General features: G+C 37.2%; 7 protein-coding genes and 1 non-coding gene across 9 annotated transcripts; 3 read left to right on the top strand and 5 right to left on the bottom strand.

The window, feature by feature from the left end:
• Nucleotides 1-2,467: 2,467 nt before the first annotated feature.
• On the top strand, nucleotides 2,468-6,945 carry LOC106135987 (zinc finger protein 585A). 2 transcript variants are annotated; one of them, XM_013336414.2, is made up of 3 exons: nucleotides 2,468-2,522; nucleotides 2,634-2,786; nucleotides 3,615-6,945. In XM_013336414.2, exons 2-3 carry the CDS (start codon nucleotides 2,673-2,675, stop codon nucleotides 5,685-5,687), a joined length of 2,187 nt encoding a protein of 728 aa, XP_013191868.1. In that variant the 5' UTR covers nucleotides 2,468-2,522; nucleotides 2,634-2,672; the 3' UTR covers nucleotides 5,688-6,945. The 2 variants fall into 2 exon arrangements, with proteins under 2 accessions (XP_013191868.1, XP_013191867.1); XM_013336413.2 differs by lacking the exon at nucleotides 2,468-2,522 and having other exon boundaries at nucleotides 2,537-2,786.
• Nucleotides 6,946-7,324: 379 nt separating this feature from the next.
• LOC132903359 (5S ribosomal RNA) lies at nucleotides 7,325-7,443 on the bottom strand. Its single transcript, XR_009657386.1, has one exon. It is a non-coding gene; the product is annotated as a 5S ribosomal RNA (ribosomal RNA).
• A 12,218-nt stretch (nucleotides 7,444-19,661) lies between these two features.
• On the top strand, nucleotides 19,662-154,315 carry LOC106135976 (nucleolar protein 4). The gene is made up of 15 exons (XM_060951163.1): nucleotides 19,662-19,764; nucleotides 20,196-20,813; nucleotides 85,856-85,990; nucleotides 86,564-87,424; nucleotides 145,202-145,253; nucleotides 145,480-145,554; nucleotides 146,931-147,058; nucleotides 147,454-147,624; nucleotides 147,897-148,145; nucleotides 148,861-149,007; nucleotides 149,527-149,774; nucleotides 150,600-150,680; nucleotides 151,005-151,081; nucleotides 151,544-151,630; nucleotides 151,837-154,315. The coding sequence occupies exons 2-15, from the start codon at nucleotides 20,295-20,297 to the stop codon at nucleotides 152,073-152,075; spliced, it is 3,069 nt and encodes a 1,022-aa protein (XP_060807146.1). The 5' UTR covers nucleotides 19,662-19,764; nucleotides 20,196-20,294; the 3' UTR covers nucleotides 152,076-154,315.
• Nucleotides 41,963-44,369, top strand: LOC106135978 (uncharacterized). The gene is made up of 2 exons (XM_013336404.2): nucleotides 41,963-42,372; nucleotides 42,451-44,369. The coding sequence occupies exons 1-2, from the start codon at nucleotides 42,031-42,033 to the stop codon at nucleotides 43,162-43,164; spliced, it is 1,056 nt and encodes a 351-aa protein (XP_013191858.1). The 5' UTR covers nucleotides 41,963-42,030; the 3' UTR covers nucleotides 43,165-44,369.
• A 797-nt stretch (nucleotides 154,316-155,112) lies between the features above and the next one.
• Nucleotides 155,113-161,829, bottom strand: LOC106135821 (hypodermin-A-like). Its single transcript, XM_013336206.1, has 7 exons — nucleotides 161,316-161,829; nucleotides 161,083-161,230; nucleotides 158,800-158,961; nucleotides 157,846-157,939; nucleotides 156,942-157,100; nucleotides 156,134-156,204; nucleotides 155,113-155,305 (listed from the first exon to the last, which is right to left on the bottom strand). Exons 1-7 carry the CDS (start codon nucleotides 161,827-161,829, stop codon nucleotides 155,113-155,115), a joined length of 1,341 nt encoding a protein of 446 aa, XP_013191660.1.
• A 786-nt stretch (nucleotides 161,830-162,615) lies between these two features.
• On the bottom strand, nucleotides 162,616-169,753 carry LOC106135902 (intraflagellar transport protein 52 homolog). Its single transcript, XM_013336303.2, has 9 exons — nucleotides 169,605-169,753; nucleotides 169,172-169,389; nucleotides 168,617-168,752; nucleotides 167,782-167,930; nucleotides 167,085-167,233; nucleotides 165,307-165,454; nucleotides 164,761-164,864; nucleotides 163,917-164,058; nucleotides 162,616-163,086 (listed from the first exon to the last, which is right to left on the bottom strand). The coding sequence occupies exons 1-9, from the start codon at nucleotides 169,718-169,720 to the stop codon at nucleotides 162,917-162,919; spliced, it is 1,332 nt and encodes a 443-aa protein (XP_013191757.1). The 5' UTR covers nucleotides 169,721-169,753; the 3' UTR covers nucleotides 162,616-162,916.
• Nucleotides 169,754-170,496: 743 nt separating this feature from the next.
• LOC106135982 (developmental protein eyes absent) lies at nucleotides 170,497-180,940 on the bottom strand. Its single transcript, XM_013336409.2, has 12 exons — nucleotides 180,673-180,940; nucleotides 180,136-180,247; nucleotides 178,272-178,373; nucleotides 177,289-177,442; nucleotides 176,845-176,998; nucleotides 175,783-175,882; nucleotides 174,724-174,895; nucleotides 174,358-174,447; nucleotides 173,903-174,114; nucleotides 173,408-173,530; nucleotides 172,784-172,905; nucleotides 170,497-172,396 (listed from the first exon to the last, which is right to left on the bottom strand). Exons 1-12 carry the CDS (start codon nucleotides 180,689-180,691, stop codon nucleotides 172,215-172,217), a joined length of 1,542 nt encoding a protein of 513 aa, XP_013191863.2. The 5' UTR covers nucleotides 180,692-180,940; the 3' UTR covers nucleotides 170,497-172,214.
• Nucleotides 180,941-210,614: 29,674 nt separating this feature from the next.
• LOC106135991 (ethanolaminephosphotransferase 1) lies at nucleotides 210,615-218,118 on the bottom strand. Its single transcript, XM_013336417.2, has 9 exons — nucleotides 217,747-218,118; nucleotides 217,039-217,107; nucleotides 216,380-216,584; nucleotides 214,936-215,092; nucleotides 214,249-214,357; nucleotides 213,294-213,451; nucleotides 212,496-212,676; nucleotides 211,355-211,531; nucleotides 210,615-210,797 (listed from the first exon to the last, which is right to left on the bottom strand). The coding sequence occupies exons 1-9, from the start codon at nucleotides 217,801-217,803 to the stop codon at nucleotides 210,732-210,734; spliced, it is 1,179 nt and encodes a 392-aa protein (XP_013191871.1). The 5' UTR covers nucleotides 217,804-218,118; the 3' UTR covers nucleotides 210,615-210,731.
• Between the last annotated feature and the right edge of the window lie 12,678 nt (nucleotides 218,119-230,796).

Raw genomic sequence — 230,796 nt, 5'->3', positions numbered from 1 at the left:
TTAAACGTATGGTTTTTAGATTTTATGATTGAGGCATAAAATATATTTCATTGACCATATTCCAGATGAGAATTATGTAACTTTTAGTAGCTTTCTCAGATTCTTACAAAAATTAGTGTCAAAAATAACAAGGAGGTACTGGACCCTCTTTTTTGGGGTTCTAGTTAACCCTTAGAGTTTCTTCATGTTATTTCAATGAAATAATAATGGTACGGAACCGTTCATACTCCAGTCGGACTTGCACTCGACCAGCTGTTATTTTGTAATTATATTCATGATAAAAAAAATTCTTTAGTTACATAATATATACATATTTTTTGAGAGTACATCCAAAATTGTGGCTGGCTAGTTTGACATTCAAAACTATTCGGTAAACAAGAAAAATAACAACAGCACTAAGCCCCCTTCCCGCTATGTGATCCTGGTATTATAACCCACAAACCCTAATCAAACGGTATTGGGTAAAATGTCGGCCCCATAACCGCACATTTACATACAAATTAGTTTGTCGAATTACAAACTATTTACTAATCGGACAAAGATGTTGAGAGGAGTATTATTATTTCTTTTATTTTAAATTCTATGAAATGAAATACTGTTACACTTGGCAGTGAAGCGGGAGATTCACTTTACACATGCTTGTGCTGACGATACGTTAATGCTACGTTGAACGGGGTTACGAGCTGCGATTGCTACGAGGCTACGACTTAGTCATTTTCTACAATCACATAGCACGATCTATCTTTTCAGTACAGCTAACGACATAAATTAGTATACGTCTGTATACTGTCTGTCTGTACGTAACTTCAACAAATTTTTTTTTATTGGAAATTCAAGAAAATTATAACTCTTGGTAACCTATTTTATACCTTACTTATGCTCGTTTTCAACGAGTCCCTTCTCACCCTTAACTCAGTGTTGCCCAAGCTACGGGCATCCTAAAATCGGATACTCACCTAACTTCATTTTTAACCTTCATTCTGTGAGACTTAAGCAGTAGTGAAAACGAATTTTTACTAAGGGACGCCCTTAATGCTGCCAAGGGGATGCCTAAACTTAAGAATCGTTGGTTATAACGGGCCTTAATCATTTGAATTTGTGTTTTGAGAAAAAATAATAATACACACTTTATTCTCATTTATTTATATTGCTTACCTATTTACATTTTTAACTGTTTTTACCAATTAACTCCAAAAGTAATTAACCAACTTTAATGAAATTTCGCTCAGATATATAATGAGACCACTATTATTCATTTTGTTGACTAAACCTCTAAAAGTCCGTCAAGGTATGTCCTTTGTGTCTTTTGACAGGAGCATCAAAATCGGTCAAGTAGTTTTTGAGAATTTTATAATTTCGTAAAATATATAGGTAAGTACGAGGCCTAAGTTCCTGGCTAGTAATATCATGTTCAGCAGTGGACATTCTATTTTCTACGGCTAATATTATGTTGATGATGACATTACACAATCCCTGCAACTTCTTTGCCTTTTTTTTTATAATAATTTAAAATTTTATGAAGTATTTTTTTCAATTGAAATATTTCATTGCTTTGATAATTTAAACATTTTTATGGCTATTCTCCTAGTTATTCAATTTTTGAGCGTTCAGAGCCATCTATACTAGAACTATGAAACTAAACAAATGTTAGGGTTAAATGCACATTCAGAAACATTTTGGGTTTGGAACTGGAGATTACAGTACCACAAACCATAGACGTACTAAGTACCTAGCGTACCTTTTTAATTTTTACTCCTCACTTGGATGACCGAGCAATGAGCATGAATCATCATCAAAGAATAGTATTTTATTTTATTCTTATCATCGCTTAAATACCTACCACCCACTACCTCTTGTGAAATAAAATTCGGGTTGATGGCAAAAACATATTTTTTGTATGTATGATGTTCGTACCGCGATATTATATACGACGCGACGCATAAATTTGATTTATTTTGGTATGTAGATATCTAAATAGTAAAATTTTTGAACACGTTGGTACTTTGTTAAAGTCGGTTCTGATATCTGATGACTGTAATACAGATATTAGCTACTAGGTGGCGCTAAAAATAATCGTGAATGGTGAGATCTCTGGTCTCTATTCATGTTACGATGAATGTACATACCTATTTATAAATAAAATATATCCATCAAACTAAAATATGTATAGGAAAAAATCAAGCTGAAATGCGAAGCTTGTAAAAGGTATCATTAATATATATTTAATTAATATATATTAATGTATATCATTTTCAGCTTTTTTATCAGGACCTTATAACTGAGTACTTTTTAACTTTGCTTGTTTTTTTTATGAATAATTATGTATTTTAAAGTATTAGTTAAAGTTAGTAAGATTTGCATTGCAGTTATTCAAATTTGATTCGAATTGATAATCGGATATGCCGCCATTACTACCAATCTACCAATACCAACCACGCTATGCTTCCGTCGCCTCATGTCTTTTGCCGCCATTTTGTACTCTTGTCTATAATTTTCGGATAGATCGTGTCTTTATGGACGAGGTCCGTAGATAATTTTTTACTCTTTGGATACCTACTTACTATTGTACTCTTTGATTTACTATTGACTGTCAAAACAATGTATTCAAATTGTTATTTATTTCCATTTTCCAGATATAATTGGGGAAATATTAATGTGTACGGCGTCGTAAAATGGATACGTGGTCCAATTTGTGTCGATGTTGTTTATCGCCTGATTCCGAAGTGTCAATACTAGGAGGAGACCAAAATGTTGAAGAAAAGTTCTTGGAAACTACATCTATTGAGGTAAGTAATTAATAGGTAGTGTTAACTTGCAATTTTGGTTCACAAGCTCATTTCATCTTGATCAAAGTTACACAATTCCTGATGTTGCATTTCACTAAAAAACATAACCTCTAAAATCCAATAACAATAAGGTTTTTATTAACTAGGTAATTAAAAAAAGAAATGTCAAGTATTGCATTGTTTTACTCCGTCATAAAATCTAGAAAAATATTTTCAAGCGTATTATTCAATCAATATCAATTACACATCTGCAAGGAATCAGGTATTTTTTGATCATGACATGAGAATGGCCAAATTTATCTTTTCAAGCCATATTTTTTTGTAAATATGTATATATGTAAATATTTATTTTAAGTATGACTTGCGAGTGCCTTGTGTTTCCCGGCACCATTGGAAAATAGAATACTATATGACTGTGGTAAAACGTGCTAAGGGTTAGGCTTATAAACTTGGGATTCTTTTAAGTGATGAGTTAGCAATCTGTCGCTATTTAAATCTCAGTTCTATCATTAAGATAAATAGCTGAGCTGTGGTATACATATTCAAAGACATGTTGGATTCCAGGGGGCATCGGATTATTGGGGGTCTACTGTATGTTATTAAAGCTATGTATGGAAGCTATTGAAATACAATTTTGGTGGTTTTTGGCTTATTATTAAAAGATTCTATCTTTCCCTATGAATGTTATAGGGTAGAGGTGGCAAAAAATTAATACTTTAAAATTTAAATGAGTAGTTTAAATGATTTGCTGTAACCAAATTTTTAGTAAGAGACATCTTTATAATTCCTAACTTTTTTGTTCCTAACATTATTTTTATTGAATTACAGGTCAAAGCCGATGATGGATTGCCACAGAGGCTTTGTTCCGAATGCTACAGCATAATGACTTCTGCATACCAGTTCCGGAAGCAGTGCATCAAAATGGACAGTGAGTTGAAAGTACAACTGAATGCACTTTTAACACAAGTACAAGAAGATCAACTCACTGAAGAAGAAGGAAATGATAACTCTAACAAAACTCAAGATGAAACAGATTTAGATGAAATTTTGGCTTTAGCTAATGATCCCTTCAAGCAGTTAGAAAGAATAATAAAAAAAGAACCAAGTGACAGTGATGATGATTGTTATTATGTAGTTGTCATTGATAGTGACAAAGGAGAGAATAACCAGGAAGAACTTCATAAAATTACCAATAAAACTCCTGAAATCAAACAAGAAGTTGAAGAACAGCCGCAGCCAATAAAAAAGGAAATGGAACAATCTGTTTCTGAACAGTCAAGTGGGTTTGATAACCTTAATTCTCTTGATCTTTTCATAATGTCCAATCAAAAAGTGCCTATCAATGTACCTGCTACAATTCTTGAAAATGAAGAAGAAGAACAGGATATGGATACAAATGATAATGGTCAAACCATGGATATTGATGAACCAGTTGTTGATAATGCAACTAAAATTCTCTCCACCATTGAGGATTCTCAGGATGGCAGCAATATTATTACAGGGGATCTAGTTGCTGATTTGGATCCAAAAAGTTTAATCAAAATTGTGACAGGTACTGATGGTAGAACTATCCTTCTGAAAACTGGTGAAGAAATGCAGTATCTCACAGGAACAGAGCTGGTTGCTAGTAATGATGGAGATCAGGATCAGGAAGAAGTTATATACTGTGATGCTGACGAGGCTTCACAATACCAGATTTTAAAATATGATGGTGCTGAATTAGTAATAGAGTATTCTGATGATGGTCAAATAGCAACTATAGTTCAACAAGAAGATGGTAAATTTGTTTGTGAATGTGGGGACCAGTTTGAGGATCTAGGAGAGTATGAAAAGCATCAATTTAAACATAATCCTGGTGGAGAACACCTGTGCAATTTATGTGGCAAGGGTTTTGAGTCTTCCGAGATCCTAACCGGCCATATGCTGCTCCACAAATCCACAGGCTTGCTTATAACTTGCCCATTTTGCAACCAGCTCATCAAGAGGAATACCCTCACTCAACATATCAAATATGGACACAATAATATCAAACCTCGCTGTTCTGTTTGCTTCAAAACATTTGCCAACCCGAACAATTTGAAACGTCACATGATGATTCATAGTGGTGTCAGAGAATTTGAGTGTGATATATGTTCAAAGAGATTCCACCAGAAAATTACTATGCAAGTTCATAGATTAACACATATTAATCCATTTGCATGCAACCAATGCGATAAGACATTTGAAAATAAGGTTGAAATGAATGCACATAAAGAATCGGACGAGTGCTCCAAATCGAAAGTTAAGAAGGTGAAGGAAGAATTGATGAAAACTGTCAAACAAGAGGTCACAACGAATCACGGACTACTTTTAGGTTATGCTTGCTCACTATGCAAAAAAATGTTTTCTGTCGAGTCTGCCTTAGAGCAACATGTTGAAAGTACTCACATTTCTGATCCGATGGAGTTACTGTGCTCTGAGTGTGGTGAAGTCTTACCCTCTAAGAAAGATATGCAGATCCATATGATGACGCATAAAAATATTAAGAATAAAACAACAAAGAGATTTGAATGCAGTATATGCAGTAAAGGTTGTTCTAGCCAAGCAATGTTGATTATGCATGAGCGAGTACATACGAATGAAAGACCATTTCCTTGTCAATTGTGTGCATTGAGATTTAAGACTAAAACTCATTTACGGACACACCAACTGACTCATACGAGAGAAAAGAAATTTGGTTGTTCGGTCTGTATGAAATTTTTTGCTTTGAAAGGCAACCTTGTTGTACATTTACGAACACATACAGGAGAGCGTCCATATGTATGTACATTGTGTGGTGAAGCATTTATAGACTCAAAGTATCTCAAAAAACACAAGTTAAAGAGGCACGCCATAGAAAATGTACCATGGAACAAATATTAACGCAAACAAATTTTTTTTTCTTGAATGCCAAATGGAGTTTTGTTTTACTAGTTAGTTATTTTTTTCTAATTTTTGAGCAAGACTGTTGTAAATAGTTAAATTATTACACAATTTGTTAGATTTAAGTTTCACATGAAGACGATCTGTATCAATTTTTTAAGAATTGTGTAACTTTATTAATTTGTACATGGTGATTTTAACATTATTTCAACAAACTTGTGACTCAACTTTCCACTTGTCATTGTGTGGATGAAGCAATAGTATATTCATGTAATCACGTCTTTATCACTTAATAGATAGACAGAGCCAAAAGTCTTGAAGAGACTAAAATTCCACCTTAAGCTGTATGTTTAGCATACTCTTATACCTTCTTGGTAGTTAGATGGCTAATGAACTTGGGATTCTTTTTTTAGTTAGACGATGGAATATCAACCTATCACTCTACTTAAATCTCAATTCCATCATTAAGCCATACAGCTGAATTTGTTTTTTTAAAGACTGAGGCTCTGTCAACTTGTAAGGGGGAAAGACGTTATAATAAGTGTGAAATTATATCTTAATCCTTAAAACATCATCATCTTTTATCTAATAATGTCATACTATTCTTCTCATGGCGTTTTACACTGCATGTTTTTTTATCGTCATTTTTATTTTGTGTTGAAATTCAAATATGTATGAGATCATCATACATACAGCTATTTTTACAGGTATTAATTCACGATGGCTTTGTTTTAAATACCTAAAGGTATTATGTAACATGACAAAAAGAAACTTGCATCATGTTAGGACTTATGATTCTAATTGAATGCATACGTGACTAACACCAAGACAATTACAATTTTCGGGGGAAGTCGGGGTTATTTACCAAAGCTGACAAATCATGTCTTCCCTTTTGCTCTGCATTGTTAACCAAAAAGATGGAGAGAGAAGACATATGCCTTGTCAACATTGGTAAATAACTGTTTTCAATTGAGGTAACTAGTGATACTATCACCGAAAGATTCAACATTTTATAAGTTTTTGTACAACTACTCTAAAGCAAATTCGTTTTATTCTGTGTTTTAAACATACATAAAGCCACAACTCTTCCACCACGTCAAGCCACGCTCTTCGGGGTAGGCAGAGACCAAAACATGTAAGTAGCTAATATGGCGTTCTGCCTTTTTTTCGCAAAATATTGTGTGTATATTAGAATGACCAAACATAATGTAATATGAGGATATTGTTTTGTTTCACGATTTAAACGGTGTAAAATTAAATAAATCTTTTAAAAGCATAATTTATCGTGTTTTCTTTTTCTGTCTGTAAAAAGCCTTGTTTTAATTTAATTAATCTATAGAAATCTTAAAATATTATGGTGACCGATTTTGGTGAATTTGGACAAATATCTAGTTGATGCGGCGCCGGCGGTGGTGGAATTATCCGTCATAATTGCTGCTGAAACCTCCGACGTGAACTCACTTTAACGCGGGCGAAATTCCGGGCAAACCTAATCTTTTTTATAAAAATCACGTGTAATGAACACGTCACACACATCACGATATCTTGAAAATTAAGAGGGCGATAAGATGATTAATCGGGCGTGCTCTATTATATAGTTAAAAAGAAGATCCCAGAGCGACGTTCAAAATAAAAAAAACCAACATCACGTGGTGTTCCCAGGCGGTCACCCATCCAAGTACTGACCACGCCCGACGTTGCTTAACTTCGGTGATCGGACGAGAACCGGTGTTTTCAACGTGGTATGGACGTTGGCAATAGCTATGATGAAAATATAAATTCCATTCCGACTAATACAAGATAAGTGTAAATTAATCAGCTTAGTATAAATAATCTCCATTCTATGGTCGAAACTTCGAAAGTACAAATAATAATTAAAATAATTTTATTAATACAATATTACTAGAGGACTGTCACGGAGAAAACCAAATAAATTTTTGCATGTAAACTATAGTTGTAACGGTGAAAGAATTTTCATGATCGATTCCGAAGATAAAATTTCCAAACGGTTACTTTGAGATAACTCTCTTCACCAACGGAGGGAAGACAGACTGAGAAGTAAGGATTATTTCTCCTTCGTGCTCTGCTTATCTTCCAATTTCAACAACCATTCGCGCCTCGCCATCGTCGCTATCCAACCGTTTCATCAAGAATATATTCTTGCCTCCGCAGCGTTATGCATTCCTGGTAAAATGTTCCCAAACCTACGTAACATTTCTGACGAACGAGGACGAAGAAGTTTCATTTACATATCCACCGAAAATAGATGGCACTAGTTGATCCTTAGGTTTTATTATTATTAGGTATCTCCGCTTGGATTTCACGGGTCTATACACCCCGGATTTTTGAGAGGCTTGCGTGGGGATATAAATCCAACACGTAGAGGCCCTTTGGAGAAGTTGATGTTATGTTGTTCTCCTGCCAAAACCCGTTCCCGGGCATATCAATAAATGATATGTCCATGAACAGGTCTCGGCAGGAGGTGGAGCTATTACAAAATAAGGAAAAGGATTATGGGTTATGGAGATGACGTTTGGATGGATTTAAACTGGGCTATTGCTGGAGAAGTTCGGACACCTGCCATAATCATGAATACGTGACTATTATGTGGCAGGTGGTGACTCGCCACTCACTAAATGGGCCCCTCAAATCAGTCACCATGATTAGCAACAAAGGGGCAACATCGGCGTGGGTGGCTAAGGATGTCGAGAGGTGAGACTGCGGGGCGTGAAATCGTGGTGATCCAGTCAGGCACCCCCGGCGTTATGACATTTTACACTTCCATCCTTCGAGCGTATAGCTCTCGCGACTCCACTCTGACCGGCCGGTTAAGGCAAGCCAGAGGTAGGGGTCCTGTCCCTCATCGGTTTCCACTCCAACCTTGGCGAAGGAAGATCGGAGGCGAGGAACAGGGGCCTCCCCTGGGAGCACTCAGGTCCGTGGGGTCGCTGCTCCCCAACAGCTCGCCACAAGCTGCCCTGCGGAGACTGATTGCACTGGGAAGGTGACCCAGGGGGCGATGGGGTCGTCACGTCCCGACGCCTTTATTAGGTATATTATTATTATTAATAAAGTCTGTCTGTCTAGCTTTCACGGCTAAACTGCTGCACCTTATGCACAATAGCAAGCAAGAAATGTAATCAAATTATTTATTTGAACGAAAACCATACCTAAATATTGAACAGTGATAAAGACCCTGCCCGATAGAGGGACATGTTTCTAATACTACCCATGATTCAATCTTACTTATTAATTTCACGCATTTTTCATAGATGGCAGTAACGTTTTTTAACAATATTGATGATAGTGAGAGTCGCCAAAAGTCCTGTCTATTTACGATACATTTTCAGCAGGCACTAAGTCAAATCAGTCGGTGTCCGATCTGGTCTGCTAAATTCTCCATTACTCATTAATATACTACTACATATTTATTAAACTCTCAATCTTAAATTGCTTGCACGACATCAAGCCATACACTAATAAATAGTCTACCATTTGCGCGCTACAGCAAAAGTAACTCAAACTTTCCAGTCGTTATCATTACCACCATTAAAAAATATTTTAGGTATACTACCATCCACTATAAAAATATGTATGAAGTCTCAATTGTCAGTGAATTCAGTACGGGATCTGTTGTCTCAGATTACCGACCAACTAACAGCTGCTCCTCCTCTACAAGGGCGACAATTATGAATAACGCAGGAGAAAATTTCATTCTAATACCAATTACCAAGGCAGCAGAGATTGTAAGCAGGTGCCCAGCTGAGTTATTGCCGACCCCATCCGACCTTTAGGGCGAGGGCGTATGTTTGTGGGTTAACGGCATGTTCACATTTTACAACGGGAAGGTTTATGAAGAAGGCGTACGTCGTGTACGTAACTACTACACGCTTATTCAGCTTTTAAATTATCTTCTAACGAAGCATAGTGCATGTCATCATAATTATGCTAACTTTTACCCACAGCTTCATCTGCACGAATTTAGCACCACTTACCACACAACTACACACACACTAATATAATACTCGTATAATACACTAACTATAGTTTTTACCAGAATGAAAGGTCCCTATGTCCTTCTCCAGACCCTAAATTATATATTACGCGAAATTTCTATAAGATTGATACCTAGATTGAAGATAACGCTTGAGGTAACAAACAAACTTACGCATTAATAATATTAGTTGGCATGGGATTGGCATATAGACAAGATTTATATCCCGGCTTCATTTGTTTGTACCGATTATAAGCAGAATACATGGGAAAAGACTATGGTTTTATTAATTCCCACTGGAGAGGGCGCGAGGCAGCATGGTGTTGCGCGCGATACGTAATTCACTTAGCGATTCCTCTCGCCAGATGCGACGAAGTGGCATCCATCAAAATGTATGTAGGTAGGTATAATACCTACAATGTTACAATATTGTATAGTACACAGTGTGGTTGATATCAGGCATTTAAATTTTATACCTTCTGTAGGCATTCTGCATCTTTTCACTTGGTTAACAATGGTAAACTTGCATACAATTAACCCATTACACAAATTGTTGAGATATAGTGTCTGCCAAACATACACAAAGAAAAAATATATTTTCAGGAGTAATTACTGCTTTCTCTTATACCTGGAAATTCCCATGCGAGCGAAGATCCGGCAAAAAGTCTAGTCATCTAATAAAATCAAGCATGCAACTGCTGCGTGACAATGGCAATATTAGATTAATATTTTATTGAAATACAGAGTGGGCAATACGTATGTAATAAAAAATATTTTGTAATTGTATTTGTACCTAAATGTAGAGTACATAGGTATACATACATACATAGTAGTACCTAGTCAGAAAACTGTAAACATGTCGTCCCCTGCCGCCATAGCTTGCTTTGTCGTGTCTGGCTTTGTGTGCTGTTTCTATTTACCCCGTCACATACGCCCCACAGAGCGTAACACGAACGTTCTGACTACTAGGCGCCCATGAACATGCAAGAGTTATTTATGACGATATACGGCCTCACGCTAGACTTGGTTACATTAGTGAACCGTGGAACCGATTCTTAGGACTTTTGCAAAATGGCTGTGAGCTGTGGTTGCTCTTGGGCTAGGGTTATCACACAATGTATATTGTCTATATCTATCGAAACCATTGACACGTTAATATCCATCCGCTTTATTAACTTTTTTTTTTGGACTGTGTATCCTACTTTTAAAAATAAATTCGTTCAGTACTTTTTCCGTGACAATCATGGATTTTATTGGTTTTATAAAGACCCCTCAGGTTTTGTTTTCTTTAATATCTCACATGAAGCCGAGTCAGTTACATTTAAATATTTTGACAATATTCGTTGAGCAATGGTTAAAGAAAGGTTTTTACCTGCTAAAATTTTCTTCGCCCGCGTGAATTTAGCGAAAATGTACAAAAAGCGACGAATTTAACGCCATCTAAAAAAATACGAATTTATAACAAATATAAAAAGAAGACAGTGTTTTCGCAAATCTCACAGGAATTTAAATTTTTGAGAGAATGAAAGTTACTCCCAATTTCAAGAATATTAATTCAGTATACAACTCGTGAAAAGATAACAAATAAACTTACTTATAAGTTTATTTTTTAATATTAGTTGGGATGATGAGACTAATTATATAGACGATCTTACCTGTAAATATATTACTATAAAACACCCCGTCAAATTCGACTTCACTACATGAGCTTTGTACACGTAGGTAGTATGTGAATATATAATAATGTATGTATATACAGGCTGCTATGTCGGCGGTGGCGGGCCGCGCCGCGCCTCGGCTCGGGTGAATCATGGGTAATGTAGTGCTAGTGTCATCGAACAGTTTTGATGATTGCATTATTTTTATTTATACAAGTTTTCTATTGTTCATCAAAATATTACTAGTTAGGATTTTCACGAATTTTGATAAGGTATATAATATCCTCCTCCATTGGATCCGAGGAGAGAGTGGAAATAGGCATAGTCAGTAAGTAATGAACCGATTACTTGGCAACGCTATTTCACCCGTACTTGCAATACCACCACCTTTACTTGTTATTTAAAAAGAAAAGGGTTGGTTGTGGAGAAAAATAAAGACTTAATTATTGGTAAACTAACTATTAACTATATCAATTAAAGTGTCAAAGCATACATAATAAGATTAAGGAACGTAATGTCAGGTGTAACAGGCTTTCCCTTAGAACAAAAGCCTTTATTTAAATAAAAAGCAAGTTACGTTGACTATTTGCCAATGCATTTATAGCACGATAGGCGGTATCGTGCTCAATATTTATACAATGAAATAAACCAATTAATATAACCTTTAGTTTACCTAATTAATTACCTCTTCTGAATATTTTAACAAAATTACAAGTTAAATATATTACCGCAAGTACCAAGACCCCATAGCCAAGTAGTGGCAATACGCGGTGAGCGGAGCTCGGGCGCGCGGCTGCTTTGTTCCCGGGCTGGCAGCCGACGCGCTCGCTCCTCCTCGTCAATGTCTAGGGTTGGACAGCTAGAAAGCAGATATTGTTATTTATTTTAATTTATACTTAGTTAATTTTTGTTTGACAGTGGAAACGGAGTGCTGTAAATCTTTACTTGGTGAACAAGGTTAAGGGTTTTTTTTTGCCTACATTATTGTATCATTCAGACTTTTCTGATAATGGCCTGAGTAAGGCTAAGTTATCTACCTCATATGATCAAATAATTATGGATCAAGTCATACTAAAACATTGGTGACAACAGTTTGGTTATTTCCTTAATATTTTCAGATTCAGTTATAAAAGTTTACAGATTCAGGTGTCCAGTGCTAAAGAGAGCAACAAAAGACAGGCATGTGTGGCAAGAACCACTGAAATTACTTAATTACATTTTATGTAATTAAAATTATAATGAAATTAGTTACGTAAAAAAACAGTCAACATTTACTTTGAGTCACACATTTCATGTAAGTAATAAACTATTATTATTATATGATAATGTGTAACTGTTTAGCGAACCTAATTAAATATAAATCGATAAATAAAATCGAGTTTCTAAAAACTATAGTAGAAGGACAAATAAATGGAAAGAGAGGAAGAGGAAAACCAAGTATAAAATATTTTGGTCAAATAAAGCAAAAAGTAAATGTTACAACATACCAACAAATAAGGAAATTAACAGAGAAAAGAGATGAATAGAGGGCGCTCCACTTAACTACCGTAAGTAGTACCGTAAGTAAGTAGTTAGCTCTAAAATTTAAGAAGAAAATAATATCGACACGTCAACCCTATCCCTGCTCTCAACCGGGGCGGGCCGATAACAATATCGCTGAGTGCGCGCGTCGGGCGTGAGTACCGCGAGTGTCCGCCGCCTAATTTACTCTGTTGCTGACGCCTGGTAAGCGCTGTACCCCTGGTACATCGAAACGTGGCGCGACGTGCTTTTTAGTCGCCGCTATTCAATTAATTTTTAATCTGTTACAAAGTAGGCTGCATTGCAGATTTTCAGAAAGTTTTCAGAATATGAAAAGAAAAGAAAACAGCGAAAGAAGTATGCAGAAATCGTGGCAAGAGGAAATCAGTAAGTAGTGTCTGCCTTACCCCTCCGAAAAAAGGCGTGATTTTGTGTGTTTGTACAGAATATGACAGAAAACAATGGAATTAAAATGACGATTGGGAATAATTTCTAGATTGCACAACCGGTATCGTGCTCTTATCATAATATCCTCAATTATTTATAATAATAAATAAATCTAAGTAAACATCCCTTCGTATCGTATTTCCCTTAAATCTATAGAATATTCTATTTCTTCAAGATTTTAACCTTGTTAGGCCATTGAAAGCAAATAGGGTCTTTTTTGAGGCATTACTGTTGCAACAACCAGAAGAAATTTTAACAAGAATCATTCGAAAGTTAAAACAGGCTGGGGAACTTGATGTTTACATAACAATAATTAAGTCCTAACGGCCCGATTCTACTAAATTGCAAAGAATCAATTTACCCAACGTGCACTTTTATGAAAATACGAGCAATCTACTTATAACAGAAAACGGCCGACACAAATGAAATTGCTCAAGTGGATAGCTTGCTGACTGCTGCACGCCCAGGCCGGGCGCTGTCGAATGTAATCAAAGTTTTATGAGAGAGTATTGAAAATTCTATAACATTTTTTTTTTCAAATCTGGCTAAGCAATTACGAATGCTTATTTTCCCATAAAAATCAGAATGCGAGTTAGCTTACTTCTTTGTTATTCTCAAGTACTTATCGAAATACGGACCAGTAAGCAATAGATAGGTACGCAGCTGAAGGTGAATATAATGCTAGAATTTATTCCCGGGTGATCTTTCCCCTTTTCTCTATCATGTTGAGTACGGGAAGGCAGGAACTATGGATCTCTATTTTTTGCCATCCGCCCATTTGATTCGGCATTTTAAAAGAATAGACAACAAAACATAATATTGAAAAAAAATAATTGAAAGAGCGAAAATGATACAGCATCCCATCTCAACAACGGAAAGTAAATCTGTGACTTAACAAAACTGCACGCTACTACTAGGAATGTAGGGAAAGCGAAGAGTACTTCGGCTAGGCGGCTGTGCGAATGTTCACAGAAAAACTGTCGAGTGGCGAGATGAAATATATCTGTTCATGCTTCCGCGTCAGATAAGCCGCGGGGCCGGGGGTTGACGGGCGTATAGTGGAGTGGGGGAGGGAGACCCGATCAAGCCGTGGCAGTGGCTCGGCCAGTTAAGTAGGTGTCACTAGAGCTGGGAAAATTTATAGGTTATTTTTGTTATCGAAGATTTGAATTTTTAATATTACATTTTTAAGTGATAAATCTCATAATTCTAATTAGGTACCTTTTATTTTATAGGGTTCAGAATTTGATCCAACTTAAACTATCTTTCACAGAGTTTCACATCCACCGTGCCGAGATGTGCATCACACTTCTTTTAAACTTATGCCTTCCTGATACTCGCGCGACTACATTGCATCAAAATAATGGGGTGAATTGGGACGGCAGCGACGCACCGCCACGAGAAAACGAAATCGTTGTTGTCTGGCTGTTATGTCATTATCATTATTAATTTATTTATTTATCTGCGAGAAGGCTTACACCTACAGAGTTGTTTAAAATAAAATTGTCTTATGCATATCCGTTCCTATTTTACCACGATGTACTTAAGTAATACTTCATGGCCAATTATTATTACTTAGGTATATTACAAAAACAATTACTACGTGAAGTATAGGAAATAAATAGAAAATAGCACTCAAGTTCTTATAACCAGTTGAATTGAAACATCTTGCATGTAAAATGATTATTCATAGTTTTTTCCTATGATTGTTCTAACACGTAAAATGTTTTATTTAAATATCTAAGTATGAATTATTATTTTCTTTCTTTATTTAACTTTCATTAATTTATATCAAGACATATTATTTTCATCAATACAAATCACATATTGTAACAAAGATTCCCTCAGGTCAGGTTGGTAATTCCAATTATTACATATTACGAAACGATAAAATCTAAGTAAGTTTACCTTAGCTCATCGTGCAATGACTAGGCATCCCTTCATGTTGATGAGAGCGTAGCGTGGCGTGGAGCGCGCGGTGGTAGCAACGAACGAACGCATTAGTAAAGCGGCTCCTCTTGATTGTATCATCATCCTACGTACTTTAGACCTATGTACCCCTAGTATATCACATAAACGTAGGATGGGTACGTCATCGTAATAAGATAGCTCTTTGTGGCATTTCGGTATTCCGTTATTACAAGACATGGCGCGAAATAAAGTAACAGTTGCGTTAAAAATCAAGTTTTATAAATAACTGAATGAAAGTATAATGAGATCTTCAGGGAATGGGAATATGATTGAGGATTGAGGAGTAACCAAAGTAGTGTGTGTGGATATACAGAGGCATTTTTCGCAATGATTCAACGGGAAATATGTATGTTTTGGACCAAGGAGATTTTATAAATAGTAGACTTATTTATAGGACGTAAGGTAACTAAAATACATAGGTACCTAACACACATAATAACAATTTAGACGAGGGCACCGTACTACTGCTTCTTACAGTAAAGTTCAAAGTTTGTTATGTATGCACACTATACTACCACACTCTGTCCATAACATGCAGGTTCTGGGTCTGTCGTCGTATGGGATATCTTCTTAAGCCTACATTCGTCGCTGCAATTCTACATTCTAAAACTAAATACTTTATCACTTACCTACTTATTTGAAATCAGTGTTATTACGTTTAGATAATTAATTGACCGTTCCGACTTACGATGGATGCTTTTTATTTACTTAGAACATAATAGACACTTTTGCATTACAAATTGTGTGAAGTTTATTGAAAGCTCAAGAGTTTGTTCGGTTAATCTTTTGATTTTTTTTCTTTGTTCGAAAATGCGTGCTCTTCGTATGACATCTTCCTTCTAATTTAAAATATAAGGATGAACTTAGGTTTGAAATTATTTTGTTCGTTTTCTCATGAGACGGAACCCCACGACTGTGATTCAATGAAGTCGGAAGAGTACCAGGAGAGTATAACTATACAGCAGCTTGCAAATAAATTAAAATTATGCATGGCTGATTCCAGATATTACAAACAACTTACACAAAATACACAGATAATGTGTTATCTCTTCTCTTTGTTCGCCTACCTACCTACCACGTTTTTCAAGAAATGCGGATTGCATGGCACAAGTTCACATAGTTAACCATCCATGTAATGTATCCAACCCTACCCAATACAGTACTTGATTTCTATTACTGAACACAATTACACCCCATATGAAAGAGTATATATTATGTAACTACCTACAGCTAAGCAGCTTGTAAAAAAATACTAGTTTTTGCGCGCAGCTTCGTTCCCGTGGGAATTGCCATAAAAGTAGCCCTTTTTAATACTGAAGGATTCGGATTTCTGTGCTGATTTTCGTTACTTACAAGGATGCATAATAAGAAGGATACCACTAGTGCCCATTTCCTAATTATAATCCAAATGTACATAAATAAACAATCATCTATCTATCTATCTATATCTCCTTGTGATACCGGACCGTTCCAATTTACCCCACGATTGTGATTCAATGAAGTCACAAGTGTACTAGGAGAGCATAACTGTATAGTAGGTTAAAACTTTGTTAATATGGCATGCTAAATGTTGATTCCAGTACATAGGAACCTAAAATTTTACCAAACTATAGAAAAAATGCAATGTAAAGGTTTTATTGTAAAGGTTTATAAAAAATTAATGCTTACGTCCCGTTCGAATCCTTTCGAACGGGACGTAAGCATTAATTTGCTCAGTACACAAGGATCAGTGAAGGTATTGGGAAAGATGTGATCTCTGCCTACTCCTTCAGGAAAAAAGCGTGATTATTTATGTATGTATTCATGATATTGGGGCGTATTTTGATTATGACTGCGACTATGACAAGCACCTAAGCCAGATTACTCAGATTTTACACAGATTACTCCTCAGACCATCGCCGTTTTCGTTCAACTTTATTTATTATACATACTACCATTATTTATCCAATCAACTCTCTCCACTTACATCCATACTCGTAAATTAATGATATTCATCATCATTATTCATTCTATCCAAATTATGAGATTTCAGGCACAAATCTTTTGTGGACGAGTGGAGGAACGATTCCGGAGGAATGAAGGAATAATGATGATTCCGACCGCGCGAAATGTGCGGAGTAAATAGGGGATTTTGATTCTTACTACGCCGATTTCCACTAGGATAACAGAAACAAGTTTCAGATATAATTCGATTGAAACCCCAACTCCGCAGCAAGCCGATTAAGATATCTTGCTTGGAAAGGTAAGTCTTTATTCCAAGTAGAGTAAAATGTCTTTTATTGTTCGTAGATCTCTTTTTATCACTTCAGGCCAAAGATATAATATGCCTTGTAACTTCGTGAATAGACAGACTCCTTTCGTTTCTATTCCACAATTTGAAGCTAACAGGCTAATAAAAATTAAATGCTTTAAATGTTCCAAGTATGTATTTTTTATTCTTAACTAGCGACCTGCCCCGGTTATGCCAATGCACGGATGTTTTCTATAAAGATTTAAATCTTCCCAAAAAAATAATTTGGTGTGCGCTGAACTAGACCAAAGGCAACATTTCAGGGCGCGCGTGCTAGCCCGTCCTCGGGCGATGAACAGGAGCCATGCTATGGAGCCATGGTCCCCCATGGCGGCACGACCTCACATTTGTCACAATCAAGCATAAATCCAGAACCAGAAAATAAACCAGAAACACCAATAAAATACAAAAAAAACACATACATACATATAATCACGTCTATATCCCTTGCGGGGTAGACAGAGCCAACAGTCAGTCAACAGTGAAAAGACTAATAGGCCACATTGAGCTATTTGGCTTAATGATAGAAATGATGGAACGAGATGGAGTGGTCCTATTCTTTTTTTTATTGGTGCCGTATAAGGCACATAAAAAAAATATAGTAGAAAAAGAAACTACAGGTCAAAATTAAACAACGTCTGCGTCTGCGGATCGGCCTTTAATGATATACCGTCGAATGTCAAATACAAATCACAGTTAATAATGTTCATCAACTTACTAGGAACGCATAAATTGAAAGAATTTATTCTTACACGCCTTTTGGCGTTTTAACAAGCATTTATTTTTATGTTATAAATTGTAAGAAATCTACGAGTATTTAAAAATAAAGTCTATAATAGCTTGGCACTGTTTTATTTAAACGAAAAGGTGATCAACAGCTAGCACATTACATTATACACTGCCAAAGCCAATGATATCGTAGCTCCTCCTACTTTGAATGCTTGCTCGCGCGCATCAAGATTGTGTAGCCTTGCCGTCGCTTGCGCGTGCGCGCGCTTCTACTCTTCTTAGTTCATGAACGCCTGGTAGCACGCGCACATTTCGCGCAAGAGCACCGGCGCGTGCGCACGATTCTCGTGCACGATATGCGCGCGCGCTACCGTTGCGCACCGCAGCGTACTGCGCCTGCGCAACATAAAAATTACAATACTGATTTGGTTTAAATTTCTGAACGTCGCGTGTATTACCTAAATTTTTATTTTTAACAAGTTTAATTATTAATTTATTAACAACTCGCTATATGAATTAAGCGCCACCTATAAAATAATACAGGGTTTTCACAAATCCCACGGGATCCATAGTTTTTACCGTCATGAAAGGTACCCATGTCCCTTCTCTTAACTTTTACTTATCTATATCGTGAAATTTTACAGAAGAACAAACAAATAAATAAACAAACTTACTTTTGCATTTATAATAATACTCGTATTAGTTGGAATCGAGTTTTCTGGGATAGGTATAGGGAATACCTATCCTAGAAAACTCGATTCCAACTAAGGGATGTTTTTGCTTAAAATATTATGTATCTACTTAGGACTTCGTAAGAAGTTGACTTTCCTCCTAGGAAATACTACTATCAATACTCATGGAAATTGGAAACCGGAGCCCCGGCTCTCGGTGTCCGTTTTGTACTTTTGCATGTAGACTAGTTATACTCTGAGTGAGTTAACGAAAATTAAACATTATTAATTATATTAATTATTAATATTTGAGATCGTGGCAAGTGGAAAGATGTGGTCTCTGCCTACCCCTCCGGGAAAGAGGCTTGATTTATGTATGAATGTAAACATTGTTAACGAACTTCTATTTTCTTATTTCAATAAAATCAACAAAACGCTAGGCCGGAGACAGTTATAAGCACCTTATAACTTAAAACTATTCAAACATACCGTATCTAACGAACAATAGGCTGTCGGCTAACACGTTATCGCGAACTGTGAAGGACGGGCAAGTGCGAGCATTATCGCGGCGCCCCTGCGGCCGCCGTCGATCGTCGATTGTTTTGCGGGCAATTAGCGGCCCGTCCCGCACGTGCCGCCACCGCGGGCCCGACCCAACGGCCCAGGCCAGACGCCAGTACTCCGCGCGCGCCCCACGCAAGCGGCCGTTTATAAAGCCCCGTGTTATCCTCGTTCGAATTCCGAACTACGTACGACGGACACTTTTCTCTGCAGCCTTCTGGTTCCTTCGCGCCTGGTACTTTTTTGTTTTCCATTTCCCGACTTAATTTTTTTGTCGGAAAAGTTAATGCAAGTTTCGCGTCTGACACCTGTGGCGTCCCGTCGGAAGTTCGCCTTAGAAATAATTTCGGTTGGATTAATCGCAGACAGTTTTGACATAAAGTTTAAGAAAAATTAAAAAAAATAACAAAATGTTTAATTCATTTAAGACTACGATAGTTGGTTAATGGGTTAACATGTAATCAGCGATCGTTTGAAACAAAAGACGAGCGACTTCCTATCTCAATCGCGGTTGCCTCTGCCCGCCGGCAAAAGTTTATCGCTCAAGTCTTTTAGGTCGGTGCGAAGTTTGCAGTCAAAAGTTTGCGTTTACAATTTTGTACGCACGGGACGCAAAACTTTGCGTTGTCAAACTTTTCTTGAGAACAATTCCATATAATTTTCTAGAAAACAATACTGTACCAGGAATGATTTAAAGGACTTCTGAATTTAGGACCGTAGCATGTGACAATTTTTTGTAAAGTGCAGTGAAAGTTCGAATCAAAAATGGCTGCGGCCATGATAACAGACAGAGGACTTCGTAAAAAGTTGACGCAAGAAGCGATCCCTGAAAAAACTCCACGGAAGCCATCGAAACGCAAATCCACAGCAAGCGGTTCAAGGAACGACAAGAAGAATGAACAGAACAACAACAAACGACCGAAGATCCAAACTGGAGACCCTAAATTGGATTTGTTTTCAACGTATCAGCCTTGGGTGATACAAACGTACGGTGATTTGGCGAAAACAAAAACGATTACATTAAAGAAGTATGCCAGAATCCTGCGCACGCTGCGCGGGGAGGAGTGCAATAGTTCTGACAGTTCCAAGTTTCGTTTTTGGGTAAAAGCGAAAGGTTTCCACATAGGGAAGCCGCAAGGGTATGACGCGAAAGCGGCAGATGGTATCGTGTGCAGATACAGCGTCATGGACGCTGAAGGATGCCCGAGAGGCCCGGATGGTCAGGAGATCTATAGTGGGTCGCAGAATGATCCGCCGCTGTACATACCGACTCCTCCGTTGAAGGTGAGTTGTTTTTCTTGTTTACTTTTTGTATTTAGAATAAGACTAAGCCTGCACCTTGCCCGTGGGATATTTTTATGCTCGAAACAAATACTACTCTGTCAAGAAAGTAGCAGGAGAAGATCAATAATACACAAACTGTTTGTTATTCATCCAAATTTATTTTATCACCTTCAAAATATGCTCCTTTAGAAACGATACACTTACGCCAACGAATAATCCAATCATCAAAATATTTTTTAAACGCTGTTTCCGGAATTGAGGTCAGTTCTCGCCGCGAATTCTCTTTTATGTCTTCTACCGATTGAAAACGGGTGCCACGAAGTGGTAATTTGAGTTTAGGAAAAAGAAAAAAGTCGGCTGGAGCCATATCTGGTGAATATGGTGGTTGCTCGATGGTATTTGTTGAGTGTTTGGTTAAAAATTCGTTCACAATGATGGCCTTGTGCGAAGGTGCATTATCATGGTGCAAAATCCAAGAATTTTCTTTCCACAAATCTGGCCTTTTTCGTCGGATTTGCTCTCTTAAACGCCGCATAACACTCAAATAATATTCCTTATTTACCGTTTGACCTTCCGGCAAGAATTCCGAGTGCACAACACCGCGATAGTCAAAGAAAACAGTCAACATGACTTTGACTTTTGAACGACTTTGGCGTGGTTTTTTCGGTTTCGGTTCAGTTGGAAGGCGCCACTCCGAAGCTTGTTGACTAGTTTGCATGTCAAACTCGTAAACCCACGTCTCGTCACCAGTAACAATGCGTTTCATGAATGTTGGGTCGGAATTGACTCGTTCTAGCATGTCCTCAGCGACTCTCATGCGATTGAGTTTTTGAAAAAAATTCAGGTCTTTTGGGACTAGCCGAGCGGCAACATGTTTCATACCCAAATTATTAGTTAAAATGGTACGGATCGACTCGTGAGATACAGAAAGTTCGGTGGCTATCTCTCTCAAAGTTGAATGAGGATTTTCAGTCACTATTTCCTTCACTTTTGCGATGTTAACTTCAGTTGCAGACGTTGATGGCCTACCAGAGCGAGGCAAATCTTCCATCACATCTCGACCGCTTTTGAACGCTTTGTACCACTCATAAGCACGAGTTTTTGATAAAGTCGATTCACCGTAAGCCTTCTGTAACATTTTCAGTGACTCCGAACACGATATTCCATTGGCAATGCAAAATTTAAGACAAACTCTTTGTTCGATGTTTTTATCCATTATGAAATTAGCAATACACACTAGATATGATATAACTAAAAATAGCACTGTATTTAATGTAAACAACAGATGCAACTCAAACTCCGCGCCAAAATGGAAAACAGTTGTGCCAATCTAACAACAACAAAAAAAACAAAAATTTGAATTTGGAACCATAAATAAATAATCCATTCCCGATACTTTTCTGACTGAATGTATATACCTACTTACACCCTTGTCTCACTTCCTTTTGGAATCATTTCGCAGTTATTAAATAATTTAACGGCTAATAATCTTTGTGGTGTCATCTCTACACCACAAGTCACAACAACCAATCACGCGACGCTATCAGTCAAAAACAAAGAAAAGTCTAAATCGCGCAAGCAAAGATTTAACGAATTGGAGCATAGATACCTACAACCTACGACACAACATTGTAAGAGCCGCGATACCCCAGGCGTAACACTTGGCCTGGCGAAAGATCTTCCCTTTGGTGGCTGTCGAACCCGAACTATTTCTCCCGCTACACCTTTGATTGCCACCTTCTTTGGTTAAGTTTTTTCTTTGTCACTCAACTATGCGATGTTGGCAGAATAATTTATTTTGGGCATTAATTACGTTAGGTATTGAAGAGATATTGGCCATAGGTTCCTGCGATTTGATACAGTTTCTTGGGTTAGGTAAGACACTGCACATTCAGACAACTGGATACCATGATCCAATATAGGTTAGGTTCCTTGGGGTTGTGAAGGTCGGTTTGAAGTCGCGTGATTCACTTCGTGTAAAATCGTGACTTACCCAATAAGGATCATGCTCATAGACTCATCCCAGGGTCTTCCCAGCGAGGTGAGGACAAAACCGCGACGTACACCATAAGGATGATATAAAGTTGTCTAATAAATGTAATTCTCACCCAATTAATATCTTTCCATTTGAATGGAGTAATATTAATTGGTTACAAGTAGCCTGCAATCTGGATGCAACGTCTACTCGCAATCGCTCGTCGGAAACTCTGAAGCGATGCGGGTATTAGGCCATTATGAGAAGAGGTGAGGATTGATGAATCGTTTGTTTCTTCAAGACAAAATAAATCTAGGGATCTAGAAATATTTGATGAAAAGACAAAATGACTTTTTTTAATAATGTTGAAAATCACACGTTTTTTTTGTTATGAATTTTATTGTATTAGTCATACATAGATAGACTCTATATTGTACCATAAGAAAAAGAAAATCATTATATTTTAACAAACATTTACCTAATATTTTGGTTCAAATATTATAAAATACAATCTCCAATTTAACTACCTAAGTTTACTGAAGCAGCGAGGATTTCATTTAAGTACTTACAGGCAGTGTTATGCACAACGCAAAATTATGAACATGTATTTTCAGAATATTGTATAAGATGTTTGTGATTTTTGGACGATGTGAGCAATACTACTTGTAACGAAACTGTCTTTATAAGTTTAAATACTATCAAACTTGAATCTTTATTAAATTTTTAACCTTAGTTATTACCATTTTTTGTTATACTTGTAAAAAGCGCTCAGATTTTTCCAAAGCTTTTTATACACTCAGCTCGAAATAACACACATTTGAACATTTTATATACGCATATATACAATACAATATAACATCTGATGTGTAAATTTTCATTACTGATCACCAATGAAACCCAATCAATACAATCGTGGTCCCTTTTCTTTGTTTATATATGAACGATGTTAATTTATAGTAAACGATAGTAATTTTCGGATCAAACTTTGCTAGTTTATTTACTACGGCCGGGTCGCACTTGCTCGCACTACACCAGACGAGCACACAATCAATGAGCCAAAATATACCAGAACAGGTGATTGCTTATGTAGAAATACTAAGCAAACATAACATTGTTAGAGTTTCTGTTTCATTATCACATCACCAATTGACACGCCTCTTTGTGCGACGTCGAATAATATCATGATTATTCGTGTTCATCGCGCATTGTCAATTATATTTATAAGCATTTCATACCTACCTAGAATAGCTATTATTTATTTCCACCGCAATTCAGGTACCTACATCAAAAATACGAATAATATCGATAACAATTTGATTGCTTCAATATGTTCAATCCTTGTTCAATCCAAAACGTATTCATTTTAAATTAGTAGTGCAGTGCGTTGTTTCGATAACGCTGGATAAAGGGATCAAAGAACAGGTGATGTGTACCACCACAATACCAGGCGCGCATAACGATTGAGGAGATTAGACGCCATTAGTTAGAATGCACGTCCGTTCATCGTGGATGTTACTAGACTACCAATCCCACAGTCACCGTCACCGCACCCACCGGTTTACCGCCTTGTAATGCGATGCGGCGATCCTCCGCTCACTAAGAAACTGGTTTATTATTTTCTAGGATTTAATTTTTATACTCCCATCTGAAACTACGATACTAACGACCTAGTTCGAAAATACAGACGAGACGATCTATTTGATTATGTTTTTTGTTTCATTTATTCAGTTTCTTTCTTTTTTCAGATTTACTTATCATAAATATCATGACTTTTCCTTCCGGGGTTTGACCTGATCATTCGCCACAACGTCCCCATTTAGGTCCACATCACAAAAAATTAAATGTCTTTTCTATTTTACGGCTTATTCATTTTCTATGAGTTATTGCCTGTTCTTTTAAATGGATTATTGATGTGCTTCAAAGTACAAATAATACACTTATATTTTCTCCCCTCTTCATCTAAATAAACTTCTGCATTGCCATACCCAAAGAACTCCGCATTTTGCCCCACTTTCCGAGCAGGCTTCTTCAACTTATACGAGTAACCCATCTGGAATATTCCTCTACTTTTGTACCGGCACTGATAGTGTTACAAAAGATGACTATTAAATATGGAAACGGAGCTGCTCTTATAAGTAAGTACATTTTGGCTTTATTGTTCCGATTCAATAGTAAATTTCTCATTTTTATTTGTTCTGTCTGGTCCTACCGAAGTAAGAATTTCCATTTACGATTTTCTTCTTTACTTTTCCTACTAGCGCTTACTATAAATAATTAAATAAAACAACGATCTTCCGATTTCAGAAGAATATGGTGGCATGCTGCAATGAGATTTAGGCTAATCATCATTTTACAACTAATATGTGTCTTATCTGTTTTCAATATCTGAACACCTAAATCTTGATTGATCCAACAAAAAAAATCTTCTAAAGTCGTTTTCAAAAGTTAGCGAATGACCAAATGACAAAGTTACGTCAGACCACCATCTAATGTACCAGGGAGTCATAAAGATGGCAGATATTAAATCATCAACCGCAAGCAAGGCGGGCGTTCGACGCCGGCCGTGCGATGCTCATTTATTATTAGCAGGCCTGCCTCATGTTTATTAAAGAGGTGGTATCCCCTGATCTCACCTGGACTTGCACTGGCTGGACTGGAGACTGGGCCGGCTGAAGATTCGCTCATTTGTATATTAATATTCTGTCTGCATTGAATGTCTAATAAAATTTGAACTCGCCTGCCTTCTCGGAAATTGGAATATAGGCAATAAGAAGTACCGTTTATAGTTTCTCTTATAATCTTGTAGTCAATTAAAATTTACAAAACCATTGCATATTTATTTTAGTTATTTTACTTTGCTATATAGTTTTTTTTATTTGAATAGGTACTAAATTTGAAACAAACAAAATGATTAAAATTTGAAAGTAAACAAAATGAAAATGTTAATTGTCGCTAACGTACGAGTATATTTAATTAACGTTGACAAGCCCAGTCATCCACCAAAAGGCATTTCACAAAGGTTGTAAGTACTCCGTTTTACCAATACGCATCTGCATATGACAATACAATACTGACGCTTGTGTGAAATTTTAAACAAATGCAGGCATTCAATTTATATTCGCCGAGCGCACGGTTTTAGCAAAAACGAGAACAATGGGCGTGCGGCGACCACACCGGGACCGCAAATATACGACGCGAACGATATGTGGGCGATAAGAGAACGATCGATTCCTGCGAGACTCAAACGCAACTGAATTGATCGCTCGACAGCAACCTCCTCTGTAATTATGTGCGCCTGATGATTTGTATCGAGTTGTATCGATGAATCCTCGATTGAGTTCTCGATGTTCAAACGCCAATCGTTCGGTTTTCAATAAGTTGTCATTGTCATATCCGATATGATACCATCGATTCGATGGTTGTGGTTGGGTTGCTTTTTATAATTCATTTGTTGTTGTGCGTTTTGTCCCGGTTGTATCCTCACTACTCCGGAGAAAATGCCGGGGTATGCCTTTGTCCCCTGGATTGAGTGAGTCAGGTTTGTCAAGAACATTACCCGTATTGGACTATGGTTACATATCAAGTTGCCTGAATGTGCAGGTTTCCTAAAGATGTATTCCCTCACCGTAAGAGCATCGGTTAGTATTCAAACTGACGTACATAACTACGAAAAAGACATACATAGTAGGTACATGGCCGAGGTGGGATTTTAACCTGTGCCCTTCATGCGCAGCACTCATTTTAACATTTAACCTTACCGATTCGACCACTAACGCTCTTATTTCTCTGAAAATTAGAATAATCTTATATTATTTCTTTTAAAAAAAATCTTATTACATAAATTCCATGGTCATTGTGACCATGGAATTTAGCCTCGCAAAATAAGATCTGGCAGGTATACTATACTTAATTCATCAGGCAATCAGGCGCAAAGTGACGTTCCTGATTAAATGCATGAGTTTTGAATTGGGAATAATGCTTCAAATTTTGATGTTAATCCTTGTGAGCTAAGAGCTCAAAGAATTTGAAAATGATTGTAATTATAAGTATCTGTTATTCTCCTGTCTTGTAACTTATTTGCGGTTTTATGATGATTATTTCATAGAATTTGTCCCAGTCTTTTTGAAGGACCCCGAGTCTTTCTATAATCACTTTCCAGAAGTGGGGAACTTAGATAAAATTACACAAATATGACTTTCCATTGAGACCCTCCATAACGGAAAAGATAGGGTAGTTGTCCAATCATACTGCTGGGTAGTGAGTGTTCATTATTGTACTGAATTTTAGTGTCATTGGCATCAAAACAAAACTCATTTCAAAATTGAATAAAATAAATAGATAATTCTAGAACAGGTCGAATTTAATTAGCGAGACCTGGACCTGAGACAACGTTTATGATTTAAAATGAAAACGGCAGAGGCGCAAAGTTCAGTAAACATATGACTCGACAAAAATAACACACCTCGACCGCCGGCGCGGATGCAGTCGTCGCCACGGCAATTAAATTATTCCGCATCATCTCAATGCGGGGAGCTAAGCACATGCTGCGAATCGCTTACATTCCAAAAAATTATTAAAATATTAACGATTCATTTCTAATTTATCTGTAAATAGATGAGGTTAAATCTTCTTCCTAAATAAATAAAAGAGGACACTGACTGTTTGACTGACATATCAACGCTCAGCTCAAACCGCGGTTCTCAAACTTTAAAATTGTTTTTTAGGTTATGTAGTCTGGGGTTGTACTAAGAGAGCATTTCCCGAAATTCCCGCAGGCGTACTCTAGTATATAAAAGTTGGCGTTAAACTGCTGAATTTGACGTTAGATTTACGTATTACAAATAAACGATTCTTTATTAGAGTGTGTGACATAAGTACCTGCCAATATTATTTTATCTGCATGTTGAATGATTTGTGTATTTAGGTCAAATCTAAAGTTTACTTAAAGATTAACCATTGATCAATCAAGTTAGCCATCGAATAATAAGAATCAATATAAAAAAGTTATATGTAGTAATATGTAATTAGTAATCGTATTACTAAAGTCAACAAGTACCTAATACGAACAAAGACGGATAGCTTAATTGCTTTTCCCACAAAACAGAACTTAAGCAGACGAACTTTATAATCAGGGATCGGGCGCATTGTAAAAATTACGCCGTAAATCCACCGGGCCGCTCCCGACGAACGGCCGACGCGGGCCGGCCCATAAATTACAGGATAGCGGGCGGGACTCGGCGGTCGCGACATCACAAATTCACAAAGGCGCGGCGGAAAAATATAACGTTACGTCTCGAGTTGATCGTGTTTGTTTGGAGGCGTGAGTTCGCGGCGAGTTCAAGCTGAAAGTTCGTAGTAGGGAATTTGTTAATATATATTTTTTTATTAATAAATTTCCTACGATTAATAATTAAAAAAAAATCGTACTATTCACTAAAAACGGAAACCACAAAATCGAAGCAAATGCTCCAAAGAAGTTCATTGAGCGCATCACTGCAATTCCCATCGCCCGTACGCTGTAATGGCCCGCGATGATCGTGCGACAAAAACCGCACCGCATTCGCATTGCGGGCGTTCGCCTGGCGGCAGAGTATCAGGGTCGCAGCGACGCGGAGGAGATAAGTAATTCTGCGCCGCGTCAGGGGGCGGGTGGTGGGGAGAGGGTAAATGCCCGCGCGGCGGCAGCGGGTAATTGGTTCGCGCCGCCCGAGGCGAGCCCGTAGTATCGCGCTTTAGCGACGGCGCCCTCCGGTGTCGGGCTCGCTCATTAAAGCTATGGAGTCGAAATATGTTTAGAAATCTTGCATTTATTAAGTTTTTTTAAAACTGTTAATATTTAGGTAACCGATAAATATTTTGCACGTAATCAAAACCCACTTCAGTGGGTAATACATTTAAGCCGCGTATGTACTGGATGCTGGAATGGACCTTAAGTTTAAAATGTAAAGTACCCAAACACATCACGTCCAAACAAAAGATTAATAGTGAATTAATCTTTTTAATTCCAACCGAGTATTAAACAATTTTAATTGCAATTAACTTGTCTATGACAATAAAGATATAAACTAGAATGTATTGTAATTGAGGTTTTTAAATAAGTTGCAATTTGTATATTTTCTACTAATAAGAAACACACTCAACAAGAAATGTAATAGAAATATAAGATCAAAATTCTCGTAACACTAAAAAGAATTTAAATTCTATGAAAAATAATCGCATTCGTCTCCATAGTTTTTGTCGTGCCTGTTTGTCATGCTGCCGTCGAGTTATAGCTATGTCGCGGCCACCGGCGCACTTTATACATCCGACGCCACGGCCGCACCGTTCAGCTGCTATCACTAACTATAGCTCGGTAGTATATACGAGTATGTAGGTGTACAGATGATGTGTATTGATGCATTGTCCTTCTATGTTGGTTATGTATATAGTACGACAATGCAACCAATACAGTATTTATAGTAAAAATACATACATATAAACATTGATATCCCTTGCGGAGTCGACAGAGCCAAGAGTCTTGAAAGGCCGCGTTTAGCGTATATCATCATGATAAAAATACGTACTAACAAAAGTTTCAAGTGAATACGAGTATAAGACGATCTCCTTGCAACAATCAAAGGTTTTAATTATCTATCAGTAAGTAGGTAATCAATATGTATAAATGATGATTGGAAATGGTCGTTCTTTCTTTTAAGGTCTTCCAAATAATAATGAACCGGTAATAAGAATAGGTTTCCTACACATAAATGCAGAAGTGAGTAGATGAGTAGATTTTGCTTGTAAGTATATGGTGCAGAGAAATGAAGATCTCGAGGATTTCACAAAAACTATAAATTACGTAAGTAGTAGATGTAAAGTAGAAATTTCATATTTTCCTTTTTTGCAACGAAGTATTTACATATTAATAAACATTATTTTATTCAAAATAAAATCTCAATTATATCAGTAAGCCAAACAGCTACAGGTGGTGGCCTATCTGTATTTTCAAGACTGTTGGCTGTGTGTTCCGTGATTATGTAGGTGTGTATATGAATGCATATCTTTAAAAAAAAGTTCATGGTGAAAAGCGCACAAGAAACTATTATATTTTATAGCATTGTGTCGTAGACCTGATGAGATAGATGGACGCACGGAAATTTTACAACCATTATTTTTCCTGTAAAATTAACTTAACCGGCTAAAAAGCGTCTGTGGTCAATAAAAAAAAAATTCAACACATTTGACTTTCCATATACCAGGGACACATAAGCAGCATAAAGCCGAATCGCACAGAACATACGGGCGCGGTGGAGATACGAACGAACAATTAACAGTCTCAACGACGCTCACTCGTTATATTTTATTCGGGCGCCTGCTTTTTCGCTCATTACCCGCGCGGGTCGCTGCTAGGGTTGGCGAGGCGTACTCGCCAAGGCCATTTCTGGAATTACGTGCTCAAGGAAAGGCTAATAAACTTAAGATTTTTTTTTGGAATGCATAAACTTTAGATTTACAAGAACTTGGGATTCTTCTTTTAGGCGATGGGCTAGCAACTTGTCACTATTTGCTTGTTCAGCTGTTTGACTTAATGATAGATTTCAAATGATGGCCTATGACTATGAGTTTTTTCGGGACTGTAGGCTCTGTCTACCCCGCAAGGTATATAGACGTGATTATATGTATATATATGTAAAAACAATCAGTGTGCTCGACGGCTTAGACGTCAATTTGTCCGTTCTTTAAACTTTCAGCCAAGTATTTCTCACCAAATATTTTTATTTTTACCAGTTGGCACTTGCCAACCCTATATTTCGAGTGTGGACCAAGTGAGCGGCGCGACGGGGCGCATAAAATACGACGCGATGTCGTCGCTCGGCGATGTGTCACGGATATGCGGCGTAGTGATGATACGTTGCCGGATTTATCGATAAAATTGCGGGATTAAATTAATTTGTGATAATTTTTGGAACTTATATCAACTTCGTTATATATAAAAGAAAGTTTCAAAATTAATTAACGCATGTTTCTGTTTCTTTTATTTAAGTAATCCTTGTCATTAAGGACTTACCATTATAAAAAATTTATTTTATCATTAAATATAGTTTTCTTTAAAAAACTTCTGTGACATCGTACCGCTTATGTTTCCACTGCGCCCCTATTTACAGCCTGGGAGCGTAAAGGTCGCGCGCCCCGGAACCTCGCCTTTTAACTACTTCAACGCTCAGCAAGTTAAAAAAGCTTTTTCGACTACTTGCTGGATCTCGTGTCTATAGCTTAACCCACGCCCTTTTACAACATGTAAAAGTAGTCTTAATAAACATTATCTTTATTCTATCAATTTTTAAATTATCTCTCATCGCTCTTAATCACCTGCGACGTTTTACCTAAAACGCCACACTTCAAATATCTGTATTCCTATATAATATAAAGAGTATTCCTCCTGCACAGTTATATTAATCATAAACTTGTAAAGCTTAAATATTATTAAATTTCAAAAAGAGAACATCACTATCCACGTGCTACCCTCGCATGCAATCAGTCGGGGCGAGCCGCGGCGACGCCACTCAACGCGCCTCGTAAACGTTATCGGCTACATCGTAAAAATGCGACGTAAATGGCGAACGTGCCGCTGAGCCCGGCCTGGCAGTCCGCGTTTTAAAATTCGATTTTAGAATTCCTAATTTGAATTTGTATTTTGGTCTGAAACTTAAATAAATGGTCAATATCGATATTTCAATTTGATACCTACCGAAGCCGGTGCGTTTTTATTTAGGGCTACACTGTTAAGTGCGGCATCGGAATTTAAATTGTCGTTTGTTAAGTTACAAAAATTGTAAAAGTATTTCGTTTGATTTCTCTAAGACAGTGTTTATTTTTATTATTCGTTTTTTAATACCAGAAGAAAAATGAAATGTTCTTTTCTCAACTACTGTTCAAAAACTTCTCATCTTTTTGTCAAAGTGTATTCGTCATTATATACATTGGTTTTTGCAATAAATGCTTTAAAAATAAATTCCCATGTAATGTTTTTCTGGACATCGATATCGAACCTAAATATCAATGGAAATCGGAATAAAAGATATGTGACTACTATGCGTTAAAGCCATGACCCGCCCAATCCCATTTCCTCATCCAAACAAAAAGCATCTGTTAGATTACAACCCACAATAAGCTAATGGATGCAACTTGCATGCAACTCAGTCGTCGTCGACTCAATTGTTATATTATGCACCCTTCTTGTTCCAGGTGAAGGGAAGGCGGGATTATTGTGTGCATTATTTGTATACGATTTAGCAGATCATGATTTTCAATAGCATTTACATACTCAGCAAATCAGAATACTTAGAGAAAGGCGAGAAGAGACTGCCCACTCCCTTTCTTTAACTAATAGTATATTCCCAATTGAATTGTCAGCTGACGATTTTAAAGCTCTGGTACATGTAGGAAATATTTGACACGCTTTAAAAATATTAGGCCAAAAAAATTTGAATACTAAAAATATTTCTGTAGACAGATTGCGAAAGATTTTACGTTCGATCTTTCGTCGTCTTTAAATTTTTTTAGTTGCTTTCAGTTATTTTCATTATTTTTCGGAAAATTATTCAAGTACATGTTGAATAGGCAACAATCAAATGGGATATCAATAAATCAAAATTTTCATACAAAAAAATATAAAATAGAGTAGGTATACAAGTAAAAATAACAACGTAACCTATTCGTTTAAACCAAGTCACGCCATCACACCGCGTAATGCGCCGTCAGTCAGCCCGTGTCGTTGCCATGGAAACGGCCGGGAGCAGCCCACGAACAAATTCGCACCCCAATTAGTGTCCTGATCGAGTGTCCCGAGCTGGGGTCTGGCCCTCGGGACGCTATCGCTTGCCAAAGATGTTTATGCTCTAGATGATTTTATGTGCCGTGTGGTTCCCGGCACCAATACAAAAAAGAATGGGACCACTCCATCTCTTTCCCATGGATGTCGTAAAAGGCGACTAAGGGATAGGCTTACATACTTGAGATTCTTTTTTAGGCGATGGGCTAGCAACCTGTCACTATTTGAATCCCACTTGTTTGTCACTCTTTCACGCAAAAACTACTCGATGTATTTTAATCAAATTTAATACACGGATAAAATATGATCTGGCATTACAAATAGGAAATCTTGTATCCCGAAATTCGAAAGCGCAGCTAGCCAATTTAATAACATTTTAAACAGAATTTCGAAAAACAAACAGATTTCACATCTTCATACCTTACGGCATACACAGAGCCAACAGTTTGGAAAACAAAGTTTTTCAGTGAAGTTTGCTTCATTGATAAGTACCTACGCTGAGATTGTGTCAAATGACTATATGTTTGTTTATATGTGTCTTACATATACATAAATATATAATATTATATACAGGCATTGAGTTAAGGAATAAGCACTTTCAGTCACATAGGAACTATAAACAAACAAGTATACGATGCGACTTCTGTCTTACTTCCGTTACCTAAAGAGACTTGGATCAAGGTTGCTAGTATAAAGCAGGTTATCTGACTTAAGATTTCTCTTGCCTTAAGTCACACTGGATTATATTTCAAACTAATATCTTAACTTCGAAAAGAATAATTGATTCATAGCCGCAGTGGGATTTGAATAGAACCTTGAAACATGTACCAGTTGAAAGATGTTCCCATAGATAAATTGTATACATACATAAATATAATCACGTCTTTATCCGTTACGGTATAGGCAGTACCGACAGACTTGTAAAGAATAGGTCACATTCATCTGTATGGCTTAATGATAGAATTGAGATTTAAGTAGTGACAGGACAAATTGCAATCACACCAAATGTAGACGTAGTGACAATATCAAATTTTTCTTTTAAGTTCACTTTTAGGCGCCTATTGCAAAAATAGCGCTAAGTCTAATAACTTATTCACTAAACCTTAGATTGTAGGTTTCTTCCATTTTATTTATTTCTCTGGTTTTACCATTGCCACGGGTGTTTCTATCGCCGCAGTCCCGTTTAATTCCATTTCCCAATCCCACCTTTTCTTTATTGGGCTGTCTCCGCGCCGAATTAGAAACTAGGATCTACGATTTGTTGGACCCGGGCACCTGAATTACCTTAATAATGTAAGGGAGAGAAAGGGAATCTATTATTTTGGTAACTGTGAAGAAACTTCTTACAAATCTCGTCGGTCTATTTATAGTTGATCGTTAAAAAAATATATTCTTCTGAAACTAAAAGTAGCATACACACATATAACACAAATATCGAGACTGTTGGGTTAGACAGAGCAAATTTAACAAGACTCAAATGCCACCTTTAATTAAAGGGCCTAGTGAAATATTAGACTCTAGATAGTCACTAAAAATAAAATTCAATCAAGCTGAGCGGATCACAAATTTTTCATACTAAATGCAAACCATATTTTTATTTGATCTAACTTTATATAATTTTTCTTCCTCAGTTTCGTTTTTCTTCTTAATATCCAATGATTTAAATCAAAAGCCAAATGTCATTGATCGGTGACCTAATTTATATAAAAATAATATTTCATTCTTAATTTTGAAACTGTTTAAATCATTCAATGGTTAGTCCGATAATAAATTATTTTAAAAGCGTGTCGTATTTTTCATCATAATTAAAATTTGGCATCGTTTAAGAAGTTTTGATTGATGCGTCCTCGTGTCAACGGTTAGTGAATACTATGAACGAAATCGCATTCTTATTTGAAGGAACCATTAAATATATATATTTTTTGTTTTCTCTATAGCGAAGTATTTATTACACTTCTTGAAATATTCCATTCGATTTAATCAGGTTTAATATAAATATGTATGACGAAACTAATTTTATTCATCATACAATTAAAAGATTAAAAATAAAATAAATGTGATTCATTTATCTTACTTTCTGTTGCTAAATACAATACAAAACTATGGCTAAATATAAAATAGAAAACTTGTGCACAAAAATATAAGGTACCAGCACTACTCTATATAATGTTATCGTTTCATTTCGTTGAAGAATAACGTTTTACATAAAACAATAAAGCACAACCCTAGCCACTTTTTAGTGCAGATAATCCCTGGTAGGGATTGCGGGATGCGGGATTGCCGGGGCGGCCGTTATCAAGTTATCAATTTGACGACCCATATGGTCGACCCTATTTTGTATTTGCGACGATAGTAGAAAAGGGTAAAGCAGAAATCACACAGACATAACGTATTTTAACTTACGGGGTAGACTGCGACAATAGTCACAAGTCTCGCCACGTTAAGGGAGATGGCTCAATGATAAATTAACTGGGCAACTTAAAAACAGTTGAAATATTGTGATTAGAAATCAGTAAAAATGCTATTATGTATTAAATAAAATAAAATCGAGTAAGACTGACTGACTGAAAGTAGATCTAGGATTGAGCGTTAAATCCCCCCGGAATGACTGAATCTGCGGTCTCATTTACCAGGAACTCAGAAGTCTGTGCGTGTCGCAGTCCCACCCCCTAATCCACTTTTAATTTTGATTAATGTTGCCCGACGAACGGTAAGCTATGCGCGTGCGAAATACAAAATTAGGCCTTTTTGTTTTTGCTCCCTAGAGATGCTTTTAGGTAGCGACATTTGGTCCGTGTTGCAAATGGATTGCGAAAGAATGTTTTAAAAAGCACAGTGGCTTTTACATAGCTTTCGTATATCAAAGACATTCCGCTTACATGTGTTATCTAGCGAACATCAATAAAACAACTAGAATTTGTTTCTTAAGATTTCGTTTAATTAAGATTTCATTATATGAGTCCGACCGATAGGTTCATCAAAGCCCTGTGTGTTGTTCGTTTTCCAGTCCTACTACAAAAAAAAAATCACAGTTATTTTCAAAAGCAATTTTTCCAATCAATATAAATTCTAAATGCAAATTCTTACTTAACTCTCGTTTGTCTTTTTCAGGTAAGATTAATTGCACAACTAGCAGTGGAATAGTTTTTCACTCAAGAAAACAGACATTTCAAATAAACTAGGAGCAAGAAAACCGTATCGGAGCACAGTTTGTAAGTACTAGGCGCATATAGATCTATAGCAGTAAGTTAGCGACAGGCGGGGCGGACGCGGCGCGGCTTCCGGGCGCGCTTCCTTCCGGAAATAGGGCCCGTTCCGGGGCGCCCGGCGTCTAATGGCGCGTGCCTCTCTTAATATCATGCCACCCTGGTACCCGTGCTCGTTAGCCCCAACTTACTCCGGTGACGATTTTACTCCCTCGGGCCTTTTTGGATGTACGAAATTGTTTTCCTTTTTCCGAAGAAATGTACAAAAGTGGTACCTTGAAGTTCTTGTCCATTTGTTTTTATTCTTGTTGTCAATTTATCTTTGATGTGGGGGATGGAGGACAAAGAACATACATTTATGACAAAATACTATGACATGACGTTAGCATTTAGCAATGCAAATCAGGCCAGGCACGTTTGGCTTGAAAACATTGTCTTATCTGCAATCTAATCTTATACGTTTTCCAGTAATTGTGATGTTAATTTTTGCATTGTCAGACGTGCACGAGTGTGATGCACTTTGTGTATACCGCTGCGACCGTTCGAGTCTGGCAACCATATCATTCATATAATTAAATATAGAGCAATTATTATCTATAATGTGTATAATGACGATAAAAAAAGCCGTTTTCAATCACGTTGGAGCCGCGGTTCCCCAGATAGGACACCTAGTCTGGCGAAAGATCTTCCCTTTTTCAACGGTTGAGACTGTTACATATATACGGTAATTAAATTTACTGGAATTACAGTCTAGATCGAAATTTAATTCGAATTTCGATTATTAAAAAAGTCTCTTAATTCAAAATCCATTCAGACTTTAACAAGTCTTCAGCACTTCAACATAGTCTATAAAATATAGTTAGCCATAGTTGTTGGACGGCCGACAAAAGACGTGTTCGTCCACAACGGGTCTTCGGGTTGAGTCGTCCAACGAACTTCGCCTCCCGCCCGCTGCGTTCGGCGGCGATGTATATTATACCGCAATTCACGCAGATGATTTTGATACTTGTTATTTTATTTTGGCTTTAGTTAAAGTTTTCTAGTCGACAACTTACTTAGATTACCTTTAAGAACCTTAGATAACCTTTTATTTGCTGTGTGTCATATTTTTTTAAAGTTTTAAGTATTATACGAGTATGACTATCCTTTGTTCACTTTGTCGAAAAATAGAAAAATTCATTTGAAAATAACAGTTTGCTACAAGTATAGAATGTCAGTAAACGATTTCATTGTAAATATCCACACTAATCCACTCACGCCCCCTTGGTGTCATTTACATTACATTTACACAGCTACACGATTGTGAATTGACATATCTTATGCGACGCCATTTCGCTGAATGTTCTAGGACCAGAGATGAGAGAAATGCAAAGATATTTCATAGGTTGTGAAACTTGTTGTTAATCAAAAGATTATAAGATAAATTTTTCGGTAATGAGATGTTTAAAATTGTCAAAATGTGATTCGTTTTTTCCACCAATCTCAACAACGTTACTTCTAAGAATTTGTCCACTTTCGTCACAGCATTTAAGTTTTATAATATATAAAATCACGCTTCTATGACACAGAGTTGCAGATCAATTTATATAAACCATACTTTTAATATAACGTTATTAATTCAGTTCATTGTTCTGTTCGAGTTGCAGTAAAATACGATTCCAAATATATTTGAAGTTTAAAACTTTTAAAACGTCACCAAAATTTGCCGCATCTTCTTCATCCCGTTACCTCGGGCACATAATGAGGGTGACAGGCGTGGGAGGAACCGGGCCCCGGGCTCTTTGACAAGACGGGAGGAGGCTCGTTTGTATTGCCAGTTTTAAGGGCGCGACATGCTCTGCTGCGTGTACTGTAAAGGAAGTGCCGAGTGGGAAGTGAAATAGACGGGTTATGAACGTGTGAATGAAATGGGTTTTTTAAATGTTCGATAGAGTTTTTATATTATTATGTTTTATTTGGAAATCTATATTTTAAAGTTTAGACAGATGTATGTATGACATTTGTGACTTTAGAAACCAAAAGTTTCTTTTTGTATTAACTTTGGTCAATTAATAACTCTTACATGATGTGACTGTTATAGACGGACAGGTAGAGACTACGTAACTATGAATCATCATAAATACCAGTTCTTATATGATATCCTAATACATGCGGTTATCTTTACTGATACAAAATGCAATAAGAATTAAATTTCATACTTTATAAGTGTACTTATATGTAAAATTTTAGGATCTAGGAATATTTTTATTTAAATTATCTCTCCTTTAGAAATTACGTATATATTGTGATCAAGTTTTATTAAGTGTAGGTTCTTTTAGAGAATTTAACCAAACGTCTAAATACCTACAGAATATAGGGTAAATTAATAATTTACAACTCGGCTGGCCTGTTCAAAGTGAAGTTGAACCCATAAGCGGTCTGTCTGATACGTAATGCTGTGGAATCAGGGTAATTGATTAGAACCCGAAATGTATTCGGTGAGACGGTGTCTCCTGTATTATTTAATGGAATACTTTAATTATTAAACAAGCTACTGTAGTTTACGCTTCGTATTTTAGTTCCGATACCCGGTGACTGTTATCATTACATAATAGTCTTAAATGTAGGCTGAAAGCCTTGGGATTTTAGGCGATGGCCTAGCAACCTGTCACTAATTGGATTTCAATTTTATCATTTATATTAGGCCATACAACTGAGCATAGCCTTTCAATCTTTGCGAGACTGTTGGCTCTGTACCACTTGGTAGATGGAAATGTGTATGTTTAAATATGCACCTAAGCAGTCTCTGTTTAGCCTCGAGATTTTACGTCTTTTCCAAGTTTTATAATAATTAGTCCAGCTTCAACAGTTTAATAGAAAAGTGTAGCAGATATAACAGACTTCCGACTAATAATATTAAAATTGTCCTGGTCTTGGTCATATGTCTAGTATCTAACTTTAGGGTTATCGTCAGCTCTGTGAGCTTTTATTTGTTATTAAAAACCCTTAACAACTGGACCACGGTTACAATCCTATAATTTTCTCATGGCATGTTGACGGTACAAAGTGCAGTAAGTAAATCAACCCTTAGTTACTTCTTACCTCCTTTGTACAGATGTCAGAACTCAGATGGTTGCGTCAGTGCACTCGAGTCGTTCAGCTCGTTCCATCAACTTTTTATTTCCGTCAATGAAGCATGTACTTTATTCAATTGTGATAAGGTGCAGAACGGATGCAACGGATGGAACATACGCGTCGACCACTTGTCTGTTTCGAGGCCAAGAGGCAGATAAGTATCATAATACATATTTACATTTGGTCAGAATCCAAGTAATTTAATATTATTTTATGTTTGACCTGGTAGTGGAGGAAAACACATATTGTGTGCCAGCTGCTTCTCTTTCCGTGCAGAGTAAAAATCAATCAAAGGCGAGGCTTATAAACTTGGGATTATTATTTTAGGCGATGGGCTACCAACCTGTCACTATTTGAATCTCAATTCTACAAGTATTATCATAAACGAATGCATAGAACGGAGTTGGCGTTATATGAAACATTTTGAGTCGCACCTACAATCAAACTAGAAGTATAGGTATTATTTTTACTTCCGATATCTTTCAACTAAATGAACAACATTGAAATCATTAGAATCATGTTGTTAATTTTCAATGTCAGTCGGAAATGAACAAGATAAAGTAGGTCTTGTATTGTAACATTACTTAACACTTCATTTCAAGTAGACTGATCGCCACTAAATGGTTCGAGAAAAGTATATTTTCTTGCTGTTAAGGGTTTGCACTATTCAAAAGATGATATTGATGAGATGAAGGGAAGGAGGGTTTTACTCAGCAGTGGGTCATGAAAGGAGAAATAAGATAATAATCTGAATTGAAAAACGGTGAAATTATTATTAAAGTTTAAGCTTAAACTTGAAGAGAAATCACTAGTAAAGTTGAGAATTTTAGAATTGTTTCGTATAGTTGTTCATTATGCAGGTGCTTTTAATCGAGCCTTAAATCATTTAAGGATTTCAAGTACACGTTGCGTCAGAGTACAAAATCTTATTTAGCTTAAATCATCTTTGTCAAATTTCGTAAAGATTTTTTATATTTTTTTCTTTAAACAAAATTATCGCCTTTATTTATAAGTATTATTTATTATTGATAAATAAACTGAAATCCTAGCAGAACATTAAAAATATCCTTACCCTTGCTAAACATGAAATAAAAGAATGAAGACGACAGCCCTGCCCGCTCTCGAGTTATGTATTTGCCCAGCCCACACAATGCAGGCCTCTGTCGTCACCGTTTATCGCGGGGAAGCTAAAACGAGTCAACATTACGAAAGGTCTTTCCTTTCCTCTTTGAAGGCTCAAGTATGGCAATTGAAAAGTCTACTTGTCTCATACGAGTACACGTAGAAACATTGATATTTGCGGCGTGCATATTTATCAGGAAGAGAAAAATAATTTTAGATAATGCTTTTAGCATAAAGTCCGCCAATTGTGCTATACATTTGTATTTTGTGCAGTGAAGTTTAAATAAATAAATAAATTTTCATAACTTTATTTGCTTTTCCCTTGATTTACTTTTACTTTTATAATCTGCAAGGGAGTGAAAGCACCTGATAGCATTTTTCTACACTTCCTGATCAGCATGGAAGCAAGGACGGCAGATGATAAAATAATTCTCTTGTGCCCGGTTCCTATGTCTTCATATCAGAGAAATATTTTTTCTATGACCACCAATTCAGTTGGTTTTCTTATTAAGTTTAGGGCGAAGTGCAAATTTTTAGTCAGCGATAGCAACAAAATATATAAACCAGTATTAATTCCACATCAATCTCCCAGTTTGATTCGATTTGCATTACAAATGCAACCGGGGTCACTCGGGTTATCGTATCGCGCGACCGGGCGGCCTACATGAGACGCTCACGGATAAATGGCCCGCCACGGCTGGCGGATGTTTGAGCCGCGTGCATGGCGTTCCAATTTTGAATTTTACTTTTTGTTGCAATCTGGCTGGAAAATGTCGTTTTGTGCACATAAAATAAAATGTATATACTTAAAAGCGCACCCAAGAGCTATATTATAATATATTCGTTTATTTCATTGAGAAGGAGACTTAACTAAATTGTTTCTATTTATTATTATGCAAATTGATTGTTTTTATCATTCTACCTATTTTCTTTGTAATTCTGATATTGTACAAAAACGAGTTACTTACTGTTAGTAAGTTTTTATGTAAGTAACTTACATTGGGCCTAAAAAAACTGTCGAATTTTCTTGAATTGCTTCAAGAGAGAACATAAATATATTTTTTTTAATTCCCATAGCTGCATTGCCCCGGGGAAAAGTGATCATTTGTTAATTCGCACATCAATGACTGTGCGTGGTATGCGCCGACGGGAACGCGCCGGCCGCCGCCAGCAAAGCCCGCACCTCGACAGGCATCATCCAGTTTTGAGCGGCGTATACACTATGCGTTTTAAATTACATAGTTTGTTTTATGCAAAAAAAATTACTATATGTACTAGTTAAATCACGCTTATTTTTTTTATAACTTAAATTTTATTAACCTGTAATCTGAAATGATACTATTTTAGCAAATATTGGCGTGTAACATTTATATTTTTAAAGTATTTAGTAAATGGAGATAGATAAACATTTTATTGTACCATATAAGTAAAACATACAAAATAGCAAAAAAGGGACAGAGATGTTACAAAGGCGGACTTATCTTTTATGCAATATTTTCCAGTCTAGAAAGGTTGTTTGAGAGATTTTTTTACTCCTAACTAATATATTTTTTGTCTATTAAAATGAAGAAACACTCAGTAGCAGTAACAGTATGTCAGCAGGACTACAAGCTTTGCAAAAAATTCGCGAGTCGCGCGCGATCTATGTCCAAATGTCTGTCCGAGGGCGGCAGGTCCCTTGTCGGCAGGTCGGCACGCACACTCGCCCGCCGCCGGCCACAAATCTTCCGTTTCACTCGAGCCCAGCCTCCGAGCAGTGAGAAGGAAACAGCACGCTCCAAAGCACGCGACTGCGTGATGTCGGCTACTCCCGAAATAGGCTGCCCCCCGCGCGGGGTGCCGGCCCATCGACGTACGTGCTTTTAGTATGCTGCGCGCATGCGAACCGCCCGCACCCTCTGCGCTCCTAGTACATACGGACGAAATCACGCGAATTATACAACTAAAATCCCAAAGTATTCGGTGCTAAATAGCATGCTGTGAAACAAAATGGTCGCCATACTCGCCAATCCCAAATGGAGCGAGGACCTAACTATTCAAATGATCATCGAGTACGAAAAACGCGAATACTTGTGGAACCCTGTGTCCGAGCATTACAAGAATAAGAAGATTAGGGAGCAGGGCTACGTCGAGATTATTAATTCGTTAAATCTAGTCGATGTCACTGTTAAAGAATTGAAAAACAAGATAAAAAATATACGGTCGTCGTACAGCGTGGAGCTGAAGAAGATTCGCGCGGCTAGGAAGGCTGGCGCGCATGCGTACAAGCCTAGCGTCACGTGGTTCGAGCACGCAGACAGGTTTCTACGGGCGATCGTCACACCGAGCTCCGTAAGACTACTTTTTGTTTACAGTCCTCGCGTTACACATGCGCCGTGATTGGAATAAATTTATGTTTATCGCCCACAGGTCGACACGAGTTTACTGGAGATTCCGGCTAGCGATGACAGCGATGCAGTGCAAGATTTGAGCGAGCGTAAATCACCGGAGAAGAAAAGTCCTAGAAAACGTCGAAGTTCCACACGTTCTTCGACTCCCTACGTATTGAACACTCCGTCCCCTCGTCCCAGTACTCCATTTGGCCTCAACCAGTCCACCACACCATTCGGTATTCTCCCAACATCAACTTCAGCACCTTTTCTCAATCCTCCAGTCGGCATTGCCACCCCGCTCACTACCTCTTTAGCAACCATTTATCCAATTCCGACGAAACAGAAAAAAAGTAACTTTGACGACCGTAGCAACGGTGACCACAATGATTTGCCCCAAGATCTAAGCCAGCATGCTGATAATGTAAACGAGAATGAATTCGAAATGTTCGGGAAACTGATTGCGAGTCAACTGAGGAAATTGCCTTTGAGTTTGGCTTTGGACACGCAGTTGAAGATACAAACTCTGGTGAATGCGGCGAGAATACAAGCCGTGTATCAACAGTACAGTTACGCTGGACCATCGCAAGAAGCCCTTTCGGTACAAGCGCTTTCAAACGGGATCCTAGCCAGCATGGCGTCACAGAGTAGCTACGCATCCAGAGCTGCTATGGCATTACGTAACGACTCTCCAGAAGATATGAACAGGGATTTGAAAACTGAATATTCTATAGGCTCTGAGGGTGAAGATTAAAATCCTCAAGACAAGACGAAGTACCTCGGATGACTGGGATAATTAGATACGATTGCTCATAATGTATACCGATTACCTACTACTTAGATAGATGACTTCGTGTCGATATATGGTGTTTTAGATGAATATTGTAGTAGATATTTAGAATAACAAAGTATGAATCAGTACAAATACAAGAGAACTTTGTCTTGCTCAGATAAGAATTCGATGTGATTTCAAAATTGAAACTAGTCATGTTTGGTGTTTTATCGTAGATCTCGGTGTTTTTGGCTGTGTTAGTTATTTATTTTATGAAAGAAAAAGACATATCTTTCTATTCGCGGGCGTTTAAAAGAACGGATTTAATAGTATTGCCACTTATATGTTTCGGCATTGTTTTAGTAGTAAACGCTGAATGTCCTTGAACTTTAAAGATTTTTATAATTTGTTTATCGGACTGGTTATTCTAGACTGTTTAAGTTAGATTATTTTTCATCGAATTTGGACAATGTGACCATTTTTTATATTTTTATAGATGACATTTATCAATGAATGTGACTGATAAGATATATCATTCATTTAGTATAGAATTTTGGTTTTTAGTATTATGATAACATTTATACGAGTAGAAAGATGAAGAATCTCTATTAGAAAATTTAACTCACCAACGTGAAATTTGATCACGCTGGGTTTCTCTCAATTTACAAACACAATTTCATGAAAGTAGACACTTACGTGCGTGACAGCATAATAATATAAAGTATATAAATGGCATCTTTCGATTTTCACTTTTGTGTTTGACGCCTAAGGAGATAAAAAAACATGTATCAATGAGTTGTTGATTGTAGATGATATAAAAAGAGTGCATCTTACTATAATAATTTTGACATCATCTCTGGACTTTTGGAGTGAAATCATGATGACTTTTTGATCGATTTCTGAAAAGAGAAAATACTTAGTACTTACAAGTGGGTTGAAATTCTTGAATTATATTGATGAAGAATCAATATATCTATGATTATAGTAACGGTACTTTTATTCTATCTAAATGAATGATCCTTGAACAGAGCTGGTATTGCTATACGTGTGATAGAGTAGTTTGTTGAAATTGTGATTATTTATAGTGTGTATTAATAAATAAAATACCTCAGCAGCGGTTACCTACCACAGATAATAAATGTTTGATATATATTTATCTGTTGTTCTATGTGCCACAATTAGATTGTAAATACGATGTGATTTATTGAAAATAAATATTTTATAAATGTCTGAAATTACTTGAAAAGTTTTATTTATATTGATCTGTTTTCAGCCCAATTTCAATTTCAAGCTAATTACTGAGTAGAATAAAATCACAGTATTTTCTGCAAGCCTTACACCAAACCATTAAAAAAATACATTAATTGCTTTAACTGTATTTTTATTCAGACATTACAGGAAAATGATTTTATTGAATGATTAAAATTTATGTTGATTTGGACTCAAATTTTAAGCATTCGATAACTTAACTTGAAATTCCAAAACAAATTTAGTTCTAAAAGCCCGTCAGGTTTGAATATTTTTGGAGGGACAACAATAAAACCAGTTTCAAATCTTAATCCTGTCGTATCCGATGAGCTTGCATGAAGTGAGTTATGAATGTGGATGGAGCGAAAAAAGTATGCAAGGATCGTGGAAAGTGGAAACATGTAGTCTCTGCCTATTCCTCCGGGAAACAGGTGTGATCAAGTAAGTAAGTAAATGCTTTATTGTTCACTAAACAAACATTACAAATAAAAACAGTGCAATACAAAGGCGGGCTTATCCCTAAGTGGGATCTCTTCCAGCCAACCTTCAATCTGATCACTGTATGTATGTATCCTTTCGAAACTGATGGTAATACTTATAGTTTATTTGACTTAATTAATAATAATATTGATCCGTAATTACTTTGTTCTTCAGACGCGATGTACATTCAGTCAGAAAAGTATCGGGAATGGATTATTTATTTATGGTTCCAAATTCAAATTTTTGTTTTTTTTGTTGTTGTTAGATTCGCACAACTGTTTTCCATTTTGGCGCGGAGTTTGAGTTGCATCTGTTGTTTACATTAAATACAGTGCTATTTTTAGTTATATCATATCTAGTGTGTATTGCTAATTTCATAATGGATAAAAACATCGAACAAAGAGTTTGTCTTAAATTTTGCATTGCCAATGGAATATCGTGTTCGGAGTCACTGAAAATGTTACAGAAGGCTTACGGTGAATCGACTTTATCAAAAACTCGTGCTTATGAGTGGTACAAAGCGTTCAAAAGCGGTCGAGATGTGATGGAAGATTTGCCTCGCTCTGGTAGGCCATCAACGTCTGCAACTGAAGTTAACATCGCAAAAGTGAAGGAAATAGTGACTGAAAATCCTCATTCAACTTTGAGAGAGATAGCCACCGAACTTTCTGTATTTCACGAGTCGATCCGTACCATTTTAACTAATAATTTGGGTATGAAACATGTTGCCGCTCGGCTAGTCCCAAAAGACCTGAATTTTTTTCAAAAACTCAATCGCATGAGAGTCGCTGAGGACATGCTAGAACGAGTCAATTCCGACCCAACATTCATGAAACGCATTGTTACTGGTGACGAGACGTGGGTTTACGAGTTTGACATGCAAACTAGTCAACAAGCTTCGGAGTGGCGCCTTCCAACTGAACCGAAACCGAAAAAACCACGCCAAAGTCGTTCAAAAGTCAAAGTCATGTTGACTGTTTTCTTTGACTATCGCGGTGTTGTGCACTCGGAATTCTTGCCGGAAGGTCAAACGGTAAATAAGGAATATTATTTGAGTGTTATGCGGCGTTTAAGAGAGCAAATCCGACGAAAAAGGCCAGATTTGTGGAAAGAAAATTCTTGGATTTTGCACCATGATAATGCACCTTCGCACAAGGCCATCATTGTGAACGAATTTTTAACCAAACACTCAACAAATACCATCGAGCAACCACCATATTCACCAGATATGGCTCCAGCCGACTTTTTTCTTTTTCCTAAACTTAAATTACCACTTCGTGGCACCCGCTTTCAATCGGTAGAAGACATAAAAGAGAATTCGCGGCGAGAACTGACCTCAATTCCGGAAACAGCGTTTAAAAAATGTTTTGATGATTGGATTATTCGTTGGCGTAAGTGTATCGTTTCTAAAGGAGCATATTTTGAAGGTGATAAAATAAATTTGGATGAATAACAAACAGTTTGTGTATTATTGATCTTTTCCTGCTACTTTCTTGACAGAGTAGAATGTTTGTTAGTTTTATCGTCATTATCAGCTTTTTAATATACATACACATGGTCCTACAGGACGGGTGGGCGGTGACTGGCAGGGTTAATTATTATAGTTATACGAACTACTTACAGCTTTTTTTATCAACCTTGGTATATTTGATGAGTATTTGGATAATATTCTTTTAATATTATTTTACATTTGATGCCATATGGTTCCTGGTACTTTGGAATAGGACCACTCCATACCTTTCCTGAAACGTGGGATTCTTCTTTTATGAGCAGTATAGTTGAAGTAAACAAATAAGAAAATTTTGAATGCGGATGATATTAGTCCTAAACACTGTCACTATTTGAATCTCAATTCCATCATAAAGTCGTCGATATAGACGTGACTATATGAATGTATCAAAGACAATGACTATAACACCATGGAATGGGTATTGAAAGCTATTCTGACTCCAAATGGGTTCAACATTTGATCGACAAAATGGCACGATCTAGAATGCTATGTAACATTTGCATTCATTATTGCTGGGTGTGAGGTGCATTATTATGATTATATATCACGAACACCTTAGAATTCGTATGGATATGTCTCAACTCAACGCAATGTGCAGAATTATTTAGATGGATGAATTCTGGCAGGCCATTAACCCGCTTCGATTATTTCGCGATTCGACGATATAAAAAAGCAAGCCGGGGTAACCTGGACCAGAAAAACTTATGTTAGAGCTAGGTGCAAAGTTATTGGAGAGGCATACGCCCAGCAGTGAGCAAATAAATGCTGAAGAAGAATTGTTCTTTAGAAAAGATATGATTTTATAGGAAAACAAGTCTATGTTTTTTTTGTGATCTTAAAGTGTTTTATTTCAATATCTACTGAAGTACTATAAATTGAAAACTAATTAAAATGAACTTTACCTTATTACAATTTACATCTCATCTAAAAAACAATTAATTATGATAATAAAAAAAACTGTAAAATGTGTAATATAATTTTTATCGATTATAAAAACTGAAATGTGTTTTTACTGATTTGCACCCGTTAAGAACGTTGTCGCCAAACGTGAACGTTGACATTTGTTCTTCAAAAAAACAAAATATTTTCTTACTCACAACAGAATCTAGCGTCCAATCTAACTTTAATATTGAGGTCCCGAGATCCCCCAAGCATTGCCGGGACATTAGTGTACCTTTATTTGACCAACACCTGCCACTTTTAATCTTGCCAGATTCCAAGACATTTCTACACAAAGTAAGATGAAATGTCAACATCTAAAGCTCCATACGGACTCTTTATTAAATTCTTAGTCTGCCTTTTGGTGGAAAGGCGATCTGGTATTTTTTGATGCTTTATTTAATTTTGTCACTATTTAGAGATAGTAAGTTGCAAATGTAACGAAAACATTACATTAATCCGAGTTGCAAATAACCTAATGTAATTTTTAAAATTTTACAATGTCATAAATTTGGAATGTTTAAGAATCCTTCTTTAGAGATTGAAATTTCAGCAAAATCCGTCCCATATTTAGGTTTCACTTGTGCGATCTTACACATTGTAATAATTTAAATTACCGTGGATCCCTACAATTAGCGAGCAATGCCAGAAAAATGCGAGTTAAACATTCTTTATTTGGCGTACACTTATATACATTTTCACAATTGAAAAAAGAACTTTAAATATTGTTAAAAAAAATTATATCGACACAACCCTACGGAGCTTCGTGCGGGACGTGTGAAAGCGGCCGGTCGCGGGGGAGGGGAGGGGGAGACCGGCCTTTAGTGGGACGGCCGGTAGCTAGCCTGACCGCGATGTCCTGTATTGTAGATACGCGAGCGAATCATCTTGATACTTTTAGTTTTATTTTTCTTCCGCGCCAATAGGTACTTTACCTTAACGGCATACTCGACCAATACGGCACTGTGCAGTTTCTGGGAATTGAGAATAGGGCAACTACATCTCTTACTCAAAGATATCGTAAAAATCGACTAAGGGAATAAGCATGTTCATCTAACGCAAGCTTCCATGCTGGTATATCGATCTGTACATAAATCTTTATAAAATTGGCAATCCATAAAATATATATATATATATACATATATATATTTTTCTTTTTTCAATATTAAATCTCATAAATATATAAATCTCCCGTGAACAATGTATTCTCCCGTCCACATTCTATTCTAAGTATAATTTAATATTGTGAAGTTGACGTTGTTGAAGAAAAAGCTGCAGTGCAGTTTGTTACCGCTTCTTCTGCACTGACGCTTTGGAAGCGGCAGTAAACTTAGTTTTTAAGTAATTTATTTGACGTCAACCAAGTTGTTAAACCATACGACAATTATTAAGCGATATAATAGTATCCTATAATAATGAATAAAAAATTTTGAATTTTTTTTGAATTTTTTTTTATAATAGAGAAGAAAATACATAGTGTATGCCAGCTGCTTCCCCTCTCGCACAGATTGGAACATTCAATCAAGAGAAAGCATTGTAAAATTGGGATTGTTCATGTAGGCAATGGGCTAGCTATCTGTCGCTATCTAAACCTCGATTCATATGAATATAAAATTTAAATAAATTCAAAATCTTCATCGACTATTACATAAACCATATTTTTTATAACTATGACTAACGTCTCGCAGTACAGTAGTGAATTAAACCCTAATATTAGACTCCCCAATATTTTGAGCATCAGCCTCAACCCAACCTTATCCGTTATCTTTATCAATGATAGCTCAAAAATGTTAAAACTCCTGTCATTACTAGCTGCACAAAACACGTACTTTACTAGTTAACAACGCCGCCGCGCCTCTTTATTATAATTGTCGATGCGCGGTCGGCGGTCGCGATAAGGGATTACGCCAACTCGTCGTCCGCCCCGTTCAACCCCCGGCTGGGTGCACCATCACAGACGGTATTCTCGGGACTTTATTCGTGTAGGGTGAGAATTGCATCACTACATAGTATAAAACAAAGTCGCTATTTTAGTCTGTTTGTCTGTATGCTTAAATCTTTAAAATTACGCAACGGATTTTCATGCGGTTTTTTGTAACAGGAAGAGTGATTCAAGAGGAAGGTTTTTATGTATAATAACATTTATAATTTTGCACCCGTGCGAAGCCGGGGCGGGTCGCTAGTTGTTTATAACTTTAAAACTTAAAAGTCGCGGTGCCGTGTGGTTCCCGGAACCAATACAAAAAAGGATTGGACCACTCCATCTCTTTCCCATGGATGTCGTAAAAGGCGACTAAGGGATAGGCAATTGCAAACTTGAGAATCTTTTTTAGACGATGGGCTAGCAACCTGTCACTATTTGAATCTCAATTCTATCATTAAGCCAAATAGCTGAACGTGGCCATTCAGTCTTTTCAAGACTCTGTCTACCCCGCAAGGGACATAGACGTGACCATATGTATGTATGTTTGTATGTATAACTTTTAAATTGTGTGTCAAAATTTAATGGAGATCGATCTCATGAAAAAATCCCTGTATTAATAATATTATTTTGATTGTTGGCATATCGTTAAAAACATGTAATACAATCTTAATTTGGTTGTTATCGCTGTGATTGTGTAAAAATGTAGCAAGATTATAAACTGCGCCATAGCTTCTGTTACGTCGTCATCAATTTTTCAGTCATAACGTCGGTCAAGTTGGATCATGTATTTTTCTTTGTCCCCCTAAGATTGAACATCCTTTCTTAACTTACCCTCCTCGGGCTTCACCCCTGCTGTGTCGGCTGCCGGCATTTTTCCCGCACTAGCACTTTGATAGGGACGAAATGTATATTGAATACACGAGTTATAAAGTGGCAAGTTGATTATGGACAGTATTCAGGTTTATTATATTTATGAAATATTTTACTGAGCGCGTTGAAATTTTTTAATTCCATTTATATCTAAAAATTCATGTTTCTTTGTATTGTTGATGAGGTAGTAATGAAACGATATTACAATATGACCAGAGCAACGCGAAATTTTAATAAAAATGAGTTTTTATTGCATTTTTATTGGTACCTATAACGAATTGCTCTAGATCTTCCATATGGCATAAACCAAGTTAAGATATCATAAGAAAACGATACATTTTAAATCAATTAACCACGAAGAATATTTTAATGCAGAAAGTACTTAGTTTCTAAAAACAAAATAAGTATTTATTATTAAAATTTTTGCTACCGCAATTTCCAACTTAACCTTAGTTGTATAATTTTCTTTAATTCATGCCTCTGATGAGATTTTTCGGCTTAAGCTTTAAAGATTATGCAGGAAGGATGCTAAGGCGAGTAAAGTAATGATGTCATATCTTTTATTTGATACTAAGAAGAGTTTCATATTCTCTTTATTCGTCGTATCTGAATGTTTGAATCTTTATTATTCAATCACGCTTTATGCCTAATTCGAATAGATGGTGGATGGAAAGCTGGTTAATTTCTTCTCACACAATTTTAATTCAAGATATTCCAACCGTCTACAAATATTTCAATTTTGACTAATCGAAAATCAACTGATTGGTAAAGAACGTTACGTGTTAATGATAAGTTTTCAGATGTATTTATTTATATTTTGTAAAATTTGGTGTCACTATCTAGCGGTGACATGACCTAATGAACTTCAGTTTAATGTCTAAAATATATCCTTTTAGTAGATTTATATAGCACTTTTGAACAGTCCGACATACATTTCTAGATACTTTGATTTGACAGATCCCAAGCATGTGAATTCAGGCCAGCAGCTAGTACACCAATAAAGTAGTGATTCCTCATCAACCACACAGACGATAAAGCCATAACGAAACAAAGCGCGGCGACGGCGCCCGACAGAAACCAGTCCGGGCAAATTAAATATGTAGGAGGCGAGCTCGCACCCACGCCGGCAGGGCTGCCACCATACACATGATTTTATATTGCTGAGCCTGAGGTTCACCAATAACCAGGTCCCAGTAAAGTCAGATTCAACGAAGCGTTTGATAAAACCAAAATTGGATCTTAGTTGGTGGAAATGCATAATCCTCTTACAAATTCAGTGATAGTTTGTTATAGAATATATCAACGAAATAGAAATATCTGTAAAAGTAATTTTTCTATTGGTCAACAATAGTATTGAAGAGTAGTGTTATTGAAAACGAAAATATAGTTGTAGACAGAATTTATCTGGTAATTAGTTAAGAATAAAAAAAGATAAAATATCTTTTAAGTTTGTTTAGGCATTAAAATACTTTTAATGCTTTTCAAGACATAAACTATGAAAGTGGTGGTAAATGTAATTGCGAGGTCGACGCGACTTTATGTATTTTTATTTTACCATCACTTAACAACTGTTACTTGTACAAATGTCAGGGATAAATAAATCAAAAATTAATATAAATTAGTTTTAAAAATATTTAAGTTTAGTTGTAATCATTGAAAATAATAAAAAAACAATCATTTGCGGCCCTATTCAGCAAGCGAGTGGAGCGCGCCGTCATTAGAGCCAGCGTCAGAGCCGCCCGCCGCGCGGCCCAGACATTTTTTATGCAATCCGCAAGTCGGCTTTTTTTTTCAACACGCTATAGAGCTTCGTCCACTATAACTAAGTTTCAACGGTTAGTTCACACGAATTTATTTCTGAGCTTATGATCTTTATGAGCTTAAAGAGTACCTTTATTGAATACGGAAGGCGTTTATGTTTTACAGGCAAGCACACTACCGCTGCGCCACAGGGGCCGACATAATTGATTAATTAACAAATTATTTAACAAACATACCTATTTATTAAATAATTTGACATATTAACCAGAAAAATCACATAGATAGCCCTAGCTAGCCTGAAATTAAGTTAATATTAAACATTTGAAACAAAGCCTGCATACGGCCTACAAGTTTTTATTACACACCTATCGTGTCACGACGACAAAGTTGGACGTGAGGTGTATAATTAACTTGCTTATAAAAAAACCGTGGCGTTTCATTGCACATTGTTATTATTATTGCCTTTGAGGTTTTACTGACTTTGTCATGATTGAATCATGATTTTGAAGTAGCGAATGTTTTAATTCTTCAGAATATTTTTTTCTAAAGCAATACCTTCAATTGTATCTATCGCTAAGTTAATTTTCATTCATTCTTTTGACTATTTAAACATGATGGATATTATGTAGTGTGCCGTGTGGTTCCCGGCACCAACGAAAAAAAAGAATAGGACCACTCCATCTCTTTCCCATGGATGTCGTAAAAGGCGACTAAGGGATAGGCTTACAAAATTGGGATTCTTTTTTTAGGCGATGGGCTAGCAACCTGTCACTATTTGAATCTCAATTCTATCATAAAGCCAAATAGCTGAACGTGGCCATTCAGTCTTTTCAAGACTGTTGGCTCTGTCTACCCCGCAAGGGATATAGACGTGACAATATGTATGTATGTATGTATGTATGGATATTATGTTTTTAATATTGAATCTATTAAATACCAACCAATTTTCGACTTTCTAACATTACATACACCAGAAATTATAATATTGGATACTGAACTAATATTTGACATTCAAGAGCACGGACTGTTGATGATGATGAGTCTTAATAATACCTCCATGTGACTGCAACAAATCCCACCATTACAAGCTACTACTTTATTAATGGGTTCGACCATTAGCGCTTCAGTAGGCGATGATAATGCTTTTATTAACGACCTTTTTGTATAATCAGCTCTCAGAGCATTCTTACAATACGAAATCTACTCTTTATCTTGAAATGATACATTTGTGAATAGTGTTTTCACAATTATTATATATTTAATTTATATAAATAGGTGCTTTTTAAAGGAACTTCATAAAAAAGGTATTTTCAAAGAAAATAGCGAGGGTAACAATTCATTCAGCCCAAAAGTGTGCGATGAGGATTATATGTATATATTTGACATTTTCCAATAATCAGTCTTCTATTCACACAAGTATAAGTAGGTATATTATATTGCTGTGATGCTAAATAGTGTCTCAAACTGAATTTATAATGAAAAATGGTTGTAAACATAAAACTACTGCGCTACAAAAATATTATTTCCAAGCTATATTGCCCGTGCCACGCTCGTCACCTTCAACCGTATTTCGATACCTTAAAAAACGAACTTAACAACCCGAGTTCGAGTGGCCTCAAAAATAATAATACAAGAATATCCCACACCTCGCGTAGAAGCCGTGTCGGTGGGCGCGGCCGGCCCACAGGCGCTTTCAATAGGGTTACCACGTTAATAATAGGTACCATAGCTTAATTTTTATTTTTACCATACTTATTCATCAAAATTTAACTGGATCTGGCATCGAAAGCATTTTAGATTCAAGATTAAATAGACTATTAAAAATAAAACTATTAAAAGTAACAAAAATTGTTATTTAACTATTTCGTAAAAGAAAATGTGTAATACGAGTAAAGAAGATTATAAAGCTGTGGCGAATTCAAGCAAGATTGTTTTTTTAAACCCTTATAAAAATATTATCATCAAAACCCAAACGAAATCAATTCTAATTTCGATCGACAAAATATCTTCACAGTAAATTATACTGATTCAATTCACTTAATAAAAATAAAAGCTAAATTCCCACCTGTCAACCCTAGTGGGTGCGACTGCCGGGCGGCGCGGCCGTCGTCATAGCCGTATACAAGCACTGGGGCGCCTGACTGTAATGCCACAGCCTACAACTGTATAAGTGCTACATAACAGCTACCTACAGCTATAACAGCTACGTGCCAGTTAGAGAGGTATATATTCTGCGGTGTCAGCAAGCGCGATGCGTTGGGTGTTATTATTACACGACATTTGATGCTCGTCTCATTTTGGAGTTATGTTTGAGTGAGGGTGAGATTATTTCTGTTGATATTGGGAAGTGGTTGGTGTAATGTAAATTGTACGATATGAATAAAAGCTTAAATTAGAACGATCCTTCTAATTAGATATGGTCTATGTACGTACATATATCACTGTAGGAAAGCTATGTACTTATGTTGTTTACTTAAAAATCTTATCTGTTTGAGTATAATTTATAGAGTCTACAGAGTATATTTAACTTCTAATATTGGAGGTAGGTACCTATTCTGTATAATTTTATTACTTAACCTTTTTTTGATATTCCCTGTAGAGAATCATGAATATGAATTAAGTGAAAGAAGTATGCAGAGAAAGAAAACTAGAAAGTTGTAGTTTCAGTCTACTCAATAATGAAGGTATTTCTAATATGGCTTCCGTTATTATTTTGTACACAAAAGTATACACAGCGTTTATTACACGCTACAGAAATGGCTATTAACCTACCACGCATCAATGAGCAAAATATCAAAGCTACACACACCCACCATAACTCTTACACGGAGCGTAACTAAGGACTCATAAATCAAAGTACCAAGACGCGCCAGCCGGCGTACACGGCAGCCCATTAAATAGGGTCGGTGACAAGGTGACGCGCTCGCCGCGGGGGCGCGATAACGCGGCCCGTATCCTGTCGTGATGCTCGCCCGCCCGCCGCCGCCGCCGCTTGCCTCGTTCAATATTTGAGTATCCATACGTGTTCTGTCTGCCTGGTACTTTCGGTGGATTATCCGCACGGCTCGCTACACATTTTTTATAGTTTTGTATATAAAACAAAAGAGTTCTTTTTCAGTAAACACGGGACATTGTGAATGAAATGAAATCTCTTTATAATAAATTATTGATGGTTGAACCTTTTACAATGCTCTCTTCTTTACTATATTTATGTTTAAGTTACACCCTCAGTATCCTTATTTTTTGGAGAACGATTTATAATGTCCACTTAGTCGAATCGAATTTTTACAAAGTTAACCGCTTTTGAGACCTTTTGATGGATGACTCGAGCACATTAGACAAGATATTTTAGATCTACCCCTTCTACCTGGCTCTTGGGCTCAGTGGCTAAATAAATGGTTCCCATAATTAGTACACAGGGACAAGTTAATTGCTTTTTTTATTAGTAGATAAATATTAGTAATGTGAACGTTCCTTATTCCAATTTTTATACGTTTAAATATAAATGATAAACAGAATCAATCAACTTTAAAGACATTCTTTGAAAATATTACATGTAAATCGTACTTAAAGTTCGCAAAATATAATAATAAGTACCAAAATGAGTTGGGTCGCGCTATATGAAGCACGCGACGAACTACGAACGGGCCGCGCCGACAGATCCCGTGTCACGCCCGCCCCGCCACCCGCACCGCGCTCCTTTAGCTCATTGGCCGTATAAGGCAAACATTGGTCACAATTACCGTTCGTCCAATGTTGGCCAACATTTTCTACACAAATATCACTTGTACTACGAAGCATTTCAAACAGAACATCCTTCCTATGTCCTTCTCTGTATTCCGCACTATCTATACAAACTTTCATGGAGATCGGTTCAGTAGTTTTACTTTAAAAGACGGGACAAACAAACACTTTCACATTTCTGCTGATAAAGTTTGAGGACGGCAGATTTACAAGTATGGTTACCAGTACTTATCCAAATTTCTATTGGACCACAAAGACACTCTTCGAATGCAAAAAAAATAATTTCGAATTGGTTTATAATTATCTGATATTTGAGGCCGCCCGCGACTTCGTCCGCATGGAAACCCTATCAATCCTGCAGGAACTCCGGGTAAGTAAAAAAAGTAGCCTATTTGTTATTCTGAGTCTTCAGCTACCTACATACCAAATTTCATCGTAATCGGTATATTCAGTAGTTTTTGCGTGAAAGAGTAAGAAACATCCATACTGACATACTCGCAAACTTTGGCATTTATAATATTAGTAGCATATGCCGTAACATACATAAAAAAACCGGCCAAGTATCCCGTATCATCATCACATTTTTTACTTACATATTTATTTTTTATCTCCACGTTTCTACCTGTTTATTAAATCGACCAAAAAATTGCTTAAAAATTTATTTTGTTGTATGGGGAGCCCCCTTTAATTATTTTATTGTTATTTAATTATTTATTTTGAAATGTATACAAGTAAATATTATGTGAAAATTTTGAGCGTCTACCTGTTACCGTTATTATTATTGAGGAAAAATATGGAAAAAACACATTTATTTGATTGGGGGCTCTTAGTATCTTATATTTAATTGTTTATTTTGTATTCTATCCTATTAAACAAACAATATTTGTATATGTCACCGGAAAATAAGAACCGCAAATTTATAAATTTCATAGGAATTTCACCTTATAAACTCTCGTAAGATATTAAACGAGCAATGAATTTGTAATACGAGTATATATAATCAATTTGAGATAACTTCTGTTATTTCATGTTATCCTAGTAGTTTTTGTCTCATAACGCTCTTTAATGCGACTGTTATAGAGAACTTGTGCATTTGCGGAAGATAGGAATGATTGGATGGTGGTGGCATATGAGTTACGACCGTTTCGTTCGCAAAAAATATCTTTCCTCACCTCTGGAGCAGTGAGTAGCCTGACTTGAATGTGCATTTTCTTAACCCTTTCCCCCCGGGGTAGTGATTTTTAACGAATTTTTGCTTTTGAACTTTATTACCATATTAAGGTAGGTAAAAGGAAAAGCACAGATTTTTTTTAGATTTTTATTATACCTAGAAGTACTATTTCCGAGACCTAGACTTAAAAGTACCGTCAGGAACTTTGTGTTATCACAATGTTAGGAACTTTGATAGAAACTATAAAAGTAATGAGATTCAATAATGACTTAGTAATAATTAAATTAATAGGTTTTTAATTATAGATTAACCTCGTGGTATTCAACAAAACAATTTTTCTTTTCATTTAGACACAAAAACACGTTGCAATGCGAACATTTACTATGAGGTTTCGATTGAATCTTCTTCAAACTACAAACCTCACACCTTCCCCTGTTCTCTACGAACGTAGGCCAATGGATGCCTCTGTTACCCAAGCGTACGTCTTTTATAGTGGAATAGTCAGATTTGCGCCGTTTCGAAGGGCCGCCTTTCCCAGTATTATCAGTAGAAGTCTTTCTTTTCTGACCAGCATCTTTCATTGACATCAAGCCTTGAGTAACAGAGCGTCGAAAATCTTTTACAGTAGTCTGTTCCACTATAAGTCCATGAATGACATATGAATTGACAAATGCGATATCCAGAAGACCCCAAAACAACCTGTGCCACCATTTCGGAGATTTGCGATCTATACAGTAAAGGGCTCTCAAACGATCAGCGGTATCTACGCCGCCCATATAACTATTGTAATCTTTGACAGCTACAGGGCATATAATGGCAGACTTGGATCCTCTTTTTTCTTTACGTGACACAGTTGCCTCTTGGTTTCCATGAAAATTAGATACTAAATGAACCACTTTGTTATCCTTCCATTTCCAATATCCAATGTCTAAATATGAAAACCGATGATCACTGTCGCCCCTTTTCATTTGAGAATCAGCGAGCATAATTCCCGGCAGTCCTTTTCTATTACTTCGGATAGTTCCACATGCGTAGGTGTTTTCAGTTTTCAGTTTCTCAAGCAAAGCAACAGACGAGAAAAAATTATCAAAGTAAACTACCTTTCACTCTAATGCACTCTAATACATCTTCATTTGACGGCGACGATGGCGGAACTTTGGCGAAAACACTGTCTAGAGCTCTTTCAAATACCTCATCGAAGCCTCTTGGTGAGGATAGTTGAAGATTTTCTACTTCATCATCGGACACACCTGCATCAGACTCTTCGTTGCAGTCCGGAAACTCTTCTAATAGCAGGGCTTCAATTAGAGCAGAATTGTTTGTAATATCCATCTCAATAGCTAAAACAATAAGCAAATAGTTCAGAGCAATAATAAAAATTAAAAAAACATTCGTCTATAATAAAACAAAGTATCCACTTCATCGAGTATAAGTATTATAAAAACCCATAATTTTTGAAACTAAATTCACCTGACGGTACTTGTAAGTCCGCATCAGTTTTTATCAAATATTCATATAAAATAAAGTGATAATGCATTATAACAGCTTTTAGAAATGTAGTTAATGATATAAACAACGTAAATAGTAAAAAACAATAGCACTTACCTATGATCTTCTATTTATAAAACATTTCCAATTACACCGCACAACGAAGTGACGAAAAGTTTGACAAGTTGTAACTCGCTGTTCAAATTTTTCGGCAACATTACGCGGTAATTCAAAAAACGCTCTGTGATTGGCTTACGGAAACGGTACTCGGAAGGATCGTCAGTTGTAGTTATCATAAAGTGTTTTCGTACTTAAGTTATAAGACAAAAAATGTGGAGGTACTTCTAAGTACCGTAAGGAGGGAAAGGGTTAATGTTGATTTCCCTTACTGCAAGAGCATAATTATACGGACTAACATAGTACTAGGGTACATGACTGAGGTAGGGTAATAACTTCCATGCCATTTCTATACGCATCAGGCACTTTAAAAAGTTTGCCATAACTTCTGTTATTTCATGTGATCCTGGTAGTTCTTGCGTCATAACGCTCTTATGTGTATTACGCGACAGCCAGCCGGCCAATCATCGCTGGAAAAGGATTCTCGACTACCGCAAACTAGAGAGCGCGCAAACTGCGCTCGCGTAAAACGACAAATCCTGCCTACATAATAGCCAAATTTACAACTCAGAGCTACATATAATACAATAGCTTTTATCCGCAGCTTTAGTGTATTAAGCGCCATCATCGAATGTTCGCGGATCGAGAATTTAGATGATTTTTAAACACCACCTACCTACACCATTTATTTATAATTAAGTAGATACTCTAAGACCACCCGTGAATTTACCGTGACCTTCAAAAGAATACAATGTTTTTCGCAAATCCTACGGAACCTTAAGTTTTTATTTTACCGAGATGAAAGTAACCTTTTCCAGACTCCTAATATTATATTAAATATACCTTTTGAAACGATTGGTTCAGTAGAAAACGCGTGCAGTGGAAACAAACAAAAAAATAAACTTATAGTTACGATGGAATCGTCTTTATTTTACACCTTTTCAGTTCGCAAGACCTCTGTATTTCATGTGATCCTAATAGTTTTCGTCTCATAACGCTCTTGTGACTGTTTGTTATACGACGATTTTTTGCCATTAGGTATGGTGATTTGCCACACCGGAAAAATTAAGTCGGTTAAAACATATGTTTTATTTTCGGAAAAACAGTTCTGGGTATTGAATGCAAGGAGTAAATTTCACTTCTATAATTTTATGTGATCCTATTAGTTTTGATCTCACAACGTTCTTCTGCCGACTGTTATACGATCGTCGCCAAGTTTGCCATTGCTGTTTCCGTACAGGGTTCAAAACTCCGCAACGAAATACGTACTCTGATAATCTTTTTTACATACACACCTACATAATATGTAGGTGTGTATGTAAAAAAGATAAAGACGTGATTATATTATAATCACGTCTTTATCCCTCCCGTAACGGAGTAAACAGAGCAAAACAGTCTCGCGAAGATGGAATTGAGTTTCAAATAGTGACGACAGGTTGCTAGCCCATCGTCTAAAAGGAGAATGCTACGTTTATTAGCTTATCCCTTAGTCGCCGTTAACGACATCCATTGGAAAAGAGTCATCTATTCTATAGTGCTGGGAACCACACGGTGTCTTACGGTTTTTCAATATTGTTAGACTACTACTGTATTAGACTTTTTCAATATTGGATTCATCCTACCTAACAACACAGACTGAGTAAGTGATTCATTCCTGAATCCACAAACTTGTAATTCTTCACCAGATTCCAGTAAATTTGGTGCTATTATTTCCCATATTGTCAAAGATTTAAAATATTTTCAACTTATTTACTACCTACCTATGTATCTACAAACTTACTTATATCCTTTCTCTTTCTTACATTTCATCGGATTTATTACTTGTATTCTGCGGTCTTTATGTTATCCTAGTTCTTCAAACCCAATTTTTGTGGTAAAAGAAACTTGCAAAATAGCTGAATGTTGTTTATTAGTATTTTGTTTATTTTTTGTATTGGCCTTTGTTTTGATAAGTATGAGTAGGGTAATGGATATTTTATTAAAATAATAATATGTATAGGCGCATAAGGGCTAATTCTCATTTTAGTAATCGACCCGATTTTTTGCGGCCGTCACCGAAGGCCCTTTGAAATCGGAATAATATCTCCCGTATTATCTCCGCCCGCGTTTAACCAAAATATCATCTTGCTAGGCCCAGTAGTTTGCACTACTGACTACTAGTAACTGTTTTAGCGTTTTCTGTCAGTCAGTCACACAGGAATATATAAAAAAAATTAAGGAAAGCAGGAGTATACTAAAAGTTATATTGATTTCATAGCCAAGCAATACCATTTATAAACACCCTTGCACATCGAGGTAGTAGTTAGTGGCACGGAAAAAAAGAAAATAATTTGGCGATGTGGCAAACGAAATCCCACGCGCCATCCAAGAAGTCAAAGTAACCTCCATTCGTTGTGCGACTAAAATATCAGGGGCACATGAACGTACAGCGGTGGCCGGCTCGGCTACGTCGCATTAGCGCGGCGGCGGCGGCGGCACCTACATAATTTAGTTATAATGACTGCACGCTCGTTACCTCCCAGCCTGCGCCATTAGGTACAGTACAACGCACCACACTGAGACACTTCTGTATTCCTATTACTTCTCACATAAAGCTCAAAGTTGGAGAGGAATATATCAGTTTTCTACATATGGCTTGCTACAAGAGTTGCGTGTGTAGGTAGGTTAGTACAATGTAGAAAGATGATTAATGTGCAATCATCATAAAGTTTGCTCCTGTAAAGTATTACTGAAAACGATCGGCTTCGCTAAATTTATATACACATAGCTATACATATAGTTAGCTGACTTGTAGTATGCGTGGCTGCGTTTATATTCCCGACAGTATCGTCCGCAACTTTTGAATAAAAAGTAGAATAAATTATTATCTCTTGGATAGGCATGCAACATCTTCGTCTTCATCGACACTTAACCATCAGGTGAGATGGAAAACCTTGATTGAATAAAAAAAAGGAAAGTAAACCTTATTTTTCTTTTTTAATTCTCCACATTTTTTTTGACCTGCGCCTTAAAAGTTGTTAATAGTTTTCTGAATAAAATAAAACCAGATGGTTGTAAATTTAAGATAATGCAGAATTACCCAAGAAACGAAAAACGTATATAGTACTTCTGAGCATATTGTGGCCTCAGGGACGCGCAATAAATTTAATTTAAATTAATAATATTAATTTTATGGTTTTACACCTAAATATTTACCTAAAATTAATTATAATAAAAATAATAGAAGTTAAGAAGTGTAAATGCATGTAAATGCCACCGTAATTAAGTAGATACTTACGAAAGACAGCGCATTTCGTTACTATCAAAGACAAAAGACTCCTTCTTTTCTGAGCACCCATAGAACTAAACTTACTTATTGAAGATTTTATTTATATTATATACCTCCTCACTCCTTAAGACCCCGTAATCGGCAAGCTCCACTTGATCGACCCCTTGGATTTTCCCCGCCACTTGCCACCCTAAGCCGAGGGATGAACTTTTGCTGTTTTCTCTTAATATTCCAATATTTTCACATGATTTCTCGCGACATGGATGTTACAGACTTGATGTTTCAGCCGTTTTCTGAAATTATTCTCATGGTGTCTAATTCTTCTTCACAGCATTTTCGCCCGAAAAGATTTTAACGATGTCTTTATTTTTTGCTGCTATTGCTGACAAAATCTGGCATCTATACAGCTGAAGTCTAAGGATTAGCATAATATTGCGTATAAGCGTTGTTTTTTTTTATACAGACATACCTACATATGGTCATGTCTTCCCTTACGGGGTAGGCAAAGCCAACAATTTGACAAAAGCCATATTCAGCGGCATTGATATAGGCTGCTGGCCCATCGTCTAAAAGAGGCATGTATTAAAAAAAAACGATTCACATTATTTTTCCCAAACCTACCTATAGTCCCTAACGATAATTACTGTTAAATATCTACAAAAAATATTCAAACAAAAGTTTAAATTCTTTGACCATTTCCTTGATCCACATCAACTCCACAGAAGCCCCCACAAACAACTGCGTCGCTTGATAACAAGTTAAACTGATCCATCTGAACACTTATCATCGCGGACGGGATCCGGGAATGAATCAATCAATCACTGGCGGTAATGAGCCAGGCGTCGGGAGAGGGGATGGCGGGTCGTTATGGAGAGGGTAAATGTTTTCTGCGTTGAAAATCATCACTTTTATTAGTTTTTGTTTTAATTTGTTATGTGTATTGCTTATATGACACGCTCTTACCTGGAGAGGTAGGCAGAATCTACCCTTTTCAGGTGTTATATACGATCTTCATGTTTTTGTGCAAGGTTGGTTGGGGTTCACTGTACTCTTGTCTTACGTTAAAATGCTTATTTCATTCTCAGCATATGACTCCCCTTTTTTTAAGATTTTTCTTCTCCGAACTAAGTCAATTTCTTTAAAAATAATAATATTATTTTAATATGTTTTGAAAGAAATGATAAAATTAGTTTGCATGAAAGTTATTTGGTTTTGTGAAAATTTAAGTTTAAAATTGTTCGAACCAATGAAATTTAAAAAATCGGTGGAAATCGTATTAAAACCAGCTCCGTTTGTGGTGTCAACTCATCCATTGCTTCGGTAAAAAATTTTTTCTTTCTGCAGATCGAGCACAAACAAGTAGTCATTAATTAAATATGTCAATTGCAATTGAAGGCTTCCAAATAAAAAGAGGTCATTGCATATTCTTTGAATATAGAACAGAACAAATTATGGTCGACCCTGCTCACTAACAAATGTTTTTAGAACCTAGTGTAAATATTTTTTTTTATTCATAGTTATTATTACACACGTACATGTGTACACACACATTCTTATCAATGTGCTACGTTTTTATCATTTACGGAGCCAGAACAAGACTCAAGGGCAACGTTTAGCTGGTTGTTTCAATGATGGAATAATTCAGCGGTGGAGAAAGTGACAGTTGCTTAAAAAAATTTTGAGTTAAGAACTATAATTTTTTTTTTCAATCGTTATTCCTTTCAACTTTGGAGCGCGGCAACCAATAATGTACAAAACAGAAATTTGCCTTTTAGTAGCAATGAAACACCGCGGCCATTTCATCTATCTCCGCCGTAAACCAGCTTCTACAATTCAGCATCGTAAAACGGAGCGTCAAAACCACCGTAAATAATGTGGGTACAGCCGGTAACGATGCGTTTGGAGGTGGGATATGGAAGTACATATGTATACCCACATTTCCGCGGCCGCTCTGATGTGGGTATATATGTACGTAATGGGAACAGAATAGCCGGAATAACGATGTGATGGAAATGATCATAGAAATCCGAATTATAGGACAGATGCCATATGGTTCTTATTTGAAACTAAAGGAAAGAAATTATAAGACGATGGTCACAAAAGAATGAATAAAATTAGTTTATGATTTGTATATTAATAATTGTACCTATATTAAATGGATAAGAAAAAGCATAATTTTATCTATTTTTTATTATAAACTAGCAACCCAGATCGATTTAAACGTTTTGCTTGTAATTGGCAGGTTGCAGGTTTAATTGTGACAAAAAACTGCATTGAAATTGTTTAATGGTTTTAGAAAAGTAAACTTAGTTAAATAGAATAGAAACAGAGATTGACCTTATTTTTTTATACTATGTTGTCATAGCTAGTTGCAAAATAAAAATGTATTTTTGCTTTACAACGATATTGAAACTTATTTTTGAAATAATTAGTCATTTTTAAATTGCACTGTAGCACATTTTATTATTTTCTATACACTGTCATCGGATATAGTAATGCCAGGCTACCAGAATTTGGAGAAGGTTAAAAATAGCTAACAATCACATGCCTAGTTTAATCGTCAGTGTCCTCAGCCATAGAAACTCGATCCTCAACAAGTAGACGTTCAAATAAAACTACTTAAACGACGACATCTAGACGACTAGCGTTTACGGTCCTATTCGTTACCAAGTGGAAATATTGCGAAGTTTAGGAAAATTGAGACTTATACCGCTTCGTTACTTGTTTATTATGATTTAAGTGAACGTTACTGAGGTTTGGAATTATACTAATACGCCGCTAGACCCATGCTGGACTGGACCAAATAATATTAACACTATTTCAACAGGATTGATTTTCGGTCCTATTCGCAGTGGTCTCTGCTACGGAGATCAAATCCGGTACCTACCTTGTATTATAGTCTGAGGCAAGTATTACCGCTCGACCAGACAGGCATATTCTATAATTGTGTCTGTCTAACCACCGTTGGATCGCCAATCAATTTGCAATGAAAATGATTAGGCGACCCCGGTGCGCTGACTGCGACCCGAACGTGAACTCATCGTCTGATGCCTATCGCCGCCATCACAGGCTAGACATCTGCCAACTCTTCTAAATTTATGATAGCCTGTTACCGCCGCGGTCCAGTAAATGTCGTCACATTTTTTCCACTTTTGTTTTTTTCCGATCCGTTCAAATGCAGGAGAATCTTCTCGTTTAATGGATTGGAATCTTGTGCAATTAATTATTTTTATTTGGAAATGGAAAGAGCATGGTACCACTTTTTTCTCATAAACCCGAAAAGGAAAGAAAATCTGTGGTTTAAAAGGTTAGCCAGTGGATTGATTGCAAACCTGTGCGACTCCCATTTATATTTTGGCCAGTATGTGTTTATGGAATAAGAGCGTGTCTTTAAAGTCTTATTAGACAATACACCAAGGCAGCAGAATTCCCAAGGGGGTGTCGTTTCGGCGAAGTAAATGAGAGTTAAATACGGCGAAGGATAAATAAAAACTGGTGTTCCTCAGCGCCACGAAGCTGTCTCCGCTACAGCGCAGACAGACGCATTGTTCATGTGGTCGACAAAGATACGCTCTGTTACTAGATGTGGGTTGGGTTTTGTATTTTGTAGTGGTTTTATATCATTTGTGTACAGCGTATCTGTTTAGTCACGAATGTTGACAAGGCATATTACCAAAAGAATATAAAGTGAACAAAGCTAAGCTTTTTTTTGAAAGAAAGAAAAAAAATAAATGAAAAAATGTCAGGCCTTAATATAATCTTACTGTGTTATACAGTAACATGTGGTAGAAAAATGGGTCCGTGATGTCACTAAGCAGGTTGACCATGATCTCTGACTACTAAACATGTTTTTGAAACTATCTGTTTTTTTTTTCTTTGTGGAAATCAGTCAGTCTTCGTTACCTGTAGCCCGTAGCTCCGCCGGCTCCACCTACCTACACGCCTGAATTTAGCTCCTTTCATTTAAATATAAATGAATAAAGGTTTCTCGCAAATCAAAAAAAAAATAGCATTAGGAATTTCCTATTCTCTCTACGTCTGTGGCAGTCAGCAGGGCGTTGTAGGGTGGCAGGCGGTGGCACTTCGAGAGCGCCGGCGGGCTAAGGCGGGCTATGCATGGCTTCTGTTTTCTTGTATGGCTTCACACTAGTTTGCGTCCCGCCCTAAGGTGCCGCGTTTGTAGGAATTTCAAATATGGTAGAGAATATCTTAATACTATTATAATTCTGCGTTTTTTTAAGGTCGGTTGGGATTTGGACTTAATTTATTGTGTTTTTTATGTATGTAAGTAAAAACACACATACATAAAATCAAGGCTTTTTCCCGGTGGGGTAGGTAAGTAAATGTAAGGCACATCTTATCTAACCACTTGTCAAAAATTGTATTACCTACATAACATTAACTTTTTCATTTGTTCTCGATTATAATTACAAAATAATTCTCAATGAACAACTTTTCCGCAATGAGACAAATGTCAATATATCAGAATTATATTTGAACTAATCGCAATTGAAATTATATGACATCAACTTAAATATAGTAACTAAAGTCTATCAAATACAAAAGTTTATAATTTTCACTTAAAGGAGAAGTAAAAAATATTTTTAGGTAAGATGAGGAATCCTTGTTTAAAAAAAAACTTTATAATAATGAATTTTCATAGTATTGTATAGGTTGCTTTAATTTTCCAGAACGGATACGCTTTGCCGGGCTAACCAGGCGGGATAAGACGGGAATTGACGCGATCACAAGTCGGTTGTACGCGAGGCTTGAAAAGGTTTATGTGAACGACTATTGTTGACCTTTGTGAAAAACCAGATAGGTATATTGAAGAACCCGTATCGGTACTGCAAGTTTATCCAGTACTTATACGCATTCCAAGTAATTTTTAAAATCAATTTTACATTGATAATTATGAAGTCGCCTTATCAAAGTGTAATAATTAACCTTTTTGGCCAGCTTACGCCGATTATAGTTGGGACTTTTGAAGAGTATCTCTTTCGTCCTTAATTTTCGTAGCTACTCTTTAAATTAAACTCCAAAAACAAGTCGAACAGTCAAGGTGGCGCAACACCATTTAACAAAGAAGTCAGATCTTTTATATATAATGTATTTATATTGAGTACTTAGTAAATGGTGCTCCATCGTACTGGGATGATGCAAAGATGATAAAGAGGTCGTGTTCAACCCTGCTCTAAGAACGGTATAGCTGTGTTGTGTGGCGCGCCGACAGAATCACCTGGTCTCGCAATTTTACGAGCCGCGCGTCGGCCGCCCGCTTCTACTGCCTTTCATGGCTGTAGGGATGAAACGCAGTGTTCAGTTTATCGATATCGATTCGATCGAATTATGTATATTTAATTCGATATGTTACTATTTTTATCAGAACATTAAAAGATTATTCCGACGCTTGATGAAGACCGAGCGGTTGATGAAGAAAGCGCCAGGAATAAAGTTAAAACTGCATCCTACTACATAGGATCACGGGTATCTATTATAAATTTATTATGTCTATATAATGATATCTGACAGCATGTTAAAATGACTAATTTTTGTCAATTGTCAATAGGACCCACTTAGGGATAAGCCCGCCTACTGTACTACTGTTTTATACTTGTAATGTACTATTTTAGTGAACAATAAAGCATTTACTGACTTACTAACTTAACTTTTAATACGTGTCTTTTCTGAAAAAAGTATTTTATGTACACAAAATATATCAGGAATTCATCGACATCGAAATCTACGAGGATCGCATAAACACAGAGCAGACCATCCCTTCTCCGCTCGAGCACACTCAAGTCCCGGTCCCGGGCGAGGCGATGGAATTAAATCGCACGCACGACACTTCCGCCCCCCTCCCTGCATCCCACCCCACCTGGGCTCGAATAGGGTTGCCTCTTCAGTTTTTGAAATGGTCAGAAAATTTTAAATAATGTTTCTGACAAAATTTAAAATTGATCAAATTGGACCTTTAATTTGATTGAAAGATCATGTAAGACTGAAACAGTGAAACTACTAATGAGATAAGAAATAACTTTAACTTGAATTCTATGCTTTTAAATTCTCAAATCGATAAAAAATGCTCAACAGAACGGTACTTTAGGCTGTAAAAAGAATTACAAAAAAAATCATGACGGTACTTAGTTTAATTTTGAACCTCCTCCATTTTAAAGTCAGTTGCAATATACAATTTCCAAATATTCTGTCAAATAAACTTTCGAACCGCTTGACATCATCGCGTCACGCAATAAACTTAACTTTAGTGGTTCTCCAGTTTTAATTTCAGAATTTCTTTACGGCGAATCGTGAATGCGCGTTCGTAAAAACGGAAATTTTATGTTATCTTCTGAATGTTTCTGCGCGTAAAAGTATATCATAAGACGCTCTGTGATATTAAAGTTATTCATTCAGTTAAAATACCTTGATTTTTATGTCATTTGAAGAAATATTATTGTGTTGAAATTTTGATTGTATGTTTTCAAATGAGTGCAATCTGCAATATTTTCATAATATATTGTACAGCTGATTGAATGATCATTTTCTTTATCAATAATTATTGTTTTAATATTCTAAAGAGTTTGACAATTTTTCTTTTTCGTTCTCCAACTTATTATGATACAAAGTTCAGTCTTCATCTTTCCTAGATCTTATATTATCACCATTGAGTAATAAATAATAATAATAATAAAAGCGTAGGGACGTGACGACCCCATCGCCCCCTGGGTCACCTTCCCAGTGCAGTCAGTCTCCGCAGGGCAGCTTGTGGCGAGCTGTTGGGGAGTAGCGACCCCACGGACCTGAGTGCTCCCAGGGGAGGCCCCTGTTCCTCGCCTCCGATCTTCCTTCGCCAAGGTCGGAGTGGAAACCGATGAGGGACAGGACCCCTACCTCTGGCTTGCCTTAACCGGCCGGTCAGAGTGGAGTCGCGAGAGCTATACGCTCGAAGGATGGAAGTGTAAAATGTCATAACGCCGGGGGTGCCTGACTGGATTACCAGGATTTCACGCCCCGCAGTCTCACCTCTCGACATCCTTAGCCACCCACACCAATGTTGCCCCTTTGTTGCCAATCATGGTGACTGATTTGAGGGGCCCATTTAGTGAGTGGCGAGTCACCACCTGCCACATAATAGTCACGTATTCATGATTATGGCAGGTGTCCGAACTTCTCCAGCAATATCCCAGTTTAAATCCATCCAAACGTCAACTCCATAATCCATCATCCTTTTCCTTATTTTGTAATAGCTCCACCTCCTGCCGAGACCTGTTCATGGACATATCGTCTATTGATATGGCCGGGAACGGGTTTTGGCAGGAGAACAACATAACATCAACTTCTCCAAAGGGCCTCTACGTGTTGGATTTATATCCCCACGCAAGCCTCTCAAAAATCCGGGGTGTATAGACCCGTGAAATCCAAGCGGAGAAACATAATAATAATAATAATAAGGCGTCGGGACGTGACGACCCCATCGCCCCCTGGGTCACCTTCCCAGTGCAATCAGTCTTTGCAGGGCAGCTTGTGGCGAGCTGTTGGGGAGCAGCGACCCCACGGACCTGAGTGCTCCCAGGGGAGGCCCCTGTTCCTCGCCTCCGATCTTCCTTCGCCAAGGTCGGAGTGGAAACCGATGAGGGACAGGACCCCTACCTCTGGCTTGCCTTAACCGGCCGGTCAGAGTGGAGTCGCGAGAGCTATACGCTCGAAGGATGGAAGTGTAAAATGTCATAACGCCGGGGGTGCCTGACTGGATCACCACGATTTCACGCCCCGCAGTCTCACCTCTCGACATCCTTAGCCACCCACGCCGATGTTGCCCCTTTGTTGCCAATCATGGTGACTGATTTGAGGGGCCCATTTAGTGAGTGGCGAGTCACCACCTGCCACATAATAGTCACGTATTCATGATTATGGCAGGTGTCCGAACCTCTCCAGCAATAGCCCAGTTTAGGTCCATCCAAACGTCAACTCCATAACCCATCATCCTTTTCCTTAATTTGTAATAGCTCCACCTCCTGCTGAGACCTGTTCATGGACATATCGTCTATTGATATGCCCGGGAACGGGTTTTGGCGGGAGAACAACATAACATCAACTTCTCCAAAGGGCCTCTACGTGTTGGATTTATATCCCCACGCAAGCCTCTCAAAAATCCGGGGTGTATAGACCCGTGAAATCCAAGAGGAGAAACATAATAATAATAATAAATGTTTTATTTCTCACCAAAAAACAATATACATAAATTGCAATGCAGAAAACAAAGGTACAGATAGATAATATAATAGAAATAAAGACCACAAATTAATTAAATTATACACACATACATATTATCACGTCTAGGTATATCCATTACGTGGTAGTCAGAGTCAACAGTCTTAAAAAGACCGAAAGGCCACGTTCTGTTGTATAATCAGGCTTTATAATGGAATTGAAATTTAAATTGTAACAGGTTGCTAGCCCATTGCCTACAAGAAGAATCCCAAATTTCATAGCCTATCCCTTAGTCGTATTTTACGATATCCATGGGAAAAATATGGAGTGGTCTATCTTTAGTGCTTTCCCAGCACACGGCACATTACACACGATTTTTTTAAACCGTGTTTCCCAAAATCCTATGTTATTTTTTCAGTGCCAAACCGGCATGGTCGTTCTATTAAACCAGTCTAGTTAAGCGTGGCTTCAGGGTCTTGCGTCAAATGTTTCTATCTACCCCGTGAGATTTTAAGACTCGATGTGTGTAAATTAACCTAGCATTTGCCACGTCACACAATAAATCAAAGTCGCTCCCAGCCCTGAGCGCCGCGGAGGTAACTAATGATCGGGGAAACAGCACTATTGTTTCTTCAGCATATTGTTTAAACATACTTAGGTATGTGAAAACTACTACTTTTGACTTTAGGTTCCTGGACTTTTAAAATAATATGATAGTGATACATACATAAAAACACGCCTCTTTTTAGGAGGGGTAGACAGATACTTCATTTTTCCACTTGCCACGACCTCTGCCTACTTCCTTCGCTTCATCCACATTCAAAACTCTCTTCATGCAAGCTCGGCGGTTTGATAATGATATGAAGAATCTTTTATTGTCTTATGGGTTCTTATTCATATTTGTCATTTTGCATATATAAATTTCATATTATTCTGTATATTAGCTTATTACTTCAAGAACTTATTCTTGCTACTGTGTAAATTTATGTGTAATAAAGATATTATAAACAAACAAATTATTTGCTTATGATACGATAGATTATATGTTTGTTTTTGTTAGCAATACGGCTGAACCAATTGAGAAGCGAATTAAATCGAGCTCACGAGACGGAAATAGGTTTGTTGCAAATTCTGGTGACGAGCTTGTATGGAGAGAGATATGAATGTTAATGCAGCGAAAGCAGAGATCGACGCAAGATGTATTAGATTAAAAGATGTAGTCTCTGTCTACCCCTCCGAGAAAGAGGCGTGATTTTATAATTATTTTACAGATGAGTTATCAAATGATGATTTATCAACAAAGATTATGATTTATCAAAAAAAAAGATGTAGTCTCTGCCTACCCCTCCGGGAAAGAGGCGTGGTTTTATATTTATTTGAATGCAAGTTCTGGACTTCACATAGACAAAGTAAGAGTAAGTAGCAAGCATGCTACCTATATTTAACAAAGCTTATCTTTTTGCCAACAAACCTACAGCCGTGTATCCTAAACCTTAACCAGATACCATTTAACTACTACAGCATAGATTACCTGATAAAGTTTTTATTAGCCCCATAAACTGGATGTGGGAAAGTTTATATAGTAATGGACTTAGAATGTGTATAATATAAGCTTATATGCTCATCTGTAAGGTTCCGACGACCATACTGGTTTTAAATCAAATTTATTATTGAACAAATAATAATAAAATTAATTATAAAGATATTAATTAGCAAAAAATGTCATGCGGTGGCAAGGGAGGAACCCGGGGTTCACCTTTCATTGGCTATGACCGCTATTACAAGTTATAATTAAATAGAAAAGATTATTTTTGTGGCTGTTCAATTTGTACATAACAATAGACGAAGAGGTTCTTTTTTACCTTAACGAAACATTTCAAAGCCCCGCGACTTTTTTAATATGTATGCATTTTTCTAACTCTTGAGTGTTAGACATTTTGGTGTCTGCAGTAAATTTTTATGCAAGAAATATCTTTATATTGAACTCTCATCCTCTTCTTGCGATCGACCCCACAAAACAGCTTGTTTACTAAAACACATCATTTTCAGAAGCGCATCACGTTTTGGGTCAAATGCTTAGGGGAGTATAGTGGTACCCGGCCGATTCATATGGTAATGCATCTGCCCTCCCAAAGTAGATTTTTGTGTGCCTTATGTTTGGTGGGATTATGTTTTAGTCTTAGTCATATTTTTAATGCATAGAACTTTCAGGAAAAAAAAAATATAGATTCTTCTTTATTAAGCCCAGATAAATCGCATTAATTTGTCTCATATTATTTCTATGAGTGTGGCCGTTTGTGCAACAAACTTAAGAGTAGAATACGTTTTTTCTTCACCTCTTTTTTTGTAAATCCAACCCCCTGATTAAATCTTCGTCACTAAATTTTAACACAAATTTTAACAGTGGTCACCCTATAACAACGAAATGGGCAGCGCTAAAAGGGGAGTAGGGTCTTCGTAAACAAGCGCCGAATCGATAAGCCTGTCGATTTTATATCACCTCACTAGCTTACCGCTGTTTTTATGGACACTGCTCCCGTTTTATGATTTCCTGGTCGCTGTTTCACTGATGTGTGCGGATTGCAGTTAGTCGCAATAGATGCGAAGGCGGAGTTGTAGGCAAAATTCAGTAGTAACATTAAAAACTAAAATTAGTAAAATCAATCAGTCACATTCGGACTTGTTAAATATAATTTTACATCATCTTGTGCCAACTTCTTAAATTTTAAGCTTAAAATCGAATGAGTCATTATAATAAAAACTATTACAGTGTTCTTTTTAATTGTCGAAGCTAAGTGCGCTTCGTCGAAACACATAAATTTGACCACCTCCGCATTTTTACGGTCGAGTACGTTCTTTGCGGTCACTTTTTGCGGGATCCAGGGGTCTGGGAGTACAAGTGCTGCCTTTAATTTAAAAAGTTACTAATATTGGACTTAATAATTTTTGATAACCTTTCTGTAAATTAAATAAAGATTTCGATTTAGAAAAGTATTTCAGTAAATTTTAGTTAATCAAATAAATTATAAGAAAAAAAAACTTAAGTAATATTTGTTTGTGCTTAAATTTATGTTAAATTTTTTTTTTGATAAAAAAATATAATATCGGTAACAAATGATGATATATTCTATCGATTTTACGATTATCGATGCGTCCCTTCACTCGGGTCATATCACATTTCATATGCTAACCCGACCCGCGCCGACCCTAATCCGGGCCTGGCCGGGCCGTCACTTGACAGGTAAAAATCGTCCGCACCCTGAGTACGCACTCTAGGACGGACTAGGGGCGGCTAAATTTTTAATTTGTAATGCGATTTACTTCTATCTTCGCAGTTAAATCATATAACTAAATATTTTTTTAATTTATTGTAAAACAATTTGATACCATATTAATTTTGAAGAACCTTTATGTCGACAATTGTAATTTACATGCATACATAGGTATGTATACATAAAATCACGCTTTTTTTCTCGGAGGGATTGGCAGAGACAACATCTTTCCACTTGTCACGATCCTTGCATATTTCTTTCGCTTCACCATCACATGATTCACACTTTCTTCATGCAAGCACGGTGGTTTCGGGTACTCTTGACTTGACCTTTTGCCAGGACTTTCTTTATTTAAATAAAAATTATAAAGAAGAATGGCGAACTTCTATACAATTTCAGACCTGGACTTAGGAGTCCCGTTCACGAAAGAAATCTATTGATACTTATAGAACTAATCTAGACAAACAAAAAAGTTAATGGTGTTAATTATATTAAAGTTGGGATTTCCAAAATATTTACACTTGAATGTAACAAGTGAGGTTATTATTTAAGTGTTGTTAACAACATCTAAGTGGCATTTTACATAAATTACTAAGCCAATCACTTACAAATCGAAATCCAGAAGGCAATGCTAAATGTTAATATTAAATCAAGAATCGTTGAAGTCCAAAAACACGCGTTAAATCGTCAAATAATTTAAAAACCACTAATAAAACTCGAGCATGAACGATCACAGAAAGTCACGAAAGTAGATTTGAATAGCGATTTGACGTTTGACGTGAATGTATGTAATGACATGACAATTATTGCTTTACGCTGATTGGAGCATACATTATTGAAAAGAAAAAACGTTTAGTTGTGCATGATTTTTGCACTTCAATACGTTTTGTTTTAATTGGTTTTAATAAAATTATGAACTAATTTATCTTAATAATCCCTACTTTTTAAATCACGATTTTGTGGTAATAAATAATACGAATTAAACTCTTTTTATTTAATACATTTTCGTTCGCGCACGCTTTTGTAAATAAATGCGGTCCAGTTTCGCCAATCTTCTTTCAGATTCTTTTTAGAAAAAAATTTGTTTTGAATGTAAACAGATAGTTTAATTAACTTTTCAAGCATGCTCAATAACTTACAAGCAGATCACGAACTTTGAAGTCAAGAGCTGAGAATAAAATCGGGATACACTATGACGAGACTGGAGTACTTCCCATTTGTGAAATGTTTTCATGTCGACTACTCAATTCAATATTTCGAGAGGAACGTCGAACAAATACACCCGCGTCGCGGCAAAATGCCCCGTGTAGAGTAAATACTGCGGGCATTCCCGGCGGCGCCGCCATTTCAGCGGCTGCGACTTTGAAATTGTACCTACATATGACTTATGCTTTCCTACTATTACCAGATTTTGCCTGCCACTTTCCTCTCTTAGTTCCATATATTCCAGTACTTGACACTACACCAGCTATTTCGAAACTTCTCCAATGAACACGTCGAATTTCAGCTTTAGAAGATTAAAGAAGAGATAAGATGTTATTTTAAGATGTTAAAATCTAAGCTGTTTCTCGGGCATAGTATTACTAAGTTACCTCAAATTTTATAAAAATGTGTTATTTATATTTTTTGGTAATTTGTTGTCGTTGGAAATTATTTACTTTTTATTTTTGCTTTATCTCGGTATTAATTAGGGATTTTGGCGGAAAAATCAAGTCCTCCATTAAACTACACTAAATTAAAAATCCTTTTGATTGTTCTACCCAGGAACTAAATGAAAGTCGGTATTGGAGACTGGGCAAACAGCGGAAGTGTGCCGGTCTGACCTCACTCGGCGTTCGAAGGGTTAACGTTTCATTCGCATCTTTTCTGAGGGCAACTTTGAGATGTCACGGGTGAATTGACTGGTCCATTTTCTAAAATGGTCCTTGTTAAATACTACTTGATTAACTGTAAAGAAAAAAAGGTAATTTTGTATTTCCAAGGATCTGTAAAACGGAAGTGTCAGTGTGCAACTCTCACAGAAGACTGGATAATTCCTTTTGTTAAGAAATAACGAATCTTTAAAATTTAATATGATGCTAATAGATTATCACCGCAGTCGTTAATTATTTATAAGTTAAGTTCCCGTTTGAATATCTTAATCAATTCTTAATTCAAAATTCTTAATAATTCCTAACAAAATTTAGGATATTTTCTTCTCATTTAGAATATCCTAACTAAACAGAACTAAAAAAAGAGGACATTTATAGTTCTTAAAAACATACTAATTATTTACTTTCATACGAGTACTTAGTTCAACTAATTCAACTTCTTCATTGTCTTTCAATCACTCAGTAACGCAAGAGTCTGTTTTACATACACTGATGCCTAACATTCGCCAACCATGGAGCGTATAGCTGTCACAATTTTTTTTTTCATTTTTCATTTTCATAATATTAGTATGAAGGTATGGATTTTGATTATCATGATCTATAATTATAATTTCGTGCAATATTTCGTAGTCGGTGCTTTTAGCTGTCCGTACCACTAAACAATGTTTACACGTCACCGGTTTTAATCCAGCAATCGGCCATAAAATGGCATATGCCTTTGACTGCCGGTTCGCCGACTGTAATTATCTGTTTATTAAACATACATGCTAGGTATAGCACTGCAGTGCACTAGTATATTGGATGCAATCTAATTTTAAAAAGACCTGATCATGAACTTCACAAGGCACATCCCAAAATGGCTGAATATGTGTGGTTTACTATATCTTACAATGTCACCTACCTATTCGTTAATAATACCTATTCATTTAGCTTTCCTTAACTTCAGAGTTGGAGAGGAGAAGAAGTGAATCTACTTCGATGTTATAATTTCAACAGAAAATAAATTAGACGAAACTATACAAATGTATTATGTAGTTACTCATTTCAATTTTCATCGTTAAGCCATCTGGCTAAAAGTGATTTAATTTTGATTGAACTATGCCAAAACGCTAATTAGTTACAAGCTAGCTGTAGCTGACTATCCCGCTAAGGATATGGATGTCAAAGACAAAATACAAAGTAACGGAAAACATGTGCACAATACAGATTCCTAATCAGGAAGGTTGTGACGTCCAGCTTCTTATTTTTACATAAACAGCAGTAGATAAACGTGCGTAGTTATATCTTTAGCGTAGTAAAGTAAGCTAAGTTCGTTTCATCGCGGTCGCCCCCCGCCCCTAGCCCCGGGCACGCCACGCGCCCTGCGGCCGGCCCTGCCCTGTAGCAGTTGATTAATCGTGCGGGACCGTAGGGCTGCCCTCTCGTTCTAATTAGCTATCGATATCTATGCTGCATTGATCATTTGAAGCAGAAATTAGTTCGTCGTAGTGAAAGGTATTTTTTGTCAAACATTTCGACACGCCAACCACTTTTACCAGGTTCGAGGAGTATGCACATCAAGCGAGGGTTGAGTAAAGAACATACAAAACTTAATACTTTAAAAAGTCAAACCTACTTATTTTTTAGCTTGATATCGAAGTAAAAAAAAAATGCCGGCTCGAGCACATTTATTGATAAAAAACGTACAAACTATCGATAAACCAGTCATGAATAATACCCCATCCGTACCAGAGTTGGCGGGCGACGGAAAATGCGCCACAATCCACGATGAATGATTTCTCTTGACGGCAAACGGAGTCGCGTCGGGTCGAGTCGACTCGGGACTTCTTTGGAAGAGGGTGGGGAACATGAATATCGCAGATTGTCTTTGACGTAACGCGCTAGAATAAATTTTTGTTCTTGATCCTTCAACAATTACGTTGTCTTGGTCCTTACATCTTGCAAAAGAAAAGTACATACATACATACATATAATCAGGTCTATATCCCTTGCGGGGTAGACAGAGCCAACAGTCTTGAAAAGACTGGTAGGCCACGTTCAGCTCCTTATTTGGCATTAAGAACAATACCTAATAGATAAAAAAAAGTTTTATCCACTTTTATAGTAATTATCTTATTATTAGTTCATTGTTGTTAACTTATAATAAGTATGGGAGCATGGATATGGATAATACAGATTATAAGGATTGATCAATCTAGAAAGTAGCTTTAATAAAATAATAAATAGTATACCTTCTCGAGATTCTAGTTTGAAGTTCTTTTAAAATACGGGTTTTCCAGCCAGTCCTGGCAAGACCAGTCCAATCAGTTCTTTTTTCAAATGGAGCTTAGACGTCTGCTTCTATTCGCCGCAGCCTTGTATCGGCAATGTTGGCAATAAAACACTGCGACGGACGCGCCACCTGTTGCCCGGCCGATACAATCGCTTGATGTAGTGTCCTGAATTACGATGTGCCGAGTTCCGTAAGAAGGCCGTACAAATCTTAATTAAATTAGATTAAATAGAAAAAAAAGAATACAGTTCTGCATTAGCCATCTCAATAAGACACATAATGTGCTGTTTATTTTATTTATTTTATTGAAAGTGACAGTAGGACTGATACAGAAATATAATTATGTATGGTAAATGCCGGTTGACAATATAATACATGATCAAACGAACTTACAAGTGAAGTTAGAACAGTATTATATGAGTCACTTTTTCGAAGATTTAGATAAGGGAATATTATGTGTTTTAATACATGTTTTCCCTTATCTATATCTTTAAATAAAGTGACGACATAATAATAGATACATTTGAAATTTTACGCAACATCGGAAAAAAAACTATATCTTCACATCTTGAATTATCTTTAAGTTAGAGACAGTACATATTATCTGCTTAAATAGGCGTGGTATAAGATATAAAATGGCATGCGGGCTGAAGACTCGTCCGCCGGCTGCGATAAATCCGTGAATCCATTAACCCTGGACGCGGTTCTCGATAAGGTCTTGGTTACTGCATCAGGTTAAGAAAATCTTGCATTGCTTGATGACCAAAATCATTCTTGTTCTATGGGGCAACGAAATCGTTTTCATGTGTTAATCGTCGAATTGAGACATTAAATATTCTTTTAACAAGAGCAATACTGTGTTAGATTCAAAACTACACAGAAAACAATGACTTGAGTCATCTTCATTAATACCAAGTCATTATGTACCTTAAAATCACTAATTATTTTATTTAAACTTCAATGCACAAAATACAAATGTATAGCACAATTTGCGGACTTAATGCTAGAAGCTTTATCTACCAGTCAATCATTATCTTTGAGTCCAAGACACCATCTTCAGAATACATACATACAAATGGTCACGTCTATATCCCTTGCGGGGTAGACAGAGCCAACAGACTTGAAAAGACTGAATGGCCACGTTCAGCTATTTTGCTTAACGATAGAATTGAGATCCAACTAGTAACAGGTTGCTAGCCCATCGCCTAAAAAAGAATCCCAAAGTTAAGTTACTAATATTGGATAACTTTTGATAACCTATCTGTAAATTAAATAAAGAAAAGTATTTCAGTAAATTTTAGTTAATCAAATAAATTATAAGAAAGAAAAAAAAACTTAAGTAATATTTGTTTGTGCTTAAATTTACGTTAAATTTTTTTTTGATAAAAAAATATGATATCGGTAACAAATGATGATATATTCTATCGATTTTACGATTATCGATGCGTCCCTTCACTCGGGTCATATCACATTTCATATGCTAACCCGACCCGCGCCGACCCTAATCCGGGCCTGGCCGGGCCGTCACTTGACAGGTAAAAATCGTCCGCACCCTGAGTACGCACTCTAGGACGGACTAGGGGCGGCTAAATTTTAATTTGTAATGCGATTTATTTCTATCTTCGCAGTTGAATCGTATAACTAAATAATTTTTTAAATTTATTCTAATAAAGATTGATACCATATTAATTTTGAAGAACCTTTATGTTGACGAATTGTAATTTACATGCATACATAGGTATACATAAAATCTCGCTTTTTTCTCGGAGGGAATGGCAGAGACTACATCTTTCCACTTGTCACGATCCTTGCATATTTCTTTCGCTTCACCATCACATCATTCACACTCTCTACATGCTAGCACGGCGGTTTTGGGTACTCTTGACTTGACCTTTTGCCTGGACGTTCTTAATTTGATCTAGGTACGTCCGTCTAGGTCTTCCTCGTACTACCTCGACTCATACCTTTCCATTCACTATCTCCTTGTATATTTGCTTAGTCAACCTGCTTTTATTCATCCTCTCCACATGCCCAAACCATCTTAACATACCATTTTCTATTCCTGTTACTACATCTTCTTTCACATCACTACATTTTTTTAATATTGTATGAATAATTTCAGATTCTGTTTAGAAAAGAATTTGTTTGGAATGTAAACAGATAGTTTAATTAACTTTTCAAGCATGCTAAATAACTTACAAGCAGATCACGAACTTTGAATTCAAGAGCTGAGAATAAAATCGGGATACACTATGACGAGACTTCCCATTTGTGAAATGTTTTCATGTCGACTACTCAATTCAATATTTCGAGAGGAACGTCGAACAAATACACCCGCGTCGCGGCAAAATGTGTAGAGTAAATACTGCGGGCATTCCCGGCGGCGCCGCCATTTCAGCGGCTGCGACTTTGAAATTGTACCTACGTATGACTTATGCTTTCCTACTATTATCAGATTTTGCCTGCCACTTTCCTCTCTTAGTTCCATATATTCCAGTACTTGTGCTTTGCACTACACCAGCTATTTCGAAACTTCTCCAATGAACACGTCGAATTTCAGCTTTAGAAGATTAAAGAAGAGTTTAAGATTTTAAAATCTAAGCTGTTTCTCGGGCATAGTATTACTAAGTTCCTCAAATTTTATAAAAATGTGTAAACTTATATTTTTTGGTAATTTGTTGTCGTTGAAAATTATTTACTTTTTTATTTTTGCTTTATCTCGGTATAAATTAGGGATTTTGGCGGAAAAATCAAGTCCTCCATTAAACTACACTAAATTAAAAATCCTTTTGATTGTTCTACCCAGGAACTAAATGAAAGTCGGTATTGGAGACTGGGCAAACAGCGGAAGTGTGCCGGTCTGACCTCACTCGGCGTTCGAAGGGTTAACGTTTCATTCGCTTCTTTTCTGAGGGCAACTTTGAGAGTCACGGGTGAATTGACTGGTCCATTTTCGAAAATTGTCCTTGTTAAATACTTGTTGATTAACTGTAAAGAAAAAAAGGTAATTTTGTATTTCCAAGCATCTGTAAAACGGAAGTGTCGGTGTGCGAGTCGCAACTCTCACAGTAGATTGGATAATTCTTTATGTTAAAAAATAACGAATTTAATATGATGCTAATAGATTATCGCCGCAGTCGTTAATTATTTATAAGTTAAGTTCCCGTTTAAATTTCTTAATCAATTCTTAATTCAAAATTCTTAATAATTCCTAACAAAATTTAGGATATTTTCTTCTCATTGAGAATATCCTAACTGAACAGAACTAAAAAAAGAGAATGTTTATTGTTCTTAAAAACATACTAATTATTTACTTTCATACGAGTACTTAGTTCAACTAATTCAACTTCTTCATTGTCTTTCAATCACTCAGTAACGCAAGAGTCTGTTTTACATACACTGATACCTAACATTCGCCAACCATAAAGCGTATAGCTGTCACAATTTTTGTTTTTCATTTTCATAATATTAGTATGAAGTTTTTTGATTATCATGATCTGATATTTATAATTTCGTGCAATATTGCGTAGTCGGTGCTTTTGGCTGTCCGTACCGCTAAACAATGTTTACACGTCACCGGTTTTAATCCAGCAATCGGCCATAAAATGGCATATGCCTTTGACTGCCGGTTCGCCGACTGTAATTATCTGTTTATTAAACATACATGCTAGGTATAGCACTGCAGTGCACTAGTATATTGGATGCAATCTAATTTTAAAAAGACCTGATCATGAACTTCACAAGGCACATCCTAAAATGGCCGAATATGTGTGGTATACTATATCTTACAATGTCACCAACCTATTCGTTAATAAAATTTCATTTCATTTAATTTTCCCTAACCTCAGAGTTGGAGAGGAGAAGAAGTGAATCTACTTCGGCGTTATAATTTCAACAGAAAATAAATTAGACGAAACTATACAAATGTATTATGTTACTCATTTAAATTTTCATAGTTAAGCCATCTGGCTAAAAGTGATTTCCTTTTGATTGAACTATGCCAAAACGCTAATTAGTTACAAGCTAGCTGTAGCTGACTACCCCGCTAAGGATATGGATGTCAAAGACAAAATACAAAGTAACGGAAAACATGTGCACAATACAGATTCCTAATCAGGCAGGTTGTGACGTCCAGCTTCTTATTTTTACATAAACAGCAGTAGATAAACGTGCGTAGATATATCTTTAGTGTAGTAAAGTAAGCTAAGTTCGTTTCATCGCGGTCGCCCCCCGCCCCTAGCCCCGGGCACGCCACGCGCCCTGCGGCCGGCCCTGCCCTGTAGCAGTTGATTAATCGTGCGGGACCGTAGGGCTGCCCTCTCGTTCTAATTAGCTATCGATATTTAGACTACTTCAGGCAGAATTAGTTCGTCGTAGTGAAAGGTATTTTTTGGCAAACATTTCGACATGCCAACCACTTTTACCGGGTTCAAGAAGTATGCATATCAAACGCGGGTTGAGTAAAGAACATACAAAACATATTTTTGTAATAAAATAAGAATACTTAAAAAAGTCAAACCTACTTATTTTTTAGCTTGATATCGAAGTAAAAAAAAATGCCGGCTCGAGCACATTTATTGAAAAAAATTACAAACTATCGATAAACCAGTCATGAATAATACCCCATCCGTACAAGTGTCGGCGGGCGACGGAAAATGCGCCACAATCCACGATGAATGATTTCTCTTGACGGCAAACGGCGTCGCGTCGGGTCGAGTCGACTCGGGACTTCTTTGGAAGAGGGTGGGGAACATGAATATCGTAGATTGTCTTTGACGTAACGCGCTAGAATAAATTTTTGTTCTTGATCCTTCAACAATTACGTTGTCTTGGTCCTTACATCTTGCAAAAGAAAAGTACATACATACATATAATCAGGTCTATATCCCTTGCGGGGTAGACAGAGCCAACAGTCTTGAAAAGACTGGTAGGCCACGTTCAGCTCCTTATTTGGCATTAAGAACAATACCTAATAGATAAAAAAAAGTTTTATCCACTTTTATAGAAATTATCTTATTATTAGTTCATTGTTGTTAACTTATAATTAGTATGGGAGCATGGATATGAATAGTACAGATTGTAAGTATTGGTCAATCTAGAAAGTACCTTTAATAAAATAATAGATAGTGTTCCTTCTCGAGATTCCAGTTTGAAGTTCTTTTAAAATACGGGTTTTCCAGCCAGTCCCGGCAAGACCAGTCCAATCAGTTCTTTTTTCAAATGGAGCGAAGACGTCTGCTTCTATTCGCCGCAGCCTTGTATCGGCAATGTTGGCAATAAAACACTGCGACGGACGCGCCACCTGTTGCCCGGCCGATACAATCGCTTGATGTAGTGTCCTGAATTACGATGTGCCGAGTTCCGTAAGAAGGCCGTACAAATCTTGATACGAGGTGGGCTTTAGAATTAAATAGATAAAAAAAGAATCCAGTTCTGCATTTACCATCTCAATAAGACACATAATGTGCTGTTTATTTTATTTATTTTATTGAAAATGACAGTAGGACTGATACAGATATATAATTATGTAAGGTAAATGCCGGTTAACAATATAATACATGATCAAACGAACTTACAAGTGAAGTTTGGTCAGTATTATATGAGTCACTTTTTCGAAGATATAATAGGTAAGGGTATATGTGTTTTAATACATGTTTTCCCTTATCTATATCTTCGAATAAAGTGACGAAATAATAATAGATACATTTGAAACTTTACTCAACTTCAAAAAGACAAACATAAACAAATTAATTTTACAATTCAAATTATCTTTTAAGTTAAAGACAGTACATATTATCTGGTTCATATAGGAATTTATGATTATATTAGGATATTTATAAATAACACACATTCGAGCTTCGGTCCCATCATGACGGTATCACAAACTGATTTATTGTATTGTATGTCCGTTACAAAACTGTTAGTCTATCTCTTTTGACAATGACATTGACACTCATATGACACACTGGTTACATAGGCGTGGTATAAGATATAAAATGGCAGGCGGGCTGACGACTCGTCCGTCGCCTGCGATAAATCCGTGAATCCATTAGCCCTGGACGCGGTTCTCGATACGGCCCTGGTTATCGCATCAGGTTAAGAAATTCTTGCATTGCTTGATGACCAAAATCATTCTTGTTCTATGGGGCAACAAAATCGTTTTCATGTGTTAATTGTCGAATTGAGACATTAAATATTCTTTTAACAAGAGCAATACTGTGTTAGATTCAAAACTACACAGAAAACAATGACTTGAGTCATCTTCATTAATACCAAGTCATTATGTACCTTAAAATCACTAATTATTTTATTTAAACTTCAATGCACAAAATACAAATGTATAGCACAATTTGCGGACTTAATGCTAGAAGCTTTATCTACCAGTCAATCATTATCTTTGAGTCCAAGACACCATCTTCAGAATACATACATACATATGGTCACGTCTTTATCCCTTGCGCGGGAAACAGAGCCAACAGACTTGAAAAGACTGAATGGTCACGTTCAGCTATTTGGCTTAATGATAGAATTGAGATTCAAATAGTGATACATTGCTCGCCCATCGCCCTAAAAAGAATCCCAAGTTTGTAAGCCTTTAGTCTTTTACGCCATCCATGGGAAAGAGATGAAGTGGTCCTATTCTTTTTTGTATTGGTGCCGGGAACCACACGGTCTTCAGAATATCTGGTTGACAAGCGCGGTGTAATATGGCGGGCGGTCTGACGACTCGTCCGCCGGCTGCGGTTAATCGGTGAAACCATTAGGCCGGCGCGGTCCACGACAAGGCGCTGATTATCGCATCAGTTTGAAAGAATTCTTGTGTAGCTTGATGATCAAAATCAAGTGCTCGTTTGGACCACGACATCGCTTTTCATGAATCATATGTCAAATTAAAAGTAACGAAAGCAATAATAAGATACGATACTATGCATTATGTTTATTTTGAATGTCAATGTCTTGAGTCCTTCCCGCGTGAGCGTTATTTTATTATATATTTATTTCCTACAAATTTTTGCCCACAGCTTAGCTCGTTTTTCCCATTAAAGTGGGAATTTTCTGAAAAATGATGTAGCCCAAAAACTTTATTCCTCAAAAATTTCAACTTAATCAGTCTTGTGGTTTGACCGTAAAAGGTTAACCATACATAAAAATAATATATACAGAGAAAATTTCGCATTGATAAAATAAGAATAGATAGTACCTATGATGTAGCATGGATGCAAAATTACGGTATGGGCGAAAGTTCCCCTAGTTAAGTATAGAGCCGTTTGACAATTGTAGGGTATTACAACTCCCGTGGGATGTCCGGGCCCGGTCCGCGGCTTATTATCAGTTAATCTCCTAAGGCTTGTCATGGGCTACTGCATTGATTTTATCTTTTATCTTTGAGACAATGCGACCGTGCACTGACGGTGATTCTGATGACGAATAACATGAGTTGAAGATTGTTGCGGTCGCTAAGTTAACTCTATAATTATGGATTTATTCTAACTTGACTCTTTATGACCTAAACTAAGTAGGTAAGATATTATTGAAAAAGGAAAGCATTTGTTACTACGTTGTCTGTACAGGATAATCTCTGTAACTACTAGACGGGTTCGATGGGTTTTATTTTGTTGTATTGCTTTTAAGCCTAGGAAACATAAAGAGTAGGTAGTAGTATATTAAACCTTACCTATCTACAATATCTAATCATTTTAATACCTACGTACTTAAACTAAATCACCTTATGTACCATGAAGCATCTATTTTATATACTCTTCCTAACCAAACCAGGCTAAAGCTCGAATGTCTTTTGCCGAGATCAAGTCAACACAAGTGTATCATTCTAAAATGATCGAGGCAAGAATAAATAATGACGAAGGAAATCACTCGGCCGCAGGTATTTGCTCTCAACTCGGATGCCGCAGGCTGCTAATTAGCGGTCAGGACGGGCTGGGACGGGACGGGACGGCGCAATTAGTACGAACCTTTTGAAGAAATTGATGTATATTACAAGGTTTTGCCTATAGCTCCTTTCGCTGTTTATGTCCGATTCCGTGAGAATATTAAGATAAAATTTAATTAAAAAAGATTTTCTTAGGTCCAGAGGTTAAGCCGTGAAAGTAGCAAGACAGAAGTTTTAGAAACATTTTATTTTATTTCATTGTATTAAGTCAAATCGTTAATTTTATATTACCAAACAGATTTATAATTTAAAAAATATTAGTATACATAGTTTGTACTAAGCATTGTTTTGTTTTTAGTAGGTTTAAAAGGTTTTGAAAAAAATACAAAAGTGCATTACATTTTAAATACGTTCTCTAAATTTAACACTTACTGCCATCTATCGACAATGTATTAAAACGTCTAACAAACAGGTACCGCCACCTACACAAAATTTTCAGCAACATTTGTTAACTTGCAGTAGCGCCCTGCGAGTTAGTAACAGGACTCTACGGTAGATGGCGCTCTAAGAAATTATTAGGAAACAGCCATTGTTTGATATTGTTATACTGAATTAAATTAAAAAATCTGTTTGTTTCAGAATGCGCCCTCACAAGATCCAGTCTACAGAAAGGTGGCGATAGTTGAGAATTTCTTCGACATCATTTACACAGTTCACGTCGAATTAGAGGGACGGCCTGGAAAACACGCTGGTCAAAAACGAACCTACAGGACAGTGAGTACCTATAAAGATTAAATTTTAATTAATAAGATACTATATGCTGCATATCGTTAGGTATTTAATTCTTGTATCAAAATGTTGAACAAAGTATATCCGCCATTGATACAAAAAATAAATAAAACCCGTAATGTTTAGATCAGAAACTAGATGACGTTTGTATAACCGATCATAATCTTTTATAGGAATTATAAAAAAAAGAAAGCGATGCGTCAATCTGAATGGCTGTTTTTTCTATAAAGTTTTCAAATTGTTTAATTTTGGTGTCTCGAATTAACTTTCAACGACCGATGCTCTTTCGGTGAGTGAAAACATCGCAAGGAAAGCAGTTCAAACAACTGAATGTGCCACCGTTGTTCAATACGAATATACCCATAATAATAACTCCGCAAAAATAGGTGAGGTCAGATGAAAGTTGCTTCGTGCACAAACCTAACTTACTCAATGCAGGATCGTGATCATAGGTGTACCACGGGCTTATCTCCAGAGAGAAAAGTTGAGAAATGTAGTAGAACTCTTCCTATCCTTCCGGGAAAAGGCGTGGATATTTAACTTGGAATTATTTTTCAGATAACGGAGACCTACGCATTCTTGCCCCGTGAAGCGGTCACCAGATTCCTGACAGGATGTGCAGAGTGTGCCCGGCGCCCGCGCAGCGCATCCCCTCCACCGTTACCTACCCCTTCTCCTTCCCCCACCAGGCATCCAACTTACCTCTCTTTCTTACCTCATTGCGCACCAGATTACAGTCGAAATTGGGAATCAGAAATCGATGCAGCCCATTCTAACTACCCTTACGAACCAAAATACGACTACACAGATTTACAACCGCTAAAAAAAGTTGAAAGCCCTAAAACAGCAGATAATGAGGATCCAGAACCTACTTACATAGAACTAACGTCTAAGAAAGTCAACGGGTTTGACGCAGACTTTAGTAGAAGTTCTCCTGTAGACCAAGCGTTCAGAGAAGACGAGCCGAGCAGAACTGAACTGGAAATAGACAAGGATGAAAATAGTCTGATAGATGTTGAGGATGTGAAATGCGATAGTCCACCGCCTCTGTTATCACATAAACCTAAATTAGAGCTGAAGATAAAACAGGAACCTAGTGGTGAAAGTACTGGGTTGACAGAAAATTCAAGAGGTAGAGAGAATAAGACTGATGTTAGAGAAAGGAAGTACAATCCGTTGGACGTTGCTAATTTGACATCGAAAGACCCGCCTAAATCAAGATCGCCTCCAAGGAAGAAATTATGGCCTACCAGTTTGGAGTATACTAATGGTTTTAGTAGATTTCCCAAGCCTTGGAGACCTGATGGTGGGGCGTATTATGGTGGTGAAGAGATGGATTACAGCGTTCCTATAACAACGGCCTATTTGAAGCATATGAGGAGTATGGCGTACCAGGAACGCATGGACATGGAAAACAAGGTAAGTGGAATTGACACGGGAAATTTATTAAACGAAATTAAAACGGATTTTGGTGAAAAAGAGTGTATATTTTTCCAATACCTGGTTTTTGTAGAAATATGCAAGAACATGCAGGAACTCTCGAGAAGGGGTAGGAGTAGGTTCTTACATTAGCACTCTTACATTTTTGAATTACATTTTTCTAAACAGCAGTCTACTACCAAAATCTGCGTAGGCGAATTCCCACATAAAATAAACATATGAGTTAGCAGGGGTAACCCTAACTTAAAGTTCTGCCGAGCCGCGGCCGGCCCCGTCGGCCTTTGTAATAAGACCAAGCCCTTGTTATGATTTTGGGGCTCCGATTTGAAATATTTAACGTGCCTAAATGTGGTGTGAGGCTTAGCCGCGTTTGACAAAGTTTGGAATCAAAGTTATGCATACTAACATCATATCAAGCTACTTCCCGCGGGAGAAGGCAGTGGCCATAATCTCATTAGGTCCTTTACATTAAACATTCCACAGAAACCTGAAATCCTTATTACTGTCAAGGATTTTTTTTGGTTAATAATTGTTCAGTAATTTGATTTTTATCTTACCTCTATATCGCAAAATACTCGTGATTATCTCAAAATTTAGTACTAAACATAAACATATTTTTCAACTCTCCTAAAAGATTATGATAAGTATGCAAAGTTTACTTTTTGTTTTCAACAATTTGTTTTACAACTAACAAGTAAACAAACCTTTCAAGAAACTTACTAGGGTATCAAAAATCGCGAGGCTACCTGCCAACGCAGCCCCGATTGATTCAGACGAATGTCCCACACAAAAGACTAGAGCGCCACGCAATAATCGGGCGCCGCATCTTTTCTAACTCATTTTTCTCGCTTGGATCGGGGGATGGGGGTGGGGGCCCGAGGTTTCATCAGCCCTAGGGGGTCACGGTATTAGACAAGACACAAAAACCGTGCCCGCCGGAGAAGTGCGCAACTGGATTTTCTGACGATGTTTTGTGTTGGTGCATTCTATTTTTGAACGGTTAGATGTTCTGTTTAGGTAATTATTTACTAATCCGTCTATTATAATTTATAAAGTATAAAAATTTACCCGTTCTGTTGACTGGTAGTAAAACAGTTGGTACTTAAATGATTCCGTTTTCGGGTAAGTTATGTATGAATCTTGTAAAGAATTAACAAAAATAACAATTTAATTGTTACGGAACTTTGCATTGTAATATTAGTTCTCCCTTTAGGATTGAAAAACAGAAAAGAGTGCTACGTACATAACTGGAAAATTTATTATAAAATTGTTATTATAAAACATTTACACACTGAAGTTATTAATACACTTAAACTTAACATAACATGTAGAAAATTGTTCAATACCTACTTACTTCTCAATAGAAACGTCCTTAAAAAAGCGTCAGTTGCCGCCTTCTGCGCTTAGCCCGACCGAAGGGTCAGTCCGACCATAAGAGGGTAGCGTCCCTTCGACCCCCAAAAGTGCCTTACCCCGCCCGGGGCCTGAGACTTGTAAGATTGATTGGACCTCCTTCAGTCCATTGCGGCCCCCCTGCGGGTTATAAGACCCTACACCCCCCGTTTTTTCTTAGTGTGGGATGTAAAGATGCTGGATTAGTCTTAGAACAACTATTTCTTGTGTTACGTAGGTTTGCTTAAGGATAGTTTGCGTGAAGGTACTTACGGAAAATGATTGTTGAGTTTTCTTAATTTTTTCAACTTCTTTTATTAAGTTGAAGTTGTCGGCACATTTGTATAGGACTTCTCCATCTTTTTACATACAATCACGTTTTATATCTATTACGGGGTAAATGCAGCCAACAGTCTTGAAAATAATGAAAGGCCACGTTCAGATCTATTTATGAATTGAAATTCATATAGCGATTAGATTCTAGCCCATCGCTCAAAAGAAAAAATCCAAGTTATTATACTTAAGCTTTTCAAATTATTGACTCTTACAATCTGTGTAGCAAGAGAAGCAGCGGGTAAACACTATGTTGTCTCTTCACCACCAGACCAGCTTGGAAGTTTGAACCTTTCGTCGCCTTTTACGACCTTCATGGAAAAGTGATGGATTGGTCCTTTTCTATAGTGCCGAGAACCACACGGCATTCACATTATTTTAGCACCTAAACCGTCTGAACACCGATGTTCAAACTGTCAAAATATGCTTTTGTTTATATCAAAAAATTGACACTTCCAGATAATTTTCTCCAACTACCTTCATTTTGTTCGTGCCTCAGCTTTGATGTGCCAGATTACAGCTGTTATTGTTCATATCGGAATGTTTCTTGTGGCTTTCCGCATGTTAGATGGTCGAGCCGAGTCCGCGGTCATAAATGTTTTGCAGAGTTTTGGTACAAATGTTAACTTATTTGGTAAAAATAAGTTTGGAGAGAGAGAGATTCTCCAGGGTTTGTTGTAGTAGAATAATACTCCGTTTCAGAAGGTGAGAATGGAATGCTTTATTTACAAAATTGAGACATATTTATATAAAACTATTTACAGAGGAAAATGCAAGGACGAATCATAAATACGGAATTATTACCAATGAAGAAGAGAGATTATTTTTAGCAAATCAAAAATATGGAATTATAGCCAATAGTGTGAGCGTATTTACAAAAGGAAATCTATCGAAAAGTTTTTGTTGATAATAAAATGGATTTGCATAGATTTCTTAGAATTTTGTATTGCTGTCTCTTGAGTCTGGATAGCTCCGTCTCGTTTCCGCTACACGTGTCGAGCTTGAGTTTCTGTGACGCCCGGTGCGGCCGCAGGCGCGCCGAGGGCGCCACGTGCGGTGTGCACGCGATGTTTGTTGGGCGAAACTTGCTTGCGTATAAAACCGTCTTGCTGCTTGCTCCCCGCGTCAGGATTCGCCAGTCGCTCCACAGTGAAGCACGTGTACGAGCCGCTCACAAGTTTTCGCATCGTTTGGGGGAACGGATCATCACGCGCCCCCCAACACCCCGCAATTCTTATTGCGTCGGAGGGGATAGCTCCCGGCGAAAACTACTGCCAGGACTGCGGGACTGATTTGCTCGCACCCCCCTAGTAGCCGGCCTCCCACCAGCGGGTCTCACCGGCGAAAAGGGGTTGGGTAGTCGGCCCCGTTGTTCCTTCGGCTGCACGGGAGCGACTCCACTCCTGCGCGTCGTCCGGGCTCCGAAATGGAGCCCCCCCCCCGGGAAGGGGTAGGTGCGGGTCCCCCGCACCCCTCCCCCGACATCGCCCTAACGCATACGCCACCAGCGGCGTATGCTACGCCGACGGGCGTTTTCCACGCGCCCGCCGCCGCCGTCTCCGCCGCTGCTGTCGCCGCTGCGCTCTCTGCCGCCGATGCCGCCGCCGCGGCTCCCGCCGCCGCAGACTCGAACACCAACACGGCGACGACGACGACCGCAGCAGCATCTAATGTAACTGCCGCCGTCACCGCCGCCGTCACCACCACCGTCACCGCCGCCACCACCACCGTTGCCGCCACCGCGGCCGACACCGTTGCCGCCGCCGCCGCCGCCGCCACTTCTTCCGCCGCCGCTGCCGCTGCCACCACCACCGCCGCCGCCAGCGCCGTCACCCCGGCCACCGCCGCCTCCGCGGCAGTCAGGACCGCCTTCGCCGCTACCGCCGCCCTCGCCGCCGCATCCACACCCGCGCCCCTCGCGTCCCTGTCCCCAAAGGGATGGATGAAGAGGGACGCGGAGATTCTCGTCCGGCTAGTGAAGGGGAACTGGCTGTCGCCGGGGCTGGCCCAATGGATGGCCGTATACCTGCGCCTCAAAGAAAATGAGGTGCGGGGGGTCGCCCCGTCGGTCGCCGACCTGACGGCGCTGGATTCAGCGAGGCGGGGGGTGATTGCACTCCCCCCCGTCGATATGGGAACGCCGAGGGGGAGGGTAATTACCTCCCTCCTGAAGAGGCCGGCCAGCCCTGATGAAGAAGGCCAAAAGAAGAAGCCGCGCGCCATCAACATGGGGGAGGAGGAGTCCCGCTCCTCCACACAGGAGCCGTCGTCGTCGGGATCTATGGCGGACCTGACGGTGACGGAAGCAAGCCGCCGCCCCCTGCAGCGCGCGGCTACGATGGCGTCGGAGCGCGGCTCGGAGGCCGCCGCCGCCGCCGCCGCCGCCGAAGCAAAAATGAAGCCTCCGCCGGCCGGGAGATCGGCGATCCCGAGATGGCAGTCCCGGGACCCGCGCCGCGCCCAAGCGGGGGCGGACTCAAATCGCGCGCCCGCCCACGCGTCCGCCCAGGCGCCCGCCCAGGCGCCCATACAGGCGGCCGCCCACGCAGCCGCCCGCCCGCCCGCCCAAGCAGACGCCCGCCCGCCTAACCAGGCGCCCGCCCAACCAGCCGCCCGCCCGCCCAACCAGGCGCCCGCCCAACCGGCCGCCCGCCCGCCCAACCAGGCGCCCGCCCAACCAGCTGCCCGCCCGCCCATCCAAGCGGCCGCCCAACCAGCCGCCCGCCCGCCCAACCAGGCGCCCGCCCAAGCGGCCGCTCGCCCGTCCGCCCAGGCGCCCGCTCAAGCAGCCGCTCGCCCGCCCGCCCAGGCGCTCGCCCAGGCGCCCGCCCAGGCCCCCGCCCACGCATCCGCCCAACGCGCGCCGCCCTCGCTGGCCGCTCCCGCGGTATCATTTGCCCGGGTAGCGGCCAACACCGGAGCCCCGCTGCCTCAAAGGAAAGGGGCACAACGGGGAGCAGTGCCCCGCGCCCCGCCCACCACCTCGGCACCCGCCGCCTCCACTTCAGCCACAGCTGCGGCCTCCACCACGGCTGCAGCCACCGCAGCCGCCTTCACCGCCGCCGCCGCCGCCTCAGCCGCCCCGCCGTCGGCACAAGCGCCCCGGGAGCCGCGCTACCCTCGTATCTGTGTGGACCACCTACCCAATTGGGTGGCCCACTTTAAGGAAATAAGCCGCCTTCTGGGACGCTCGCCGGCCGCCGTCGCGCGCGGAAGAGGCGTCCACTTCACGCCGAGGGACGGCAACGAGTATCGAGTTGTCCAGCGCTACATGAACACGCTGGACGTGCAATGGCACTCATACTCGTTGCCATCAGACCGACCGTTGAAGGTGGCCATCCGCGGGCTGCCGCCAGACACCGAGGAGGCCGCATTAAAAGAAGATCTGGAAGAGAAGGGCTATGAGGTGGAGGCCATCAAAGCCATCCGGGGCAGGGGAGATCGCCCTGGATGCGTTTTCTTCACCCTCCTGGCACGGACTCCAAATTGCCAGGAGGTGTACACCGTGAAGGAACTTCTCCACTGGCCAACATTGAAGATTGAGGCGTGGAGGGGCAAACAGGGACCCGCCCAGTGCCACCGGTGTCAATTGTTCCGGCATTCGTCGGTCAATTGCCACCGGTCAATCGTCTGCGTACGCTGCGGCGGGCCCCACAAGGCCACGGAATGCGAGCGGCCCTTGGACCAGCCCGCCACCTGTGCGAACTGCGGAGGACCGCACCCGGCCAACCACTCGTCCTGCCCGGTGCTGCGGCGCGAAGCAAGGAACAGACGGGCTGGCCCAGTCGCTCGCAGCGGTACCGCCCCCACGCCCCGTAACACCACAACCGAGGCAGCGGAGGGTTCCTTGATGGCCCCCGCCAACCCACCGACCGCCAGGGGAGCAGAGCTCCCGAAAAAGAAAAGGAAGAAGAAGAAGAAGAAGAATGCCGCCGCCGTGAGCTCTGCCCCCGTGGCGGAGGAAGAAGCGGCCGTGCCGACTCCCCCGGCGCCGCAACCCACTCCCGCGCCTGCCCCGGCTGCACCGATCCCACCAGAGCACTTTTACGCGCTGGTGCAGTCGGTGCAACAGATGCAGGCACTACTGGCCGCCCTCGTCCCCGCGGCCCCCCTCAGAGGCGTACCCACCCCTAACCTCTAATTATGGATGGTACGTCTCTGAGGATAGTGTATTGGAACGCGGGATCGCTCCAGGGGAAAAAACTGCTGCTGGCCAACTTCCTCCGGGAGCAGCGCATAGACGTCCTCCTCGTCAGCGAGACCCACCTGCGGGATGACCAAAAATTTGGCATCCCGAACTTCATCACTTACCGGAAGGATGAGAAGAGCCCGGTCAATGGACAAGCCTACCGGGGACTTGCAGTGTTGGTGAAGCGCAACGTTATCCACCAGCCCATCCCACACGTGGAGTTCCAGACGATGTACGCCCTTGGTGTGCTCGTCAGCGTCGCCGGCCGCGAGCTGCGGTTGTTTGCGACCTATATTCCGCCAGGGATCACACTCAAAACCAACGAGCTGTGGTCTCTCTTGAACACCACCACGCCAACGCTTGTGGCTGGCGACTTCAACGCCAAGCACACAGCCTGGAACTCCACGAAGATCAACCAATGCGGAAGACGCCTTCACCAGGCCGCTGTGGACCACGACTTCGAGCTGTTGGGGCCGGACGAACCCACTCACACCGACACCAGGGGAGGCTCCGACATCATCGACATCGTGGCCCACAGAGGGCTGACAGCGCTGCCAACACTGCACGTCTACCCGGACTTGCCATCAGATCACCGGCCGGTTCTTCTCATCCTCCGGGACCTTCCGGCGAGGGTCTCGCTGCCGAGGAGAACGTCCAAAATCAACTGGGACCACTACGGAGAGGAAATCGAAGGCGACAAGGCCAGTGTCGCCTTCAAGAGGGTCTCCACCAGTGAAGAGGTCGAGCTTGCGGCGAGTGCTATCACCCACAGCATCCAGCACGCTCTCGATGCCGCACGGATGCCCGTTCCGGCCACCGCCAAACCCGAGCCGCTCCCGGCGCACATCACCGCGCTACTGGAGCGGAAGCGAAGAATGCGGAGGCTGTGGATGAGTACTCGCTGCCCAACACTCAAAGCCGAACTCAACAAGCTGGTGGAGACCGTAAAGGACAAACTACAGGAGCACGCAGCCAGATCGTGGGAGAACCACCTCATATCGGTGGGCGGTGATATCCCCTCCGTTCACCGCCTCTGCCGGCAGTTGTCGGGTGTGCCACAACCCGTCCGGCCGCTGCTGGCAGCCGATGGCCTCCCACGATTTAAGGCCGAAGACAGGGCTGAGATCTTCGCCGAACATCTGGAGCGTCAGTTCACGCCGAACCCGGTCGTGGACCAGGCCCACCACGACAGCGTCGTCGAGCACCTTCGGGAGTACCTTGCGGAGCCAGTGCCGGAGCATGAAGACGCGGTGTTCTTCACCCCCGGCCAGGTCAAGAGGATCATCCTGAAGCTGAAGCCCAGGAAAGCCCCGGGCGCAGACAACGTCACGAACGAGGCGCTTCGCCACCTACCGCCGGGATTCATCACGGCGGTGACGCGCCTCTTCAACGGCATTCTGCGCTCGGGCCACTACCCGAACATATGGAAAACCGGAAGGGTGATCCTCTTGCCCAAGCCGGGGAAGGACCTCCGCATGCCTGAAAGCTACCGGCCCATCACGCTCCTCAGCGCCCTCTCGAAGGTGTTTGAGAAACTGCTGCTCGGCCTCATGCTGCCGCACATTCCACCGCGCGCCGAGCAGTTCGGGTTCCGGCCTGAACATTCTACGACGCTCCAGATCGCCAGACTCCTCGGCGAAATCTCAGTCGCCGCCAACCGTAAGGAGACCGTGGCTGTTGTGCTCCTAGACAACGAAAAGGCCTTCGACAGAGTATGGCACGAGGGGTTGCTGTACAAACTGTCGAAGAGCCCCATTCCAAGAAGAATCATCAGGATTGTGGCCTCCTTCCTGAACGAGCGGAAGATCAGGGTGGCGGTCGAAGACGCCCTCTCAACGGAGAAACCCGTCCGGGCTGGCGTTCCTCAGGGTAGCTGCCTGAGCCCGGCCTGCTACGCCGCGTACACCGACGACATTCCGGTCGCAGATGGAGTCAAGCTGGCCCTCTACGCCGACGACGCGGCGTACTTCGCGGTATCCATGAGCGCGAAGCACGCCACCAAGAAAGTCCAAAAAGCGCTAGACGCCCTGCCAGATTGGCTCCACAAGTGGAGACTGTCGGTGAACGTGGCGAAAACGCAGGCTCTGATCTCCGGGAACGCCGCCCCACCGCCGCCCCTGACGCTCTTCGGGAAGGACGTGGCGTGGCAGCCACACGTCACGTACCTCGGGGTCAAGATCGACCGTGGTCTTCGCCTGAAGACCCACGTCGACTCAGTGGTGCAAGCAGTGAAGACGGCCAAAGGAAGACTCCGTCCAGTGCTCTCCTCCAGCCTCCCGCTGAAGACGAAGCTCGGGATCTACAAAACGTACATCAGATCCCGCCTCACGTACGCAGCCCCGGCGTGGTACGCCTATGTCGCGGAGACCTACAGGCGTCGCCTCCGTGCTCAAGAAAACCAAAGTCTCCGCGACATCGTCGGGGCCCCACGGTACGTGAGGAACGCGACGATCCAGCGGGACCTTAAATGGGAGGGCCTGGATGCATTCATCTCGCGTCTGGCCAGTGACATGTTCGGCAGGGCGGACAGGTCGGCGCACCCGCATCTCGTGGGCATCGCGCCACTGCACGCTCGCCCGCCGGACCGAAGACACTGGCCATCACCCAGGGAAGCCGTCATCACAGCGAGCACCACTGCAGGCGCCGCACCCGCAGCGCCTGTTGACCCCGCGGGAAGACCAAATTAGTGGCCGCCACGGCCACGCTCAGTGACCTGCCTGCCGCTGCAGGCAGCGATGAAAGTCGCTGAAGAGGGCCACAAGCCCTGAACAGCACCCCACATTTCCGCCTGACGGCGGAAATGCAGGATGACAGGATGGGTCCCCGCGTCAGTGTGAATTTGAACTTGCGGCGTGAGGTCGCGCTCGTGATGCTCTCGCGAAGTGCAGTGTGCGCGTCGAACTCTTGACTTGTGTTGTTTCGGACGGAGATCCGATGGACAATAATGCAGTGTGAAGAATTGGCGTGTGAAGATGCTGATGCTGCCTGGAAGAACTGCTGATGCACGATGTGTGGCATGTCCATGTGCACGCGCTCACAAACAGTTCTTTTCAGAACTAGCTTCTTCTGGTTTCTGGGCAACGAAGTCGGCATGATATTAAAGTGCTTGATTTGTTTTATTCATCTCTTATATATATATGTATTATATCTATTATATCCTGGTAAGGTATTGTAATTGTAAATGGTAAATATTGTGAAGGTAACTGTTGTTCTTGTTATTCGGTAAGGTAAGCTTGTTGGTACTTGATGGTAAGTATGCTGGTAGCCACAGTACTCCCCCTCAAGTGAAACGTACCGGCAACCTGACGGCACGGCCGACACGAGTTTTCTTATCCGTTTGTTGTGGCGTCATGTTGCTCGTATTAACCGGAGCGGGAATTTTCTGTGGTGAGGTACTTTCTTGCGCCTGTGCCTTAGTGATAGCTTGACCTTGACCTAGTGTAGCTTGAGCTTGAACTTGTGTTGACATTGTTGTTGAATTTGCGATGTCGTCGTCTTGCAATAGGTAGGCAGGCTTGAGTCGGTCTATTGAAATGTTTGACTCGCGATCCGGTAGTTGAATTGTGTAGTACTTGTCCGTTAGTCTCTTGATAACACGATAAGGGCCTTCGTATGGTGATTGAAGTGACTTCTTAACGGCGTCGACACGAACAAATACGTGTGTGCAATCTTGTAGGTCTTTATGAATGAAGATGCGTGGATTGCTGTTGTGATGTACTGTTGACTGTTGCGGGCTATGTTCTTTGATGGTAGATCGTAGTTTTTCGACGAAGTTGTAGTCCATTGATGTAGGTATTGATGACGTAGCGAAAAATTCACCCGGTAGACGTAAGTTATAGCCATATGTAAGTTCGGCTGGGCTAACTTCAGCGTCTGTGCGTAGGGTGGCGCGTAACCCGAATAGGACTGTAGGTAACTCGTCGATCCATGACCTTGAACTTGATAGCCGGGTGCGTAGTGCGGTCTTCAGTGTTCTGTGCCAGCGTTCGACAATACCGTTTGATTGCGGATGGTATGCCGTTGTGCGATTTTTGGAGATTCCCATAAGCTTCATAAGGTTGTTGAAAAGTTGACTTTCGAACTGACGTCCTTGGTCGCTGGTGAGTGTTGTAGGGCATCCGAATCTCGTAATCCAGTGGTTGTAAATTACTTCGGTAACTTTGTCAGCTGTAATTTCTTCGGTAGGTATTGCTTCGGGCCATTTCGTTTCGCGGTCAATCATGGTTACTAGGTAGCGATAACCTTGAGGCGTCGTAGGTAGTGGTCCGACGATGTCCACGTGTACGTGTCGAAAACGTTCAGTTGGCGGGAATTTCGAAACTTCGCTGTAGGTATGGCGTTGAACTTTGTTTTTTTGACAATCGATGCAGCTTTTCGTCCATCTTGAGATGTCGCTATTCATTGACGGCCAAAAATATTTTTGAGATGCCATCTTCCGTGTTGTGCGTGTACCGGGGTGGTTGATGTTGTGTACACTCTTGAATACTTCTTCGCGATATTTTTCGGGGATGTATGGTCGTATGTTCGATGTTGATGTTTCGCAGTAGAGTTCGACGTCGGTGTTGGGAATGATGATTTTCTTGAGACAGATGTTGTCTTGTTTTTGTAAGTCGGGTACAGATGTGTCTTCGTGTTGGGCTTTTGCAATTTCTTCGTAATTGATTGTAGACGGGAATGACACTGCTTCTATGCGACTTAGGGCATCGGCTACGATGTTGTTTTTTCCGCTCACATGGCGTATGTCGGTTGTGAACTCGCTGATGAATAGGAGTTGTCGGGTACGGCGTGGCGTTTCTGTAGTCGACGTTATTTTGTGCATAGCGAACGTAAGAGGTTTGTGATCGGTGAAAATTATCAGTGGACGTCCCTCGAACATTTTTCGGAAGTGTTTGACGGCCATGTAGATTGCTTGTAGTTCTCTGTCGTATGTTGAATATTTTGTTTGTGCGCTGGAAAACTTCTTAGAAAAATAGCCAAGTGGTTGCCATTTTTCGTCGATGTATTGTTGTAGCACGGCGCCAGCTGATTTATCCGAAGCGTCGCAAAATAGGGCGTAAGTAGCATCGTGGGACGGGTGGGCGAGTAAAGCAGCGTTGCATATGCTGTTTTTACATGCTTCGAATGCGTCCGATGACTCTTGTGTCCATTGTATGACGGTTTTGTCACGTTTCTTGACGTTGTGGAGATGTGCATTGAGTGGTGCTTGGATAAATGCGGCGTTAGGTATGTGATCGCGGTAGAAATTCAACATACCGAGAAAACGACGTAGTTCTTCGATAGTGTTGGGCTTGGGGTATTTTGAGATGATGTCTACCTTTTCAGCTGGTGGTTTGATACCATCTTTGGATACGATGTAGCCCAAGAACTTTACTTCAGGTTGGCCAAAGTGACATTTTGCTGGGTTGATGGTAATGCCATGTTCTTCAAGTCGTTCGAGTACTTGCCGTAGGTGTTCACGGTGCTGGGTTTCGTTTTCTGATGCTATGAGTACGTCGTCGATGAATGGAAAGACGAAAGGTTGTCCTTTGAGTACTTGGTGGATGAAACGTTGGAAGGTTTGACCTGCGTTCTTGAGACCTGGACACATTCGTGGGAATTCGAATAGTCCCATCGGTGTGATGATGGCTGTCTTCTCGATGTCTTCCTCACGAACCATCAGTTGTTGATAAGCTCGATTTAAGTCCAAAACTGAGAATATGGTCTTCCCGGCAAGCTGGTAGGTGAAGTCTTTAACCCTTGGAACTGGATAGCGGTCGGGTTTGGTGATCGCGTTGAGACGGCGATAATCACCACAGACTCTGATGTCTCCGTTCTTCTTTGGTACGACGTGAAGTGGTGATGACCATGGGCTCTTGCTGGGTCGACAAAGTCCTTGTTCGATCATGTTTTGGAACTCTTGCTTGACTTTCTCGTAGCGATGAGGTGGTATGGGACGAGCTCGGCAGTGAACAGGTTGACCTTCGGTTTCGATGTAATGTTGAACGTTGATCTTGCTATTGTTGATATTCATGGCGGTGAGACGAGTAATTCCGGGATAATCGGCGAGTATCGCGTGATACGAATTATTCGAGTCTATACTGCGTATTGTAGGTACAGATGTTGCTCGAACAGGGGCGTTGACCTTTAGACTCGTAACGTTGTCGATTAGTCTTTTGTTTTTGAGATCGACGATGAGTTGATGATGTTTGAGAAAATCGGCTCCCAGGATCGGCTTCGATACGTCTGCAACGATGAATTTCCACTTGTATGGACGACGTAGGTTGAGATCGAGTTCGAGTGTTTTTTCGCCGTATGTTGATATGACGGTGTTGTTGGCGGCATACAGCTTGTAGGGTAGCGGCTTAGTTAGGCTGGTTTTTAGCCTAGGTATAGCCGATATGTTCGCACCTGTGTCCACCAGGAAAGATAATCCAGTTTTTTTGTCTGTGACGAATAGGCGGTATGTGCATGGGAGAACGCTGGGTTCCGCCTCGGCCAACGTTCGGTCTAGTTTTCCGGCTTCTCGTTTTTCGTGATGTAGGAACAGGGCGATGTACATTTTCTCGCTTGTGCTCCAAAGCGTCGGTGGTAAAAACAATGTGGCGATGGCGAATTGTCTCGTGAGTTGGGACGAGAATAGTTGCGGTTCCGGGACTGGGATCGATTTCTTCGATAATTGTTGTTGTTGTTGTTGTATGGCGGCCTTGATTTCAGTTCGGCGATTTCGACGGAAAGTTTTCTTAACTCGTTGATAAGAAATTGCGTATCTGACGGTTGCGATGATGACTGGGCTTGTGATGATGATTGCGACGACGTGGTTATGTTGATGGCGGAAATTTCCCGATGTTGCTCCATCATCTTGTCGGCAAGTAGGGCAAGCTCTTCCAGTGCGGTTGTCGTGCTGAACGATTCGCTTACGGCGAGGACAGAGCGAATATGTGCCGGTAGGTGGTTGGTCCACATGAGTCGTAGCGTGGAGTCGGGAATTCTGTCTCGAGCGAGATCGCGCATCCGTCGTAGCAGGTGGGTCGGCTTCTGGTCGCCTAGTTCCATTTCGGACAGAAGCTTTTGGAATTGCCGGCTGTCCGATTCTTCGTAGGCGGTGATGAGACGCTCCTTGATCGCCTGGTATGGGTTCGTCTCTGGTGGATTGTAGAGGAGGTCGCTGATTTGCTCTATGTCTTGTTTTTCTAGACGAGCGATGACCATTTGCGCCATCTTCTGTTCACTCTTCTTTTGATCGTGGGTGGCAGCCTCGAAACTGTAGAACCATAGACGTGGTCGGTCGCGCCAGAATGGTGGTATCCGCAGAGCAAGGGATATGTTGGCGATTTCGGGCTGGTTGTGGACGTGGGCTGGATCGGGCTGTGTGGACTGCGATGCGGCGGCGGCGGCGGCATTTGCGGCAGATTTTTCGGCGTCCATGATGATTCCTTCTTTTTTGTTGCAGTCGGGCAGAGATTCCGCGTTGAAATTTTCTTTTTTTGGAATTTTTCCGCTAGGCCGACGAGCAGGGATTCTTCTTCTTGATGTTGTTCAGTCGGAGGTCACCAATTTGGAGAGAGAGAGATTCTCCAGGGTTTGTTGTAGTAGAATAATACTCCGTTTCAGAAGGTGAGAATGGAATGCTTTATTTACAAAATTGAGACATATTTATATAAAACTATTTACAGAGGAAAATGCAAGGACGAATCATAAATACGGAATTATTACCAATGAAGAAGAGAGATTATTTTTAGCAAATCAAAAATATGGAATTATAGCCAATAGTGTGAGCGTATTTACAAAAGGAAATCTATCGAAAAGTTTTTGTTGATAATAAAATGGATTTGCATAGATTTCTTAGAATTTTGTATTGCTGTCTCTTGAGTCTGGATAGCTCCGTCTCGTTTCCGCTACACGTGTCGAGCTTGAGTTTCTGTGACGCCCGGTGCGGCCGCAGGCGCGCCGAGGGCGCCACGTGCGGTGTGCACGCGATGTTTGTTGGGCGAAACTTGCTTGCGTATAAAACCGTCTTGCTGCTTGCTCCCCGCGTCAGTGTGAATTTGAACTTGCGGCGTGAGGTCGCGCTCGTGATGCTCTCGCGAAGTGCAGTGTGCGCGTCGAACTCTTGACTTGTGTTGTTTCGGACGGAGATCCGATGGACAATAATGCAGTGTGAAGAATTGGCGTGTGAAGATGCTGATGCTGCCTGGAAGAACTGCTGATGCACGATGTGTGGCATGTCCATGTGCACGCGCTCACAAACAGTTCTTTTCAGAACTAGCTTCTTCTGGTTTCTGGGCAACGAAGTCGGCATGATATTAAAGTGCTTGATTTGTTTTATTCATCTCTTATATATATATGTATTATATCTATTATATCCTGGTAAGGTATTGTAATTGTAAATGGTAAATATTGTGAAGGTAACTGTTGTTCTTGTTATTCGGTAAGGTAAGCTTGTTGGTACTTGATGGTAAGTATGCTGGTAGCCACATAAGTAATTTAGTATGAATTGAATCATGGCATTGGTTATAGGTATAGTTTACGTCTTTGACTATAACGTTAACAACGGTGTAATTTTTTTTTATGTTACCATATATAATTTTTGATTTTTATATGAAAGCACAACTACGTTACTTATATTTATAACTTTTGTAAAAACAGATCCGCCTCCAATCGATATCTTCTTCTTTTGAAGTCGGTTAAATATCTTAAATCTTCTAAGTGTAACAAACACTTTCCTGAGAACAAAATAAGTCTTGTAAAACATAAACATATAATCACGTCTTTATCCCCTGTGGGGTAGACAGAGCCAACAGTCATCAAAAGACTGAAAGGCCACGTTCGGCTGTTTGGCTTAATGACAGAATTTATTAGTCTTGTAAGCGATCGATTTTAGACAAATTGACAAAGAAACCAAACTTCAAATTTAAAATAGAACTCATTTATTAAATTTTAAACACCTATAAATAAATTTTAAATCGGTTTCCCCAAGTGACGAATCTACAAATTACAAAATAAACAATTTTACACCATCGCCAATCAATAATGCACTGTAACATAATACTTTAAACATCAAATTCGATTGAGGGGCAGTTAACACGTCATCCTTTATTTTGAATGATCCCTTCATAAAATCAGGGGTGTATAGGACCCTCTTAAGATCGATTTTAGGGGACGCATCTTAATTGTCTCAGTTCAAGGTCGGCTTATACAAACGCGAAAATATACCTATTTGAAAGAATATTTTCGGATTTTTCGACTTTTATATTCAAGTGATAAATTATAAAAAAGTATAATAATCTTCACATGACTGCTCCTTATCTGTTTAACTCTAACAATGGAACTACATATATCACGTCTAAATTACGGGGTAGACAGAGCCAATAGTCAGCAAACTCAAAGACCAAGTTTACCTGAATGGTTTAAAGATGTAGATCAAAATTAAAATAAAAAAGGTGCTACAAGAATTGGTCTAAAAATAAAGACTTAAAATTACAGTTTAATCTTAGTAGATTATAACCAAGCGATTCACATGATTCCCTTTTCCACGTGTAGAGAAATAAAATGTTAAAGGTAAGATTATTTTTAACAGATAGAAATTAATTATAAGGATTAATTTTTATGCTGTAAAAGATATTTCATAATTCACATTGGGAAAAGTGTAAATTATCGCTTAGATTGTGGTTAGTGATAGAAACTTTGAAGCGGGAAGTAAATATAATGATTTAATAGGGTTAGGGTAATATGAAAGTCTAAAGTTACAGTGCATTATTTATTAATAGATCGGTCATGTTAAATGTCAAAATATAGGTCAACAGAAAAAAACACATTTGCGGGTAATACGGTTTTTGCGATTGCGTGTAGACACCTCGTGCTACTAGGCGCTAAAACTAGGAGCGGACGTGGGTGGGGACCCCCTACGCCTTCTTCTCTCCTAGTACATGTGTGGTGAATTACTATGGCGCCCTGCAGGCGGCGAGCAACCTCGCGACTAATTCCGTTAAAATTCTTCGTTGCTTCTGTGCGCCTGGTAAGTAGGGTAAATGGCAGTTGGCAGCCACCCCTCTGGAGCTATATTTGCGATGCGACTAGCTTCGCCCCCCGACTTGGCACGATAAGTAAATGCAAGGCTCCGAGAATTGACGGGCTGATTTATATATGGGTGCTGAAGATAAGTCTACTGTTACGTGAATGAAACTTGGGAAAGCAATTTGGTAAAAATAAGTGTATTTCTCGTGGAAAGAAATTTTATTTAAAACAATGATTGAAAAAACTTATCTTTGAAAATAGCTTGCTATCTTTATGTGACAGCGATATTTTTTGGTTGTTCTTTCTTTCTACATACTTACTTATTTTAAAGATAAAGTTTCAAATAAGCAACATCAAGAAAAAGTAATATCAAAAATATATTAATTCTGAATAAAAAATTGCCTATTCTAATGTCTGTGATAAGTGATAATTTGTTTAAAAATCTATGTAACTCTTGTTTAAAAAGGAACATTTTATGTTCCTTTTTAAATTACCTTTATATTTCTTAAACTTTTTCTACATCCTATGCTTCAAGGAGTACTTAAAATGTAACTGCTTTTAAGACAGAGTTTTCACAACACATGCTGTTAAACCAGAATTTCCAATAAATGTTTTAGGGGTACGTAAATCATTACCGTAGCCCAAGCTGCGCAGCGAGTTGGGCCTATGATGAGAAAAAATGGATATGGTATCGCAAATCATAAATTGGCCGTGGGTTCCGGGATTTTAAAACCAAATTACCTAACTTTTTCTCTTGGTTTCGGGACTAAATGCACATCATCTAGTTTCCAAAAAAATAAAAAGACATGTGTTCTGCTGTGTTGTACAACTTGTGCAGAGAGTAAATCTCCTTAAAGGTTAAGGATTCTTCTTTGGGGGATAGACTAGCTAGACGAGACATGTATTACGCATTTCAAATTTTTTTTTACTAATCTTATCTTCTGGGTTGTATAAGGATTAATATATGTATGTTTACTTCATAAGAGACATCGCGCATCTCTATTCAAGAGCTTACATGAAGAGAATGATGAAAATGGCAAGTACAAAGATGTAGTATCTGCCTATTCGTCCGGGATATATGTAGGCGTGTTTTTACGTACAACTTTACATCATTAAAAAAACTAACACTCAATGCCGTATCCTCGAAAATTCATGATTCCCTACCACCGTCTCACCCGGGAGTCCTTGGTACCCAACCCCATATAATCTGCACTGACAGCGTCGCCCTCTGCTGTGCGCGATAACCCTTAATACGTTATGTTACCCTGGTACGCAATTATTTATTATTAACTTATATTACATCAACGGTATCAAATCGGTTAGTTTAAAATTTGATTATCCTTGTATTATTTTGAAATATTATTTGAGATGCGCGGTTTTGTACTCGTAACGTAAGGTCGTCCTTTTCTCTCTCTCTTAGAACCGTTTCCTTATATACCTTGAGCATTATTCGTATCATATCCGACTTTTTCTCTTATTTGTTTTATATAAATAGTATTTTATAAAGTACTATCGACTGTTTGAAAACATAAACAATTTGTCTTCTGCTTTGGTCTTTATAACTACGGAATTAACTACTACTGCTGAACTCCAAAATTACATGCTGATGAGACAATCCAGAACACTTCCAATGTCGGAAAAATCAACAACTAAATAAGAGCAAAGTTGTAACGTTCGTATCGTAACTTTCGTTTCGTAGTCGTCGCCTCGTAGCGTTTTCTTGCTACGAACGTAGCCCTACTAAATCATGCGTAGCAACGTAGTGCTACGGCGTAGCACGCGTAGTTCCGAATTTGTGTGTTTTACGTCAACAATATACTTTAAAAAGTCAGATCAGGTTTTATAGGGCTTTGAATGCATAGAGTTTTATGAGTATTTTCTTTATTTTTTAGACATACGTATAACAGATGATGGCGGATAGTAAAAAATCGCTTTTGTGACATCAAATAACTTGATTTTATTGAATTAAAATCGTGTAATGACGATCTTATAAAAGAATGTCATAGAACATTTTTGTGCTATAATAGATGACAGATAAGTTTTAAGAAAATATTATTTGGACACACTTTTATTCTATAGTATAGGTACGTGTTCACACAAATTCTCACACATAATCGTTTGTTCTAACTTATAATAAACCGCGAACTGCCATATTAGTTTGGGCTCGAATTCGGAACAAAAGTGGCATAGGTGGACTTATTTTACATACATTAAATCATACAGATTATTTATAAAGTCTGTTACTCGTAATCTCAAAGGTACATAAAAGATTTTTTATGAAATTTCTTTGATATGAATATTTGCATTTTTTTGTATTTCATACTCTTTTTTTGTGTTTTACAATCACACTGAATTTACATAATTTTATTTACGAAAAGTTCAAAACCCCTATTCACGGTGCACCCAATAGCCATGAAAGGCAAGTGTGAATTTGTAAAAAAGTCATCTGTCTCCATCGATCAGCTCCATAGCTTTCTTTATCCCGTGTACGGGCGTTTGATAGACGCGGCGCAAACTTTTTCTAGCCCCCCCTAAGGGCTATAGGGTGGCGTTCTATTAAATAATCATTTCGGACCAGGCCTGTAGGTGCGCCCGTTATTAACTCAAATTAGTATTCTTTGTGCTTTATGCTCGCCTGGTATTTTTTGCATGTGAATATATTAAAGTCTATATAAAAATGTATTAAAAAATATTTCATGATCACGGTTTTTTCTTTCTTCGTTTTTCTAATAGAGGGATAATAACTTTTTGCTGGTTCTACTACTTTTTATAAAAATTATAGAGAAATTACAATTTAGATTATAATTAGGTATATTTATTATTAGTTCAGTTCAGAAATTGTAATAGTCACATTTTATTTAAACTTATTGGTTAATAATATGAAAAATATTTAGATTATTATAATAAGTTTCTAAATATGAACTTCTAGACATATGACTCTGTCTATGTTTGGTAATATTATGAATGAGTCTCTAAATTATTCAAACCTGTACTTTTAATTTACTAAACAATATTTGAATTAACAATCCTCAGGTATAATATGACATGATAAACATTTCTTTGCGAATAATGAAAAAAGTGATTGCACAAGATTTAAGCTAGTTCTAGAATAGAATATTTTCTTTCATTGTATCATAACCTGGATCAGTCTAGGGATGTAAACGAACGCGTCAATATCAAAATAATTCATATGTGACAATAATTAAGAGGTTCGCCCCCTGTCCCCTAGGGGTACGGGGGAGGGTGAGGGGAGGACCCTCGTACCCAAGTCAAACCGACGGACAAATGATTTGATTCTGTATAGGAAATTACTTTGTTAATATTCTAACTTTTGTAGTGGATGTTGGATGATCGAGGGACGGTATTTTTTTAGAATATTTCTAATTTAAAGATATAAATTAATTAAATCAGAATTAAAAACTACTACTTCTTAATCAGAATTAAATTTAGATCGTGTTATTAAGATTGTTATTATTCTGAATTTTGTATATAAAAAGAATAAATAATGCTTTTATTTAGCGTATTAACCTTTCTGTCTTCGTTGTTTTGGCAAACGTGTTACATTTGAAGTGAAATCTTATGATAAAGGTTAAACAAACCCATGATTTATTTAAAAGTTTACTGAAATTGGTTACGTTGTCGAATTTTGTTTTTTTTTTATAGATTTCCTTAATATATTTATTATTTAATATAGATTTCCTTCCACTGCCGCAAAGGTCAGATTCTTATGAAATATTTCAAAAGTGCAAATATACCTCCTAACTATTTCCGTTTTACCGACTAAAAAGTAAAAACCATAATCAAAAAATATGAAGTGAAAGTTTTGGTGAAAATATTATCAGCTTTCAAAAGTAAACTAGATATTCCAGTAACAATAGTTAGTGTGTGAGAAGCGCATTGCTGGAACAAGCGCTAATCACGTAATAATCCTAACCACTCGTATACTAAAAACTTTAATTTTCCAAATTCACCTGCCGTTTTATGTAATTCCCCCCCATACATGTGGCGCCCCCTAGCCGCTGGGGAGTCTAATGTAAGGCAAGGGAGGCATCGGCGACGCTCACGAAAAGGAAAGGGTGGCTACGAACAATTTTTTTCAGATTTTTTCCCCTCCGCCCTTTTTCCCCGATAATACCCTAATGGTCGCTTGCTTCCTTTTCGGCTGATTTTTTTTCGCCACTGAAGATCGAGACGTATTTTTTACTCGCTGGTAATTTCCTCGTTTCCCGCCCAAATGAAAAATAAACTCGACAATTCTTTTATTGACACGTGATTCCAAGGTGTCCAACGGATATTGCCTCTCGCAAGAACGGTTCAGTGAAAAAACTAGCTTCTTCGGATTATAAAAAGCCATTGTAATTTACTTGAGTGTATCCCGGTGAATTTTACACGTCCACGACGCATTGCTCCGTATACGGACGTAGACGGTACATTAGTTTTATTTCACCATCGATAAATTTCGAACCCGTACCTCCCTGCATAATGCATGCAGAGAAAAAGTAGGGAAAATAGAGAAAAATCGGGGAAAATCTCGCCCCTTTGCGGGGATCCTTGGGCACCACCTACCAGGCGAGCAGGGTGCACAGGAGGTTAGGACGTCCGCTAAGATTAATACGGAGCAGTTCGCCCGCTCGACGCCGCAGCTTTCATTAAAAATACTGGAGACCCTGATGGGTCGCCGTCGGTCGCCTTGTATTAAGAATAGCCTTTTGCGGCAGATCGGTTCACATTATTTGCAGCAAACGTATGCTTTTTGTTGTGGGGACTCGTTGATTACGTAGCTCGGCTTAGACAAGTAAAGTCTGACTTTAATTTGAGGAGTTCTCGAATTGATTACTTGTTCTGCTCCTCGCTTTGTGGGAATAAGTTTTGTTATCCTGTAAATTTGCACGGTCTGTTTAATGTTCATCAAATCTTTTGCAATACCTACAATGGTTTCTTAAAAAATTGCATATAATATACATATAAGATTTATATTAGTTCACTGATATACAAAACACCACTAAATGGACTTTCTGAAACATGACATGCAGATTTTATTGGACAAATTTCCATCTTAGTGAAGTTTAGGGCATAATTGTGTAATAGACATGTCATATCAAGGTTAAATAGGTTAAACGGAAGCGGAATGATGCAACGAGTGATGATGAGAAATAAATTAAGAAATAGTAATTTCGTCATCTCAATACCTACCTCATATTGAATTTGCTTTTTCTATGGACATTAAATGTAATTGAATGTTAATTTCTTCATGTTTGCAATAAATGGACTTCCAAACAACGTTTCCAATACTTTATTTGTGTAATGAAAGTTTTTATTCCTTTGAGTTAGCTTTTCTTTGAGTTTTTGCAATATACGGACGGAAAACCCACATTAAAACGAAAGCAACTACAAGGATAACATAAGCAGCGAGCGAATGTGGAAAAAACGAGTCGTGTCCAGCTAGCGTTCCCTCTTGCATGTGGCGCAGTTATTATTTCTTAGCAACCAACACCCCATGTCCCCCTGGTAAGTATGCGCTGTACTAACTACTAAGCGGGACTGTTTGTAGGCAAAAAGTGCGCCCCCTCCTCGCTTACGCTTTTAAACCTCAAGCGTCCAAGTGCGGGAATATGAAATTTTCGAAATGATAAAGCCGGTAAATAATAACTGCTAGTACGACGGGCGAGCCGACCGTCTAATGTACGAGTTGCAAAACAGTTTCTTACAATTATGAATAAAATGAACTTTTACACTACCTTCAACTTTCACAGTCAGAAGCATAATATAAGTAAGTATGATAGCAGAGGAATGCTCCAATACTTATTTCTCAAGATAGAAGTATAATGGAAGCGAAAAATTTCTAAATTGGCGCACGACGTGGGGCCGACTGTTTTTTATTATAGTTTTAATAAATTCTTTGAGACATTAATTAACCTTCTTCAATCCGTTTCTTCAAAGTAGATGGACGCTCGAAGTAAAAAATTCCGACTTTATAAACTGGCGCTCAACGCGGGGCAAACCTTACCAAGACAACCAAATTGGGCGCCAACATTTATCACAAAGAGGTTACTTTGCTAATGTTTTCATCTAGAACCTAAACATAATAGTTCATGAGTGTCTTAAAATCAGTGAAACTTCGTATACTAGTTTTGATAATTAAATCGATTTCTATTCCAAAACTCGAATATTACACATCGAATATTACATTGTCGTCGTCCTTTAGAGTTTCCAGTACAAAGGTGCCCAGATATATACCAAGCTGACTAGCTATGGCCATTCTTTGCACTAAAAATATTTTACATCGTAAAAGTACAATATGCGACACACTACATAGGTATATGAATATTTTTTACACTTTTAAGAAAAGATTTGCAAAAAATATTACAATCAACCCGAATGAGTTATTTTATTTGTACCTCGTACCGGGGCAGCAGCGGGGTTCGTGTGTCTGCTTTCACATTTCCCACTCGCAACGTAAGGCGGGGTACGAAACACCCCCGCCCGCCCGCTGCGCTCCTGGTACCTACACCCCGGTTTTTATTCCTTCCTGCCCGTCGAAAGTAATCAATTTGCGACTTAATTAATTAAGAAAAAAGCTTTGAAGGTGTTTAAGAGGCTAAAATGAGTATATTCAGTTGTTTTGAATACGATTCTTGAAGGAAAACGCCAATTTTATTGTTATGTTTTTGAGATTCACTGCCTAAATTGGCAACAGTACTTGGTTAATTAGCTGTACGGAAAGATGTATTAAATAATTGTTTCACGTAGCATGCTTAAATTTTTATAAGAACCATTTACCATTTCTTCTAATATAGTACTGCATCAGGTATTTCCAGTGATGCAAATATTTCGATTCTATTGGATAGGAACAAATTTTTATGATAGCAACGAAAAATGCTTTGTTCAACTATGTAATGTTTGTTCGTCAATTTTTCAATTGTTATATGTTTTAATTTTAACATAGAAAGCCATTACTTCTGTGTCATTATTTTACAATTAGGAATAAGTTTGAAGTGTTCAGTTTCGATACTACATATATTTTATCCACCGTTTAAGTGGGTAAAATTATATGCTGTCAAGTAATCATCGGTTAGAGGTGTTCATGTATTAAAGTTATTGAATTCTAAGCAATGAATGATTTTCATTCTGAAAAGATGAGTTCACTCGAGTGATCGGTAAAACTTTTAATTGCGCGATCTCACTACACGAACGCACAGTAAGCAACATGTTAATTTAGCACTGTATAATGTGACCCAATTTCCCCACCCTTAATTCCTGCCAGTTTCCGCCCTGCCCGCTACAAATACTTTTCCTTTAGTTTCGTTTCACCCGATATCGCTGTTATCTAGTTAGCTCGGGTCGACGAGGGTCCGAAGGGTCCGGGACTAAGTACTAGGACCGCATACGTAGGTAGGAGGCTCGCGTGATGCCGACCCCACACCCGGCACTATTTATAAACGCTCGCGACCGTAATGCGAGTGAGGGATTGTGTTCTCGCACGCTGAAAGCAATTAGGCCTTATGTGATCCTTGTAATAATATTTTTCTATTGTATCTAGTTCTGTTGTCCTAATTAATAATGATAATCTAATGTGAGAGAAATAGGTATGGTGGATAATTGGTCGGGTAGGAGCTAATATCAACTAAGTATACAGTTTTTGGGGTTTGTAATATTATTAGCTAAATAAAAGTAATAACACTTTTTTGAAAAACAATACTTAGGAAAAGAAAAAGAGTCGTGAGATTCCATTTGAGCAAAGCCAGGAGTGCAGTCTGCTAAGAGATAGGACATATTTTTTTATGAAAAATTTGTCAAGAGAGCTTTCAGGAATCGTGGCAAGTGAAGGGTCAAGACAAATTGTACATATGCGTAATGAGGTATTATGTGATATGGTATGGCGTGCCCTCTTTATACAGTAGTTTATATGAATTCATTTCTAAAATAATTGTTTCAACTAATATTTACTTACACGAATTCTGTTTTGTCAGAAAATCAGTTCAAGCTATTTCTTGTATATTTTTTAAACAACAGAACTGTTTCTCTTAGAAAGAAAACTGTTTTTAGATAAATTTATTTATATATATTTAATTCCATTAAATGCCGTGTGGTTCCCGGCACCAATAAAAAATGGGACCACTCGATCTCGTTCCCATGGATGTCGTAAAGGCGACTAAGGGATAGGCTTATAAACCTGGGATGCTTCTTTTAGGCGATGGGCTAGCAACCTGTCACTATTTGAATCTCAATTCTATCATTAAGCCAAACAGCTGAACGTGGCCTATCAGTCTTTTCAAGACTGTTGGCTTTATCTACCCCGCAAGTGATATAGTCGTGATCTATACTAATATTATAAAGCTGAAGAGTTTGTTTTGTTTGTTTGTTTGTTTAAACGCGCTAATCTCAGAAACTACTGAACCGATTTGAATAATTCTTTCACTGTTAGATAGTCTATTTATCGAGGAAGGCTATAGGCTACATTTTATCCCGGATTTCCTACCGGAAACGTCAACAATGCAGGTGAAAGTTGAATGAGTCGGCCATCTGCGAGCTTTCCACGCGAACGCTGCGCAAACCAACAAAGATATAGTAAAACAATGTACTAAAGATGTGAAGTACTCATTTTTTGCCACAAAAAAGTCCGCGAGAGCATATATCTATCTCTTAAGGTTTACTTACAATAACCACTTTTATGTTCATTTTTTAAGATTATTTTTTCATTATAAACATAAGTTATTTTGAAACCAATTTTCTTTAATTCAGTATTAATCCTTATCCAAATAAATATGTTTATTACTTTCGGCTTTTCATGTAGACTAAAATTGCCATTTACACTATATAAATCAGACGAATAGGTTTTGAGATATAGGTAGTCGTTATTAGCAATTTGCAGCGAAACATTTAATACGGCGAACCAGCGTTCTTTCTAATACGCGTGACCGCCTGACCGCCGAGGAGGATGTTTGCAAAAATAAATATGATGCCCAAAATAACTATTCCACGCGGACGAAGTCGCGGGCACAGCTAGTATAATATATATGTATGTAAGTACATACATACATACATACATATGGTCACGTCTATATCCCTTGTGAGGTGGACAGAGCCAACAGTCTTGAATATAATAGAGAAATAATTAAATTGTTTGCGGCCCATGAGGGCCCATAAGATCAGTGTCCAGGGACGATAGGACCCGCTCCGACCACCTCGTACGACAGCGGCCTCTTGGTCGTCTGCCGTCGACCTGCCCTGTCACAAACAACTGTTCGATGTCGTGACCGTCCTTCCGATCAATGTGGACTCCAATATTACCATACAAATTATTTTTGTTCTTGAATAATATGATTAAAAACCATCTGTATTTAAGTTTTTTTTTAAACTGTAATTTCATATTCAAAGAATTGATATTTTGTACATCGAAAATCTTATATTCAAAAGTCTGGTAATCGATTATTCTACGTTTCGATTGTTAATTTAAATAAAATTCAGGTTTTTCGAATTATAGTGAGTATTCCACGTGAAATATAGTGTTTACCGGGATGAAAGATACCTTGTGTTTTTCACCGTACTTCACATTATGCTTACGCATGCAGATCGTTTTGGTGGTTCAACTGAGAGAAGAGGTAACAAAAAAAAGGAATCAACAAACTCACACTCGCATTTATAATATTAGTAAGTATAATACATAAACACGTACGATGCAGAATGTAAACTAGCCGGCCAGACGTCGGCCTATAAAAAAAACATAATATTCGTCCACCGAAAGAAGCGAAAGAAGTATGCAGAGATCGTGGCAAGTGGAAAGAGGTAGTCTCTGCCTACCCCTCCGGGAAAGAGGCGTGATTTTATGTATGTATGTATGTATTCGTCCACCGCAATTCTTCACCCTTCATGATGCTCTAGTCCCACCCCTTATAAATTTTACCTTAAAAATCCGCAAATTCGGGTCCCCGGCACGGTCGCCAGACCTTTCCCGAAAAGGGTCTGCCGAAAGGGATTTGCCTTGGGATCGGGCATTCGAGCCCACACTTATACAAAATGTCCAATATGGGTTCGCCGGGTTACCCTCCCGGGTCCAAACATACCTAAGAGCAGGCTGCCGTAAACAGCAAAGTTTGTTGGCGGCTTCTGTGATCCTAGTAGATAAAGGATGGTGATAGATAAAGGCCGCTACGGTTTTGCGTTGAACGTTGATATAAAATTTATCTGAATATAACAAAAAAGTTCAAGAAAAAATGAAGAATTTGGAGACGTAAGAACAAGTTCCGATACTCCATAAGATTCTTTTTCTTTAATTTTTATTAACTTTGTCTCAAGTCAGTTGATTTTCTTTTGCCTACAAGTGATATGGTTATTTTTTCCCAAAATATTAATTGGGTAAATTAACGTTTCTAATGATTTTATTTCAGGTATGAAAATCTACACTCTGTCGCTTAACAAGGCTTGTAAGTATAATAAAAAAAAACATCTATAATAAAAAGGACTAACTTAGTTGTTCTCGCATGTATATCTGAATGCCCTGCTGACGGGCAAAAAAGGATATAAGATTACACCTAAATATGAAATGAAGGGTTTATGCCAACCTTTGACCCTAGTCAGCACGATAAGCGCCGTCTCTTTAGGAGATAGAAGCACCCCTGAGGCAAGTACCGGACCCGGAAGCACCCCCCACCGCCCAGGCCTCTTTACTTTATCCTCGGTTACCTACCTACTATTTTGGTAAATGAACATACATACATACATACATACATAAAATCACGCCTCTTTCCCGGAGGGGTAGGCAGAGACTACCTCTTTCCACTTGCCACGATCTCTGCATACTTCTTTCGCTTCGTCCACATTCATAACTCTCTTCATACAAGCTCGGCGGTTTCGGGTACTTTTGACCTGACCCTTTACCAGGACGTCCTTAATTTGATCAAGATACGTTCGTCTAGGTAAATGAACAACTGGTGTTTATCCGAATTTTAAAATAAATATCTCCCGTAATTCTGTTTTCCTAGTACTGCTCATTACGAAGCGAAATTCCTGTTTTGCTTTTTGAAAATTTCCTGGTACCGTAAGGTTGGATTGTTATTAAGTTAACTGAGAATTTTGTTCTGCAAATAAAAATATCATAGTTTTACTATTAAATCAACTACACTCTATCTTGAGTCAAATTGTTTATTTCTATTCTGTCAATAAAATAATGAGCATCTAATTTAATGGAATAGCTGGCTGGCTGGGGGAAAAAATATTTTGTAAATTTTCAGTTTTTCCAAAACATGCAAATTTATTATGTTGGGAATGTGCTTTGAACAGATAGATTGTATTTACCGTTGGGTGTACTTCAATTTAAAAACATGCTGATTAAATCCGCTTCATACTAACAATATAGAAATTAAATTGCACACGTCAATTATTTGGGCTACGTTAGTAGCTACAGCATTATTATTATTTTCTTTCATAATTTGAAATTTTACAACGTAAAGGAAAATACTGCATTTCTTTTCATTACTGCGCTCAGTATGTAGCAAGAGGTACCTAGAAAAGTTATAATAACATTAATGTAGGTCTTTTGACAGCCCTCGCGACTCGTTAGCAACCCTGAGCTGTGTATCTTGTCATAATCTAGAGGGATGTCCTTGTGTATCGATATTTTATTAGATTATTTACTTATGGCGAGTTAAATGGGAACGCTGAAAGGCGAATGCCTAGACAAACGTACCCTAATTAAATGTCAGATGAAGATAACCTTGTCCGTCAACATTGTATAAAAACAAAAGAAGTATGCAGGGATTGTGACATGTGGAATGATGTAATCTCTGACTACCACTCCGGGAAAGAGGCCCGAACAAAAATATATACATGTTTTTGACATCCATTTTAAATCATGAAGGAACGTGGTAGAAATGGCTCGATTGTATAGATAATAGGGGTTAGGAATGGATGAAAAACGACTAACAAAGGTTTTAGGAACAACGTATGAACCCAAAATAATTGTTTCGGAATGAAAATCTCAACATTGAAAAAACTAGGGCGATAAAAAGTCCAAACTCTGATTTGATTCATAAAAAAAGAGTCTTTAAAATGTACGTATATTGTATTCTATTTTATGTTAAATTAATAATGTCCTTATCATTAAACTGGAAATCATGACTCGATAACATTCTTTTTACTACATTAAAATAAAAATATTGTTTAGTACAAAAGCACAAAAAGAAAAATCGTATAGAATTATCGACACGATCCCAACCTTCGCATCACTAATTACGCTTGCAGACGGCGCCGGGTCTGCCAAGGGTACGGTCCTCTGAATTTTTTCCCCAGCACCCCACCCACAGGACGGGAGGGGGGGATTTCCTGTCCCTCCCAGACCCTTCTTAACATTACCCTGGCTCGGAGGCACAGAAGACGCCACGCTTATATGAAACCCTGGTACCTACGGTTTGGGTTATATACTTTTTTAGGGTCGGTCAGACCCTTTGAGCCTTTTCGAGTTAGGGACCTACATATTCCCTTTTCGGACCCGTTTTGACCTTTATACAGGGTGCTTTGTTTCGCTATATAAAAGTTTGTGATAGTATGGCGCATTGCGAAAAGATAAGTTGTGGTTGGAACTAACTACAGTTTTAAAGTCCTTTGCGTCACCAGTTTAGATATTGTACCATGTTTCACGCATTTTGGCAAGCGAATGAAACAAACAGTTTTCACTTATATTTATTAAGTTAAATAAATATTGAAAGCTGATTTAAAAATTTTTTTTTATAAAATTTCCAAAAGGTAAAACATTATATGCATCTATCTATTATTTAAACTTCAAAATGTTATTTATGTACTTAGTTTCTGTTTTATTTATAAATTTTGCCAGTAATAAGTTGAAAAAAATAAAAAAGAATAATTACCTTGAAGCAAGGTATCTATCTGACTTGAATTGTATTGGCTTATTTATCCATTTAAATAATTAAATCAATCATTATATAAAGTCAATTATGGGACAGGTTAACAAACTTTGGAGTCTTTTTTATGCGATGGGCTAGCAACCACTATTTTAATCTCAATTCTATCATTAAGCCATACAGCTGAACGTGGCATTTTAGTGTTTTCGAGACTGTTGGCTCTGTCTACTCCGTAAAGCATAAAGACGTGATTATATGTCCTTATGTAAGCACCTAATTTCATTAGCTATTCACTAAGTTAGCAAAAATTTAAATGTTGTTAATGAATTTGGCAATCTTTTCTGCAACTTATTTTTGTTTCAATGTTTGCCTTAAATATTATAAACGTAGCTAGTTATATTGTTAATGAGTCTTACCCGTTAGATATAAAGACGTGGTTGAAGTGTGTTTTATCATGGACTGCTTAATATTACACGTTCAGCGAATAACTACTTTGTTGGTTTTTAAATATGAAAATAATTTAACATTACGTTTTAACACTACCAACAATGTGCCTGGAACACTGGTGCCTGCAGAGTCAAGAATGTCTAGAACATTCCTCGTGTAACTTAATGAAGCTTAAATTCTTAGAAAGAAGACTCCATGTAGTCATGTAGCCCGTGTGCTTTCCCAAGATCTTGCTTAGAATTTCGTTTTTTCGAAATAATGATTAATGTTTTTTATATTAAAACAAGTAATTGAAGGGTCGATGTAATTTTAAACATTTTTGGGGAACTATTATGTCGTCATTATCTTTGCAGATAACATCAACAGCTGAACGTGGCCTATCAGACTTTTGGCTCTGTCTACCACGCAAGGGATAAAGACGTGATTAAATGTATGTAAATATGAATATGTATTTATAAACACTTTTCTAAATGAAGATATTTTCAAAGACAAAAAGTTCTTCCGAAGTGTGTGTGTGTGTTTGATTTTGTATTTAAATGATGGATTTATAATTACAAAACAAATTTGACCATAATTTATTTAAAAATTGTTATGCATATCATAATGATGTCTAAGAAACTAAACCATTTTTCAAACACATCACAAAAGATTAAAAATCATATTTTTATAGTAGTATAAATATGTAAATTCATGATGATTCATATTATTTCCGACCCGTTGGCAAAATTTAAAAAACCTTTACTACTTACTATTTGATTTTACTTTGTAGTAATGAAGTTATTAATTCAGTATTTCATAAAACAAGACCCACGCTTGTCAGTTTTGATATCCGCCAACAATAATAGAACTTTGCCTTACTTCAAAACTTTGAGAATATACCATTAACCGATCCGTAAAGAGTTGATTGTTTTTAAAATATGAATGAATTAGGGCCTACAATACGAGAGAAACTCCCCTAGGCCTAGCTTAGCGGATTATGCTGACTTAATACAGCCTTGCGACCGTGTGTTCGTCCCTTAAGTGGTCGCGTCACGAAGCAAAAGGCGAAAGTAGCGCCTACACTTAACTGCGAATAGCCGCGGCGCGCCATGGGGGCAAACTTTGGTACCCTCCCTCCCTTATGCCACCCTGGTACCCGGCCCACCCACTACGGGCTTTGAGGACGTCTTTGAGCCGAACTTTGGCGGGGAAAACCCCAAAATTCAAGTTGCCGCTGCCGCCGCCGTCCCGATTACGAGTTGGCAATATCTTTGAAATTTTCTGCTCTCCTGGTAGATGGGTTTGGGCGGGTTGCCTTTGTGATAGTTTTGATTTTGTGTAAAATAGTGGTTTTACACGAATAACTAAAAGGATAGAAAATTAACAAGTATGCATGCACTACGGGCTCGTCTCGAGTTTTAATTAAATCGTTTCATTATTTAGTGCAGATTTGTGTATAAGAAGATAAAAAGTTGCTGAAGGCAAACTTTGGGCCCCAAAGCAAGAAGAAACACTCAAATTTTAGAGATATGGCAATTACAACATTTATAACTAAAGTTCCGTCACTGAATAGTGTGTACTTTAAAGGTCTGTTTGCTTTATAGCCGCGATGTGTCGCCCTATAAGCATATAGAAAGCAATCACCTTACACCGCTTTATTTAAATATGCCTCAAGAATGAACAATATGGAAAACATTAAAACACTGTTAAAAACCCTAAAGGGGGAAAGTATGGAAGATTTTTGTTGATAACATTCAAAATAACATGCATTTGGCCAATAAATCTTTCTCATGATTTTTAACTTAGTTAATACTATTTCAGAGTTACTTGTTAATACAAGTAGCTCTGAAGTAAAAAGGTTAATCATATAAATGGGGGCAAAGGAACTAAAAGTTGGGCATAATATTCTTAAATTAAAAACCAACCTTAGGTGTACCAGTCTTTTATTTTTCACTACACGTTGATGTCTTTTATTTGACAATCTCTTGATATTTTTTGTTGCATTAAACATAACGAACGACTTTAAACAAAAATATTTTATTTTTATCAATTGTTTAATTTACTATTATAGAAATGCGATCTTTACCATGTAGATGAAATTAAGACTGCACCTTGGAACGGGTAGGCAGAATCTCCATCTTTCCCACAATGTGACCAAGCTTTTATATTTGTGCCCGGTAATTTTATACCTATTATGAACCCACGTATAAAATAACCAGGCGCAAACTTACCAGTAAAATTCGTATATTACACCGTCGAAATACTAGGGACACATACAAGCTGGAGCTCGACTATATCAGTTTTCAAACGAGGCAAGCAGAATACGTAAGGCGATTTTCAGTAATGCGAACAACATAACTTCAGGAGTTTCTAGCTTGGGGTGTGTTTCAGTCGGGTATAATTTAGTGAAGTATATGTTCTTGTTCTAGCTAATTAATTTAAAAAAAATTAAAGTTGCAGTATAAAAAGGTCGAAAATTTATCTAATATTTAAAGGTATATTTCTGCTTGTCTCTAGCTAGTTTAGATTTGGGGGAAAATTTAACTTTTATAATATAACAGCGCCTGAAGAGATTACGACCATTTGGCTCATTAATATTGAATTAAATATGGTTTGAAAGATAATTATATTGAAACTAAGTATTAAGCTTTATTTGTGGCGTTCAGAACAAAGGCTTCTCTTCTTATAAAAATTACATCATATATGCAACCTAATTATTAATTAATTTATTTAAATTTTATGGTGGTTTATGGTACAAGGGGTGGACTTGATACCATATTATGTACTATTTCGACAATAATTCGAAAAACAATCAACTTGTGACTGAAGTTACAGTTGGTTTTTCAGATATACTTTTTCCTTTATCAATTTAACTTTTTGAATATGAATTTGTTTAAGAGATAGGGGAATGAATGATAGTCAGTATATTTCCGTAAACATACTAGGGTATGAATAGTCGACTGGAGGTACAATAAACTTCTTCGTAAATAAGCAAAGTAATACTGGAAGAGGAATTAACCGCCTGCCCAATGCTGCTCGGGTAAGGCAACCGGATATTTCTTTTAGCTGTCCAAAGAACCCCCCGGTCATAATGCCCTAGTGGGGGCCGCAGGGAGGCAGATATAAAGATACAGGCCCCCACTTATCCCGGGACCATACCCGGTCCTTTTGCTTTTATAGGGGGTGTGTATAAAACCGAATCGCCCGGTTTTAGCTGTGCTAGACTGTTACGACCCGGCCGGCGGCGGTGGTCGCATTATGCCAACGGAACGAGACTATATCTGATGTGGGCATGCTACCCTAGTACTTAGATACAATGTTTCGGCGATGGCTTTACTCATTTATTAGTCTAGCTTCAGATGATAGCCCCTCCAAAGGGCCAATAAAATGGATTTACGCAGTAATGATAAAATTGGGCTTTTTCTGCCTCCTTCGGACCTTCTAGGGTTTCCGTCTTACGTAGTGATTTATTTAAGTACACTACTTCACTTTAGTAAATATTTTTAAAGCGGCATCTTCGTGCACATAAACTCTGGCACGAACAATATTTGTACATGAATAATGGCAGGTCAGTTTTCATGCGGTATTTATGCGGTCCCTTTTTGATAGTCGGCCGGCGTTATTAAGCGGCTGAAACGTGTAGGGGGTTGATTGTTACGTCGAGATATTAATTTCTCGTCTTTATTAGGAGGGCGACATGTGCTTAGAAGATGAAGGTACCTAACTATGTTGTTTCATTATTCGAATGTTAAGGGCCTGGGTCGCCTCCCTGCGCGGTGGGGCGGGGAAGCCGTATAAAAACGACAATTTCCTCTAAACGTACGCCGCGCCCGCGCCCGCGCCTGTGACGGCGCGCCCTCGCTACTAATTAACTGCCACAACGGTTATGTCACCCTAGTACCCCTGTTTGTAGGGCGGTATTCATATTTTTTCTGAAGGCTTTCTGGAAAGTTGACCGGCAAAGAATACAATGTCCTGTCCCTAAGTAACTGAGCAAAAACAGGCTTGTACCCAGAATGAATTCTCGTTGGATCAAAGCAGAACGTGGAAAATAACAGGAAAATACGTTGCGTTAAGTAAAACCAAACTAGCAATTTCTATGATAGACCAACATTTATTTCATAATTTTTTTTTAAACGGTTCTTTAAGATAAATAATGTTTTAAAAATGAATCAAAGTTCATTGTCCTACTTAGACAATGCGTCGTGTAAGCTAATATTTCAATTGACGTCATTATTACACGCATTGTATATTTATTATATATATATTTTGTAGGAATTGGTCATCCATACATAAAATAAAACTGACTGATGTCTGTACTTGAAAGATATTCTTACAAAAATCGATATCGGGGATTTATAAAGAAGCCGAAGCAGAAGAAAATGTATCTATAGATATACAAGAATGTCTCGCCCACTTCCTTAAGTCACCATTATATTGAGATTCAGAGAGACGAAGTCGCGAAATACAGCTAGTATACAATATGCACGCTAAAGACGCCCCACCCTCTACGATTGCCATAAGTTTGGGATTTATTGGACAAAATTAAATGGAATTAGTACTCTTGATGGTGGCTTGTTAAACATGGTTACTTTTATTTTCGATAAAAAGAAACTTCAATTACAAACAATTAGATCAAAAACTGAATAAAGGCAAACACTACTTGCTCAATAGAAACAATATGAAAATAGAAATATTATAATTAGGGAAGGGTATTTGTTTGTCCGTCTTTCACGCCTAAGACACTGAATCGATGACATTATATTTAGTACCTTCACGCCCTTGCGAGATGGACAGAGCCAACTGTCTCAAAATAACTGAAAGGCTACGCTCAACTGTATAGCTTAATGATGGAATTGAGATTCAAATAGTGAAAGGTTGCTAGCCCATCGCTTACAAGAAGAATCCCAAGTTTATTAGCTTTTCCCTTAGTCGCCTTTTATGACATCCATGAGAAGATATGTTGTAGCTTGTTGTAGTACCTTTAATTAAAAGCATTTTTTTTAAATATGACACATTGTTCAATACACTACACATTGATCATCAAGGTTTACTAAATATCCTGGAATTTCATTCTAATTTGGCGACCATATCACCTCGCATATGTCTAGAAACTGTTCTACTAGCACAAATTAATATTGACGCGTTGACACTATGTTACATACATACTATATGTTTATGTACGTTCGTTTGTTACACACACGTCAACAATATATGTATATCGAGCTCTGAAATCAAACTGCGATTAATTTCTCCAACATTGGCTAAGTAAAGATTTCCCTCAACTACGTTTTTTATTCCGAAGATAAAATCTTTCGGGTAAGGGACGTGATATGTATGTATGTATGTAACTTACTAAGTGCACAGTGGATCACATATTAAATTATACCACCACCTTTAAAAATATTTTTCAATGTGGCTTACTAGGTATCCGTTACGTTAAAAGTTTTTTCCACGACAATACATATATACATACATATAGTCACGTCCATATCCATTGCGTGGAAGACAGAGCTTACGGTCTTGAAAAGACTTAAAGGCCAGGTGCAGCTGTATGGCTTAATGATGGAACTGAGATTCAAATATTTACAGATTTTGCCTACAAGATGAATCCACGACAATTAAAATATAAAATTCATTGTTTGATAACATATCGGCAGCTTCGATTTGCGGTTAACACGACGAAGTATTCTTATTTTAATTTGGTTGACTGGAATAAATACCAAGTCCACTACGAGTATTGTACATATTTTTTAATTCCAAGAGCTGTATGATTTAATGTTTTTTTACAATAAAGAGTTAACAAACAAACAAGCAAGTATTGTTGAACCTTTCGGCGCTAAATCCGTTTACAATTAATTAACGTAATTATAGTTAAACTTGTGTATTTATATGATTATTTGATTTGTATCTTTATCCCCAGAAGACATAAGAGTGAATTGATCATCGTTATAGTACAGTCGATGAAAGATGAACCTATGGCGTATATGTATAAAAAGCTTTTTGTAAAAAAATGGATGGCGTATAAACTCGTGATTCTTCTTACAGGCGATGTGCTAGCAAACTCTCACTATTTGTATCTTAAATCCATTAAACCATACAGCTGGACGTGGCTTTACAGTCTTTTCAAGACTGTTCGCTTTGTCTACCCTGCAAGGGATATATACCTACGTGATTATACTCGAATGTTTGTATTTTATAATTAGTATTAGTTTAATATTATTGAACTGTGACCAGTTTACGATATTCCAACTCGGAATATATCTGTAGAAATAGCGTCTGGTTAATCTGCTGTCGACTGTACATCAGTACCTGTTTAGGATTAATTGTTATGATGTGTTAGTTATGCGTGTTGCAGGCAGTAAAATGAATACGTGTAGTAACGTCATTGTCTAAGATAATTTATTATGTGGCAAAACTTAAATTTTTTTAAGCAAATGTCACAACATATAAAATAAAGTTTGATTTTGTTGGCAATATAATGAACTTTACTTTTAAATAATTTAGATTTTTAAAGTGTATAATTTTTTTTAATTATAAGTTTACTCATCACACAGATGTTTATGATCGAAAAGTGGAAAAGCAGGCTACCTTTTTATTTCGACCTCGCGACTTTGTTAACGATAATCTTAACGTTATTTTAACAAAAGCCGAACGAGCAAGTTTCCAAATGATGTTTTCTAATGATTGGTGGTTGACCGCCACTCAGTGTATATGTTAGTAATTCTTTTTTTAAAATATTCAAAAATAACAATGATACTATAATAGTAAAAAATGACACCCCGGATTGTACCTGAGTTTAGGTTTACATACCCCGTTGAATATAAATTCATATCCTTCAAACCAGGTGTGGATGTCGTAAAAGTTGATTAAAGGAAAAGGTACACTTATCTACTGCAGGCAGGCAAAAAAAGCCCGACTTAATCTGTTTGACAATCGAAACATTCTGTCATTTAGTCAGTTTATCAAATTCCGTACTTAGCATTACTGCAAGCACCACACAAGCCGCATACATTTATATCACGCATATACAGGGTGTCACTATACAATATGTGTATACAGGATGTTCATATAAGTAGCTATGTATCCAGCGTCTTGCCGCTTGTTGGGATCTCGGTAGCGTAGCCTGTTCTCAGAAATGGGGTGCTGACGGCCATATAACATGGATATAGTTATATATAACTTCATCTGTTTGTTTAACTAGGTATACATATAAGTAGTTGGTAGGTGAATCTCACTGCGTTTCCGAAACAATGACTCTACTGTTATTTTAAGTTACGCATGTTTTGTTGATACGTCTATAATCCTTGCGGGATAGACAGAGTTGATAGTCTTAAAAAGAGTCGAAAACCTCTTTCAGCTGTATGGCTTAATGATTCGAATATTGAATACAAGAAGAAAACCAAGTGTTTAAATCATTCCCTTAGTCGCCTGTTTATAACAATTTGACCTAATCAAATATTTTTTTCAACCTAACCCAATTATTTCAGTAGAATAGCATAACAAGATTCTTTGTTATTATAATTATCTAGTTACGTAGGTACTTCCGAATTTAAAATTACTCCAGATTTCCTTTACAAAACGACTAAATAAACGTATCAAACTTTCATGATTGTAGTTAAAATACATTACATTACATACATATTTTAAAACAAAAAGCGGTACAGTGTTTGAAATTAAATAATAAAGCTGCACGGGCTGACGCAACATTAAAATTTTCAGTGGAAAACACACTTTAGTAATTCCAATTCGCCAATACACACGCCGCTTTATAATTTATGTACTGCCTCCAATGTATGTATTTACTGACATAAATTCTATGTAGTCAGCATATAGGTTGGTTGTGTGCGTGTCCTGTAATCACACATCATTATCGCATGCTTGTACACACTTGATTTACCTAATTAATATTTAAGGTAACTTACGTAGTGTAAAATCTCTTTGGTTAAACTGTTTAGAGAGGTTTGATAATCTAGTAAATCTGGATTAGATAACTTAGATTAAATTGTAATTTATTTTCTAAATACTCTTATGTAATCAGTTACTTAGAAACATGAACGATAGATACCAGGCAACCATAATTCAGGTGATGATTTACTAGCGATATTTTTTCCCTATTGATTGTCCCCACATTGAGACGCGTTCAGAATGTGCGTGTGTTTCGAGTGTCATTGATGCATTTCGGTATGGGGCTAGGGGGACGTGGAGGCAGGCGGCCGGACACAGCGTACAGAACCGTCGAACGCACCTCGACTTGGCCAGTGTGCGTTCCAAACTCGCGTGGAATAGACGCTAGCCGCGCGCCCTCGCAACTTCTTCGCGAAAATCGAACTGCTTACTCCAAAACCCAAACATTTCAGCCGAACAACTAAATTAATAAACTCAGGTTGGTCTTTCGATGTGCTTCGTTTGTTTCAATTGTGTTATAAAAAGTTGCAATTAGGCACTACGCGCGCGAAGTTTATCATCTTGACATTCTAGTTTTTGCTCGAGTGCAGGTTTGCATAATACTGTCAGGAATGGACATAGGAACTCGTGATGAGTAAGTAGGCCTTGGCATTAGTACGCGGTGACTACAAAAAATGCAATTAATCCATCGATGAGGTTGTCGTGATAAGTTTCCTTTGTCACGCTAGTTAAGCGACGCAAGGCATTGTTTTAGTGAATTCATAAGTATAATAATCGGCGTTTACGTACTAATTTAAGACTAGTCTCAGAAAAACAGAGCAGTTTCCTTGTTTCAACGCTGTAAAACTATTGTTGGAAAATTTATCGGATATTAATAATTAATTAACTTCCAACCCCTAGTTATTATTATAATCGAGCAATTTCTTCTCCCTAGCTTCTGTTATCCCGTATGACTTAACTAAGGATACCAGGCTGTCAGACTCTTGCAGAAGTTTGTATCGAACGCAGTGAAGTTTGAAAGTAATTTTGGAGTGCAAGCGCGCGTCGAACTAATCAAATCGTTCACGGTCCTTACTTTGCTGATAACATTTAACTTGCAGCTACTGCGCTATGTTGCTCTGGTAACGACTTTTATTTAGCACATATTTTTGAGTTTACGACTTTTCTCATTCTTTTGTTTATTTTGCAAAACGAGAACGCATCATGAAAATGACAAATCAGATGTTATATATATATAGATTGACGACAAACCATTTACATTTATTTCAAATTGCCGCTTTAGGAAAATAGTCAACGCGTTTGAAAAGTGGACAGGCTTCCATTTACAGTTAGCCTTCTTCGTGCTCAGTGTGTAATCGGTGTTTTTTTAAAAGCCATGCATTCGACAATACATTCCGCGAAGCCGTTATACGGGTAATGAGGGCCCTCCTCGAATAGTAGCAAGATAAATGCAAGGGCAGTGGCATTCACACAGTTTTGTAAAGGCCCCATCATGCGATCGCCGGATTTGCCGGTGGTGGCATATTTAATTAGAATTCACGATGTGACAAGGATATTTTTTTTATAAATGCGTTGGTCTAGCATGCTGCTTTAATGATTTCGGATAAGCTAGTTTCTAGTATAAATATAGGAATAATAAAAGGAAAAAGAAAAGAAAACAGTCAATAGAAACTATTATACAACAAAAATCTTGAAAGAAGTTAGATGCCACGCATTGCCGAAGATTTTTGGTCGAGATACTTCTTTATTTCTCCTATTTTCCTAGTAATTTTTAAGACAAATAGTCAGGTAGCTTTGCCGGTCCATTTAATAAGTGGTTTATTCTTATTAAGAACATCAAAATCTGGTTGTTTTCATTAAAAGCACTTGATGAGCTACTATTAAATATGGTTAGAATAACCTAATGGAACAAAATAAGTACAATAATTCTATCAAATAAGCCTGGGAGTACACACACAAACTTACCAACCAGCAATGCACTGTATATATGTACATATCAATTTAAACTTTCCTATGGAGCTTAACATAATGACTAAAATATAAGACTTTGGTCATATTTTTTGCTGTCGCTCGGCAATTTCAAGCCTTAGATAATCACCACGGCCTGTCTGCCGGGACCTTAAAATAACTGTCGTAGTCGGAACACTGAAATTAGAAATTGTGCGCCCGTCGCAGTGAAATTAGAGAAATGTTACTACTTTTCAAATGGAAAATGCTTCGAAACAGATTTTAATTATGCTTATAACGTTAGATTTTACAGCTTTCTGAATTATTCTTCTACTAATGATGAAATGTTAGTGATAGTGATCCATTTTGGATTGAATTGAAATATACAATTATAAAAATTATTTAAAGCTGTGACTTATCTATGTACTCGTGACCTTCTTATATGTATCATAAAATAAAGAAAGATTCGCATGGTAACAGGCTTCCATAAAATAGCAAGAGGCTGTAACTCTGTAATTCGCACTGGCCAGTTATAAAAACGTTATGGGCCACCGTGCCCAAAGCTATTATAGTGGCCTTGTTGTTATCGCAAAAAGAAAATGTGCAGTTACTCTGTGTACGCATTTTCCACTCGAGCTTGCCTACTTTTGGGATTAAAATTGAAGTGAGAACACTATATTGTTAGATTCATTGTTGTTGTCGTATGTTCGATAGATTAATGGACGAAAATTACTATCATCCTTTTTGATAAAAATATGTTGTTATTATGTACTCGTATAAACTACAATAATAAATTGACTGAATCTTAAATATTTTCTAGTACTGTTAGTATACATTTCAACAAATTTAAATCGACATTCATTACTAGTTTGGTCTTTGCAAATAACATTTATTACAACAAAACAAGAACGAGGTCATATCATAGCAGTTTATTTTGCTTATTCTAAAAACAGTGTTTCTGTAGATGGCAACTTCGATGACTGCGTTATCGTGTAGCATGAGAATGAGGGCCGATTTAATCTGATCCGAAGCCTCTCGTCGTCTCTGCATGCCTGGTAGTTTTCTCAGAATAACACTGTTTACTTTCATTGCCTCTAGGAATTAAGAATTTGCCTTTGTAAAAAAATAAGTGCTATATTTGTAAGTGATATAAAAATGGGAGAAATAAATCATTCGACAAAATAGATAGGTACCAAAGTACGTTTTGTAAATCAATAAATTCTAAAACTGGTTAATAATGAATATCATTGTACAAATCATGTATTCAATCGTTACTGTCACCGCATTCAAACAACATTTTGGGCCAACAGTAATTACAATAGCGGATTTAATCACCCCGTTTCTATGCCAAATAAAGGTGAAACTTGCATAGCTATAGCCAGCAAACAATATACCGGTTCATTGAAAAGTATTGAGCAAATAGGGGAGCCAGGTCGAATGCACCCTCCGCAAAAAGTAGCCTCTTTTCGAAAATGCAATGCGCTTCAAATGACGGGACTGACCTACGCAACGCACTGCGCGGTGAGGATCTCCCCTACATTTCTAGGTATATTCCTGGTATTTTGCAGGAGAGTGGTATTGTTTGTAGATGATGCTTTTTATTAAAACTTTATAAGAGATCTGTACTAGACATCTATCTTAGTCATGGATTGGTCGATAAAAGTAGAAGCTGAAAAAATAAGAAACAATTGTTTTTCACTCCCACTAATTCCTAGTACTACTAATAACCCTTCTAAATAGAAATTCAAAAATATGCAAATCTTGCAGATTTTTCCAAGAATATAAGAAAGTCTTATATATAAATTTCACAGTCACTATGCGATTTGAGTGAGACATCATTTTCTGGCTTTGATAGATCTAATAAAGATGAAAGAAACTAAATTACTCTTACTTATATCACGAGTTCCGGTACTGATTAAGCGTTTTAAAATTAAAATTATACTGTCTTTTACGTCCTTTCACAATTTTATTGCAAATTGAACTTATGAAGCACATCAAAAGACGATATCGCTTTATATCCATAGATTAAATTAATCAATCAACAAGAAATGGGGTCTACGAACTAAGAACGGCAGAAAAATAACAAAAACCAAAGACAAGAGTGCTGTGCGACCGACCAAAAATAATTTTCAAGATGGCCGCTAAAAGAAAAGCTGGCGCATTACTTCAACACGTCCTGCCAAAGGTAACTTTTATTTTATTTTTCTTATCTCGTTGATAACATACGCAATTTCATATTCCGTACCTATAAATTTACCAACATATTTTGAGCTGCACGGATCCTGTTATATTTGCAATGCGATGGATCTGTTTAAACTGGACAAGATAAACATGCCAAGGCTGAGAACGCAGCGATGGCTCTTATAAAATAATACGACCAACCATGGGTTTCGCTATTATAAAGTGCAGTAAAAATGGTATAATTAAAAGAACATGTAATAGTACCGGTGTTACGCGGCCGATGTGTGGTGTGTCTGAGTTGTTAGAGAAGCGGTGGGTGGAGTGGTCATCAGGATGCGGTCGGGTAGCAGACGAGATCGCGTCGAAATTGGCGCCAAAGTCAGTTTTCTCGCCGCGGGCGGTTCGCCTTGCAAAATGCCGGTCTCGAATGACACGCGGACACAAGATTAGAATGGACATACTCTTGTAAAACGTCTACATAAAATATCTCTTCTACAACGAAGGCGTATCATTCTTGGAGTTTTTCGTGCTGTACGCGGTTAAAAATAGTTTGCTTGTCATGAATTTAAATGTAAAATGGGACGTTATTACCTTAAGTATTTCTTACGAGATTAGTAATGATGATCTTTTTTTTGAAAATCTGTGCATCTGTAGGTAAGCTGTTTCAAGAAAAATAACGAATTGCTATATCTCCCACCACCACCTTCTAAGCCTGATTATAAATATCATTTGTTCAATAGATGTATCTAATCTAAGTGCCGTTCTCTTAAATTTTCTTCTTATATTGCAGTCAGTCGTATCCAAAGAGTAGTCGAGTAAATTAAGAAAAATGATTGATGACGCTCCACTTAACTTCACCCATAATTAGCTTATAAATATAACAAGAACGAGTTAATTCTCCCATCACGTTCAAAATCTTATCGTACATTTGTCTTCAATCATTTTGTATTACAATTGAACTATTAGCCAATTTACTTGTAAGTTTTCTAATCTATTTTTGTGCTTAAATTAATTAGAAATGGTAAATTCAACACTTCTTCTTTGAGGCGAGTTAAGACAATCCGAAAGCACATATTTTTCGCCTTAAAATCCTTAAATACAGTCGGAAATCGAATTCAATATCTCGGCACTTAGCCACGATATTATCCACACAACATCATTGAACGGTGACCAATGAGGCGCCGGGCGACCTTGCGTGCAACTTGTACCTACCCTGCATCTATGTGCGCCTGGTTAGAATAGCTAGACCTAGGTCTTAGCTAACTTAGGGCTTGCGCGCATGATGCGTTTAATTTACAAATTAATTTCTAACTTCACTCTTTGCGATAATGAATTTTGTTTATTGAAAATTTTAATGTGTTTGACAAATGTCAAACACAGGGAAATCTCTAGGGCATTTTACATCAATACAATTGTATGATGTTCTTTAAACCTCTGGCTTGTCACAATAAGAGACACACGTTATATCACCATATACCAAAATTTCTCACACGCTCGAACATTTCTCACCAGCTACTACGTACACTTACTCACTCCACACACACCCATACACTCACCCACATACACACACCCACACATACAACCACGCACACTTGCCTGCATGCATTTACTTATCCTCATCTTGTAGACTAAAGCGTGTTAATTTTTTTAACTTAATAACAGTAGTCGTAGATTTGTAAACATTTATAGGAAGTAGCGGGTCATTCCCATCATGAGTATCGTTTAAGATGCCGCACGGAAGTTCAGATAATGCTTAAACTCTTGTCTAGGAAGGCCCTAAGTTTTCTAGAACTTTCCGGACAGATGTAATATGGTTGCTAGGTTATCACACTACGAAAACTATTACATAACTTTAATATAAAATTATTTTTCTTAACTAGTCAGAATTCATGACCATTAAATTTTTACTTATTTTAGTAAAAAATAAAATTAGTCTGCCAAATAAAAATGTCTTGAACGCTTCGTGTTTCAGTATACAGTTAGCCTTATCTTTGCTTCCTTAACTACCTATAAGCTTTATATAGCTGCTCTTAGGGTGTCTGTAGGGTAAGTTGACGGCTCCTATGTAAATCTGTACGTATATATACCTCTGGGTGTGTACCTATATCTGTCTTCATGTAAGTATATAAGCATAGGGTAGATTGAGCTGAAAGATAGTTTAGTAAAATTTAGTTAATCACGAAATATGAATGACTAAAATGACTCGATAAATGACTAATTACGGCAGCTAACTATTTAGTCATAGGACCTTTACATCCAGTATCTGTATTTTCTTTCCTTTTTAACACTTTATATTATCTGTATATATATTATTAACCCATCTTCTTGAAATTTTGGACACTCATTGATAGCGGTACTGAGGTGATTGGTGGTTATTCCCAAAAGATTTGTAATTAAAATTACTACTTACATTATCATCCTGGTGTAAGTCAGGTTTATGCATCTTAACTATTTATATGTTGTACTACATGTTCTTACTTTTACTTCAGAATAAATAGTTTCATTTATGTTAAGCTCATAATAAGAAAGAGACTTCTGGTTGATGCATACTCTATGCGTATAATGTGTATTCTAAGTAATTCGGCATTTTCAAGTATACAATCGTAATGACGTCTTGCGTGCGTGACAGACTGAAGCGTGTCTTCAAATGAGCCTAGATTTCTAGCCAGTTTTAGAACTGAGTTTAGTATCTATTTCTGTACATCTTGAGGTTTGTGCCGACGGCTGCCTTAGTTGTCTTATAGATTGGGTAAATCAGTTAATTGGTGAAACTGTTCCGCCGTCTGACCTCCGTGTCTGCGCCAAGTTTTGATCATGATTGTTTCCTAGGAAGAGATGAAGTGGTCCTTTTCTAAAGGTCAGAGCACATCTAAAACAGGTAACAAGTAGCGCAGTTAAAAAACCGGCACCGCACTAACTAGCAATACAAGAAACGTTTCGAACTCTTTTGCATGAAATTAAACCGTTCTAAAACTGCTCTGCCGCAGCAGCAGACTTTGAGTAGTTCTTATATTTCAACGTGATGCAGGCCCGCTTCTGCCCTGCGTGTGGTATGTCCGGGCCTTAAATTTTAATAGTGGCTACCTACTCGTATCAAACGGCTCTACAATTATACTAGTCGTCTCACTCACTTTCATCTATGAATCTCACTTAAGTCAATACTCTGAGCTCTCACTGCATTAAACAAAAGAACGCGATTATTTTATATCCGTATAAAAACAAGTTATTGTTAATTTTTTCAGTTAATTTGAAAATGGACGAGTAAAGAGGCTCTTTGCCAGCGAAAATGGAAAAGGGGTGAGGGTGTCTGCAGTGACTTCCTTCATTATCTGCATTTCTGGATTAACTTTCTCTTAGTACTGACAAAAGAGCCTATATTGTTTGGGGCTTATAGGCACTACCTATAGGTATAGGTTATTGGATCATACGTATGATTCTGTTTATTTGGTTATAACAACAAATAGCTCGGAATCTATATGTTCGATTATATTAAAACAAACAGACTGACGAAATAAAAAAAAATCATATAATCACTCTTTCCCCGAGACGCGAGATTAGGCAGAGACACTACATTTATCCATTTGCCTAGTATCCATTTGCCTATCCCTGCATACTTCGTTTGCTTCATATTAAAAAGTCTCCAATTTGATCAAAGTGCGTTCGTCTAGGACTGCTTTCATTTATCTTCGACGCAATTATATGTTTACAGTATATACTATTATTAACTTCCTGAGCAGATTGTAAAAGTCAATCAAGGAAAAGGCTTTTAAACTTCGATACTTGTAGCTGATGGGCTGTCACTATCTGATCTGGTTGAGCGTGACCTTAAAGTTTTATCGAAAATTATTTTTTTCATGGTATAAAGTTATGTAAATATGTAAGTTAAGATACGTACTTACCAGGTAAACATGAGCTACGAGAAGTTTCCAATAAAGTAACAGCTCGTTGTTAACGATCCAAGGAGCTGAGAGCACGCCTACGTGATCCTTCAGACGTGCATTTCCATCTACCTATGAAATTTCACTTTCAGTGCACTTTACAAGGGAACTCCAGAATATAAAACGTATTTTTAATATGGTGACTTATTGGTTTCAAAAGACACTATATTCTTTCTTATCTACATCGTGATATAGGAAAACGAGGTAGACGGATAGGTTACCCCAAGCGTTACCCAAATCTTGGTAACTTCGTTCGTACGTTGATTTACTTATAATAGAAACGCTTCGTTACAAACCAGTTGGCCAAAACTACATTGTCAAATCCATACTCATATACCATAGTCAAACCTTTCCAAGTCTCAAGCTATATTAATACTCGTAAGTTAGGTACACGTTTAGACACTGGATCAGGTGGTAGGTGTGCACCTACCTATGTAAGGAATGCAGCCTGCGCGTTGAATAATGTACGCTGGTCGTCTCACCGGACACTGCTATGTTTGTTATGATACCCTGTAGCTTAAAGGTGCAATAACTTAAATTTAAATGCTTACTTAGCAAACGTGTTTAGACAAATGCACGCGGACAATGGCTTGAATAATGCATTGGTTAGCCTTATCATGTCTCGGTATTTAATGTGCAATTTACCCGAACAGAATAAATATTTACAAGATTAAAGACAGCGACTTTGTAATAGGAAATCATAAAGTCAATGGATCGTGATTGAATCCCTAATTCATACTAGTTAAATGTAAAATATAGTCTTTAAAATATGTGTGTTTTCTGTTGCATACACTTTCTGGGCTTAGATAAAAAGTTCCCGTTTTCTTTTTTTTTTCTGCTGAAGCCTTAATTTTCCTTGCTAGTTTAAAACAGCTATTTCTTCGTCCTTTCTTGTTCTTTTTATTATTCCTATAACTATGCCAGACACTATGTGGTCATTTAAGTTATACACTGCTAACATCAAATAGTGCAAAAAATTGAAAAAACATTAATCAAAGCGTGAAAAAACGACAAACTCATTTTTAATATTGGTGTGGGATGTATGGATATAGAAGTATGAATTTAATCAATATGTTTAATACCAATATGGTGAATCGTTACATGAAATCTCGCTAAGTCACGTTATCCACGCTAGCCAAGAGACAATTTGACAGTTAATTACTTAATCCACGAGCTAAGCTCACTCTTGGGCCACTCAGCAAATGTGTTTGCTTCGTGCCCAGGGAATGTCTTATCTAAGACAGTTGTTAGATCTTGTTTTAAGATGAGGCTTTTCTCGTCGATTTAGAGAGTGATCAAATCAGCGTATGTCTGTGCCTTACCCAAAGTTCGTGGGCAATGCTGTATCGCGGACTCCCACCTAGAGAAAACTTATTCGACACGGGCGCTAGGTTGTCGATAATGAGCTGTCTCGAATCCTAATTCAAATCTTGATTAACTTGATTTTTAGGTCAGGTAATTTTCTATCCCTCATCTTCCTGTATCCTTGGTGACATCCTCCACCGCAATACTCCAAGCCTCGGAGTCCGCCTTCCGATATATCTCACTCCATTTTGTCTTTGTGTCCTCAGTTTTTTATCAGTCTTTATTCAGGCAATTATTTGTATTCAAATCATTTGAAACTTTGTCAACTAACCCGAAAATCCCTCAATCCTTCAAAGTTTCCGTAGATAAGATGTAGTCAAATTCGCACAGTCGTCTTTCACAATAAAAACGCTAAAAAAGTCGCGATCATCCGTCGAGACGCACGCACTAATTCCATTTTCGCCGCTCAATTTATATCTGTCACTTCTGTTGCCCTGGTCGACGCGTAAAAATATTGTTTTTACTTATCCCTGTAGGAGGCGGGGGTGGGCATAATTACTTGAGCAGACGGCCCAGGGGCCCGCATTACGAAGGGCACCCCCGTTTTTGTAGGTGACTTGGGTATTTTTCTTAATCTTTTCGCGGAGTCGGGGATTCGGGTTTTTGCGTTGACCCAACCTTGACTGGATCCTTTGCAGAATGTGTGGAATTACAAAGATATCCTTGTTGTTTTAGTGGCAGCCAATAAGAGCCTTTTGTTTCCACCGTTTTTGTGTGGTGCAAGTGTGTTCAGAGTAGTTAGAAAGTTTTTGCAATAGCACTCTTGTCAACTCAAGTTCCACATCTATTGATTCCATCATCAGAAAAGCACAATCTGATGTGTTGTTATAAGACTTAATAAATAAAACATGATTACATTCTAAGAGACGGGTTCATAAAAGTGGTTCATAGATAATTATGTATTGAGGAATAATTAGACAATTTTTCCGTTTTATATATTTTTATATTTATTAGGTAGTGTAATTTAAGAGAAAACTAAATTGTCAGAAACTTTATTTTTGGATGTAAAGAGGGAAGCTGAAACCCTTCCGTAGCGCAGCCGCCATAATTCATTAATTACCCGAAAGACTGCATGGAGCGAGCCCGTAAAGTTGGAATACACAAAGTAATCAAATTTAGGGGCGCCGCAGACGCAACGACTGGATCGCATCTCTTTTCGTTGCTTCGATCCCAATTAATGTTAACAAATATACTTTGAATATTTTAGATTATGTTAACAAATGAAAAGTTGACACAATATTATATCAGATCGAATGGGGATTCTGATACAATAGGGCATTCCTAACCTAGTCAGAATAAAGTCTGAATCTTTTACAAAAGATATTTGTATCACCTGCTGTGGATGTCACATCGCTGATACAGCTATCTCTAGAAACAAGTTGTTGATGACACTGAGAATGAAATATCATATTATCCATTAGCCATTTTATTTAATCTCTATAAGTATGAAGAGTTTGATTTCTATAACTCTATACTTTAGGACCTTTGACAATTTTTAATTTAATTGCAGGAGTAGACAACAGAGTGTGGTGTGGTTCCCGACACCAATATAAAAAAGAATAGGACCACTCCATCTCTTTCCCATGGATGTCGTAAAAGGCGACTAATGGATAGCCTTAGAAACTTGAGATTCTTTTTTTAGGCGATGGGCTAGCAACTTGCCACTCTTTGAATCTCAATTCTATTACGATTATTAAGCCAAAGAGCTGAACGTGGCCTATCAGCCTTTTCAAGATTGTTGGCTCTGTCTACCCCGCAAAGGTTATTATGTCTATAATAACCTTTGCGGGGTGTTTATCGTATATGTATGTATGTATTTTTAGACGACATGTTGAACTGTCTTCATATTTTTGGGAGAATTTCATTCTTAAGGCAACTTGATATAATCACAGACTATTATGCGAGGTTATTCAGAGATAATGCAAAATAGAGGTGAGACATCACCCTGACCAATAAATGATTCCGGTTAATCTTCCGGTAATATAAGGCAAACTACTCTTTATCTAACATAGTTGATTTGATTGCTCATAATATGCAAAAAGAAATTTCATTAGTAAAGGTACACTGCTGTAATCACAGTCTGGGGCTTACCATAAACTTTAAGCCAATTAATGGTATTGGTACTTTTACCAAAAAAGATTGTAATGCGAGCAATTTCAGCATTTAAATATAACATTTAAAATACCTTCTTACATAATGTTAGGGATGTCAAATCAAAACGTATTTGATTCTACAGTAGGCATGTAGATTTATTGGCAAGTAAATTTTATCTTTCTATACTCGTGTACGTGTAAGTAGGTAGGTGGTGGTGGTATAACAGTAAATTTTAACCACGTTTATAAATCTCGACGACGCGGCACTGGGGGTGCAGAAATCTCTAGGCGGTTGATGCGGCACGCACTCCTACGTAGGTATCCATATTTAGTACGTTCGCGTTCGCTCAGTTTATCACACTTCAAAGAGCAGGCACGAGGCGCCTGTAACCACGTCTCCCTAGCGATACCCCTGTAACTAGGAAGCCGCTTTGTGAAATTCACGATGCTTTTCGATGTGGGGTCTACGGTGTTCGGTTTTTCGAGGTCGCCCGTTTCCCCCCTTTTCATAATGCGAGTATCTACGACTACGCGCCTCCTTTGCGTTGATGTGAGCCTAGTACTTAGACGCGGTAACGACGCGGTTTGTGCACCTAGTTCACTCGAACGTGCAAACGTGGGTGCTTGCTTAATTAATTATTCATTAATTTCAATTGAAGCTTTTTAATGAACCTGCTTCCCTTTGCTGTGTCGAGTTTAAATTAATTTGTTATCTGATTAATAACAATTTTGATAGTTCTCAAAATCGATATTGTTATGCATAATTATCAGTGGCAACAATAAATTTTGGTTCTATTGTTAAATGCAAACCGAGTGCGTTTTCATTATTGAATCTCAAAATTAACAGAGTTTCCTACACTGCTTATATAAGTTTCAGCATGGATTGAGGTTTTTAGATGATTAATAGTTTACGGCTATCTCTGTGATACCCTCACTACTACATATGACGAACTTGACAGGATAATTATGTTTACTATAATTGTAAGTGTAGTTATCGTGAACATTCCTAAAAACGATTCTTTAATTGTTGATGATTCCACAGATATAGAGTAAAAATTTGTAGATAGTGTGGCCATTAAAATATTTTTTTTAACTTTTGTAAACTATACCTATAACTATAATACAAATACCTTAAGTTTGTAAAAGAAGTTGTATTTTTACAAGTGTATTGATTGTTTGTAACTATAGCACCTTTTACTTACTCAACCAATTTTTAACCTACGAAGACGAACATTACCTTATATCCTTAATTAGCGACAGGTCCTGGATAGCATTTATAGATTAAATCTTTCTCATAAAACCCCCTTCCCAACATTTCAAACAGAAACAAAATCCGTTCAACTTTCCGAGATTAGTGCATACATACATACTGAGAAAGAATGGACCTTTAATAATATGTAGTGATAGCGATGTAGCGATAGTGAAGTGATAATAATAAACGTTTGACCTTAACAGAAAAACTCACAAGCAAGAACGGTCAAAAGCCAATAATACAATATTTAAAACTTATTCTTGTTTTTTTTTGTTTTTAATAAAATTAATTTCGTCAATATTTGGAATCATTGTTAAGGGATTTTTCACACCGAGACGAGACGCGACTCGATTTCAAGTCATTAAAATACTCGTATGAGTGCCGCGTAGCGTCTTATCTCATCTTGGTAATTGATAAAAATTGCAAATAAAATTGAAAAGCAAAACCAATAAAAAATGTGAATTGGTACTTAACCTCCTCTATGGGCTGTGAAAAGTTAGGGTCACCATTTTAAAAATTTATATTTTATAGTATGACTGATTACATAAAATCCAAAAATTTATGAAGTGGGTACCTACTGCGTGTTTGCAAAAACAGCCATTAGACTCTCTGGTTTTCAATTATTATTTTTTATAATGATGTAGGGATATTTATTGTACATTTGCTGTTGATCCGAAAGGTACTTAACCTTTACTGTTAGTTTAAGAAGTTTCAATAGATCTTTCAAGAGACTACATCTTTCGATTTGCACGATATCTGCATCCTTCTTTTACTCCAACTACATTCGTCCATCTTTTGAAAACAAGATGAATTTTAACTATTTTTGAACTCAACATACTATAGCTGCATAAAAATTACAATTAAAACATTTCCTTTGTTCAAAATATAATAAAATGAAGCTTATTATTCGTCTGCAATTACCAGGGCCTCCGGAGCGGGAGCGGCCTCGCATTTTCCCATGTAAATGTTTCAGCTATTTTTGTTTAATACCCTGTAATCGTCATTGTACACTGATGACAGGTAGTGCGCGCCTGGTAAATCAATGCTGCTATGTACACAAGTCATCGCTTATGTACACCTGGTATATAACAGGGTTTGGTATGGGTATAGTGGATACGCGTGTACGTAGATAATCTCGTCATAGCACCCGTTATGGTATTACTGTGTGTGGGCGTGATAGGGGTGTTGGGGCGCGAGGGGGTCAGACCCCGCGAGTGCCGAAGGGGGGCGCTGTCCGCTTTAAAAATACTGGGGCGCAAGCGGCGAGCAAAACTACCGAGCCAGCAGAATGCTAAAGGAAGCCGTTTATTTTGAAAGACCGCGAAGACTTTCAGTCCGCCTCTGCGCTCCTGGTACAGACGGGTAAAAAGTTCTAAAAATGGCGAATAAAAAGTGAGCTCTCCGCTATTAGCCGGGAAAAATGTTTTGGTGCTCAGAGCTGAGGAGTACTTGAAATGACCACCAGGCATAAAAGTTCATTTTGATTTTGTTGGAAAAATATTGAGCTTTTTTGTACTTGATTTTAAAAATTAGGTTATTTTAATATTATACTTACACCAGAATAAACATTAATTTATGCTCTATTTTAAAAAACATGTTGACTCATATTTCATTAGGTAAATGATGACAATAATGTTTATCCATTATGGAACAACACTTTTATTCGCATAAGTCATCTGTCAATCAAAAACTTGCAACGGAAAAGAAATAAGTAAAGGTTAACAGAATACCAAGTGGTCATATGCTGCTTATAAGTTACAAAACTCAATCAATACACGTCCCTTCGTGTCCATAATAAAGAAAGCTGGAACAAGGATGTGAAAGCCATTATCGATAATCAGGATAGTAGAATTATCGTACTTTGACGTTCGGAAAGCGTTCCAAATTTATTTTGTTCGTATTTTCATAATTGGGCGCGGGCGGCACAGTGGGTGGTGCCGCGGGCGTCATCGCACCCCTTCGCGTGGGTATTTAATGATTATACGCTGACTGCCACCTGATTGCCGACACTATGCCGAACTGTCGATGACTCCGAGTTATCGATGAAAGATTTATAGAGATTACTTGTCAAAGTACGTTACGTTACGCCTCTGCAGTTATAGTTTTGCAAAGTACTTTACGCTTCCAGCAATATGATTTGATTTTGATATTAGGGAGCGTAATCTTGAGATGATAACAAAACTTAACACATTATTTTTACGTGACTATGTCTGATTTGGAATGCTGTAGCCATAGAAAATCATCGCAATTGAAACACGAAGTTGTAAATTGTAACATTTTCGATAGTCAAAGTTATAGTACATAGTTTGAAAATGTAATTAAAATAGAGTATTTAAGTGAATCTCAATAAAATATTGTATTTGTATTTGTAAAGTATGTACATATGTAAAATACATTTCGTACAATACGTTATTTTTTTAGGAGATCTTCGGTTATTTTAGTTCTTTCTTTTTATCATACATTTATTTGAATTCACTTCGATTGAAATTCCGAAGTTTCGAGTTGTGTCTCAAATGCATTTTTGTAGGCACAACTCGAATCATCAACGCGTGTTGCACACACCCTCATATAAAACATAAAATACAACTATCGATATCGTCAATCGCTACAGCATGATCGCTCGCGGGGTGGCAAGCACTACACGGTAACACGCGGAGTGCCGGGGGAGACGCGAGGGGGGGACACCACAGTACATAGGCCATGTATCAGTACATACCAGGCCCTCAGCATATAGCCGGTGGTGGATTCCCGAAATTTTGCAGTTATTTTGTATCGAAAACTAGGTTATCCACGATTTATTCGCCTATAGGCAGACGGACCGCGGACCCCGCTTTGACAGATCTCGTTTATCATATAGAATTTATTTTGTATAAATATTTGTAGGTAAATAACACAATAAATACTGAAATTTAAAAAAAAAATAAACACAAAACGATCGAGAAAAGTTGACTGATAAATTTCACATTAGAATTTGAACTCATTGTCTTGCTGATTTATTTTTACATTTGTGTCAATTTTAATGTGTATCAATGTTGAAATGGTTTTGTGTTTCTTTAAACTTTTGAATTCCTTTGCCTGTCGCACTCCGTACTATCTAAAACTCAAGATTGCTAGAATGCTGCAAAACGCCCGTTTCAAGTTTAGCGAGCCCCTTAAGTACTTGAAGCGGCTAAGTACCAGGTGCACATACCCAGTTAGGAGTAAGGTGGGGTGACAAGCAAGATATCGACCGTCTTGAGGGCGGTGGCCAAGGACCGCATCTGCTATGCGGACACTAAATATCCGTTGACCCTTCCCGCGTTATGTACTCTTGGTACATATGTCGGTGCTATTGCAATTTAGCTAGTAATTAATTACGCCTCAATGACAGATAACACAAAATAATGACAGCACAGAATTGGCAGTGCGTTGACAAATGACTATGTGCACGTCATTAATTTGAAGTACACGTCACATCAAGTCAGTACAAAATTTTTAGCGGTGAACTTTAACTCTACAGCTATTAAATGCAAGAGTATTTATGTAATTTTTAATTGATGACCTAGTTTCAAATATATAAAATACTTACTATGGTTTGAGAAGTTAAGAGATATTCGTATTTGATTTTCGCCTTATGAAATATCCCGGTATATTCTAGGTTTACGATCTGTTTGGGAAAAAATGCTGAACTCAGCGTTCATAAAAGATAAAAGATGGTTAGAAGCGTATTTATTTAAAACGAATAAAGAGTCAGGGTTTAACTTCGTTTAAATTGAGTTTTTTCTTGTATAGTATGGCAAATCTGTAAGTTACATATTTATAGGCTTTATGAAATAGTGTTAACACACAATGAAATTTGAATATCATATTATGATGAAAAAAGTAAGTTAAAAATTATATACATAAGTATATAATATAAGTATATAATATATACAATATGAAGTACCTAAATTAGTTCTTCCTTCCATTTGATCTATCTTAACACTTACATTAATATTCGTAAAAGTGTTACTTATCTGAGTATTATATATTTTTTAATATAAGATTCAGTCATGCATGCGTTTGGATGCAATTCAACATATCTTTAAATTAAGCGTTATAATGTGGTCCATGGGGATAGCCTAATCAATTATTAGCTAATTACGTTAGGGACCGGAAAATACGTCAGGTGCGGAGTTAGTCACAGTCATGGGCTAGTAAGATACATAATTATATAAATGATTTTTTCCCGGCGCTTAAGAATACTCGTAGAACCTCTCATATTTCCCGTGGATTTTGTAAAAGGCGACTATAGTTATTATAGCACAACATGATGAGACGTGTAAATTGTTTATTTTATTTAACTATGATATCGATATAGGTTTTAAACTAGAAAGAAGTACGGAAGCGAATACTAAGGGAGGAATTCCCGAAAATCTCAACAATAATGGTAAATTGATGTGGTCACATAGGGAGAAAAACTAAAAAACAATATATACGGTACTAATTATACGGATTGAGTTAGCCTCGGAGAGCGTTGGTGGTTGAATGGGTAAGGTGCCCGGTTAAAATGCGTGTGGCACACAAAGCAAAGGTTCGAATCCTACCTCGGCCTTGTACCAATGACTATTTTCGAAGTTATGTACATTAGTTTTGATAGTAACCGATGCTCTTACGGTGAGGGAAAACATCGTGAGGAAACCTATACGTTTCGGCGACTGGATGTGTAGCCATGATCGATCCAATAATAGCGACGACCTTGAATGAAGAAACTTATGAATGTAGATGAAGGGAAATAAAAGTGGAAGAAGAGAAATATAGAAATAGGTATCGTGGCAAGTAGAAAGATGTAGTCTCTGCCTACCGCTTTGGGAAACAGACGTGATTTTATGTATGAATTGGTTTGTAGGTTATGGTAAATAATTTTGTAAAAAAAGAGGACGCCAACAATCGTTATCCTCCTTTTCGAATCGGTTAAATTACTAAAACATCCTAAGTGTTAACAAACACTTTCCTGAAGCCCGCATCAAAATCGGTTTAGCGAAACACGGCATAATCGCGGACAAACATACATATATAAAGGTTAAGCTCAGAATCATTTTTTTTGAAGGCGGTTAAATAACAAATGTTTATGCGTATAAAGTCAAAGCTAGTTATATACTCTGTTTTGCAATAACATTCCGAAAATGTCATCCAATATGTTTAGGTGTCGAATTTCGAGGTTAAATAGTATCGAGCAGTCGACAGAATAATACGAAACAGTCGAGATCCGCAATTTGTAGTTAGAATAGCTTTCATTTACCGTGCGATAAAGCGCGCGTATTAAAGTGACATACAAAAAAACATGTAACTTTATCTAAGTTATTAGGCAATACACCCAGAATTATTAAGATTCTATCCTTTTCGGTACTGACAAACCCGACAGTCTTAAAGGCCACGTTTAGATGGAATGACCATGTATGTATATGTTAGATTTTCCTCAAGGTAAAACCAATAGAATAAGTACTAATAACTTTTGAAAAAAGACAACCGCCTCCAATCTATATACTCCTTTTTTGAAAACTTCTCTAAGTGTAACCAATAATTTCCTGAAAACCACATCAAAATCGGTTAAACGAAAAGTGAGGAAATCGCAGACAAACATGTGTACAGGTCAAACTGAGAACCACCTTTTTTAAGGCGGTTAAAAATCGCACATTTTACATACTACCTTTCAAAAAGAATATAGGTACATATGTATACGCGCGCTCTACTTGTACAAAAGTTTTCTAAGGTTTTGTTACTACAGAAACTCGACTGTAAACATTCCAATTTCGAATAAAGCAATCGAGTTCTTCCCGGCAAAGTTAGTGAATTGATGACGTTTCACATTGAACAGTCCGACCACTTGTTGAATGAAATCTTCGTGTTTTCGTAAGTCGATGGTCCATGGAAAACAGCGCTAATATGCTGCTACGAAAATTTCGTTAAAGATTTTTTTTTTCATAGATTTTTTTTTTCATCCATATTAGTAATTTAGGTTCTTAGTGACCTAGTATTAGTGCGATGATTTATATTGCCCATTACATGAAATTTTTAAGATTAAACTTGACACATTCTTTCGACGGGAAAGTGCTAGATAAGATAAAATCGATTTGGAATCGGCAGATAACTTGCTTTTGCTAAAAGGTTATATTTGACAACAATCAAGCTAAAATATTTATTGTCTTAAAACACATACATTATGTAAGTTGGGAAATGATAGAATAGCCAAATTTTGATTTTCGCGCGAATCACATGAAAACTCACTCTTTTTATAGAATGAAAAGGCTTTATAAAAAGAAAACTTCTCTAAACATTTTAGCGCTCCTATATGTGTTCAAATTTGCATACGGGTGCGTGTATCGCACATTCAACGCTTGGCCAATCTGTCGGGATTCGGGATTTGTCTCTGTTCATACGATGTCAGTCGGTCATTAGAGCCCCCTTTGCCTCCAAATTGATGAAATGTTTTGTTACCTACGTTATGCCTCTCTAGTACTCGATTAGTCCGATTTAGTAATTTATGGGTTTGGTCAATTTTGGCGTTCTATTTCGATGACTTGATTGTATTTTCATTTGGTATAATTAGTTACTAAAACTAATGTCAATACTGGACAAGTAGTTTTTTTTCGCAAGTAATGTCTCCTTTCATATCTTTGACAATATGGAAATCTTAAACAGATTCACGGATTGGGTGACACGCAAAAACTCAATGAACTAATATTACAAAAAAAGTTTTAGAGCTAATTAATTACGTATGAATTTCTTTATTGCGGCCATGGATATGGGTGTATTTTATTGAGTGATTGCACCATTTTTTTAGATATAATCTAAAGTTGAGAGAAAACTGCTGTGATTAATGTATTTTAGTTTTTACATTGCTTGTTTTGTAATTTGATGTCGCTTTCGTTAAAATATTGTGCATCAGCGAAATTGCGTTTTGCGGTCTGTAGATTAATGAACCAAAGTTGTTACATATTCAGCGTTTAATTAACGATAAATATGTGATCGTTTTGTAACAACAATCAGGCCAAATCTTAGTTCATACCTAAGTCACACTCAAATTGAATGTAACTTTAGTATTTTTTTCTTTCTCTAATTTTAGCTTTTGTGGTTGTGATGATAACAATATCATCACAACCACAAAAGCTAAAATTTTACTGTGAAAAATAAAACTTACAACTTTCAGTAGGTACTTTCGAGTTAAAATACCACCTAAACTTGGCAATTCCTGTCGCATTTGGTCGCCACTCTAAACTTCAAGCAAGTTTATTTTAATCCCGTTAGTCGCCCGTCTTATTCGGTTCCTTGCAACCAGAATAACGGGCATGCACCGGGCTGGTACCAGGAGGCTATATACCGTGTGGAGGTTATAGATAGGGCTATATTTAGTGGCTTTCCATTTGAAGCACTATCGATTTGTGTCCGCGGACCGGTGCGTTGACCCGAACAGCATAGCCCGCCCGCCGTTTCGCTAATTTATTAATTATTTATTACTTGCCCGATCATGAATGATGTCCTGGTATGTGCAGCAAGCTGTGTGTTTTCGTAGTGGTTTTAAAATTTCTTGCAAAAAGTCGAAGGCAGAAAAGTAAAGCAAATGCTGATTGACGCCCAGGCATGTTCTTAAAATGAAAAAAATGCCTACATAAATTCAATAAATAATTTTGCAATGTAGTGTGTACTTTACACGAATACGCAGCAGAAAAATCCTGTTTTGATATTTATGTTCTAAAAGAAGTTATTATTAAAGTTTTGAAAGAATTTGCTGGGCGTATTTATTCATAAATAAATATATTATACGGGACAAATTACACAAATTGAGCTGGCCTCGAATATATTAACCCGAACCCACACGGACGGCAGAGAGTGACATTTTAAACGAGATATTTTTTTGTTTCAGGACAATTTAACTCCAGAGCCATCAGATATGAATGATGATGACAATTTTTCTAGTGAGTATTAAATTTATATTTATTTTAAGTACATATTGACGTTTAAATTAAAGCCACTTGCATCAAATCAATAATTTCCGTGGTATTTTATGCGAAGAAAAAAGCGAATCCAATGAATGCGTGATGAAGCTGGCATAAAATACTTAAAAATTGGCTGTTTTGAATTAAACTGAATGTGTTCGAAATTCCAAATTTGAAATTGATTGGCGAATGTGATCTGGTGCAGGTCAGGCCTTCGCGAAAGACGCCGAGAAGTTGAAAATGATGTTGCTTGCATGGAATTACCACAGCCAGCCGCAAGGTAAACCCTCATTTGTATGGTTTGTTTTACTACATAATAAAACTCCGAAATAAAATCCCACTGAACCACCTTACTCGGAAAGTAATTTGAAATTACACCCACATTTATTATCCTTACTTTATTTAGATGTTGGACTAGTAATTTCTACGACAAAGCCTGCTCTGGCTATTTTTATTACACGAAGCCATATCGAGAGAGTGCCCGTGTGTACCAGGGTCGCATACGTTTCAAGTACCTCAAATTATTTATAGGCGAAGGCTTGTTCGGGTTGACATTTAGAAGCAGATGCACCGGTCCCTTGCGGGTGCGTTTTGCACACCCTCATCAATTTATACCGCTTTAGTAACTTGGTATGCATGGTAGGCTAAAATTATATGATTACTGTTGCCCATAGGTAGAGTGGGAGACGTTGAAATGTCATCACGGTCTTTGAACACGGTAATAAAAAATATTGATAACCAAAATTACATAACTAAGCGATTACACATTTTAACATTTACTGAGGATGTCACTCAAGTCTACTTTTGTGCAAAAGATAATAAGAAAAAGTTCCCAATTGCTTCTAAGACGTTATTCTGATCTGTTATAAAGCATATGAAATAAGTAATGACTATTATTCATTGATTATTGCTTTACCTATTTCATATTTGAGTTCCAAAACTTGTTTTCGAAATGTCGTCACAAGATATCCTGATAAAATAAAACTAGTAATAATTCATCTCCTGGGTTTTAAAATCATGTATTTCGATGTCAAGATGATCATAAAGTCTTCCATTTTTATGGAAAATTATAAATGCAAACTGGTATAGTATGCATATTGGATCTACCGTCTTGTAGTACATAGGTAATTTTCGTCGATTTGTAGTGTAGTCAAGAAAATTTTATTGAAGACTAGTTTGTCAATGTTTCGAATTATTCACACCCTGACTGGTATTCAAAATGAATATTGCACGATGAGAGTGATGAATTTGGATAAAGATGAAGCATGTAGTGACCGTGGCAAACGAAAATATACAGTTTCTGCTTTTTCTTTCAAAATAAAGGCGTGATCATAATATATGCATGTCTGTAAATTTTGCTCTCGATCTTTTTAAATTGCAAACAAAAGGAAATTCATTGATCTATTGAGTTTGGCATAAAGGCTGAAAACTGGTACGATGTCTAATAGGAAACATTAGGGTGCCATTCCACAACGCGTATCTACGCTGGCACATACCGAAATAAACCAGATTACATTCGAAAAGAACGAAGCGTTGCGACTGTTTAATTTTGCACAATTTCGCTTCTGTTGAATGGAATTTTACGAGGGAACATAATAAAAAAACAATTTCCACAAAGCTCTTCTAAAATTATGATTTCCTGGTTGGTATCCGCAGGCCGCAACGGTGACATAACAGAGAGCGGGGCAGACAGTATGGCTGACCTTTGGGCCTCATACCACAGTGCCCTGGGTCTTGGCAGCAAGCCCCCTAAGCCACCCACGCCATTGGCCACTGGCCACTCGGTGAGTTTTAAGGTTGCGCAGCGTTTCATAAATTGTTTTTTAAAAATGGCTCACTTGCGTAGGTTTGAGGATTTGCATTACCAAAATTAAAAAGAATATTGAGTCTACCAGGCGCAGCTCTTATTTGTCACATTATAAACCAAAACTATTTCAATAAAAATAGTATTTTCATTGCTTGTATGACAAAAATGCCTGTAGTAGATATTTAGGAAATAGAAGTTTAGATTCTACGCACATACATCGTTAGATAGCTACTTATCTAATATTGAAATACGCAAAATACTACTATTTGGTTAATTTTTTTTTAATAATTACTTTCAAAGATGTTTCTTAATGTAGTAATCAAACATACCGTAATACCTCAATTTGATAAGATCAACAATGGTCACTTTCAGAGTCCTATTCACATTGGATCGGCGACGCCTGTGGAGCCAGCTTCGACACATGATGAAACTTCTTCATCTGATAGGACGAAGGATGATGATGACGGTGGCGCTTCTGATGACGATAGCGATGATAGGGTGGATCCGCAACATCATGATCCGGAGAGGCTTAAGGCTTTTAATGTAAGTATAAGTAATAACACTACTACTACTAATCATAATGTATGCATTGCACTATTAACATTTTACAACTACTCCTGGATTACTTCTGATATTATTAGGTCTTGCATTCATGTGATGAGAAGAAAAAAAAATTACAAATATTTTAAGCTTTTCGGTTATATCAGTTAATGTTTAAGATTTTTCAAAACTTTGACGGCATAGTATACGAATTTAGATAAAATTAATAAGCGTGAAAATACATATATTAATAAGAATAAATATTATAATTTTAGATGTTCGTGCGTCTATTCGTGGACGAGAATTTAGACAGAATAGTTCCTATTTCGAAGCAGCCTAAAGAAAAGATACAGGCGATCATAGATTCCTGTACAAGGCAGTTCCCAGAATTCGCTGAGCGGGCCAGAAAGAGGATTAGGACATATTTGAAGAGCTGCAGAAGGAATAAGAAAGTGCGTGGGGACGGTCCCACCACTGGGAACGGCGGGAGTACGTCGGGATCAGGCAACGCTTGGGATTCAGCGGTGAGGGTCCGATCTATTTTATGTACATATATGTGTTTTAGATTCTGAATTGTTAAATCAATAATGAATTCAATTGAATCATTTATATTCCTACATTGATAGGGAATGTATCTAAAAATTTACTCGGAAACAGAAATTCTATCTTCTTCGTTCTCCTGGCGTTAATATCTGTTACGTCCTCACCTATTTGGAGATGAGCTCGGGGTTCGCCTTATGACCATGATCCTGGATTGGATAATTCAGATTTTACACGATGCAAATCTCGTTTGACTTCTGCAACCTTCATGGTTAAATCAAAGTTAGAGCTGCACTAGAAGAATGTGTTTTCTTAGTCGCCTTTTACATCCATGGGAAAGACTTGGAGTTGCCCTATTGCCATCGATTGAGATCGATTTGTCGTAGGTAAAAGTGCCAAGAATGACACGGCACAGATTAACTCCGACAAATCGATCCCATTAAAAATACATCGAGCTCAATCCCACCATCACGTACCACCCATGGCTCTATCAACCTGCCGGTTATACGAGCCGACGAAACGAAGAAAGAAGAAGAGAAGAGACGAAGGTGCTTCTCTCAACAGACAGATACATTGCCCCTAGTTTACACCACCACACATACCACCTTACTCTGAATGACACTAGAAAAATTACCACGACCAAATCGGTCTCCTAAAATAGACATCGAGCAAGAAACATAACCAGTTCCGCCACGACAGGTGCGGCCGACGCCGGCGCACCTCACATCGGTGCAAGCGGAACACATACTGGCGCAGGCCTGCGAGAACGAGAGCTTGAACGCTAAGCGCATGCGACTCGGATTGGATCCTGTCAGCCAACCGATGCCGACTGTGCCAACGCCTATGGTAAGGAAAATAATTTTATCTAAATAGTTAAATATTATCTGTACGCTACACTATACAAAGCTCATGATTTATAGTTATAAAAATCATACTTAAAGTTCAAAACACTTTTATTCTGGTGGAGTAACCTCTGATATTATCTGAAACAATATAATTTGATCAATTATGATTTTATTATTCTGTGTGCAGATAGATGGTTAGTTATCTTCTAATGTTCAGTATGGATCCTAAAAGCACATGTGAGGCTATGTTCTCTTTTAAGAATTTAATTAATAAATGAATTCTTAATTAAAGAAATAGGATAAACTATCATTATTATTATATTTATGCTTCCTTTATAAGGGTAGACAGAGACATCTTTCCACTTACCACGATTCCTGCATGCTTATTTTGCTTCTCAACATTACCACCGTAATCTCCATCAAGAGTTAAAATAACGAACTAAACCAAGTTAAATAAAAACACTTAATAATTGTTACCATTACGACGCATTTAGCTAATTTGATACCATTTGTTCCTCAGTCAATAGACACAACAGCTACTTCAGCCGTGGCCTCATCATTCCTAAGCCTATACAGCGGAGCTATCAGCAGCCCGGCTTCAACCCAAACTACATCATGCACCACTTCTTTGCCCACTGCTGGGCACAGCAAAGCAGCGGCTGATACAACAAGGCCGTCAGCGAGCCCCACTATGGAGAATCCGCTGTTGAACAATAACAGTTTGAAGATTGATAATGCTAACGGAAATGCTGGGAGCAAAACTGCTAGGTAAGGTTTTTTACCTTGTGGATCTTTTTTTCTAGAAACTTATTTGTAATTGTAAGGCAACCTGGAAAAAAAATCACTTGGAAGTCCACCAGCACGGGAAAAATTACCTTGATTATTATCGTACCCCTCCACCTCCTTCTAATTGGTGTAATTAGAAAGGGAGAGAAGGGAGAAGAACAGAAAAATTATGCTTTATTATTACGTTCTGAACTATATTACTTTAAATAAGTAAATAAAGAATAATAATATTTACAATTTATTACTTCATGTCTTATTTTATTATTTTTAATAAATCAATTCAAAGGAATTGAAACTACATTACAATATTTTTGTTTTTAATTACGATTTTACTAATTTAAACAAAATTAATAAATATATTAATATCTGTCTTTGGTACCTTGCCACGCAGCAATGTTTTGGATTTTAATTTCATTAAACTTATATATAAAATTCTCGTGTTACAATGTTCGTTCCCGTACTCCACCGAAACGCCTTGACCGATTCTCATGAAATTTTGTAAGCATGCGAGTCTGAGAATCGGCCAACATCTATTTTTCATACCCACAAAATGCAAAACAACGTATTATAATTCAGTTTTAGTTGTTACATACATACATACATATCGTCACGTCTATTTCCCTTGCGGGGTAGACAGAGCCAACAATCTTGAAAAGACTGAATGGCCACGTTCAGCTATTTGGCTTAATGATAGAATTGAGATTCAAATAGTGACAGGTTGCTAGCCCATCGCCTTAAAAAGGATCCCAAGTTTTAGTTGTTAGTTGTAATTTATAATATTACTTAATTTCCACATTATTTTTCTAGCCCTGCTTCATCGCCAGCTCCTCTGTTTCGGCCATCGTTCCCAAACACATTCGGTACACCTCAGACATTTGGAAGGCCAACGTGAGTTTTTGGAGAGCCAATTCATAATGTTATAGGAAACTAGCTAAGTTATAAAACTTATGGCAACATCTATAGTATAAGAATCTATGCCTTTATTATAAGGATTTTTTTTATTTATACACTCATATATTGTAAGAAAAAGATTGTGTTTCTTAAATTGTTGATTTACAAATAACGAATACTCCTTTTGGCGTTGATGTGTTAAACTTAAAACTTAAGTAAGTTTCCAAAATTATTTCGTTTGGTAGTAGTCTCCGCTGTGGTTCATTTATATTCTTATAATAGTTCGATAATGAATTCCTAATAAATTCTTTCTTCTTCCAGATCAAGCTCGAATCCGGCTTCTTCGGCACTTTCAAGCAGTGCGTTACTCTCAACGCTCTCTGCTTTACCACCTACAGGTTAGTGGTTATTACTTATGTTATAATAGTGTCAGGTTATAAGGGATATAGACGTGACCATATGTATGTATGTATGTATGTGTCAGGTTTTGAATAGGACCACTTGACCATCTGTTTATGTCATAATTTGAATTTATTTAAAAATATTTGTACCTCTTCGCTATTTGAATCAAATTTCACACACATACACGTGATACACACACAATTAGGAACAACATACTAAGATATATATCATTCCAAAAAAAAGTACAGTATGTATGAGATTTGCGGTAATAAATTTTATACATACATACGACATAAACATTTGGGCAAAGTCAGGTGAAGAGTAACAACTCTTACTTGTATATATTTGTGCTGTAAAAATTGCAAGAATCTTGGCATGTGGAAGAAAACCTAGTGTGCCTGAGAGAGGCGTGATTTAGTTAACAATTTCATTATCGAGAATTTGCATTTGTTCCACAGGTGTAAACGCAGCTATGGCGGCGTACCAAAGTGCTCTGTTGTCGGCTATGGCGGCTCACACACACACCTTCCCGACTGGCTTATCAGGTATGTTGAAAGTTTATAAATTGTGTTAAGTATGTTGGTTGTTTTGGATTTTAAGACAAATTAATTTCTGCCTTTATTTTCAAATAAAATTAAAACACATTATCGTGTCCTTGATTGATCTAGTTACCCTTAAGCATTCGACCTTTATTTGTATATTATTTGTGTTCTTATTCTAAAAGTAACCATCTCAACTTATAATCTTTCAGCTCCCACAGATCTGTCGCTAAAGAACACGTCGACACCTGCTCAACTCCACTCTACCCCCGCCACGTCGAGTTTACCCGCCGCGCCATCTTCTCAAACCAAACCCTCTCTTCTCTCTCACAAACTTTCGGGAGCAGAAGTGGGCGCTGTGAGGCAACTCATCACCGGATACCGTGAATCAGCCGCTTTCCTCCTCCGCTCAGCAGACGAATTAGAAGCACTTCTCTTGAACCAAGCCTAGGATTTACCCAAATTGTCCTTATCAGACATTTTCGGATTTAAATTCGGATATTTCTAAATTATTCAAAATTAACAACAGTGAGTGATTAGAGCGGGCTACGCAATGCCTCGGACAAAATTACAGTTGCATAATGTTTTCGGATTGAACATTGCGGATTCAGCGGATGGCGGCGGTTTTATTTGCATAGACGATGTTGTGGTTTGTTTAAAATGTTGTTGTGCAAAAATTAAAAATATTTGTCGATTAAGTGTTTGCAAATTGAAAATAGTTTCACTTAATGTTTAACATTTCTTGCTACAAAATAACCTTATATCATCATTGATCTATTTCGCATTAATACAATAGATAGATAGTTCTCAATAGTCCGATATGCGTTTGATGTTTAACTACTACAGTAATAATAGCACTTTCTGTTTTAAATAGTCTTAATACACTACTTATGTAACTATAGCCTTCAAAAGGTGTGTTTTATGACTTTTGGGGTAATAAATAAGGATAAACAAAGGAACCTTGATTCTGATTCGAGACTTGGTAATTCTGCTCCTAAATGTTAAAAGTATGGTGCTTGTTTATGCATTAGCAGTATTACCAAATCATCGAACTTATTTCTTGTCCACGCCATATACTATAAAGTATCGTAGTAGAACGAGTCGTTTCTCTCGTATGTCCAATATAGTATATTTCGGCAATCGTACAAAGCTGCCATAATATTGTAAAAATACGTGTTGCCATTCAAAATTCGTTGAAAGAGTACAAAATTATTTTTGTGTACAATTAGAATAAGCGAAAAAATCAGGGAGTTTTTAGTGTATAAGTTAAAAATTCAATTTCTTGCCTGGTGCGACTTTAGATTAGTGATATAATAAACATTGCTTGATGGGGAAGGCAGAGTGTAGGTTTATCTTCGTTTTAAAAATTTTGGTGGAGAAATACACTATTCTTTAAGAGATACGATGTGACACAGTCTAACTAGATTCTAAAGTGGCATTTTAGAGTAAGAGGCACGAATTTATTTGTTGTTTTGTAAAATAATGCTGTAGTAGTACTTATATTAATATATTTCTCATTTACATATATGTACTTATTTTAAAAGACCTATTTCTATGAAGACGAGTGATTATGTTGGATCCGTTCCATTTTTTCTCTAGTAACTTTAATAATTAGTTATACTTTTTTTTTATATTCATATAGAATAATTTCAGCTTTGCTCAGTACAATAAATGTTTCATGTTCGTATGTATATCTATTTGTTACCATAGATTTTATGGCCAAGTACTGTAGGTAGGTTGTAATGTTAGTTACTGCTTATTGTGTACAAATAAGATTCAATTTATTGTGAAAAACATAAACCTTGACATCTATCACGAACTCAAACTTACAGCATTTGTTTCAATATAATCTGTTACATTTTTATTTTTTTCTTGTTAAATGTTAGTTTATTTTTAGTTAAGTGTGTCGGCCAGTGTTAGTCGAGATTTTTCGCAACTACATTAGTTTCATACTAATAAGTTTTTACATACTTACATAAATAGAATAAGTAATTGACATAAACGCTTATTATGTTGCTACTTACTTTTACTGCTCTAAGTAGTTTGATCACTGTAGATGTGCCAGAATTTTGTGTATCCAATGACTTATTGCTTTAAGTTTAATCGACCAATGAGCGGTCACTATTTTAAACGACACGGGTGTTCTACAATGGTCAAAATATTTTTGAGACTTCAATTTAATGTATAATAGTTTGAGAAGTTTGCCAGTTTTTCTCAATAGTATAGCTTACATGCCAGTTTCAATTTTAAATTAAAATTGTAAATTCACTTTTGAATATTAAAATTGCCAAAGAATCGAATTGATTTGTGTATGTATGTGGAATTGCTGATTAAGTATTTATCTTACGGTTAAATTTTTAATTTAGTTTAGCATAGTTTATTTGAGAAGTCATTCCAATATTTTTCTAAAATGTCATCGGTGCGATAGGAAATGATTAGTCGATGTATATGGAACATGTAAAAAGTATGTTTAGAATATTTAAAAAAAGTTGATTAGAATATGAGAAAGTTGATGTTGGGATAACGAGAAAAAAAAACGAAAATGGTGGGAATACGTTGAGAAAATGAATTTGTTAGACATTAAAATATATTATTATTATAGATGTATAAATGGTTTACAATTATTTATTAGTTTGAGAGAAATACAAAAAATTGAGAAAAATACAAAATGGCGATTGTTACTATTAACGATATGAGATTTAGTTATAATTTTGCAATTTCAAAATGTGAGTTTTACAATTTTGAAAAAGAAAATATTAAATATGCTCATATACAGAACGTCGCGTTTCTTTTCATATAATTCCTAATAATAAATTAATTAAAAATTATGATCTGTCTATTGGCGAAGTTTTAAGAGTGCATGACTTCCTTTAGATTTTCATGTAATCAAAAGAATATCACTCACGTGTTATTGTAACAACAATTTAGAGCTGAGTCACGGATTTTTTGTTTTCCCAACCGCTACAAACACCAGGGGAATGATGATCAAATTTCATAGCTTTGTAGCGGGAATGATGTTTCTGACTCGACCGCCAGCAAAATGAAGATCTCTCAAAGAGGCTGGGTTAACAGCTTGAAATACCGCGGCTCAGACGATTTCGTGTCGGAGGTTATACCTGTATATCAAATGCGCAGAAACTTTCCTTGTGCGATTTAGGATATTCGATGTTATTGGTTGGCGCATGTTGGCACGACTTGACTAAATGAAACACATTTTAGTCGCTGAATAATTAATAGTACTAAACGTATATTTTATCATTAACGATCCTACCAACGGGCCACTAGATTTCGTAGGTTATCAAAAAAGGGAAATTAAAATCGATAGCCTCTACCTACCCGAATGAGAAACAGGCGTGATGGTATATATGTAAAATCAAAAAAGGGTGTGCTGTTAGAGAGCAAACACTTTAGCAGAGTAATCCTCCCAAGATTCGGTTTGAATAACCTGAAAGTTGATAGAGCCAAGTAGTGAGGGGATCCTACCAAAATCAGTGTTGCCCTGTATAATACTCCAGCGTTGTAAACCTTTGACTGCGGTTCACCGTTCTCATCTGAAACCTGTCCAGGAACGGATAGTGCCTCTCTTCAGACATGAGGACCTTAGTCGCGTTGGTGATGAATTCCATGTTGCCGTGGGAGCCCAGGTAGGAGTAGACGGCTGGGTATCGTTCGGTGCCGCAACTGGAATAAGTTTAAGGTTTTCAGTATCTAGGATTCCGTATGTAAGAGAAGCAGAGGGCACATCCTAATATATTTTTTTTCTATCTTTTTTATACATGGGACAAATCTGACCTCAAGTGTTAGCATCGAAAAGTTCGAAACTTGTGTTACGAGATACTAATTCAACGATACCATCAGTATTTAAAAGTATATAGGTACTTATATAGACATTCAGGACCCAGGCCAATCAGAGAAAGTTCCTTTTATCATCATGTCCTGGCCGGGATTCGAACCTAGGACGTACTGTTTCGCATACAAACGCACTACCACTGTACCACAGAAGTCCCCAAGGGTCGTCATGATTTATTTCGTTCCTAAAGCATATGCAGTAACTAATTATTATTATTATATTAAATTATTTAAGAAGGCCATGGCGTATCCAAATAATTCATTGCGGTAATCACGTGATAAGAGTCGTAAACAATTCCGTGACTAATTCATACACTTCAAATACAAATTATGAAATTATCAATAGCTTAATTATGTATTTTTATTTAGATAGATATATAGATAGACTTTTTATTGCACCATAAGAAAAAGAAAAACCAGAAAAAACACAGGTACAAAGGCGGACTTATCGCTTAAGCAATCTCTTCCAACCTTAGGGTGGGTGGAAATTAAAATTAAGTATCGATTTTAAATTTCAGCTTTCTAGCTATCACGGTTTATGAGATACAGACCTGGTTGTTATCGGACGGACGGAATGACAGACAGACAGCGGAGGCTTTGTAATAGAGCCCCGTTTTTACCACATAGGTGCAGAACCCTAAAAATGAGTGAAAATCTTACAGTTTTCGAATGCCCCACGAAGCCAGTCCCCACACTACGCCGTCGCTGACCGCTGGCGCGCCGGTGTCGCGCTGAAAATAAGTAGAAAATAAAGTATACTCGTAAAGTACCATTTTTTCAAAACAATTTAGTCCATTATTCCAATTCAGACTATCATACTCGTACCAATCCATCCATCAAACCATTACACTCTCTGTCTATTAATCTTAAACATCAATCCAGTTCATTAATTCAACTCATCAATCCAATTTGTTCATTAATTCAGTCCATCTCACCATGAGTTGATAAGGTGGATGGCAATTCATCAATTCAGTCCATCTTTGAAGATCCATAACTTGTACTCAAATTACTCGTACAAGGCCCTCTGCCAGTCCGCGGCAAGCAAAAGTTAGATGTAAACGACGATGCCATGAAAGTAGTCCATCAATCCAGGCCTATTTATCTTTTCCATCAAACCAGTCTATCAAACCACACCATCATTCCAATCGATCGACTAATTTAGTCCATCTTTTAATCCATTACTTAATAAAATCACATAAGTACAGTGCCGTGTGGTTCCTAGTACCAATACAAAAAAGAATAGGACCACTCCATCTCTCCCATGGATGTCGCAAAAGGCGACTAAGGGATAGGCTTACAAACTTGGTATTCTTTTTTAAGGCGATGGGTAAGGAACCTGTCACTATTTGAATCTCAATTCTGTCATTAAGCCAAACAGCTGAACGTGGCCGTTCAGTCTTTTCAAGACTGTTGACTCTACCCCGCAAGGGATATAGGCGTGACCGTATGTATGTATGTATGTATGTACAGTGCAAGGCGCTCTCCTCCCGGTCTGCGCCAGACAGAAGAAGTTCGGTGTGACGGTGATCCCGAATCTCTTTGTGATGTTGCTGCACTTCTCGCGGTCCATCAGCTGGGCGTAGTACACTTGGAGAGTCATGTCCGTTTCTGGGTAGAGGCCGTCTCGCTAGGGAAATGGATAATATTAGTTTAGATGCTTAGGTATACCTTAAGTAACCTTTTACCTAATTTGAATCTCAATTGTATCATTAAGCCAAACAGCTCAACGTTGCCTAGGTATCAGTTTTTTCAAGACTGTTGGCTCTGTCTAACCCGCAAGTGATATAGACGTGATTATATGTATGTAGGTATCCTAAGGTTATACCTATGACACCTGTTTTTGAGAAGCGTAAGGCGGTAGGCAGAAGTAAAGTGAGTGAATATTTCTATGGTGATATATATTATATATATGATCATTTAGTAAGAACGGCGACTTCTCTTATTTATTTATTTAAAACTTCATTGCACAAAAACAAAAATGTACAAAAGGCGGACTTAATGCCATTTGGCATTCTCTACCAGTCAACCAGCTGACCAAACAGAACAAACTTTAAGTTGGTGGTGCGATAAAGTGCACATGCATACTGAAAAATACATACATTACAAAAAAAATATGCATAAATACATACAAGATACATAGATAATATACATTATAAAATAGCAAATTAGGATGACCCATTATTGATCTGCTGAAGAAAGAACCCATTCACAGCATGTACTTACATACATACATACATAAAATCACGCCTCTTTCCCAAAAAAATATATGAAAACAAAAATATATTTAACTTTCATGTACTTCTCTTGTATTATATGATCTAAGGTTCCATTACCAAAGTCCCAGGCTTAAAACTGGTAATATAAATACTCACTCTGTTAGATCCGAAGCTGGTGACCCAGGCGTCGTTGAATGGAGGTAACATTATCCTGTTGGGAAGATCCACGCCATGGACTGAATGGGAGAATCTGACAAGAATATAATAAAATATAATTAGTAGACAAATATATCAATAACAAAGAGATATTATATAAGAGATAATTTTTTTGATTCTCTGAAATATTCAATATTCATATGATGTCGTGTGGTTCCCGGCACTTTAGAAATGGACCACATCATATCTTTCCCGTGAATGTTGTAAAAGGCGACAATAGCTTTATACGTGATATTTTAAGAAACTTCATTCAGTAGAGATCTCAAGTTCATAAGTCTATCCGTTAGTCGCCTTTTATGACATTCATGGGAAAGAGATGGAGTGGTCCTATTCTTTTTTTTTTATTGGTGTCGAGAACCACACGGCACGTAAAACTTTTGTTTGTTGTTATTTCGTTAGTTGACATTATATTCTTTCAAGGTCCAAATTTCCAATTTCTTAAAAAAGGGAGATGTTAGGAGTACCAGTAATCGTCGAATATGCATGAAAAAGATAATGAGTGAAGAGGAAGCGGGAGATGTCTGTAAGGATCGTAGCAAGTGGAAATCCATGGTCTCTGCCTACCCCAACGGGAGACAGGCGTGATGGTATGTATGTATAACATTATAAACAAATTTATACATACATACATAAAGTCACGTCAATATCCCTTACGGGGTAGAGGAGAGCCAATGGTCCCGAAAAGACTGAATGGCCACGTTCAGCTGCTCGGCTTAATGATGTAATTGAGATCCAAATAGTGATAGGTTGCTAGCCCATCGCCTAAAAAAAGGATCGCAATTTTATAAGCCTATCCCTTAGTCGCCAGTTACGACATCCATGGGAAAAAGATGAAGTGATCCTATTCGCACCAATACAGGTGCCGGGAACCACACGGCATAAATTCATAGGTACCTGATTGTTCTATCGAGCAGCAACAACGCGACGTCATAGTCTGGGTACCCCCTGATGCTCCAGCGTGGGTGCCTCATCATCTCCTGGATCTTGGCGACCTGACCTCCACGGTCCACGTGGCGGCTTCCAGCGCGGACTTTCAGGCGACTCATTCTGCTACCTCTGTTGGATTTACATACAAATAGTCACGTCTATAACCCTTGCGAGGTAGACAGAGTCAAAAGTCTTAAAAGGATAAAGGTCACGATTAGCTGTATGGCTTTATGATGGAATTGAGATTCAAATAGTGAAAGGTTGCTAGTCCATCGCCTACAAGAGAAATCCGAATGTTTATAAGCCTATCCTCAGTTACCTTTTACGACATCTATGGGAAAGATATGGAGTGTACTAAAACCATGCTTGCCTCGGTTTGTCTTTGTATGAGATTTTTCATCATTAAATGGTTTGGTATTGAGGTGGGATGCAGTTTGAAGCATGAGCAAAAGACCTTGCATAATATTTACAATATTATCACGTCATGTCACGAAATGCAGTGAAAATGTCATGTCCCAAATAAAAACAACTAAGTATAAGCGCAAAAAAAACCACTAAATTTCAATAAATTCATATTTTTCAAATCAATTTTTTATAAACTCGTAAATGAAAATAATCGATTCATTTTGCGCGGTTTAAATTCGATTTAGAGTTCCGTATCCGTTCCGTGTAAATATTTTAAAGTTTTGGAAATATCGAAGTCTCAATAATCTGTTAATAACTATTTATTGATAAGTACCTACCTAGCTTGCTATCTTCGCATTAGAAAAATAAATAATACCTATTTTATTAAATTGGAATCTCTCTCACGTTTATGTAAAAAAATTGAATATGAAAACCACAAAGTTTTAATTTATCAAGGCGCTTAGGTTCTAACCTGCAATAACTCTCTATTGTCGTAATTGGGTAAAGTCATCACACACAAAATTACCTACATACTCAACGGTGCATCTTATAAAATTAACCGGATTATCTTATACGGTGATAAATGATATAGACCCCTAATGTTAAAGTTTCGACTTGTGCTTGACTGGTTTTAAAAACCATTTACTGCGAGCTGTGACTAAATTGATTTTACACTTTTTCTCGTAAATCCAGCTTCCTCATATATTTTCATAGTCCACTATGCACACTTATTATTCGCATTGTGTAAACGTATATTGTATATTCAGAGAAGGTTTTTTTAAAGACACTGGAATATCTTAGGGTGCGATTTAAAAAATAAAGAAAACGAACAACGGTTTATACAAACAAAAGGATCAGAAAGATGGCTAATCATTTAATTCAGCCAACATTAATTTCAGAATCCCCGCTGACCAATTGTATCATTAATCTGTACCTTTAGTTACCTACATTTCCTTTTGTTTACTAAAGTTCTTGGGTTTGTATCGTCATATCGTGTCCCCACTCTGGGCTGGTTGCAAAGAAAGAAGTTTTCCTTGTCCATTTTTTTACTTTTCTAAATAGTATTATCTTATCATTCTGATAATTTTCAATTTCTATTGCAGTTAATTCTAGTGGCGTAAGTGATCGAGTTTTGTTATGACAAAACCTATCAAGTATTACCAACCATTGTGGAATTATAGAAAATTGAATGGACAAAATTCACAAGGCAAATGAGGCAAATCAGGGATGATTTAATGGAATGCGCTGCTAATAATTGCAGTAAAAATATCAAGTCGGAGAAAGAAGAAATATTTTTATGCTTTCTTTAACCTTATGCTATCGTGAATTTACCTACTAGCTTAGCAAACACTATAAATATTTTCCTTTCTTATCCGTGGGGCACCCTATGGTTCAACTAGTGCTCCATAATTTTTGTATAGCTGTTTCATCTAAGTGACCCTAAATAAATTTTCTCACGGTCTCATCATAAAAGGCGAAGTTATAGACGACTATTCGGGTCAGCAATAAGTATTCCTAAATGTTTTTGGTAGATTATTTTTTATAGGTAACACAGGTTACATAGGTACCTATCAATAGAAATTTCTATGGATAGGTACCTATGGATTAAGACATAAGTAGAGATAAAAAAGGAGTAAAATTATTTCCCCAATCCTTATATAAATCTGTATAGGTTCAACAATGTGAGACACTGTTATGACCCTTCCATAACCAGTTATGTTTAAGCCATGATTCTACATCATCTGAGGAAATAAACATATAGTTATTGGATAGGTCCAATCACTATAATTTTTTTATTACGTCTACAAAATCCAATTTTATATCAAACCATCAAATTGTACTCACTTCCACACACAGTTGGCCGTCGTGATGACCATCCTCTGATTCAGCAGCGCCCCCGAGCACCAATGGATGTTGCCTTTCTGGACCGACACCGTGTAAGGGTACTCCTCAATCAACGCGTCTTTAGCAGCGATCAGCCGTCTGTTATCAACTACAAGGGAAACGGGACATGAAATAAAACATCAAACACCATTCATTTGTTTATTAATGATGACCCTTTTTCTGTTGTTTCTTACCTCGCCTCTTCACCACATTCGTTTTCTTTTTCACAATCTTTTTGGGTTTACTTCTGTTGCTTTGTTTTTGCTTAGGTTTTGATTTCTTCGACTTCCCAGAGCGCCGTAAGTTACGTAAAGGATTCAGCTTCTGTGCGACAGCTCGCTTGCGTCGTGATACGACGTTCTCGACATTATGTTCGCTCCCGTCTACTGATCTCTTTCTTTTGAAACCTGATTCATATAGTTCCTTATCCACCTTGTAGTTTTCGTCGACTTGGAAATAGGGACTTTCGGGAATACCTACAGCTTGACCATCACGTTTGGCAGACGACGGGAAAAATGTGTAATCTTTCAGATTCGTGTTCCGTTTTTTCGTTATTTCCACGGGCTTATTTATGATGTATCTTCTCAAATGGAGGCTCCTGTCCACGTCTGGGTTCACTTTCTTCGGGAATGATTTCTTCTTGTTCCATTCTTCTTTGCTTATCGCGTAATTTATACAGATTAAAAATATTAGTAGCAGCACTTTCATGCCTCAAGTTTGCGGCCACATGAACGTTGAACTATTAAATATTTTCAATATTACTTTTATTGTTTTCAGCCGGGTTGCAATTGAACGGAAAATTAGATTTTGCTTTTGAATCAATGTATGTATTACCTAATAAATTTACGGTGTAATAAATTTGTTGGATGGTTGGTGTTTTATAATTTCACTTTCTTAGATAGCTAGGTTATAGATCTGAGTGTGTAGGTAGAAATAAAAAAAGATAATATAAAAAGAATATTAATTTATAAGAATCATTCATATCATTACATTAATTGCTTATTCATTCATTCATATAATCACGTCTATATTCATCGTGGGGTTGACAGAGCCAGCAGTCTTGAAAAACTGTGAATGTTGATAGAATTTAAATTCAAATAGTGATGATTGCTAGCCCATCGACTAAAAGAAGAATCCGCTTATTTTATTTATGCACTATTCTTTACCCAAAAAGTATTTCAACTTCAACATATTATTGCAAATATAGAATAAATATATTTTCTTAGTTGTTTCCTTTTTTATCAACCACAAAGAATTAGATTAAATTCAATGAATTATAAATAAATACATTTGGGATTCTTCTGTTAGGTAATCGGCTAACAACCTGCCACTGTTTGAATCTTAATTCCATCATTAAGGCATACAGCTGAACAAGGCTTTTAAATAATTTCGTGACTGTCGGCTCCTCTAGTCCCGTAAGGGATAATGACGTGATATATTACTTATATATTGGCTTATTTGCATTTAAATGTACTAACTATTTGTATGAATTAATAATATTTTAATAAAATGTCATCATGTTTAGCATACATACATACATACATATAATCACGTCTATAACAATCCCTTGCGGGGTAGACAGCGCCAACAATCTTGAAAAGACTGATAGGCCACGTTCAGCTGTTTGGCTTAATGATAGAATTGAGATATTTAGCAACTTGACTATATTTATAATATTAACTCCGGCTTCTTTTATTTATTTATTTAAACTTTATGCACGTAAAATGTACAACAGGTGGACTTAATGCCACAAGGCATTTTAGGCGAGGCTCCGAGACTATGTCTACCCCGGCCATTAGTCTTTTGGCGCAATTTTCTTAAAAGTGGCCAGTTGTACCGCCAGCTGGTGCAGGATGCCCTTCGCCGGCGGCGCGCCCTCGGCCGGCGGCGCGCGGGCGAGGCGCACCACTCGGCCGCACTCGCGGACGAAATATTCCAATTCGTTCTCCAATTGGCGACTGTCACCTGATGCGAATAAAAATTACTCGTTTTTTTTCTTACATACATATAATAACGTCTATATCCCTTGAGGGGTAGACAGAGCGAACAGTCTTGCAAATACTAATAGGCCACGTTCAGCTATTTGGCTTTAAGATAAAATTGAGATTCAAATAGTGATAGGTTGCTAGCCCATCGGCATAAAAAGAATCCCAAGTTTGTAAACCTATCCCTTAGTCGCCTTTTACGACATCCATGGGAAAGAGATGGATTGGTTCTATTCTTTTTTGGATTGTGCCGGGAACCACACGGCACTTTGTCTTCAACAACCATATAATGACTGTAAAACTTCAAGGTTCTCGTCTGTTGTGGGGAGAGCTGGTGACTGAACTAGGAACCTGTCTTGCTTATACAGGACGCAGAGATAATGTCGTAACTAAATATGTAAATCTAATCGCGGTAATAGACAAATCGCTCTATGTTTTATATCGTGTAATATATCGAGTATTATCCAAACTTTAGAACAGTCTAAGTTTCAGTTAAAAAAATGGTTGACTGGTAGATAAGGCTTCTAGAATTACCTCTTTCCACTTGCCACGATCTCCGTATTCTTCCTTCGCTTCATCCATATTCATAACTCCCTTCATGCAAGCTCGGCGGTTTCGGGTACTCTTGACCTGACCCTTTACCAGGACGTCCTTAATTTGATCAAGATACGTTCGTCTAGGTCTTCCCACTCCGACCTTTCCCTCCACACTCTCCTTGTATATCTGCTTAATCAACCTGTTGACTAAGCAGATATACAAGGAGGTATATGTCTTTTGAAGTAATTTCGTACTGTTTGTGAGTATGGATACCTTGCCCCATCCTGTTCGTGGGCGGCTGCAGACACTTGTTGGCCAGCCTGGCCAGCTGCGACCGCTCCGAGCTGAACGCCTCGTCCAGGTCGAACAGCTCCAGCGGCGGGGGAGGCGGCTCCCGGAAGGTGGGAGGAAATACCTGTAATACAAACATAATGTACGCTACTGTAATGCCATGTTTTGAAGCAAATAAAGTCATGGTTCTGATTAGTATTATTTGTTTCACTTGAGCAATTTACGATGAAAAAGAAGATTCAATATTTAATATCAAAGGGAAAGGTCGGAGTGTGAAGGCCTAGACGAATGGTTCTTGATCAAATTAAGGACGTCCTGGCAAAGGGTCAGATCAAGAGTACCCGAAACCGCCGTGCTTGCACGAAGAGAGTTATTAATGTGGATGAAGCGAAGTATGCAGAGATCGTGGCAAGTGAAAAGATATCGTCTCTGCCTACCCCTTCAGGAAAAAGGTGTGATTTTATGTATATATGTATAAGACTAAACTCGATCTAAACTTCGTTTATAAGCTATTTGTTTCTCATAGATACTGATAGTTTTATCGCACTGTCATTCTGCTGCACCCTCAACGCCGTTTTTATCACGCGCTAAACTATCGCTGTTTCGCTTTTTATTATGACGTAAAACAGGACAACGATAATTTATCGCATGATAAATTCGGTGTAAGCAGACCTTTATCCTTAAACTCTCCGATCTTATCAAAGTACCTAACTACTTTCGTCTTAGCCCTCCGCTTCCAAAGTTCCCATTTAAATTCACCTTTTCTGCTTTTATAATCCACCCGTTACTTTTTTTGAACTAAAGTACAAAAATTGTAGTAACTTACAGCTAGCTGAAGAGGAGGAAATGGTGTTTCAAACTGTGGCGCTATCAACCTTAGCGGTTCGTGTTTAACTCCTAAAGCGTCATACAATCCTAGTACTTCTGGCACTGAAACATTCATAGAGAAGAAGGCTTTACTTGTATAAATGTCGGTCTGTATAATTTGTCTAAACATAATGTATACATACATGCATACAATCACGTCTATATCCCTTGCGGGGTAGACAGAGCCAACAGTCTTGATAAGACTGATAGACCACGTTCAGCTGTTTGGCTTATTGATAGAATTGAGGTTCAAATAGAGACTGGTTCACATATGTACACAAAGAAACAAATAATTATATTTGTCAGAGTACGAGTACCTATGTCTTTTTTAATTTATGCGATTTCTCCATCAACTGAAGTAAATTTATTAACAGACATGTTATATTTTTAAATGTTTTCAAAAACCTTAAATTAGATTAATATTTTTAAGTAAATACCTATATGCCAAGAAAGTGAGTAATATAAAAAAGGTTAAATACCAAAAATTACACAAGTACCTACTCACATTGTGCTAAATTCAAAGAGAACAGTTTCCATGTAAACAGTGCATGCGGGTGGAGAGGAGTCAAACGGGGAGGTGGCGCCGTGGCCGGTTCAGGCAACGGTATGCTGCTCAACCACAGCATGTCACCCAGGGTTCTATACTCGTTGACCTAAAGGGAAAAGAAATCATACCAGAAATCACTAAAAACCCAGAATAATTGCAGAGCGTCTGTGGTCAAAACCAATTGGTGCATGAACCTTTTTTTTATCGCTGCCGAGGAAGGATCTGTATACCAAAGACTCTTTTCTTAATTAAGTACATCACTTTGAACATTAACAGATGCTCGTCGTGATTAATCATCACATTCAGGTAACTGGATGTGTTACCATGACCCAATTAGGCTTAGGTTTATCAGACCAGACTAGCTTTATCTTAAAACCTGACTTGGTAGGGGGAAGTCCCGTATCGCCGGACGGCACCTAGCGCCGGACACTCGTACTATTCAAGCGAGTATAAATCAGTTCGATTCAAAATACAAGTGAAAGGGGTGCTGGGGCATACAGGTACAAGATCACGCGCCGTGCCTCGCCAGCGACGCACACGGCCGCGACAGGAGTACCATTTGCTGTTTAGGCTCGAAATCACGGCGTCACCTAAATATCAATGTAAGTAATTCTAGTATATTTATGCATTTACATTTGAGTGGTATTCAAAGATAAAATCAGTACTCGATTGTTATCCGTAAAATGGTAGTATATTATTACATCTTTTAAACAATTTTAGTAGGTACCATATAATGAACGAAAATGTGTGTCCCTTGGCACCGGACACTAAGTCGTCCCTTAGTGCCGGACAGTAAACATTGATATTTCTTGTAAGAAATTACGTATTTTATTCTAATTATTTAATTTTGTTTTAGAGTATAGAAGAAAGAAGATAGTTAAAATGGAAGAGAAGAAAAAGAAAGGATCCTGGGATCCACAGAGCTTACAAACTGCTATTGATAAGGTTATGTCAAAAGAACTGAGTGTAAGACAAGCTGCAATGCGATACAATATTCCTAAAAGCACTATACATGATTAAATAAAGGCCCTAAATCGAGAAGAAGTAACAATGAAATCAAAGTTAGGTAGGTTCACTAACACCTTCTCAGCAGAGTATGAAGAAGTCTTGGTGGACCACATTAAATAATTATCGAATAGATGCATGCCGCTCATGAAAAAGAAGTTTCCAAAATTAGCATACGACTTAGCTGAAGTCATGAAGATTCCTCATCGATTTAATAAAGAAAAAGGCAGTGCTGATAAATAAAAAATAAAAGTCGCAATAAAAAATTGCGACTTCATGAAAAGGCATTCTGACATTTCGTTGAGAACACCGGAATCGACAAGCATGATGCGCCCCGTAGGATTTAACAAACCACGAGTGGATCTCTTCTACGACAACCTTGAAAAGCTGATAAAACAGTACAACATTCACACTCTCAAGAATTTATAACTGATGAAACTGGTGTCAGTTGCGTGCACAAATATTCGTCCGGTACTAGGTGCCACTTTTTAAAATTATGTTTTTTGTTACCAAAGTTTGTTTGATAGTTTTAATTATTTTTTAGCAGAGGTTGCATTTTTGTTAAATTAATTTGATTTCTAACTTTGTTATCTAATATAAGTCATAATTTTATAAACATTCCTTAAATATTTTATGTTTTATTTTTAAATAACCTTAGGTGTCCGCCACTAGAGGACTTCCCCCTAAATACTTGGCTCACATAAATAAAAAAGAGGCCCAATTAAACTTACATCAGGATCTTCGACGTCAACGGGATTTAGGTGTACATCGACGGTGCCTCCCAAATGGTTAAACACCATTTCCCTGATGAGGTCATTGCACTCGCATTCGAGGTACTGGTCAGTAAAGAAGTGCCCCGACCCTATCACAAACAGTTTTCCTGGAGGAAAAACCGTCAAAGTATTAATAAACGCTTTGTAAAAAATCAAGACGAGACGAGAAAATACTTAAAAAAAAGAGAAGTTAAAACTGGTGGAACTTATTAATGAATAAAAATATAAGCATAAGCCATATCTTCATTTTTGAGAGAAAATGTCCAAATTTTTTATTTCTATATTAATAAAATGTGTAAGAGGTTATAATATTTATACATAATTATATCGTTTTTGTGGAGAACAGTATAAATAAATAAGAACGATAGGTAGTGTTTGCACTGATTATTGTCTAAGCGTGTTCTAAATCGTCCCACTAAGAGAAGTTACCTACTAGTCAAATTGGGATGGATGACATTCAATAATATGTATGGTATGAAGTTGACTGGTTTATTCAATCATCAGTTAGGACGTAGGCACAATCTATAAGGTTATAAATGTCAAACGACAAGATGGTTGCCGCTGGCTTTTATAGTGTAACATGATCAATGTGGCAGTTGAATAAGATCCATCAACTGAGTTAACAAATAGCTCACTCAGATAAAAAGCACCTTACCCCCACTTCTCTCAGACGTGTACATAGCAGCTACTGGCCTCTTCACGGGGTAGCAGACGTCACTGCTCGACAAGATGGCCGCCGCTGGCTTCTTCACCGTCAGAGTGGCTCCGTAAGGGTATACGAAGTTGGGAGTCGGTGGGTCTTCGCTGAAATAATATTTAAAATATTAACCGTCTTTAATAACGTTGGAATGCTTACGTTTTTTTTTTAATTTTACGAATCATGGGAAAGATTTGAAGTGGTCATATTTTAAATTGTCGGTGACCACACGGCACATGTAGGCAGTAGGTACTTCCATTCAAATATTATACCTGTCAATATATGAATCTCAATTCTATCATAAAGTCAAGCAAGTCTACCTCGCAATGGATATAGACGTGACTACATGTAGGTATATATTTATGTCAATTGCCTATTGTTGCTTAAATATTATCAACTGCACTTCATCTCGTTCCCAATAGTCGCATAAATGACTAAGGGAACGAACTTTTACCTTATACAGAATAAAATGACGTTTCGAATTTCTATAGCGCTGGAATTTCAATCACGACATGACTTGCATTTTTTAAGGCGACCTTGGGGTGGTTATTATCACAGAACAGGAACATTAAGCTATTAAATACACGCGATTAAGGAATAAAGCAAATTTCTCAAGTGCACCTTTCATCATGAATCTATAGATTGGGTTCATGCATAACACCTAGCCTGACAGAAATCTTCCCTTAGGTGACGGTCGAACCCAAATCATCGCTCCCGCTACTATTTCAAAAGATTAATTAAATAGATTAGTATGGAAGTACTCAGGACTTTGAGGGTGAGGCAATAAACTTACAGGTAATCATCAGATTCGCTGGAGTAGTTGGGCATCTTCATGATGTGTTTGAGAACGCCCCGGTTCAGGATCCCGTTGGAGATGTGGCACTCTTTCGGGTGATAGAACTTGTGGTATTTGGCGCGAACCACGCAGTCTGGAAAGTTTGCATACAAAAATATACGAGTATATCTTAATGATATCCATACAAATTAAAAGAAAAAGTTTTGTATGTTTGTTAGTTTTTTTTACTCGGACACTGCGAATTCAAAAACGACCGAGATTTTGCAGGATATCAGTCGAATCGTTCAGTGTAAATACCTACCAAACTTTTTCATCTCTGAATTGGACTCATAGGTCCTTGGGCCTGAGAGGATGTAGCGATTTGCGAGGACCATTTGCCATTAAAAAAATTATTAACAGAGAAATCAAACAGATTCGTCAATGTGCAGAGAGGACATGTATAAGCACGTCAGAAGTCAGCTTAAGTCTGGGATGAGACTGAAGACTATATCATCTATCTTTGCCTAAAAATTATGAAACCTACTGACTCCAATAATTTCATATCCTACCTACCATTATTGACAACAATCCCATATTCCTCCAAGAAAAAGTTGATATTCGTATTCATACGCTCCTCCCCACCATCTGTCATCATCACCAGGACTGAATCCCCCCTCTCGACCATGTTCTTTAGGCAGGCCAGCTCGTCATCTGTGAATACGTTCTGCGGCCCTGGTACCACGAGGATCTTGACATCTTGCAGATTGTTGGTGGATAGTTCGTCTCGGTTGCTGAAAAGCTGATTCTTTTTAGAAGTTAATTTACTCAGCCTAATATATCTTGAGCACACGCATAGGATATAAGCAGCACAGACAGATAATTATATTATGGAAAATTAGAGCACAGAAATATATATATATATATATATTTTTTAATAGATACGGATATACTCGGACATCTTAGATAGACTCTGTGTACCCCGGAATAAAATAAAAAGCAGACTCACATCATGACTTTCCACGTGGATTTGAGTTTCCTATGCAGCAGTTTGAAGTTTTCGTTGATTTTAAACAATTCATTCTTAGATATGTCGAACAGTATCGTATTGACCATATTCTTCATTTCTCCTTATTTTATTTGAAGAATTCTTTTTTAATTTATTCTCATGTAGAATTCTTAACAACGACAACAAATGTTGACAATTTTAATTCAGTGATGTTTGCATTCTGTTGCTAGGCAACTCAATTTTTTTTTTATGCTTAATAAATAATCATGTACACCGAAACGACAAAAGACTCGACGAGACATTATATTTGTGGAAAAATACGCGGTGGAAATTATCTAACTTTCCTGAAGTTCATAAAAGTTATTTTAAGCTGCTTTATTAGACTGTCGGGTTCTGTCTCATCTCGGTGTAAACCACGTGTAAACTTACTTTTAGTTTCACAACTGGAAGCTAAAAATCCGTCTGCAGAAAAAATAAGCATATTTTTGTTCAAGCTTCAATAAGAAAGAAATGTAAATTTTCAAAATTTTCAATGAAAAATACTGTTCGAATTGTGAAATATTTTTTGAAGTCGGTTAAAAAGGAAGCAAATTGAAAAATTTCAAGGTAATTTTAGGTTTTTCAACAAATGTGAGTATGGTTTTGTGAAATAGATTTAGCTGTCAACAAGTCTATGTTAGGTTTTTGAACTACATATTGCATTAAATAATATTTGATATGAAACTGTGTTAAACATTTATAAGTACTTATTAACTTTTAAAACTATTGAGAAAGGAAGCTTTAGATGAACATACATTTCTGAACAATATTTAAAATCCAGGCTAAGATTCCAAGAGAAAATAAAACAAAAGGGCGTAAATTGTCAAATAATATAATTTTATTTACAGTTCGAATAATGATAACTTTCGAATCAGATTCATATTACTATTATCGCAATAAGAACAAACTATTATTCTATGATAGATTTTTATATACAAATTTCTAATTTCGACCATTTCAATACAAATATTGCTATCAAATTTTGTCAGTTTACCTTAGTATTGTATGGATTAATTTACATTCTTATTGCATTACAGTATATTCGTAAGTTTTGTTAAAACAAATGACCAAAGTATGGTTAAAACTAGGTGAACGAATTAATGTCACTAGTGGCTTAAACTTTATCACTTTCAGTTCTAAAGATTGTGGTAGTACAAAATTATATATTTAAAATCTGTTAGAAAAATAAAATATAAAACAATATTGTGCACTGTGCATAAGTATGAGTAATTTTGATGTACAAAAATGTTTGATTGCACAGATAAAATAATTTTTATCTGATACCAACAACAGAATTACAAACTGAGATGAACCAGAAAAATAAAAATTGCAGAACTTTGAGTACTACAGACTTAACAATACAGAAAGAACAATTTTCACAATAGAAATTTTCGGTGTTGCCTTCAAGCTTAAACAAATGAACGTGCTAAAAGCAAATACATTTTTCGAATTTTATGCAGCTAGTGTTCTTATAGTAAGCTGTTATATTTTGGCACAATTTGTTATAAATCATTTTATTGTTAGACCTAAAAACGATGATTTTTCGGCTTTTATGACTTGATTAAGTATAAGAAGTTATTTATAAATTATTGCTTTGCTGTTAAATTTATTGTATGTCAGCTGCCCGATTGCCTAGAGAATTTTAAAGACTCAATTATAAATGAGTCTTTTATATTTATTTATTTTTCCGGTCATCTTGCAAGAACTTTGCTTATAAGGAGTTTATTTTTTACTTTGAATAAAAAAAAACTGTTCCCCCTCCACAATATAGAAAATCGTAAAATAAAAAATAGTAGCTCTGAAATATTTTTATAAATACATTCTAAATTGACTAATTAAATCTGTACATTGTATAGAATATAAAACTTACGTAAATAGGAATGAACTTAACTCCTAATACATTGTATTTACAATAGTTAATTTGTTTTTCGAAGGTTTGAGCTAACTTTGAGCTTTCAACTAAATTTATCGTAAATCGTGTATAGCCAGCCCCTTATAATGAAAAAAATATTTAAATGTACTTGATAAGGGGCTTCGAAACAATATTTTTGTTTACTACAAAAACACTTTTGAATTGAAATGTAAAATGCATGTTATAGATGTCTTGTTTACTATCGGTCATTATTGACATTTAATGACAAAAAATATAAGCCAATATCTAACGCGTTGTATAGCGCGGCGATATCAGATGGATATTCTTTAGAATGGGTAGTCCTCACAAGTTATCTCTCAATTTGACGGCAATTTGCATCAAAATAACCAAAACGACCGTTTTAAAGACGGATTTACATATTGCATACGTAGCGTACTCAGAATATTTTCCTTGCATTTGTCGGTAAATCGTTAACAAAATACCAAAAAAGATCATTTTAACAAAGGATGGTACCAGGATAGCAGCAAATCATAAGAAGCCCATGTCTAACTCCTTGAACAGCGCGGCGATATCAGAATGGATGGATATTATCCAGAATGGGTAATTCTAACATATTTCCTTGCATTTTGTCGGTATATCGTTAACGAAATACCACAAAACATAATTTCAACAAAGGATGGTACCAGGATAGCAGCAAATCATAAGAAGCCCATGTCTAACGCGTTGTACAGCGCGGCGATGTCAGAATGGCTGGATATCCTCCAGAATGGGTAGTTCTTCGCTTTGGCGGCCGCCTCTTCGTCTTGCCCGTCGCCTATGACGACGTAGGTACACCGCTCGCCGAAACGCTGTTTGATTTTCTCGAAACAGGTTTCTTTTCCTGCAAAAAAATGTATAAATTATTATTAATACATACATACACAAATAGTCATGTCTATTCTATATCCCTTGCGGGCTAGACAGAGACAACAGTCTTGAAAAGACTGATAGGCCACGTTCATCTATTTGGCTTTAAGATAGAATTAAGATATTATTATTAATAATATTTTATTATGAATGCGGAAGTCATGTCTGTCTGTTTTTTATGATATTATTAGGTTTGAAGAAGATCATAAAATCAAGAAAGGCTTTCACTCATAACTTACTTAAAATGTACCTACCAAAGAATGTCTGTAATTTTTCTTGTAAAAAAAGTCTAGCTCATAGTAATATTGACTTGACTATTAATATATTATATTGTACATATTAAAGCGCACATTTACATTACCTGTCTTAGTGGCCGAGTATATGTTCTCTATGGGGAACACCCCTCCTAGACCAAATAATAGTACTTTAGCTAGAGCCGGCACTAGTTGCGTTGTCGTCACCAGAACGTTCACGCAGTTCTCTCTGAAAAAAAATACAGATTTTTTTAATAAAATTATTGATTCTGCTTACATATTAACAGCGATAGTGAAAAATCAGTCTTTGATGTTCTTACGGTGAGGAAAAACGTCGTGAGGACATTCAGGCGTTACAATGATTCAATATGAGTTAGGTTCCCCTGCAAATGTGGCATTTCGTTTAAATACCTGGCTTATCCAATTTAGGTCCATGGTCAAAGGCGCACCTCGGAGTGGTGAGGATGTAAATGGGACTAACGCCAGGAGGAACAAGGAAGGATATCGAACTGTGCATCACGCATTTTTAACCTAACATAAATATATAAAATCACTCCTCTTTCTCAGAGGCGGACTATATCTTTCCCGATCCCTGCATACTTTTTCGCGTCATTCACATTCATAAATCTCTTCATGCAAGGTTTCTTGAAACCGCCGTTGTTTTTTGACTGTTGGCTCTGTCTACCCCGCAAGAGATATAGACGTGATTATATGTATATATGTATATTTACCTGGAGTTGATCATGTTGAGACATTTGCAAGCAAGGGTTAACCAGTTATCCGTGGCCTGCTCTAGTTCCGCCCTCAGTTGTAACCACTGTTCTCTCTTCGCTGGTCCTAGTAGACCACCCACACTGTAAAGAAATGAATGGAAATTGTATTCAATAAATTTTTTATCAATAATTAAGAATGTCATCTTTAAAAACCTTTATAAAGAATTAGGTATAGTACCTACTTCTAATAAATAACGTTCAATCTTCCTTTATTAATGCTTTTTCATCTAGTCGACACCAACGTGGTCACCAGGGACGCATATACCAATGGTGGATGTTAATCATAAAGCAGACTATAGAATTTGTACATACACCGATGAAATAAAACTCTCTTTTCTGAAGTGGTAGACAAAGACTACATCTTTCGACTTTCCACGATTTGTTCATGATATAAAAAATACAATTTGTCTACTTCAAATATGAGTAATAAAGAAAAATACCTTGATTACTTACCTATTTCTATAATTATTGTAAACATCTTTAATCTTCCTATATCTAAAAGCCAGCTTTCTCATCCAGTCGACTCCGCCGCGGACACCAGGCGCACATAAACCTGTAGCAGGTGCGGCGCCCGCGTGGAAGCCGTCTGAAGCAAAATTGTACGCGGAGAGGTCTTGCCCGTTATCGTCTGCCGCTACCGCGTCTATGTGCTCCTGGTCGCAATCCTGCAAATACAGAGGAAAAAAGTGTTGCAGATTAAAAAATATAACTTAATACATAACTTAATACAAGTGTGGAAATCTAGCAAACAAAGTAGAGTTACATTACTTTTGAAGGTTGATTATTTATTTATTTAGACTATTTGTGTTTGATAAATTGATAAAAGGGGTACAAAGTAAAAAGTGAAATTAACCAAAAAAATCTATGACAAGAAGAAAAAGTTAAAAATTTAAAATTAAGTTACTGACCTCCACATCATTGAAGAAGAAATGTGTGTCAGCCAAGCTGAATATCATTTCCTCCATCCTAAATCCCAATTGAACTATTTGTTGAGTATCCTGAAACAAAAATATTCTTTATTAATTATCATTTCATAGTAAAATTTAACTGACCTTAAATATCTATTGGACACAGTTCTCTTTTTCACTTCTTATTACTTTACTCCGAAATATCTAACAATACGAAAGCAGTATTATTGTTATAAAAAGAAATTAATGACAACCAATTAATTTTGTTCCTATAACCCCTCAACTACTCAGTTAGACTGTTGATCACTAATTACTTAAATTATAACTTTATAAAAAGGAACAGCATAACTAGGATAAGATCCTTACCTTATTGTACTTAGTAGCGTAAGTCCCCGTTAGCAAAGAATGGAATATGATAATCGTCTCATCTAAATCCCATATAAAGACCCTGTCCGTAGCTGGTTCTGGTACATGCTGCGCTGGAGACGAGGATGTGTGGCGACGTCCTCTGCCCCGCGTTCGACTCACTGTGCTTTCTCTGTGAAAAATTAATATAAATTTTTATTAGAATTTTTTTGTTTATGTAGCATTAAGTATTTCAACAGTTTAGTATTACCATAAAATAAAGAAATATATACATATTGTCATGTCTATATTCCTGGTGGGGTAGACAGAGACCTTAGAGATAGGCCCTTTTCAGCTGTTTGCCTTAATGACAGCTTGCTAGCATATTGCCTAAAAAATAATAGCAAGTTATAAAGCCTATCCCTTAGTTGCCTTTTACAGTCATGGAAAAGAGATGGAGTGGTCCTATTCTTATTTGTTTTGGAGCCGGGAACAACATGGCACCAGAACAAAATGGTTAGAAATAAAGGAAACAAAGACCAAGAATCAGTAAAAAGATTTATAAAACAATGACATCATTAGATTAAAGCAACTGTTGCCAACATTATTAAGTGCTAAATTGGTACTGTGTGCTGTGTGCAGCATGTAGATATGTTTAACTACCAAAAATAGAATTAAGTAGAATTCAAGTTACACAATATTTTTTGCTGATTAGCAACATAGTTTTTTGAATAAGGTAAACACTAACACAATACTATACTATGTCTGATTATGACCTCATTAGAATTTTGTAGTTAATTTGAATATGGTAGTTAGACTGCGTAATTAGCACTGCTTATGTCAGTTATGAGTGATTGGAAAATTTAACCTTTCATGTTCAAATTTGTCCAAGTTTTATGTTATGTAAATGGTCTCTGGAGAGGACCCCAAGGTCAAGGTCTGTGATCATGATCATGGATTGAGTAAGTCAGGTATTTACCCAAAACAACTCCAATCCGACCTTGGCCCTGGGTTCACAGGGGAACCTAACTTTTATACTTGAATTATCAAATTTTTATATAATGAAATAAAATAACTTACCCAGAATTTTCTCTACACCTGCGACTAGCATGTATTTCACTCTTGATCGGGGAAAGTGGACTTGTGTCATTTATTGAAGGCAGCATAGATGATGGGGAATCTAAAAAACAATTACAAAATCAGCTTAAAAAGCTGCTGGATATGCAAAACCAATATATTTGATGTACTTATATTGAAATTTAATATTCGTTTAATTCTTCCATCTATAGATATAGACTCCTTCATAGTGAGTGGTACAATGGATTTAAGCTGTCTAAAAAATAAACTTTAAAAGGTTGCAAGATGGATTTAGGTATACCGCTTTCGCTATCAGAGTCAGGCCAATAGTCTGAATTATCATCGTAACGACGTTCGGAGTCACTTTCTTCTAATCTCACACGTTTATTCGGAGGATAATGATTTTCCTTATCCATGTTTCGCTTAAGAATTAGGAGAAAATTTTCACACAATTTATTATAATAATTCTATAGGTGCAGAAAATTTATAACACACAATCACTAGTTAAACATGTTACTATGTTTAATTTTGAGAAAATTTTCCGGTAAATAGGTGTAAATCACTGTAAACAGAGATTAGGATGTAAATAAAAATTGACAATGACGCGCAGATGACAAGACAAACTAAAAGAAACGTCAAATCGGGCACGGTTGGTAGTACTTCGTATGGCTGCGTTCAATAAAGTAAATAAATTCACAAGGTTAACCCTTAACTGCGCAAAATATTATATTATTTTGCTGATTTAGCAATATTATGAGGTTATTGGGTTTAGTAATCAGCATAATTATAAACAAAAATGCAATTATTTATATTACATAATAATATTTTACGTTCTATTACTTAAGTTATTGCGTCTTCAATTGGCGTTTGTTAATTAAATACCTACTTATTAAAAAGTCTAGTATAGTTTTCTCTGACTTCTCAGAAAATATTTGTTTCCAGAAATCTTGTTTCACTATTTACAAATACGTTCATCAATTTATATTTTAGGGGTATTCTTAGAATTCTGAAGTTTCTGCCACCTTAAATTATTATAACTGGTTTTTATAAATTTAGTTCACATACCTGATAGAGCTCCTCCCAAATGGTATGAAGTGTGTCCGACACTTCCACTACTGCTTGGCGAGCTCACGTACGGCGAGTAACTCGGTGCGGCGTAGTATCCGCTGTACTGAGACATGTTGTGTTCCGCGTATCCTGCTGCGTAACTACTATAGTCCTGTGGAATGATTATTGTTTTTGAAAAGATTGTAACGAGAAATTGTTGATTGAAATCAGTAGTTCCTGCGAATATCGATAGATGGCGGTACTAGCATAGCATATAAATTTATCTTATAATAATATTGGTTAAAAAGATATCTTTCAATGAATAGGTATTTTTATTAAACATATTTTGTTCCATGGGATCAAGACGCCTGTGCACCTCAAGTGCGATACTAGATAATATCATAGAGTATGTAAGGATTTCTCTTTTTCACAGTTATGGAAAAAAGGGGATCATTCATTTACCTGCTGGGCAGTGGGAAATGATTGGGCCAGTCCCCCATTATAGGAAGAGTACGCGTATGGCGACGGTTGGGTTCCGAAGCCGGTACTGGACACGCCGCCCACTCCGCTCACGCCGTACGCACTCAGATACGTCGGCGTCGCTTTGCACGAGGACCTGAATGACGATTGATATAAAGTTTAATGAATTAGTGTTTAAGACGATTATTGCTTAGTAGATTGGGACATACATACATATAATCACGTCTATATCCCTTGCGGGATAGACAGAGCCTACAGTCTTGTAAAGACTGATAGGCCACGTTCAGCTATTTGGCTTTAAGATAGGATTGAGATTCAAATAGTGACAGGTTGCTAGATTGGGACGGGATCGTAAATATGTCTTGCAAGACTTATCTATTAAAATTGGGTCATCGGCATTTGTAAATCTTCGGTTAATTTGTGTTTCCCCTTAAAAGGATTCCTCCTTCTTGGCCTTTTGACATCCTTATGCTTTTTTTTCCTAGCGTCAGAACTGATTTTATTTTCAACTCTCTGAAGACGAGCCTGGGTTGCGTCTTTGACCATAATCGCGGATTGAGTAGTTTAATTTTTACACGAAGCCCGTCTGAGTTCCGCCACCTTTGCAGAGGAACCTAGCCCGTATACGATCATGATTTTTGCCATACCATTTGTTATTCGAAGTCATCAAATCAATAGGTATATAAACATTTAATCACGTCTATATATAATACGTCGTCGACAGAGCCTACAGTCTTAAAAAGACTGATAAGTTACGTTCAGCTGTCATTTGGCTTAATGAGTCCATTGCCTCAAAGAAGAATCCCAAATTTACAAGCCTATCCCTTAGTCGCCTTTAACAACATCCATGGGAAAGAGACAAGAGTGGTCCTTTTCTTTTTTCTATTGGTGCCTGGAACATCACGGCACCAATAGAAAAATAAATTAAATCAATATATGAGAAAAATAGGTAAGTAGGTACCTACCTATTGTTAGAGTTATGCGCCGGGTAGGCGGCGTATGGCTGGTTGTACAGCGTGGAGCCGACATACGATGACGTAGCGCCGCCGCTGCCATACTGTTGCATACTGGAACAAAAAATATTTTTAACCACCCAAATTACAATCTCAGTATGGTCTAGAGGTTCGACTTGTAGAGAATGCTAAGTGCATTATTTTTGGTGCAATAAAGTAAATAAATAAACAAAAATCTTTATTAATATAAATGATTTTCTCTTTAAAAAACAAAAATAAAACAAAATCATAATTTCAAATAATTATTAAGAAACTGTAATAATCTACATTTTGTTACTTAATTAATAAATAGTGTCAATTTGTTTAAGGTTTTATTTGAATAAGTGGATACACTGGTAGGGCGTACGTAGGTACCCGTAATAGAAAATAATTATTATAACTGACCATATGTAGAACACTAGAGTTATCTCACCATAATAGGCTGCCTTTAAAGTAATCTCACAAAAATTTATTAAGATATTATAAATACAAATATTTAAACTTGAATAGCCTAAATCATTTTATTCATCAAATTTATAAATCATTGCTATATTTGTAAACTAAATTTATTAACTAAGTAGATATAATGAGTCAGGAAGCAGTCTTATTAATTTTGAGGCTGACCTTATGTGGCTTCCGTACGAGTAAAATCCTCACAGTACGACGACCCCGGATTAATAAATGCGGGTAGTTTTTGTTTGGTAACTAGGAAAAAAGGCCAAATTATAAGCCTTATAAAAATTAAGGACTACCGTAAAAGCTTAACGTTTTATCTCCGTACTAGCTTACAGGGCATGGATCTCGTTGGATTTTTCAGGAAAAGATACCTTTTTTATTTCAGTAGATTTGTTTGTCTCTATGCCAAATAACATCCAAATTAGCCAGGAGGTTTTTGATTATAATAGGTACAAGTAGGATTGTGTAGATTAAAGACTAAAGAAACATTTAGCTTTGAGACGAAAGTTATCACTTGAAAAAGTTATAGGAGAATAATATTTTCATTTTAATATAAGTTCGATAATAGGTACCTACGTATTTACACAATGTAGTATGCTATCGGCCTACAAAAATACTCGTAGGTACAGTAAAAATACTAGGTAAAATTTCCTGCTTTGAATAGCCACATAGAGATACTTTGTAATGTGAAAGATGTTTGTAATAAACGATATTTCACGATTGATAAATTTGTCGATAAAATCGATTGACGCCGTAGGCTGAGACCGGTTTTACATTTAATTTAATTTTCGTATGCCAGAAATAGGAATATTGAGGTTCGTCTTTTTATGAGATGATGGTGACTCATAAGGTTATTTAATTTGCCACTAAATTGGTTTATAAAATTTAATAATTATACTTAAATCCGAATATCATTAATGTAAGTTTCATTCAATAGATCAATGTGGACATAGGGAAATAGTGGGTTGCTATGTTCAGCAGTTGACGTCTTTCAGCTGATATGATGATGTTTTATATCATCATCATATCAGCTGAAAGACTCCAAAGTCAAGAAAAAAGTTTAGAAGAAACCCGAACTTCTGCTAACTTTTAGTTAGCAAAAGTTCAGGTGATGAAGATACTTATAATACATACATACCTACATAAATGGATAAACTTTTTAATGCACTAAGGGTAAAACATACAAAATAGCACAAAAGAGACAGAGATGGTACAAAGACAGACTTATCGCTAATGCAATCACTTCCAGTCAACCTTAGGGTGGAAGAAAAACAACATACATACATTACTTACATCACGCCTTTTTCCCGGAGAAGTAGGCAGAATTTACAACTTCCCACTTGCCACGATCTCTCCATACTACTTAAATAATTTAAATTACCTATTATAGTACTGGTATGGCAGCGCTGTCTGATCATACGGCAGGGTGTCGCCGTACAGCGCCACGTCTGCCTCGCACAGGCCCGGGCTCCGCACCTCGCTCTTGACTCCACCTGACAAAAAGTAATGGTAAGCATAGTATGCTTGAATGTCTCCGCGACACACAACTCCTTTTTGTGCCGTGCTAGCACTGATTTTATACCGTCGTAAATCTGGACAGTCCTAATTATGCAATTATGGGCTTATGATTTAAAATCGAGATCATTGTTCTCGTTGACTTTTGCTGTCATTTAATTGAAAAGAATCTAGACATATAATAAATATTTATTTTACTTTATAAAAGATATTCTACAAATCCCATAAGCATGCTGTTTTTAAGTGATATACAAAATGGACAGTCTGATTTGGTAATTTAATTTGTGGATCTTTCAACAATTTTTGGTTTGATTGTTTGTTAACAAAACATTTTAGTATGATTTGGTTTGGTAATTACTTTTTTATCGTACAAATAAGGATAAAAAATAAAAACTATTCTTACCTGCACTATCCTCATTCATCAACCAGGCAACCGCGGACGGCGAGGAGGTCGAACACAACCCACTAGTGGACGTCAGCGGCAGGGCCAAACCGCCCAAAGGCGTGCTTGCTGCGCATCCGTTCGCTAAACTACAGCTCTCCACTTCTGAATTACTAGGCAAGCATAAGCTATCAACAGCTGACAAACTTAGCGAAGAGTTTGCTGTACTTGACGTGTTTTGGAATATCGTAGACGATCCAGAGACTAGGAGAGCAGGTAGTGTTGCATCTTGTAACAGAGACGGCGGAGAGTTTGAAGTGGATTCTGATTCGCAAGGACTTGTGTTGACTTCGTTTGATAACCTGAAAATAATTGTTCCAAGTTAAAAAAAGGGAGTCGTCGCTTTAAGGAAACACTCATTAAAACGGGTAAACAAAATGCCAGCCGTTTAACACAACAATCAAATAAAAAATCCATTAAGAGAGCATTTCGTTTGTTTAGGGAGTCGGGTCGTTTTTATGAATGCCCATCCAAATGTCTTAATTTCGGAAGGAAGAGAGGCGGGAAACAATCAAAGCGGACTTAAAAAAAACGCTTTTTTAACATCTTTTGTAAGCATTACGCTTTTATAAATAACAGTCTATTCTCTCTCGTTTCTGTTCATTAAACTTTAAAAAAAGATTTGGCAATGATATTGCTGGCAATTGCCTTGCCTGACTGATAGCAAGCCTACTAAGAAATTTCTGATACACAAGTAAGTGGTTTTATCTCTTCAACGCCTCTTAGTTTATCCATAAAAAAAGTTGTAGTGATCGTATTTTGCTCTCCCGAATGCGGGCTACTATCTATTCCATTATTCAATCTACCCTGTTAGTCCTATTGTACCAATTAATCGTGGTTTGTCAAGTATAAAATCACATGCTGTTTATTTTAAATTAGTGCCATTAAAACAAATCACCCAAATCAAATAACAGATGCCCGAAAGCAGACCCCTCGTATTAATAGTGCAGTCGGTTATCTAACAAAATGTTTACACGTGTTCCGATTATTTAGCTCGTTATCAACGTTTATGGACGCTTTCGCACCATTTAATCAATTCCGTTGTCACAGCAGGCACTGGCATGACGTCATTCTAATTTAGGATGCGTTCCAGCTTGAGCCGTTCTAACGAGTAATTAGTTTGATAATTTGTTTGTACTAAGTGTTTGAGTACTTCGTTACATTAATGCCGATCCCGAGTTGTTATAAGGATGCGTGTGACAACAACGACAAGATAGACCTGTTAATACATATAAATCAATGATTTATGACTTGTTAATAAGCCTATGCCTTAGTTGCCTTTTACGACATCCATAGGTAAGAGATGGTGGAGTGGCACTATTCTTTTTTCTATTGGTGCCGGGAACCACCCGGCACAATGCGGATTAAGTAAAAGGCAACTAATGGACAGGTTTACAAACTTGTGATTCTTCTTTAAGGCGATGGGCTAGCAACCTGTCACTGTTTGGGTCTCAATTTTATCATTAAGTCAAACAGCTGAACGTGGCCTATCAGTCTTTTCAAGACTGATGGCTCTGTCAATGCATACCCAGCAATGGATATTGACGTGATTATATGTATGTATGTGATTTGTATAGATGAACCAGAAGCATGCCTAGGTAACCAAATCAATGATTATTTAATTATAGAAACTTTTAGCGTGACACATATGTACGATACACCACACCCTCATTAAATAGATTTGCGTAAGAAAATTAACATATCGCTTATTAAGTTAAATATTATGTTAATTGCAGTTTAAAACAAAGTCCTAGCAAGACACCTGTTTAATTATTATTAAATTTTAAAACGAAATAAGAGATGATGTATGTGTTTGTATAATTCATTTGACACTATTATCATCACATCACATTTTGATTTCAAAAAAAACATGATGATAATTAGATATGCTTAACTATTTTAAGTTGTATTTATTTTAAGTACAGATAAAGGACCCCCGCACTTCTGCAGTTTTAACAATAATTTTTTACAAAACATGTTTTAACAAAATTTTCATTTTTTTCCAAAGACAACAACTATTTCTACGTGTTCAACGCACTTATTGCATAAACTTCAAAATCAAATCTATAATGATGAAAAATTCAGGTAATACCTAAACGTTAAAATTTATTGATCGAATTAATCACGACTGAACACCGTAAGCTTTGTATAGAAAAAATAAAGCCGCTGTTTATACTACTTCGCGCCTTTTTTTCAAGTGTCACTTTGCTCTTTGCCGCCACTTCTGTGTTGCATCTAAACAACACTATCGTATATCAAAAAGAACGTTCCAGGGCGGAATTCTCGGTTAATGTTGGCACCATTGTCACTAACTTTTTAATTGAAAGCTTTTTTAATGGCCAGCCTTTTCATTTGCTCTTTTTATTTTCGGTAGTTGTAATAAAATGCCTCTAATTTTCTAACAAAAGACTTCAAAGAGCTGTTAAGTCTAATCCGAGTGGCATTCCATATGGTGAGATAAGTTTGATTGTCACATTTTTAGTTTTATGTTCCTGACAGAATCCTGATGAGTATATTTTAGAACCGGGAATTTTTGAATGATGAATTATTATGATAGACTACATTTGTCTTTGTTAATCATAATATCTCGCTATTATTAAAATTATAAATAATTAGGAAAATAAAAGCAAAATATTATAATAATAATTAAATTATTTGAATCGAAAACATATCAATTATATTGAATAAGTAGTTAGCAATAAATTACAATGAGTAGTCATAAAGTTAAAAACATCTAAGAAGTGTGAAATTGTGAATGAAAGAACTCAAAAGCCCAGTAGGAACGCCATTTGGTCTGCACGTGTCAAGCCTTGAGCGCGTACAGATTCTATTAATTGCATCTTTTTTTGTGGTCTGCAAAAATTGTGACAAAAAACTATGGATGAGACACTACGGGGCTTGTATGGACTTTTTTCTCTGGATGACAAATGGTAGGGTTAAAAATAGGCCATGTTATTTATGATAGAAGCAGCGTGTGTATTTGTATTAAAAAAACAATTTAATGATTACATTTACGAATTCTACCAGCCAGTAATAATACTTTAATTTTAGAATAAAATTAATTAAAGAAAAGGTTTATAAACGAGCACAGACAAATATAGTGTCTCGATTGCCACATTGTTACAAATATTTATTTTTTTACAATTCATTCATTCATATAATCACGTCTCTCGGCTCTCGGCTCTCTACCCCGCTAGGTAGGTAGACTTGAAAGACTGACAAGCCACGTTCAGCTGTTTTTGATTTTTTTAACAATAATATTATTATTAAGTAGAAGAATAAAGTAAAGTGCACGCAAAATAACATATCCCGATGAATCATTAGACAGGATATAAATAAAAAAATAAACAGCCGCTAAAAAATTTAACCACAGGAATTCGACACCACAGATCCTGTCTGTCAAAACTTTAAAAAATCATACCGTGTAGTGACACGGAATCGCGTTAAAAAATGATTTATATCAGTCGAAATGCATAACACTATTTTCGTAACTAAGATTCCATTTGAAACATCGTGTTAACCACTAATTAACCCAACTAATATGTATGGCCTTTGGAATGCCTCTCGTGGCTTAAACATTTGTCTTTCTGTCTCGCGAATGGAATTCTTGCTATGCTGTTTAATATGTAAACGTTTTGTGGGAAACCGTTTAGTTTATTGATTTTTGTTATTGTTTGCTTGTTAATCGGTTTGATTGGAAATAAATAAAGGCTTGTTAAATTGTTGGTTAAGAATTTTATTGTTGGAAAACAAGAAAAACAAATGAAATTTAAATAAATGAAAAATATTTTATTATAAAATAAAAAAAATTGGTAAATAGTTGATGCAATTCGCAAATCAAATACATATTATATAATTGTACTACTACTAAACCACAAATGAAAAAAAAAGACATTTTTCAAAGTTGATAAAAAATACAGGTGAAGACAATAATAGACTCCGCGTATAGTTTATCATTCGATCGGAATTTAGCAATACGAAATCTCCTTCAAAATTGAATCCCGGTAACATAAAACCCATTGTGCTTTACAATCACTTCCTTTGATCCCGGCGTGATAATCGGGAGCCCGTCGACAGGGGGCGTTTCGGGACGTTTATTAAGTAGGCCTTTTCACGGCAATTGTGTATCTACAATATGGGGATTACGCAGGATTAAGGGCCCTTTTTATTGTGTTCTGAAGAAGCACTAGACTTTATTGATGTAAACTTCAATTTGGAATCAGTAACTGGAAACGTTGAGTATAGGCAAGTACTTAACATTGCTTGTTTTTATTTTATAATTGTCCAGTGCGACGTTAGCAGGGTTAAGTGTTGAGCAGTTGAATTGAAATTAATGGAACGCATCCAAAATAAATGCGTGGTTTTTGTTTTCTTTTTTTTTATTACATATCCGTAAAAAATGTTTCCATTTGGGCATCCCTAGACAATTGAACCTACACGAAAAATTTCAAATGCTGTGCTTTGATATACCAGGCAATCAGTTAGCTAGTGTTCTCTTTATATATATTTATATTTATAAACTTTTGTGGACTAGTTTTAAAGCTTAGCTTTGGCTTACAAAAGAATACAGGTATTTCGCAAATCCCACGGCAACTTTAGTTTTGACCGGGTCGAAAATAGGGTACCTTATGGTACTTCCCAGAGTCATTATTAAATATACGTAAAATTTAAGTAGATTGGAGTTGAAGTAGACAACCCATAACAAACAAAATTACTTACGCTAAATACTATATTAGTTGGTATTAAGTATTAATTAATTAAATATACATAGTACAAACACTCACCGGTCAGCCACATCAGAATTTGTGTCAGTTCTAGGACGTTTTGCCTGCAACAAAACGAAATTGAAATTAGTTACGAAAGAAGTAGGACTAAGGGATAAGCCAATAAACTTTGGATTCTTCTTTTAGGCGATGGGCTAGCAACGTGTCACTATTGAAGATAAAGACAAACAGCTGAACATAGCCTCAGTCTTTTCAAGACTGTTGGCTTTGTCTACCCCGCAAGGGATATAGATAATATTTAATTATGTATGTATGTACGGAAGTTGTCTTGCAACTTAAAGACTGGAATTTTTTAAAAGTTTTATATAACAAATTCTCCGCTTTTTGTCGTTAGAAATAATTCATATTTTTAAGTAAATTTAAAACTAAAATGCACGAACAAAATGTGGGTGCAAAAGGCGGACTAAATTCTGTTTGGCGCTCTCTAACAGTCTACCAACTACCAGCAGCTGACTAAACAGAACAACTTTTAGTAAGTGGTGCGATAAAGTGCACATACATACTTATTTAAACGTCAATACATACAAACCACATACATACATTACAAACAAAATACATAAAACAAATAACGAAACAGATAAGTACATAAAGTAAGATATTAGGATGACATGATTCCGATTTATTTCTGTAACTACAAAAACTGTGAAGAATTTTGTTATGGAAAGTAGGTACAGTAAAAAGAAGCATATAAAGGGTAAGTATTTTTGATAAAGGAATAAAAGTAGGAATAATTAGTTCTTTCAAAGTCATAAACAATCTATTTTACATCATGTATAATAAAAAGGGCCATATCCGTCTACATCAGAAAAATATGTTTTAACAGAATTTCAGGAAAACCTCAGAAAGTTGTGGACGGATTTCGTTCCTGTTTGAAATGTTTGGAAGAGGGTTTATTAAGAAAGGTTTACATATAGTGCGAAGCCGGGGCGGGTCGCTACTCGCTAGTAAATAATAAAGATATGATAAGTGTAAATTTTTTTGAAAGGTCCACAAGCCAGGAACTTAGGCCGGTGACACATTTACCGTAATTTTCTAAACATCTCAATACTAGGAAGCTTATTGTGTACAAAGAATGGTGTATTGTATTGCCATTATTTGTCACCGCGTGTAGCGATTAACCGAAGTCAAAAAAGGAGGTTTTAAATTAGAAGAAAGGTTGAAAAATTGATAGTTTTTATACACACTAATAATTAAGAGATACTAATAATTATGGGTGTGAGACGTGGAAGGTCACTAAAGACATCTCGCACCGTCTCCAAGTCGTCATTAACCGCTGTCTTCGCCGTATTCTCGGTGTTTACTGGCCTGAGAAAATCTCCAACGTAGACCTGTGGGAACGCTGCGATGAGACTCCGATCGACCAGCAGATCAAACGCCGCAAATGGAACTGGATCGGCCACACGCTCCAAAGGGACCCCGAACACATACCGAGGCAAGGCCTAGACTGGAATCCCCAAGGAAAGCGTAAACGTGGCCGCCCTAAACAGACCTGGCGGCGGACAATCATCGCAGAAGTGAAGAATCTAGGGAAGACTTGGAGCGAAATAAAACGCGAAGCTCAAGACCGAGCGGGATGGCGACGCACTGTGGATGCCCTCTGCCCCAGCTAGGGGACATAGGACCTTAAGTCAAGTCAATAATTAAGAGTATAGATTCGTATTTTTGTGTATTTGTAAAGAATAAACTCAATAACAACTGAACCGATTTTGATGAAATTGGTAGGTACACAGATAGAATTGACCTATATGAAAAACATAGGCCACTTTTTTTTGGAATTTCCAGAAGCTAGTTAGAAATACATTTACGTGCAAATACCTTATTAGAAATAAGTCTGGCAGACACACTGCACGGCATGAGTCTTTAACACTTTCGGGGTAGACAGAGCCAAATTTCACAAGAATTAAATTCTATGTTTTGCTGGATTGGCTTGATTGATTTCGAGAAATCATCTGTGCACCCATATTGTACATGTTTGGCAACTTTTTTGCTTAATTTCAAACCACTAGCCCCAGCATGACCGTCTTATAATACATACATATTATCACGTCTATATCCTTTACGGAGAAGACGGAACCAACAATCTTGAAAAGACCGAAAGGCCACGTTTAGCTGTTTAGCTTAAGATACAGGTTCTACTAGCTATCGCCTAAAAGATGATTTCCAAGTTTATCAGCCTATATCTACCTTAGTTTTTTAAAGAATTATTTAAAACATTTATTTTAAGGAATAACATGGCCGTCTGGTTAAAGATCACGTTTAAGAAGACAATTTACGTAGGTAAGTACTACTATGACGTCGACGAACGCGCCCAAACAAAACCAGCACCAATTTAAATTCCACACAGTTACGTTTAAAAACTTAAAAACACACAGTTTTCTAACGTCAGATTGGAGATAAAACGTAAGTTATAAATAATAAAAGTCCTAAACGTCTGTTGAGATCAGATAATGGCGTAGCATTAATAAAATCCGGCCGAATTTATTTAACAGCTACAGAGGCGCCAGAACGTCTGGCTTTGATATACGGAGCTGATTTGAAATGGGGTTGACTTTTTAATAGTTATGTAATCCTGGTAATTACTATCTTTAAGTGATATCTTTGAATGACTGGTAATTATAGAGTGTAGAAAGTACCTAAATGAAAGAAAGTGTCACCTGCCTTGTTTTAAGGGTAGTCTAGATAGAAAATAAAATGAATGAATGAAATGAAATTTTATAAGATTGCGGATGAGACAAGGCTGAAGCGGAGGTTACATTACAGAGAATACAAGTTACAGAGCTTTTATTAATTAGGTATTTTCCCGACAAATGCTGGTAAAAGGATTTGTTGCACCAAAACTTGACTTTAAAAATAGGTATTGTCTTTACTCATTAGATATTAACTTCTTTGCAATAAACTGTTTACCTTATAAGGTAGGTAAGTCGTCGTCAAATTGTACCATGAGAAAATACGAGTATATAATATGTTCATGTTCGTCACTGCAACATCAAAGTCGCCTTTATTGCAGATATGATATGATAGCTGCCAATCTAAGGTCTGCCGCGCCGATGGATGCATGGCTAGGGGCGAGCCTAGTCTCGAGCGTGCCACTTCCGCCATGGGGTTGGGCGACCCCCAGGTAATGGCTAGCCTTACCCTGGCATGCGGGGCTCTGCTGGGGCGGACAAAATTTTTCCCTAGCGTCTCGTGGGAATCGCATGGATGCAAATTTTTTGAAAGAGCACCTAGATGGCGGCGATGGTGTCCGCACCCCATCACGTCTCGTTCCCGGCGGGAGCGGTATGCGGTCTGCTGAAAGCCGCTTTGCGACGATGAATGTAAGAGGAGGAATGAAGGATAAGATTGAGGAAGTATGCCAGATGATGGATGAAAGACGTTTGGATGTGTTGTGCGTGAATGAAACGAAGCGGAAAGGATGCGACGCGACGCAGCACGGCCCTTACACGGCGTATTGGTCTGGAATTTCCAGTACCAGCCGAGGCTGTCAAGGGGTCGGTCTAATTCTTTCTGCACGAATGGCTGAGTGCGTGAATGAGTATGAGTGTGTCAGCCCTCGTCTTCTATGGATTAGGCTGAAAGTTGGAATCACTCGGATCTTCGTTCTAGGTGTTTATGCACCTTGGGATGTGGGTTCGAGGGGTACAACATCAGCAAAAAGCGAAAACGAGGAGTTCTGGAATAGTGTAAGAGAAGTATTGAAAGTTACCAAGCCAAATGAGAAGATTATTATGTTAGGTGATTTTAATGGATGGGTGGGTGTAAAGCGTGATGGATATGAAAAGGTGCTTGGTGCGTTTGGTGACGAAAGGGTGAATGATAATGGAAGAAGTGTATTAGAAATTTGTCTAGAGTGGGATCTTTTTGTGTCGAACTCAATGTTTCAACATAAAGAGATCCACACCTACACAAGAGTGGAAGGTATTTTAAAAAGTATGATAGACTTTGTGATTGTAGATGAAAGATTGAAGAACAAAGTGCTGGATACCCGTGCATATCGCGGTGCTGGCATTGACTCGGACCATTTACTGGTGATATCCCGGATAAGGGGTATCTTCAATCGCTGGCGGCACAGGGTAAGGGAGCAAACCAGCGCTTCGGAAAGAGTAAAAGTAGAAAATTTGCAAGATATGGATGTAGGTAAGAAGTATATTAATAGACTGAAGGATGAATTTGAAGATTTAGATGAAATGAGCGATATTGAAGATGGATGGAAGGAATTTAAAGAAAGAATTGTGAAAGTAGCTGTTGAAGTGTGTGGTGTAAGTAGAAGAAGGAAAGGAAAAAATCACAAAAATGCGTGGATGAGTAAAGATGTGCAAGAACTTGTGCGATTAAAGAAGAAAGCATGGCTGGATTTGTTAGCAGCAAAAGCTAACTTAAGAATGCAAGAGGTTATAGATGAAGATGTGAATGAAGCACGTAAGGAATATAAGAAAATGAAAGATTTGGTTAAGAAAGCTGTGATTAGAAAGAAAGAAGAGTATAAAGAGGATTTTGATAAAAGGCTATCAGAAGACTTTCAGTCAAATCTGAAAGTATTCTGGAAATCCGTAAGGTCAGCCCGAGGAAATACTATAACCAGAGAGCTGACTAGGATCAGATGCCAGGATGGTAGCGTTGTGAAAGGAGAAGAATGTGTACTAAAGATATGGAAGGACTATTTTGAAAGTTTATTTGAAAAAAAGGAAGGAAATAAGAAAGATTTCTGCTATAGCGAAGAAAAAGAGAATGAGATGGAAGGCGAAATTGAAATGTTCGAAATTGTGGAAGCACTTAAGAGTATGAAAGCGGGAAAGGCTGCTGGGTGTGATAGAGTGTCGGTCGAGATGCTTAAAGCAGGAAAAGGCGTAGTAGCTAGTCAGTTGTACTGCCTTTTCAATTTGTGTTGGAGAAGCGGCCGAGTACCAAAAGATTGGTGTAAGGCTGTTATCGTGCCATTTTACAAAGGAAAAGGGTCACAGCTGGACTGCAAAAATTATCGTGGTATAAGCCTGCTTAGCGTCGTCGGCAAATTGTATGCTAAGGTATTGATTAATAGAGTCAGGAATGAAACTGATGACAAAATATGGGATGCTCAAGCGGGATTTCGAAAGGGAATGGGATGTACTGATCAGGTCTTTTCCTTGCGGTGCATAGCCGAAAAGTTTTTGGCCAAGAGTCAAAAAGTCTATTGCACATTCGTAGATCTGGAAAAGGCCTATGACAGAGTTGAGAGGAATGAATTGTGGTCAGCACTTTCTATGCATGGGGTGAGCAGTCTCTTAATACGAGCACTGAAATCCTTATATGAGGATTCGAGTGCTTGTGTCAGGATAAACGGAGCGCACACTGAGTGGTTTAAGATTGAGAAAGGCGTTAGGCAAGGATGTGTTGCGTCACCGTGGCTGTTCAACCTATTTATGGATAGCTGTTTGACAGATTTGAAAGAGTCTAAAAGTGGATTAAGGATGAATGAGTTACTCGTCAAATGTCTGCTCTATGCCGACGATCAGGTTATACTGGCGTCATCAGCGGAGGAGTTACAGGAGATGGTAAACTGTATGCATGAAGCTTTAAAAGAGAAAGGAATGAAAGTGAACGTAAGTAAAACTAAAACACTGGTTTTTGAAATGGAGAAAGAAATGACAGCATGTAATATTTTGATTGGAGGAGAAAAAGTGGAGCAAGTGAAAGAGTTTGTATATCTAGGATCAAAGTTTACATCAGATGGCAAGTATGATAGTGATATTGAAAGGAGAGTGAACGCGGGGAACATGGTGAATGGAGCTTTGCATGCCTTTATGAGCAGTCAGAAACTATCCAAAAAGGCTCGACTGGCTGTGCACAGGGGCGTGTTGGTCCCGACATTAATGTATGGGAGTGAAAGTTGGGTATGGCAAAAGAAGCATGAAAGCAGAATAAATGCAGTGGAAATGAGAGCGTTAAGGAGTATGATGGGTGTGAAATTGAGTGACAGGATAAGGAACAGCGTGATAAGGGAATGTTGTGATGTGAAAGAAGATGTAGTTACAGGAATAGAAAAGGGTATGTTAAGATGGTTCGGTCATGTGGAGAGGATGAATGAAAGCAGGTTGACTAAGCAGATATACAAGGAGAGTGTGGAGGGAAAGGTCGGAGTGGGAAGACCTAGACGAACGTATCTTGATCAAATTAAGGACGTCCTGGTAAAGGGTCAGGTCAAAAGTACCCGAAACCGCCGAGCTTGTATGAAGAGAGTTATGAATGTGGACGAAGCGAAAGAAGTATGCAGAGATCGTGGCAAGTGGAAAGAGGTAGTCTCTGCCTACCCCTCCGGGAAAGAGGCGTGATTTTATGTATGTATGTATGTATGTATGATATGATCAAGCCACCATACCTCCAGTTATCGTCAAAGAAATTAAAGAGGTAAAGTGTTAACTTGGTATGTTTTTCGTATTCGGAAATACTGAACTGATCATGGAAATTCTTTGACCCTTAAAAAGGTACATTATCAGCGGGTGCACCAGGTAATGTAAAACATGGCTGTAATCCATGATTCACGATCAACATAATCCATGATTTCTGATAAACATAGCTATAAGTATGACTCAAACTTAATAAAACAGGAAAACAAGGAAGTCAGTCAGTTTCGTATTATAACTTGACTTACTCACTTCCAATGTGATCAGATGGCTTGCCCAAAAGTGCAATCGGGACAAACAAACGCGGGGAAGGATGATGATGATAATATATTTTATGTAATATGCTATAGGTATAATATATAAAGCAACATAAATTCATACAAGTTACTTCAGGTCAAAACCACCAGGACAACAGACGTCACCAGGAGGTATTCTGAACCGTGTGAGAAAGAGTAAATCACGGACGCATTCCGTTCGAGGTGTGAGGCCGGCCGATGTAGAGATAGCGGTTTAATTTATACGTTTTAAGCGACGACAACGCGCCTGCGCGCTTCGGCCTCGTATACAGCCTGTTTTAAATTTACATCTGCTGTTAGACTTAGCTGGGTCTAATTTCGCTGTTGTGTCGTATTAAAGTCTCTTTACTATCTCGATGGAAAAATCTTTATTCTACTTTAGTATTATACCCTCATTTTTTTTAATTGGAATTTTTAAATAAGTACGTACTTGTACTTAAATTTAAAAAAAGAAATAAAAAGTTAAAATACTTTGTAAAGAACATTAATTATGGCAGTAGAAGAAGGCCTGGAATATAAACATTTCGTTTTCAATTAGTCTATACGAGCATTTAAGAATACATAATTATTAGTTCAAAATATCCTATATACAGACATGTTCAAGAAAGGTTTAATATCAAACAATCATCAACATAATATCTTCACAGACTAGCAGAAATAAGTATATTACAAAAAAAAAATAATCAAAAGCAAACATTTTAAAATAACAACATCCTGTAATCTAAACAAGGATCAAGACAAAACGCTTCTTTATTTATTCGTAATTCGTTTATTGTTTTATCTCACTTTATATTTACGAGGGAGTTTTTCCCTCTCGCTCGCACTGTCCCCAGAGAATAAATTTTCAAATTTATTGGTTACCATATTTATGTTCGGTTATTCGTTGATAATACAGATTGTTAATATTAATGTGACGGTTACGGGTTTCGAGTCATCGCGTGAAATGTCAATTTTAATAGTGATTTATTTTAATGACAATCTTTTTATTGTTTAAGGCGCCCGTAATTTGTTAAAGGACGTTTTGTTTTTAATTTTGTACTGCATTCATAACTTTTGCCTGATCTTTCATTATTCAAATGGATTATCAAGCTGACTGAATAATACTTTGTTGCAGAAACCAGTCATTCTCTTTATCGTGATAGTGGTTATAAAGGTTTCTAATATTTCCTTATTTGTGAAAAGTTTAGGAAGTTCGTCGGGTGGAATAAAATTCAATCAAAAAAACAACGCGTATTTGAGACTTATTTAGGTAGCAGTATCTGGAGATTATTAAAAAAAAATATTGGGAAATAGGATATGTTACAAGAAAATTAGCCTAAATTAGGAGAAGGTAAATAAACCATTTTAAAAAATAACAGGCAAATTATCAGCATATTAAGTTGTACGACAAATACACCTACCAATATTTTTTTTTATTAAGAAAAGGAGTAATTTTAAAATTGGAATGGTTTGTTTTCAATACACACTAATTCCACTTACGACCAATCGTATCGGAAAGGTTGCCCGAACAATTTAAGGTGTATCGAGAAAGACATCTTGCTCGATAAATCGCTACGTGTTCTCCAATCGAGTTGGACAAATTTGTTTTATTGGTGTTATCTCTGGGTGGCTTTATTTTACACAACTTTTTGCTTTTGTTCCTCTATAACGCTAAATGGTCGCTGTTCAAGAGAAGTTATTACCTTTCTTGAGGAGGGCCATTTGTTATAATTATATTGTTTAATATGTAACTCAACTTTATAAACATTAGTAAAGTGTCTTTATGATACGTATCTTCTACACTTATATTGTTATAAATATAATTGGATATTCAGGAGAATTAAATTTGGGTGGCCTTGTAGGATGGCAAAAAAATTATATTAGAAAAAACATTCAAGAGAGTAATTTTTTTACAAGAGAATGAAACTGTAGGCTTACAACTCTGAACAATATAAAGAACAATCTGATACAGAGATGGTATGTACTGGAATGTAGGAGGAGTACGTAATGACAAAATCTCAACACCTTTAACACCATGGTAACCAACACCAAATTTTATCGTTCTACAAACAAAAGGACAAACTGTTTATGTTTGTCCAAGTCGAATAGCTTTGGATCTTGTTACCCATTCATACGTTAATCTTTAGGGGCCGTTAAAAACTCGTAATAATCCGTGGTGTCATTGGTTTACCTACGGGACAGTACGTCGTTAGCCACCTGATACCAGGCCATCATAAGCGACGAGGAGTTAATTTTCAGGCGGAACGGTCGGTCGTTGATAAATTATCTATGAAAGCACGGTGGTCACTTGGGAATTTGAATTGAGACATCATGTTGTTTGGGTGGGAAGGTGTATGTTGTGTAAACCTTCCCGAACAACATTTGATTCAATTAATTATGTATTTTGTTAAAAAATATCTTATTATTCATTAGTTCATACTATAAGCACTTTATCATTTTTCAGAAGAGTTGGTGATTGTGATTTGACTTGACAAGATCTTAATAAGAAGTACATGTATAATTATACAAACAGTAGGAGGTACAGATGCAAGTTAGCAAGTGATGTGCAAATGCAAGCAGATATTAGATTGAGAGAAATTGTATCGTGCAGGTCGTGCATTTAAATTAAGAATATGTGCGCATTTTACAGTGCCTTTACAATGGACCTCGATCACATTAGCTTGGCTACAGTCCATGGAAAGTACACAAGGACACGCTTGATAATAAACACAGTATCAGTGCAAATGGGTCCAAATTAATTTGATATTTGTCAACGAAAGTTGACTAACATAAGTCTTTCACACCATATGATATGAATCTGACCAAATTTTTAATTTGATACTAAGTTCTGCAAATATAATTTTAACAACCTTTCCAATAAGTAGTTTCCATTGGAATTTGATAGCCAGGCAGTGATTGAGGTAATAAGGACTGAAATTCTACCTTTGGCTCGGCGTGGTCCAGACTGCATCGCGGTGAGGTCCCGCCGAGGAAGCTACACGGCATCAAGGTCACCATGATTGCACATTCCGAACGCACTCATACGCACAATGTCACTTTGACAGTTCTTTGAGCGGATATCAGTTTTTGAGCTGTCATTTTGCGCTTATCGTTTCGACTTTGAGCGGCACAGTGAGTCTAGTAATATGGGCAGGTTATTTTTGTAATCCATAGTCTGCAAAATTATAAACTAAGAAAATTTATGAATTAACTTTGATGTAAAGTTCAATATATTTGATCTCAATATCTTGAGGAAACTTAAAGATAAACATCAAGGTAGTAGACAGATATAAAGCACTGAAAACCCCTCTATAATTTAGGTACCTTTCTTTAATTTGAGGTGAGTTTGATTGTACGGACCTCTTAACTACTTTTCTGATAGTTTAAAAATAGAATAAAATAAACAGAATTCGTCCCCGATTATCACGCTTAGTTGGTGGCTAGTTATTGAAAGCCAGTTAGTCATCGCCACACAGCGGCCGAAAAAAAATAAAAACAAGAGAAAAAATTATACGCACGTCGTTGGTTGGACCACCCACATTGATCCGTCAAAATTCAAATGTCGAACCAAGAACGTGTTCATCAAGTTGTCAAATCTAATTTGACGTACTGTTGGCATAATGGACGTAATAGAGAACAAACTTTATGAATTTGCAGCTCGTTCATAGTTTCTGTAGGCCTAATACTTGAATCTGATATTCAGATTTCGATTACTCCTGGTAGGGATTTTCTTGACCGGAAACTAAAGTGCGCGTGAGTTTGATAATTAACCAATTCATTCGTTATTCATTTCATGACGTAAATGTGAATCGACGTCAAAGTGGTTGAAATGAATTAGAAATTTGTTTATATTTTAAAGTTTATATTTTATTGCGAAGCTTTATTAGAAAAAAAATATTAAAATAGTTGAAAAAATAAGAATAAAATTTCATTTTAAATTTTCTACTCTTACTTTGGTGTACTCGATGTGATATCCAGTATTACACCATGTATAAAAAAAAAAAAATTACTAGGTACTTACTCGAGAAAATATTTGAAATTAGAATTTGGTCCTTAATTTGATTTTAGGCCTATAATAAGTAATCAACGCTTAATTTAAGTCTCTCCGTAGTGTTGTTATCAAGTAGGTAACTTCCTATTTTCTAGTTAGTACTATTAATTTCATATCCCTAACCAAAATAACCAGAGCGTTGGTGGTCGAGCAGTTCAAATTCAAGATGCAGGTGTGTGTTCGAGTCCTACCGCAGCAATGTATCACTACACAATGTACACACTCATTTCTGAGTTTTGATTATTTTGACTGCTTATAGATGCAAATGAGTAAAATTTAATTTTATAACGTAAACAAAACATTATTTTAATTATTTTTATTTATAATTCCAATAATTCTAACATTTACAGAGATTTAAAAAAAATTGTAAAAATTTAAAGTGTTTGCGAGGTCTACCCTATGTTCGTGACATCGTGGCGAACATCTATTTAAGTAGATATGTTTTATTTTTAATTACTAGGTACTCGTAAATAGCGAATCACAGATTCCCGACACACAGAAGCTAAAAAAGCTAAAAAGTACCTACTTACATAATATATCCTTCAGATAAGTCCAGTCCAATGATCAAGAAATCATAAAAAAAAATATCAAGTAAGTTACGGTCCGGTCCACGCTACCTCGTATTAAAATATTTAATTTTAGTGTTTGTTTTTCGGCTAGCAGGGGGTCATACAGTAGCGTCAGCAACACTGCGTGGAATGGAAGGGTGACTATAAGTTGTGGACGAATAAGAATTATTTTTCATTTTTTCAGCTTTATTATAAAGCAATTAATAAATAAACATAGTATACTATTTCCGTTTTCGAAATAATATTAATCCGAATTCTAATTTCTATAAAGGGTACACGCACCATTGCGTCCTCACATTAACCACCTACTTCTTAGTTTTTATTACATCTATATTATTTCAATTACTACAAATATTATGATTTTACATACATACAAAAAGTCACGTCTATATCCCTTGTAGGGTAGACAGAGCCAAGAGTCACCAAAATAAGTCTTTAAAATAGATACTGAAAGTTATATACATAAATAGTGACAGGTTGCTAGTTTATCGGTCATAAATAAAATCCCAAGCTTACTAGCCTATTCCTGAGTCGTGTTTTACGACATCCATAGTAAGGAGTTGGAGTGGTCCAATTCTCAAGAGCCGGGAATCACACGGATCATTTTTATGTAAAGAACACATTGTTCGAATTTCAAATAACTTCTTAAAATTCCTAAATCATCCAAAACCATGTGCACCATCGCCCCAATGGCCTTTGGTCCTTCGCAACAGGGGGTACTACCAAATAACTAACCACAACATACAAAAAAATTAAGGAACAAATAGCAACTTCTATTCCGTCGACATAAAGTTGTTATTTGCATTAAATCATTCGTTTTTGAATATTCAAGTTTTAGTGTGCTACTAGTTTTTCCGTGTGGCGTCTGATGTTCTTGATGGCGTAAGATAAAATTGAATTTATACTCAGTATAGTTAGTGTCGTGTGGTTTCCGGCTCTTTAGAATAGTATCACTCCATATCTTTCCATTCACTTAGGTATATGTATAAGTATAATGTGGATGAAGCGAAGGAAGTATGCAGAGATCGTGGCTAGTGGAAAGAGGTAGTCTCTGCCTACTCCTCCGGGAAAGAGGCGTGATTTTATGTATGTATGTATATCAATAAGTGATTCCATAAATCTTGTTGAAGAGTTATCTTGAATTTCAATTCCATCGTTAAGCCATACAACTGGATGTGGCTTTACAGACTTTGCGAAACTGTTAGCTCTGTCGGCGAGGGATACAAACGTGAGTATACTATGTATGTATTTACTATTAAGGTATAAATAATTTTCAAGTCAATTTAAAAAAAAATGTTAAGTGTGGACAACCCTTGTCACTAAGTGGTATGAAAAATAGATGTTGGCCGATTCTCAGACCTACTCAATATGCTCACAAAATTTGATGAGAGAATCGGTCAAGCCGTTTCGGAGGAGTACGGGAACGAACATTGTGCTACGAGAATTTTATATATAAGACTAGCGACCCGTCCCGGCTTCGCACGGGTGCAAAATTATAAATATTATTAAACATAAAAACCTTCCTCTTGAATCACTCTACCTGTTACAAAAAACCGCATCAAAATCCGTTGCGTAATTTTAAAGATTTAAGCATACAGACAAACAGACTAAAATAGCGACTTTGTTTTATACTATGTAGTGATGATGCTATATGATAGTGTGAAATCACCCGAAATTGACGATTAGACCGTAGATATATTACAAGTAATGAAATAAACCAATCAAATGCTAATAATTTACAGTTAATTTCACTGTAAGCCACTATCATTTAAAACTGTCAGAAGGCAGCAGCAAAACGATAGTTTAAATCGCCATAATCGATAAACTCGATCTAAAATCGATTCATAATTAGTACAAATCAGGCAAATAATACGACGAATACTTCTTGATAGTTAATGATCCTTATTATTTTTGTCAAATTATATTTACTTATATTAAAAAAAAAATTGGTACTATTACGCGTAGAGAACTGAAACGAAGTGATGATCAAAACATTTTTGTATTGATGTTTATTTCAGTTTTAGAAATTTACTCTTTAAGTACTTACACCAATTTAATTTTATATACATATTTCATGCTAACTGAAAATAAAAGATTTTATTACGCGTGTTTGTTTGTTTGTCTCCTCTTTAGGTAGATACGTTTTATCCACTTGACTTATCTGGATGATATTTCGCATCATAGGTACCTACATGAAAGTTCTGAGAAGGATATAAAATATCGTACACCTAAAAAAAACAATCGTTTCCGTGGAATTTGGTTTTAATAAAACTAGTGCCTAGTTTCGCCTTCGTAGGCGAAGCTGCGTAAGTACTATTCTTTTTTAAAAGAAGTAAATTCTTTACTAGAGCCATGTTAATTGTAAAACCAGCCAGCACTAAGTTCTACAAGTTTAAAAGGTGTTATTTATTTTTAATTTCCATATTTAAACACGCGCTAGCTCCAGGCCAGTATTCAAGCGAGTGATGTCCAACGTTGCCCGTCGAATCGAGTCGGCGACTCGATAATGTCGCGATGTTTACGACCGAATTAAAATCAATCGCTTGTACGACTCGCGCTGGCACCGTTTAGTATGTAAGATTAGTCGAATGTAATATAATAATGGACTTCGATTTAATCGATTGATATTAGTTGGTACATATCTTTGATCGTGAGAATTTTGGTAGAAAATATATCTAAGTTGTAAGAATAAAAACTTAGTTGTGCTAATAATTAATTATTAGCATTATTACTTTTTAATTTAATTATTTAAATTGCTTCTATCAAGATTGTTTGTCGCATTAAGTACATCTTCTAGGCTCAACCAAACGATAATAATAATCAGATACTTATGCTTCTCGATAATACGTGAACGTAAAATCAATCGATTTATAGTAAATACCGACCGAGAAATTAATAAAACTACTTACTAAAGGTATAAAAAAGTGAAGTTTACATATTTTTTGTAAGTGTTGAACTTATACGAGACAGGCGTGGTGTGAAGACGACAATATTGTGCTGAATAGGTCGTGGAATAAAATACCCGTATCTGCTCAGCCCCAGCAATTCGATAGATAAAGCACACCAAACGCAGGTTAGTACAGTTTACCTAGCAGCGCAGTTAGATTAGCCGGACTAATTTATAATACAAGATACTCTTCAAAGTTGTCACAGCAGTTCGAGCGCGGGCCCACGTCTCAATTTGATGTGTATGACGAGTTCAAAGAGTTTTTTTATATTACAGCTTGGTGCGGGCCCGATTTTAAACTGCGCCGCTTTGGATCAGACCTGCGTTTGGTATGCTCGGGCATTTAATAATGAATATGAAGATTGTATTTTATACAAAGATTTTTATAAAATATATTCCTTGCGGGATAGACAGAGCCAACACTCTCGAAAAGACTAAAAGGCAGAATTGGATTTACTTTGCGTAACTGGCTGTTTATTTTAACGACAAATATTGATAAAATGTTGACTGACATAATAGCCGTCAATGTCGATTACCAGGGTCGCATGACTTGTTAGGCGATATGTTTTGATCATTGTATTTGTCGGGTGTGATCAAGATAGTGGAAGTAGTATGAACGGGCGTCAATGTTTTTGTCATATTGTAAAATTTATCAGAATAGAGTACCCAGAGTTTCGTCAATAAAATGATAGTAAAATTTCCCTAACCCTATAGAGGGAGCATTATGAATAAATAATATCTTTAACATAAAATAAAACAGACTCTGCTATGTCTGTGCAACAAAAGGTTATAAAAAACAATTAGGTAGTGATAAAAATGGCAGATTTTATTCATAAAATGGAAGACCCATTTACTCGAACAATAGTGAGATATTCCACTTTTGAATTCAAATTGGGGCGCGTTCTATTATTTGCCGAAACAGCTGTATTGTGGAACATCCGCATGTCCTATCTCCCTCCGGCGCCCCGCCCAGCGGCCGCCACGCCTCTTCCGCCCGCCAAACTAAATTTGATTCGAATTTCGAATGCATCTCTCTCTAGAATATATGGCAACATTGAAAAAAATATTATCACTTTTATTAATTTTTTGCATAAAGTTTATATTCTAAAAGTTTGGAAGAGAATGCTATTTAAGATAAAATTTACCTATACACACATATTTCAATTTATTTTGGGAAATTTTTGTACCGAACTTATTTTTTTACATAGGTTCCCTTTTTTTTCTTATTTTAAATTTTCTGAAAGGTCTCGTAAGTATAGTTTAGAATAAAGTTCTTAACCAGCTTGTAAAATCCCGACGGATACGCAAGTATTCTAAACTTACCTATATAATAATAACAATCTTTATGTATGTTCAAGTCTGTCAATCGAGGGTCAATTTTCCTTTCAGTCTTTGCGAGACTGCTATCTTTGTCTACCCCGTAAGGGATAAAGACGTGATTAGGTATATGTTTGTATTATTTTTTAAATAAATGCTAAAGGCAATAAACTGAAAATCATTATTCCGATATCTGTGACTAAAAACAAATTTTTCCATAAAACTAAAATATTTTCGCCGGCCCCACACAGACTTGTAATACTGTAATTTCATTAACTTTAACATTGTTGGTTAATTATGCAAAACTACAGACCAATTATAATTAAACTCCATGTAAGTTGTAACTAGCAATTATAATGACCATGAATCAAGATTTTAATGTTCTTGATTAGAGAATAAATGGGAATATGTATTTACCTTAATGGAATTGAGAGGGAATGGACGTCACGAACATTCCCTTTCCTTTAAAATTTCTGGAGAAAGGTCATGTCAAGATGTAACTTATGAGCTTCTATCTATAAGAAATTTTGATAAAACAATAGAAGTACCTACCTAAGTAGTACCTAGAAACAACCAAATATGCAGGAATGGTGGAATGTGAACAGATTAAAATATTATTTATTACAAGGTGTGCATATAAACAGTTTCACATCCACAATACCAGGCAAGAATGACCTGTCAGTAGTAAGGAGTTTGTTTACATTACGGTGCTACGATTCCCTTATAGGGCGGACATCTAACTCTTATGGTTTCTGCTCGCCTGGTGGTCGCGATACGCCAAATATGATGATGTCACCATTTTGCAATGATTTATAATAACAATTATTCGTTTGTATTTATTACAAAGGATTGCCGACATTCAAGGGTCATGTTCCGCCGACTATCGCTTAATAAAACTACGTAAACAAAATCCATTTCGCTACGACGTAACTAAAATAGGTCAGCCAGCACCTACCGTAGGATACGTCGTAGTTCTCTTTATACATAGCATACGTATTTGGTTAGTTTATGTTGAATTTGTTTTAGTTTTAGGCACTTTGTTTTTATGCTTAAAGGCTTGCCGTAAAATGTTTCAGATATGAAAAGATTTTTATTATTGATGAAACACAACAAATTTAGGGACCGAGATCTATAAATTTAAAATTTAGATCCGAGATTCATAAATTTCGTTACATTAAATCTTGTTGATTCAATCACGTAGGTAGGCAGAGACAACATCTTTTATCTTTTTGAGTTACAAGAGTTTTATTATTTAATTATTTTTATTGTTGAATCTTTTGAATCACAGATTTACCTATATATGTATGACAGTTCATGAAGAAGCTGTTTATTAATAACAAAACAAAATTTTACAAAAGCACTGGCTAATTTCACGTTAATCCAAATTTAATCTCCACGGTTGCCATAAATAAGGTAGATCAAGATATAATAGGCATGCTTATAAAAAATTGTCGAGCCATGAAAGAGATTTCGAGATAACTAGCCTATGTTGAAAAGGCCCTGATTCTTATCGCGTTGGCGCGTTGCCTCTTACACGATTTTGGGAGCCTGGCACTACTTATGTACTACATTATTTAAATTTTTAATAGCTGTGTATTTTTTTAATGTGTGTGTTTGTCATCTCATACAATCACGTCTTTATCCCTTACGGGGTAGACAGAGAAAACAGTCTTGAAAGGGCTGAAAGACGTTCAGCTCTATGGCTTTAATGATGGAATTGAGATTCAAATAGTGATAGGTTGCTAGCCCATCGCCTAAAAGAATTGCAAGTTTATAAAACATATCAGTTTTCCCTTGTAAAATTTAGTTTTCCCTTTTTAGTTATATCGACGAAAGTCTTCAACTAATTTTATTTTATCTTGAGTCTACTTTTCAAACTTTAGTTTAATATCTAAAAGATAAATACTTTTAATTGTTTTTATATTTAGGTAGCTTTAAATATATTAAAATAACCATTTCTTTCATGTTAATTTCAAAGGCATCAGAAAACATAAAATAAAATAAAATAAATCTGCGATATAAATTATCCCCAATAAAGAGCCTACTAACTTTGAACAACATATCCTTTTATTTCTTATTTATTAAGCACCGGAACAATATTTCAATCAGGTATATTTTTATTACCGAACTAACTAGACACCAGTCTTTTATTCACAATGATTTACGATCAAGATAAGATCCGTCAATAGTCAAAATTAAAACATCGCTTACAATAACACCTTACACAGAGTTAACACTGCTTAGGCCCGCTCGACCTTGCTCTGTGGCTAGTAATAACACCGGAACTGTCAAATAAAAAAAATGTTTATAGTCATCGCAATTACTCACAAAATAATCGTCGTGTTACGAACTTAAATACCGATTCATTTAAAACAAACACATCCGTTCTATATTTCGTCTTGTGATTTGTCACGTAATTGAGCGTATGTTTAAATTAGATAGTACCAGGATGAACAGGATGATAATAAGGAAGAATTGAAGATTTAGACATTTAAATAGAAAATCGTATATAGCGATACAATTAAAAAAACCTCTTTTTTTAAAGTCGGTTTAAACAATCAAGAGATGAACAGGATGAAGAGATAAATTACAATAACTTGACTAAGTTTTGTTTAGAAACGGTTAGGTAGTAGGTACAGGTAGACGCTTTAAATTTTCACGGAATATTTTACTTATCATAATAATGAATTATATAAAAATAAACTTATTATTATGACGGGGTTCCATATAAAAAATGTAATTTTAAAGCAATTTATTGGTTTCGAAATTTCGAAAAATCGACCTTTAAATAAACAGAGACCAGGCCTAACCCCGCTTAAATAATAATTTTATTATTATTTAATTCTTTCTTATTTTAATAAACAGGGCTTTTTTTGCTTTTAATAAACAGGGTTTACGACGAACGTTTTTTATAAATGATGAGAATGAATACTTATTTGTCGTGGCCTAACTGTAAGATGGAAATGGGAAAAGGATAGTTGGGGTTGAAATTTTTTTAGTCGCCTCTTACACATTGTAATTAGATGACTCCCGGATACTACACGGCATAGAACTAATCACCAACACTATGACAAGCATCCAACACTATTAATATAAATAAAACTGAGAAAGTTCAGTAACCAAGCTGGAGCGACAAATAAAGGAGTTCAAACATCACGCCGAATGACCATAAGGTCCAGAACAATCGCCACATGTGGCCACAGATTAACGAAAAGAAAAACAAAATTAATATCCACTTTGCATCTCACTCTAACATGTTAATTTCACATACAGTTGTCTCCCTCGATCGTTCAACGAAATCATTCTTGGAAGTGTCGGGCTGGCACACGCGTACAATGCGGGTGTTGTGAGCACGAATTCGAAATTCGAAAAAAAGGCAAAGACATCAACGGCCGTCAGCCTCTGCAAATCGTTTTAATTTCGGCCAGTACGTTCGAAACTTCACTTTCAGAACGAATGCGATGAGGAGAAGAAAATCGTTTAAATACTTACCTAGCGATACAGATTACCTTTCGTATGTCAGATTTTGAAATGGAAACCTTATATTGACTGAAGTGTGAACCAAATGCATTTATGACGAAAAACTTAAAAAAGAAAAACTGAGATTTTAGGGGTTTTATAGAATTACGCGAACTTGTGAAAAACTGATTCTGATGAGAATATGATGATATGAAAATTAAAGAACACTGCACTTAACGGAGAACTAATTTCAACAAAGCAATTTTAATGGTTTATACTTATTGAAAAAAAAAACGGTTTCAAATTTTTTATTAAAATAGTTTTCGAAGTACTCTAGTAACCAACTACAAAAAAAGTTCATAGAAGATTAAATTTAAATGATCATTTTTACGAGGTAATTTCACTAGCTAGGTATTTTCTTGACACATTAGTACCGGTTGTTTACCGTGGACAAAAAAGACAGATAAAGATAATACTTAGTATCGATATGTATGTAAGTATTAATAAATATACTAAGTCAATAATACGCTCAAGTCAGGATTTTCAGGGAGGCTGCCACCCATCGCTGTAACCTTATCCGAATGGCGTCTTCGACATATTTAACCTTTTATTAATGAAGTGTGCTGGGTCCTCTTTTTACGGCACGAGCCGTAGGGCTGCGCTGGAGTCGATGATAAATACGTTTTCTGCAAATGCTATTGTGCGAGACTTAGTTTACATGGAAATTTCTGGTAATATAGTAAATAGAATGTTATGTCACTCCTGAATGTCTATTTCTGTGCCATATTTCATCAAAATTTTTTAAAATAACAGAAATTGACGTAAAAAACAAAGTATCGTAAAAATCGGTAATCAGTCTGGTAGAAGAGAGAAGATATCCTTTGTTCCTCTCTTCCCATTTAATATAGATCTAAGGATATCCTGCCACATTGCCGCTAAAATAAAGAACTAAAATATATTTTTATAGCTTTCGCGCGGGGCATTGTTCCCGTGGGAAAAATAGTAGCCCATGTCACTCCGAAAAGTCTATTCTTTAATTTCATGAAAATCTGTCTAGTAGTAATTGAGTTTAGTCTTTCATACATACATTCAGACATAAAATCACGCCTCTTTCCCGGAGGGGTAGGCAGAGACTACCTCTTTCCACTTGCCACGATCTCGGCATACTTCCTTCGCTTCATCCACATTCATAACTCTCTTCATGCAAGCTCGGAGTTATGAGAATTAATTTAATTAATTTATGTTGCTCTTTAGTTGAGTCTTCAAGTCTAAAATTAGCAAATAATATTAAAACAATCAATATGATTTTTTATCGATATCGTTACTTCAATATTGGCCATCCCGCCGTATCCTAGGCACGGCTGATTGCACTAAGCAAACTTGACGTCCAGCCAAGACCATAGATTCCTGGAACAGCCACCAGCCACGCTTGGGCGACCGTCGTCCGGGATTATTGCTATTTTAATTTATAAGAGGCTGTCAATAATTCGGGAAGGTAGGAATCAAAAGGGCTTTCGACAAGCTAAAAAGATTTAACTGATATGGAATTTTAACCGCAAATCCTACACTATGCCGTGTGGATCTCGGCACTTTAGAATAATAACGCTGCATTTCTTTCCCCAGGATGTCGTAAAAGGCGATTAAGGGATATGCTTATACACTTGGGATTCGTCTTTTGGACGATTGGCTAACATCATGTCACTAAAGAATCTTAAATCAGCTGAACGTCGCCTTTCAGTGTTTGCGAGATTGTTGTCACTGACTATTCCGTAAGGGATAAAGACGTGGTTTATGCGTGTATGTGTCCTTCAGTTTCTGAGCTATGAAAGTTAATTATTTGATTGCAAATTGATTGAGATATCAAACTGGAGAGCGATCGTGGCTCTCCCTAAACCCAGTGGTATTGGCTGAGCGATATTTATCCAATGTATTTATCCACTAGCAGGATTTAAACCGTGCCGTGTGCAATAGAAAAAGAATAGGATTCCTACATCTCTTTTTCATGTAGGTATGTCGTAAAAGGTGTCGACTAGGGGATAAGGGCTTACAAACTTGAGTACAAAAGTAGTGTCAACCTGTCACTACTTATTTAAATCTCAATTTTATCATTAAGCCGAACAGCTGAACGTGGCCTTTCAGTCTTTTGGTGACTGTTGGCCCTTTCTAACCCGCAAGGGATATAGACGTGATTGTATGTTATGTAATGTTTTAGGATTTAAACTAGTAACCTTATTTTTCGACCGCCGACGTTCTCAGATCTAGGATATGTGCCAGTCGTTTTACTAATTTCGAAATGAAAATTCTGTGCAGCTTTAGCCGAGTTGATATGTTTAAGTTGACCAACATGTCAGTCCCCCAAACGGTGAATTAAGGAATATAAAGCGGCCAATTCAATGGAAAAAAAAAATCACACGAATCTACAACTAATAAGTTGAATGTTTATGAAATTCGTTGTATGTTGGAAACCTCGCATCGTAGAATTATAACATTCGTTTCATAACAACTGTCGTACAGATTTGCGTTTCCTTCGGCGATGACATTAGGATATTATTTTTTTTTGTGGTCGGTAATTAAGTGCGTTTTGCTAGTGGTGATATTATGTATGGAAAGATATAATTTTTCATCAATCCTACAGCAGAGACTATGGATTTCCACCTGCTACTTACGATCCTTACAGACCTCGTTTACTTCCTCCACACTCATTACTTTTTAATAATTTCATACATAAGAATAGGTATCCGAAGATTACGAGTACGTAGTAGGCAACATACCTCTTTTTGTAACATTCTGTCTTCTTTTTATTATGGTTATACTAAGAATACGAAATAAACAGACCTTAAAAAATAGTAAGTTTTAACATTAATCCGTAAAATAATTAAGAAATTTTAAGACTAATAAATCTAAAACATAAATAAATCAATTGCCGTTTGATTCAATGGTTGAAAGTGTTTATTAGTTCAAGGCGATCCTTTAGCAACTTGCTATTAAAATTTAGCACCCTAAATTTAAAAGTAGGTATGTTTTATAAATCAAAATACATCAGGTTTCTAAATCGATTTGCAAGAAAGTAGGTAGGTAATGTTACCTGTAGTACCTACCTTTAAGTACCTTAGTATTAAGTTTTTAACATTACGTATGTATGTATCTTAAAAACCTTGAAACGTAGAAAGCTGTAAGTCACTAGCTTCCTCTCCATGAAAAAGTCAAATTTATTATAAGTAAATTTGATGACTTTTTGGCGGGAATCTTTATGTTGATTGTGACTGTGATATTTTTACAGCCACGTAGACAATCACAATGCGTTGACCGTGAAAAGTTTGCGACTTGCGTTTAATACAGTTTTCGCAAAACTTGCATTTTTACATTACCTACTCTTTGGATGGCGATTGAAGACTTACAGTGTTATAAATTCAAGAAAAATTTATCAAACCCGATCATCCATTTGTTATTTTAATTATTTTGTTTCTTAGTTGAATTAATTTACAATTTGGTACATAAATTAACTAACCATTTATTTACTAAACACTTAAAAAAGTATGTATGAATGATATAATACCTAAGCAATTTAGCTTCTAATAGACACACATTCTTACAAAATTGTTTTGTAAGAATGTGTGTCTGTTACTCTTTTACGCTTAATGTAATGGACGGATTTTGGTAGAATTTTGTACCTACACGGGTAGAATATAACCTGGAATAACATAAAAAGTACTTTTTAGCCCGAAATTTACAGGCAAGCGAAGCCCCGGGCGCATCTAGTTATAAAGCTAGGTTATAAACCGCAAAGATTTTTTATAAGTTTAACTTATAAAAATTATTAAATAAGAGTTATTTGTATGAAGAGTGTTTTATTATACTTCTTTTTTTTAAGGTATTCATACGTGTACTTAGGTAAGTAAGTATTTCTAATTACCTAGTTTCTCATTTCCAGCAAGTTTCATACCACTTAAAAAGAGCATATCAGTGATTTGGCAAAGTTTTTCCCGTCGGATACCTGAAAGTTCCGACACCAACCTACCTTAGAAATATAGGTACTTACTAAGGTAGTAAGTACTTGTACTACGGCGTATTATATGAACGTCTGTTTTACCACGGAATAGGCAGATACCACTTCCCAATCCCTTTTTTTTAATCATACACATTTATCATTATAAAAAATGTTTTATTAGTGCTTAGTGCTTAGCGCCTACAATGCTTTTTTGATCTTAACTTAGTCACAGTTCCTAAACTAACTAAGAACTGTGCATTACCTCTGGAGAAAGCCTATTTAGGGGTAAATTTACACCCACAGAAAAGTTTAACTAACCGTTAAACTAATGTTTTGATAAATAAATGTAGTTTTGCGTTTCGTGACATACAACAATATGAAAAAATATATCCTGCATTAAGATACAGAGTTTAAAAATTTCTGCCTTGAAGACATTTAATAAATATCTAAAATCACCCATTTGACTCACAGTTGCCGCTCATTTTTAACTTCCCTACAACCCTATGTAGCAAATAGAAAATGCATGCTTTTTAATTCACCAACATGCCATTTTAATAATCTCCACACCACCACAATTTAAACTGTTAATTTTGACAAGCACCACACTTACCTAATACGAGTAGTAATTTTTAATCTCGATTCATTTCACTAATTTTTACTTTTTATTAAAAAAAAAACACAAACACTGGCTCTCAACACTAAAAAAGTCACAAAGTTTTGTTCAGTTTTCGAAAAGATGGCCGTCGGGATTTTGAAAATTAAAAAGAACTTGGCTGTATCGAATCCGGTTTCAAGTTTTACTTTTGTGATAATACCGAAGGGAAATTAAAAAAAAATAGATCGGTAAACAATTGGACAACTAACAAAGCAGTGCTCCGTAGCTATCCGAAGCTGTACTGAAATTCTAAACCCGACTCTGGTGTCCATGTCGCGCACCCCCCATTACTGAATTTCGTATCATTACCAAAACGTCACATTACGAGTTTTATTCAACTTATTTTAGACTTTATCACTTTTGAAATAGAATCGAAAATGCCGTCGATAGTGAAAACGAATTGGTCTTTTAGCAGAACAGCCTGGTGGCTACAAGGCTATGAGAACGTGTAATTTAAAGACGGAGTTGGGTAACGTATTGTACGCCTATAGTGGTCTCTTTTACACTTAGGGTGGAGGTTTGGCAGCTTTTCGCGTGTAAAGTGGGATTGCTCATTTTTTTGCTATTCTGTATTATATTACGTATTATTTTATGAATTAGATTGTGTCGCGGTGTCATATTTTCTCGTACCTGGTGATGGTAGAGGATGGCTTTGAAACAGGTTGCTAGTTCATGCTAGAGAGAATTCGGTTTCATGTAATTAATACTCAAGGGAGAAATTTCTTTTGTTTTTGACAATTTATTGTCTTAATTTGTACTTGGGCATATCTATTATCTATCTTGTTTATGAAAAGTTTAGATGTACCTACCTATATAATTTATTTTGAAAAAATAGTAGTGTTCTTTTCAATCTTTGTAATGAGAATTTTATATATTGTCTAATGTACAATCAATAAATTCAAATTTTGAATCACGTAGGGATTTTTACTGTTCTAATAAAATATTGAATATTTCTCATTTTGAATGGTAATTATTAAACGATTTATAATATTTTATCTGAAAATATCTTAATTATGAAACCTATCTAATTGATCTCTATAATAACTTTATAGTTTTTGACATTCTAACAATTTATACCAAAATAGTATCACGTGAAACTCAGTATAATGCAATATAAATAAAGTAAATGTATATAATTTTTGTAATTAGGTAGGTACCTAAGAATAGTAACAGGTACCTACCTTACTATGTAAAAGAGAATACTAATTGACTGACATATGTAGGTATATGCACAGCCAAAACCGCTAGACTTGAATTTTGAAAAAAATGTTACCTCATGCGGTCTTATGGTGCACTAAGATAGGATTTTACAAAATTCCCGCGGGAACAGAAATCAGCGGGCTTTTTTCCTTTTTTCCCGTTGGATAAATTATATTTGACAAAAACATATTTTTATTTAATATTTGTTGTACCTAGACTAAAAGGATTTTTACCAAGAAGGGAATTTTTCTATTAATATTTAAAAAAAGAACCCGATCTATTATAAAAATACATTTATTTATAAAAAATACACACACACAACCGCAAAATTAACTCTAAGTAGGTATGATACATTTCTTAACAGCACCTACCTCTATCACTTTTTACAGTAATTTTCACTTTTGTTTTTCTTTCGGAACTATAAAACACCTTATATTCTGGTATTTGCAAATTTGCCGTACCTGAAAAAATAATGACGACAAGTATTTATTATTAAAAGTGTAGGTACACATTAGGTTAGATTTAAATAGAGCTTATCATAATATTTTCATTGCACCTGATGACGTAGACAAAACGGCAATTTGTACGCCCTTTGGATTGAATTTTTCTTTCCTAAGACTCAATTTTGGATTAAGTAAGTTTTATATAAAATCAATCACAAGAAGAACTTTTTTTAGCTTTGCCCTTAGTCGCTTCTTACGACATCTATTGGAAGGTTATAAAGTGGTTCTTCTTCTAAAGTGGCGGTTACCACAAGGCGCATGTTTATTTAATGTTATTAAATTTTGTTTGTCTCATTACCACAAAGATTGGGCGTTTAAAGCGCTTACACATGTTAAGCAACCTAGGGTGTAGTCCCCACTTGGATGGGTGACCGCAAGTGACTCTTTCTATTCCCATCTTGGCGTGACAGATATACGACTATATTATGAGTCCTTATCAGGGTCTAAGGTCTATTCAGTCTTATTTGTCAGGTTTTTATAGAAGACATTAGCCTCCAATAAAAAGTTATACTTACAACACAAACACCGTAATGTATATGAGCAGCCAGCGCAAACGCCGTGAACAGATACATAAGAGGTACTTCCAAACGCGGCAGCTGGAGGGAGAGCCACAGCACCAGGAGGAGGGGGAAGTTCAGCCAGGAGACCAGGTCGCAACGCTGACCTGACATGCAGGACACTATCAGGCGACTCTGCGATATGTCAAAAAAATAAGTCACCTTTATACTTCTCTCTTTTGTGTAGGTATTGTACCTTCTTGAATACACAAAGTTTCGGTACCCTGAAGAACATGACGGTACCATTAAGACCACGAACCTAGAACGCTTCAGGATCTTGGTGATGAAGGTCAGTAAGATGTCAGATGTCAAATGCAAAAGACTATACTACATACTCTTTCTATAACTGTTTTAGCTTTGTTAATTTTAGTGTTGATCTTTAGTACATTAGGAGTATCTCCAAACGAAGCAGCTAGAGGGAGAGCAGCATCATCAGGAAAAGGGGGAAGCTCAGTCAGCAGCCGAGGTTATCTATCAGGCGACTCAGTATCGAACATCATCATCATTGTACTGGCGATTGTTCAGGAATCCGGGGCCCTCTTATGACCGCGACCCAAGAATAGAAATGTCAGGTCAAAACATAGAACAGCTGATTCCAAAACTGTTAAATAGATATCTAATACGACATTGGAGTAAATAGTAGTAATTTGGTTTGGACCATGGTAAAATTGATCAAGCCATCAGAACATTTTTCTATCGTTTTGCACCCCACTTTCGCTTCATTCAGGACTAATATCATATACATACATATGGTCACGTCTATATCCCTTTCGGGGTAGACAGAGCCGACAGTCTTGAAAAGACTGAATGGCCACGTTAAGCTATTTGACTTAATGATAGAATTGAGATTCAAATAGTGACAGGTTGCTAACCCATCGCCTAAAAAATAATCCCAAGTTTGTAAGCCTATCCCTAAGTCGCCTTTTACGACATCCATGGGAAAGAGATGGAGTGGTCCTATTCTTTTTTGTATTGATGCCGGGAATCACACGGCATAACATATAACATATAATATCATATACCTAGAACATATACAGACTTGCCTTTCCTACAGAAGATCCAGTTAAAATGAAAAAACATTTGGAACAGCTATACTCACAGAGATATTAGTGAACAAGATCCCGTACAGCAATACGAAGACCCTGGGGTCATACGACAACAAATCGTTGGGAGACTTGAGGGCCCACGTGATCATGAGGGTCGTCATGACTAGCATAGACCAGACTGGCCGGAGAACGCTTAGGAGGGTTGTATCTTTGCCTTTAGAAGACCTGCAGAATCTGGAATGGAGAAATATGATATAGATTGTAATTGAAGAGATTATGATTACCGCCGAGCTTGCATGATGAGAGTTATTAATGTGGATGAAGCGAAGGAAGTATGCAGAGATCGTGGCAAGTGGAAAGAGGTAGTCTCTCCCTCCCCTCTGGGAAAGAGGCGTGATTTTATGTATGTATGTATGACTATGAGATAGATTAATCGCTGATAGCGCTTGATGGCATTACTGTCCATGAGACTTCTAAGAGCTATACTTACTTATTTACAAAGCGCTTTGGTGTGAACGAGTAACAAACACACACATACTTACAGACTTTCGCATTTACATACATTAAAATCACGTCTATAACCTTTGCGGGGTAGACGAGAGCTACAGTCTTGAAAATACTGAAATAACACGTTCAGTTGTTTGATTTAATGATGGAATTGAGATTGAATTACTACAGGTTACTAGCCTATCGCCTAAAAGAAGAATCTCGAATTTATAAGCGTATCCCTTAGTCGCCTTTTATGACATCCATGGGAAAGAGATGGAGTATATATAGTCCTATTTTCTTTCTACTGATGCCGGGAACCACACGGCGCGCTCTTTTGCATTTATAATACTGAATATACTTACAAATAGACGTTATAAACAGCGATGGGTAATGTGGTCAGCAGGCCTGTCAAATGTATGGCTATCTCCACAGCTCTTACTAAGGTGAAGTCTCCAAATACGTAGACCTTGTAGACGCCAGGCCCGAAGAAGTATGGTCCGAAGAACAGGAGGCTTGAGAACTGATAAGTGAAATAGAAAAAAAATAAAAAAATTAATACTTAAAATAACGTTGTTGAAAATTTTAATAATCATTAATTAAACATGAGCTAATTTAATTATTTTTGCATTCGAAATAATATCAAAAAATATCAATAGTCATAATATAGTTTGTAAGACACTCTGTTACTAACACTATATACTTAGGTTTTTAAACCTTGAAATAAATGAGGTAAGTCAACTGCCTCTCTTTCGTCGGAAATTCCAACACAATCAAGGGAATGGCTTAATAAGTAAATTTGAATCTCAATTCTATAATTAAGTCAAACAGCTGAACGTGGCCTTTCAAATTTTCAAGGCTTCGTCTTCGTTGGCTCTGTCTACCCCGCAAGGGATATAGACGTGATGATATGTATGTATGTATGTTAAACTATTTCTTAGGCTTATATGATAGCAAAATATAACTATAATAGGCAATAAATTCCATTATTAAGTTATCCATGCGAGTCATGTCTACCCCGAAAAGGAGAAAGACGTAATGTATGAATTATTGACGGCCTCTGTAGCGCAGCGGTTATACGGTTGTCTGTGACATCGAAGGCCCCGGGTTCGATTCCCGGTCAGGGCATGATGAGAAAGGAACTTTTTCTGATTGGCCTAGGTCTTGGATGTTTATCTATATAACTATTTATTATAAAATATAGTATCTTTGAGTTAGTAGGTATCTCGTAACACAAGTTTTGAACTTACTTCGAGGCTAATTCAATCTGTAATTTGTCCCGTATATTTAAAATATTTATTTATTAATAACTTTACTTACCCACATACTAAAATCGTATCCCCAAGGCAGATACAGTGTCCCAGTGGTATATTTCTCCACGTGACTTACGTAGAAGTTTAAAACAATACTCATCACTTGCAGAAATGCCCTGAAACAAGAATTAGTTCGATCAAAACATAATTACTATACACAGAGTGTACTAAATAATCCATGTGGTTCTCAGAGCTTTATAATAGGACCACTCCATATATTTTTAATGGATTTCGTAAAAGGCGAATAAGGAAAAAGGCTCATGAATTCGGGATTCTTCTTGTAGGCGATGGGCTAGCAACCTGTCACACTAATTAAATCTCAATTCCTTTGTAGACAGAGCTTACTCATAAATCTCTTGTAGTTTAACTCGTAGGTAAAGGGCATTTTTGACTTTACCTTTACCATAGCCTCTGTAACATACATACATATGGTCACGTCTATATCCCTTGCGGGGTAGACAGAGCCAACAGTCTTTAAAAGACTGAATGGCCACGTTCAGCTATATGGCTTAATGATAGAATTGAGATTCAAATAGTGACAGGTTGCTAGCCCATCGCCTAAAATAGAATCCCAAGTTTGTAAGCCTATCCCTTACTCGCCTTTTACGACATCCAATGGAAAGAGATGGAGTTGTCCTATTCTTTTTTGTATTGGCGCCGGGAACCACACGGCCTCTCTAAGGTTGATGCTTACCTAAACATGGGCACAGAGAACCCATGGTCCCTGCCAAACAACGAGAACAAACAGTAGGGTATCAGGAACACGATGAAGGAATCCAGTCCATGGTCGAACATTTCTCCCAAAGGACCAGACACGCCAAGTCGACGAGCCTGCTTACCGTCGATCCCATCTGAAAAGTCGATTTATTTTACTATATCTACACCCCTCGTAATTTGGTTAACTTTACTTTGGTTATTGTCAGAAGAAAGAGCAAGGATTTTGTTCTTCTTCCTGGCCGAAGAACAAAATCCTTTGCTTCCAAACTTATATATAACTTCCAAGAACGAATTCCTTGGCCGGGACTATGGTCCCGGTTACATCCTCACCATTCTGGAGAGGAAACCATGGGTCGAGCTTGACTATGGATCCTGGATTGGGTGAATCAGGTTTTTACATAAATCAATTCCCATCTGACCTGAAATCTTTGCAGGGCAATCTAAATCCGTATTAGATCATGATGACACATCCAGTTGCCTGAAAGTGCCGGTTTCCTCACGATGTTTACCCTCACCGCAGCATCGGTTAGTATTTAAACTTATTTACTACATAGTTTTAAAAATAGTCATTGATACATGGTCAAGTTGGGATTTGAACCTGTGCCTTTCTGATTATCATCTCACCCACCTTACCGACTCGACAACAGACGCTCTATTTAGAGAAGCATTCATCCCGAACACCACCGAGAGAGGCACTCGGTGACCACTTATCATTGCAACATGATTGATGATGATGATGATTCGAAACGTCCGAGATAAAATAAAGGTAAGTTGCGTGCGCGCTTAATACCTGTGTTATTTATCTATACTAATATTATAAAGCTGAAGAATTTGTTTGTTTGTTTGTTAGAACGCGCTTGTCTCAGGAACTACTGGTTTGAATTGAAAAATTCTTTTTGTGTTCAATAGACCATTTATTGAATAAGGCTTAAGGCTATTTAACATCACGCTGCAACTATTGAGAGCGAAGAAATAATGAAGAATGTGAAAAAATCGGGGAAATTATCCTTGAGGGCTTCAATGATGCCCACAATAACTATTCCACGCGGACGAAGGCGCGGGCACAGCTAGTAAATAATATATACTTATGCAGATATCATGCAGACACATATTGAGTGGAAAATTACAGCTTAAAAGTAAATTTACCGTGCCGTGTGGTTCCCGGCACCAATACAAAAAAGAATAGTACCACTCCATCTCTTTCCCATGGATGTCGTAAAAGGCGACTAAGGGATAGGCTTATAAATTTGGGATTCTTCTTTTAGGCGATGGGCTGGCAACCTGTCACTATTTGAATCTCAATTCTATCATTAAGCCAAATAGCTGAACGTGGCCATTTAGTCTTCAAGACTGTTGGCTCTGTCTACCCCGTAAGAGATAAAGACGTGATCATATGTATGTATGTATGTAAGTAAATTTACCCAAGTTGTAGGCCAGAAACAGCAGTATCCCACAGGTGGGGTACACCCATTGCGGCATCCCGCTCTGGTCGTAGTTCACCACCCCCCCAGGACCACCGGAAGCCGTGTAGCCATAGTCGTAGATCCATAGCAATATGACGTCCACTACCATGCAGACAAACCCTAAGAATGTAAGTAGGTTTGGTGCTATCCATTTTGGTATGAACTGGAAAGAATTGAGTGTACTGAACAAATAATAAATGAATCTGTACTAATATTATAAAGCTGAAGAGTTTGTTTGTTTGAACGCGCTAGTCTCAGGGACTACTGGTTCGAATTGAAAAATTATTTATGCTTTGAATAAACCATTTATCGAGGAAGGCTTTATTTAGGCTATATTATTATAATATCACGCTGCAACTATAAGGAGCAAAGAAATAATGGAAATGATGAATGTTTTATTTTCAAAATTGGATACAAGGTTGATACCTTGTTCTCCACGTCAATAGTGATCTATTGACGTCACATAACTCAAATCTAATTATATGTAGGTACCTACTACCGCTTACCAAAGCGCATGTGTTGAAGAAGAGGCGGAACAAACTACACTGCAGTAATGATGAGACGTCGCAACGCAAAGATGAAAGAGAGGATCTTTGGGGTCTAAATAGGTTACATACCTTAACGGAGGCGTTCCACGCCGGGTGCATAACATAATTGCTGAGTGGACTTGTGTCTATGGCACTGTACTGAAACAAAATTAATTTCACTATACTATTCTATATAACGCAATAACGCGAGTTAAACAGTACATACGTACATATACATATACGTGGTAACAGTAATATAAAAAAAAATGTTATATATATCTATATATACTTGATCGAAGGTGTGAAATAAATAAAGTTGTTGAAAAAGGTGACTAAAGTAAAGGCTAAAAAACTTGGGATTGTTCTTGTAGACGATGGGCTAGCAACCTGTCACCTGTTTGAATCATTTAACCATACAGTTGATCTACCACGTTCAAGACTGTTGGCTCTGTCTACCCCGCAAGGGATATATGTATGTTAACACGAAATAAATTTAAACTTTTTTTAATTAAGATAATATTTTTAAATGACATTTCTATGGAATTTTACCAATGTAGAAGAGTCAGACACAGATTTCTGGTCATAAAATTGGTTTCTCAAATAAAAACGAAATTATTAGGAATATGAATAGGAAATTTTTGAACATGGGCTTCAACCTTTTTAGAGTACCAAAATTTTTAAAGGCTATATTAAATAACCTATGTAGTGTAGTGTTAGTACATTAACACCAAGGTGTTTTATCACGTAGAAAATAATAAAATGTGGTAAATACGATAAAGATTCACTTAAAACACTCACCTTGTACTTATCCAATCCTTTCAAGTGCTCCCGACTCAAATATTCGTAGTCAAACATTTTCACTAAAATATCGTATTTGGAACGCAACTCGAAAATAACAATTGAAAATCAAAAATGTACACCCATGTTCTTAAGAGTTCAAAGTATATTTTAACTTTAACGTTATTTAAAAACCAAACCTTAAGTTCATCCACTTAAAATCACATTTACACGCACCAATTAACATACTTAATACTTTTTACAAAATGAATGGATATCTAAATAGATAGATAGATTTGTTTTTTTTTTTAACAATATATTTTTGAGCAAAGGAATGCTGTTTTCGTGTAATACGTGTTAAAACTGCATGGTCTTCTACGTCACTGATTACTAAATGCTGATATAAAATGTTTAATCAGTTTGAGTGGAAGAACGGGTCTTGGCTGTGACCTAGATTCCAGTATCTTGTTTTTTTTTAAGTTTGCACTTATCGCCGAAATATTGTGTGCATTACGAATGAACCAAAAGTGATGTCATGAATAAATGCGATAGATCTCTCTGAGAGAATTACGTATAGGTTTAAAGGGTCTCGTCTCTTTAGAATAGGACTCCATATATTTCCCATGTATGTCGTTAAAGGCGAGTAACGGAATAGGCACACATTCATCTAATGCAAGCTCTTTGCTGGTCTAATAGTGAATAAAAATCATAATTTGTGCCAGCTGCTTTTTATTTCTCGCAAATTGTCAATTAAGGTTTATAAATAAATACATATATAGTGGTCAAGTTACACAGATTGGGTTAGTCTCAGAAATACCTTCTTGCACCCGGCCGGCTACGGGAAGCCGGATGGGTTATGTGGGGCTTAAGCTAAAACCACACGGTGCAATCGCTTACGGCTTTGGTGTCGGGATGATGGGCTACCCTCACTACACACCTACATACATATAATCACGTCTACATCCATTGCGGGGTAGACAGAGGTCATTGTTGAAAAGACTGAAAGGCCACGTTCGGCTTTTTGGTTTAATGATGGAATTGAGGTTCAAATAGTAACAAGTTGCTAGCCCATCGCCTACAAGAAGAATTCCATGTTTATTAGCCTCTCCCTTAGTCGCATTTCACATTCATGTTAAACTGTTAAAAAATACTGTCGAATTGAGAACTTACAAAATACGTAACGCTACGATATTGGTTATGATGTTAATGTTTAGCAATCACATCCTATTGCTGATAAGATAGCTGGACATCGCCTGATTACTGATATGATAATATACTTATACATATCAATTTTGGTACGGATGCTAATCGCTTTATTTTTGATATAGGTAATATAAAAATAATAATTTAATTTGCAAATTTCACATAAGTACCTAGTGTATGCAACATTATATTTGTATTGTAATTAAGTTTATACGAGACTGTTGGCTCTGTCTACCAAGGGATAAGGACGTGATGTTTGTAACTAAGTTTCGTAAATTAAAATATATGTAAGTATAAAGGTTATTTAAAACAGATTAACATAAATCACGCCTCTTTCCCGGAGGGGTAGGCAGAGACTACCCAACAAACATTTAGGCGACGATTAGAGCTTATTTTGTTACTTAGTGAGCTAGAAAGGCATTACAGTAGCAGCACTTATGACTTTTGGCGATAAAGTGGTGTAAGCAAGTAACGTATATCACTTCTACTTATAATACAGAGTTACAAGCGCGACAATTAGGCGAGCTTAAAGGTTATGGATGTATTATGGCAAATCTTAACACTGTTGTACATGCACAGCATTTTGTGTTATAGCTTTAAGTGAATCTTAGAACTCTAAGATCTAAATAAGAATAAGAATTAGTTACTACCTCCAAAAGTGCTATGCAGATGATATTAAACTCTTTACAAGAACCTAAAGTTGCACAATAGCGTCAATAAGCGCTACCAGCCATACAATGGTGTTTATTTAATCTTATATAGAACCAAATGCTTGAAGTTATACAAAACTCTCTTGCATTACTTTAAGTCAAATAGGAGTATAATTTTTCGCTATAACAGATCCTCTAGCGACTATTGTTACTTTTTTGTGACTAAAGGTAAAGTAATAGCGCTTAAGGTCACTACTGTATTTCTTATATTGACTACTTGTTTTTGACAATGGCGTCGCAATCAAAGAATAAAACTAAAATTGTTGTAAATACTTGGAAAAATGAATGTAGGACTGGTGGAAATACGCAGAAATTGATCAGAGAATATTATCGCACTTTGAACTTCTTTATTCCTATTGAAAATACGTCCTCTATTCCTATGGAAAGCAGTGAAGCGCGAGTTTCCTGTGAGCTTGAAGGTTCCGTACATGCTTTTCAAAATGATGATTGTGCTATTACTACAAGTGATAATGAAGATTCCTATGGAAAGCAGTGAAGCGCAAGATCGCATCGCGCATCGACTCAATCAAAAGATAAATACTGTCTCACGAAAGATAATGATATTGTAGAAATAAAACAAAATTTAGTCATTGTCACCATTTAATATTATTCATATTCATGGCTATAAAATGAAGAACAAGCTCGATATTTTTGTGCTTCCCATGAAGTCATCGTATCTAAATATGTATTTAGTTGAAGACAGTGCTGTTCTAGTTGATCGTGTTCAGCACTTCCGAAATGCTGCTGGTCTGCGCTGGAACTTGCCTCATTTTCAATATTGTTATTTTCTACTCTCTGTTCAACTGTTTTTTGTAAGTTTTATACGCTTTCGTCTTATCTGTAAACAAACACGATATTTAATAGTCTTATAGTCAGGTTTATAAACCTAATATTGTATTTAAATCATAATATTATATTAATTGTTAAAACAATCGTCCAAAACAGTTAACAGGTGAATAATAAATAACATCAATACATGGTTTAAAGTTTTGAGCACTACGGATCCCTAAATTCGTTTGCTCGCCATGTTGAGATAATGAAATATTAGATTATGGTTATAAAAACAAATATTTACAAGGTTTCCATGAAGTATTTTGCTCTAGTATGTATTTATATTACTAGTACAGTATTATAAGATCAATAAGGCAATATTTTAGAACTTTTTTACAAGAAAAATGTGTCACTCCATATTAGACAAAACATTTGTTTTCAGTAAAAAGACAACATACATCGGGCGCTCGAATTATTTGCCAATAAATATGTAATATATTCACAGTGTACTTACCTTCGCAGCAAAAATACGCTTCCTTTTGCACCATAAAACAATTTCACTTTTTCTTGTTTAATAAAACATCATTAGGATTATTTTAGCCATTGAAAATAGTATTATATGTATATTATTAGATCGCAAAATTAGAAACAATTTTCCGGGTATCAAAACCTCGTGCGAGAAAGAACTTTATCCCCTTTGTGGATCTTGAATAGCGTTCAGACCGTTACAAAACACCTATTTACTTCCCTTTTAGCGCTTGAAAATATAATTAACGCCTTTGTATCTCTACTGTACCGCTTAAGGAGTCAGTTGACGCCTACCTGTAGCCCGCTTAGCACCCATGGAGGTAATATAAAACCATTTTTGCCATTTTACCGCTAATAGAGTTAATTTTCGCTTATTTACCCCTCTTGTATCGCTAAGAGATCCTGTTACCGCTATCATAACTTTCTTATAGCATTGATTGTACCTCTTAGCCAATTTCCATAACTCTTGTATACCGTCATTATACAACCTTAAGTAATATAAAACTTGTGCCCAATTCGGGGGTAAAGTAGGGTTAGAGCGCGCTCTAACACTAATTTGAAACACCCATAAACCACTTTAGAATCTAGTTAGCGCTTTTATAGACTTATTATAAATCTTACTTTAGCGCCTAATTGTTACTTGGGTACCTCTTTCCACTTGCCACGATCTCTGCATACTTCTTTCGCTTCGTCCACATTCATAACTCTCTTCATACAAGCTCGGCGGTTTCGGGTACTTTTGACCTGACCCTTTACCAGGACGTCCTTAATTTGATCAAGATACGTTCGTCTAGGTCTTCCCACTCCGACCTTTCCCTCCACACTCTCCTTGTATATCTGCTTAGTCAACCTGCTTTCATTCATCCTCTCCACATGACCGAACCATCTTAACATACCCTTTTCTATTCCTGTAACTACATCTTCTTTCACATCACAACATTCCCTTATCACGCTGTTCCTTATCCTGTCACTCAATTTCACACCCATCATACTCCTTAACGCTCTCATTTCCACTGCATTTATTCTGCTTTCGTGCTTCTTTTGCCATACCCAACTTTCACTCCCATACATTAATGTCGGGACCAACACGCCCCTGTGCACAGCCAGTCGAGCCTTTTTGGATAGTTTCTGACTGCTCATAAAGGCATGCAAAGCTCCATTCACCATGTTCCCCGCGTTCACTCTCCTTTCAATATCACTATCATACTTGCCATCTGATGTAAACTTTGATCCTAGATATACAAACTCTTTCACTTGCTCCACTTTTTCTCCTCCAATCAAAATATTACATGCTGTCATTTCTTTCTCCATTTCAAAAACCAGTGTTTTAGTTTTACTTACGTTCACTTTCATTCCTTTCTCTTTTAAAGCTTCATGCATACAGTTTACCATCTCCTGTAACTCCTCCGCTGATGACGCCAGTATAACCTGATCGTCGGCATAGAGCAGACATTTGACGAGTAACTCATTCATCCTTAATCCACTTTTAGACTCTTTCAAATCTGTCAAACAGCTATCCATAAATAGGTTGAACAGCCACGGTGACGCAACACATCCTTGCCTAACGCCTTTCTCAATCTTAAACCACTCAGTGTGCGCTCCGTTTATCCTGACACAAGCACTCGAATCCTCATATAAGGATTTCAGTGCTCGTATTAAGAGACTGCTCACCCCATGCATAGAAAGTGCTGACCACAATTCATTCCTCTCAACAGAAAAAACAGATTAAAAAAAATGTAATTAGATAAATCTTCGAATAAATTATCTTTATCTAAGCTTGTGTCTAAATAAATTCATTTACTTTTCTGTTATTTTTTTATTTCGCAATTGCCAGTGACAAGAGTGACAAACTAAAAATAAAAAAAACCTTTAATAAAGTTCTATAAGGTCTATTATCCGAAATTACTAATCACCTGAAAACCTATGGCATCCTGGTATGAAATATTTGTAACGCAACACAAAGTAACCCACATTTGCAATATGACATCATATAGTGTTGCATCGGTTAATTGCAATTAATATAACGCATATGAGACCGACTGCACTCAATTGGGCTAAAAATTAATTTATTATGCGTCTAGTGCTCAATTTATGGCTGAAAAATTTACATGAATTTATGCTGAATATCACACATATACACATCATCATCGTAAAGTCACGCTTCTTTCCCGGAGGGGTAGGCAGAGACTACATCTTTCCACTTGCCACGATCTCTGCATACTTCCGTCGCTTCATCCACATTCATAACTCTCTTCATGCAAGCTCGGCGGTTTCGGGTACTCTTGACCTGACCCTTTGCCAGGACGTCCTTAATTTGATCGACATATCTATCACGTCTATATTACTTACGGGGTGACGGAGCTAATCTCAGATAATAATTACCTGGGGGGTTCGTGCGAGTTTTACTCGATCAAACGCATCGAGCAAGTAAACGCGAATTTGTATGTGATTTGATCAGCGCCACCTGTGGTAACGCGATGGGACTAATGCAACTCCATACAAACTCGCGTTTACTTGCTCGACGCGTTTGATCGAGTGAAACTCGCACTAACCCCTACGTCGCTAGTCTTTGAAGTCACGTTAAATATGGATGCCTAAATGAAGGAAGTTGGATACAAAAGTAGTGACAGGTTGCTAGATCCTTACCTAAAAGAAGAATCCCTCGTTTATGTCCCATAAGCCTGCCCGTTGAAGTCTTATCAATCTACGCGGCAAGAGAAGAAGATAGCACACACAATGTTTCTTGAATTAAAAATAATGAATAAAAATAATCTACCCTGCAAGGGATATTAGACGTGATTATATGTATGTATGTAGCACTTCGTAAAACTCCAGAAATGTTACCAAATTTACTGCGACGATGGTGAAATAATGCAAACGTGTAAGTTGATATCCACTAAAAGGGTCGACCCCCAACTAGACTGTCCGGCTCCTAACAGAAGCAAGAAGTCATCGCTTATTGGATTATTTTGAGAGATATATTTTTGTTATAAGTAGGTACCTACATAGTTTGTTAAAGAAGGGAAACTCACTATTGTTGATTCTTCTTTTCTCTGTGTTTATAAAATGATGGTTATAGGTGTAATATATAATAATTGAATGATTTATTTCCATTAACAAACTTGATTAAAACCTTTTGAGTCAAACCTAGTTTAGGTCCCTCTGCAAATTTACCCAATTGGTTAAAGAAGGGTGTGTAAACGTCAAGAAGATAAAACTTGCAGTAACTACCAGGAGCCCAGACAAGCGCAAGAGGAAACGTAAATAGGTGTGAGACTGAGACCATCCGGCCCGACGAACTAATGCGTTTGGTTGCTGTCCAAATGATAAGTATGAGGCTAAATACAAATACTTGGGTTTTAATATATACTTTTACTACAGATTTGGTTATTCCTAAATCAATGGTTCTTAAAGCCCGTGGAACACCAGTGGTTAATCTTGGTTCCCAAGATTTGATTTTTTTTTTGCCCAGTACTTTAAGGTTTTTAAAAAACATTACACATATTACATTTCGTAGTGTCCGTTGCTTTATGTAGGCATGTAATGTGATAACTCGCGAACCGTTGTTGGTCTAATTTTGATTAAATTTAAAAAGTATGTAATATATAATATGTCAATAGAATACAGTTCGTAGTAGGACATCAAAATCGGTTCAGAAATTTTTGGGATGTTCAGAAGTTTTTTGGATATTCATATGGGATATGGGATATAAAAATTTGAAGTGTTCGCGTCAACGTTCGCGAAACAACTATGTAAGTAAGATAACTTTTCTCACTTTCTCAATAGAGGTTTAATTTTTCTCTTTTAAAAGCCAGATCAAATCTACCAGGGTACTATAAAAAAGAAGAGTCCCCGCTTAAGCCTGTGCCTTTACATCGATTAGGCAAATTAATTCGTCCACGCCTGATGAGACGACTAGACGCTATAACAGACTGTCACGTGCGATGCAAATGGAAATGGCCTTACTTGTTTTAATTTAAACTAATGTTCTCTTGGATTTTGCCATGTTTGTCTGAAATGTGGGCCGAGGGAGACAAACGTGGATTTTAAAATAGATTACAAAATTTAAAACTTTGAATTCTTTGCGAATATCACTGCTATCGCTTTATGTGCACAGGGCGAATTTTTTCACTGTTATATTTTTCGCATTTTGGTACCTAGGTATATGTTTTTATGTTAATCAATCAAATTCAAAATCAAGAAAATTCACATTTAATAAGCTGCGTGCTGTGGCTGCGTTGTTCTTGCAATGGTAACGGAGATCAGAGGGAAATTGCTTCGTGTTTATGTAAAAACCGACTTACCCAATCCAGGATTATGGTAAAGGGCGCGCCCCGGACTCCTGTCTAAGGAGAAATAGATACTAACTGTGTCCGGTATGTTCTGACTGCGAAGAGAAGATGTGCATGTGTGTTATTTGCCAGCAACCTGATGAAATTTTATTTATCTTTGGGGGTTAATGTAATCAGACGCAAATCTTCAACAATATTTATTTATTTATTTCAGAAGCTTAATTCTATGTAAAGAATTAAAAGAAAGAAGAAAAATTTAAATATGTAAAGCATGATACCAGGTTAACATAAACAGCTCAGAAATTCGACTGATCGATACGACACCTGTGCTGCGTTGCCACGGCGACGCTCCGGAGGGCGCTATCCGACACCGGCGCGTAATTTGAAATTCGAACCTCACCGATAATGTCTGTTGCCAGTGCTCCGAGCTATTCTCGACCAAATTACGTATTTCGGATAGGGATGGATGTCTTTTTGGATAATTAAGCGATCGACTGTGGCGTTTGAATTTGGAATTTCTCCTATAAACAATGGACATTTTAGACGAAGAATTGGGTACAGGCGAAAGAAAAATGGCGTAGGAAATCTGTATGGAATATTCGTGAAAAATATTTTTTTATTATTTTCAATTGATATTACAATAGCAACTACTGATGTGAAGATAATTTAAATAACAATAATGGTAACAAGTCCTGAATATTTTCTATGCATAGATCTTAGTCTTCCGAATTATATTTTCTATGAGACTATAGCCAATTGCGAACATAAGATCTTTTTACATGGTAATTTATCACTGTTTAGTGTTTTAAACAGTCAATTAACAAAAAAATACATTAAGTAATTTTCATCATTATCTTCAGAAAGAACTGTTTGTTTGCTGATGAAAAATGCTGGATTCCTTCTTCGGAGGAAATTGTTCTTCCTCTTGGCTTTAGCCTGGATTACATACTCATCACTTTTGAGAGGAACGTGGGGTGCGCTTTTGACCATGGATCCTGGATTGAGTGAGTATTTTTTTTACGAAGCGACTTCCAATTGACCTCCGCAACCTTTGCAGAGGAGCCTAACTCGTATTGGATCGATTATTGATATCCTCAAGACGTTTTCCTTCCTTGGTTAATATTCAACCTAAGTAATATAAATTAAACCTGTCCAGTTTATAATAACACTATTATGAATTTCATGTCATTGATTTGTCTAGATGTGCGATTTCCAATGTGCATTTGTTTTTCAAAGATAATTATCGTAAATATTAGAGCTATGCTATGTCTTTAGTATCGATTTCGTCACGCTCCGTATATCAGAGAAATCTGTTCAAATGTATCAGGTTACAGAGAAACCTCCACATATCGGCTGACTTACCTATTGTTTGGGTAAAGACGTTCGTGTTTATGTATGCCTGGTAGCTCTGAATTAATATTTGATATGTATAGAAACGTATTTAAACTGATAATGCTGCAGATGGGACCAAGAGACATGTCGGAAAGCGGACCCCAGGCCCCAAAGCACTATGCTTTGCCATGGCCCTGCAAATAGTCAGTCTATCTCGTGGGCCCGTGCCGTGTGGTTCCCGGCAACAATACAAAAGGGAATGGGACCACTTTATCTCTTTCCCATGGGTGTCGTAAAAGGCGACTAAGGGATAGGCTTACAAACTTGAGATTATTTTTAGGCGATGGGCTAGCAACCTGTCACTATTTGAATCTCAATTCTATCATTAAGCCAAATAGCTGAACGTGGCCATTCAGTCTTTTGAAAACTGTTGGCTCTGTCTAACCCGCAAGGGATATAGACGTGATCATATGTATGTATGTTTGTATGTATCTCGTGGGCCGTTATATGCTGTGCTTTCCGGTACTTGGCCTCCACTTGACCTTACCTTTACAAAGCTAAAATTTACATACATACATAAAATCACGTCTATATATCCCCCGGGATAGACAACGCCAAGTCTTAGAAGACCCAAAGGCCACGTTCAGACTTTATGATGGAATCGATTTTAAATAGTGACACGTTGCTAGCCCATATAATATTACCAAAGGAATTCCAAGTTTATAAGCATATTCTTTAGACGCCTTTTACGACATTTCTGGGAAAGGAGTGGTTCTATTCTAAGGTTCAAAAACTCGCCTTTTATATCTCTACCTGCTTAGTTAATCTGCCAATTAACACGATCAAATCATCTAAGCATTTCCTTCTTTATTCACTTTATCACCCTTCATCTTAAAAATATTCTCCTATCATTCATCCTATCGCTGTTCCTTATCCTGTCGTTGAATTTTACACCCGCTATGCGTAGTAAGAAATACTAAATGCGCAATTAGCTAAGTTTACAAACAGTTATTAGGCAAAGCATGGTTTCCGCTGAGTCCCGGCCGGCGTACAAAAAGACGTACATTCTAACACCAATGTTGACTTAACGAGTAATTGACCTACAATGTAAAGTAGGGATGCCATCTTGATAAAGAAGGGTAATTTTTGACCTCCGCCTAAAAAAGAGGGGTGATATAAGTTTGTTTTTTTTCTCAACAGTTCTCTCTTAAATGACATGTTTTCCCCTGGGGCTTAAACAAAAACTATTTATTTATTTTTTTAACCTATTTTCGACGCTGGGAAAATTCATGCTAATATTAAAAATAATAAAGTGTCTTTCAAGACAAAACCAATGAACCGAACTTCCTGAAATCTTGCATACATATAGTATGGAGTACCTAGAGAGAAGAGCATTGCGTAATTTTTACGCGGGCAAAGTCGCGAGCGAAAGCTATTATTATATATTTCTGTGTAGACAACCCTACAACACGGCCGTGTTATCGACTGATCGGTTACAAGTCAATAATTACGATATTTTTAGGAGCTAGACACAATAACAAACGTTTGCTGAAGTTCATTCGTACTCGTTCTAATATTTTGTTATCGTTTGTTACTTACAATCTCGTAAAGTCTTACGATTGCGATTTTTCTTAAATTAAAGAGCTTACTCTTGTCGGTGGAGTGAAGTGGAGCGTCCTGCACATCAACCCAACTAAAAACTTTTTAAAATGTAAGTAGGACTCAATATTACTTTTATATGCTTTTTTTTACTTTTAATGTGTTACTTTTAATGTATAAGTTAATACATTAAAAGTAACACATTAAATCTTTAGCGTGTAAACCTATAAGGCTCAAAAAAAACGGAAATTGCGCGATCCAATTCTAGTTTGTGTTTTCGATTAAAGTTATATTATGTGAAATGAGACACTCTGCGGTTTACCAAAAAGATAGAAGTCGAATGTAGACATTTTCTTATCAACATCTAACAATAGTTAAGCAAGTCGTAACTGGGAAAACAATATAGTTATCTATAGTTTACAAAGTGGTATCAAAATGCAATGATCGTCGTAAAACTCCTCTCTTTCTATTTGATACCCAAAAAGTCTCCAATAATACCTACGCAACCTTAAAATAGAAACTACTGATATCCTAAATGTACAAATATTTTGCTATTTCGCAGTCGGAAATGATACTTTTAATCATTTTGCGGCGTTCCGCCACTTCACGCCTTTGCCCGCGAGAGCGACGGTAACCGGACGCCATCTTGCGACGCCATGACACCGCTTTGACAGCTGTCACATGGAACGGACATTCGAATGTTTGAATTTTAAATAGTTTTTTTGAAATTGGACTTAGAAATTAATTTGGGAATAGATCAAAGTCAAAACAAAGTAATAAAAATAGCGGAAGTCCTCTTAGTAAATATTTGGGTTCGAAAGCGTCAGTAAGTTTAGGAGTGGTAAAAAATTGAACCCCTAACCAACTAACCAATTAAAAAAATACGGAACCCTGGTAAAATCCTAACAAACTCCAGACCACAGACCTACCGAAATTCTTAAACATATGTTTAGTATTTTAGGCTATTATATTATAATAAAACCAAGAACATATACCTAATCTACTAAACATAGTCAATGAAAACTCCTTCTTAACATTATTATTCTACGTTCAAAAACAATATCTTCCCCTCACCACAACAGTGAATTAATTTCATTAGGCCTCTCCAGGGAGGGATCCAGTTCATTATATCCAATGATTTTCAACACATGCCCTTATGGAAGGGATTAGTCTGATGTTGTTAGGGAAATCGCGAGTTTCGGACCCCTGTAGGGATGGTTTTAACGATTTTGAACGGCAAAGATTTTGTTGCCCTTTTTTATGTGACATAAAAACGCCAATGTTTTTTTGTTTGAAAGAACAGTAGAATTTTTTGGTAATTGATAGTTATGTAATAAATATACACCGGACCAATCACAAATAGGTACACCTATTTCATTAATAAAATTGCTTCATTTTAGTATTACTTGATAAGTAATAAATCGATAAAGAAAACTACAGGAGAAAAATTTAATCAAGGACTCCTTGGTCCTAGATTTATCTAAACTTTTTTACGGCGTAAGTAAAAAGTATGAGACTTATAAAAAATGAGCTTTTTAATAGATTTCTTTGATAAAGAGGGTAGGTATAGTTAACATAAAAATACAATAGACAGACGGTAACTTTTTAGTATATGTATGAAGATTAAACTCCTTATTACCAGGCGCATATAAAGCGCAACCGGTTGATTTTGATTTCTGCACACAAACAATAAAAAACGCTTCCATCTCATTAGCGCGACCATTAAGACAATTAGTTCCACTTGTTATAATTCAAAGCAATTACGTGTGATAACATCTACTCTACCCCACCGTTGGGACATCGACATGCGACACTTCGCACCTTGCACTTGTATATTCAACCGAATAAAAAAAGGAAGTTCTTAATCGTTATTATAAAATTGTTTACAATAAAAAAACGACTTGTTAGAAAAACAGTAGGTACTTGTATCAATTTTGGGTTCTTAAATTAATTAAATTTCAAATTTTAGGAAATTGTTTAATAGGGCTAACTTTCAATTTATTATGTTTACATTTACATACCAGTTCATTCGCACTTTTGCCCGGAGCTTTGAACCGGGTTCGCACTCGTGGTATATTTTCGGAAAAACCAAGCCTATATTTGACTTCTGATAATTAATAACGTTCACACAAAATTTTTTAATAATCGGTCCAGCGATTTTAGTGTGACAACGAGGCTAAACCAACTTTTAAATGGAATTTCCCAGAGTCAATATTTTTCAACAAAATGCATGAAAAATTTCCCTATACTAGAACATCATAAAGAATCAAGAGCAATTTCCGTCAAACCAAATGCGCGATAACATCTACAACGCCTCCCCCTCCTTTGGGAGTTGTTGGCACCTTATAACATAAGTAGGACGAATTGATATGGGAAAATCAAATTAAGCGTGAATAATTTTTGGCATAAATCATCATCATCTCTTTATGTTATAAAGTCCCTGTCTGTATTTATGCGCTAATCTCGGAAAGTTATGGACGGATCTTGTTCCTGTTTGGAAAACGGGTTTTCTGAGCAAGGTTTATGTCTATAAATGTTATCCGTTCGAATATAGTATAAAGAATCTTAACATATAGGTACTAAGGTATGTAAGTAACATACATATGTTAAGATTGCTAAACATATAGCAGAAATTT

Source organism: Amyelois transitella, chromosome 24 (assembly GCF_032362555.1).
Source record: "Amyelois transitella isolate CPQ chromosome 24, ilAmyTran1.1, whole genome shotgun sequence".
Classification (NCBI taxonomy): Eukaryota; Metazoa; Arthropoda; class Insecta; order Lepidoptera; family Pyralidae; genus Amyelois; species Amyelois transitella.
This window is presented reverse-complemented; position numbering and strand designations above follow the sequence as displayed.

Bases quoted from the DNA above. Each gene is read 5' to 3' on its own strand.
- LOC106135987 (XM_013336414.2), top strand. From the start codon at position 2,673: ATGGATACGTGGTCCAATTTGTGTCGATGTTGTTTATCGCCTGATTCC. The intron at 2,787-3,614 runs GTAAGTAATTAA...ATTGAATTACAG, and splicing joins TGGAAACTACATCTATTGAG to GTCAAAGCCGATGATGGATT.
- LOC106135976 (XM_060951163.1), top strand. From the start codon at position 20,295: ATGGCTGCGGCCATGATAACAGACAGAGGACTTCGTAAAAAGTTGACG. The intron at 145,254-145,479 runs GTGAGTATTAAA...GATCTGGTGCAG, and splicing joins TGATGATGACAATTTTTCTA to GTCAGGCCTTCGCGAAAGAC. The intron at 149,775-150,599 runs GTAAGGTTTTTT...TTATTTTTCTAG, and splicing joins GCTGGGAGCAAAACTGCTAG to CCCTGCTTCATCGCCAGCTC.
- LOC106135978 (XM_013336404.2), top strand. From the start codon at position 42,031: ATGGTCGCCATACTCGCCAATCCCAAATGGAGCGAGGACCTAACTATT. The intron at 42,373-42,450 runs GTAAGACTACTT...TATCGCCCACAG, and splicing joins CGATCGTCACACCGAGCTCC to GTCGACACGAGTTTACTGGA.
- LOC106135821 (XM_013336206.1), bottom strand. From the start codon at position 161,829: ATGAAAGTGCTGCTACTAATATTTTTAATCTGTATAAATTACGCGATA. The intron at 161,231-161,315 runs GTAAGAAACAAC...TTTCCCTTGTAG, and splicing joins GAATGTGGTGAAGAGGCGAG to TTGATAACAGACGGCTGATC. The intron at 157,940-158,799 runs GTACCTATGAAT...TATTCTTGTCAG, and splicing joins CTGCTCGATAGAACAATCAG to ATTCTCCCATTCAGTCCATG.
- LOC106135902 (XM_013336303.2), bottom strand. From the start codon at position 169,720: ATGAAGAATATGGTCAATACGATACTGTTCGACATATCTAAGAATGAA. The intron at 165,455-167,084 runs GTAAGTTTAATT...TTTTCCCTTTAG, and splicing joins TTGACGTCGAAGATCCTGAT to GTCAACGAGTATAGAACCCT. The intron at 164,865-165,306 runs GTGAGTAGGTAC...TGAATGTTTCAG, and splicing joins CTCTTTGAATTTAGCACAAT to TGCCAGAAGTACTAGGATTG.
- LOC106135982 (XM_013336409.2), bottom strand. The intron at 177,443-178,271 runs GTAGGTACCTAC...ATCGTCATTCAG, and splicing joins GCGCATAACTCTAACAATAG to GTCCTCGTGCAAAGCGACGC. The intron at 176,999-177,288 runs GTAAATGAATGA...ATCATTCCACAG, and splicing joins CATTTCCCACTGCCCAGCAG to GACTATAGTAGTTACGCAGC.
- LOC106135991 (XM_013336417.2), bottom strand. From the start codon at position 217,803: ATGTTTGACTACGAATATTTGAGTCGGGAGCACTTGAAAGGATTGGAT. The intron at 216,585-217,038 runs GTATGTAACCTA...AATTCTTTCCAG, and splicing joins CGTGGAACGCCTCCGTTAAG to TTCATACCAAAATGGATAGC. The intron at 213,452-214,248 runs GTAAGTAAAGTT...TTCACTTATCAG, and splicing joins GATACGATTTTAGTATGTGG to TTCTCAAGCCTCCTGTTCTT.